Below are 262539 nucleotides of genomic sequence, written 5' to 3' on the forward strand. Positions count from 1 at the left end.
TAATTTAACAGTGCCAAGAAGCAGGCTAGACAAATTCTGAGGAGCTCCTGATGACAAACTAGAAGATATTTTAAGGTTGCAATAAACACTGAAAGAAAGTGATGTTTCAGTGTTGCAATATTGATCAAATACAAGTTGAAATCAAGACATATTGTGATGAGTTGCAGAACTAAGAGACTCCGTTTTCGAGTCTCCAGAACACATATAATCAGTGTATGAAGGCCCAAAATAAACCTCGGGGAAATATAATGACCAATATGCATGTAATAATGGCCTGTTAGACAGCATTATGACACTGAAACAGCACATTGTGGAATTAAAACAACAAAATAAACTAATTCTCAAAGAAGATGAGTGCTAAACTGAATTTGATTAAATTAATCAACATTTTAATGTCATAAAAAACAGAGATATTAACTGCGCAAAAACGTGGTGCTCTAATCCATGACAAAGAGCTACTGATTCAAAAAGTAAATCGGGCACATGCAAATGAGGGGTTGCGCCTCGTCTCTTCCCAAGAGCCAGCCAAAGTAAAAGATGAAAATATGTGCCCACAGTTGGAGGAACACATGATCTCCTCTTTTGGAATAAGGAATGATGTCAATAACATGCAGTATGCAAAAAGGAGCTTCTCTCCTGAGTTTTCCAGCTTCTTTGCTCAGCTGGAGGACCAAAACCCCCATAAATAGTCTCCTTATAAGGTGACCATTTTAAAACATTTTTCTACATACAGAGACCCCTAAGAGGCCCGTAAAGCTGCATACTAATATGGTGTGTGGCGAGGAACAATCTCTAATATACTTTGCCCAAGAGTTGAAGCATGCATTCACATAGACTTCTTGCTGGGTAAACACCAACAGCAGGGAGTTCAATACATTTGCGGTTGCGTTGGGCTCCCTCACCGTTGGAATCCACCTTGAAAATATTGGATCTGCCTCTGGATTCGTATCAGGTGTGCATCACAAGCCACATCCCCCTATACTCAGAACCAGTATTCTAACAGCGGGCGCGTGAATCTGCGTACGCGCTTCAAGTGAGTGCTCAATCAAGAGCTTTTCCCTGTTTCGTTGGGCTCCCTCACCATTGGATTCCGTTTTGGAACTATTAGATCCGCCTCTGGATTCGTATTAGGGTATGCAGTCAATGGACTCTTTACAATATAAACATTCTTTTTATAGACTGTGCGAACTTGTTGGAAAGATTGGAAAGTCTATATAGGTGTCAAGTGTTGTTTCTTCTTGCTATTCTAGTGTGCATCACAAGGCACGCCCCTGTAGATCCTGAAACAGTATTTTAACAGCGGGCACACACATCTGTGAGCGCGCATAAAGTGAGTGATCAACCGAATGCTGTTAACTCTTTCGTTGGGCTCCCTCACCATTGGATTCCACATTAAGAATGTTGGATTTGCCTCTGGATTCGTATCAGGGTATGCAGCCAATGGACTCTTTATAATATGGACATTGTTTTTATAGACTGCGAATTTGTAGGAAAGACTGCAAAGCCTGTATGGGTAACACGTGTTGTTTCTTCCTGCCATTCTAGTGTCCATCACAAGCCACGCCCCCGTAAACCCAGAAAAAGGGTTCAGTAACTAAGACACAATAAGTTGCTTAGGCTTATATAAGCGGGCATACTTCTTACGTTTCATTAACGCTGCGTGATACGGCAGCAAGCAGTACATGTAAGTGAATGTTAGTATTTGAATTTGTAAGTGTTTGCTAATTTAAGATAGTAATCAATACTTGGAGTCTTGGCCACTTGTAAATCATAACAGAGATGTGTGAATTATAATCGGGTGACACTTATTCATATTCATTTTCTTGATTTTCTACCCTGGGAGAACAGTCCTGCATTTTCAAGCAGTAAATATGTCGATAGTATGCTTGGAGAAAAGTGTAGATGTGGAAATCAGAAAAAACACTGTAAAGGGTACAACTGTGGCAGAAAGTTCAGACGAGCGGCCCGTGCGGGTGACAGTGAATGTGTCTTCAGTGGTTATTTCTCCTTCCTCTGAACGGCCCACTGCCCCCACTCTTGCCCTTGTGCCCCCTAAACAGCCCTTGGACTGTAGCCCCTTGCTGCGGCATTGTAGAACATGGGTTCCTAAGATTATTGTGAAACCTGATGATGCCTGTAAAACCAAAAAGCTGATGACATACTTCTCTAAGTGAAGTGAAGTGGGTGAAGTGGGTGGAACCGGTGAAGTGGGTGGAACCGGTGAAGTGGGTGGAACGGAAGAAGTGTGTAGATGAAACGGGTAAAGAGGGTGGAACGGATTAAGTAAATGGGTGAACGGATGACGTATGTAGATGAACGGATGACGAATGAATGGGCGAAACTGGGTATATGAAACGGGTCAGGGAGGTGGATGGAGGATGCATAGAGAACAGATAACGTGGAAATGAGCAGACCGGATGATGAAGCGATAACATGTATAGATCGGACGAAGTGCATTGATTAGAAGGAATACATAGAACTGATCGAACTGATTGCTTAGAACTGAGCGAGTACATACAACATAGAATGGTTGGAGTGCATAAAATGGTAGGAATGCATAAAATGGTTGGAGTGCATAGAATGGTTGGAGTGCATAGAATGGATGGAGTCCATAGAATGGTTGGAGTGCATAGAATGATTGCAGTGCATAGAATGGTGGGAGTGCATAGAATGGTGGGAGTGCATAGAATGGTTGGAGTGCATGGAACGGTTTGGAGTGCATGGAACGGCCTGGAGTGCTTGAAACGGCTGAAATGCATGGAAATACTGGAGTGTGCTCGGTCTCAAGATATAAACCACTTTATCACATCTCCACGCTTAATCTCTCCTTTACACCACCACTCAACTAGAACACAGAGATACTATGACACCATTCGGTATAGTTGTTCTCATACCATCACCTGCCTCATACACCCCATCATCCTATCTAAAACACAGCTGGTTACACACCCTCCAGCCTAGGCATTCTCCTAAGGCCTAACGCAGCCAGAATCGGTCTGGATAACAACCTGCCAGAACAAACACATACTCTTGATCTCCCAACCACCACACATACTGCTAAGAAGCAGCTATCACAGGAATGCAACACCGCTGCACAAATATCCGGTGCTCACACGCACCTTATGACTCTGTCTCTCTCTCTCTACTGACTTGAACTTCGGTTCCCGAGGGCGTTCAACCTACCAGCGTCTTGAGATCATACCAATGGTACATAGGGCACAATATAAATGCAAAATAACATAACATAAAGGTGCTGTTCTCAGCACAATTGATGAAGAAGTGGCACCCCAATAGATTGCATCTGATTTGAACCTATCTCTTTGTTGTGTAGGCTCCAAACTATTAGCGCAAGTAATCAGGCCACCTATTAGTTCTAAAGTAGATGCCCAAATTGTGTCTGATTCAACCTGTTTAATGGAACAGCAAGTCCATCATACATGAAAAGAAGCATTACCAAGCATGAACACTATCATAGTTCCTATGTCCTCTAATGAGACAATAGTATCTATAGAAAGTGATATGTATAATGTTGAGAATCAACCTAGTGAGTTAGCAGGGCTTGCAAACTAGCCTGATGACGCCACTACTGCATTGTGTGATATAGTGGCTGATAACTCTGTATGCATAAAAGAGAACAATGGGAACAATACGAATAATGAGGTTTTTACTGCTGATCTGTGTATTGATCAGAGGGATCTGACACCTAATCCCACATTTACAATGTTGCACTGTGCCGATGGGAATAGCTCGGCTTCACAGGCTATGTTTGCTTTTGAGTTGTGCGAGTTGTCTTCTCATGCACGTCGGAGGATTGTATCTACACAAGCTGCAACACAACTAACAGGTAAATGTGTGATGTCTACTGAAACTGGGAAATTTCACAAAAATCCCAACAATATAGATTTTTCTAATGCAAGCGATGTTAGTAATATAAGTATAGCTTTAACAGCTATGTGCAGGGTTTTTGAAAGTCTATTGTCTACCCTGGTTGATAAATGTGAGAGACTGGAAAATAAACTCGATAGTCAGTCTATACTTTTACAAAAAAGCATACATCGAGGTAGAAAAACCCGAAGAGAGCAAGGAACCAATACCACTATGGAGTGCAACTATGCACAAACAGCTGACAATATAGGTGGTGCCCTGAAAACACACAAACGTAATGACAATATTGCTAGTACTGTGGTGCCTTGTAGAGGCATAAAAACTAGAAAAAGGATGGTCGCATCGCAGGCATTCATGTATGGTAAAATATCTAGACCGAGTAAAAATGCATGTGTTGTCGGTGAGGACATTGCGGATATGATACACTTGAGTGATGCTTTGGTTCTCCCAATTAGCCAGGCTACATGTCCCCCCAAGCACGATCAGGAAAGGAGGGACTGGTACATGCAACAAATAGTAAGCCCCCATCACCTGCACCTAGTGCATGTAACCATACCCAAGCACATGATATAAGAAGTTAACTAGTTGAAGCTGAAACAGCGGAAAGTGGTGAATGTACCGCTGAGAGGCATGAAATGCAGCCCCAAACTAATAAGAAGCGTAAACATAAAAAAGGTCCTGGTCGAAAATGGTGACAGTGCATTGGAAGACATTGAATGCCTCTTTGTAGCTGAAAGCTTTTAGCTTACCATTCCAACTATCAATACCACAAGAAATGTGGCCGGTGTCGCTAAAAACGTGAGCACCGCTCCCAAACTGAGTTGTATAGACAGGCTCCGCAATGTCAAGATAAGATTGTAACCATCAATGAAACGGTAACACCTCATAATATGAATATAGATCATAATACAGCAATGAATGCCCTAAAATACGTCCGATTCCATCATCTGACTATGAGCGGCCATTGAATCGCACCAATAGCCCTTAGGGTTGGTAGCAAACATGATATTAAAATTGTCGACCAATTAGAAGACACAGTTTCCCCTGTATCTAACATTTGGTTTTCCTCAGAAGCAATTCTTGAATACAACATGAAGTATGAACATGAGCTCTACAGATTTGAATATATCTGTAGTATTGTAAAAATGCTCCCATACAAAGAAAGGGTCTCTAGAACGACCACAAAAGCATCCAGTGAGATGCTCCATGCTAATGAATGTGTAGAAAAGACACAACAACAAAATGTAGTAGCTGAAGGGCTCAACCGTCCCAGAAGACATAGTGAAAAGGGTGTTACAAATACCAATGGATAGGAAAACGGAAGTGGAGACTGTTAATGGCAATGGCTGCCTAAGGTCTTTAAGGCCCATTTCTCTACCATATCTCGATGACCATAATATGTTGTGCTCTTGGAAGACTAGGGGATTTGTACACTTGTCTGCTGAAGATGGCCTTCTAAATTACATGCACTTATTTAGTCTTATTGCTCTACACGAACATGAATGATTGAGTCTTGTGAATTTGACGGACGTGGCACCATGCAGATACCAGCCACTAAGGGCCCCATTGGCCGTCCGAAAGGTGGTCTTTTAGTTACTGTTCGACACCCATGGTGTTTAAGCTCTATTAATGGCTCGGCCACAATGGTATTGGTGGTGAAAGTTAGCTATATGCTGCGTAACATGATCCTGATTTTAATGTGAAGATAGGTGAGGGCAATGAGGATCTGTCTGAGTTGAGGGTCTCTGGTCCTATTAATTCATCCGTGTTAAATCGCCAAGGTAATGCATGGGCTACTCTGTTATATTTGTATCCATTTACCAGGTTGAATGGCTTGTGTTCCGGGGATGCACATAAAGCTTTCATGCGTGTGAGTGGTAAAAGTGCCTCCACCATTGAATATGTGTTTGCCAATCTGGCAGCACTGGCCATGGTGGAGGACATGGCGGTCCTCACACGCAAGGAGAGCGATCATATGCCACAACGTGTTAAACTGAAACTTGAAACAAGTTGTAGGCGAACTGAAACATATGATCTTAATGGTGATATTTCTGTTAACAACTGTCAGAATCGCCAACAATGGAATGCAGTGAGTTTAGATAAAGCTAGGCGAGTTGTGGACACAATGTTGCCTGCATTTGTTGTGAAATATATAAATGGCGGTGGTAGTAGGGCTAATGACATCAAAGTTGTTTTATTGCTGTTAACTACGAATATTAAAGAGGCCACATCACAAAATAGAAAGTATAAAAATGTGCATGAGCGCTGGATTCGGCCATATAAAAAGGGCCAGCGATATGATAGTAAGATTAATGCTGCTAAAAACTACTGTGGTCTGACATAATGGAGATTTTACAGTCCACTATCTCAGAAAGTGAAATCGTGGGCACATTAAAAAAGCAAAAGGCCTATATCGTAGATGGTTAAGAGAGCACCGATCCAGTTGTGAGATTGAAGTTTGGTGACAGCTTGACAACCATGCGTCTACTGGCAATGCTATTGGTATATGGACTGTGATAAGAGGGGCTGCTAAAAGATCACTGTCCATTAATAGTGTATCTGAGCATGCATGGTCTGCCCACATTGCAACTACACTTAACTCTCAGATACCAGTAGACACAGAAGTCTCTATCTCATGTGAAGTCTGGACATGTAAAGCATCAGTAGCTGACATAGCCGGCATAATAGAGAAGCTGCACACTTCCCGAGCTGCCGGGCCTGGTGGTACATGTAATGGCTTCATGAAACTGTCTTCCAAGCTATGGGTCCAGGCTCTACACATCCTATTCATTCACATTGGTGAGTGTGGCATACTCGCCACATCTTGGTGGGAGAGTCACATATTACCGGTGTATAAAAAAGGATGTTGGACAAACCAGCAAATTACAGGATGCTTGCCATGCTAGACATACCTGCAAAGATCTTTGCAAAAGTTCTACTGTTAGAATTGAATCAATTGGTTAATGATAATGATATATTGCCTCCGAAATCAGATTGGATTCAGGCTTAATTCTAGCACAACACATAATCTATTGATTTTCTTGTCAGTGGTCGAATATGCATGGACGAGATGATCAACTCCCATCTATGGGGCACATACTACAATTAGTCGGGCACCTACTATAATTAGTCTGTCACTTCCGTTCGGACACTTCTTGAAACTGTAGTTACTTAATTAATTAGTATTCCAGTCCTCCGATTCCTCTCGTTCCTGTAGGTCGGATCCCATGTCTCAAAGCGATATTTGAAACCAAACGTAGCAGAGACACGGGATCCGACCTACAGGAACGAGAGGGGTCGGAAGACTTCAATACTAATTAATAAAGTAACTACAGTTTCAAGAATTGTTAGAATGGAAGTGACAGACTAATTATAGTTTTCACTCCGAACTCCACTATTAGAACACAGACATCTACTGATTAACAAGAAAAGACGTTTACCTAGGAACAGTTAATAAACGCAAATAGAGAGAATACATTTCCTGCAAGTCTGTGTGACTAAACTATACTGCTACCTAAAACAAACAATTTAAGAAAGACACAAAAACCAGGAGACAACACTATAACCCTTAATGGTTAAAGGTCTCTCCAATTTCGGAAGACCCTTGTGTAAGGACAGAATCCACAGGTTGAAGCAGTTATCCCTAATAATAAAGGATAAATACATCAACAGTGAAGATTCAGTGCCACATATTAGACCTGGAACTCAAGTGACACCTCGTGACGAATGTCCCACATGAAAAGAGAGGACAGAAACATGTCGAGTCTTTTTGTCTAGTAATATAATAGCTAGACATATAGATCTTAAATCTTTGTAAGCTCTGCCCACCTTAATAGTTTAATAGAAACGTAGAAGTGGACACAAAACAAACTGAGCCATTGTTTGCACCCAGAAACCGTCTGATAAGGCAATACATTGATGTCACATAGACTATTGTTTTTTATATAATAGTTTTTAATATTGTATGCACTGCCTTGTTTATATCATATGTTTCACAAATTGTTTATTTTTCTAATACTTTTTGATTGTGTACTGTTTATATGAATGTTATCATATTGAGAATAACATTATAAATTCTTTTAATAGCACAATAGCTATCCTGGCATAACTGTTGACAATTGTTTCACTACCTTCCGCTTATTTGAATATTGACCCCCCCAGATAAAGGTATAGTAGTCACCTAATCGTGAAAACCTGCGATTCCCTTTATATCATGTCTTTCTAAGAGGTGACAACACCATACAGAGTAGTATTCCACCAGACATCTGGCATGCACACTTCAAAGGCTTATATGGGGGACCCACACCTATTTGCCAGAATGTAGATAATCCCCAACTATGGCAATCTCTGAAATACCTAGTGGAGTGCGGTCGGTACTCATCTCTCGGGTGCCCGCGTATTCGGCAACCGTTTCGAGACGCATTGTGCAAGATCGCTACATGAGTGAACGCACGCGTCTATCTGGGAAGAGCCTTATTTTCTTTTTCTCCACCTCCGATGTGTAGACAGTGCCGTGTCCTGCAGGGTAAACAGACAGGGAGAGGTCGAGTGTGGAGAAAGGACCACACAACTGAAACCAATTTCCTCCGACCCTAACAGGGAACGGGCTAGTTGGAAGACAAATTTGCGGAATGAAGATTATTTCTCTTTAAGAGATCTAGTATTATAGACACACACCAAAGGCTACTGGAATACAAGCCATTAGGCAAACCAAATTGGGTTTGCAGAATTTTGTTAATGTTCATCCAATCCTGATGAAGACACACATAATTTGTCAATTCGAAACTATTTACCAACTGGGAAGCCCTTTTCGTAAAGAAGATCGATACTTATGGGCACCAATAGTCGATATTTTGCCTGGAATGAACTGTCATCAACAATGATATGTTGTTTGGAACCATTAATATTATATTGGAAATGAATTGTAATTCTCTTAATATCCTAGAATATCTTTTTTAGAGATTCAATTAGTGAGTGAATGTATGAATGCATGATTAGTAGAATGTTTTTTAAGAATTGATTAAAAGGTTCAATGTTTTTTCCACAAATCTAAATAAAATGAAAATAATGATTTGAGCTTTATATCCTTCTGCCTGCCTTCTTCAGTTGCTCTTGCACTCCTGGTACCACTTTTGTTGTATTATATGTCTCTACCTCAAGGTGCCAGTGATTTTTGAGGTTCCCACCTTGGGTTTTGTTTGCCACGTAGGTTTACCATGCAAGTTTTGAGCTCGCTATAAGATTTTAAAAAACAGGCAAGGCCCTTGACATTTAAAAGAACAACCTGCAAATGCAGTGCTTGTAATGAAATATTTCCTCCATTGTTTTTTGAAGATGACCCCGTTTAGCTGGATAATTCCCTATGGGCCTAAGGAGAACTGTTGACAGCTTCATCTGCAAATACAACCAACTAGAGTTCCAGGTCAACACGGTAAAACAAAGCCAATTTTTATTAGCCCACAACACTCCAAGCACTGCACTTTGAATATAACAATGAATGGTTGCAGGTTAGACCAGGTCTCATTTTATGACCACTTGGTCATTAGATTTGCCGACAATGGAACATGGTCAGCACAATTAGAGAGGGCCTGTTTGACCCAGAAAAGAACAATGGAGCAGTAGGGACATTTTTCCACATACACAGTGGAGGGGCAGTTAGTTCAGCTCTCAAGTTGTACCAACTACAGGCAAAGGCTTCGGCCTCATTTGGAGCCAACACTTGGGGACATGCAAATGCAAATACCCTTGCAATTGTAGAAAATACATTTCTAAAAAAGCTTTTATTGTTTCCCATTAGTACACCAAATTCCCAAATCCACATGTAGTGTAACCTCAACCGATTGCGAGTGAACTGGGCTTGAGGCTCTTGTTGTATTGGAGAAGAGTGCGGGGAACCCCGGGATTAATCAAATGTAGGCTATGGAGCACATTCTAGCACTCAACGGAGGAAAATCTCTGACCCGGTTTGTCTCCCTCGAGAGATGGCTGACATCCCTGGAATTGGCGGTCCTATGGGAGAACCCGTCATCTATGGACAGGGAGTGCAAAAACAGAGCAAAATCAATAGCTTTCTTACTATCCAGGAGCTGGAGACAACATGCCGAAGTACGACCTTAGACCCTTATATTTAATGAGTAAATTGGAATTCAATTTTGATGAATACTTAGATGTCATACAACCACAGTTTGCTCGCACTTTGTATATAGAATTAAGGATGACCACCTTAAAAGTGGCTGAGTTTACTTGTACTTGGACTCATTCTGCTTCTTACATCTGCCCGGTTTGTGGGGTAGGGGTAGAAACCCAGACCCATGTCATGCTGTTGTGATGGTTTTAAATTTCTCAGAGCAAAATATCTGAAGCCCCTCTTTTTGAGGGCACACACACACATTTAGATATTGTAATGATCCTTTGTAAATCTACCTTTGAATTGGATTTGAATAGAATTGAATTGATCTTTTATTTATATAGCGCCTATACACAATGTGTTTCAAAGCGCTTAAAGGCAGGGAGGGAACAAGGGAGAATACAGCGACATTCTTAAAAGTCCTTGAAACATTCAGAATGTGAAAATAACGATTGTAATCAGCCTAGTGACATTTCAGATGATGCATGAGCTATAGAAAGAGATACAAGTAGGGGAGGGGGGTGTGAAGGAGAATGAGACAGACAAGCGGCTACATTACTATACCTGACGACAATTGGTAGAGGTAGTGCCAGAAATTTAACAAGAGGTGGGAGGGGTGGGGGTTGGAGGCTGGTTTGGGTACAGGGAGAAGAAGAACAAAACAACTGTCTATTGTACTAGGCCTGACGACATTTCAGATAGTGCTGGAGGGGGAGAGGGAGGAGAAGAACAATTGAGGGGGTGGGTGGGTGAGACAAACAAACTGTTATCAAAAAGGTCAGGCTACATTTCAGATAGAAGTAAGAGCTATTAAACAGTGATAGGGAGGGGAGAGGGGAAGAAGAATGAGACAGACAAGTAGCTACATTACTAAGCCTGACGGCAATTAGGTAGTGCCATAATTTAACATGAGGTGGGGTGGGGGTTTGGGTACAGGGTGAAGGAGAAGAACAAAACAAGCGACTATTATACTAGGACTGATGACATTTCAGATAGTTGTGGAGGGGGAGCGGGAGGAGAAAAACAAATGAGGGGAGAGACAAACAAGCTTCTAGCAAAAAGGTCAGGTGACATTTCAGATAGAGTAAGTGCTATGGTTGCAGTGAAGAGAGAGGTTAGAGGAGGGGACAGAAAAGAAGTGGGATTCAGGTAGGTAGACACCTCGAGCAAACACGGGGGGTGACATACAACAGGCAGACAAACAGGCAACCAAATGGGGGGCTTAGAGAACAGATAGAGAGAGGGGTAAGGAAAGGCAGTGATTGCTCTAAACTCAATGCATGGAAACACAGCTAAATTCAGGTGGCACAATGCATGGAAGCACATCTAAATTCAAGTGGCACAGTGCATAGAAACACAGCTAGATTCATGTGACACAATGCATGGAAACACAGCTAGATTCAAGTGGCACAATGCATGGAAACACAGCTAGATTCAAGTGACACAATTCATGGAAACACAGCCAAGTTAGAAAATGACCAGATAGAGAATTTAGGGGTTGGTGTGAACACATGGTGAGACAAATGCAAACAGGGGGATAGGCAGAGGGAGGTTGAGGCATAAGAGGGTAGAGGCATATCAAGAATAAGGAGTACAACCAAAGTTATGGAGGAGTGTTGTGGACATCATTATTTCCAGGTAGAGTGATGTCACATTAACTGGAGTATCAAGTCAAGGGGTTGCAGGAAGATACTTCTCTGTAGCGATATGTTAGCAGAGCGAACAGGGAGCAGACAGCGGCCTTTGTTGTGGGCCTTAGTTGGTAAGCCGGCTCCCGCCTCCCGGTTGTGCTGATTGGCCTATCAAGACCCTGCCAGCCAATGAGGGGAGCGAGTGTAGGCCAGGAAGGAGCCTTTTGAAATCAAGAACAAATACGGCCATCTTGGAAGGGCCAAATACAGTGAGACAGGTATGAACGCAGAGGCTCAAAATGCGAAAAGCCACTGTTTGGCAGTAAAAGTTAAAATAGAATGCTTCTCAAGCTATCGGCAGCCCACCATTGGTGGAAATAGATTTTAAAAGCACAGATGTTGAAAACACGACATCCGCTCTTGCACACAGCATGCTCACTCCGGTGAAGATGTAGGCAGTAGGAAGGGCTGCCAAAGCCCAGGCAGCAGGATCCCAGCAAGGGAGACAAAAGAGAATGAAAGAGAAGGGGTCATAAATAATGGACAAAAGGGTATCTGATTCTTATGTTGAAATTAGTTTGATTTGCAGAACACTATGTACTAGCTCTTCGGTCCCCCATGGTAGCTCCTGGTCACTGGTTAATCCTGGATACCCAAGAAGCGCGTGTAGCTCCTGCTTTCCAATCTTAATTTGAGCCCTGAGGCTAAGTGCCTCAGGATGGTACGAAGGTCCCCAGATTTATGGCTAGTCTTTTGTTGGCAGAGCCAGAGTTCCAGCAGCTTCTCGGTGCCCTCAAAGAAGTGTGCGCCGTTCTCCTCCATCCTCCTGCCCATGCTGCAGACACCCACCGACAACAGCAGAATCAACGAAAATAACCCCAAAGAATTTGTGCGGCTGGAGCCCACCGACCATCCCCTTGGTTTCTTGTGATGTTAATACGCTGAGCGTGTTTCTTGTGCCACCACTGATGGTGGTGGTATCGGGCTGCTGCTGGGTCCGGTTTTTTGTTGCATGCTCTCCTCCCGGTACAGAGAAGGACGTGGAGTGAGCGCTAGCTAATATCACCGGCCATACTGTGTAGAGCGGATGTGGTTTATTGGGTGGCCAAATATATTTACCTAGCTTGGACTAGGAGGGGTTGTGCGCTGACTCATGTTAGTTGAGATGTACAGTGTTCTTCTAGCTCCTCATTTGATTCACTTTGGCTAAGCTGAGTTTTTTTGTATGTACTAAATGAAATAGTTTTGAAACCTTTTACGACGTATTTGATGTTGCCTTATAGGCTTTATGATCATTGTACAACTATTGCATAATTGATGTACCTGCAAAATGCCCTACGAATGCAATTTTATCTTGCTTTTGTACCTAAAGATCATGATGTGCAAATAAAGATTTTATGATGATGAAAACAAAAATCATAGAATGTTCGTAAATGTGAAATAATAGCGATTCTTGGAGGTATGTTAACACACATTGTTAATCCAAAATGTTGCTACTTATCGACGTAAAGATCCATTCTGGATAATACAGTAGTGTACATCCTATTATCTAATTAGATTCCTTCCCCGGTTCTATTTATGAAATAATCTTGTTTTTTTTAATATGGAATCCTATGGATGAATACAGGGGCCATTTTGAAATGGTGTCAATTCCTAAATATTTTGGGAAAAGAAATGAAGAGTCAATAGGAAATGTGAACAAACATTGAACTTCTAATGTAAAACCCGTTCAGATTAATACAGTAGTTTATTCCCTCAGGACAACTTCCTCCTTTTCGATAGATGCTTCCCACACCTTATCAACTTCCTTTCCTCTCCTGCTGTCCCTTCCCTTCCCTCTCTGGCTCCTCTGCCACCTCTACGGCTATCTCTGCTGCCTCTCCGGCCACCCTGTTGCCTCTATCCTCTGCCACCCCTCTTGCACCCACCTCCTCTTAATTGGCTATCTTGCCCTCTCCTCCTTCCTACTCTGCCCACCCTCTGGCGCCTACAATACTTCTGCAGGGTGTACCTCTGACCTGTACCCCTCCACAGAAGTCTTTCAAAGGGGTCAACTTGCTCCACATTGCTATTCTCAACTCTAGCTCAGGGGTCAAACACTCCTCTGACATCTGCCATCTCCTTGAAGAACTCGTTTTAGATGTACACGGTCTGACCGAGAGTTGGTTCATGGCCAGCTCTGTCACCCGCTTTGACACTCTCCTTCCTGATAGCTAAAAGATCCTCTCCTCGCCCAGAACTGACTGTCCTGGTGGTAGTGGTGTAGCCTTGATCTTCCCGGAGTGGATCCCTGCTTCTATCATTCCTATGTAGAACTGCTCCTCTTTTGAATGCCTGGTCTGCAGGCTCTCTATCTCTCCTAGCCTTTCTCTCACTGTGGCCAGTATATACCGGCTGCCCAGCCAGGTAGCCTCCTTCCTCTCTGAGTGGGCGGACCTCTCCTCCTCCCTCCTCGCCTCTACCTCACAACTTCTTCTTAACATCCACGTGGACGCTTCATGTCCTTCTTCAGGACTCTTTTGCAACCTCTGTGACTCTCTCTCTCTCTCTCTCTCTATTCTTCCCTCTGGCCTGACTCACTCTGCAGGGTACACCCTGGTTGTTCTGATCTCCTCAGACCTCCCCTCTCTAACCCTCTCAATACTCCTCTCTCCTGGTGTGATTACTTTTTCCTTTCCTCCCATCTCTCTCTCTCTACCCCTCAGGCCAAGCCGGCTCTAGCACTGCCACCTACCTTCTTGGTCATCCGACCCATGAAGCGTGTCTCAGTTGAGGCTTTCGCTGCTACTTTCTCTCCTCCTTCTGCACCTTTGGCTGACTCACATCCCGACACAACCCTTTCTAACCATCATCTTTCTATCTCTGACACTCTTGATGTACTTGCCCCTGTCATGAGGATCCGCTTGAAGCCCAGATCCAAGTGAGACTCTTGATACGACTCCGACCTCGTCACCGTCAAACGCAAGTGCAGGGTGGCTGAGAGGAAGTGGAGGAATGCAGGTTCACCCTCTGACAAACTGGCATGCTGCCTGCTCCAAAGGCAGTACAGACTTTCTGTCCTCACCAAGAAGAGAGCACATATCCAATCCCATGTCTCTGCAGCATCTAACAACTCGGCCAAAGTCTTCAAAATCTGCAAGGAGCTGGCCAACCCTGCTGCAGTCTCTACCTCTCCTGTTCCCTCCCAACCCCTCTGTATGGCCTTGCCTTCTCATTTCATCACTAAAGCTCAGGACATCCTGTCCACCCTCTCTTCCTCTTCCTCCTCCTCCTCCATTCCCGGCCTGCCTGTGGCCTCCTCTCCCCAACCTTCTCTTCCTTTCCCTTGTTCACCCCGACAACGTTTCTAGACAAGTCCATTCTATGAAAGTCTCGTCAATACAGATTTTTCCGTGTTCTTCCAGAACCATCAAGGACCACATCAACACCCTTACACCAGGCTTGGCCGATTTCTGCAATCACTCTTTTGCCACTGGAACCATCCCCTCCCCCTTAAGCACTCCCCTTTGCAACCCCTCCTTAAGAAGACCTCTACTGACACTTCCTCTCTGCCTAACTATCGCCCGATCTCCATCACCCCTTTACTGGGCATACTCTTGGAAAAGCTGGCCATCTCCCAGCTTACTCTTGACACTAAATCTGTTGGTTGTATCCATGACCACCAGTCTGGCTTCAAGGCAACCAGAATCACAGAAACTGCTCTCCTGAACATCCATGAAGACCTGCTCTCCAAACTTGATGCTAACCTTCCTTCTGTCCTCATTCTCCTCGATCTTTCTTCTGCTTTCGATATGGTCAACCATGTCATCCTGCTCAATCGGCTGAGTGATAACCTGGGTATCACTGATCAGGCACTGGCCTGGCTTTGCTCCTTTCTCACTGACCAACCCCCCAAGTCCCCAGGTCCAACTGGGGTCCTTCCTCTCTTCTATGTCTCTCTTTACCTGTGGTGTACCCCAAGGGTCTAACCTTTCTTCGTGGTTGTTCAACCAATGACTGGCACCTCTTGCCCACCGCATTGCTGCTCTCTGCTCCAACTTTCAGTGTTATGCGGATAACACCCAGCTCTCATTCAGGCTCCCCTCGGCTGCCTCTATGCCTTCTCTCATTCCAGACTGTCCGCAATCTGGGATTGGTGTGCCGCCAATGATCTCTGCCTTAATGCCAGTAAGACTGAGATCCTCCTTATCGGAACACCAGCTCCCTCCTTTCCTCTCTATATCTCTGGCCGCCCACTCTGGGCCCTCTCCCTACTCCTACCTATGAGGCTAAGAACCTTAGGGTCATCTTCGACTCCACCCTGTCCTTCTCTCCTCACACGTCTGACGTCTCTAAAAAGTCAAACTATTAGCTGCACCTCCTCAGAGGTATTCTTCCTTTCCTCACTTTCCCCCAGAAGCTCACTGTCCAGTGCTCTGGTCCTCGCTAGGCTGGACTACTGCAACAGTCTCTTTCTAAATCTTCCTGCATCTACTCTTCGTCCTCTACAACTTATCCAGAATAGGACTGCAAAACATGTCTTTGGCTTCAAGCACAGGGATTGCATCTCTCCAGCACTGAGATCTCTTCACTGGCTCCCAGTGGCGGCAAGGATCAAGTTCAAGACCCTCTACATTGTTCAGAAGGCTCTCTGGGGCCTGGGACCACACTACCTACAACGCTCTCTTCCTAAACATCTCCCTTCTCAAGCTCTCCGCTCATCCACCTCCAACTCTCTGAGTGTCAGTCGCTTTTCCAAGCAGAGAGTTGGGGGCGGATCTCTTTCTTTGGCTGGGGCCTCCATCTGGAACAGTTTTGCTGCCTCTCTCAAACTTAAGCAGAACCACATCCGGTCTGGAAACAACTCAAGACCTTCCTCTTCACTTCTGCTTTCTCTCTTCCTCTCCCACTCTGATGACCTATCCCGTCCATGCACTGGTCACCTGGCCACCCTCTGAACTTGGGCCCAGGTCCCTACATGTCCAGTTACACCTCACACTGCCTCTTGGCTCCCCCAGCACTTGTGGTCTGTATCTGTAACCCTACAGTCCACTCTCTCTGCGCTTAATAGCCACCCGTTGGCTGCACTTTCCTTTACCTGCACTTAGCCACTAGCTGGCTGCGCTTTGATTACCTGCACTTCTCCACCCCCCCCTTTGGCACATTTCACCATCCATTTCCCCACACTTGCATGATCTGAATGACATAAGGCCTAGTAAGTTGTTTTCTGCTCCCTCTGTCCCCCCTTGTCTTGTCGTGCCTAGAAACACTTGTGTAGAGGCGTGTTATAAATGCCATATCATATCATATCATATTGAAACATAGGGCCCACTCAAGGTAACATGTCTGTCAAGAATCGGGGTCCGCATAGACTTTGTATACCTCTGTCCCCAAGCACCAGTCAGGGAGATAAGAAATAACTTGCTGGCCGATTATTGGGGCCACACGTGGCTGGAACAAGAGCACCAGGATCCCCAGGTAGCTGCAATGAAAACAGGCAGTTAGGTGTTAGCTATCGCAGGTGCAACACAAACAGATCTTACTAGATGTGTACAGGAAACAGGGCACCTACCAGTGAGCTGCTGGGAAGATGTGTAAGTGGAGAGGCAGGCAGGCGTGTCCTCCCCAAGTCGGTGCAAGGCTTGTCCCCCAAGATGGTGTAGTGCAATTAACAAGGAAGGACCGGCTTGCATTGGGTCCTAAGAGGCACTTGATGGGTTTGCCACTTTAGTCCCCAGTTCAAGGAGGGTGGCCCCCGAGGGTGGTGAAGAGGGGCCGACGTAGTACAAGAAGAATGGGTCCAAACGAGATCAGGATACAAAGGCGGGGATCAAGGAAGTCCAGGATACCATTATACGTCATAGCAAACAAACGTCAATACAGAGTTAGTCCGTGAGGCCGTGCAGAAAAATACAGCAGTTTGAGTAATCCAACAGTAGAAAGCGCCGTAGACAGGGGTTTTTGCACAAGGTATTCTGAAAAAGAAACAAGGTTGAGGTCCAAAAAGCCAGATTCGAGAAACGCCACTTCACCGGGAGTAAACACAGCTGAGAAGCGCTGTGTAGAACTATTGGCGTTCATTTATACCGTTGCTATGGAAGCGCAGTTACATGAGTGTTCTGCGTCAGAGCTGAGCAATCACGTAAGCGGGACCCCGCCGCGTGAGTTTGCCGCCGTGCAAGACGTATGTTGTTCCATCTCCATGACAACTGGCAACGCGGCCAGAGCTGCCACGGAATCTGCCTCTGAGTTAACGGAGCATCCTGGATCGATGAGGAACCATGACAATGTGCCATCGAACTCCATACTACAGCTAGGTAGGGTGCGCCTGAACCCTATGGAAGGGATTGTGTACTATGTGCCTGTCAAAGGTGCCCTGATTAGCTGAGTGGTTTGCTGAGTGCGTGACAGAATCTCCCCCCAAAGGCCCACAACCCTCTGGGCAAGAAGGGTTGTTCCGGTGGAAACGGGACATCAAGAGCGGGGCGTGGATGTTAGAAGCGGGCTCCCAGGACCACTCCTCAGGGCCAAAGCCAACCCAATCCACCAGGTAATACAGATGCCCCCTAGTGACACGAGTACCAAGGATATCATTGACCTCATACTCGTCCGGGGAACCCCGCAGGACGGTGTAGGGGGTAAAATAGCTCGAGTGGTAGGGGGACAGGGTTTCAAAAAGGGAGGTATGAAAAACAGGGTGAATGCACCACACAGCAGGCAAGGACAAGCGATAGGCGATGGGATTGATGACCCTGGTGACCCTGTAGGGGCCAACGAAATGAGGAAGCAGCTTCCGGCAGCCCGGAATGTGAAGGTGTCTGGTGGACAACCAGTCTTTGTCACCGACAGCATAGGTAAGGGCTGGAGCGCGTTTCTTGTTCACTGCGTGGCGCATTACAGCCTGTGCTTCCCGGAGATGGGTGATGGTCTGGCCCTGGATGGCGATCAGATCCCTAAGACATGCGTCTGCTGCAGGTGTTTGTGAAGCAGGGAGGTCTGGGAAGGACAAGATCCCAGGATGCTGGCCCTATAGTATGTAGATTGGAGAAAAACCTGTAGATGTGTGTGGGGCGTTATTGTAAGCAAATTCAGCAATGTGCAACATCTGATACCATGACTGTTGGTATTGAAGGATCAGGCAGCATAGGTATTGCTTGAGCGTCTGGTTGACGTGTTCTGTCTGGCCATCGGTCTCAGGGTGGTATGAAGAGGAGAACCTTGCATCAATGCCTAAAAGCTTTGTGAGGGCCCGCCAGAACTTAGAGGTGAAATGTGAGCCCCAGTCCATGATTAGAATGGTAGGAAGGCCAAAGAGGCGGACAATTGAACGAAAAAACAGACCGGCCCATGTAGGGGCCAAGGGTATACCAGTGCAAAGGATGAAGTGTACCATCTAAGTGAATGTGTCCACAACCACCCATATAGTGTCATAGCCCTGTACCTTTGGCATAGCCGTGACAAAGTCCATGGTGACCATGTGCCATGGTCTAAGCGGAAAGGGCAGTGGCTGGAGTAGGCATACGGTGCGCCCCCTGCGATGTTTGCATTCAGCGCAAATTGAGCATGTACTGACGTATACACACACATTCGTACGCATGATGAGCCACCAACACCAACGCTGGAGTAAGGCTAGCGTGTGTTTCTGACCTGGATGTCCATTAATAGGGGCGTCATGAGACCATTCTAGGGCACGTATGCGGATGTTTTGGGTAGGAAGGTACAGCATGTTCTGCACGAACAGCAACCCTTCAAGAAACACTGGATCCCACTCATGTGCTTGCTCGGGATGAAGGGAAACCCATTGTCGGATGGCAGTCAGCATACATGCAGGTGGAGTGCATGGTCAAATGACATGTTTTTTGTCTAGTATTGTCTGAGGGAAGACTGGAAGAGAATCCCCGTCTGGCAGGTGCGACAGGACGTCTGCTTTACCATGTCTGACACCAAGGTGGTGGTGAATGACAAAATCATAGAATGAAAAGAATAGGTGCCATCGGACCAGTCGACTGTTAACACATTTCAGAGCTGCGAGGTCCTGCAAGTTACGATGGTCTGAATAAACCCTAATCTGGTGCTTGGACCCCAGCAAATGGTGTCTCCAGATCTGCAATGCGTCTTTCACAGCCAAGAATTTCTTCTCTCTGATGGTATAATGGGCTTCTGTATGGGTGAATTTACGGGAGTGATAGGCTACGGGGTGCAGGAGGCCGGTGGCTGGACATGTCTGAGACAAAGCTGCGTTTAATCCGTAGGAAGAAGCATCTGCTTCAACAACAAACAGCAGTTCTTCGTTTGGGTGCTGGAGTATGGGTGCGGTAGTAAAGGCGGACTTCAAAGCTACAAAAGACTCTTGCTGTGTTGGGGTCCAGATGAACAGGATTTAGGGGCTGGTCAAGGGGGCGGCAATGGCAGAGAAGCCAGAAATAAACCGCCTGTAAAAGTTTGCAAACCCAAGGAATGACTGTAAGGATTTAACGGTTGTGGGGACAGGCCAGTCGAGGACTGTGCAGACTTTAGCAGTGTTCATGGAAAGCATAGCAGAGGTGATATGGGACCCCAGAAACTCTACTTCAGTGGTGTGAAAAAGGCATTTTTCAGGTTTAGCGTAGTGGGCCTTGACCTTGAGCCGGGTGAGAACCTCCCAGACATGTGTCATATGAGCCTACAAGGATGGGGAGTATATCAGAATATCATTGAGGTAGATGACCACATAAACATCGATGATGTCATGAAACAGGTTGTTCATGAACCTCTGCAAGGTTGCTGGGGCATTGCATAGGCCGAAGGGCATAACCGTAATTTTATATAGACCGTGCCGAGTGCAGAAAGCGGTCTTCCATTCATCGCCCCTTCTGATATGAACCAGGTTTTAGGCTCCCTGAAGGTCGAGTTTGGTGAAAACCATGGCATGGCTCAGTCGATCGAGTAAGTGGTTGATGAGTGGTATGAGGTACCTGTTTTTAACTGTTACTCGGTTAAGCCACCTGAAGTCTACACAAGGACGGAGGACGCCCACCCACTTTGGCACAAAAAAGATGGGACTGGCCGCCGGGATTGTGAGGGTCGGATGTGCCCCAATCGGAGGGAAGTTTGTAGGTATTCTTTCAGAGCTAGGTCTTCTGTAGGGGACAACGGATAAATACGGCCACATGGCACGACTGTCCCAGGGACCAAGTCAATGGGGCAGTCATAGGGCCGATGAGGTGGAAGGTGCTCCGCAGACCCCTTGTCAAATACCTCGATAAAATCTTGGTATTCCACAGGGATGCGGCAAGCGACTGCTCCCACGACATGGCCTAAAGAATCGAGGTGTTACCTAAGTCAGGTAAATTCCCAAGCTTTTTTTCTCGGGGATCAGGACTCAAAGGGAATTTACTCAAAGTGAAAAAGTGAAAAATAGAAGGTGAGTCTGATTACCCCTCTTTCCGTTGCCCTGATGTGTCGGCGTGACGCTCTATTACAAACTACACAAGTTCATACTGGCTACTCAGGGACATCATAAACCCAATACGAGCACAAACTTAGAAAAAATAAGGAATCGTGTCCTGAAGATGGAGATTTAGGACACTAGAGATAGTGTCCGAAATAAAATAATGGCCGAAACATGTTGACATCTATCTGAAATACCCTAATGATTTAACTGTGGGATTTATATACAAACCAATCATTCTGTGTTGTTTGTACCCCCCTTGCTCCATGAGTGCATTTGTACTCTGGTTGTTATATGAAAATAAGGTTTTTAACAAATTTTGTATTGTGTAAATGTGTAATGTTATATGTAGGGCATTTGTCGCTCTTGTTTTCATCCACAATATTAAAAAGTGAATTTATTTCTTCTAAGTTTGTGCTCGTATTGGGTTTATGATGTCCCTGAGTAGCCAGAATGAACCTGTCTAGTTTGTAATTGAGCGTCACACTGACACATCAGGGCAACGGAAAGAGGGATATTCAGACTCACCTTCTATTTTTCGCTAAAGAATTGAGGTCCATGGCCTGAGGATCGTCCAACGTTAGCTGGGCAAGGGCGCCTAATTCTTGGGATGGTGAGGCCACACCTTCATTAGAGGCGAGGCAATGTACCTGACAGTGGGGTGACTCAAAGAAGACATGACCCCGAGCCCAGTCAATGACAGAGTTGTGAATCCGTAGCCAAGGTGTGCCAAGAATGAGACCAAACTGAGGCCTGGTGATCAGATCAAATGACACCTCCTCTCTGTGGGTATCATGAATGACTAGAGTCAAAGGGCCTGCCTGCTGTTTGATCAGCCCTGAAGCCAGCGACAAACTCCACTGCTTGCACATGCTCAGGATGTTTCTTATTCTGCAAGGGCAGGTTGAGGGAAGCCGCTAAGGAGATGGTCACATAATTGCCTGTGGCACCTAAGTCTATCACTAGCTGAACGTAGTGCTTGGTGCCGTCTGAGGAGTGTAGAGGGGCTTGGATTATCATGGGTCTTGTGAGACTGAGAGGAGACACTGAGGGGGTCAAATGCAGGCCTGTCCGTGCCCCCAGGTCTAGGGACAAGCCTTCTGAAAACCCAGTGGTTTAGGTTTGGGGCGTCTTGGACACTCTTTGACAAAATGACCGTTCAGGCTGAAATAGAAGCAGGCATTGCAAGTCCTACGTCGTTCGCTTTCTGTGGCAGTGATTGAACTACGTATCCCCCCTATCTGCATAGGCTCTCCAGAAGCATCATTAGGTGGGGGGCCGGAAGAGATGGATAAATAAGGAATTCTTCCAGATTCCAGCTTACGTTCGGCCCTCCGGGCATCCACCTGGAGAGCCAGGTCTACTAGTTCTGGGTATTGGGCAGGTAAGGACGGCACCACAGCGAGTGCGTCCTTCATGGCGTCGCTTAAACCCCTGTAAAAGCTTACAGCCTTTTTGTTCTCAGGCCAGGCCGTTTCCACTGCCAGTTGATTAAACCCGGTGATGTAGTCAACCAGTGAGGTCTTCCCCTGAGTCAGGTCTAGGAGTTCCGAATCCTGGGTTTGGGCCTTATGACGAGTGTTGAAGACTCTAGTCATCTCTGCCACCAGGAGGTAAAAAACATACAACACTGGGCTGTTGTGTTCTAGTAACGGGTTGGCCCAGGCAACTGCTATGACACTCAGGCGGGAGAGGGTGAAGGCTGCCTTAGTGGTGGAATCAGGGAAAGCCTGGGGATGACACAGGCAATGGAGTTTGCATTGATTCAGAAATGTGCGGAACCTCCGTGGGTCATCCTGAAAATTCTCGGGGGCTGCCAAAGGGAAAGGTGTGGGTACATAAATGGGAGCCTGTGGACAGATGTTACCAGAGGAACCGGGCAGGGGTGGGGGTGTCCCCGAATTCGGGATCTGCGGGTAAGGCATGACGCTCACTTTGGATGGTGTCTAACCACTGATGTATGGCGGCTGTAGCGGCCATCATATCAGCCCGTAGAACCGTGATAGCCTGGACCAGGGCAGTCACTGGGTCCCCGGTGGCGTTATCATAGTTTGAGCGGAGTGGCTTCTCAGTCTGTCAAGAATCAGGGTCCGCGTAGACTATGTATACTTCCGTCCCCAAGCACCAGTCAGGGAGATAAGAAATAACTTGCTGACCAATTATTGGGACCACAGGTGTCTGGAACAAGAGCACCGGGTCCCCAGATAGCAGGTGCAACACAAACAGATCTTACTAGATGTGTACAGGAAACATGGCACCTACGAGTGAGCTGCTGGGAAGATGTGTAAGTGGATTGGCAGGCAGACGTGTCCTCCCCAAGTCGGTGCAAGGCTTGTCCCCCAAGATGGTATAGTGCAATTAAAAAGGAAGGACCGGCTGGCATTGGGTCCCAAGAGGCACTTGATGGGTTTGCCACCTTAGTCCACAGTTCAAGTTCAAGGAGAGTGGCAAAGGGGGGCCGATGTTGTACAAGGAGAACGGGTCCAAACAAGATCAGGATACAAAGGCGGGGATCAAGGAAGTCCAGGATACCAATATACGTCATAGCAAACAAATATCAATACAGAGGCAGTCCGTGAGGCCATGCAGAAAAATAGAGCAGTTTGAGTAATGCAACAGTAGAAAGCGCGTAGCCAGGGGTTGAGCACAAGGTATTCCGAAAATGAAACAAGGTCGAGGTCCAAAAAGCAAGATTTCGAGAGACGCCACTTAGGCGGGAGTAAACACATTTGAGAAGTGCTGTGTAGAACTACTGGTGTTCATTTATATTGTTGGTATGGAAGCGTGAGTGGGTCCGCGTCAGAGCTGAGCAATCACATGAGCGGGATCGCGTCACATGAGTTTTCCGCCGCGCAAGACGTATGTTGGTCCATCTCCATGACAACTGGCAATGCGGCCAGAGCCACCATGGAATCTGCTTCCGAGTTAATGGAGCATCCTGTATTGATGAGGAACCGTGATGACATGCCAATCGAACACCATGCCACTGCTGGGTAGGGCTTGACTGAACCCTATTGAAGGGATTGTGCCTGTAAGAGGTGCCCTGATCAGCTGAGTGATTTGCTGAGTGCGTGACAATGTTGTACTATGGAATGGACAGAGAATAACTTCTCAAACTATGCCAAAAGACCGACTCAAGAAGTTGGCAAATAACTCTGTTTTATTAACAATTATCTAAAACAGGGAGTACAACGGACATCAACAGAGGTCGCAAAGCATAATCTCAATGATTCTTGATTCACACCTCTATAGCAAAAACTCATCATTCGCAACATCATACTATGTGGCAAATTAAGAAAACCTACGTGGGATCATGGTGGCTCAAGGGGAACATCTAGGTATATTTCAGTAAGGGATGGGATTGTTACTGGGTCCCTATAGTCAGGTGGGCTACTATCATCACAAATGTAGCTCCCAGATAATCACCATCCATTGTGGAACCCGTGGGAAGATAGATGCAAACCAGCTGTCATCTGCAATATATTCTGTCTCATCATCCATCTTGTGATGTAACTTCGGCAGCAACGTTATGGCCTCCATCAAGGTCCCCTTCTCAGCATAATGAGAAGGTATGAACGTGCAACATGATGGCACGATTTTGGTGCAAACACCTCCATCCATTGCTGTGACATATCTGCTCTGGAGAGTCATCAGCCTTATGGCTCTCAATTCCTCCTTGATCTTCTATCAATTTTGCTTAAACGTAATTCTCTCTCTTTGTTCGGTTGAGGAACTCGAGTGATCTCCTTCTCCTCAAATGGGCATCTGCCTTTGGAAATTCACCAATATTCAGGTCACTTTTTGGCATCACCCATGCTGAAACATGTATGAGTTCCATGGAGCACGTCCCTCCCCAATCCTTGGGCAGCTTCATGTAAGCTTTGGATCCACAAGCCCAAAATTAGTCCATCAGGACAGTTGTTCCTGCTCCCATTCTTATGACTTTGATTATAGTCTTACAGCCTTTATTTCTTCCCACATAATTCTTCCCCTTTCTTTGGAAGCACAATGTTGCATTTATCAATGGAACCACTGTCATCGGGCCTGATTCCTCTTCTACCCATGTCAACAGTCTGGCGTGATTGACCCAGGACTTTAAACAAGCATCATTCAGTCTCTGTACTTCTGGCAAATATTCTGACTTCAATAGATGAGCTGTGCAGGACATTAAGCATCCTTCCCATCCTTTTGTAGATTTCACTTTTCCATAAACTAAAACGTGTGTTTGTCCCCAACATCCAGGCCATCCTGCTACTTCTGCTTTATAAGGGCAGTTTAGTCTCTTCATCTCCGCAACTACCACCTCTTCATGTTTCTTCTCAGGATATGTAAGCATCTTGCTTTTCCATGCAGGCTCATTTTCCATCTGTGTAGTCTTGATATAATCATTCTGAAATGGAAATACCATTTCGACCTCCATCGCAATGTGGCCTAGCTTCCTTGAAATGGAGCTCTTGTCATGCATGCTGCAAGATGAACGAGACATCTGGCATCATATTCCGGAATGTCCTTAGAAATAAAAGTTTGTGTTGCATCTATGGCATAGGGTATGAGTGAGCAGACATAGCAACTCTCCTTAGAGGTTTTCTCACCCATCTTTTTCATGTATTGATAGCACATGGAGTTACCCAAATGTGCTGTGCTGTCTAAATATGTGTTGATCTCATCTTCCTCTGCATTTCTCTTACTTCTCACTATTGTCAATTCAGTGCTTCAATTATAGTCATGAAGTATACCATATATATATGAAAACAGCAAGTAAGATACTATGGGCATTGAAATTTGTCAGAACCATGGACTCAACCAAACAATTGCATTGTACGAAAATATTCAGCGTACTGGTCGTGCTTCCAGTTTCTTATTAGGTGCTGTCGCCCAATCATATCCACAATATGTCAACAACTTTCTAAAGTTCATTTTTCAAATGAACACTGTGGCTCAAGAAATAGATTTGCACGCCTGCTAATATATCTATAAGGAGTGCTCAGGGGAGCTGCAGTCCAAGTGCACATTTGCACTGTTCAGTCAATCCGTTGGTTTATCTTCCTTCGCCCTTCTCATCGATTGGGTCTGCACCTGCTGAAATTCTTCTTCTTGTCTTGCTTTGGATCGATTGTTGGGGGTGCGTCGGCATCTCCGCTGTAAATTTTAAAATCATTGAGATAAATCCAGGCTCTGCTGCCTTGAACCTTTACTGCAGAAGGAGTTACGTTTTCCACAATGAATGGGCCAACGGACCTAGGTTTGTGCCACTTCCAAATCAGCACAATGTCACCAATAAACATCTTTGGTGCTGGTAGTAGTTCATAAATTCCAGCTGCTAAATTGCCTTCATCTGTGTTCTCAGACCGACCCCCCTTGTGCTTGAGTTGATCTGAAATTACAGAGATACTAGCGGTCATACATGTCAAATATTCATTTAATTAATTTCCTCACAGTTTTGCAGAGCTCTGGGCCTCACTTTTGCTCATCGATGGAGGAGTCAAAGGCATTCTCATTTGTCTCCCTGTCACTAGTTAGTGGGGTGTGAGGTGATGGTCCGAACCAGGCTGATTCCTTAGGGCATATAAAGATAAAGGTAGGCAATATAGCCATCCTTTCTTCAGTGTCAGTTTAAGTTAAGTGACTCGCTCCATTAGAAGGCCATTGAGTCTCTCACATGTCCTGTTTGCTTGCGGGTGAAAAGCAGAAGAAAACTTGTGTTTAATATTCAATAGCAATCCTATTTGTTCAAATACTTCATTAACAAAATGTGGCCCATTATCGGATCTCAGCACTTCACACACTCCCCAACTTGGAAAGACTTCACATATTAAAAACGTCACTGCGCAAGTGGCAACAGGGTGTGTACAAGGACCTGCTTCGATCCACCTGGAGAAGGGACACACCACCACTATCATATACCTATATCCACTACATACTTGCAGCATGTCAACATAATCAATAAGTAAATGCTGAAACTGACCATTTGGTCAAGGAATCACTCCTCTGATTGTTCCTAGTGTATGCCCAGCATTAAAGGCTTGACAAACGAGGCAATTTATTAAATAAAATGCGACATGCTCTTCTGCAATAGCTAAAGGGAGACTCTCCCTAGTTACATGCGCTGGATAGTGCAGCTGTTCAAGTACTACCTTTAATAATGCTACTGGCATCACCGGCTTTCCGGTACTGTCCTGCCGCCATAATGCTTGTGTGTGGGATAAAAAACACCACCTTCGCTTTCACAATTTTTGCTCTTCCTGTGGTGCACTGCCTTAAATGTCCATTAACTGAGCTCTTGATAAATGGTTAAACTCTTTGTTTACCACCATAATTTTAACCACCTTTTCTTTAACATTTGGAGCATAAAAACCTGAAATATCTGGTGCGTACACAACTCTTTTCACTTCTGTGTCTGCGGCTTCGTCTCTGCAAGAAAAAAAGTCAGTTTGCTTAGTGTGCACTGCGCATTTAACGACCGCTATGGCTACTGGGAGTTGTAGTGCCTTAATAACCCTTTCCAATAAGGATGCGTGTTGCACTGGAGTGCCGTCTGCTCGGATGTAGCCCCTCCTTTTCCAACACGCTAGCCCTGCGTGCACAGTCGACATCACATAGGCGGAGTCACTGTATATCGTCACTTCCTGTACTTCATGTTTTTCAAGCGCTGCAATAAGCGCTAACAATTCTGTCGCTTGTGCTGAAAAGTGAGTCAGTAGTCTTGCAATTGCTACAATCTCAAATTCACTGTTTGTTCTATGCCTCACTACAGCTGCGCCGGAATGCCTTTCTCCACTTGTCTGATCAATTTTTGAATAACCATCAATAAAGAGAACCTCCCCTCCTGGCAGCACATTTTCTTTAACGTGTGGTACGCCATAATAGAATTTCTCATAGTTCGCGCAATCATGCACATGCTCACCCTCTGCAACTGGTTTAACTGATTACCTGATACCTATTACTTGATTTGACCTATGTATCCAATGTAGTTCCCTATAAGAGGTAAATGTCCCATTGTTGTACATACCTATTACCTGATTTGACATAAGTATCCAGTGTAGTTCCCTATACGAGGCAAATGTCCCATTGTTGCATATACCTATTACCTGATTTGACCTATGTATCCAATGTAGTTGCCTATAAGAGGCGAATGTCCCATTGTTGCATATACCTATTACCTGATTTGACCTATGTATCCAATGTAGTTCCCTATAATATGCAAATGTCCCATTGTTGCATATAGCTATTACCTGATTTGACCTATGTATCCTAGGTAGTTCCCATAAGAGGCAAATGTCCCATTGTTGCATATACCCTTTATTGATTTTGTATGTAGCCCTCTCAGAGTCTTATCCCTTACCCTTCCCTCTTGTATGCCTCCTCTGTAATCACCCTTGCAGTTGTTGAAACCTGTCCTAAGTTAAGCGCCGAGATGCCTAATGGCTTTGCGCGCTATACAAGAAATAATCTAAACTAAACTAAATGTGGCAGGGTTCACCACTTAACATCTGACCATTTTAATTGCTGGATTAGATATAATAACTTCGTACATAGAAGCCCTCTGAGATGTCAATGTACCCTTAGGTTTCACCAAAATGGCAAACAAAGCATGCTCTTCAAAAAGTGTCATAGGACAACCCATTACAATACTTGCAGACTTCTCAATTGTGAACGTTGCTGCTGCCAATGACTGTTTACATGTAAAATGCCCCTTCATAAATGGGTCTAGAATCCCACTGGAATATGCCAAAGGTTTGTACCCTAACGTAGTTCTCTGTGTTAGCACTACTGTCATAAATGTCCCATCAGTGTGTGAAAATAAAAATAATTCCTCATCATAGTTGGGAATTCCTAAAACAGGAGCCGTACAAATTGCTTTTTTTGACTGTTCAAATCATTCCTCTCCTTTCTCAGTTATTCTATTTTCTCCTTATTCACCTGTGCTTTCTTCAAAGCCTACAAAAGGGGTTTTGTGTATGAGGTGTAGTTGAATATCCACGCTCCTATATAATTGCACAATCTCAAGAATCGTCGTATATGCTTTATCGTTTGCAGTTTAACAGTTTTCATAATTGCTTCAGCCCTTTCAGGTGTCTCCTTTTTTTCCCTCATGTGAGATCAACTGACCTATATACAACACTTATCTTGACAATACAGCAACTTTTCCTAGTTAAAATAGTCATTAATTGAATTGAGTCTTGGAAAGAACAAATTGGTAGAAAAGTCACGATCCACAGTGCTTGTAAGTATAAATTAGACAAAGAGGGTCAAGGCTGCAGATATCTGGGTAGTGTGGATATACTGCCAGTATAATTCCACTGAGGTAAGTACAATTGCAACACAAACAAGTCCCAGTTTCACTGCGCCAAGTATAGCAAAATAAAAATCGGGAGTCCAAGTGATTTGTATGAAAGAACAGCCTTTAAAGTCCAAGGTTTAGTACAAGCAACAGCCTAACACGTGTTTCGAGCCGTCCACGGCTCTTCATCTGAGGCTTAATAAGGATAGAGCCTGAAATTTAAGCTGTAGGGACAATGCCCAAAAAGTACTCTGAAGACTTCACAATTGCAGTTAAAGCTGGTCGGCTGTTTAGACAGACTGAAGAAATCAGCGCATTGGACTCCTGATTTTTATTTTGCTATACTTGGCGCAGTGAAACTGGGACTTGTTTGTGTTGCAATTGAATTGAGTCTTGTCTACACTCGTCTTCTGTCATGCTACAAATCAGAATCTCATCCACGTACTGTATCACAGTGCTTTTCAAATCAATATTGCCAAGGTCCACTTGCAGGACTCTGTTAAAGATCGACGGGGACTCAAAGAACCCTTGAGGCAAACAAGTATGGTTCAGTCAAGTTTGGTGAAACGTAAAGGAAGTAAAGTCTTACAAGTCTCTGTGTAACGGAATTGAGAAAAACAAATTTTTTAAATCAATCACCATTGTTATGCTCAACTGGTCTCTGAGGAGGTGTTGGGGCACGGTTGCAGCTCTCCCTGAACTTGAATCACTCCCTTCAGGCCTCTCCCTCAGTAGAAAAGCTGTGAGCAGTGGTACGTGGTGAGACTGCTCCTGCGTGGAGATAAGAGTGTGTGAATGCGCCAATCTGTGATTGTTGTACCTCTCGAAACCTTCACCCCAAAGTACGGTTTCTGTGAGCATACGCCGGCCAAGCTCACCTGTGAATTATGGAAGATAAGCTCTCCGTCCTGCCACTTCAGGCAGGGGTGTGTCGAATAGGATCTAGTGCCTTCACTGATACCTGATAAGGATTAGTCCAGTCCAGCTGCGACTATGCTTCTCCTTATGACTGGTAAATCTTTCTTGAGCTCTTGTGATGCTGTTTGTTCTGTTTAATGTCTTTATATGTTGCTCCTATTTATGCATGCAATAATGTCTCTCTTCTGTTTTCTTCCCGTAGATGGAAATGCGGCCTCAATGCAGCTGTGAGACACAAGATGCGGCCGGATGGAAGATGGATGCTACCGCAATGTTCGACAGCAGGTAAGTGATGGTTTAAGGAAAAGCGCGAAGTATGGCAAAGCGCAACCTTAAACGGACTGTTTTTTCGATGTCTAACCTTGTCTTCTATTTTTCCTTGCAGGCGCTGCTGTCGACAATGGCGCGTGTCGTGCTGCAGTGCCAAGATGAAGATTGTAGCGTTCCGGAAAGTGTAAAGATGAATACTTGGTTCACCAAAGAGATGTACAGGTAAGAACAGCTTCCCCCAGTTGGTAAGTAGGCTGGCAGGAAGCAGGATGTCCAGGCAGCAGGATCTTCAAAGGTAAGTATGACCTCAGGTGACGGTGAGCGTTACGGTGCTTGGAAGTGCAGAATAATGCGAAGTGTCTGTCTTGAGGATCAGGACAGTTTATATAACTGTGATCGTGGGCACGCTCATTAGGGCCGGCTTACCAGCCACACCCTGCCACTCCTAGAGAGTGAGCATGTGCAAAGGCAATCCATTAGCAGCCACACCCAAGAATGCACTTGGGGCTGCTTAATGGATGGAATGTTCAAGGTTAATGCATCCTGCTTAATGGATACAATGTTCAAGGTTAATGCATCTGAAGTGCTATGTCCATTATAAAAGCTTTTTGGTGTTAAATGGATGTTCTTGTTTACATTTGTTCATGAGCCTAGCGCCAAAGGTGCCATGTTAGTTTCCACCCAGGTCTCCTGTGCATGCGACCCCTGCATTCCTGTGCCCCTGACTTCATGACCATGACACCATAAAATACTGTGCTTCCACTGGGATACTACATAGTATCGTCGCCGGGTTTGGAACTAAAGGAAACTCTGCCTCTACAATCTGGTTAATCGGTCTGATGTCTTGTATGAATCTCCATGACCTTCCCTTTAATTTCTTCAGAGGGTACACCGCAGTATTACACAATGACTCTGATGGTTCCAAAATACCTTGCTTCATCATTGCTGAGATAGTCTAAAAAATGCCCTCATCTGCCTCTCGAGACATTGGGTATTTCCTCACTCGAGGTAACATTGCTGCTGGTTTCAGCTTTATTTTGACCTCTCCTACTCCTTTTAACAGGCCTACTTCATAGGGGCCTGTAGTACATAAAACACTTGGCACTTTCTCGAAGTCTTCATCAAAAAATGCTGGATGCTTCTGCATTATTGCCATGCACTGTGGAATCTCCCTTTTCTCTATTCTGATCCAATACATAATGCTCATGAAGAACACTACTTCATCGTCTGATGGATCATCTCTAAACATGGCATCACTAGTGACGTCAGTCAATCTGCACCCTTCCCCAATGGCAATTACTGTTCTCCATGGCCTCCCCTCGTCATCTTTGCCTTCAAGCATTGCCATTTCCCCTCATACTATGGCTGCATCTAATTCTAAGGGGATTGCCTGTCCCTCCTCTTTGTCCATACTTACCTGTGGTCTGAACAAAAATTCATTAGGTATCCTCATAGTTCTTCCCACTAAACCAGCGAGCCACGTTATCAGAATGCTCACCCCATAAAGGAAAACCTCCAGTTCTATTGGCACACATCACAGAGCTATTTGCCCTGTAAATGCCCATATAAATTCACCCACATTCATATAGTGTATCTCAGGAGTAGAGCACACTATACCTTTATCAGTAAAAAAAATCGTCATATTAAGTCTTGTCATTAAGTCTCTTCCCAGAATATTAACAGGTGCCTGCTTTGAATACAATAATGGAACAGACATAGCACATTCTCCTATGGAGACTGGTAATTCGTCAGTTAAAGGACTCAGCTTGAAGCTCAAGAGAATCCCTTAGCATTTATGGCATTTCCCAACATTGGGTATTTTCCCTCTTGTATACACGAACCAGTAGCCCCAGGGTCAACTAAGAATGGAAAGGATGTGCCTCCTATCATCACATCAACCCTTGGTTCCTCTTGAGGTTCTGGTGTCACAGATAGTTCTGAACACATCGAGTCGCAATGTGAGCTGTCCTCTTGTGGATACATATATACCCCTGAACCTGTGAAAGGATTCCCTCCCACTACGGTGTCACCCCCTATTCTAGGTGTCAATGCCTGTCCTGTATTTGTAGTCAGCTGCTTTTGCATAGGGGAGTGCTGCGACGGCCCTTGTAGTAAACTCAATGGTGCCTGCTGTGATTGCTGTGGCTGCTGTATCTGTTGTACTTGTGGCGCTTGTGCCTGATACACTGTCTGATCTTGGGCAAATCCATCCCTAGCCTGTTAGCTATATGCTGGAGGATAAGCTGCCCCTCCTCTTGAGTGCTGACCATTTCGTATATACCCTTGGCTCCCACATGTGTGCGCAATGTGCCCTGTCATGCCACACGTCCCACATACAGGAGGGTTTTGTCTAACTAGTCCTTCCTGATTAAATCCTCCTTGCATATTCTGATTCTCATTCTACCCATTTTGAAACCCACCCTGAGTATTTTGAAATCCACCCCTTCCTCTGTAACCCATACCTCTACGTGCGGTATAAACCCACTTCCTCCTTGATTCATTGGGTGCTGGTTATTCGCCTGCACCGTACTCACTGCTTGCTGTACTTCTAGCCCTTCTCCCCTTGTCAATACCGCTCCTCCTATTGCTTAATTTGAAAAAATGTTCTGGACTAACTTGGCTTCCTCAATCTTTCTAGCATCATCCTTCTTTTTATTCTTCTCTTGTAACAGTGGACAGTGATGCACTGGAGTCAACTGTATCCAAGGCCATTGTTTTGGCTTCCATTCCCACTAATTTCTTGAGCTGCCTTTGTACTGGCTCAGGCAGTCCGTGGCACAAAATGTGGTACAATACTGCCACTGTTTTACTCTACAGCTCATGAATTGATAAGACCAGCGCTCTTGAATGTCCTGAATGTAAGCAAGCAGATTTTCATCTTCTTTCATCTTTTGTGTCATACTTGCACCCATATCTGACACGTCAGGATATTGTACTCTAAGGACTCTCCAAACATCTGCCCTACAGTTATTAAATGGCGCTCCATCATGCACCGTGTTTTGTGCCATAACACTCAAATAACCTGCTCTTTTCCAAATTTCATCTGCTCGTTCCCCAAGAATAGCTGCTAAAAGACCCTCAATATCCCCTATTGCTAAGGTGTTTCCTCTGGTAATTTTCTCCAGCTCATAAATCCATTTGCCCGCACCCGCCATGAAACTGGGAAGTTTACACCTTAAATGATCCTTGTCCATCTGCGGCCATGGAATATACTGTGGTCTCGCCCCTTCTTTCTCTAACAGGGGGAATTGCGTAAATCCTATTGCGCAATCTGCTCCCATTGACTGTCTATCCATGGAAGGAACAATAGTTCCTGATCACCTTCTTCCTGGCAGAGACCTTAACCGTTTTACATAAGGTGGTGATTCTCCCCTTTCGCTATACCAATCTCCTGTAGGGTGCTCTGGGCATGCTATAGGATCTGGTGTCCTATCCTTAGGTTGTTCCAGATCAGACCATCTTACTTCCGTGTGTGCCTCTAAGCTTCCTTCAGGGGCACACATACTCCTTTCCTCCCCACTGAAGGATTCCTTCTCTTCGTCTGACATATCTAGTCCCCAACTAGTATAAGTTTCTTCTCTTTCTGTTAGGAAAACCCCTAGAAGTCTTTGGAAACACTGGAAGATTCACCATCCTCGGCGCACCCAGTGGAATTCAAGATGGCGCCTGTTGGATCACATTTCCACTTCCTAACATTGTAGGTCTAGCTCTCGCACTCAGATATCAGCGTGATCACTCCTACTTATACTCTGAATCACTAACACACTCTGCGTTGCTACTCGTTTCCCGTGTATGCATTGCTCCCTGAACCTTGGTTCTGTGCTCTCCTGCAGTCCTTACACTCGAAATTTCCTTTTCCTTCATTCAGCTCGGCTTCTGCCGCCTCTGGCCTCGCGGCTCTTTTCCCCGCTCGGCTTTTGCCGTGCTAGCGACTCGCGGCACCTTTCCTCCACTCGGCGTCTGCCAACTCTTGCCGTTAGCGGCATCTTTTTCCACACGGCTTGCCGTGCTAGCTGCTCCTAGTCTTTTTTCTGCTCGGCGCCTGCCACCCCTAGCCCCTCTCGGCATCTTTTACTCCGCTCCAGCTTCTGCCACTTCTGTGCTCGCTGCTTCTGTTTACATCCCTCTCTCTGCTCCTTTCCTCCTTCCGCCGTCGGCCTCACTTACTCACAGCTCCTCTCCTTCTGCTGTGACTTTGTATCTTTCTCCTCTTCTACCTCCGGAGTCTCATCTCTCGAGTGTCAGTTCACTTGTCCTGGCATTGTTGAGTTCCTCCTCAGCAACTAACCTTGGATTATTCGTATTCTGCATCCAGTTTTCTACTGAACGGCAAGCTTACTACTCTACTTCTTCATTGTTCCTGTGGACTACCATTCTATACAATCGGAACCTGTCCGATTCTGGGTTTTCTTCCCCACGAGGGTTTCCCAGGGGGTGGCCCCCTGGGTGCACAGAGTACTACTCACGGTCTCTGGACTCCCGGGGGGATGCCTCTCTCCTCTACAGACCTTCCGATAAAACCCAAAGATTCGTGAGTACCATTCCTGGCATAAGAAAAGGTGTGGTGTTGAAAGAGAATGTAAGGCTTTCACCCTTGTGCGAAGTTAGCTCGCTTTAAAACAGGGCTCTATGCTTGAAAGTGAGTGAGCTTCACTGTTCACCTCGTGATTGGGAGATTATAGATCGATCTCCCTTATCTTAGCTTCCCAATTCGCCTCTTTCTCCTCAATCCTGATAGGCTTTATCGATCCTATCGCCAATGCTCCTTATATCGAAATCCTCATCTAATTTAACTTTAGATGGTCCTGACGTTGCTCCCTGTAATGGGAGGAACTCTTTCTATATTGCTCCATTGTATCACTGGTCTTGACTCCATTAATTCATTCTGAATGCGGTTAATCTCGCATTCTCACTGTTTCTTTTTTTGTTCTAATTCTTCGTCTTCCTCTCTCTGCTTCCTTGCTTCCCATCTAACTCTTTCTTCTATCTTTGTCATTTCTTCTCTCCTTTCCTCCGCTCTTCTCTCTTCCTCTTCTTTTCATCTCTGTATACTTTTATTGCTCAATTTCTGTGCTTCCTCTTCGTCCTTCTTTCTATCCTGTCTATCCCGTTCTTCTGTTGCCCTCTGTCTGTTATCATAGTTCCTTTGTTCTTCTGCCCTTTCTTCTTTCCTCTGATGCTCTTCCTTATACAGCTGTTCTTGCCGCTGTCGGCTTTTCCTTTTTGCTCATCTTCTTATAATCTCTTTTCTCGCTCCTTGTCTTTCCTATCTTGCTCATCTTGATCTTCTCTTTGCCTAACTTCCTAGATGCTTTTCCCATCTTGTTTAAGCAATATCTGCCCTCCCATCCATTCTTTCTGTAAGAGCATTACCTCGTCAGCTTTATCCTTTTCTCCCTTCCATCTCTTAATTTCTCGTTCTATCTCTGTTGATATATTCGATCGCTCACTTTTCTCTTCCCTGTTTTGTAAAACCTTAAAGGTCTCTTCTTGTCTCCTAGTCTCCTCTGGACTATCGTCACTGTTATAAGCAGGCTGTTCATATATCGGATTACTATACCCTGTCACCGCTTTCAATTCTTTTAATGGATACAATCCTTCACTTTTTGTACTGACGCCTTTTATCTCAGGCGAAACAACTTCATCCTTACAATGGTTAAGCATCCAATCCTCAGGTGGTGGATCCTCTCTCTCTTCCTGGTACATTTTCCAAAGCTCTAAAATAGCTAAACTGTTTTCTAATTTCTTTCCTGTGTACGCAGTGTGCAAGTATGTGGCCATCTGTTGCAATACCGTTTTTGTCAAAGACCCCCCTTGTGGCCACGGCATGAACCTCTTATCTGCTGTACCTTTCACCCATTCTAAACTATACTGTTTGGGCATGGAAAAACAACAAATATGAGCGCGCTCCAACAATTCGCCGCTCAAAACCTTTAAGTTCTCGTTATCCTCAGCCTAGCTATAAGTCACTACCAACATTTCTCTAGATAGAAATCTCCTTGAATTTTTGCAACTCTTTTTTACATAAACGTCTCCTTCAACACCTCAAAACAGACATATAGACAAACAGACAGACTAGTTGACTCGTCACATTAATTCTCAGTGCTCTATTCCTAACTTTGCCCCTAAGTATACCCGATAGGGGTTTAAGTCATTATCTTACAGGGATCTATCCTCTGCATCGCCTAGTTTACTTCGACTGAAGTGTATAACAATGTCTTCTGTAATTCTCTTGAACAAGAACTCTTGGGCTTATCTTTTATCTATATACACAAAAAATACCACTCATCACTGTTTCTTCACTATTTTCTAAGTCCCCCCATTACTTTTAAAACATTACCACAATCCCATTCCCTGAATTTGCCATCCCCCTTAGTCTACTCACCATTCACTTTTTCAGCTCAAGGTCTTCGGTATCGACTCCCCTCTCTAATCGACTACTTTCGCCTTCCATCCACAAAGCGCCTGTGAAAACAAGGAGGGATTTTGTGAAAAAGGGGCTCGTCCCACCTGTATCGATTTTCTTGCAAGAATTTCTATATCGGCCACTCTCCAGAGGAAACCTTGCAATCTTCCGGCTAGATGGCGAAGGGCACTCGATCACCCAAAGCACTGGAGTTTACTATGTCGATGGCTCTTTGGAACCATCCTCTACTACCATGTGAACCCTAAGGCCATTTTACTCAAGGTAATATGTCATACTATGGATGGGACAGAGAATAAGTTCTCAAACTATGCAAAAAGACAGACTCAGGAAGTTGGCAAATAACACTGTATTATTAACAATGATCTAAAACAGGGAGTACAACGGACATCAACGGACGTCGAAAAGCATAATCTCAATGATTCTTACAAATATGCACACCTTTATAGCAAAAACACGTCATTTGTGATGTCATACTACGTGGCAAATTAAGAAAATCTATGTGGGATCGTTTTTGGCTCAAGGGGAACATCTAAGTAAATGAAATGAAATTATATTTTATTTATATTGTGCTCGTACAGAAGTGTCTCTTAGAGGTATACTTCTATAACGACTGGGATTGTGATTTTGTCTCTATAGTCAGGTGGGCCACTCATGCCCTCCCTTCGTGCAAGTAATGTTCAACAATAATTAGAAACACAACGCCTCATTGGCTCTTAACTATAAAGCTCCTCGTTATATGGCCCTCTACATTTGGTTGGCACGCAGGTACCCTTCTGGAACAGTCAATGCTCTAGCAGCACGTAAACTGGTACCCCAGGTGCTGGTGGGTGGACTCGACCTTATCTTCCCACCCAATTAGCCTGCCATCTCTCATCACTCATGCCATCTGACATTCACATTGTCTTTGACCTTGGCCTTGCAGTAGCTTCCCGTCTCTGGAAATATATGGGAGTGTGAGCACTTGCTATCTTCAGTCCGGCACACCATCCTCTTCATCTATTTTCATCCTCAGCTCACGTGATCAGAGACCGTGAATTTGCTAATGTTATTGTGATGCTGGAAATGCATCAGAGCGACAGGGCCTCTGAATCCTTGTCCTTTACTGCTTTTTATCGTGTGTTCTGTCGTGTTTTCTGCCCAGGAGTCCATGTGGGACTCCTGGCAGTGCAGCTCTCTCTTTTGGTTTGGTGAACAGACCCATGGGATACCCTTATGGCACCCATGGGTAGGGGTACAACCCTGTGCCCCTAGTGTATGTTTTTGGGCACCTGTGGGTGGCCCACAGAGCAGGGTATGGGCTGGTGGCAGCTCCATGCTGAATTTGACAGGTGCTCTGGGTGTCCTCCATTTTGGGATACCCAGGCCCTGCTATTGGGATCAGTTGATTCCTGATAGGAAACAAGATGGCCCCTGTGGCCTCTTGCTTTCTATTGCCTGTTACCTTGTTTTCCCAAAGTCCTGGGAAGCCCTGACTCTGTCCTTTCCCCCTGATTGGCTGTTGGGTGGAAGTTCCATATATGGTGTTGTTGTGAAGGCCCAGCTAGACTGACTGGAGCCTTCCCAGTGACTGTATGTTGTGGGTACCTCCTGTGGGTGGGACCTGGGTGAATGGAGTGTGTGACCAATATACACTCCTTGTTGTGGTTGTCTGGTTTCTGGCATGAGAGACAAAGACTGAGACAGCCCTGCCCGAAACTGGCCTGAATGCAGTGTGTAGTGTTGAATGGCTGGGTACTTGTCCCAATCCACATTCCTTGTTGTGAGTGTCTGAAAGGGAGGAGTGTGGCCTGAATGCACTGTGTGCCTGATTGGCTGACTGACTGCATGAATGCCCTTCTGTATGATTGGCTGCTGAGTGTGTGCCAGCAGTATGGATGAGAGACAGAATAGTATATCTGGGGACCTCTCACCACTGGTAATTGTTCAGAAGCGTTCAGAAGCTGAGTCTCCACTCTAAGAGTAACTGGAACTGCTGATCCTCGACGTCCAGCTGGAAGAAGAAGACTTGCTGTTGCACTTGCTTCGACCGATTTGAAAGCTGCCGAATTCGTCGAGGACTGACCCGAGAGAGGACCTGGTAAGGCGCGCTCTTCCCGTGCTCCGAGGGATCATCGAGCACCGCTACATCTTTGCCGAAGCCCCCTGGAAGTCAGACCCTTGAAAGGCTGCCGACCCGAGACGGGACCGCCGAGGAGATCGAAGTGAATCACCCGGACATCACCGCCGTCGAAGTCCATTGCCGTCGACCAGGGTTCGCAGGTCTGTGTAACCGCTGGAGGCCCGTCGAAGTTGTGTTGCCCAGCCGTGGGAACCACTTGACGCCGTGCTGCCGACGACCGGAGCCGTCCGCTCCTTGCCTAGGAACATTTGAATCGAAGGACTCCCTCGTCCGCACCGTCGACCGCTTTATCCTGCCGGAGAAAGTCGAGGACGACCAACGCGCCGAGGAGAAACCTACCGGTGGGTTTCCCGCCACCCGAAGACCACAAAGACTCGAACGACTCGACGCCCTTGCTGGGCCCCCGTCTCCACAATCTTTGCGGTCCAGAACAATTGTCATCGAGGTGCCCCGCACGCCTCTGCCTTGCAGGACGCCGACGCTCCGTCGTCGACGAGCACCGCTTGTATCGAAGCTGCCACCTCATCGACGCCGTTCTACCCTGTTTGTTGTCGGACGTTCGACGCCCCGTGTCTCCCGCTTGAAAGGGAAGGCATTCAAGAAGGGCCGTCGATTCCCCGACGCCGAACGCCAAGTTCCTCGACGGACGTTCGATGCCCCGTGTCTCCCGCTTGAAAGGGAAGGCATTCAAGAAGGGCCGTCGATTCCCCGCCGCCGAACGCCGAGTTCCTGGATGCTTCTTGACGCCTCTCGACGATCCGTGACTCCCGCTTGAAAGGGGGTCGCTCAAGAAGGATCTGTCGACGCCTCTTCGAAGAACTCGACTCCACCAGGTACATTGGGGGGGTAAAAACATTATAGGAGGGAATAAGACTTGCAGAACAATATATGGACTGGGCTTGTGCTATATCTTTATTTTACAGGTTGCCCAGGTGGGGGGATCTCCACACAGAACTGTGTCTAGTGGTAGGGGCCAGTATTCTGCCTATTGCCCAACCATCTTATTTTCTCTCCTCTCTCTATTGCTGGTTTCACTCTATTGATCTGTGTGACATTGTTACGGTATTGTTGGTGCGCTTTAATGAGATCTAATACAAAGGGTGGTACCACTTTAGAATTGTATATATTTGCCATTGTTGATTTTCCTAAGTACAAAGTGAGTTATTATGATAAGTGTACATAACCTTGAATATTGATTATATAAAGACTGTGTTCTAACCAATACAGTGTGTGGACATTCCTTTGTGGGGGCTTGGGGACTACACTGTACTTAAGAACCAGCCTGCATCACCTCCTGAGAAGCTAGGCCTTGATTGCTCGACCATAGCTACCGAATAGAGAATCTAGGCTGGGGTCCTCTGTGCCTCCCCTCTACCATATAGAGAGCAGAAGTACAGACCACCCCCTACCAGTCTTTACACTGGTGGCAGCGGTGGGATGCTTATGTTTTTAAGAATCAGTGTATAACCGTGCCACTTACAAAATATCTGCACTTTATTAAATTAAGGTTTAGTTGTGTACAAGATAACTGCATTACAAACAATGGAGTCTATTGCAAATGGCAAATTGACTTGGATGAGCTTGGAGGCTCTCCAGAGTGCTTGTGAAGCCAGGGAGTTAGACTTTGTGGATAAGTCTAGGGCTGCGCTGATAGCTGCTCTGGTGGACTATCAGACTGATGGTGAAACTCTTGATGAGGGGGGGAATGCAACCAATGAGGACTCTGCCCCTGGGGTTTCTGCTGAATCTGTTTCTGGGAATGCCGCCATTCCTGCTGCCTCTGTTCCAAACCCCAGCAATTCCTTGGAGCTTGAGTTATTAAGGATGAAATTGGCCTTTGAATACCGCAAGTTGGAAATAGATGCTGAACTTAAGAAAGAGGAGTTGGCTCAACAAGTGGAGCTCAAGAATAGGGATCTTGAACTCAGAAATAAGGACACTGAAAGTCAGAGAATCCAGCTAGAGAAAGCTAGAGTGGCGACTTCAGCTAAAACCAGTGAGAGTGTCAGGTCCCCAGCCACCAAGTTTATGAAAGATTTGGTTGGTGTATTTGTGGAGGGTTCAGATATCCTCCAATGGATTGAAGCGTTTGAAATGGCTTGTGCGATTCATGATGTTGATAAAAGAGATTGGGCTAAGTGTTTGTTAAGCAGAGTGCCTCAAACTGGATATGACTGTATTCTGAAGCTGAGTGTGGAAGAAAGGGGTCAGTATGAGTGTATGAAGTCTGCTTTGATTGCCAAGTTTGGCAAGACACCTACCCAATACCTTAAAAGGTTAAGGGATTTTAAGAAAAGAGAGAATGTGTCTTGGGTTGACTGGGTGAGTGCTGCGCACATGAACATGATGGGGTGGATTGATGGATACAAGGTTAAGACTTTTGTTGAATTGTCCCACCTCTTGTTTTTTGAGCATTTTTCTAAAGCCTGTTCACCAGAGCTGCGTCAGTATGTGGCTGACCAGAACATTTTGGACCCCTTTAAGCTGGCTAGGTTGGCTGACAAGTGGGTCTCCCACCGGGTGTCCCCTAAGGACTCCAGTGGGAAGGACAAGGACAAAGAAAAGGGGGCCTCTCAGAAAGCTGAGGAGTCCCACAAGCAGTCACAGTCGGGTAAACCTAAACCTTCCTCTCCCAAGACCCAAAAACCTAGTGGGGATAAGTCATCTGTGGGTGGGAATAAGAGTAGTGGTCCACCTGCTGCAAAGCAGGCTCCCAGTGGTTCCAGTACCGTACCCCGCACTCCTGGCACTTGTTGGGACTGTGGGGCTCTGTATCACAGAAGGGGTGACTCCAAGTGTAAAGGTAAGGCACTTGGAGTACAGGCTGTCAGCCTGACCTACCCTTACCCCGTGTCTGAGGTGGAGGCCACTGTCCTCCCCTCCTCTACCGGGATCACATTTGGTGCTCCGGTAGAGATTTCCTTAGTTTCCCTTGGGGCCTGGGACCAGTATGCAGAAGTACTGGCGACTATCCCTCAGAACACCCGTAGGTTTTTGAGAAGTGTCCTCTTGAATGGCCAGCCTTCTACTGGTTTGAGAGACACTGTGGCAAGCATGACAGTGGTGGACAGGACCCTGCTCAAGCCAGAGGACTATGTAGGTGCTCCTCTGAGAACCACCAGGTTAGCTGGTGGGCCTCCCAAATTATCGCCTGTAGCCTTAGTCACACTCATGATTGGAGACAAGACAGCAAAGCTTCCTGTCCTGGTTCAGGACAATGTCCCTGCTAACATTCTGTTAGGAAATTATCTAGTAGAGTTGGGGTTGATGTCGGATGGTCTTCCCATGACTGCTGCTGCAGTCACTAGGTCACAGGTGACACCAGGTCTGGCTGTGAGTCAGGTACCCGAGCCAAAGGCGAGGCCTAAGGCAAGAAGAAGGAAGACCAAGAAGGCCACCTCTGTGGAGGGAACACCTTCTGTTCCTGCTGTTCCGACAGCACCCATTGGGATCCATGCTCCGGACGGGCTGGGTCCAGTGGAAAACCCAAACTCAACTCCTGTGGGAGAAGAGACAGAAGACTCTCCTGTGGGAGAGGTTCTCAACCCGGAGCATCATCCCGACCTTCAATGCTTGTTAGCTGAAGGGGGACCCTCCCGGGCAGACGTCTGTAAGGGACAGAGAGAGTGCCACTCTCTCGAGGGACTGAGGAAACAGGCCCTGTCCCAGGCACAAGGAGAAGTGCCTAGGACAATCCGGATTTATTGGGAGGGTGAACTCCTTCTTAGTGAGCCCACTAAGCCTGAACCTGGTGCCCTCAAGAGGTTGGTGGTACCCCAGGTTTACAGGCCCTTCCTACTGCAGTTGGCGCATGAGGTGCCCTTGGCTGGTCATCTTGGGACCAAGAAGACTAAGCAGAGGCTCTCTGCCCATTTCTACTGGCCACGGATGGGAGTAGAGGTGGAGTCCCACTGCAGGACCTGCCCAACTTGTCAGTTGTCTGGCAAGACTGGAGGCAGTGTCATTGCCCCACTGCAGCCATTGCCAGTGGTTGGCACACCATTTGAGAGGGTGGGCATCAACATCGTCGGTCCCCTTGACCCTCCCACTTCAGGTGGACATCGGTTCATCCTGGTCTTGGTAGATCATGCCACCAGGTACCCTGAGGCAATACCCCTTCGGACTGTTACTGCCAAGGTGGTTGCCAGGGCTCTCCTGGGCATTTTCACCCGTGTTGGATTCCCCAAGGAGGTTGTCTCTGACAGAGGATCCAACTTCATGTCTAGTTACATGAAAACCATGTGGAAAGAGTGCGGGGTAACCTACAAGTTCTCCACCTCTTACCACCCCCAGACCAATGGTCTGGTTGAGAGAGTTAATAAAACTCTCAAGGGCATGCTAGGGGCTTTGGAAGAATCCCTAAGGAGGAAATGGGATCTCCTCCTGCCATGCCTGCTGTTTTCTTACAGAGAGGTACCTCAAGAGGGTGTTGGTTTCAGCCCCTTTGAGTTACTCTTTGGACATCCCGTGAGGGGGCCCCTCGCCTTGATCAGAGAAGGCTTGGAAGCCACCCCTCCAGGTCCCGCCAAGCAAGTGGGGGACTATGTGTTAGGCCTCAGACGGAGGATGACACAGATGATGGGTCAGGCAACAGCAAATCTCAAGGCCAGCCAGGAATTGAATAAGTACTGGCATGACCTTAAAGCCTCGCAAGTGGATTGGACTCCGGGACAGGAAATCCTTGTGATGGAGCCTACCAAGCCTAGAGCTTTGGCAGACAAGTGGACTGGACCCTTCAGGAGCATCTCCAAGATGGGCGAAGTCAATTATCTGGTTGACATGGGAGCTTCTGGGGTAGCCCCCCAGGTATTCCATGTCAACAGGCTCAAGCCTTTCCACCGGCGAGCAGAAGTCTCATGTCTCTTGCTAGCTTCAGGGCAAGAAGAGGATGAGAGTGAGCCCCTTCCTGATTTGCTGCAGAGCAACCCTCAGAGGCTCTCTGCCCATTTCTACTGGCCACGGATGGGAGTAGAGGTGGAATCCCACTGCAGGACCTGCCCAACTTGTCAGTTGTCTGGCAAGACTGGAGGCAGTGTCATTGCCCCACTGCAGCCATTGCCAGTGGTTGGCACACCATTTGAGAGGGTGGGCATCAACATCGTCGGTCCCCTTGACCCTCCCACTTCAGGTGGACATCGGTTCATCCTGGTCTTGGTAGATCATGCCACCAGGTACCCTGAGGCAATACCCCTTCGGACTGTTACTGCCAAGGTGGTTGCCAGGGCTCTCCTGGGCATTTTCACCCGTGTTGGATTCCCCAAGGAGGTTGTCTCTGACAGAGGATCCAACTTCATGTCTAGTTACATGAAAACCATGTGGAAAGAGTGCGGGGTAACCTACAAGTTCTCCACCTCTTACCACCCCCAGACCAATGGTCTGGTTGAGAGATTTAATAAAACTCTCAAGGGCATGCTAGGGGCTTTGGAAGAATCCCTAAGGAGGAAATGGGATCTCCTCCTGCCATGCCTGCTGTTTTCTTACAGAGAGGTACCTCAAGAGGGTGTTGGTTTCAGCCCCTTTGAGTTACTCTTTGGACATCCCGTGAGGGGGCCCCTCGCCTTGATCAGAGAAGGCTTGGAAGCCACCCCTCCAGGTCCCGCCAAGCAAGTGGGGGACTATGTGTTAGGCCTCAGACGGAGGATGACACAGATGATGGGTCAGGCAACAGCAAATCTCAAGGCCAGCCAGGAATTGAATAAGTACTGGCATGACCTTAAAGCCTCGCAAGTGGATTGGACTCCGGGACAGGAAATCCTTGTGATGGAGCCTACCAAGCCTAGAGCTTTGGCAGACAAGTGGACTGGACCCTTCAGGAGCATCTCCAAGATGGGCGAAGTCAATTATCTGGTTGACATGGGAGCTTCTGGGGTAGCCCCTCAGGTATTCCATGTCAACAGGCTCAAGCCTTTCCACCGGTGAGCAGAAGTCTCATGTCTCTTGCTAGCTTCAGGGCAAGAAGAGGATGAGAGTGAGCCCCTTCCTGATTTGCTGCAGAGCAACCCTCAGGATGGCTCAGTGGAGGGAGTACATCTCTCTCCGGATTTGACAACAGAGCAACAGAGGGCCTGCAGGGCTTTGCTCCAACAGTATGCCTCTCTGTTTTCACTGACGCCAGGCCTTACACCATGGTGTAGGCATGAAATTGACACTGGTGACAGTGTGCCTGTCAAAAGCAGGTGCTACCGTATGTCAGATACCGTCAAGAACCACATCCAGGCTGAGGTCGCCAAGATTTTGGATCTGGGTGTTATTGAACCCTCAACCAGTCCCTGGTCCAGTCCAGTGGTCCTTGTCCCCAAGGCAAGTTCCCAGGTGGGTACCAAGGATTGGAGGTTCTGTGTGGACTACCGAGGAGTCAATGTCGTCACCAAAACTGACGCGCACCCATTGCCCAGGGCTGATGAGCTCGTGGACACCATAGGTGCTGCCAAATTTGTGAGCACCTTTGACCTTACCTCAGGCTATTGGCAAATAGCTCTGACGGACCATGCCAAGGAAAAGACGGCCTTCTCAACACCTGAGGGACTCTACCAGTTTAGGGTCATGCCTTTTGGGTTGAAGAATGCCCCTGCCACCTTCCAGAGATTGGTCAACCATGCGCTCAGTGGGCTGGAAGCCTTTTGTGTGGCTTACTTAGACGACATTGCCGTCTACAGTTCCACCTGGGAAGAGCATTTGCCACATCTGGATAAGGTGTTGCAGGCCTTGAAAAGGGCTAACCTCACTATCAAGGCCACCAAGTGCTAGATAGCTCAAGGGAAAGTTACCTATCTTGGTCATGAGGTAGGAGGGGGTCAAATCCAACCTCTCTCCAGTAAAGTACAGGATGTACAGAACTGGGAGACTCCCACTACTCAAACCCAGATGAGAGCCTTTTTGGGCCTCACTGGGTACTATCGCAATTTCATGGCAGACTATGGAACCATAGCTGCACCCCTGACAGCTCTAACTTCACCCAAACAGCCTAGGAAGGTTAATTGGACCGAAGACTGTCAGAGGGCCTTTGATGGCTTGAAAGAAAGTCTGTGTAGGGCACCTGTGTTGTGTGCGCCTGACTACAGCCGACCCTTTATCGTCCAGATGGATGCCTGCGACACCGGAATTGGAGCTGTCTTGTCCCAGTTAGATGACAAAGGGAGAGAACATCCTATCATATTCATCAGTAGACAACTCAAGGGTAGAGAACTTAGGTGGGCTACTGTTGAAAAGGAGTGTTTTAGCATAGTTTGGAGCCTTAGGCATTTTAGGCCCTACCTTACGGGGTCTACCTTCAAGGTCCAAACAGATCATAAGCCCCTGAAGTGGCTTATGCAGATGAAGGGTGAGAATCCGAAATTGCTCAGGTGGTCCATTAGCCTGCAAGGGCTAGACTTCACCATAGAGCACAGACCAGGGAAGAGTCACGATAATGCAGATGGCCTTTCCAGAAGGTATGTTGACCGTCTGGATGAGGGTGTCTATCCCGTGGGAGATTAGACACCCTCCACCTCAGTCTGGGGGGGGCGACTGTGATGCTGGAAATGCATCAGAGGGACAGGGCCTCTGAATCCTTGTCCTTTACTGCTTTTTATCGTGTGTTCTGTCGTGTTTTCTGCCCAGGAGTCCATGTGGGACTCCTGGCAGTGCAGCTCTCTCTTTTGGTTTGGTGAACAGACCCATGGGATACCCTTATGGCACCCATGGGTAGGGGTACAACCCTGTGCCCCTAGTGTATGTTTTTGGGCACCTGTGGGTGGCCCACAGAGCAGGGTTTGGGCTGGTGGCAGCTCCATGCTGAATGTGACGGGTGCTCTGGGTGTCCTCCATTTTGGGATACCCAGGCCCTGCCATTGGGATCAGTTGATTCCTGATAGGAAACAAGATGGCCCCTGTGGCCTCTTGCTTTCTATTGCCTGTTACCTTGTTTTCCCAAAGTCCTGGGAAGCCCTGACTCTGTCCTTTCCCCCTGACTGGCTGTTGGGTGGAAGTTCCATATATGGTGTTGTTGTGAAGGCCCAGCTAGACTGACTGGAGCCTTCCCAGTGACTGTATGTTGTGGGTACCTCCTGTGGGTGGGACCTGGGTGAATGGAGTGTGTGACCAATATACACTCCTTGTTGTGGTTGTCTGGTTTCTGGCATGAGAGACAAAGACTGAGACAGCCCTGCCCAAAACTGGCCTGGATGCAGTGTGTAGTGTTGAATGGCTGGGTACTTGTCCCAATCCACATTCCTTGTTGTGAGTGTCTGGAGGAGTGTGGCCTGAATGCACTGTGTGCCTGATTGGCTGACTGACTGCATGAATGCCCTTCTGTATGATTGGCTGCTGAGTGTGTGCCAGCAGTATGGATGAGAGACAGAATAGTATATCTGGGGACCTCTCACCACTGGTAATTGTTCAGAAGCGTTCAGAAGCTGAGTCTCCACTCTAAGAGTAACTGGAACTGCTGATCCTCGACGTCCAGCTGGAAGAAGAAGACTTGCTGTTGCACTTGCTTGGACCGATCTGAAAGCTGCCGAATTCGTCGAGGACTGACCCGAGAGAGGACCTGGTAAGGCGCCCTCTTCCCGTGCTCCGAGGGATCATCGAGCACCGCTACATCTTCGCCGAAGCCCCCTGGAAGTCAGACCCTCGAAAGGCTGCCGACCCGAGACGGGACCACCGAGGAGATCGAAGTGAAGCACCCGGACATCGCCGCCGTCGAAGTATATTGCTGTTGACCAGGGTTCGCAGGTCTGTGTAACCGCTGGAGGCCCATCGAAGTTGTGTTGCCCAGCCGTGGGAACCACTTGACGCCGTGCCGCCGACGACCGGAGCCGTCCGCTCCTTGCCTAAGAACATTTGAATGGAAGGACTCCCTCGTCCGCACCGTCGACCGCTTTATCCTGCCGGAGAAAGTCGAGGACGACCAACGCGCCGAGGAGAAACCTACTGGTGGGTTTCCCGCCACCCGAAGACCACAAAGACTCGAACGACTCGACGCCCTTGCTGGGCCCCCGTCTCCACAATCTTTGTGGTCCAGAACAATTGTCATCGAGGTGCCCCGCACGCCTCTGCCTTGCAGGACGCTGAAGCTCCGTCGTCGACGAGCACCGCTTGGATCGAAGCTGCCGCCTCATCGACGCCGTTCTACCCTGTTTGTTGTCGGACGTTCGACGCCCCGTGTCTCCCGCTTGAAAGGGAAGGCATTCAAAAAGGGCCGTCGATTCCCCGACGCCGATCGCCGAGTTCCTCGACGGACGTTCAATGCCCCGTGTCTCCCGCTTGAAAGGGAAGGCATTCAAGAAGGGCCGTCGATTCCCCGCCGCCGAACGCCGAGTTCCTCGACGCTTCTTGACGCCTCTCGACGATCCGTGACTCCCGCTTGAAAGGGGGTCGCTCAAGAAGGATCTGTCGACGCCTCTTCGAAGAACTCGACTCCACCAGGAACATTGGGGGGGTAAAAACCTTATAGGAGGGAATAAGACTTGCAGAACAGTATATGGACTGGGCTTGTGCTATATCTTTATTTTACTGGTTGCCCAGGTGGGGGGATCTCCACACAGAACTGTGTCTAGTGGTTAGGGGCCAGTATTCTGCCTATTGCTCAACCATCTTATTTTCGCTCCTCTCTCTATTGCTGGTTTCACTCTATTGATCTGTGTGACATTGTTACAGTATTGTTGATGCACTTTAATGAGATCTACTACAAAGGGTGGTACCACTTTAGAATTGTATATATTTGCCATTGTTGATTTTCCTAAGTACAAAGTGAGTTATTATGATAAGTGTACATAACCTTGAATATTGATTATATAAAGACTGTGTTCTAACCAATACAGTGTGTGGACATTCCTTTGTGGGGCTTGGAGACTACACTGTACTTAAGAACCCGCCTGCATCACCTCCTGAGAAGCTAGGCCTTGATTGCTCGACCATAGCTACCGAATAGAGAATCTAGCCTGGGGTCCTCTGTGCCTCCCCTCTACCATATAGAGAGCAGAAGTACAGACCACCCCCTACCAGTCTTTACACTTATAGCATTTATTTGTCTTTAATGAAGAAACTTGGCAACCATGATGTTCCTTCTTTGCAATTTTAACAAGGGATGCCTCTGCTTCTCATATGTACTGTTCTTTGCACCCTGATAACCAGTTCTTGGCTGCTTCCAGTCTTTGACATCAAGCCACACAGCCTCTCTGATCTTGCTTCGTTGTTTTCGAATTCAAACCTATTCTTTGCTGCAAAACACACAGCTTTCAACCCGTCTTTCTTCATGGTAACTTGCTTACTAAAATATATCATCGAATGTCCAGTACTCAATATACATATATGTTGGCGGCACCGCCTGCAGTCTATATACTACATATAGCCAACCTTATGAATACTTAGTCTACTTGCGTCACAGCGTTTGTACAGTTATTGAACGGCTTGCATTTCCTTCAGTGTTTTTCACACTCGTGCAATCTTTGTTCCGCACATGAAAGTCTTCTCAATTCTTTACTTCACCATCAGATTCTATATCACCTATGCATTCTCCTTTCTGTTCATCCTTCACAGTGCGTCATTCTCATTCTCCATGACGCCACCAGATTCTCCTTTCATATCTTCACACTTCTTCAGGCACTTCTCTCAGGAGATTATCAACCTTTCAAGGATTCTTCAAATAGGGCTTTCTTAATGGATACTTTATCTCAAATGCTCTTCGTGGTATACGTTTCCATTACTGGCGTTGCACATGTTGCAATTACTGGTTTCCAACATATAGGCAGAATAGGGGCAGGACTTCTTGTAGAGGCATTCGGCTGCTCGTCTACATATCATATCGTATCATATTATCCGATTAAATTCCTTCCCCAGTTCTATTCATGAAATAATCTTGTTTTTTATGGAAGCCTATAGACAATTACAGGGCCAATTTGGAATATTGTCTATTGCTATACAATGTATACATTTAGCATTGATTCTTCATTGCTTTTCCTACAAATGTTCAACTTATGATGAGTTTTAAAAAAAACATGCTAAATCCCAATTTCGGTTCAAGCCTGTTGGTGCCATTGTGACCAATTTCTTTATCCCAAAAAGTTCTCTCTGTAACAACCTTTGATTGATATTAGCTCCGCGTTTTAGAACACACACAAGTTCCAATTTAACAAAATGCAATTGAGTGACTTTTCCCCAAGAAATGTGCTGCAATTGGGGATGTGCAATTCTTAGTTCGTATGTTGGATTTATGCTCACACCACCTGATATTTACTTTTCTTGAAGTCATCCCTGCATAAAGAAATCCACATGGACATTTAATAACATTCTTAGTTTCACAGGTCCAGGGATGATTCCGTACAATTTTTACCAGTAAGGGGATGTTGAATCACATTCCTTGTTATCAAGTTATTGTATATAACTTTCTTTTTTTGCTTCCAATATATGTGTCACATTTACCAAAGTGTCTTTTAACAAATTGCTCTTCTTAAATGCAAAAAGTGGTAATTCCTTGACACATTTTTAAATTCCAGATCAACTTGTACAATTTTCCACTTCTGCGTGATAGAATCTTTTATTTGTTTACTCTCTTTGGAGAAAGCAACAACATATACCAAATTGCAAGAGTACTTCTGCAGCTTCTGATCCAATAACTCTTGCCTAGTCACATTTTCCAACTCAGTGACAGCTCTAGTTACAATGTGGTCATCATAGTTTAGTCATTTGAAATTCTTTTGTAACTCCTGTTTTTTGGAATCAAATTTCCTTTCTTCTGAAATGATCCTCTTATATCTTGTAAACTGACTGTAGGGAATACCATTAATTAAACCTCCGGGGTGAAAACTAACCCCTCTCAGTATATTATTCTTATCAGTCGGTTTAGTATAGATTGTGGTCTGTAACTTTCCATTCTTAACATACAACCGTACATCTAAGTAATGTATGTCCGATTTACTCATCTCCTAAGTAAATTTGATACGAGGACGAATGTGGTTCACATGTTCAAAGAAACTTATAAGATCTTGCTTATCACCTTTCCATACACCAAATATGTCATTGATAAACCTTTTATAAAATGTTAAATTATCTTGAAAGAGTCCATTTGTTACAATATATGTGTCTATCAAGTAATAAATAAAGGTATTAGCGTGTTTGGGGGGCATTCTTGCCCCCATAGAAGTTCCAGATATTTGTAAGAAGAACTTATCTTTAAATTGAAATCAGTTGCACCAACATTAATACAAAAACCATATTGGCCTTAATGTCTTCCGATCTAAGTAAAAGTCATTTAATGGCCTCAATCCCATCACTATGTGGGATTGCGGTATGGAGGCTCAACACATCCATAGTAAATACTATGTATTCATTATCCCAGGGTTCCAGTTGTTTTAGAAATCTTTCAAAATTACCTCTATCTTGAAGGTATGTTGAACTTTGTTGAATTCACAGTTATACTGTACAGTCAATATATTTAGAGAATCGTTGCATTAAGCTTTTAGTAGCTGTAATGATTCGTCGTCCCAGAGGATTGTGAAAGCTTTTATGGATTTTAGGCAGAATATAAAATACTGGGATTAATGGGTAGTCCTTAGTCAAAAAGTGTTTTGTTTTTTCAGTGATCCATTCATTGGTCTCTGTCTCATCCAATGTCTCTTTTATAAACCTTTGTACTTGTACAGTAGAATCATGATCAATCTCTAAGTATGTGTTAGTATCACTCAACTGTCTCAAAATGTCTCTCTCATGATCCTGTTAAATAATAATTACTAGTGCTCCGCCCTTATCGGCCAATTTGATTATGATGTCTTGATTTTGCTTTAAACAATGCAGTTCTTTACTCTAATTAGACAAATTGGCCCTACATCTAGTGTTGAAGTTCATTTCCTAAATGTTGTTTTATACAAACAAACTAATTTAGTATTATGCATCTCTGGGCTAAAGAGGCATTTTGGAGTGAAGTCTTCATATTCTAGCACTTCTTGTCATTCCTCAGTGTTATTCTCTATTCTTGAAAAGCCGACCTTTAGCTTCATTTTCTGAATTAGATCATGAAGGTCAATTTCCTCTTGAAGCAATATGCTATTATATTTAGGGATAAAAGATAAGCATTTTTAAATAGTTTTTGTTGTGTCTTAGTTAGAGGGTGATTAGAAAGATTATTAACACATTTATTTTTCTTCGGTCTGATAGGGTACAATTCTTTTTACATCTCCTCATATCTTTTTTTTTCTAAAAAAACAAACCTGTCCTACTATTCTACTTCTCAAGGGTTGGTCTTCTTCTGTTTTACCATTTTCTGTTGGAACTTCTTCTGTTCCTGTAACCTCTTTCTCTAGTTATGATATGATATGTCATTTATGACCCTACTATACACAAGTGTTTCAAGGCGAGGCAAGACAAGGTAGGGAAGACAGAGGGAGGACAAGACAAATGATCTCTAGGCCTTGTGTCATTCAGATTGCACAAGTGCAACAGCACAAAATGCAGGGGGGAGAAAGGGAAGTGCCAGGGAGAGGGAGGTAGGAAGTGCAATCAGGATAGCAATTGCTCTGAGTAAGTGCAGCCGGGACAGTGCGGCCCTGGGTAAGTGCAAGGAGGCAGGGGACTTTAGATGTTACAGTTAAAGCCCCTAGGTGCACAGTAGGCCTGGAGGCAGTGTGGTGCAGACTGATCATAGAGGAGCCTGGTATCCAGTGAACCTTTGAGCATATCCAGGCAACCAGTCAGTGCATCAGACAGGTAGGTCAGTAGGGGAGTGAGAGAGAAAGAAGAGGAGAAAAGGAAGGTCTTGACCTCTTTCCGGAACTTCAGGTGGTCTGGCACAAATTTCAGAGGGGCAGGGAGACCATTCCAAAGGGAGGGAAACTGAAGAAGAGAGAGATCTCCCCCCCACTCTCTGCCTGGAGAGGTGTCTGACCCTTAGAGAGTTGGAGGTAGCTGAGCGAAGGACTTAGGAAGGAAGGTATTTTGGAAGAGACAGTTGGATGTAATGTGGCCCCTGGCCCCAGAAAGCCTAATGGACGATGCAGAGGGTCTTGAACTTGATCTTTGCAGCCACCGGGAGCCAGTGTAGGAATTTCAGGGCTGTAGAGATACGGTCCCTGGGCTTCAGGCCAATGATAAGTCTTGCAGTCCTGTTCTGGATTAGTTGAAGAGGGCGGAGAGTAGAGGAAGGCAGTTTGAGAAAGAGGCTGTTACAGTAGTCCAGCATAGAGAGAGCCAGGGCTCTGGAGACAGTAAGCTTCTTGGGAAAAGTGAGAAAAGGAAGAATACCTCTGAGGAGGTGCAGCTGGTAGTGGGCCTTCTTGGCAAGGACTGTGATGTGAGGAGAGAAGGAAATAGTGGAGTCAAAGATGACACCAAGGTTTTTTGCCTTAAAGGAAAGCAAAGGAAGAGGGCCCAAGGAGGGCGGCCAATATGAGAAAGGGAAAGTGAGAGCAGGGATATCAACGAGAAGGATCTCAGTTTTATTGTCATTAAGGCAGAGATCGTTGGAGGTGCACCAATCCTGAATTGAGAATAGACAGTCAGGAATGAGCGAGAAAGCAGAGTAGGCTGAGAGGAGCCTGAAAGAGAGCCTGTTATCCACATAACACTGAATGTTAGAGGAGAAGGTAGAGATCAGGTGGGCCAAGGGATAAGTAGACATTGAAGAGGCAGGGTGAGAGGGTAGAGTCCTGGGGAACACCAAATGTGGGGAGCAAGGTGGTAGGGAGAAAGGATAATTGCAAATTCTCATCTAGTTCAACACTCGATGTTTTAGAGAATGTACTTTCTGATTCCTTAGAAGTAGGAGCATTCCTTTTAAATGTTTTTCTATGTTCTTTTTGGCTATCGTAATGCTCTTGCCAAGTGTAGACAATGTCAAGTTTGTAGTTCATCTTTTCTCTCTGATATTTTATTATCTTTTTCGTTTCTAAGGGAAAGCTTGTGCAGTACGATTCCATTTTATTGCGTGAATTTGCCCATTGTGCTCAGATTCTGCTTCTTACCGATTATCCAGAAGCACTGGTAACAATGTTTAGTGAGTGCTCTCATCCAAATTACACCCTACCTGCAGAGCAGAGCAAGTCTCTAGCTTTACCCTTATTCTGACGCCCCATATGCACCAATGCAGGACTCATTATTCTGACACTCTGTCAACACTTTTAAATAGTTGTGAGTTCCTCTGTGGACGTGCCACCAGTGGGTTTTCTCCTTGTCTGATCTCCCGGCAGGAGTGGCAACATGCATACATGACGGCAAGGCTACAGGCTGGTGACAGGATTACTGTGCCGACAACATAGCTGGAAATATCATGTAGACCCTCCAGTGTCCAAAAGTCACCCTATAATGCGGATTTCTGTATACTCCCCCCAATTCTTTCAGGAAAATAAGCGTCAGTCACCCATTCTCCCACCAGCCCTATAGATTTCACCTCTAGGAGAGATGAAATTAGCAAAATGGCAATGTGAGTGTTGCCTGCTAGCAAGGAAACCGTTTCACTAATATACAGATTGCAGAGATAAGGAAAAATTGCGCATTTTCAATTTTATTTTCTAATTTAGCCAATATTTTCCTGTGATCTCACGAAAACCTCTGAGATGTATCTTTTCTGTCCATTGCAACCAATTTATGTCTATACGTGTATGCAAAGAATACTGCCATATCTTAATATTGAAAGCCATGTGGATGTCCATGAGCCCATAGGAACTGTACAGATATAATTATTCATGTTGCTTCAAACTAAGTGTCATTTTGGAGCCAGTCTCTCCCTATGTACGCGGACATGTTTACGTTTTAGGGTCAATAGGGCACCCACTAGGACTCTGTGAGTAGCTTAGAAATAAAAGCATTATTGTAGGACTTATTGTAGCCCTGACCTGGCACATGGCCTGGCATATTAATGCATGTAAAGCACATGTATCAGTTGACACAAGCAGAGAATCGTTTTTGAGCTATAATGGCAGTCCACAAATCACCTCAGGTTGTAATCGTGGAGGAGCATAGGCGTCAAAAGAAAGAACCCATGAGCCACGTGGGTTCATTTGGTCTTTCTATTGTTCGCCCACTCCTTACACATTCCTGAATGTTGGTAATGAACAAACAGTAGACACATTGGGGGGATACTTCGTAGCATGGGATCCAGCCACGCGACAGACATCAGAACTGGTGCAGGAGGTTAAGCATTGAGCGTGCATGGGAGGCAACATCACTGCTGGAGAAAGCCAAAGGATGATTGGTTGGGACCAGTGCAGGGACATGGACGCTGCCCAGAGTAGGAACATGAAGATGACCCAGAGCAGTGCCAGAGTTGAAAGTTTATTGAAACTAGCCCGGCCCATGCAGTTTTATCTGGCGCCTGGACCCTGAATGTAAGGCATACAGTCTTCGAGCTGTGTTACTAGGTCATCTGAGTCTGGGTTTTTCCTATGTGGTAGCAATTGGACATGGGGCTGTGGGTTATATATGCTGAGACACCATTCATATGCAGCACTAACTGGCATTTGTGGGGCAATTGAGGCTGTGCTTGGCATATGATGGCAGCAACTGGACATGTTAAGCTGCACATTACAGTGAATCATTACATGGTATTGGAGGACATTGCTCTGACATGTCAGATTCCATTTGGGATATATCAGCGGGGTTTGCGAGGCCTCAGCTTCCATGTGGTGGCTCTACCATGCATACGAGGCATTATCTGCAGGTGAACAGCTCTTCTGGTTTTTCTGACACTAGTCTTGGAATTGAATGTCAACAACTGGACATGTAAGGCTGTACAGTATATATTATGACTAGACCTGACTTGTGAGGTTACAGCAGGCATAGGATAGTGGCATCTGTGTATCGCAGTCTACATTTGGTATACTATAGCAGCATTGTGGAATGTGGGGTTGTATTTATATAGTGATTGCTACCTGGTACTTGAGGTTATAATTGCCATTATATTGTGGCCTGACACATGTTGGTTTGGAAGTATAAGCTTCTGGTATATCATGTCCCAACCAATAATGGACGCTGCACATGAGTGCAACACCCACGTTAAATTATGGTTGGTAACTAAACCAATCGAAAATGTATTAAAATAACTATTTGTTATTTTATAAATCATGAGTTTAGATCGGTTCTTTTGTTGGTATATCTAAAGTGCTTTAAGTGGGCCGGGGCCTGCCGGGCCGGGCCCCGGCAGTCTCCAAAAGTGGGGCTGAGCCAGGGCCCTGCCGGGGCCCCCAGTCCCACCGCACACAACATTGGCGGGAAACATTATCCCGTCGCGGCCGCAGCCGGGACGGGATATGCGCCTGCCATGAAGTCAGGCTAGCTGACAGAAGTGGCAGCCAACCACAGCGATGCTTTGCCTGGCTGCCACTTCTGTCAGTCATAGTAACTGCCTCTGGTGACCCCTCGCGCGAGGGGTCATCAGAGGCAGTTACTGTTCCTTTGTTTCCCCAGGTCGCCGAGGCGTCTTTAACCCTCGGCGAACCTGGGGATTCCTCGACATATTTCGAGGTTTATAAAAGATGGCTTTGAAAGTACACATTTCAAGCCATCTTTTATAAAGCTTTGCGGACGGACAATTTTGTCCGTAGTCAAAGCTTTATAAAAGATGGCTTGAATTGTGTACTTTCAAAGCCATCTTTTATAAACCCGAAAACATGACCTGAAAACTAGGCAAACCGTAAGGTACGCACACAAATATATATACATGTTATATATCTGTGTGCGTACCTTACTATGGTTTGTGTACTTTGCAGGCCATCTTTTCTAAACATAGAAATATGTAACATATGTAACATATTTCTATGTTTAGAAAAGATGGCCTGCAAAGTACACAAACCATAGTAAGGTACGCACACAGATATATAACATGTATATTTGTGTGCAGACCTTACGATTTGCGTGCTTTTTAGGCCACGCCCCTCCCAGACGCCACGCCCCCAAATGAGGGCCCCCTCCCGATTTCTTACCCCACTTAAAGCCCTGTATATCTGTGATATCATCAAGGACAAAGATCACATCACAGTGTCACTTTCTTGATGTCATCGGGTCGAAGGTCATTCAACATCACTTCCTGTTATTTACATTACAATGTGCCCCTTTAGGGTATATTACGTAGGACACTGCAGTAGACCAGTGAACAATGTTGGAATTAAAACAGATCTAAAATCTGCAGGAAGAATGTTAACTCAGCAGTGGCACAGCACTTCCATGAACAACATCAGATTGCCCAAATCCGGTTCCAAGTTGTGGGAGTAATATCGACCCAACCGCATGACAACTTGCACAACGTCTTGGATTGCAGAGAGAATTTCTGGATTGATAAATTGGACTCATTGATCGCAGGGGGGATGAATGAAGACTGTAATTTAGCATGTTACCTTTAGCTTTATTTGAGTTTTTCCTGTTTTATTCAAATTATCTGATTTCATCCTGTTTCTTTTTGCTTTTAACCTCTTTACCTTTGCCAACCTACTTATTTTTTTATTTTTTTATTTATGAGTTTTTAATCACCGAAGTGATTTTTACAAGATAGACTTAAAATCAAATAAAAAACGAGTGAAGAAATCAAAATTTAGAGCAGAGGAGAAGTAAAAGGCAAGAGAAAAGAAGAGAAGAATTCAGTAGGTTTCAACGTAATGAATCAGAAATTAAAAAGAACGACAGCAACCTTCAAAAGGTTTCTGAGGACTCTAAAATTTCTGCCATGGGCGCTGTTACTTTGTCTTTAAAGATTAGATTCAAAATTCTGGTAGCTGCTATCGTCCATGAAGGTCTGAAGCCCCCTATTAATCGTTCCCACCAGAGAGCTTCGTCTGTTAAGTAGGCTTTCTCTAAATGGTGGAGCAAGTAGGGGTTCTGTATGGAGATGTGCCCGGACATGATAGAAGAAGGTGCCGGAGTGGTTCAATGGTTTGCTTAGAGTTACAGAAGCAGCAGCTGTTAGTCGCGGAGAGGCGTCTTATGTGCAGGATCTCATTTGTTGGCAATAAGTTCAGCCTGGCACGGAGAAGTGTTGATCGTGTTTTTCTGTTTGGGTGCTTTATAAGAAATGGTTGGACTTCAGTCAGTTTTCTGGCCATTGAGGGAAGGTGCTGGGTCAATTTATAAGCAGCTGCCTTCTCTAACGTATTTATCCAGTCCATTTCGTCTAAGCGTTTTTTAGCTTTTGTTGGATTACACACCAGTTCTTCAGTAGAGCTGCCACTGATTTCTAGATGTGATTTACATTTAGTCTCCCAGTTGGTCAGCAATTTACATTTGCCTGTGTTCATCTCCTCTTGTACCATGGAAAAAATCATAGGGGAGGATGGGTCCTTAATCTTCCGGTATAGCATGATAGAAGTTCTAAGTACTATTGACGCCAAGGACGAGAGTGAAAGTTCCCATCTAATCAGTGCTAAAGGTATAGAAGTCGGAAGCTTCAGGACTGAATGCCAACAAAGGCTCTCCAATTTGGGCCATAAGGTGTCATGGCAGAGAAGGCATGGCGTCTGTACCGTAGGTGATTGTAGGGATTACTTCCCCCCGGTAGAATTTTAGAGAAACTGCCATATTTCCTGTCTAGGACTTTGGCCTCTGAAATAAGGTTTCTCATTTTAGCTTGTAGGTGTAGTTGCACTGCTAAATCTTTGCTTGTAGAGCCAATCAATACCCCAAGATATTTAAATTCTGAAACCGGTTCGACTTTTTCTCCTGCCAAGAACCATGAGGGTTTTTCCTCTTGTTCTGATCCTTTTTTCAAAGACCATGATCTTTGTTTTTTGTTTGTTAACTTCTAGATCGTTGTCCTCAGTGTATTTGGTTAAGGAGGCCAGCTGGGTTTGTAAGCCAATTGGAGTCTGGTCAAGTTGTATGAGGTCGTCAGCATAAAGGAGTCTCAGAACTTTCATGCTGCCCATACTGGTAGAAAAGATCTTGATTTGGCATTTATTTCTTTATAGTCCCTAAAGCTAACCTACTTATAATGGTTGTTGATTTTACTTATATGAGATCTTCGGACAGCCACAGATGTAAACATTTAACCTTTTGATTAGCAATTTTTTTTATTTTGGGCTATAAAGCTGTTGGTTTATGTGTTTGCTGATTTATCCATTCTCTGCATGGTCATGTTACATGGTTTGGTTCATGGGACCTTTGGGTATCTACAGATGTATATTCATGCAATCCTTTCTTTTTATTTCGATTCATCGTGCTATTGGTTTATGCTTTTGCTTATCCAGTTATTTTCTGCCATTTCACGTTCTATAGTTGTGGCTTTTTCTTGCCTCTATCCTTGATGAGTCGTATTTTCTTATTTTATTTGTATTTGTATTCTATTTTTGATTTTTACTTTTGTAATTTTATTTTTCGCTTTCACAAGTATTTTTGCATCTACATTTTCGTTTTTGCTTTATCTTCATTTTTTGTTCATATCTATTTTCAGCATGGCTTTGGGTCACACCTCACAGTTATTTTTGCTTCATCAAACCATTTAGTGTGTTTAGATTGTTTTGATGCTGCGGAATGCCCTCGGACGGCCCAATCACGCGTTTGCACGCAATTCTTCAGTGTAAATAGGAAAGGACTTCTCCCATGTCTGCCTTTTCCTTCGTGCAGATGCTTCCTGGACTCACACAGGTATCTACTCAACTCATGGAGTTCCTCCATCTTACCTTTACCGCCAACATTTTTTAAATGTTTTCCCGTTTTTTTTCTATTTAAATTGTTTCAGACAAACTGACAGTGTAGATACTTCTACTGCTAGTTTTGTATTCGGGACCCGTATTTATTTCTTTTTTGTGCACCTGTAAGGTATACAGCAAGGACATTGTGTTTCAAAGCACACACAGGGGAACATGGGAATAAAAAAACAGCTATAACAATGAAAGATAGAGGCAGACCTACTAGGCCTTGTGAGCATTCAGAACGTGCAAGTGCAGAGAGGGAGAGAGAAGGGATGAGGGGTTGGGGGATAAGTGAAAGGTCTACCAGTAGGGAAGTGCTAGGCAGTGAGCAGTTATAAGTGCTTAGGTGAGTGGTCAGATGCCTATAATATGACATATTAAACTGTTTCAATGTATTTTTTTCCACATTTTCTTCATTTTTATACAATTGGTGATTTTTGAATTTTGTGAATTTAAACAGTAACCTTTCTTTACATACATGATACTTGTCCTGGCACTTTGATTGGGATGGTTCAATTATTGCTCTTAGTGAGAGTTGATATAGGTACGCTTCATATGAGCAGGTTTAGTAGATACAATGCCAATATATAAGCCGAGCATATTGTATGTTTTGCTTGATGGAGGTTTGAGTTCTGGCTGTCCACATTTATTTTTGTTACACATGTTTAGCTCTAATGATGGACGAAGTCCGAAATGCATTGACTTCATGAAAAATCTGTTCTCCTCGCTTGTTATTTTCATCTCTGTACATTAAAGTATTTTGAATCAGTCATATTTCTATATATGTATTGTACTTCTGTTATATTTATGAAAGTACTCATATGTGTATTTCATAAAGTCGTTTGACCTATTGAGCATGTAGCACCTTGGGGGGTTCCGCTGGGTGATTTACAGGTGTTGTTTAAATGTCCTTGGAGCAGGGACCTTTTCCCTGTAGTGCTCCATACCCTTTCTACATTCGTTATTCTATTAAACTTTAGTTCAATAATAGTGGTGCCCACCCTCTCACCCATGTCATCACTTCCTGTAAACTGATCAGGTGTGTGATGTCACTTCCGCTACCACGTGCATTCTGGTGAATCAACGACACTGGTTTTGGACAGCGTGACAAGAAAAAAAGGAAAAAAAAATAACACATCATGCCAAGGAGCAGCATTTCCAAAGAGTGGACAGTTTCACTTCACTCGGACTTTGTGGCTGTGTCGTTTTAAAATGTCACCAAGAATACCACCGTGAGTGATGTGGTGAACATTACAGAAATTCAGACACATTCGTGTTAAATACTTTTTTCTATGAATACAGGAGATATGAAGCAAGTAGAATTAAAAGCCACACCATTAAGTCGTATTATAATGCGTTCTGTGTAGTGTTCTAACTTGACCACCAGAGGGCAATATTTCCACACGCATTGCATTTGTGAAGTGACCATAGCAACTTCAAACATTGATACATTTGTTTCTGCGTTTACTTTTAGTTGTAAGGCTTAGGAGCGGATTTCCCCACCAAGCTTCATAACGGTGCAGAACTCTTTCTTTACTGATAACAAAAGTGGCCCAAACATGTTTTTTTCAAACGTGACCAAACAAAACGTGACCAAACAATGAAAAAACAGAATGCAGAATGTAGAACCGCCCCTCTGTAGCCAATCACAATTGAGACCAATCGCGATGCCGTTCCACTCGTCTTTCTCCAAAGCCTACATTCTGTTTTTTCTTCACTATACTGCACACTGTAAATAGTTTAACTGTGAACATCTATGTTATTTCTCACTTCCTAACGTTATATTTGTAATGCTTTAAAAAAAAACGGTTTTTGTTGAATGCTTTGCAATCATCATTTTTAATTTATTTTATTTCGGCTAAGTTTTACATTGCTACACTAGTGCACGTTTAGTTTATATTTTCGAGCCGAGGTCACCTGATGTGGATGGTTGTGGCAACCAACACTTCGAGTCTCTGGTTGCTACCTCACAGGACAACATCCGGAAGCCACAGGCACCGTGCAATGTGCCACTCTCACGGATTGGGCTCGAAGCCTGTCATCTATTAGAATAATACTTTGGAAAACGATAAGGAGATCTACCGCCAAAATGCCGGTGGTTCTGCCACACATAGCCGAGGCTATCTTCCCTACCTTTGATCCCAGCTACATCCCGGGGTAAGTACTTAGCACTGGGATATCCCAGACGAACACTTCTTTCATTACACATCATGCTGTAGTCGAAATGGTTGGAGGCGTTTCCCCGAAATTATCTGAATACGTTCTTCTGTGTTAAAGTAACAGGAATAGAGTGAGAAGGCCATGTGCATTGATTATTTCAGAGTTTGAGAAGGCGTATGCAGAGGTTTAAGTTTTTAGTATGATTAGTTATTTGTTATACCTTTCCTACCCCCAAAATGATGACAAAATGTGACCTGTCGTTCATCCTAGTGCACAGCAATTAACACCACCCCAAGTTCCTCCAGGAGAGATTTGTTCACTGCGGTCAATCTGTGAGCTGCGCAGTGCCTGCCCCCAAACGCTTTCCACACCCTGGTGATCTGATTAATTGTGACACATCTCCCTCCCTTGTTTCCACCTTTTGGCGCTCTATCTGGCTGAAATATACTTTTGATCTACAAACACCCTTTTAAGCAAGACGCCTCTCTTCTCCCCTCCACTCCGGCGCGGCACACTCCCCACTCGTATTCATATATTGTTTTTTTTAACAATTCCTGCTTCCATCAGTCTATTAGGTATGATGTATTCTCATCTAGATTCATCCTTCTCAGTTAGCTCAGCATGATGTAGAGGTTACGTGGTGTGTGTTTGGGAGCAGCTAGGGGCATAAGGCTTAGCTATGCTATTAGACTGAAAGCTGAGGTACATGCTAAGTGCCATAGTGGCTGATTTACATAAATATTGTGTATGTTGGACGAGGAAGGTCTATGTGGGTATGTTGAATGCCGATAGGAGTATGTTATCAGGATATTCAAATATGGGGTTTTCTGGGGAAGTTATGTAAGTATGGGTAATTTAAGCAGAGGGTAACCATAAAAATATATTAGGGGTTCTCTAAAGGCATGTAATCAATGAGTTACCAGTAGTAGTCCAAGAAGGAGCATACAGCAGGCAAGAATTAACACTGTTTATTACAGCTGGGCAAGCACAAATCAAACAGCACAGTGGAACAGAACTGGTTGAGGAGAGCTGACAAACTGGCTCTCAGTGAACAATACTTTTATACTACCAATACAATGTGTATACAGTTAGAAACAGTTGCATTTCAAACTTCATGTCTTTGCCATTCTCACAAAGCTGACTGGTTAGAATATGTCATGCCACTATAGCTAAACATATGTTAGTTGGACATGATTGGAGCAAAACAGACCTGCCCTCTGCCAGTTTGTTCCTCCCCCACGTGGCTCCACATTTTGCCTCCCACTCCACCCCGCAAAATATTTACAATTAGTATTAACATGAGTGTGCTGACTTCCAGATCTTTATTCGTCTGCAATTGGTCAGTGCCAAAAAAGGCAGGAACAAGAGACACTCTAATCTATTTGGAATGGAGACATTCACATGACACCTGCTCAATGAGAAACCTTGCAAACAGTGTTGCGGACATACTGTGTACTCAGGGACACCAAAGCTTACCATTTGATTGGCTCTTCTCAGAGCACCCCTTCACTCCACATCCTTGTACCCATATCCACTGGCCAGTGGGGGGGGGTGGATTTGAAACCGCCTTTATTGTTAAACGAATGCATCCCTGGATAAGGTTGATTACCCCAGCTGCCACGAGTAACTATGGAACTTGCTTGCTGACCTTGATTGCATCGACCAACGGCAACTGCTAGAGACAAGCTGCCAGAGTTCATCTTCCCCCACCCCTCAGCTCCGACGTGTTGGTTGTGTGTTCAAACTGGCCTGCTCTGAAAGACCCATCTACAGCATCCACATGGGGTGCATTTACTGTGTTTTTGCCTTCCTGGCACTTACGCCACAGGGTCCATTGCGTCTATATTGTTATGTATACAGAGTGTCCCCACCTTTCCGCCTCCATGCTTGGTCCCTTGGGGCTGTGTACAGCCTGCAATGATTCCTTGTCCCTCCATTGGGGGTGTCCCCACCCATCCTCATTATTCCTGCAGTTGGTAGGTGCGCCCCTTCGCATGGCGCTGAACCAGCACCTTCATTGCATTCCCCCTTTTATCGATCTTTCTATAAACACCCTTTTCCCTATCATTTCTTTATTCTTGCTCTTGGGTATTCATAGCCGTGTTACCCTGCCCATGTCACTTATCTTGCCCTCGTAACCATCTAATGTGGCCCAAAGTATTAGGCAATCATGTCCATCTAAAGAGCATGCTACCCAAAAAGCATCACAGTCCTCTGCATTTGGTGGTGCACTGCCAAGACCACATGCTCTCCATCCGCACCCTCATTCACCCTGGGAGGCTGCATCTCAAATCTGCTACCCTCATCACCAAATAAATGAGCAGTCATTATATACCGTACTTTCCCCTTGCCTCAATTACAGTTCTTGATGATCAACTGTCTGACACCGAAGGCAATGAGCACGGGGACAGTTATTTTGAACATAGCCACTAGCCACTCAGAAACCCAGACACATAATGACTCCAGTCAGCTGTATGAGGCGGTTCATGCATTTCTTTTACCATCTTTTCATGTGGTGTACGTATCTCTTCAACAGCTTCTTTGAGTGTCCCATTTAAGCAGCATTGCTGTCTGGTGTCGCCGTGCAGCAGCTGCTCACAATTTTATGACAGACCCTGCCCTCCATTGCACTAATTAGATCAAGAATGAAGCTATTCTGGCGTGCCACAAGGCATGGAGCTCCTCTTGCACTGCATTTAGTGCTTTTTCGCGTGCAATCGCCAACTATAGCACCTCGTAGCGGGTATTCTGCTGCAATTTGGCATTTGCGGCTGGGAAGCATTAAAGATGTAAAATAGACTAATGCTTTTTTGAAAAGTCTTAAGTGCTGTGGGATTGTATCCAAACTTTGTGATGATTCTGCTGAGATGTAATTACTACTCCCTTTCCTTCTTACCATTTGCCTTTGTTCGCCTTTCACCTCTTTCCACTCTCTTTCCCTTTTCTTTTCCCACAGTATTGGGTGATCGTTGAAAGGTAGTAAGTCTGCCTGGGGTACGACCAATGCAGGGCTGTGGAGGGTCATAAGCATGCACACCCCTCCCAAATTTGGAGGCAGCTGGGTATAGGCTCTTGATCCACAGACCCACCAATAATTCATCACCGCCGCCGTTCCTTTCTGCAATGCTGAGATGCTCACCTTCTTCCCGCAGCCAGTGTTCATCCCGATTGTGATCATCCCTGTTGCTCTGAAACATAAGGAAAGCTGTGTAAGTAGCTTTATTTACACTGGTTGATGTCTCTTGTCTATCCATGTCAAGGCATGTACAATAGCATTCTATATGGTCCTGCAGTTGTTACATACCTTTTTCAGCACCCTTGTTCATATCCCACTAGCCCTTCTGCATGACACTGCACCATCCCCATTCCCATTTCCCATCATGAAATACTGAATCCGCAACCCACAACAGGGGTCTGGTGTGGCACCACAGAATATCATGTCCTGTTGAGTTTCTGCATTATATCCTCCTGTGGGCACTGGCCACCTGTTCCCCCTTTCGTGCCCCTTCTGTACTATATTCTAATATGACATGCTTGTCAATTCTTCCCATATCATGCTTTCAAGCTGTATATAATTGTCAGTATATACCTACTGCCCTTCGTTTATCCATTGTACTTCTACTGCATGACCTTGAAACAAGCCCAAGTCCTACATATCGACAGATGCATTAGACATCCCCCCGTTTCTGCTGTTACCTCTTGTGGCAAGAATTGTTTTGCTGTCCCTGTAACGCGTGGGTTTAGCGAACACACATAGCAACTGCCATTAGTCCTCTCCTTCCCCCAGAAGCTCACTGTCTCCCAAGCTCTGGTTCTCTCTAGGTTGGACTACTGTAACAGCCTCTTTCTAAATCTACCTGCCTCTACTCTCCACCCTTTACAACTAATCCAGAACAGCACTGCAAGACTTGTCCTTGGCCTCAGGCCCTGGGATCTTAACTCTCCAGCTCTGAAATCCCCCCATTGGCTCCCAATGGATGCAAGGATTAAATTCAAAACCCTCTGCATTGTCCACAAGGCTTTCTGAGACCGGGGTCCAAAATACCTTCAACTATCCCTCCGTAAATATCTCCCCACTCGAGCTCTTCGCTCCTCTACCTCTAACTCCCTCAGGGTCAGTCGTTTTTCAAAGAAACGAGCTGGGGGTAGATCTCCACTTCAGCTGGGGCCTCCCTTTGGGACAGCCTCGCTACCTCTCTGAAACTTGAGGAGAACCATCTCCGGTTATGGAAGCACCTCAAGACCTTCCTGTTTGCTTCTGTCTTTGCCCCCCTTCTACCCTGCTGATCTGTTTCTCTCTCGGCACTGTGCACCTAGCCACCTTCTGTCCTCCAGGCCCAGGTACCTGCTCAGCCTGCCACCCTCCTGCACTGCCTCTGGGCCACCCCTTGCACTCGGGTCTATATCTGTACCCATACAGGCCCCCCCTTTCCTTTCTTTCTGCACTTATCAGACATACCCTGTCTGCTAAACCTAGCACTTGCCACTTGCCATTTGCTGGCTGCATTACCACCGTTAATTGTTTTTATTAGTTATTTATTTCATTTATTTATTATTTATCTGTTTCTCCTGTGCGCCACACTTTCCACTACTCCCCCCTTTTCATGCACTTTTCCCCTCTTCCTTTTCCCATGCACTTCAATGTCACTGGGCCTAGTAAGATAGTTGTTTTGTTCTCCCCTGTCCCCCTCCCTTGCCTCATCACGCTCTGAAACACTTGTGTATGAGCGCGATATAAATAAAATATCAATTCAATTCAACTCTCACCCCACCCGCTTCATCTTATCATACCAGACATTTCCAGATACCATTTCTCCCCCTCCCCAATAGAGTCATAGAGCCTCTCAGCACTAAATATACTCCTTTTAGTATGTGTCTCTTTCCCATTGTTGGTAGACACCCCCACTTTCTTTATGCAATAAAAACCAGAGAAGACAAGAAAACAAGAAACGAAACACTCCTATCCCTATCACCTTTGTATCATGTTTATATTTCCTCCCATTTCCCCCACTTCTTGCATGCCCTCCTTCTTCTTTACTTGTGGATTTTCTGTAAAGTCTTACAGCTGAAGAAAATGTCAATGACAGTTGGGTAATACTTCCCATTAAGTTGGGTCCCTCTCTTCTCTGTTCGAGGGGTGCTGCTGTTGTCTTTGTGGACGTCGGAAACGTGAATCCATGCTCTTATTTCCTTTATCTTTACTGCTGTGGGTGTCACACACACTTCTTCATAAGGGCCAGTGAATTTCGGCTCTGCCACTTCCGGACAAAATTACGTACGAGTACTTTGTCACCCAGATAGAGGAGCTACGCTTGTGGGAATTCTCCTTTGCTGTGTGCACTTGTCTGTTCTTCGGCTTTGGTCGGTCCACTTGTTGAACATTGATCCTGGCGGGAGACGCATTTGATGGCATTTGTCATTCCAGTTAGATACCTTTGCATTTCTTCTCCCAAAGCCTGTGTCGTAGTGTTAGCGTCTCAAATTGAACGTGCAGGAGGAACAGGTGCATGCATCCTCCTGCCAGTTACAATTTTGTTTAGAGTCAAATGATGATCCACAACGGGAGAGTTTTGAAGAGCAAAAAGCACTAATGGGAGGCAATACCGCCAGTTTTTGCACAATGCAGTGGTTAGCTTTGCGTTCTTTAAGCAAGCCATTTCATCTTTCAACTGTAATAAAAATGCAAGTTCAGCGTGGTATGAAGGAATGCACTTATCAGCTGTGAGAGTAGCACCATAAAAGGGGAGGGGTCTCTTCTGTTATCTGTGAAATTAAAAGCTTAATAAGACTAATCCATGAATCCTGGGCCACAGGTTAGTCTAATCAAATTTAGCTGTAGAATGAAGCACTGTAAATAGGCCCCAAAAGCTTGCTTCTGCTTTAAATGTTTGCAAGCATTTTGTTTGGGGCAAAGGCCGCTGCAGCCGATTCATTAGCACAGAGCATGTGTCCCAGGACAGCCTTAAGCGAAGCAGACATAGGTTGTTATTTTTTTAGGTCAGCTGATTAGAACTTACAGGGTTTGCCAGTGAAAAAGGAATATATGACCATTTTATAATTTAAAATTGGTTATGAAATGTTATTTTCTAGTGAAGCCGGCAAGAACCACAGCAATTTCAAATCGCCCGCCGACCATTTTCCCTGAGAAGAGTATTAGAGTGTTCCCAATATGCAACAATTATGCAGCAGTATGTCTGTGGTTCAAGGCTCTGATGGTGTGATGGTGGGTAGCTGTTCCAATGAGAGTCAGGAAGAGGCGACTGGGGCAGAATAATAAAGTTCAGCTGGTCGTCTGAAATGTTTCAGTCACATAATTTTGTGTTGTGGGAATTGGGGGTGGATTGTGACATCACAACTCTAATTGAGGGCGGTGTGGGAAGGTTTGTGGACTCAATGATCAATTGCAATGTAAGTCTCCTGTATGGGTCAAAATGCGAGGTCCAATCATTTTTGAGTGGGGAGATTTTTTCTATGTCGCACAATCGTAAATGCTAATTATTTTACTCTGTATAAAAGTTTTCATTTTAAGGGTGGTTCTTTGACAGTGCCTTTTCATGCAGTTCCTTTCTGCGATCTGTTTGAATTTGCTGTTCCAGCTTCATCTGGAGCCCTGAATAAAACTGCATTACTAATTGCACCGGCGTATACTCCTTGTGTAATTATTTTGGTGATTTCTATGAGGCGGCCCCAATACACTTGTGGAGGTCCCAGTGAGATACCTTTGTCATTCGACCGAGGAGCGAGAATTCCAGCTGTGCTCCCAGAGTAGTGCAGGACAGCTTCCGTTGGCCAGTACAATAAGCTCAAGCTTAGAGGTCTGTGGACGCCATTTCCCAAAGGTCTGCCTGTTCCGGCGCTGCCTTTCTTCCGACCAAATGTGCAGGCCTTTAAAGGGAGACTCTGAGGTCAAAAGAAGTGGAGAATCTCCTAAAAGGATACATGAGTGTACTTGTGAATGAAAGTGCCAGTGGTGGTAGGGAATCTTTTATGGTGTATAGAACGCACCCTTGTAAGTGGTGAAGAGGGCTATTGGCTATGCTAGTATTAGATATATTGGGCCTCATTACGAGCATGGCGGTAGCCGTGCCTGTATGGCAGGCATGGCTACCGCCATGCTCGCTACCGGCCTGCCACCCGCGATTGGGCAATAACCGGACCATTACGAGATGAATGGGCCGGTAATTGCCCATTCGCGGGTGGCGGCATTGCTGGGCTCCCGAACCCCATTCTGCCCCATATGGCAGAATGGGGGTGGGCAGCATGGTTGCACTGGTACCGTTGATAGCGGTGCCGGTGCAATCCCGAGTTCTGCTCATGGGTGGAGCACAGCCCCCCAGGTAAGACCTGGCGGGCTGTCAGGAACCCGCGAGCAGAACTCGTAATGCGGTGGGACAGTATGAACGTGCCGGTGCCTTACCGGCACCGTTCATACAATTCTTGCCACTATTATAATGAGGCCCGTTGTCTCTGGAGGATAGCTCGGGGGAAACGTACTCACCTTGAAAGCAAGACGACATGGAGCAACACAGGTTCGATCCCCGGGTCTGTGCTTAGAAATCTCTGGGTATTAAGCGCGTTATAAATAACCTATCATATCATATCATATTAGGTCTGCCACACCAATAGGGAGCAGGTAGACGGTGGCACATCTGTGCTAGCAGAGGGTTGCGTAGTGAGGGGTGGACCTTGTTAGACAAGAGTTGCACATAGTGCAGGCAACTGGTATAGTTTTGTCATTTTCCTTGGGGAAGAGTTTATTCAGGTATATGCACGCACATATTTGTCAGAAGTAGCAGTTTGTTTTTCAGTGTTGCGAAAAGTGATCGTAGTGTTTGTTTTATGTGGCTGTGGAAGGGACGGAAGAGCCAGACCAAAATTAACGTGTAAAAAGTGCAAAAAAGTCTCATACCGCGAGTTATTGGTATAGTTGATCAATCCACGGGGCAAAGGCACTCAGGATGCACACTGGTGAGGTATGGACGAGAAATACAAAAAAGGGAGGAGCTGATAGTGTACTCACAGACACAACTACCAAACCATTACTCTGCAGAAGCAGCAGAGCTACTAGCAATGATTGAAGCACTAAACATGTCGGAAGGCCAAGCAGTGAACATCTTCTCTGATTCAGTCTGTGTTACATCTACAGTGCACTTAGGACTAGCAAGGTGGGAAAGGAGAGGGTTCAAAAGAAGTGATGGTACTCCTTTCCAGCATGTTGCATTACTGAGTGAACTATTAGAAAAGTTACCACTCCCATCCTGGTGGAGGTAAGGCTGCTACTTTCTCGTGCTCCCCGGCATTTGTTTGTTGCATTTGTGTGTATTTTCTTTTTTTTACTTTGTTGGGCAATGCGCTTTTGGGCGCTCTCTCTCCGTTCCCATCCCCTCTCTACTTCCTTTTCCCCGCTCCCTCCTCCCTCCATACCGCCCACCTCCCATTGATTGGGCACTCCCCCCTCTTAGATCCACCTCCCAGGACAGCCCTCTGCCCGGCAGCCCCTGCGGCTAAGGCCCCCAAGGCAAAGGGTGGCTCCCACTGAGGCAGCTCTCTATCATGTCTGCAGGTGTCAGCAGGGGAAGCCAGTTGCCAGCCATCAAGGTAGGAGTGGCCCGGGTCAGGCATAGAGCCTTCACTCTACCCTGTAAACGCGGCCACATAGCAGCTTCTCAGACGTAGGTGTGTTTTTCCTGTTCCCTACAGTGTTTAAATTGCATTGTGAAACCGAGGCCCTTTCCCCACTATACAGGACTCTCAGATTTAGGTGTGTTCTCTCCAGTATTTAATTGCATTGTGAAAGTATTTAAAATTGCATTGTGAAACCAAGGCCTTTTTCCCACTATACAGTACTCTCAGACTTAGGTGTGTTGTCTCCGGTATTTAATTGCATTGTGAAAAGTATTTAAAATTGCATTGTGAAAGCTAGGCCTTTTCCCCACTAGACAGGACTCTTAGACTTAGGTGTGTTTTCTCTGGTATTTAAATTGCATTGTGAAAGTCGTGCCATTCTGCGGTTTTTGCCTTTTAGCAAAGCATTAATCTAGCAAACTTTACCACCATTATCTGAACTCCTGTCATCTTGTCCAATTTTCTACTATTGTCTCATCTCTCTCTGTCTCGTCTGCTTGCAACCCAGTGTGTCCTTCCCTAGTGTTCTCCCCGCCCCTCCCCCTTCCTCTTCTCTCCTCACCCTACCTACTCTATGGTGCTCTCTGTTTCTCCTATCTTTTCTAACTGCTTCTCTATCGACTATCCTGCTCTCCTCACTAAATCTGGTAGGAAGAAGTTTAAAAAGGACATCCTGGACTCCAACCCAGGCCTCCCTATCACTGACACCCATATGAGCGCCTCCTCCAGGCAAACCCTCACAGACATCCTTTTTGTCGTCCCCTCGCCAGACCTACAGACTCTTCATATGGACTCTGTGCTTTTGCCTTTCTCTTCTTCTCCCATTAATGGTGGCACCCAGTGGGAGGCCCTCCTGGCCCCCTTCCACTCCTCTAAGGTCATCATTAATGTTTATCTGAATGGTACCATCTTGGGCCAAGGCCCTCAGGCCAACCTTCTCTTCTTTGATAGATGCTTCCTGTGCCTCATCAATTTCCTTTCCTCTCCTGCTGTCCCCTCTGTTCCCCCCACAGCTTCCTTGCCCTCCCCTACTGTCTCCTCCTTGGCTACCTTGCCCTCTCCTCCTGCTTCTTCTACACCTCTGCAGGCCATACCTCAGATTTGTACCCCTCCCAGAAGTCTTTCAAGGATGGCAACCTTCTCCATAATGCCACTCACAACTCTCGCTCTGCTGTCAAACACTCGTTTGACATCTGCCGTCTCCTGGAATAACTTGACCTTGAAGTGCTTAGTCTCACCGAGACATGGTTCATGGCCAGCTTGGTCACAAGCTTTGACACTCTCCTCCCGGATGGCTACAAGATCCTCTCCGCGCCCAGATCCAACTGTTCTGGAGGGGGTGTAGCCCTGATCTTTCCTGAGTGGATCCCTGCATCTGTCATTCCTACGCAGGCCTACTCCTCTTTCAAATGCCTTGTCTGCAGGCTCACTCTCTCTTCTGGCCATTCCCTTACCGTGGCTACCATCTATCGGACACCTGGCCAGATCTCCTCCTTCCTCTCTGAGTGGGCAGACCTCTCCTCCTCCCTCCTGGTCTCGACCACTCAACTCCTCCTTCTTGGAGACTTTAACATCCACCTGGATGCTTCCTGTCCTTCCTCTGGGCTCTTTCGTGACCTCTGCGGCTCTCTCTCTTTCTCTATTCTCCCCTCTGGCCCAACTGACTCTACAGGGCACACTCTGGAGGTGCTGATCTCTTCAGATCTTCCCCCTTCTATCGGTCTCACCACTCGTCTCTCCCGGAGTGATCACTTTCTCCTTTCCTCCCAGCTCACCCTCTCTACCCCTCAGGCCAAACCACCTCCAACACTGCCACCCACCTTCTTGGTTATCTGACCCATGAAGCGTGTGTCAGTTGAGGTTTTCGCCACCACTTTCTCAACCCCCCTATCCCTTTGGCTGACTCACACCCTGACACAGCCCTTTCCATGCTCCACTCTGCTATATCCGATACTCTTGATGTTCTTGCCCCTGTCATGAGGAACCGCTTGAAGCCCAAAGATAAGTGCAACTCCTGGTACGACTCAGCCCTTGTCACCTTCAAGCGCAAGTGCAGGGTGGCTGAGAGGAAATGCTGTGCTTCCGGTACATCCTCTGACAAACTGGCCTGCCGCCTGCTCCAAAGGCAGTACCGACTCTCTGTTAGTACCAAGAAGAGAGCTCACATCTGTTATGAAAGATTCCCATTTTATGTGAAGATGTCCCTCCAGTTGTGTACCTTCCAACTTTTTGCTGCTGTTTAACACCATAGTCGGACTTTGCCAGAGGAGCACAGCCTTCAGCTGCACTCCCCTGGGCTTTTTGCTCACTTTGTTATGGGGAAACTGACATGCCCTTAAAGACAGTCAGTACTGGGGGACTTTGTTTCCCTTAGTCCTTGTCAATGTTGCAACTTTTCTGCAACATGTTACAAGTGCACAATGTACCTTACAGTATAGTGAACTTGGGTTTTACTGTAATTTCTAAAGGCCCTAGATACTGTAGAAGGATTTTTTAGGAGAAGTGCAGATGTGCCTTGGACATGGCTGGTGGCAGCTTATCTTTTCTCATATTTTTAACCTTTTCCTGCCAGGTAAACCGCGTTTACCATGTTTGGCACAAATAGGTGGCCTGGCTCCAAAATGGCATTGCCACGAGGTTCTTTGTCCTGTTATTTGGCCATCTTGCCCCTTCACCTTCCCCAGGTCGAGCCAACCTGGTTCTGTCCTTATTTGGGCATGCAATCTCCCGCAAAATGCCAAGCTTTCACTGGCTTCTGCATGCCTTCTGTGTGTGCTTCCAGGATGTCGGTTGGACTGTCTGGTTCCAATACACATCCTGGGTGCCAGAGAGTCTGGCGTGCTGGGAATGCCTGGGACCACCGTGGTCCATGATTGGTCCATGTATGATGTGCCTGTATGTGAGCAGATCTCCCATTGGTTCCTCTTCGTTTTGGCGCAAAGGAGATTCTGGATAAAAGAAGGCTCCAAACACCCATACCATGTCGATCTCTGGAGTTCTCACTGAACGAAGGATAGGATCCAAGTATCCTGAAACTAAGAAGCCGAGTTGAGGAACTGCTGGTGACCCGCTGGAAGGTTTGGCACCCTGAGTCCGCTGTCGTCCCTCTGGACCCCTCTGAATCTGATCGAACTAGAAGGTCTGCAAAGATTCTTCGACTCATTTGAATAGTGGGACCAACTATTCTCGGCACCTTCTTCAAACCCTGGAAGTGAGCCTTCTCAGAAGTGTCCCTGGGCCAACCACTGGGCTGACCAGCTTGCGCAGGACCTTTCCTCTGATACCACTGCCATTTCGAGGAGGCCCTTGAAACTTGGTACATCGCAAGCTCTGTGTTCACGGCACTCTCACATCGAATTTTGTACAACTGGCGTTCCCAGGTCTGGAGTAAAGAGAGAGCACCCAAACCAGAGTACATGCGGATACTTTGTCACCCAGCCGTGGTGACGAACTTTGCAGGCCACTGCAGCTGTGCCCTGAAGCCTGCGACAGTGAAACTGGCCTGATCCATCCACCAAGAGCGAATAAATCGCCACTGTCCCGTTTGGGAATCAACTCTGTAACTTCATCGCTGAAAGCCACAGGGCCGCAGAATTACTGAATATGAACATGCAACCGAATTGAACTCCACTGCCGAAGTTTGTTCTGGAGTGCACCAGGGGTCGGTGAGTACTTGCAACCCTTACCGGTGGCCCCTAGCGCATCCATCCATATTTACGCATGAGTGGCCCCCGAGGGCCCATCTCCTTTTCCGCAGGTAGCCTGAGCTATTGAATTATTCCCAACTCCTGGAACCTGTTCTGCCCTCTTGGGGAGACCACACAGAGTGGGAACTTATTCTGCATCACCTCACCCCAATTCCTGAGCTGCTACAGACCCTACAAGAGACCCTGTTTTCGCCCATCTGCACTACCGTGTGTGCCAGCATTGCAAGTACATTTGAGCAATAGGCTCCCCTCTTCTTAGGGACTGGACTGTCTTTCAGTTATGATTGTGATTATTGCAGAACTGCCTAAAGACTCTTTGCACTACCTGCTACCTTCCCTTTTCTAGGTTGTGGAACCATTTCATGCATTAACCCTTTAGGACACTTGGTCTTGTATATATGTATTTTAGAAGGAGTGTGTTGGTTTTAAAGTGTTTACTGTTAATAACTATTGTGTTGAAACTCAAAGGCCTTGAATGCATGTATTTGTAGTTTTAATATATATACACCTGACTGGGAGTGATTTGTAGTGTACTTTACTCTGTGTGCTCATTAAGGTCTTTCATTCACACTCACCCCTCCTGAGACCTAGTATTGACCGCTGCCAATGCTACCTTGATTGGAATGGCTTGTCTAGAAGGTTACCCTGTTCCAAGAAACTAGGCTGGCCTTCTGAACCTCTACCCACTAGGTCAGAGTTCAGAAATCCATCTTAACAACATCCAAGGCCGCGTTTCTAACAATTTGGCCGAACTCTTTAAAATCTTCAAGGAACTGGCCAATCCTGCTACCTCCCCTGTCCCCTCCCATGCCCTCTGCACGGCCCTGGCTTCTCATTTAATCTCTAAAACTCAGGACATCCTGTCCTCTCTCTCTTCCTCTCCCCCTCCCCCCTCTACTCCCTGCTCTTCCTCTGGCCCTTCTTTCGGCCACCTCTCCTCCCTCCTTCTCTGCCTTTCCCCTGTTCTCCCCAGACGAGGTTTCTAGACAAGTCCAATCTATGAAAGTCTTGTCAAAACAGATTCACCCCTGTTCCCGCAAAACCATCAAGGACTAGCCGACTTCTACAACCACTCCTTCGCCACTGGAGTCTTCCCTTCCCCCCTGAAGCACTCCTTGTGCACCTTCTTCTTAAGAAACCCTCTGCCGACCCATCCTGCCCCTGGCTAACTATCACCCAATCTCCATCACTCCTTTCCTGTGCAAACTTCTGGAAAAGCTTGCCATCTCCCAGCTTAATCTTCACACTGAATCTGTTGGTTGTCTCCATGACCATCAGTCTGGCTTCAGAGCTGCCAGAAGCACGGAAACTGCTCTCCTGAACGTCTGTGAAGACTTGCTCTCCAACCTTGATTCCAACACCCCCTGTGTCCTCATCTTACTTGATCTGATTTCTGCCTTTGACACGGTCAACCATGCCATCCTGCTCAACCATCTCAGTGATAACCTGGGTATCACCGATCAGGCCCTGGCTTGGCTGACTTCTTTCCTCTCAGATTGACACTCCCAGGACCAACTTGGGTCCTTCCTCTCCTCTATCTTTATCTCTACCTGTGGTGTTCCCCGGGAGTCAAACCTCTCTCTCTGGCTGGTCAACCAATCCCTGGCACTTCTTACCCACCGCATTGCCCCTCTCTGCCCCAACTTTCAGTGCTATGCGGATGACAAGTATTGCCAGGTATTGGTTGACCAGCCAGGGAGAGAGGTTAGACTCCTGGGGAACACCACAGTTGCTCATTTTCAGGCTCCATTCAGCCACCTCTTCTCCTTCTCTCATCTCAGACTGTCTGCCATCCAGGAGTGGTGTGCCGCCAATGATCTCTGCCTTGATGCCAGTAAGACTGAGATTCTCCTCATCGGCACACTCGCTCCCTCCTTTCCTGTCACTCTCTGGCCAGCCTCTCTTGGCCCTCTTCCACCTCCCACCTGTGAGGCTAAAAATCTCGGGGTCATCTTCGAATCCACACTCTCCTTCTCTCCTCACATCTCTTATGTCTCTAAGAAGTCACACTACCAGCTGCACTTCCTCAGAGGTATTCCACCTTTCCTCTCCTTTCCCCAGAAGCTCACTGTCTCCAGAGCTCTGGTTCTCTCAAGCTGGACTTCTGCAACAGCCTGTTTCTAAATTTGCCTGCCTCTACTCTCTGCCCTCTGCAAATCATCCAGAACAGAACTGTGAGACTTGTCCTTGGCCTCAGCCCAGGGATCATATCTCTCCAGCCCTGAAATCTCTGAATTGGCTCCCAGTGGCTGCGAGGATTAAGTTCAAAACCCTCTGCATTGTCCACAAGGCCTTCTGGGGCCTGGGTCCTCAATACCTTCAACTCTTTCTTCCTAAATATCTTCCTTCTCGAGCTCTTCGCTCATCTGCCTCCAACTCCTTCAGGGTCAGTCGCTTCTCCAAGCAAGGAGTGGCGGTAGATTGCTTTCTTGGGCTCGGGCCTCCCTCTGGAACAGCCTTAAGGAGAACCATCTCTGGTTCCGGAAACACCTCGAGACCTTCCTCTTTGCTTCTGCTTTCTCTCCTCCTCTCCATTGCTCAACTCCTGGCTGAAACTGAAACGGCATTGGTCACCTGGCTACCCTCTATTCTCAAGCCCAGGTCCCCTACTCACCAGTTGAACATCTGCACTGCCCCCTGGCAACCCATGCACTCTGGGGCTGTTTCTGTATCCCTACAGCCCCTTACCAGCACTTGATACCTGATGTCTGCATTTACCCTTGCAACTGCCACCAGCTGGCCGCATTTCTTATTTATTGTTCTTATTTATTGCTTTATTTATTATACTGTTTATCCTATATACTGCACTTCCCCTCTCCCTTCCCCCTCACACTTTTCCCCTTCCCCCTCCCCTGCACTTGCGCAATCTGAATTTCACCTGGCCTAGTAAGATTGTTGTCTCTGTCTTCCCTATGTTCCCCTCCCTTGCCTCGTCGCGCCTTGAAACACTTGTGTATAGGCGCGTTATAAATGCCATATCATATCATATCATATCATATCATAACTGGCACCGATAATGTGCAAAGCCCACACAGGAGGGCAAGATTTTATCTTACTAGGAAACAAAAGGGCAGACAGAGCAGTGAAAGTAGCAGCATATATGCCAGAGGGATCACATCTGCTGTGCCCTGGCGAGGAAGAATAAATACCTTTAGTAGCAGTTGTAAGGAAGGTATAAACAGTAAAACAGACACAAGTGACCACAGTACAAGGGTATGATAAACGCCTATCTAAACCTAAATCTACAGATGGGAGCAAACTATGAGCATCCAATAATAATAACATAGTCCTAGTGGTGTCTTGTCAAAATAAAAGGGCCTATACTAAAACCTATTGCCAATCCTTACCTCTAAATACAAACTGTGTGGGGAATAATGTTACAAAAAGAAAGAAGTGTTCAAAATGATATGTCAGAATGTTCAGGCCATTGGCCTCCCTTCCACATGTTTTTAGCACTGTACAAGGCAGTTCACTCAAGCGTAGCAGAGTCTCTGGGCCTCATTATGAGGTTGGAGGTAGCCATGGTGCTAATAGCACCATGGCTACCCCCTTACTGCATACCGGGTCCGGGTTCTTGGGTACTTACCGGGACATTCCAACCTTGGAGGACCCGGTAAGTCCCCATTCTGAAAACCATTCCCCATTCCCATTCGAGCCCCCGTAGGGCTCAATCGGAATGGGGAAGGAGCTAATAACGGGCCCGCAAATAGCGGGCCCGTTATTAGCTCCCTGGTCCCTTAGTGGCTCCCGCTAAGGACGGCTGGTAAAACCAGCCGGCCTTAGTGGGACCCGCTAAGGGACCTCGGAATGCAGAGGTAAGGGGTTAACGGCACCAGCATCCTTACCGGTGCCGTTAACCCCTTACTGCCGTACTCGTAATGAGGCCCTCTGGCTTCTTTAGCAAGAGGATATAGTTCAATCATAACATTGGGACCTTCTGTATGCAAGTCTCTTTACTCTTCAAAGTATCTCCATTCAGAGGGCCTGATGCAACCAAAGAAAAATAATAAGTTATTTAACTCTTTGGATTTCTACAAGTATTCACTTTAGGTGTTTCACTATTCAACAAGATCCCCCTCAGTCGGGCTCATGTCTCTTTAGTACAATATTCGTTCCCTTTTGATCCCCCTCAGTCGGGCTCAGATCTCTTTAGTACATGGGTTGCAGGATATTCTTTCGAGTGACTCATGGGTCACCCCAGACCCCCTCAGCTGGGCTCAGATACCTTTTTAAACAGAATGAATCTCCCTCAGCTGGGCTCGGACCAATTTCAATCAAGTATCGAAGATTTGGAATGTGCACAGGGTTTAGCTTGACCTGTTGCAGGACAACTTCGATTTTACAATTCCTTCTCTTCACATTTGTCTCCTTTGGGTTTGGATACCTAATAGAGACTTTCGAATGAGCCTGCACGTGGTGCCGGACCACTCTGCTCATGGTATCTATCTTTGCTTCAAAGATCAGTTACTCATTTAGTGCATTAATTATGTACGCATCACTTGCCACATACGCTTCATGCACTGTCCTCTTCAAATTCCTTCAAACAATGTTGCTGCTTGCAACCTTGGGTTCAAGACAGCCCAGGTTGGTCTCGATCTCCCCAACTCACCGGCTGTGCTGCCTTCACTGGCTTTTCCTTGTTGTAGGAGCCAAGGACCGTACCACGGCGGCAACCACTTCTCCCCGCCTGGACTATCGATGCAGGAGAGCCCCGGGTAAATCCGACACACAATACAAGAGTCTTCAGCTTTGATTTCACGTCTTACGCTTTCTATTCTCGAAGGCTCATAAAAGTTTTAGCATTCCGGTGAAAAGGTCAGGTATTCCTTTTCGGTCTCCCTGTCTTTCGTCTTGTATTAAACTGCCATCTTGGAACTGCTGCTTCCTCATGTTCTCTGCCTCGCTAGTAGTGTGCTCTTGTGCTTCACCTTTTATCCATGTGGCGGAAGTGTGATGGAAGTCAAGTGTGTGTAATGATCAGTAATTGCATGACCCTGCCTGACCATCATGTTGGGACATGTCATGTCTACAGCTCGGGTGTTAGTCTGTTTTCCCTCAAAGTGTGTTATCCGTGAGGAAGTGTTCATGTCAGAAAAGGGAGTGGGTTGTTGAATACTTAAGTATCCTACCAGGCAGGATGGGGTAAAGGTGTTATAGGGAAGGGGATACGTCTCACTGTCCGTTGTCCAACTTAAACTCCCCAAAGACCCCCCTTCCAGGTAATCCTCCCACACTGGTCTACCCCCAGGAACTGGATCCATAAGCGATGGCCGTGTCCTGGCCACCTGGATGGCAGATCCCCAGGGTCTACCGAGTGAGACACCTTCAGGATTCTCACAAAGTGAGCAAACAGAAAGAGGCATTGCCAGAAAGTTTCAATGCAATCCCAATATTGCAGATAATTGAATTGCAGGGAGAAGCATCAGATGCTGAAAAAGAGAGGATGCTCTCTGTCCCCAACTGATTTGGTTTGGCGACATGATAACACCACACCAAGGGCCATGTATGGCACTAAACCTGTCACAATATCATTGGGGAACTGAGTCCCATCCAGCATAGATTGTAATGGAGTAAACTAATTAAACTAGCTACTGGTGTTGCTTTGGATCTACCGTACTTCTGGCAATGATGTTCCAAAATGCTTCTTTTGTCTCTTTTCACAGCTGCCTTACGGAAGGAACCTTGTAACCTTTGATGATAATTCCTTTGTTCCTTACTAAAATGTCTTTATAGAATTGACTTGCTTTCCTATCTTGGGACGTGTCCTCACACCAGGTTTTAGTTGTTTTATAAAGCCTCTTTTGCTAACCTGCACTCTGTTTCAAACCAACCCTATGCCTTCCCTTTTGTTTAATAATAGAGCTAAAAAGCTCCCTTGAACACACATCCCCTGCTGTCTTAACCAATGTCTCATACACTAGTGAACTCTCCCGGGAATGTGTGCCCTCATTCAAATGAAGTGTAAAATCAATGTAATTGCCCCTGAAGTTCTATACCCTTCACTCCATTTGAGATGTTTTATATTTCCACTCACACAATTATGGGGGATTGGGATCAATGTTTATTAAAATGTACGTCTGTGAACCTTTCTATATCTAGGTTTCAAAAGTCCAGAAAGGTTACATAAGGTTTGTGGTAATGTTGTACCCTACCGGTGATCAGAAATGTTACATAAGGTTTGTGGTAAGGTTTTACCCTACTGGTGATCAGAACATTGATGGCCCTACTTGATGATTCAAAGTTGATCAGAACATTGATGGCCCTACTTGATGATTCAAAGTTCACAGTAGTGTATTAAATTAACAAGGCTGTTAAAGGTGGAACAAAACTGTCGACTGCAGGCTTATAAATAGAAGGCTTGCCATTTACTGTATGCAATTTAATTGTGACTATATCTCCAAATGATACAGATCAGCTTTGTTTTTGGTCACCAGTTGTGAATGTATACTTGTTAGACTCCAGCCTTCCTTTTCTAAGATATATTCCTTCATTTCCTTAGGAGGGCTGTCACCTTTGCATTAAAATCCCCTAAAACATAACATCTCTGTCACCCTATTTGAGACCCTTCCCAATGGAGGCTCACTTTGGTCAAAAATCCTGGATCTTTAAATGTCCCTGGGACCCACCCACTCAGAAAGAGGTACCAATGTGCCACATTACAGCAGTTCTAGAGGAGCATTACAAGCATTTCCTTGTTTTCATCTAATATCATGATAAGTGTTCTTTCCCTTTAAGAGACACACCTCAGGGATTTAGAAATGTGAGACTAATGCCGATAAACCTACAACGATTTCCCCAGACTTAAACCACAGCCCCTCATTCTTTTCAAAATCGCAGTAATTATTCTAACCTGTGGGCTTCTACACCTCCTGGCCGCTTGCACCACGTGATGCAGCTGCATTTTCCAAGCAGTGAGGGCCTTTCATCATAGCAATCCGCACGGCATCTAAATCAGCTGTTTCCTTGCGTTGGTGACGAGGCCTGCCTGATTGGCTGGCCCGTGGACTTCCTCCAGGCAGCCGCCGGAGCCGGCAGGTAAATGCCAGCCCCCTCAAGGGCTGCTGTTAAAAGGGTGCAGACACCCTTTCAGAGGCCTTTATCATTTTCCTAACCTCCGGGCTTCTATACCTCCTGCCCGCCTGCACCATGCAGTGCAGCTGCATTTTCCAGGCTGGCGAGGGCCTTTCATCATGGCTGCCCCTGCTGCATCTAAACCAGTTGTTTCATTGTGTTGGCGACGAGGCCCGCCTAATTGACTGGGCCGTGGACTTCCTTCAGGCAGCGCCTGGAGCCAGCTGGCGACAGCCGGCCCCCTCATGTGCCACTGTTAAAAGGGTATGGACACCTGTTTGGAGTTCTTTTTCATTCCCCTAACCTGCGGGCTTCTACACCTCCTGCTCACCTGCACCACGCGGTGCAGCTGCATTTTTCTGGCCGTAAGGGCCTTTCATCATGGCCAACCACAGCATCTAAACAAACTGTTTCCTTGTATTGGTGATGAGGCCCGCCTGATTGGCTGTGCCGTGGACTTCCTTGTGGCAGGTGAATGCCAGCCCCCTCAAGGACAACTCTTAAAAGGGTGCAGACACCCGTTCTGAGGCATTTTTCATTCACCTAACCTGTAGGCTTCTACACCTCTTGCCCGCATACACCACCTGGTGCAGCTGCATTTTCCAGGCCGGCGAGGGTCCTTAATCATGGCCACCCATGCTGCATCTAATCAGCTGTTTCCTTGTGTTGGTGAGGAGGCCTGCTTGATTGACAGGGCTGTGGACTTACTCCAGGCAGCCCCCGATCCGGGTAGCGACAGCCAGCCTTCCATTCCCCTACCCCTGCGGCTTCTACACCTCCTGCCAGCCCGCATCACGCGGTACAGCTTCATTTTCCAGGCTGGCAAGGGCCTTTCATCGTGGCCACTCTCGCTGCATCTAAACCAGCTTTTTCCTTGTGTTGGTGATGAGGCCCGACTGATTGGCTAGGCTGTGGACTTCCTCCAGGCGGCCCCTGTAGCTGACAGTTGAACATTGGCACCCTCAAGGACCGCCGTTAAAGGGTGTGGACACCCATTGTGAGGCCTTTTTCATTCTCCTAAACTGTGGGCTTCTACACCGCCTGCCCGCCTCCACAACGCGGTGCAGCTGCATTTTCCAGGCCGGCAAGGGCCTTTCATCATGACCACCGCTCACAGCATCTAAAGCAGCTGTTTCTTTGTGTTGGTGACAAGGCCCGCCTGATTGGCTGGGCAGTGGACTTCCTCGTGGTGGCCCCAGGAGCCGGCAGGCGAAACCGCGGGTCCCCTCAAGGACCGCTGTTAAAAGGGTGCAGACACCCGTTCTGAGGCCTTTTTCATTCACCTAACCTGTAGGCTTCTACACCTCCTGCCCATCTGAACCACGCGGTGCAGCTGTATTTTCCAGACAGGTGAGGGCCTTTCATCATGGCTGCCCCGCGCTGCATCTAAACCAGCTGTTTTCTTGTGTTGGTGACGAGGCCCGCCTGATTGGCAGTCCCTGGAGCCAGCTGGCGACAGCCAGCCCCCTCAAAAGACCGTTGTTAACAGGGTGCAGACACCCATTCCCAGGCCTTTTTCTTTCTCCTAACCTGTGGGCTTCTACACCGCCTGCCCACCTGCACCATGCAGTGCAGCTGCATTTTCCAGCAAGACCTGAGCCTTTCATCATGGCCACCCTACGTGGCATCTAAACCCGCTGTTTCGTTGTGTTGGTGATGAGGCCCGTCTGACTGGCTGTGCCATGGACATCCTCCAGGCACCCCCCAGAGCCGGCAGGTGAACGCCAGCCCCCTCAAGGGCCACCGTTAAAAGGGTGTGAGCACCCGTTCGGAGGCCTTTTTCATTCTCCTAACCTGTGGGCTTCGTCACCGCCTGCCTGCCTGCACCATGCGGTGCAGCTGCATTTTCCAGGCTGGCGAGGGCCTTTCATCATGGCCGCCTCACGCAGCATCTAAACCAGCTGTTTCCTTGTGTTGGTGATGAGGCCCGACTGATTGGCTAGGCTGTGGACTTCCTCCAGGCGGCCCCTGTAGCTGCCAGTTGAACATTGGCCTACTCAAGGGCCCCCTCTAAAAGTGAGCGGCCTTTTTCCTTCTCCTAACCAGCAGGCTTCTACACCTCCTGCCCGCCTGCATCACATGGGACAGCTGTATTTTCCAGGCCCGTGAGGGCCTTTCATCAAAGCCACCCATGCTGCATCGAAACCAGCTGTTTCCTTGTGTTGGTAACAAGGCCTGCCTGATTGGCTGTGCCGTGGACTTCTTCCAGGCAGCCGGCAGGCCAATGCCACCCCCACTCAAGGAGCCACCTAAAAGGGTCTTTCCCATCCCTGTCTGGCCCTGTGTGGGCAGGCTGAGAGGGCCCCCCTTTCACATGCCAGGCGCTAGACGAAACAGACATTGACAGTGACTTTGCAACACCGGGTAAGCACCCATCTCTCACTGTTTTGATGCTACAGCACTCATTGCCCGCTATCCCCCTTCAGATCCACAGCTTCACTGGTGCCCGTTTGCTTTCACCGTGATCACTCCTGTGAAAACCCAGAGGGTGTCTCACCCACTAGTCCCTAGCGATCTCTCTCTCTCAGGTGGCCAGGGCACGGCCATCACCTTTGGATCACCTTTGGATCCAGACCCTGGGAGTGGACCAGTGCAGGAGGATCACCTGGGTGAGGAATCTTCAAAGAGTGGGGGTGAGGCAGCCGATGGTGTGACACAGTATTCCCCACTTTTTTGTACATGCAACCCCTCCTATTTTGTAGGATCTGATGTCCCAACTGCCCCCCCCCCCTTGCTGCACAAACACTAGGCTGAGGAAAAGGGTGACTGAGAGTAACAGGAATAACTCTTATACATCGTACTGGACATGTCCCGCTAATCGGGTCAGGCAAAGTCAGGCACTTGACTTCAAGTGCATACACCTGATTCCAATTAGCTCTCCTGACATGGATAAAAGGTGGAACCTACAGACACACTCTGAGCAGAGTGGAACATGAGTATGAGCAGAACTTCCAGGGCAAAGGTGAACCTACTGAAGAGAGCGACAGACCGAGGGACAAGAGCAGTGGGCCGAAAACCCCAAGAGTTCCTTAACAGAGATTGTTGCCTCCACAAGGCTCAAGGCTGCACAGGATATGCGTAGAAAGCCAGGGGGCCCCGTTGGTCCCCCCCTGGACTTGCTGCAGGATTGGCAATGTACAGAGAGCATTGCAACTTGAAACTAAAAACAACACAGTGAACAGCCCCTGCAGCGATTTGTTCAACCCTTACTGAGGCTGGGTGGAAATGTTCCCACTAATTCTGGCAAACACCAGTGACTAACCACCTAGAACTGTGGAGCCTAGGTCTCCCGCCTTTCACTTCGCACTCCTGACGTCTGCCGGCGCTGGTCTGGCACTGGGTCGGGGTGCCCAAAGACATCATCAAGGAGCCCATGGAAGACTATGTGGAGCGCATGCTCCTAACACTTCTAGTGTCGCTGAAGCTCTCCCCCCCAGTTTGCGTTGGAAAGAGCCCATCGGTCCCTGTCCGCAAAGCCCAGACCTGGCGCGCCTCCACGCCCCATCATAGCCAGAATCTTAAATTTTCAGTGCCAACCACACACACACATTGCTTGCCTGGGGACCCTGCCGTTGGAGGTTGTGCTGTCGTGGTGCTCCACCTCGGTGGTCCCCCGCCATAACTGCCACGGGTGTGGATTGACAGAACTTGTAAATCCGGCAACCGGAGTGAACCCGCCAACAGGCAAGGCAAAGACCCAACCTCTGCTGAGACACACTCATCAATCTCGAATAGCAACTCGAATAGCACCGGGTCCATAACTCTCCTGGTAGTATCCTGTACAGTGCTGTAGGAGACCTGAGCAGCTTATTCCTGGGCACCCTGCTGTGCATTGCCTTACAACAGAACTTCGGCACCCCTTGTCACCAACGCTTACCCTTTTTTTCAGAACACTCATCCGCTGGCATCATGACCAAAGGAGCGGGGGCGGGGAAAAACAGAGCTCTCTGACTATGTTTGCGAAAACCCCATCTAGACCAACTGCGTGCCATGACGACTCTGCTGACCTCTGGTGAGTCACAGAAGATGTTAGAGCATATCTGTGAAGGGTTCACCACCCTACACACCAAACTTGATAACATGAACGGCACCATGTCATCCATAAAAGCACACATTGAGAGGACTGATGGCCGGGTGACCGAGATTGAAACTAGGGTGGGCGCCGCTGAGGACGATCTCGGCTCCCTGCGGGCTACGGTCTCCTCGCTATCCAGTTGGGTGCTTGCAGTGGAAAGGAAGAATGATGATCTCGAATCTCGGTCAAGGCGCAATAACCTACGCATAGTCGGGGTGCCCAAAGACATCATCAAGGAGCCCATGGAAGACTATGTGGAGCGCATGCTCCTAACACTTCTGGTGTCGCCTGAAACTCTCCCCCCAGTTTGCGGTAGAAAGAGCCCATCGGTCTCTGTTCGCGAAGCCCAGACCTGGCGCGCCTCCACGCCCCATCATAGCCAGAATCTTACATTTTCGGGATCGTGATGCCCTCTTGAGGGCAGCCAGAGTCAAGGGGGAGCTGCTTCTAAGAGCAGCAAGAATCCATCTGTACCCGGATTTCTCTGTGGAGGTGCAACAGGAACGCAAATCCTTTTTATCAGTCAAAAAGAGACTCCGAGACCTGGGAGTTAAATACTCCATGCTGTTACCAGCTAAACTAAGAATCGAACACTCCAATCAGACATTCTTCTTTACGATTCCCGAAGAGGCCTCAAAATTCATCGATGAACACTTCTCTGGCTGACTCGTCCCCCCTTCCTTAGCATTGCTTATTGCTCTGTTACGCTAACTCGGCTCTCATCCTGTAGTGGGCCCTGTGGGGCCGTCTACATAAGTTACTCTTGCGTTTCACAGGAATATGATTGTAGTTGAATTTGTTTTCTTCAATTGGTCTATTGATCCTCAACCCACATGTTCCTTACCAGTGATACTGATTAAACTTGGTTTAGAACTGCAAGCATCCGTATACACCCCCAAGTTCCGGGGCATTACTGCCAGGCCAGCTGCCAGGCCCCCAGGCATTGATGCTGTTGATCTGGTCGTTGTTATGGTTGTGCTGGGTTGTCATTCCTCTGTTTGGGGAAGGCATGTGGGTGGGGGGAGGGGGCGAGTTATGTTAAAAAAGTCTTGATGACCGCAAGAGATGTTACGCATATTGAAATGTCTGACCATAGGCCTACTGGTGCAGTAAGGTATCCGCAGCTGTGGAGTCGGTATTGGCCACCACTCCACCGTGCAACAGAGTTCATTGAACATCTCCACACAAATGGCGGATAATGACTTAACGTTCATGAGCTGGAACGTACAGGGTTTGGGCATTCATAAAAAGATGCGGCAGATACAACTTCATGCCGAACAGCACAATGTTAAAATCTTATGTTTACAAGAGACCCATGCCCATTCTGATCAGTGTGAGAAGTTTGCTAAACGGTGGGGTCCCCAGAGGTACTACACCAACTATTCCACCTAAAGCCGAGGTGTGCTGATCCTAATACACAGAAGCCTTAAATTCACGTGCAGTAATTCACAGGTAGATCCACAAGGGAGATATGTATTGATCCTGGGCATTCTGCAAAATAAAGAGGTAGCCATACTAAACATCTATGCCTCGAATGTTGATGATCCTGACTTTTACCTGCACTTGGCCTCTGTGTTGGAGAGTTTCCCCCTGGTCCGGATCCTATGGGGGGGGATTTCAATACTATACTAGATATCAACCTAAATAGATCAGGCTCCAGACCCCACCAGCTCTCCAAAGCGGCCCATTCTATCCTGACAATACTCCCTCGCTTATCGATTGTGGATGCGTGGCGTCTCATGTACCCTGACTCGTAACCGTACTCCTTCTACTCCTCAGTGCACGATTCGCATTCCAGGATTGACAGGTGGCCCATGTCGGACATATTGATTAGGAACCTATCCCATCTGTCGATTCTTCCTAGAACTCTTTCTGACCACTCTCCAGTAGTCATCTCCCTAAATTGGGGTCAGGACCACAACAGCCCTAAACTGTGGAAATTGAAGCCTCACTTCCTGCTGGATCCGGTCTTTAGCACTGAGCTTGAATCCTCCATCGAGGAATTCTTTGAGTTCAATGCTAACTCTGCTTCATCACAGTCTGTCCTCTGGGAATCCTTTAAAGCATTCATCAGGGGTATTACCATCTCCAAGAGAAGCAGTATCCTGAAGGGGATCCGCTCAGATATCACGAGAAGCGAGACAACCCTGGCTACCCTGGAGGCCCAATAAGCCGCGGTTCGCTCTCCTGAGACCCTGCCAATGTTGGGGTCAGAGCTCGACACATTTCGTGAACTTGCCAAACGGGAGGCTAAGTTCTTGGGCGGTCCCCATCTGGTCAGGAAATATGGTGAAGGAGAACGACCAGGCCGAATGTTAGCTAGGCTACTACGCCATGAATTCGGCACCCCAACATACCTGCAATAGAGAGACCCAATGGAACACTGGCTACAACACCACAAGACATTAATTCGGAGTTTCTAGCATTCTATAGTTCCCTATACTCAAAAGCTGATACCATCAAGGTATCAGAAATTGACACCTATCTGGAGAGCCTCCCTCTCTCTGTCCTTTCTACTGACACCAGCATCTCCCTTGAGAAGCCGTTCACACCCGAAAAACTTTCAGAGGCCATTGATTCACTAGCATCAGGCAAGGCCCCTGGGCCGGATGGCCTTCCCATTGAATTTTATAAAAAATGTAAATCCCTGCTGACCCCACATCTAATGGCTCTATGGGAGAAGGCATGCGAAAGGGGTGTACTCCCTCCCACACTCCGGGAGGCAATGATAACGGTCCTACTTAAAACTGGGAAACTCTCCACCCAATGCGGCTCGTACCGACCCCTTTCACTGATCAAAAGTGATGTTAAAATCTATGCCAAATTACTAGCCATGCGACTATCCTCATTAATGCCCCACATTATTCATCCGGATCAAGCGGGATTCGTCCGAGGCCGATCTACCTCCCTGAACCTGAGAAGCTTATTCAATGTGATCAGCAGGATTGACTCGAAAGTGCAAGCAGTGGCCGCCACTTTAGATACTCAGAAAGCATTTGACTTAGTATCCTGGCAGTACCTGTGGCATATCCTTAAGAAATTTAAATTCTGTCCTAACTTCAGATCCTGGGTCAAGCTGCTCTACACTAGTCCATCGGCTAGAGTGTGCACGGAAGACAGATGCTCCCCCCCCTTCCAGAGGAACGCGACAGGGCTGTTCCTTCTCCCCACTCATATTCGCCATAGCTATGGAACCCTTTGCTGACATGATACATCAATCACATGCTCATAGAGGCCTGCGAACTACAGGCCAGTCCGACATTGTCTCCCTATATGCCGACAATGCCCTGCTTTATATCCGCTCCCCAGATACTAATCCTGCCCCAATTCTGCAGGATGTGATCCGGTTTGGACACATATCCGGACTGAAGGTGAACTGCTCTAAATTGGTGCTGTTCCCGCTCACCGACTGTACGCTCCCCCTCCCGACTTGATGGGGTTCACATGGTCCCAGTCCAGGTTCACTTACCTTGGGGTGGTGGTTTCCCGTAACTCTGAAACGCTTCGTGACGACAACTACCTGAACTACCTCACAAACCTGGCCATTAAAACCGCAAGCTGGGATAGACTCCCGATCTTCTTAGCAGGTTGTATAGGGATACTTAAAAGCGTGGTGTTACCCCAACTCCTCTATCGATTCACTAATCTCCCCCTGTGGCCAGGTGATGACTTCTTCCAATCGTTACTCCGCATAACCAACACCTTCTTGTGGTACTCCGGTGCAGTCCGCCTTAAACTGATAACATTGACTGCCCCCATGGAATACAGTGGATTCGGGGCCCCGGACATCCTCAGGTACTGGCTGGTAGCACAATCCCAATTTGTGTCCCACTGGTTCAACACCACTGACCCCCCCCCTCACGTTAGGCTGGAGAAACTGACAGTCAGCGATCATAATATTTGCTCCCTCATACTCAAACCCGCTCTGACGGACCCCGGTTCGGCAGATCCGGTTACTATCACATCCCTGGCCCTGTCTAAAATCTGGAAACTAGTAGACACACCCCATCCCTTCCATGGGGACCTTCCACTATGGAATTTCCTCCCAGAGTTCCCACACGTCCCACAATACTTTGTTTGTGGGACAGACCAATGCAGGCTTCTTAGCGCTCCGAGATGTCTATGTACAGGGTAACTTCCTTGAATGGTCAGACCTCCCATTTGCCCTTAGGAGGAGACCATCAGCGTGGCTACAGTACTCCTCTCTCCGGAAGTGTCTCAAGAATAAATATCCTGACTTCCCTACACTACCACCTGATGAACCCTTAATTGCTGAACTGTGCACCTTTGACTCCTTGAAGGGGAACGTGTCCAGACTTTACACTATGCTACAGGCCAGAGCGGCACCCCCCTTTACCGCACTGAGACACAAGTGGGAGGAAGACCTTGAGGTGGAAATGCCTGATGAGCGCTGGTCCCATATGTGTGCACACACCCACAAAGTAGCCTTCAATTCTCGATTTCAATTAATACAATTCAAGGTGCTACACAGATATCATCACACCCCGAGCAGGCTTCATCATGTGTTCAACGAGCTCTCCCCCGGCTGCCCTAGATGTGGCTCTGATCAGGCTTCATATATTCATATGATTTGGTCCTGCCCACGATTGACACAGTTCTGGTCAGAAATATGTTCCACATTGTCTACTATACTGGATCACACTATAGTCCCTTCCCCAGCACGCTGCCTGTTTCACGACTTTCCTCAAATAGGGCGTGACTCCCGGAGGTTGGCTGGCCTTTGCATGCTGTTAGCAGTACGCTGCATTTTGACGAACTGGCTGCGGCCTAGAGCACCCTCGTACACACAGTGGCTCAGAGCTGCCACCTGGGCGTCAGATACAAAAGAGGCATGGGGCACGCTACAACATCCCCACTCGAGACCAAGTGACATTTGGCAGAAGTTTCGCACTTATATGTCCACCATGAACTCGGACTCAGACGCTGTGTCCTTCGTCCCTACACCTTCCTCTCCGGCCGCCACCCCGTGAACAGAGACTGCTTGTTCCCCCTATTTCTTTTACTGCCTGGACCCTAACCCAAGTCCGTCTATGAACTATTCGCTAAATGCTTGTATTGTCGCTCATGGTATGTGATTGTATCTTGTTAATATGCTGTGTACCTCCCTGTTACTTGTGTGTTGTCAAGTCAAATAAATAAAGGTTTTTTTTTTAAAAAAAGGGGTGCTGCAGTGATCTAAAAAGTAAGTACTTCACATTCGAAAGTCTTCGACATCCGAAAAGTGGTCTGAGCCCGACTGAGGGAGACCAGAAGTGTAAAATGCTTGGGGAAGGGAGCCCCAGCAAGTGTTGTTGAACTGTGAAAGGTCTAAACCCAGCAGAGGGGGACACTCCTTGAACTGTGCAAGGTCTGAGTCCGGCAGAGGGTGACCAACATTGAACTGTGCAAGGTCGGAGCCCGGCAGAGGGGGACTGGTGTGAACATTTGGTTTTGTTATTTGGAAAAGACTGAAACCAGAGCCTTTAATGTGGCAGGCCAGACAGGCCTCAATTCATGTTCCGAACTGTTTCAGTGTGAACCCCTTAACTGCCATGGTATTATGCAAGTCTGTGCAAAAAGGACGAGCATAGGCGTCCTTGAAACTTTCCAGAGTGTGTCATCCTGCCTATAGAGACTGCCTTATTCTGTGCTGTCTAACCATGGGGAAGAGAGCTGATTCAGCCACATTTATTCTTTATTGAACACTGATTTTCCTTTTATATATATATATACCTCCTTTACACATTATTTTGTACAAGAGATAGGGCAGGCATTAGGCCTTGTTAGCATAGGCCATTTTGATTTGACAGACATGACTAAGACTGTTTTCTTTATTATTTGATGGTCGAGACCACTCCCATCCTAGTTATAGGACAATATAGCAGTTTTTTCCAAATCCCACGAAGTTAAAAATAAAGGTTTTACAAATTGTATCTTTTGTGTCTCTGTCATACTTGTGATACAATGCCTGCCCTGCACTCCCCACTACACGCTGTGCCCAGCTTCACATGTGTGTCTTTCTTTGTGGCTCTACTACACTTGGCAGCCCCGAGGTCTGTTGACACCCGTTCACACTCTGCCTGACACTGAGCTCCTGCAACTATCTGCTAATCCTCTGCCACACATTCACATGGTTACTATCTGCCTTTCAAGCTGCACTGCACCTATCTAACTCCTCTTCCGTACTAAATTGCTTCCACCCATCTACCTTAGTGCCTTTGCAGTTGCTTTTCCTACTGCAAACTGTCTGGCTAAACTGGCTGTCTCATTCTCAGGATAGCAAAGCTGCACTCCTTCACTGCAGCTTGTGTAACGAGTACCTTCTGTTTTAATTGCTCACTTTTTTGCTGCACTTTAGTGCTTTCGTGGAAATTCGAATTTAGACGTTCCATTATACCTGTGCATGAATTGATATGATATGATATTTTATTTGTATCTCGCCCATACACAAGTGTTTCAGAGTGCGACGAGGCAAGGGAGGACAAAACAACGATCCTACTAGGCCCAGTGACACTGAGAACATGCAAGTGCAGGGGAGAGGGAAGGGGGAAAGTGTGAGGGGAAGGGGGGAGTAGAAAGTGCTGAACAAGTGATAGAACAACAAAAGGTAGTGTGGCCAGCAGGTGGTAAGTGCGGGAATAAGTTGTAGACAGCGGGTGCTAAGTGCTGGAAGGGGACTGTAGGGTTGAAGATACAGACCCAAGTGCAGGGGTTGCAGGAGGCAGTGCAGGTGTGTGGCTGGGAGGGCAGGGATCTGGGCCCGAAATCAGAGGGTAACCAGGTGCCCGGTGCCAGAGCACAACAGATTAGCAGGGGAGAGGAAGAGCGAAGGCAGAAGTAAAGAGGAAGGTCTTGAGGTGCTTTCGGAACCGGAGATGGTTCTCAAGTTTCAGAGAGGCAGGGAGGCTTTTCCAGATGGAGGTCCCAGCTGAGGAAAGGGATCTACCACCAACCTGTTGCTTGGAGAAGCGACTGACCCTGGGGGAGTTGGAGGTGAAGAAGCTAAGAGCTCGAGTAGGAATGTATCTACAGAGGGAGAGTTGAAGGTATTGCGGACCAAGGCCACAGAAAGCCTTGTGGACAATGCAGAGGGTATTGAATTTAATCCTTGCAGCCACTGGGAGCCAATGAAGAGATTTCAGGGCTGGAGAGATATGATCCCTGGGCTTAAGGCCAAGGACAAGTCTCCCAGTCCTGTTCTGGATGACCCTGAGGTTCTTAGCCTCACAAGTGGGGGCAGGGAGCGGGCTAAGGGAGGCCAGCCAGAGAGTGACAGAAAAAAAGGAAGGTGCAGGTGTGCCGATGAGGAGGATCTCTGTCTTACTGGCATTAAAACAGAGGTCGTTGGCGGTGAACCACTCCTGGATTGCAGACAAACAGTTGGAGATGAGAGAGGGAGAGGAGGTGGCAGAGGGGACCCTGAAAACAAGTTGGGTGTCATCCGCATATCATTGAAAGTTTGAGCAGAGAGCAGCAATGCAGCGGGCGAGCGGTGCCAGGTATTGGTTGAAGAGCCAGGGAGAGAGGTTAGACCCCTGGGGACACCACAGGTAGAAAGTGAGATAGAGGAAAGGAAGGACCCAAGTTGGACCTGGGATGGTCCATTGGACAGGAAGTAGGTCAGCCAGGCCAGGCCTGATCAGAGATACCAAGGTTATCGCGGAGGCGGTTGAGCAGGATGACATGGTTGACCATGTCAAAGGCAGAAGAAAGATCAAGTAGGGTAAGGAAAGAAGGGATATTAGAGTCAAGGTTAGAGAGCATGTCTTGTTCCTGCTGCATTTTGGTGCTCTGGTGGAAAGTCGAATTTAGATGTGATTTTATACCTGTGCATGAATTGTTTCCCTGCTGCATTCTGGTGCTCTGGTGGAAAGTAGAATTTAGATGTGCCTTTATACCTGTGCATGAATTGTTTCCTGCTGTATTTTGGTGCTCTGGTGGAAAGTCGAATTTAGATATGTCTTTATACCTGTGTACAAATTGTTTCCTGCTGTATTTTGGTGCTCTGGTGGAAAGTCGAAATTAGATGTGGCTTTATACCTGTGCATTAATTGTTTCCTGCAGTATTTTGGTGCTCTGGTGGAAAATCGAATTTAGACATGCAATTTAGACATGCCTTTAAACCTGTGCGTGAATTGTTTCTGCTGCATTCTAGCACCCCACTCACTATACTTCATGGTATAGTGAGCAGGGGTTGCAGGGCACACCCCTGCAGCCTTCCATCACAAAAAAAAAAGAAAAGAAAAAGACCCTGCAGCGCCAGTTCCCTATCACGAAAGTGAAAGGGAACTGGCGCTGCAGTAACCCAGCGTGAAGATGAAGGTAAGTGGGGTTTGTTTATGTTGGGGGTGTGGCGGGGGGTGTGCTGAGGGTGTGGGTGGGAGAGGGTGTTATGGGTGTGTTGTGTGTGTGGGTGTGAGAATGTATGTGTGTTTGCATGAGAAAGGTGCAAACTTTTGGTAGTACGCACCTTTCTCATGCAAACGTTCTGCCCGTGGTACTTTCAACCGCGGGCAAATAACTCGGATTCGGGTGCTAGGCCACCTGTTGTTATTAATGTACTGTGCAGCCTACCTGTCTATATCTCTCCCTCCCCCCACCATTCACATGGTGCTCTCTATCTCCCCTATCTATTCTAACTGCTACTCTATCACCTATCCTACCTCTCTCATTAAGGCTGGAAGAGAAAAGCTTAAAAAAAGCTCTCCTGGTCTCTAATCCAGGACTACCTATTGCTGACACCTATGGCAATACTACTTCCAGGCAAACTATCACCAACATCCTCTTTTCTGCTTCCTGCCCGGACCTTTGGACCCCCCATCTGGTCTCTACTATCTGCCCTTTCTCCTCTTCACCCATTCATTAATGGAGGCACTAGATAGGAAGTACTCTTGGCATACCTTTCTTCCTCTCACGGCATTATTAATGTCTATCACAATGGCACTTTCATGGCCCAATTGCCTTGACCTACTCAAGGAGGAGTCCTTCTCAATTGACACTGCCCTCTCTCATTAACTTCCTCCCTTCTCCTGCAACCTTTCCTTCCTCCTCTCCTCTAACCTCTCTACCACCACCGACGGGAGTACCCCACCCTTGTTACCCCCCTGAAAACATTCAAAGGTGGTAATCAGCATCACATAGCTAATCTCAATGCTCGTTCTGTTGCCAAACACTCTTCTGACATCTGTCTCCTTTTTGAAGAAATTGACCTTGACATCCTCGCCCTTAACGAGACGTGGTTCAATGCCGGCTCTGTCACTGCTCTTGACACTCTCCTTCCTGAGGGCTACAAATTCCTCTCCAAATCCAGGCCCAACCAGCCCAGAGGTGCAGTGGCCCTGATTTTCCTTGAGTGGGTTCCTGACTATATCATATCTACTCAATCCTACTCCTCAATCAAATGCTTCGTCTGTAGGCTTGGGGTCTCTCCTACCCTCTCACTCCCCCTTACTACCATCTGCAGGCCCAGCGGTCCTATCTCTCCCTTCCTCTCTGAATTGGCCGACCTCACCTCCTCCGTCTTGACTTCCACTTCCAAACTCCTCATCCTAGGTGACGTCAATATTCATCTTGACTCTCCTGAAACAGCCACCTTACTGTTCTTTGACCTCTGTGACTCCTTCTCTCTTACTATTCTTGCTTCCGGTCCAACCCACTCAGCCGGACAAACTCTGGATGCCCTCACTTCTGGCGACATCCCTATCTCTAACCCTGTCACTCTCCCCCCTTTCCTGGTCTGACCACTCTCTCCTCTTCTCCCACTTGGGACCCCTCAGTCCGAGCCACCTCCCGCACTGCAAGCCTCCTTCACTGTCATTCGACTGATTAAGCGAGTGTCAGTCGCTGCTTTTGCCTCCACCTTCATCCACCCTCTCACCCATGCTTCTGACTCCCCCTCTGACTGTCCTCGCTAACCTTCACCTCTCCATCTGTAACACCTCGACATCCTTGCCCCTGTCATGAGGATTCGCATGAAGCCTGCCTCGAAGTGTAACAGATGGTTTGACTCCCACCTAGCCTCTCTGAAACGTAAGTGCAGAGTTGCTGAACGGAAGTGGCAGACTTCTGGCTCATCCTCTGACAAACTGGCCTATCGCCTGCTCCAAAGGCAATATTGTTTCTCTCTCTGCTTCAAGAAGAGGGCCTATAGCCAAGCCTGCATCTCCGGAGCCACTAACAACACAGCTTAAAGGAATGGTTGGCCCAAAAAATTTTATTTCAAAAATAGATAGGCAATATTAAAAAAAAAACATTGGCATTTTTTTTTCGAAGTCCCTATGTAAAATTTTGAGCAATTCAAGCTCAAAAATGTGCAAAAGCAAGCACATGGGCGCATCCATTTTGTGAAATGGATGCCCGCATGTTCTGGCGTTTGCTTTTGCGGCACTAATGAAGGAAAAACCAGCCAGCTGTAGTAAACAAAAGCTACCACTGGGTGGCTTTTCCTTCATTGGTGCCGGGACTCGGAGAACGCGGATCGGAGACTATAGGCAGAAAAGCTGCAGCTGCATCTCGGTATTTTTTTAAAAAAATAAGCACTAGCTGGGGTTTTTTTTCTAAGTTTTCCGGGCTGGAGGAGCCCGGAAAACTAGGAAATAAAACTGCAGATTTAAAAACGTTGTATTTATGTTTGCGGTCGCTTTTGAAGCGACCGCAAACATAAATACAACGTTATTGTGTTTGAAAACGCTGCGGTTTTTCTTTCTAAGTTTCTCAGGCTTCTCCGAGCCTGAGAAACTTAGAAAGAACAACCACAGCTTTTTCAAACACAACCGCGTTGTGTTTCTGCCTAAATCTGCTTTCCCATTTGGGGCTCTAGGGCTCCCCACGGGGAGCCCTAGAGCCCCAAATGGGAAAGCAGATTTAGGCAGAAACACTACAGCATTTAGCATTTCCCATTTGGGGCTCACGGCCCCCCGTGGGGAGCCCGAGAGCCCCAAATGGGAAATCAGCTGTAGGCAGAAACACCGTGGCATGTAAACACAACCGTGTTGTGTTCTGCCTGCCGTGGCTATCACTTTGGGTCTCCGGTGCATAGCATAGCACCGGAGACCCAAAGTGATAGCCACGGCAGGCAGAAACACAACACGGTTGTGTTTCAAAATGCTGCGGTTTTTCTTTCTGAGTTTCTCAGGCTCCAAAACCGCAGCGTTTTCAAACACAATAACGTTGTATTTATGTTTGCGGTCGCTTCAAAAGCTACCGCAAACATAAATACAACGTTTTTAAAGCTGCAGTTTTATTTCTAAGTTTTCTGGGCTCCTCCAGCCCGGAAAACTTAGAAAAAAACCGCAACTAGTGTTTATTTTTATTAAAAAAATAGCACTTACTGAGATGCAGCTGCAGCTTTTCTGTCTGTAGTCTCCGGTCCCCGTCCTCCACGTACAGCACCAATGAAGGAAAAGCCACCCAGTGGTAGCTTTTGTTTACTACAGCTGGCTGGCTTTTCCTTCATTAGTGCCGCAAAAGCAAAAGCGAGCACAGCGGCAGGCATCCATCTTGAATTGCTCAAAATTTTACATAGGGACATCGAAAAAAAAAAAAGCCAATCGTTTTTTTTTTATATTGCCTATCTATTTTTGAAATAAACATTTTTGGGCGAACCATTCCTTTAACTTTTTTAAAATCTGCACGGAACTCGCCAATCCAACTGCAGTCTCCACCTCTCGCCTTCCTTCCCAGGCTCTCTGCACCCCATAAGTCTCCCATTTCACATAAAAAACCCAGGACATCCTATCCACACTTTCCTCCTCCCCATCTCCTCCTCCGCTCCTGCTCCCCTTCCTCCCTTGGCTTCCCTCCCTCCACCCCCTGCACTCTCTCTCATCTACCCATAGCACCTGATGAGGGATCTAAAGTTGACCGCTCTATGAAGGTCTCATCCAAACAGGTGCTCCCCTGCTCTTCTAGAACCATTAAGGACAGCACCTCCTCTCTCTCCCCAGCTCTTGCCGACTTCTGTAACCACTCCTTTGTGACAGGCTCTTTTCCAATAACCCTTCATGCACTTCGTAGTGCACCCTCTCCTAAAAAGCCATCTGCTGAACACCCTGCTTGGCTAACTATAGCCTATGTCCACCACCCCTTCCTGGGTAAACTCTTAGAGAAGTTGGTCCTCCCCCAATTGACCCTTCATACCGTACTTGTTGAATCTGGATTCCGGGCATCCAGAGGCATGGAAACTGCTCTCCTGAACACCCATGAAGGACGCCTGCAACCCTCCTGGGTGAACAGCAGAGTTAGGGAGGCGAGGCCAAGCCTGTGGTATTTATTTACCTTTACTCGTAAATTGGAAATCACAAAACAAGAAGCGCACACAGCGAGTGAGTTGGCAAGCAACCTGAGAGACCGGTGTGGGTTAAAGCGAATTAAGTAGCAACATTATATCACAAGTGAAGGCTGCAAGCATGTGGTTGAGACGCGAAGAAAGGCAAACCTGTGAATGATCTTCAAAGTAAAATGCAGCTGTAAAATCAGCGATACTAAGTAATGGAGTGGTCCAGTGAAAGGAAGTAGCCCATTCGAAAGTCTCAGTGAAAGGTACATTGTTTGACGCTAAAGGCAAACAAACAGCAAAAGTGAAGAACCCATGCTGGTAATTGTTATCCCACCAGAAGGAGAGAATAGGATTATTGAAGTCCTTGGTTCTGATTGAATATCCACCATTAAGGAGATCTTATTCTCCCAACTTCAAATCACAGTTAACCAACAGGATTTGTTTTTCAAAACCCAGGTACTATTAGACACCCTTCCAATATCCCATGATCAAATACAATAGTGGGACCGAATAGTCTTAAAAATAAGACCCTCCCAAATATTTATTAGATCTAGCACCTTAAACCCACTTTTTCCCGAACCTTTTGTTTTTGGTGTCAAACTGCCTTCATCAAGGTCAAGTTCGGAAGGGTCAGACGACTTCAAAACCTTCTCTGAAGAGGTTGAGACCCTTTCCTTCTCTGAGTCTGAAAGCATGGCAGAGGGAACACTTACCCCTTTCTGAAAATATGACCGATATTGAAGCAGGTGTAGCTCAACTGGCTGCCCATCAAATTTAGGCCAAGGCTCACCTTCAAGAAAATTTGAAGAGATTAGTCGAATTACAAGCAAGACCCCTATTACCTCAAGTGATATTCCAACCCTACCTGGAAGGAGAAGACTTAGGGAAGACTTAGGGAATTTCCTTTTGAATTTCGAACGATTGGCTGAACAACTGAGATCGGGAGAAAACGTATAAAAATGCTACTTGGGGCCCCTGCTAAAAGGCAAGTTACAAAATGCCTATCAGTTGCTTAGTCTAACCCTGGGAGCTACCTTCATATCCATCAAGGAAGGGCTCCTTAAAAGAGTAGGTCAGACCTGTAATTCCTATCGACAAAAACTAAGGTGTGTCAGATTAAACCCTGGTGAGACCTCTCTGGAAGTAGGAGAATGAATTAAAAACCCTGTTGCCCTATTGACCTGCAATAAAACACTGGAAGAGTTAGTAGAAATTATCATCTTGGAACAGTTTATCAACTCATTACCTCCTTTCCTACAGAAAGCTGTATTACAATTAAATCAACCCACTCTTAACCTTGCTATTGAAACTTCACTAAACCATTCAGATGCAGTAAAACATTTCTATTCCTTCCATAAAAATGAAGATTGAAAAGACCAAAAACCACCCTACCGCTCTCAAAACCTGAGGTTAGAACAAGGAAGACTCTTTAAAACGCGACAGTGGACCCCGAGAGAAAAGATAGAAATAAAAAATCTGACACTAGGAGTAAAGAAGAATTAAGGAAAGAGGAACCCAGAGGGATTAAGCCAACACCACCGATCTGTTTCTCATGTAGAGAAACAGGTCATTTAGCTAGGAATTGTCCCAAAAATGAAAAGGGGGAGCCTTTGGAAATAGGGTGCTTAAGAGGAGAGGAATGGGCAGAACAAGTGGAGGGTCTAGAAACCAATAACATATGTTTATGCAATCCTCAGTGGATTTTATGTATGTTAATGTTAATGTTAAAGGACATTTGTACCGCGCACTATCACCACCAAAGTGGTCCCCTGGCGCTCTGGCGGCTCTGAAAAAGGGGAGGAGATGGGGTGGGTTAGTAGGAGTAAGCTGGAAAAGTGCAAGAGAGCAATGATGTGCTGTTAGCAGCCTCAGCCCGGTGCCTCCGTTGGCTGGGCTTGGGGTGTTTTCCGGTCCGTAGTCGTCGTGTGCTGTTGTGCAAGTCTATGTGTGGTTTGTTTTGTTGTTGCATTGTTGTGAAGTTTGTGCGGATTGCTGCGTTTTAGGCTTGTGGTTGTGTTTGGTTAGAGTTTGAGAGGTGTATGCAGAGGGATGGAATTGTTAGTTGGTTGGTTAGTTGGCATTGCTGTCCTTGCAATTATGGGATTCCATCTAGGTGCGGTACATGCTGATATTCACATTTCTATCTAGATGCGATACAGGCTAAAGTTAAGAATTCCATACGGGTGTGTCACGACTCGCTGCCTTCGCTCCCGTTCCCGCCACTTGGGGGCATGTTTTGGGGCTTATTCCTTGCTGGACACTTCCTCCGAACCTAATGCCACAGTGCTGTAATGAATTGGGAGCGCTAAATCCCTATTTTCCAAACTACTTCCCTTCCGGATCCATTCCAGGTTTTTGGCAGCCAGCATGCTTCTTTAACCAAATGACTGTGCTTCCCAGAATGCCTGGCCCACTGCTCCACCTCCACCCTTGCAGGACAAGGTTGGGTGGAGGATAGGCAACACCTGTGGCTGCAGGTGCAGCAGTCAGCACACCAGAGGCGTGTGCTCGTTTAACAGCTTTAAAAGCCTCAGTCTCACTTCAGTCCAGCGCTGGTCATCGATTGCAGTGTTCCTGTTTTTGACTAGTCCCTGGTTCCTGGTTCCTTGCCTTTGTACCTACTTCCTTGTTCCTGTTTTCTTGTCTTCCTCCGCCCTGAATTTCGGATTCATGCACTAATTGATTTCTGCTCCCTTTATTTCCCTTTTTGGCTTCCTCTGTTTGCAGGCAGCAATACTCAGTGCTTTCCCTTTTAGCTGCAGCCCAGTTTGTCTGTGTTCTATATTTCTTTGACTCTGTCCTTTGCTGCTGTTACCCATTTGCCTTAGCCTTCCTCTTAGTTTAGTTTCCTGTCTTTTCCTTGGAGGGGTAGGGATAAGTTTTTTCCCTGCTCCTGATCCTTACTTTCTAGAGGATCCATTCCATGTTTTCCATTGCACTTCTGCATCCATTTCCCATTTGATCATTAGGTGTGGTGTGTGGTGGTAGCTAGCTCCTGTGTGAATGCTTATGTTTTCCCCACTAAGTTGTAATCCCTATTCCAACTTAGGTATTTAGTTTTCTGCAGCGGATCACGCTCCGCTGCCTTCCAGTCTCCGCCCTTACCCAGCGGGCTCTCCACATTGTAGCGGATCTCACTCTGCTGCCTTCCAGCCTCCGCCCTTGCCCTGCGGGCTCTCCACTTAGCAGCGGATCACGCTCTGCTGCCTTCCAGTCTACGCCCTTGTCCTGCCCGGCAGCCTGCCTCACTCCGGCTGCCTTCAGCCCTTGTCCTCTGGACCTCCCTACTTCTCCCATTGCTGTTATAGCCTTTCTGGGTCCCGGATTCACCAACAGGATTCGTGGGCTAGCTGACATTCAAGAGGTGTATCTCGTCCTCGTGAGTACAGTTCTTAAGTTCCCTTATGTAATACCATCAAGAGTGTTAGTACACAGATCCTGTCATTGCTTGCCCTCCACGTGGGTTTAGCGCTGTCAGTACCTGTAACAGCAATTGGGGGTAAGGCGCTTGCCGACTTTCCTCGCGGTCAGGTGCTTACCCCACATCCCTTTTCATATATTGATTTGATGTCACACTCTATTTGCACTCCTGGGTTCTAGCATACCTGAGTCGAGGTTCCTGGGTGCACATTTCCCTTGCCATATTCGCTGCCTTTGTACTAGCCTGACTAATCCTGACAGAATGACCAGCCCAAAATTCCCATTGAATATGGCAAGTTTAAGAAAGAAAGGCAGCAAGGCCTCTAACAAGTTTGTACAGAAGGCCTCCCCTACATTTACCTGTGACAATCAAATCACTAGGCCTGACTCCAATGAACTCCTTGTCACGAATGGGCATTTACGTGCAAAGTATTTTTCCCATAGGATGGCACACCCTACATGGCCTGATCCTAGTTCTATCTTTGGTTTTGATCCCGATTCTATGTCAGCACAAGCCTTAGCCGCAGAAAACAACACACTGTTAGACTTATTATACGAGAGTACCTCGGTTGTTGAACCCCATGATTCCAGTTGTGCTTCACCTCAGATGGAACAGTTTCATGATACCAACATAAAGAATAGAGGGGTTTCCTGCATAACTTCTGTTTTCTACCCTCAGTCTAACGCATACTCCGTTGCACAGGTACATACTGTAGTCCCTAATGCCAAGAGGTCTAATGTCAATAGTTTGTTTAAGGGAAACACAGACCAAGTTGGTAAGAGGAACTATAAATCACAGAACCTGCAAGCAGTAGAGGACAATGTACAATCGATGCACATCCAGATTGCTAGTGCAGGATCCAGCCCTGATGCCACTATGCTTCCCCCTGTGCCTACTGATAGTGATGTACAGTTAATGCAGGGCATGCTAAGAGCTAAACTTGAGGAGTTAAGACAAAAACTCATTTCTGCACAAGAGGAAAATAAAACCTTACACTCTTTACTGAATACACCTCAGACTTTATCTGTTGATGTGGAGGAAGTGAACACTGTTCAGCCCCTGAGGGTAGAGACTTTGGTAAACCATGATATTTGTCGATATGTTAGATCTATTGGGAGTGAAGGTCTTTCGTCTAGCACAGCGCTCAATCCGGGCACAGTTTCTAACAATTGTTCTGCTGATTGTCAGGGATTGCAGTTAGCTGAAGATTTACAAGCCACTCCTTTACCTAATGTTTCCTGTGTAGCAGTCTGTCATAATTCTGAGCTAGCACACATACAAGCTTCTGATCTCCAAACACAATACACAAAGGTGGCATACACAGATTCAGTCACTACAGTAGGCTTAGGTCCTGCTCTTGATACAGCTGCTGAGACTGAAGTAGATGTTAAAGCTGATGTGGAAGACGATCTTACCTCTGGGTTCACTCTTCCTTCTGCCAATTCTGATCAATACGAACAGTCAGAGACAGTACAGATTTCATGTTCTGATGAACTCATTCCACAGTATACAGAACCAAAAGACCAGCAGGCGATTCCTGAACTGTTGATTGTTAATCTGCCTCTTTCAGAAGCTAAGACAGAGGAATGGACAATTGACGAAATCCTGATTAACAGAGACTTTACTATGGTGATTCCACTGGTTGATTTTGACTTCCACAAAGAAAGAGACTCTGTGTCACCCACTAAAGAAAAGGACTGCAAGGGTACAGTTCAGTCCTTGGTTACTGGAGCCAAGGAGTCTAATGCCCTAAAGGTGCCCTCCATTCCTGAGCCACTAATGTGTCTATCAACTTCTGAGACTTCTGTGTGTCCTCCTACAACCATTGACTCTTCTATGATCCAATCCACAGCCCTGCAGTCATCTTTGGTACACGTGTCTTCAATCAATGAACCGCTGCCATGTCTGCCATTTAATCAAGAGCCTCCACCATGTACGGGGTTAGTCCCAAAGACCCTGACATGTTTGGATTCAGCTACCGAGATGACTCCAACTCGCATGCCTTCAGCTTCAAAGTTTCCTCTGGCCTGCCTGTCTTCAGCTACAGTGACTCATCCAGAAGATCATCCTTCAGCCAGAGAGCCTCCGGTAGTCCATCATATGTGCATGTCTTCAGTTCCAGAGTTTATTGCTTGTTTGCCTTCAGTTCATGATACACCGGTATCCTGCTTAGCTTCGCTTCCAACATCAGAGGTATACCTGTCTACACCATCAGATCCTGCTATATTGTCTACTGCTCCAGACAGTCCTCCTGAATCCCAAACATTTACTGTCGATGAACGTTTAGATTGCCTTTCTTTTGCTTCAGGAGGAGCATCAGAATGCCTGCCTTTTCCACAAGACGATTCTCCCAACTGCTTCACTTTAGCATCAGAGCCTCCTAAAAATGCAGCATCTGAGTTTGAGACTTTTGCCAGCTCCCGCTTCAGAGTCATCAAGCTGGACCAAGTGGTGAGTCAGAACCACTCACCTGGGTGTGCACAAGGGGTGGTGCAGACCGGCGTATTACCTACAGAACTTGTGCAACAGAATTCCGCCAAGAAGCACCAGTTGGGTGCTAGTAGCCAAAGGAAGGGAATGACTGCTGCAGTTCAAGATGTGTCTGTTATTGCTCCTTCTGCGAGTGTGCCTGAAATACCAAGTACGGTGTCTATCACTCCTATCAGTATGCCAAACGTCCCTGCTGTTGTATCCAACGTGCAACAAAGTGGCTACACGACTGTCACCAGGAGTACCAGCCTCGTACAACCCATGGGACTTCCAGGCATCCAAGGCGTAGAATATGTGCAGTCAAACCTTAATCATTTTCAACCACAAGCCTTTTCCCAGATGGATGACAGAAAAAGATCTGAAACTCTACCTCAGCCGCCACCTTCTCTAATGGCTGAACATGAACATTTCCTGAAGCCAGCAACTTCCTCACCTCCCACATGTCCGCTCTCGGCAGAAAGGCTAACAGAACTTCTACCATCGTCTAAAGCAAGTTGCACCAGCCTGCCTCCCTCCTCAAAGACTTACAAGGGTCCACTCCCAGTGACTGAGCTTCCTGGACCTTCCAACTCTGCTCCAGGTCCTGCAAGTTCTTCATGCCTTTCTTCGAACCATGAGTCTCTTCCTCACCAGAAGTCACCGTTTCCATCAGTATCACCTCCAAAGACAACACACTCCTATCATGGAAGCCCATCTGCCTTTGCCCACAAGCCACCATTTCCATCAGTGCCACCTCCAAAGAAAAAGCACTCCCATCATGGAAAGAAGAAGTCTCGTACGGGTGGCGGGTACCCGAAGAGGGCCGTAGGAGGGGGTATACTGTCACGACTCGCTGCCTTCGCTCCCGTTCCCGCCACTTGGGGGCATGTTTTGGGGCTTATTCCTTGCTGGACACTTCCTCCGAACCTAATGCCACAGTGCTGTAATGAATTGGGAGCGCTAAATCCCTATTTTCCAAACTACTTCCCTTCCGGATCCATTCCAGGTTTTTGGCAGCCAGCATGCTTCTTTAACCAAATGACTGTGCTTCCCAGAATGCCTGGCCCACTGCTCCACCTCCACCCTTGCAGGACAAGGTTGGGTGGAGGATAGGCAACACCTGTGGCTGCAGGTGCAGCAGTCAGCACACCAGAGGCGTGTGCTCGTTTAACAGCTTTAAAAGCCTCAGTCTCACTTCAGTCCAGCGCTGGTCATCGATTGCAGTGTTCCTGTTTTTGACTAGTCCCTGGTTCCTGGTTCCTTGCCTTTGTACCTACTTCCTTGTTCCTGTTTTCTTGTCTTCCTCCGCCCTGAATTTCGGATTCATGCACTAATTGATTTCTGCTCCCTTTATTTCCCTTTTTGGCTTCCTCTGTTTGCAGGCAGCAATACTCAGTGCTTTCCCTTTTAGCTGCAGCCCAGTTTGTCTGTGTTCTATATTTCTTTGACTCTGTCCTTTGCTGCTGTTACCCATTTGCCTTAGCCTTCCTCTTAGTTTAGTTTCCTGTCTTTTCCTTGGAGGGGTAGGGATAAGTTTTTTCCCTGCTCCTGATCCTTACTTTCTAGAGGATCCATTCCATGTTTTCCATTGCACTTCTGCATCCATTTCCCATTTGATCATTAGGTGTGGTGTGTGGTGGTAGCTAGCTCCTGTGTGAATGCTTATGTTTTCCCCACTAAGTTGTAATCCCTATTCCAACTTAGGTATTTAGTTTTCTGCAGCGGATCACGCTCCGCTGCCTTCCAGTCTCCGCCCTTACCCAGCGGGCTCTCCACATTGTAGCGGATCTCACTCTGCTGCCTTCCAGCCTCCGCCCTTGCCCTGCGGGCTCTCCACTTAGCAGCGGATCACGCTCTGCTGCCTTCCAGTCTACGCCCTTGTCCTGCCCGGCAGCCTGCCTCACTCCGGCTGCCTTCAGCCCTTGTCCTCTGGACCTCCCTACTTCTCCCATTGCTGTTATAGCCTTTCTGGGTCCCGGATTCACCAACAGGATTCGTGGGCTAGCTGACATTCAAGAGGTGTATCTCGTCCTCGTGAGTACAGTTCTTAAGTTCCCTTATGTAATACCATCAAGAGTGTTAGTACACAGATCCTGTCATTGCTTGCCCTCCACGTGGGTTTAGCGCTGTCAGTACCTGTAACAGCAATTGGGGGTAAGGCGCTTGCCGACTTTCCTCGCGGTCAGGTGCTTACCCCACATCCCTTTTCATATATTGATTTGATGTCACACTCTATTTGCACTCCTGGGTTCTAGCATACCTGAGTCGAGGTTCCTGGGTGCACATTTCCCTTGCCATATTCGCTGCCTTTGTACTAGCCTGACTAATCCTGACAGGGTGTGGCACATTCTAACCATTATATTTCTATCTAGATGCGATGCAAGCTCTGGTGAATGGGAGGATAGTAAAAGCATTAGTTGATTCTGGGAGTAACCAAACAACCATAAGAGCCAATTTGGTCCCTCAAGCAGATCTAGAACATGCAACCATGGTTAGAGTCACCTCTGTACATGGAAATAACAAGATCTATCCCTGAGTACCAGTGTACATTAATATCAGAGGGGAGTCCCTGCTATATCATTAGCCATTATCCCTGGACTTCTGGTAAAGATTATTATAGAAAGAGATTTACCAGAGTTTTCCACCATTCTTCAAGAGCCTCCTTCCTCGCCCAGAGAATTTACACCACAAGATCAATGGCAGTCTGATTTCTATTTCCAGACCTCCCTGGTATGTGAATGGACGGAAGCAGAGTCTCATAGAAACATTGGTCATGTCAAATCTCCTCAATCCCAGTTCACTGGCTACTCACAGGGAACATCCAGACCATACCAGCACAACCAAAAATAAATTATGTGGATATTCAAGAGTCCTGGATAAAGTTTTCAATTGTCCTCTCCAGAGTCCTCAGACTAGAGAACTTTGGAGAAGAACGCACCTATCCACCTCGCATAGTGGAAGGGTATGTGAGAAACCAAAGGGTGTCTCACCCGCTAGTCTTCGGGGACTTGCCATCCAGGTGGCCAGGACATGGCCATCTCTTTTGGATCTATTTCCTGGGGGTGGACCAGTGCAGGAGGATCACCTGGGTGAGGGGTCTTCGTGGAGTGGGTGTAAGGCAGCTGATGGTGAGATGTAGTATTACCCCTTTTTTGTTCATCTACCCCATCCTATTTGTTAGGATACACCCCTTCTTACATGAACACTGGGCAGAGGAAGAGGGTGACTGAGAGTAACCAGCCTAACTCTCTTACATCGTACTGTTCATGTCCCGTTAATTGGGTCAGGCACTTTACACTAAGTGCATACACCTGATACCAGTTAGCTCTCCTAACACAAATAAAAGGCAACACCTAAAGACACACTCTGAGCGAGGTGGAACACAAGTATGAGCAGAACTTCCAGGATGAAGGAACACCTACTGGAGCAGAGCAACGGACCGAGGGACGAGAGCAGCGGGCTGAAAACCCCAGGGCTTCCCTACTGGAGGTTGTTGCCTCCGACAGACTGTGCAAGGCATGCGGAGAAGGTCAGATCCCACAAGGGAAGATTGCATTGTGATTCAGAGATGCCAGCGACCCTCCCGGGTGAATGGCAGAGTTAGGGTGGCAAGGCCAAGCCTGTGGTACTAACCTTGAATCGTAAATTGGAAATCGCAAAACAAGAAAGAAGCACACAGCAACTTGAGAGACTGGTGTGTGTTAAAGCAAATGAAGTAGCAACATTATATCACAAGTGAAGGATGCATGCGTGTGGTTGAGACACAAAGAAAGGCAGACCTGTGAATGAACTCTAAAGTAAAATGCAGCTGTGAGATCAACGATACTAAGTAACGCAGTGATGTGCTGAAAGGAAGTAGCTCATTCGAAAGTCTCTGTGAAAGGTACATTGTTTGAAGCTAAAGGCGAACAAACAGCAAAAATAAAGAGCGTCAGTGAGATTGGAATTGGGGGATCTAAGCAAGCCAATACCAGTTGAGGAGGGCGTAAGGCAGGGTTGTGTGTTGGCCCCCTTGCTTTTCAGCATGTACATTATTGAGATTACAAGGGAACCCTTGAACCATTTCCTTGATTCTCCTAGGTTTGGTGATGACAGGCTACCAGCGCTGTTCTTTGCGGATGATGCGGTTATCCTGTCAACCTCACCTAAGGGCCTTAAGTATCATTTCGACATATTCACCAAGAAATATAAAAGCCTAAAACTGGTAATTAATGCCAAAAAAACCAAGACAATGGTGTTGAGGCAAAAGACTGCAAGGAGGACCACCCTGAGAAATGAAAGTGAGGGCCAGATTTTGGAACAAGTTGCCATGTACGATTATTTAGGTGTTCGGTTTTCCGAAACATACTCTGGACAAGTCACCAACACAAGGCAACAGCCACAATTGAATAATATTGTGGGGGAATACAGAGGTTTTTTAATACTCACAGCAGGAGAGCAGTGTCTTCCGCATTGGAACTCTACAGATCTCAGGCCCTGCCCGTGGCCACATATGGAGCTGAGCTCTGGGGCCATCAAAAGGTCCCCTCCCTCAGTGTTGCAGAGAATGACTACCTATGGGTGCTATTGATGCAGCCAAAGGGAGCCCCAATTGCAAGTATTCAATGTGAGTGCTACTGCTCTGTTTACGAGGCCCCTACTCTATTGGGTCAGGATGTGGTCCAACAAGCATTTAACACCATGTCGCTTGGCGATAACCAACTTCCTGACCTTAAATGGGGCCCACTCACTTCCATAGTTTAGGTTTGTACGCACAGATTTCACTAGACTTGGTTTGCCTTTACTCTGGGAGAGTCCACACAGTATAACCCTGAGTTCGAAGCTGAGTGTCAAGATAGCTTCCAGTGAGGCATTAATCGATCAAATGAAGTGTGATTGCGTGGCATGAAGCACTGAACGCCTCTACATGACCTATACCTTATTGCATGGATTTGAGGAATACCTTGACAATGTAAGGCCTGGGTATGCACGGTCATTATATGTGCAACTGCGCACAAACACGTTGAAAGTAGCATTTTACACTGCAAAATGGAAGTCCACCAAAAGCCCTGTATGTGTAGTTTATGGTGCCACTGATGAATCGGCTAGGCATCTCTTGCTTTTTGTGTTAGATATAAGATACCTCAGATTACGATACTTGCTATCACTATTTAAACTAAGGAACATGAGGTCAGTGCAAACTGCCCTTGAGCTCAGCACAAATGCCAAGGATTCAGCTGCTGTATTTTCTGTTTCAAAATGTTTGCACCGGGCTTGTCTAAGAAGATCCAATAATTAGAAAATCTTTATACCCCCCTTGTTGGCGCTGTCCAACTATCACTGTTTAGTTCTTTTAAATCTGCTGAAATTGTATGTTGTTGCGACCCGTCATTTTTTATAATTTGTTCTTAAAAAGCAGTTTATGTATTTTTTAAGGAAGTAATTATCATTTTTGATGTGGTGTTATACAAAGTATTTTTTAGAGGTGGTATTGTGTTTTAAATGTGAAATGTCTCTTTTGTATTTTTGATGCTTTTATGGCTCTAACTGCTGAATAAAGTTGTATTTTATCAAAAGTAAAGCTAAGAAGGTTAATTGAAACAGTGAACGCTGAGTCGAAGTTGTCCTGCAGTGGTCTGTAAATAAAGCCTTGCATATTCGAAAGACTTCGACATCTGAAAGTGGTCTGAGCACCGACTGAGGGAGACCAGAAGTATAATAAGCTTGGGGAAAGGAGCCCTCTTGCAACTTTCTGTTGAACCTTATTGTGAGAGGTCTGAGCCCGATAGAGGAGGACCTACGAGAACTGTGTGGTGAAAGGTCTGAGCTCGGCAGAGGGGGATCTTTGTAAACGTTGTGTTTGAAACATTATTTTTGAACTCAGAGGAAGAGACTTTAATGTGGAAGGCTAGGCGGTCCTCGATCCACGGTTTTGAACTGTGTATTGTGTTGTAAACCGAGCCAGAGTGTGTCATCCTGCTTACAAGGATCGCCTTACTCTGTGAGGCCTAACTTTGGGAGGAGAGCTGGTTCAGCCACATTTTTTTAACACTGATTTTTCCTTTTGCATACATTTCTCCTTTTTTACACTTTTTGTGCAAGAGATTGGGCAGACATTCGGTTTTGATAGCATAGTGCCACTGAATTGCAAATGTTTTAGGGGTCTACAGAAAAGCTTCTCAATTCTGCTATAATTCCAGAAGCACTGAAATATTTACTTATTTTCCAGGATGGACAGTCAGTTAACATACCCCCGTCCCTCTGTATTTACAAACGAAAGGGACCACAATTTTACCTATTCCACTTTTAGAGTATCACTCCCCTCAGGATTATTTTGCCTTTATATTATACTTACATCTGAATTTGTTTTGGCTGTCTTATAGACAGGTGGGCACAATCTTAAGGAGTGGTTCGAATCTCCCCCTCTAGCAACTGGTGGGCAGCAGTCAGCAAGATGGGCTCAGCTTCTCTCCACAGCCTGTCTGCTGTCTGTGCCACTGAAGAAGGCTAGGGACTTTAACTTCTGGTAGGCCTCATTTACAGTGTTTTGCTGATAATCCATCAATGGGTTGAAAAGGAAAGCAAACTATTCCATCTCCTTCTTTATCTCCTTCTTCCTCTCCATCAGTCACTGAGTGAGTGTGTCCCCAGAATATATTGGTTTGAACTGAAACCTCTCCCTTATGAGATGTGTATAGTTTCTCTAATCCAATTGGTCAATGAATGTGATTAGACAGTGTTCCAAAAATGACATCACATTAAGCCTGCCCTTCCGTATTCACTGGCATATTAATGAAGGGGTCAGTTTGATGGGAGTAACTTCTAAACCAAGTTTCCCTCCCATATGATGTGATGTCATCTTGGAGCTTTCTGGATTAAACAATAGGAACGTTCTGAAACAGCATATTGCATACATGTAATCATGTTATCAATAGATTTACCAAATTGCTTTCACCGGCACAAATTAAATTACTCTCCCTCCTCTCTTCCAATTGGGACCCCTTGGCCCCCTCAACAAGCCTCCCCCAGCACTGCAAGCCTCCTTCGTGGTCATCCGTCTGATGAAATTAGTGTCAGTTGCTGCGTTTGCCTCCACCTTTATCCCCTCTGCTCCCCCACTGACTCTCCCCTCGACAATCTTCCTCTCACTATCACTTACACTTTTGACATTCTTGCCCCTGTCATGAGGATTTACCTGAAACCTGTCACCAAGCATAACAGTTGATATGACTCTGATATAGCCACTCTGAAATGCAGTGCAGAGCTGCAGAACAGAAGTGGCAGACCCCAAACTCTTCCTCTGACAAACTGTCCTGTTGCCTACTCCAAAGGCATTACCGTCTCCCTATCCACTCCATGGAGAGGGTATACATCCAGGCACGCATATCTGGGTCTACAAACAATATGGCTGAACTCTTTAAAATCTGTAAGGAACTAGCCAATCCTTCTGCAGTCTCTACCTCACCTCGTCCTTCTCGGGCCCTTTGTACTGCACTTGCCACCCACTTCACTTCTAAAACTCAGGACATCCTGACTTCTCTCTCTCGTCTTCCCCCTCCCCCACTCGTTTACCTATCCCCTAGCCTCACTTGGCCTCTTCCCTACCCGCTCTCTCCTCCTTCTCTCCTATCACATGGGAGGAGGCCACTCAGGTGGTCCGCTCTTCCAAGGTCTCTTCCAAACCGGTCTCTCACTGTTCTTCCAGAACTATCAAGGACCGTATCTGCTACCTCACACTAGCTCTCACTGCTTTCTGCAACTACTCTCTTGCCTCTGGCTCTTTCCATTCCTCTCTGAAGCACTCCCTTATGCACCCCCTTCTAAAAAAGCCCTCCACCGACCCCTCGTGTCTGGCCAACTACCGTCCTATCTCTACCACTCCCTTCCTTGGGAAACTCCTGGAGAAGTTGGTCATCCCCCAACTGACCCAACATACTGAGCCTGTTGGTTGCTGGCATGACCATAAATCTGGATTTCGAGCATCCAGAGGCTCAGAAACTGCTCTCTGAACACCTGTGAAGAATTGCTTGCAAATCTTGACTCTAACTCCCCTGCTGTCCTCATTCTCCTTGAGCTCTCTACCAACTTCAACAAGGTCAATCACTCTGTCCTCATAAAACGGCTCATGATACTCTTTGTGTCTCAGACCGGGCCCTGAATTGCTTGACCTCCTTCCTCACTAACCACCCCCTCCAAGGCGATTCTGGGCTTGTCCTCCTCCTTCACCGATCTCTCCACCTGTGGTGTTCCCCATGGCTCTATCCTCTTGCCTTGGCTCTTCAACATCTATCTGAAGCTAGAAAGCCTGGGGTCATCTTCGACTCCTCTCTCTCTTTCAGTCCTCACATCTTTCAGCCTGCCAAGAAGGCCCACTTTAAACTTCACCTCCTTAGAGCAATTCTTCCTTTCCCCGACTTCCCCCAGAAGCTCAATGTCTCTAAAGCTCTGGTCCTCTCTAGGCTGGACTACTGCAACAGCCTCTTCCATAACCTGCCTTCATTTTCCCTCCGCCCTCTCCAACTAATCCAGAATAGGACTGCAAGACTTATTTGTGGACTCAAGCCCACGAACTGCATCTCTCCGGCCCTAAAATCTCTTTATTGGCTCCAGGTTGCTGCAAGGATCAAATTTAAAACCCTTTGCATCATCCATAAGACGGTCTGGAACCTGATACTATGCTATCTGCAACTCTCTCTCACTAAATACTCTCCTTCTAGATCCCTCCAATCCTTCTGCTCCAACTCTCTGCTGGTCAAACGTTTCTCCAAGCAGAGAGCTGGTGGCAGATCTCTCTCTTCGGCTGGCTTCCTCCTCTGGAACATTCTCACTCACTCTCTCCATCTTGAACCAGATCTCCTTAATTTCTGCAAGCACCTCAAGACCTTCCTCTTCTCTTCCTTCTCCGCTCTCTCCCACCCGTGCTAACTATCCTCCACAGTCGCTGATTTTGGTAGGCAAGTCACTCAAAAAGCACACATTGGGTCCTGGCCATCTGCTCAGTCACCACCGGCATCCTCCCCCCTCACCTGCCTGTTGGGTGTTGTCTCAGACAAGCACTTATCTTTTGGGATTGGTTGACCTCACCAGGGATGTCACCGCCTTCGCACTTACCCCTGGGGGGCCCTCCAGCACTTACCCCTGCCCCCACCCCTTCTCTTTCTTTACACTTGCACATTCCAAATGTAACAAGGCCTAGTAGGACCGTTGTTGTTTTATGTTTTATTCCTTCATTGTCATTTGATTATCTATCCCCTTGCTCCCTTCAACATTTGCCTTGTGGCACTTTGAAACACTGTTCTAGCTGTACAAGCACCTTAAAAATGCCCTATAAATATATAAATAAATAAATAATGCAATTATCATCTCCTTAGGACATATGGGGAACAAGTCGCACCTTTTGGATTTTAACTCACTTATACTTTTATGCACAAATTATTTTCCCATCCCAAATTGATGGGATCACCAGCACGGCCGCAAGGATATATTAAATTCCTGTGTGACGAAATACACATTTGCCTAGTTTTCATAATAAAGACAACATCTCAAAATGTTCGTTTTGGGTCCATCTACTAGGGGATTTCAAACAGAACATTTTTAAAAAGTTATACAAATATGAATCCAATGTCATTTAAATGATGCTTTTTTTAATCTCTTACACTTTACACAAAATTCATGGCATTCTTTAGTTTTTCAGCCCAGCAACCAAAACATCTGGTGTCCATGCTGTTAGTTCAAAGCTGCAGTATTGATGAACCAGAGGTCTGTCTCCATGGTAAAGCCCTTTGTACTTTAAGCTGCTGGGGCCAACTATGATTTCAGTCCTGCCACTAAGAGTGGTGCCACGGCCTGGATGGCCTTAGATGAGCCATTTAGTCTTGAAAAGTGTTAAATTCCTACATTCAGGAAAGTCCTGGGTGATTGAAATATCAGATTAGATGAGAGGGGACCACTGGCCAAGCTGATTGCCAAGCTGAATTTAGTATTTTAATTTTAAGGTTTAAAGTTCAAGAGCATAGACAGATGCATGTCATAATGAGACACTTGGACTTTATTGCCAGATCTGGCTCCCTGACATTTTTTATTGCTCAGTTTCAAAAATAGTTCAATTTCCTTGAGCAAGAAAGGCATCTGAATTTCCATCTTGCTGCTCATGCAAGGAAGAATACCATGTTGCAGTTCAAACTTCTACCTTTTTCTTGAATCAGAAATGTAGCATTTAACAGCCTTTTTGTTCTCCATGTGGCAATAGACTCTCATAAACATGTGAGGAGCCAGGAATGAGATGTGGACACAGAGGATTCTTGGTAATTGCTTATAAACATTTATTGAAACAAATGACGGTTGGAAAATGCCTCACGATCCCTATTCTGGGAGGTATTTCCCTACTTCAACGAAAACAAATTGGTATGTCCTTTGTCAAGATGCCCATAGCAATATATGTCCTGTGTCTGTAATCCTATTCTGTCTCTCACACTCTAAAAGCTAACTCTAAGGTGTAAAGGGTATTGCCTCTGATTTGCAGACGTGCACAAGTGTTCCATTTCAACACAAAAGTACAGATCCAATGGAAAGGTTTCAAATAGACAATGTTCATAGTTCTCCCTTCCCCAGATTCCTTGTACTATTAGGTAAAGTTCATAATAAAGAAAATAGTTAAGTTCCTCAGCACACAAGAGGATCGCTCCCTCCTCTTTGTGTGTTCATAGTGATCAGGGAAATAGTTCCCTTACCCTAAGGTTTCTATTCTGGTCCGATAGCACAGCGAGTAGAGCGCTCGCTTTGACATCTGTGAAGAGCCTGCTGACGCAGGTTCGAATCCCGGCAGGGCCAAACTCAGCCTTTCATCCTTCCGAGGTCGATAAATGAGCACCACACACCGTGGGTAATAATAAGCAGCGCTCAGATACCTGAGGGTTCGTAGCACTATATAAATGCTACATTATTATTATTTTATTATTATTCACCTTCAATGTGATTCAAATGCTAAGGGCATGCAGCTTCCTTTCCTACGGATTCTACCTTTGACTTTAACACAATTTAAATGCGGGTCCCAGACCCGCAGATGGCCAGGTATCTTCCCTTGTCACGCTATTCTTGCAATTTTACATCAGTTCCCAATCTCAAGGGCATGGGTCTAATTTGAGATTATCTTTTCCAGATTAACAACAGTTCACACACTTCAACTTCACCTTGTGTACTCTCCTGACATGACTTTATTTTACAAACATTCAAATTCACCTGGTTCACTCTCCTGCTTTATGGTATGACTTTTCCATTTTAACCATGAAATTACATTTTGCCTGATAACAGATCATTCTCCTCTAGTTTGAATTAGTCAAAGGAAGAAGTCAAATCCTTGCCTAATGCAGTGGTTTTTGGACTTTAAACCATATTGATTCACTGTGGAACACCGGAAAAGGCTGAGAGCAAGGTAACATGGATTTCCTCTCCTAGTTTCCCTGTGAAGCATCTCGGTCCAACCCGCATTGGGGAAGGATATGTGAGAAACCTGAGGGTATTCTCACTCCTCAACCCCTTGGATGCTCTACAGAGGTGGCCAGGAAAAGGCCATTGCTATTGGATCCTGACCCTGGGGGCAGAGAAGCAAGGGAGTATCAAGTGGGTGGAGGGTCCTTAAGGACTGAGAGTGGGGCACCCTTGGTCGAGACATGGTTTCCCCTTTTCCCTATTGACAACCAACCCAACCCTTACACAACCTTTATGGACTATAATAAGTCAGCTCCCCTCATTTCTCCACCATTGCCACTTGACAGTACTGGGACGAAGAGGAGGCAACTAAGAGCAATGAAGACTATGCTCTATTACCACTCTAGTACTGGGATGAGGAAGATGCCTTCTAAGAGTAGTGAAAGTCAGGTATGTCCTTTTAATTGTGGTCAGGTAAGGCTGAATAATCAACCACACCTGCAGACTGCAGGTGTATAAATGGAGCCCAACCTAGTGGGGAGGGGAACTACAGGAGAAGGACCAAGAGGCCAGTACAGGAAGCAGAGGACTCTCCAACGTGGCTTGGGAGTGGGGACTCCCTGGAGCAGACTGGGAAAGGTAAAGGAAGCCATGCTGGAAGGCTGCCCCTTTCCTTCCTATTCAATGTGCTTGTTCCCCTGTGGTAGAGGACCACATGAGGAGCGCCTGAGGGGCAGGAACTGGAGACCCGACACTGAAGGAAGAAGGCTTTGTGATCCGCACTGCAGCACCAACTTTTAAAGCGACCAGTGAGTTTTTGGTAATTGAGAAACTCAGTGCGCGTGTGTGAATTTAAGCATTTCCTGAAATTCTTTGTATCGCAGTGGTCGCGTGTGGTGAGATACACACTTTCGAAAAGTCTCAGAACATTGAATTGCTCAATTAAAGTGAAACCAACAACTATACTTCTCCATTATCTTACAGAGGGAAATACTTTGTATAAGAGTGGTCACATGTGGCAAGGAACACATTTTCGAATGTCTCCGAACGCTGAATAAAGCAATGAAAGTGAAACAATTATTGAACCATAAGACGATGGGAAAATGAACCCTAAGCTAAAGATTTAATTATTGAATACCGAATGTAATTAATACTTTGTTCCTAACCAGATGAAAACCAAAACAAGGAGAGGAAACCTAAATCCATGCAAACCATCATACATTGAAGTGCTAAATTAATACAATTCTAAACCAACCACAGTATGATGAAATATAATATGATATGATTAAAAAAGGAACAGGCAACCAAAGGATACTGAAGCCTAATTTACAGTAACAATTTCAACATGTGTGAAGGATATACAATTATCCAAACTGTGCATTTGACAACAACCTCTAACTAAACTGTGGAAGACAAAGACATTTGGTGTTTCCTTTTGAAGTGTGGCATTTCGAGCTTGCGCAAGGGAACCGTGAGTTCTGACAAGGAACAATTCACTTCAAAGCTGATTGAATTGTGTGACTTGGAACTTGGGGAAGGGGACCCTGAGTCATAATTTGGGGATTCAGACGCAGAGACCTGAAAAAGACTATTGCATTTTAACTCTAAGAAAGGGAATTTTGAGACTTTACTTTGTTGAACTGTTGTTACTTGGGGAAGGGAGCTGAAAGAAAGCTGCGAGCTGGATGAAGCGCAGGACTTTATGTTAAACACTGTTTGTTTTGGTTGCTGTCATCCCTACACATTGTATGGTTATAGTTGTGAGGGCAAACATAGGTTTTAGATATAGACAAATTCTAAGTTGAACTCTTTTACTCAGACTTTCTTTAGTTTGATTTAAGTACGGAAATCCTACCTTCGCATAGGGACCGTTAGGCCTTTCTCCATCCTGACATTTAAATTAATAAAATTGATTATTTTGAATCTGTAATCTGTTGTCTGTGTCCTTCTTCATAATGTTCTAACATTTTGGGGGTGGAAGAGTCACTTTCAGGCTGAGAGGTTTTTAGGGTTTCTGTTTGGGTGAGAAAGGAAACTTCTTCTAGGAATTGGCATCTCCCCTCTACCCAGAACCCCTCCTCATGAACCTGTGTTTTTTTTCAGACGTTTCCTCCGGTCATCCACCCCCCCACCCAGGGCATCAGCTCTGGATCTTGGGGAATTTTGGGAAGCAGGGTTAGGTTGAGAGTTGGACTGAGCCCTCAGCATGTTCCCCAGGTCGTTGGTCAGTTGCTGGACCTATCACTCCAGCTGCAAGTCCTTTTCTAGGTTGCCGGGAGGTCTCGAGTCATGCCTCTGCTGCTCCCGAAAAGGGTAACTGTCCGTCTCCCGATGTAGCTTGTGTATTGGAAATTCCCCCCATAATTTTCCATCCTGAATCTCCCTTCTCCTGGGTTCAGGGGTCTATTGTCCTGGAATCAGGGAGAGAGAGGAGGATTATTTTGGAAGTTCTGGCTTGGGGGATATCTGGGGAAAAATTTCAGGTTGGGGGTGGAGTGATACTTCTCTCCTGAGGGAAGTTTGGAGGGAAGTCCTGGGGAAGTACATGCCTGATTCATCCCACCCCTTGGACTGGGGTGTGTGTACACACCCCAGGATTGGTTTGGTAGCCTTGTACCATGGGCTTAAATAGGTGGCAGGATCAGAGGGATCAGTGTTCTAGGCCCTTGCCTGACTACTATTCGATTGGGCTGGGGCAGGGGTCCCTTCTGCTTTCCATTGTTCTTGTTGGCAGGAGGTTACTTTTAGGCCCCCCTCCTCCAGGTCCAAGGTAGGGGTAGTTCTCACCTCTGCCACCTTCGCAGCAGCAGGTAGATTAGATGGCTTAGGGGTTTTGGGGTTGTTTTTACTCTGAGTGGAGTTCTGGACCTCATAGATCCTGGTGGCCTGTTCAATTACCCAATCCAGGGTCCTGTGCTTGTGCAAATCACACACCAACTGAGTCATTATGTATTTGGGCAGCACATGGAAATATGTAGTTATGAACTCCCTATTATTTGTGTTCACCCGCTGCGAAGTCTGAGCAAATGCCCGCTTTAACTATTGCACAAACTCCCTAGGTGCCTGATCCTCCCCACATTGCAAATTATATGCAGCCTTACGTGCCTCTTGTGGGTTCCTATGTGTGGGAAAATGTTACAAAATGGCGGCCTTATAGATGGACCATTTGTAATGATTCTGGTCCTCCAGTCCCGAAAAGAAGCTGAGTACACAGAAGAGAATCTCCATTTCACAAACTCCATACAATTTATATAATTTTTAATTCCAAATGAGGATATCATGTGTTCATACACCTCTAGATGTTCCCACACCGAATACATAGCACCTTGATCTGTCTAATTGGGACTTTACAAAACCCTGTCTTTGTTTCCCTGTCTTCCTTTTTCCCAGCACCTGAGTCCAGTCACATTTTGACTCAGAGCTGCTATCGGCACTCCATTCCCTGTCTTCTATGCACTCCTTATCTCTATGAGACTGGGAATACCTCCCAGAGCCACAGGGTCTGGACTCCTCTAGCCTGTGCTGCCATGAATTCTCAGGGTCATTTCCCCTGTAGTCACCTTTTGGCACAGGATAATACTCAGTCTCTTCCTCAGGCTGACTCAACTGTGTAGTCATCCCCTTCCAGATAGTCTGGAAAATTCACCCCTTCCCCTGAATGTAAGGAGGCTTTTAATATGCCCCTCCTAGTTGGAAGCTTTGAATGTTCTTCTCTGGCAAAGCTAGCTAGGTGGTCTCTCTGCAAGCTCATGTTTCTTTAAGTCCAACTTCCTTATTGTCTCATCAAGGGAGTTTTCATGGTCGGAAGTACTCACAGGATTATTCTTGACTTTCCAGGACACACTGGTCCAGCCACCTTCCCTTCTGTGTGATAGAGGTGAGTACTCATCCATCTCAGATAAGAACGGGCCTCCTCGAGGAGTTTGGATAGGCCTGGGTAAGTCCAGGTGCCTCACATTTCCTTGTAATTGGTAGGTAGAAGGCATGAGGTCAGTCACAGTTGGCCCATAGAATGTTGTGGTTAACTGGCATGAGGTTCTTGTTGGACAGGCCATCACCCCTGGATCAGAGGGCCCTTTCCCATACCTTGATTGGTCAGGGTGCCTCAATGCCTGCTTGTATTTTTCAATTTCATTTGTCAAACTCTCACACCTGCTTCTCTCTGTCCTTATTTCCTGATGGTATTGAGAGAGCAGTTTGTTTTTTTAAACTTTATTTTTGGGTTTTCAGATAAATACAAAATAAAAAAAGCACCAATGGGGTGCAACAACAACAAATGCACCGCTCTGCTCACCACCCAATACTTCCCCCCACCCGTATCATTGTCCAAAGTAAACTATACTGTTGTTACGCCTTCCTCTCGCAGTTCATTTTTGGCTACGCTTCGAGTTAGTTCATGTCCACTTTGAGTATTTAAGGGGTTTGCATTTGTGAATCGGTATCTTCTGATGTTGAGAGTACATATGTTACGTAAGGGCCCCATATGTCAGGAGGACGTGCGTGTAAGGGTAGCATTCTTACAAATTCTGTTTCCACATCTTGACAGTACAGTATGTCCTTTTTCCAGGCTGCTAGAGTGGGGACTGGTCCACGACCCCAGGCAATGACGATTCTTCTACGTGCCAGTACAAGGAGGAGAGCTGCAAGTTTCCACGTTGAGGAAGGTAGGTATTTAGTTAAACTAAGGAGGGCCAATGTGGGGAGTGGTGATAGTGCCTCTCCTATTATATTATTGCAGCTGTTGTGTGTAGGACTTGGGTCCAGAATTGGGACACCTCAGGGCAATCCCAGGCGAAATGGAAAAAGTCAGCGGCTGCGGTGCCACACCATTCGCAACTTGCTTCTGATTCTGGATGTTGTCTGTGTTTTTTGGCTGCGGTAAAGTATGTTTGATGCACAAAGTTGAAGTGGATTTGTTTGAAGGTTTGTTTATCGCCACTTTTTGGGTTTGACTGAGGATATAGGCCCAGTCTTCTTCAGATATTGTGGCTTGGATAGCTGTTTCCCACTGTGTTTTTGTTCGAGTTTCGATGATGGTTACTGAATCTGTTAGTAGGGATTTGTATATCAGTGAGACCAGCCTTCCCTCTCCCTTCGCCTGGATTGTATTATGTAGAAGATCCCATGTGGTTGGTTGCAGGCAGAGGGAATGACAGGAACAATGACTGTAGGGTGTAGCATAGTCTGAAGTAAATGAATGTGTCGGGTGATGAATGACTTCCTTTGTCTCTGGCCTGCTGGGGTGTAATGAATAGGCCTTCAGGGAACAGGTCACTGAGGGTTTGAATGTCGACCTTATTTAGCCATTGATGGAAAACCTTCTCAGCTCTTAGGGGGACACCTTGCACTAAATTTGATTGGCAGCAGGGGAGAGAATCTGATTTGTATATTGTATTTCTGTGCCATTTATTTCCAAATTGCGTAGGTGGACAAGACAGTGTTCATCGTGTTGTGTGGTACCGGGATGTGACCAATAATGACGGCTCTCAGTAGGTAAGGGGATGCGAGGGCCCGTTCTATCTGGACGTGTGGTCGAATAAAGTGTGTTGTGTACCAGTGACTTAGGAACTGTGCTTGGGCTGCCCAGAAGTATCTCTCTATATCATGGAGTGCGAGGCCACCGCGTGACGTTGGTATTACTAGTGTTGTTTATGCTACTCTTGCTGGTTTTCCCGCCCAGAGTAGATCCAGAATTAGGCTTTTGACTTTTTGTAAAAAAGGACCGTGGTAGGAATAGTGGTATGTTCGTGAATAGGTAGAGGAGTTTGGGGAGAATCACCATTTTGATCAATGAGGCTCTGCCCCACAGTGTTAGCGGGAGTGTTCGCCATCTGTGTATGCGCTCTTGGAGCAATCCTAGTGTTGTCTCGTCGTTGTCCTTATATATATCGTTGTGGTTGAGGGACATAAAGATACCTAGGTAGCGAACCCGAGAGCTTTCCCACCTAAACCCGTGATCATCTAAGAATTCAGTGGTGTTCTGGGTCAGGGCGAATATCATTGACTTGGAGTGATTTGTCTTTAGACCAGTGACATTGCTAAATGTAATCACTTCACGCATTATAGGATTCAGGTTAGTTTGGGGTTCATGAACAAACAGGATCACATTGTCGGCATAGAGGGAGACCACTAGTCTATGGGGCTCTAAAGTGAGGCCTCTATGGAGTTGCTGGGAACACAGCTGCGAAGCTAGGGGTTCTATTATCAAGGCGAAAATTAGGGCCGATAGGGGGCAGCCTTGTCTGGTTCCTCGTTCGAGGGTTATGCTGGTAGATTTTGCGTTACCTAAGATGATGGAGGATCAAGGGTTATTGTAAAGTAGTGAGATCATTTTAATGAAGAAGTTCCCTATCCCCATTTGTTTGAGTACCGCAAAGAGGTAGGGCCATTCGACCCAGTCAAAGGCCTTCTCGGCGTCGAGTAGGATGGCTATTGCTTGGTGCGAGGGGTCAAGTGCTTCTATAACGCTGAATAGCCGTCTGATGCCGTATGTTGTGCTACGCCCGGGGATGAATCCTGCCTGGTCACCCAACACTAATGCGTGCATAAGGGGGAGTAGTCCTGCTGTTAGGATTTTGGTGAGTATTTTGTTGTCCAGGTTGATCAGAGAAATTGGCCTATAGCAAGTGCAGTCTTCAGGGGGTTTGCCTGTCTTGTGTAAAAGAATAACTTTGGCTTCTCGCAGTGTTGGTGGAAGAATTCCTTGATCTAAGGCTTCTTCGTAGACTTGGAGTAGTAACAGGGCGATAGTGGCACAGAAGGCCTTATAGAATTCACCCGTGAGGCCATCAGGGCCTGGGGCCTTAGTATTGGGTAGGCTTTTGATGGCCAATAGAATCTCTTCTGTTGAGATGGGTGCGTTTAGGGGTTTGCGAAGCTCGTTATCTACCCAGTAAAGTTCAGTGTCGTTTAAGAAGTTTTGCAATTTCTCAGGGTGTGTGCTGTGTTTAGAGCTACATAAATCTTGATAGAAGGCTGAAATGTGGCTACAATTTATACCTCTGTGTACACTAGTGTTCCTTGTGCGTTGCGGATTCGTTCTACGCAGATGGGTTTCCTATTGGTAGCTATTAAGCGGGCTAATAAGGCACCTGGCTTCTGGCCTTCGCTGTATTCCTGAACCTGGTGTTTACATCCCAGGAACTTTAGCTCTCAGTCAGCTGTTTCTCTGAATCTTAGCAGCTCTTCTTTTAGTTTGGCTTGGTACTGCAGTACGATATAGGTGGTGCATTCGAGTTCGAGTTTTTTAGACAGAGCTCACTGTTTGCCAGTTCACGTTTTATCAGTTTCAAGATTCCATTCTCTTTTGATATGCACACTCCTCGTATATAACATTTTAGCGTTTCCCACAAAGTGCCTGCAGAGCTGACTGATTCTTGGTTTACCTCTAGAAAGGAAGTGATTTCTTGCTGTAATTCAGATGCGAACAGTTGGCCTGTCAGTGATCCGGGCTTGAATCTCCAGTTGAGCGTTGTCGGTTTAGTGTTGGGTAGGATGTATTTAAGTGTCACCATGGAGTGATCGTAGAAGGATCTGGGGAGAATTTGACAGGTCCTCCATTGGAACGGGCTACGAGCTGACACCATAAGGTAGTCTATACGTGAACTGGTGTTGTGGACAGCTGAGTGCAAAGTATATTCTCTCGAGTCCCAATTAAAGTGTCTCCATGCGTCGACCAGGTCGAATGCTTGCCAGATTTCTTTGACCTGGAGACTAGCTTTGGATGCCCAGCCAAGTGCGTTGTGCGATTTGTCTTTTTGCGGGTCCATTGGTGTGTTAAAATCTGTTCCCCAGATGATTGTAGCTGAGCTGGATCTTCCCAGGTGTGTCATGACCCAGTTGAAATTATTCGGGCCATCCGTATTGGGGGCGTATGAGTTCACTAGGACTAATTCTTTCCCCGCAAGGATTCCCCTCACCAGTAATGTTCTTCCCTCAGTGTCTTTCTTGGACTCCACCAGGCTGAAGTTAGCTTTTTTGTCAATTAAAATGGCTACCCCTCTTGCATATGATGAGTATGATGCGAAGTACCTATGACATCCCCATGTCTTGGCCCAATGATGTTCGGATTGCGGAAGGAGGTGGGTCTCTTGTAGCATGGCCATGTCAATTTTATGTCTCCTCAGATATTGGAGGATTCACAGAGTTTTCTCTGGCTGATTGCTCCCTCTAATATTCCAAGTAGCTACCTTGAATTGACCAGGTGGATATTATTGGAGCGTTCATCTGTGGTCAAGTGATGAGTGGCGAATCTCGGTGGTGCCACAGTGATGCGTGAGAAGCCGTTCATTTTCATGATGGGTGTGGTGAAAGCATGAGGCTTATCCGGGGTGGGGAATAGGTGAGTTGTCGAGGGCGTCTTCTCGTAACTGGCATCCCTCACTTGCGCAGGCAACTCCCAACTGGCCCACGTTAATACTCCCCTTATAAACAAAAAAGTTAACAGTGGCGTGCTCGAGGGGGGTTATTAACCTTCAAAGGAGGAAGGGATCTCTTGAATTATAGGATTATTGTTCTGTGGTAGTGGTTACAGCCTGGGGCGGCCTTCTTTGTGCGGTTGAGTGTTGGTTTAAGGTGGTTCTCTCCTCAACCGGTCTCTGCATGGCAGGCGCGGGTTGTTAGAAGCAGGTCTGCAGCCGAATCTATCCAGGTAGCTGCTAGCTTCCTCGGTTGAGTTGAAAAATTGAACTTTCCCATCATGTTGGATGTGTAGTTTTGCAGGAAAAAGCATCAAGTACAGTATTTGGTTGTGTTGCAGTCGACGTTTGACAGCTGCATATGATCTTCTTTGTGCTTGGACGACCGGGGAGAAATCTGGGTAGAACTGAATGTTGTCACCCTCATACTGGAGGTCTCCCTTTTCCCTGGCTAATTTGAGTATTTTATCACGGTCTTTGTAATTTAGGAGTTTCGCTATGATTGGGCGTGGGTTTGCTCCTGGGATTGGTTTAGTGTTGGGAACCCTGTGTGCTCTTTCAACAACAAACAGTTGGCAGAGGGCCTCAGCTCCAAAAAGGACAATGCACATTTTTTCAACATGGTCTTCCATTTTGTTTCTTAACTGTTGCTCTCTGACTCCAACTATTCTGACGTTATTTCTGCGAGAGCGCCCCTCCAAGTCCTTGTTCTTTGCGCTCAAAGCATTCATTTGATTTTCAAGCAATGAGACCCTAGAGGTCATAGATGTCGCGCCATCATCCAGGTCCGAGACGCGTTGTTCAACTGCATCTAGTCTGTCTGCGTGCTTGTCCAGGCGATGCTGTAATTGGTCGACTTTTGAGGACAGTGTGTCGAGTTTGCAGTATAGGCTGCCTATTCCAGGCTTCAGGTCTAATACGATTTCTCTTATATCGGAGTTCTGGGACTGTTCTTTATCTTGAACCGTGTCCTGTACAGGCGACTCCGGCCTGTTGTTGGGTTTGTTTGATTTGGTGGAGGAGCCGGGTTCGAAATTCAATTTCCGCTGAGACTTGTCGGTTTTTCCCATGGTAAACTGGGAGGAGGTGACTGCTGTGTTGTGGTGACTGCCTGATTACTTGGATAATGGAGGTATGAACCTGATGAAGTTGGTGATATTGGGCAGGTCACTCTTGTGTGATGAACGGCTTGGGAGGCGCAAATGAGGAATGCTGGGTGCCTTTGGCGGGTTTGTGCTAGGAGGGTCCACAGCACTCGGGGGGGATCTATTACTGCGAGTCAACACTGATGTTCCCCGAGGTGGTCTCTTCTGAAGGTTTCACTTCTGTTTGGTAGACTGCTGGGGGTGCTATGGGGGCTGTAACCTTGTTGGTTGCTGCTGTCTGTTAGCTTTGCCTCCGTGGGGTTCACAGTGATGTGGTTGTGGTGGAGATGTTTTGCCAGAGTTGGGGGGGGCACCACAAGGTCCGTGGGTGCCTTTTTCAGCCGTGAATAGGGCTCTTAGCTGTGTTTTACCGCTGATTTGTCTTTCGGGAGCATGGTTAAGCGGTTTGTTATGAGTCTAGGTCTGTACATTTGGCGCTGTATCTTGGTCTTGGAGCATCACTGGTAGTGGCATTGGGAACAGTGGTTGCGCCTTGGTGTGGTGCGGTGGTGTACCTCAGCCTCTCTCTCTCCACCTGAGTCTGGGGGGGCTGTGGCCTGTCACACACCTTATCTTTCTTAGCTGTTTAGGAGCAGTGGGAGAATGGGGGAAATAGTGCTCCACCTCTTGGTTAGTGGCTCATTGCCTCTTGTTTCCGGGATTCTCTTTGCTCCGGCACATAGGCTTGATGCATAGCGGGTCCCACCTGGGGGGGGTGGCGTATGAGGAAGCGTGGCGTGGATCTCCGCTCGCGAGCTGCAGTGTGTGTCACACGGACGAGCCGGGGCGCTCGTGATATCAGCCCATGCTGGTTGGGCATAGGTTGGGAGGACAGGTGCGCTGTGGCTGCCGCGCTCACCCCGGGACCCCCATACCGTCTCGCCCTGCATGGACCACTCGCAGGCGGCAGCACCCTTCTCTTCCATCCTGCTGCGCTGGTGGTTGAGGATCACAGTTTGAGCTGGATGCGTCCGCGTCCCTTTGGACGTTCATGTTGGTTTCGACTGCAGATGTCACAGGCTCAGTCAGAGCTGCTGGACAGGCCTCTCTCAATGGCCGCTGGTGTCCCCCCGGCCAATCGGCGATTCCTCGTCTCGGTGGCTGCGCGGTCCCCCGCTGGCTCCTTTTCCACTGGTTGCTTGCGGCGCTGCTGTTGTGACCGCTGCAGCTGGGGCCTTCAGGCTGCGCAATCTGGGCCTGGGCAGCAGTTCGCTGATGTGGGTATCTCGGTGGGAGGGGCCCTGACAGTGACGATATTAGGTTCAAAATGGATGGCAGTGAACACTGCAGATTTCTGTCGGCATATTAGTTGTGGTAGCTACCACAGAAGCACAGATTATTCAGGATTCATCTGGAGCTACGTGGAGCTCTTTAGGGAGCCGCCATCTTGGTTGGCTCTCTAGCGCCCTCTGTGAGAGAGCGTTTTTTTTTTTTAACTCTGACAGCAGGGCTTGATTGGCCTTCAGCACCTACTCTGGGCCATTAATCGATCTTTAAATTCCCTGATTCAATTCCAACTTGACTAATTTTCATTTTGTGCGGCTGCATTGTGCGCGCATATTCAAAGTGGTTTGTTCCTACTTAATTTCCACTCACAATACCAAATAAATAATCAATTCTTATGCAATTAGAATTTTTCCTCTCTGGAACTCATGAGTCCTCACTGCACTTTAACAAAGCAAAGATGGCTTTCCCTCCATCTTAATGCAATTACATCAAAATGAATAGTCTGTCACAATGCACTTGTCATGATTCAAAAATAGCCATCCGAATCCTGTCCGAGCTTTATTGATGGGGTGTTCTTTCCCTCCCCTATCAAGATGTCACACAACAAACTGTTTAATGTCAATTTTTTGTTCGCCCCTATTTCCAATTAATCACATGCCCCTTGGATCCCCCCACTGTGCCAACAATTAGCCAAAAACCAGAACAGTGTACAGGAAATATATTTGTATTTATTTGGATTATAGCTAATCAAGATCGCACTAAACTACACACGCCCCCTTTGTGCGGCTCGCAATTAAACTTCTTAATAAATCACACAAGTTGGTTGAAAAAAACACAAATCACAATACTTTACTTTATCCCAATTTCAATTCAAGAAATAATCAACACTGGTCAATGAACAAAATCAATTTACATATGTAGTGCTGGGCACATTTTGATTTTCCTGCATGCTTAAAAGGCTAGCAGTTTAGTTTATAGATGTACACAAAAGCATATGGCAATTATTTTTTCACCTACACTTTTGCTATAGTCCCTTAAGTGCCAGGCTGTTATGTAAGTCTACGCAAAAAGGACAAGCATACTCGTCCTTGGCACTTAAGGGGCTAAAATAAGCACAGTTTGTTTTTCAGACCTCCCACTTTGGTCTGTGTTGGGGAAGTCGGACAGACACATTGTAATCGTTTAGGAATTTTGGATTTTAGACCACCGCCCTCCATTTAAAGGTCTGTGCTGGGGAAGCAGGACAGAAAAATTGTGATGATTTGGGAATTTTGGATTTCAGACCCCCCTCCACTTAAAGGGCTGTGTTGGGGGAAGCTGGACAGAAAAATTGGGACGATTTAGGAATTTTCGATATCAGACCACCCTCCACTTGAAGGCCTGTGTTAGGGAAGCTGGACAGAAACATTGGATTTAAGTTTAGGGACCAGGACACCGCTCAACCTTAAAGAGGCCATCATTACAGGACAAATAGGATTACCCAATTAAATTACAGGCTGTTGTTTTCAGCGTACACTGGCATTGAGCTTTGTTAATTTTGAATGTTAACAAACATCACTGCAGGGTGTTTTGCTAAAGTGGAATTACATTGAAAACCTCTGTTTAAAGTTCAGTAAAGCCAGATGCATTTCAGGGCCCTCTTTGAGGACATGGCAGGGGTCTGGTCACACAACTCTCAATGATGATCCCCAGCTCTTCACCATGGGGCCCAATCAGCTTTTAGGCCTTCCCAGCAATAGACAGCTCCACCCAGATGCAATTTTAGCAAATCTCCTTTGGTGTTTCTGTGTGGCCATCAGTTGGTAATTTTTAGCAACTGTCCCCTTCTCTCATAGTACATCCACTTTATATACTAGTGATGACACCATCAAGATTTCAATATTGGGCAGTGTCCTGCAAGAATTCTCACAACCAGGATTGAACAGTTAACCTTCTCTCTGCTCCACGAGTCCAGCCTCTCTCTAAGGATTGGTTTAGGCATCTAGAACAGAAATATGGCAACTCCCATTTGAAATCCCCTTTTTTTCATGTCAACTTTTTTGGGAAAATGTAGTTATGTGCAAAACCTCCTAATTCACTAGTAACTGCCATAATATATATATATATATATATAACCTCCTAATTCACTAGTGACTGCCATTATTTATATATATATATATATATATATATATATATATATATATATATATATATATATATATATTCTGCATCAGCTAATCATGGGAAATTCAATAAACGAGAGCCGGGGCTGCACCATGTTGCACAGGCATGTGGCATTTGTATGCCATTTGTACAAATAGAATAATAGTTATGAACATGCAATTTATTTTCCATAATCCGTAATTTTGCCCTCCACCAAATTCGTGACATGTTCAGAGAAGCCAGGAACACATTTTTGCTTGGCATTACAATTCCCTGAGTCGCAGGTGGATGAATTTTATTTCAACAAAATCGCCTGGAATTTATCTTAAAAAGGACAAATAAATGAATGCAGTATGACTTGTGTTTGCTGAGAAGAATGCATACGTTATGATAGTCCTTTTAAACTAATGGAAAATGTTCATGTTATGCAAATCTTCTCTCCTTTCTTCCGGCCATTTGCCCTTCTGTTGTTTGAAGTTAGTAGGCTGCTGGTAGTAAATACTTGGGAGGCATCAGCTATAAAGAGATCTCCCACTGCAGTTAATGAGCTAGGCCAGCCCTGTAATGTCCCGAGAGCCTGCTGACATCTGACATGCTGTCCTGTTATCTGAAGTTGACCACCATTTCGATGTGAAACCCTCCTATTTTCTTGTATTTTCAGTTTTACTTAATTGCAGCTCCTCCCACATTCCAGTCACACACTGGCTTGGCTATTTGCCATGCACAGAACTGAGCCTTCAGAGACAACAGGTCTGGGGAAAGTTTGTTTTCAACACCCTTAGCTGGCCACACTTTATTGCAGTTGTACATAGATAGGATGCAAGAGCCAGGCTTGCAGTGTGGGAGTCCTTTGTGAAGTCTGCCCAACAACAAGCAAAAGGGTCTGCCTCGGTCCTAAATGAAATTTACATGTAACCCATGGAAACAGAGTTGCCTTTTCTTTTCAATTGTTGCCAGTATTTTGCATGTGAAGCATAATATACATTACATCTTGTCAACACACACTGAGGCCCTGATTCATAAAGAGTTTTCTAATGGGGTTTTGCCATTATAAAACGCTTCTGTGAATTAGGCCCTAAGTCTTTACCCTGACATATTTATTTTAGCAGGAGAACATTATTCTCATGTCTTGCTTTGAAACTGCAATCACACATGCAAAGCCATTTTAGTGTCAGCATTTGAAAATTCTGATTTTCATGTGAAAGGGGCCTTTGAATTTCTTCTGTCACTGTGAATTAAAAGGCTGCTTTTCCTTTTGCAATGACAGATAGGCATTTTTCACATAGCACTTCCTTGTGTTACTTGCAGAAACTCACACAGTCTGGCTTAATAAGCCCATTTCCAGCGTGAAGGTTTTTTATGAAGGGTGGCTGGTCATTTTTCCAGTGGGAACCTTCAGTTCAGTTTGTTGGGGCCTTTGATTTAAACCCACACAGAACACTTTCTGGTGCTTGAAATATTCATCTCCGACCTTGTCAATTATATCTTTATTTAGAGGGGCTACAAACATCACCCATTTTTTCTTGCTGGTGTGTTTTTCAGATACTGTGCGCATGTCGCCGTTCACATAATTGCTTTTAAATGGTGCTTTTCTGCATCTTTTTCTTCGGGATACATTTCCCTACAAGGCCCATGACCTCTTCACCTCTACCTTTCAGCTGGCCAGACTCAAAGGGTCCCCATATACTTGTCCTTAAGTTGTACATTTTGGGTGACCTATTCAATAGCCAGCACTTTCACTTGGCGTAAATGCAGTTCATATATTGTATTTTACTATCTTCATCTTCTGAAAGGGACCCTCCCCTTCTCCTTCTACCCTACAGTGTTGCACTGATCCTCACACTTCTTACAATTTCTGGTAGAATTACCTCCAGTGGGATTCCTGGCATCCCCAATGGAGCCCTATATGACTCTGTAATGTGGAATAGCAGTGACTTGGAGTGTGAAGATTTGACTCCATTTCCAACAAGTAAATGATAATCAAGTTTGGCAAAATTAGTACAGCCAATGCCTCAAGACTCATAATAAGGCCCGAAATCTTTATTTCTACTTTGAATTCACTATCCTTTCAGAAGTGACTGTTCCTTGATTTAGAATGTAGATGACACACATTCATCTGTTCAGAATTAGATCATTTCTAATTAAGTATGAGTAAAACTACAGAAATACTATATTTTCTCTTTCAGATACACCGGTTATGTTCCAAAACTACGAAGCGAGCTTGGCGATACATACGGCCTTGCCACACACAGATTGCTCACCAATGAACCAGGACAGCAAAAGCCTTTTCCTTTAACGTTATCTGTTAGTGGAGAGGAATGTGCTCTCCCTGGCCCCAAACATGTCACTAACAAGACTTATGGACACCCGGAAATAAACACCCATGCACGGCAAGTGGCAGATCGGAATATAACAGAGGGTACAGTATCCCCTTCATTTTGAAGTTGATTTCCATTTTGTTTGTTGGTATTTAATACTATCATCAGTGTATGAGTGATAGTTGTAGTAGAGTTATTCTGATCTTCAGAAGTGGTTGAAAAAGTTATTAAGGAACAATTGTGACGGAGTGATCTTTGGGGCACGCAACTGAGAGATGACTGGATTTGGAAAAGGAGCGCACATGCTTAGTTGATGAAATCAGTCAGCGAACATGGATGCAAAGTAGAACAGGGTTTAGTCAGCGATTACTGCCATGACAAAGAGGTGACCATGTACAAACCTTTGTTCAATGTTTTGGGGGCCATTCTGCGTTAATGAACGTCTAGAGACATGTGTGTTTTCAATGTATGCAGCTTTGAGGGCATCATCGCTGATCCTGAGTTGGCTGTTTCACTGGGCATGCTCTGGCCAAAACTGAACTGGAATCATATGGGTAAAGAGGGCACTGATGGTGGATTTGAGTCTGGGTTGGGGAATCAGTTTTCTAAAGGATCTCGGATGGGGCAGTGATGCTAAATGTAGTTATTGGGCCTGAATGGGTTCAGAATGACTGTACTGACCAGTGTGAGAAGATGGCGGATAAGCATGGAGCAATAATTTGCCTCTGTTCATCTTCAGGATTATGGTACAGATCAATGCGACAAAGAAAGAAGAAATCAGCTGGTGGTGTTGTGTTACTTTTAGAGCTTTGGGTGATTTACCTAAGCCCCAAGGACTACCATACTGCAAAGGCAAATTTAAAAAAAAAACTTTTTTATTTTACTCTGCATATTCATTGTGTGAACTTACCTTCAGGAAGCAACAGAGCACTGTACATCAGTAGGAGTTATAGGCAATTTTATTTTTAGATGGTTATGGTTGAACAATTCTCCCCATAATACATATATTAGTAGCATCCCATTTAGGGTAGCAGTTCATATTTATAGTTTGTATGGAACATGTGATGAAAGCGAAGGTTGGGGGTAGTGGGTTTCTGAGGGGTGTACCTTTCAGAATGCGTAATAGTGGAGGCTTTTTACTTTTTCTGAATTGCCGGCGGGTGGGGGCAAGTCTGATTTGGCTAGGTATGTGCCTGGGGGCATGGATCAAGAATGATTGTTTCATGATTCTTTCATTTTGTGCATTTCTGTTGCTCTAGTCTGGCTAGGTCCTGACTTCTGGTGATGCGCTGACCCTAAATGATGAGGACTTTGACAGGTAGGAAAGAGTGTGCATGCTGACAGTATTGTAAGTATGTACATGGTTTTGGAAGGGTTGCATGCTTGTAGAGGTAGCAAGTAATGTTTGAGGACTGTGGACATTTTGTGGTTATATTTATGGAGAGCTTTGATGAGGAAGGAAGCAGCATTAAGGGTTCCCCATACAACTAGGGTGGCTCTGGGTAGGCCGTTGCGTGACCTGTATTATCCATCCAGGTGAGCTAGGAGCAGATCCGGTACGGTGGAACTTAAGCCGGTGTCTGGTTGATTTATTTTCCACAGGAGGCATAGTTGGTACACTGTTGTGTGGGGTTTCTTCCATATGATATACTTTGTCTTTTCCTGATGTGACAGCGGAAGAAACAGTGTCCCTGTGTTCAGCCCCAATAGACCTCAAAGGTACCAAGTCATGAAGCAGCTCATCTCACAATTGTCTGATCCTTTTTTTAGGCTTGCTTCTTACCAATGTTTGCAAGATTTAAAAAGGCAATGCTGAGATGATTTTGCCTATAGCTGATATGTAAAATGATGGCATTTTATTGAGGACAACTATCTAAAAAATGTGTATTTGACTTTTGATTTCATGTGTTTGTATTTGTTCATTTATTAATGTAAAATGCACTCAAAAGTCATATACTAAAAAAAACTTTGGTAAGGGGACGTTATGGTTAAGTTGCCCTACCAAAAACCTGTGCACTTCACTAAAAAACCTATTCAAACGTGCCATTATGGTTCAAAGTAAAATGGAAAAACCCCTGAAATTTGCCAGTTATGGTAGGCTAAGCAACCATAACTGCACGCACCATTGTGCACTGCTACCACTAACACCCAGGACATCAAAGATGACATCACTAATGTCATCACATGTATATTTAATTTTCAGACAAGGGGTTGTGAATGTCATGTTTAGGCATACAGCTGTAAACCTTGGACAAAAATGTCTCCAAGGACCAAAACTCTGACCCTCTGCGCCTCTGCCATCTTCAGTATACGCACCGTTATTTCGCCACAAAGGAACAATGTAAACATCTGATTGGCTGATGCCCACAGTCCCCTTTCCATGCTCGATTTGCTGTAGATACCCGTATGTGACACGCCCTACCCACGGACAAGCGGTGCCTACGTGCGGCATGTAACTCTTAGCCAGACCTTCTACCCTTTCCACATCACTCGCAATTCCATTTCCTCATTGGACACAGCTAAGAAGTCACACAACCATCCACCAATCACATTAACCATCTCTACATCTAATTCGGTCACCAAATTTCGCACTTCAAATGTTCTATTGATCACTGTGAATGCACGTCGCATATCATTCCAAAGCACCTACTTCAAAAACTACTGTGCAAGTGTCGCAGATTTCTACGTACAGCTCCTTCCATGCGCATATGCATGCGTATAAACTACAGGTATGAATATTTTACTCAGAGAACATGTGCAGCCCTCATGATTTCATTTAAAGAAATTATTACCACTAAATCTGCATAGGCAATACATACCAACGGTCGTCCTTTAATTACAAGATGTCCGATTTTTAAATGACAAACCGCACTACTTCTTACTGTCTCCCGCATAACTTATACATACGTTAGAATCCTCCCTTTTTAGTGGGAAACTGCATTTTCCATTAGAAAATGGCACAATCTTTTACTGTGTACCGTCTACATAAATGCTACTTCCAATGCGATCTTATGAGAAAAAGTAAACGCACCTGATTGCTGTGGTGACATCTCCCTTCGAGGGTCTCACGATTTTTTTCAAAATCGTACTTATAATGTGAAAGTACAGATTTTTTCCCCATTTACTATACTGACCTATCGCTTGCAAACCTCTCTGCCATAGATAACACAGCTTAAAAGAAACAAGACATTTTCGTAACCTTAAAAGTGTATGCATTTCTGAAGCACGTGCAACTGACGTACTGCAAGTAACATAGAAAGGCAGCACATAGTGCAGTGAAAAGCACACATGCACTGTGTTCAAATGGCAAAGAAGAATACTGCGACGAAAAATACAACATTAACGTGTACTGTAACATCTGTAGGGGAGGACTGGTCCAAGAAGACCCCCCTCGCCTACGCTTTCTCCCCAGGTGAGGACTATGGGTCCTTTGGGCGTCCCCTCATGCCACCCGGGCCCAGGTGGTGGAGGGTTCACCCACTGGAGACATTGCCCGCACGTATTAATTGCCCACACGTATTAAAATTTAGCTAGGCCTAGAAACCATTTTGTCTGGTAAAGATGGTGTGAGCTCAGCGCACTGTAGCGCGGCCCCCACCCTTGGAGGGTTTCAGTCCTCCTTGTTGCCGCAGCACCCTGGTAGATCCGCTGCGAGCACGTTCCCACGAACAAGACGGACATGAGCTAGTGTAATACACTAACATTGTAACAGTTCACCTCCCGCAGTGTATCATCGCTCCCAGCATGACCCGGCCAGCAGGCCTAGGCAAATGAAAAGAACAGTAAACTGGTCGTTATATGACAGACAATCTTTGTATATTAATGTTGAGACTACTTGCAAAGGATGTTTTTCTTCCATAAAATCCCTTATATTACAAAGCCTGTAAGATGTATAATTACAAAAGATCATGCTCCCATGATATAAGCGATGGTGAGCATATACCATTGCAGTTGGGTACTAATAATAACGGAACGCACCAGGAATCTGTTTGTTACATGTATGACTGGAAAACTTACACCCCATGGGCTCGCGCCATAACTGAACTAATGCTGCTAAGAGGACACAAGAAAACGAATGTAACCATACAAAGGGCCCATGTGAAGAACGCACGAGAAGGCACATGTCATGTGTGCATGTCTAGGCCCCACATGCGCCACCACCGTCACGGACAAGTGGCGGGTTACTTTCTATGTTCTCCACCAATCCTAACTCTACCTCACTTACTGCAAATATATATGCATATAACTAAATACTGTACTTGTTAAAACATAATGTATGAATAAGGTACTCAGACTGGGTATAATCAAAACACATCCAGCAAAGTTTAAATGCATGTTTTGTAATGTTTTGAATAAGTATTATAGAGTGGTCAACTGTTTGTGATGTCTTTACCTAAATCGGCAACACACGAGGGAGATACCTTTGTGAAATATGTGCAAGGCCATTCCCCCTCCCACCCTACGAAGGCTGCCAAGGCATGAGAGCAGAGACCGCGCCGCGCTGCGTTACCTCCCCCAACCAGACTGGAGTCGCTTCAAAGATTTGTAACCCCCTCTGTAGCACCCAAGGCCACCACCTGCCACATGCATTATTTACAGCACAGCAGTAAACCTCTGCCTGAACACACGCGCCCCCTCGTAAACCTCACAACCCACCGGACCATCTCAGACTTATGGCCCCGTGCAATCAAGACACCCAACACTTTGACAACACACAGCGGAACATCCATAACAACTTCTAACAAGGCAGAAAGACATGCACCACCCGTCCCAGGACCTGAAGCTTAGCCCCTCGACCTATGGCCCCGGTCAACAGGACACTGGTAACCATGCCCTGACGTATTACCTCCAGTCCCCTCACAAGGTGCATTCCTCCTGTGTTGCATTAACCTGTTGTATAACCTATCGAAAGATTTACTAAAGAAGATAATACCAGAATGTTTGAATGACTGCGGTGTGCACGGCTTAGGGCTAACAAGTCAAGAAAAGACATTCATCTCTGCCACTGGCCGCGATGGCCCCACAACACCGCCTGGATGAACTCTGCCACCCTGCCAGGCCCAGCCCAACCCACGAGGCTGCCCAGTGACGTCTTCCAGCCAAAGCCAACCACATCACAGCAGCACCTATAGTTAGTCATCACCACCCAATCCCCATGAACTTGTGCCCCCTATAGTGTGTAGGTTCTTATGACGTTTTTTGTAAATATATACGCCTGTCTTTGCTATTGTCAGACAGAGCGCTCTCGGAGTTTGCAGAGTTCTTTGCATGCCCTATTCTGATTGATAAACTCCCATTTACGCTCACCCGCACTCTGTCTTGGCCTTATTCCCATCTTGGGAGAGTCCTTCATTGTCTCTCATTGCGGGGAGGATCGTGCTGTGTGGGGACGCTTGCCTTCACATCACAGCTTTAAACACACACAGTTACTAACTTTTTTTTTTACAATCGTAGTGAAGACTACTCTCCAGAAAATTAACAGCATCTACACTGCAAACGACATATCTGAAGAAACCTGGTCATTCTGCAAAAAAAGTAAGTACAGTATGACCTTTATATTCTTACTATTCCTCAAACAGACTGTGTGGGGTGTGTATTATTTGTGCACCAAAGCAAACAGTGATTTCTGAACCATTCTACCCACAAATCGCCATTTACTGAACAAAGAATAACAGGCAGAATGACTCAAAAATCCCTGTATGTTTGGAACTCAAATAACATACAAATCCCTTAGAATGTTACTACTAGAAAAGAAATAGCTGTTTCAATTTGATGCCAGAACGTTCACTATTAATGCTTGTCCTCACCACTAGCCCACTTTCTACTCTCATCTGAAGCACATTGTAGTAGTATGCAAACAGAAAAGTAGACTTCCCAAATCATTGTAAGAGGCCAATGCACATTCACACACCACCACAAAGTGCTTTCCCATCAAACTTATGCACGCAAGCACACAGCACACATACATTGTACAACAGACTAAACCATGCCTTTTTTTCAACAGACCCCAAAAAATGCCTACCAAAAAGCAAGTTCGTAGAAAGGAACGCAGAAGTAGATCAAATACAAATAAAAGTTTCCAACCTAAGCATCCATCTGTACCAGAGTTTGTTGAGAACGTTGGAACAAAACAGCTAATACATTTGTTTACCAAAACAAAGCAAGCCTCAACTACCGAAACTTTACCCTCTCCAACAAAATGTGGCACGAAGCACAAAACTCTTCATAAAAAATCGGCTACCAGTAACACTAACAATGCTCCTATTAATCCTGATAAAGTAACAAGAACCTATAGTAAAAAAATATTTTTGCAAAAATGTTTCACCACAGAGTCCTTCAGAATCTAATAAGAAGAGGACCGAAATCATCCTCACCCCTTAAAACCTACCATAGAAAAATAATCCTACAAGCTCTCGTGAACAGTGCAATCATTCTCAAAAGGAAGTTGTTTATATTGGTGTTAATAGAATGAAACCACTAAAAAATCTAAGTACCAAACTGCAAAAGAAACTTATCAATAAACGGAATGTGAACAAAAATAACTTCTTACATATTTGTGGAGGTGAATGGAGTCACACTACAACCACAGAAACATATTTTAATGAAGAAGCATACACAATCAAACAAACACAATTGCCATCCATAGCAGTAGAAGAGGATATGAAAACATCAATAATACCATCATGGAACTAGAAACACTGCTTAGAAAAGTATCCCCTGAAAACTCAGAATTTCCTCTCGATTCAACTGAATCAGACCGTCCAGTATACAAATGGCCGTGCACGTCAATGTGTGCCATTCCTAATAAATCTTTCAAATCTTTACGTCAGTTCCTCAATTAGTATGTGAAAGGTAAAGACAAAAATAAAATGAAAGTGCTGCAAAATATGGATACCTTTACAGTGCGCAAATACACAGGACTGCAAGGACATTCACTAGCCTGCATTTCTGGACCTATTTGCAAAAGCACCTTCCATGATATCAAAAGGATATCAATACATCATTCAAATGTAAGAAATCTAGTGTATACAATATACTCTGCTAACAGTCCAGCTTCAGAATTAGCCAATATAAATAACACTCTTCTGCATGGTACACCCAAGTATGTACAAGATCCAGAGAAAATATTTTGGAAGTGAAAGTCACTTACAAAATGCAATACTTTTAGAACAGAATACCAACATTTCTGCAGTTAGCAACCTTCTATTACACACATAGAAAAAGGAAATACTAAAATGTAAAAGTGCATCGGCTGAAATACCAAACCATGTGTGTGTGTGTGTGTGTGTGTGTGTGTTGCCGCAGAACATTCTACAAAAGGAACACAAAAAATGTAGACATAGCATACAAAATAGAAGACAATGAAGAGTCCAAGTGGTTTGAATTAGCTCTGTACCCTTTAGCCGAAAACAAATATGAAATAAGTGAACCCCTAATATGTTGTAATTACTGCACTACAAAACTAGACAACAACCAAAGTCCTTCACGTGCTATCACAAATAATTTGGAATTGTTCCCACTACCAAAAACCTTGCAACAACTCAATTTGTACGAGGGCATCATAATTCAAACAATTCACCCATTTCAAGCAATTATACGCCTTCACCCAAAACCAGCAAAATTACCTCCTTCTGAATTGGTGAAAGGCATTCATGGCAAAGTAGTTTATTTGCCATTAGATCTTACAGAAAATGTACACACTCTAGGAGTGCAACGTTCAATAGAGCATTCTTTAATTGTGTTGGTAAATGGTACACCAACCAAAGACTAAAGAATTTGGCAACAACTGGTGGACTTACATAAAGTTAGACAAGCCTTGCAATATCTAAAAGACAATAACGAATACTACAAGGAGATAAATATTGAAGAAAGCTGAAGGGAAACAACTGAAATAATTGAACAGTCACCAGAAACTGGACAATTTGAACTTCTGGATCCTGCTGCTGTATCCACTCTTTTGGACCAGTACACAATCCATCCATTGCATTCCAATGAAAGCATAGATGATGCACTAGAAACTTACCAAATGAGACAAACCAAAGGTTCACCAATGAGCATATAGGAAATAAGTATAGAAGCAAGTGCTTTTCCACTGCTATTTCCTACTGGCAAAGGTGGAAAGTACGATGATAGACCCACTCAAATGACGGCATCAGAATACCGCTCATTACGAATGTATTCGTAAGATCCCAGGTTTAGACAAAATGTGGAATACATATTCCACCTACTCTTTTAAAGTGAATTAGCAACCCTACGTTATGGAGTTGCACACATTTTGAAATCTGGAACACACTTTCAAAATATGTCAGCTACACAATTAATACAAAAAGTACAAGAAAAAGATGAAGGTTTACAGTCAAGTATAACAAATGTGTTTGCAAACATGCGTGGTACAAAAGAATACTGGTTCCGACGGCACAGAGACGTACGTTGTATGATCAGAAACCTTGGACCACCGACTTGGTTTGTTACACTAAGTTGTGCAGAATATGCATGGGAAGATTTACATGAGTTCCTACGCATAGCAAACAACAACAAAACCAACATACATTTATTAACACCTGGAGAACTTTGCTCTCTAGATCCAGTTAATGTGTCAAGATATTTCCATCATCGTTTCATTGCTATGCTACACTTTATTTGCAATAAAACTGTTCCTCCCCTCGTAGAAGTGCAGCACTTTTTTTGGAGAAAAGAATACCAACCTACAGGAGCACCACATATTCACATGCTTTTATGGATCAAAGGTGCACCTAAATTTGGTCAGGACACTGATGCCACTGTTTTTGCAGTTCATCCAAAAATATGTCACTTGTGAAATCCCTTCACAACGACTGGGCCGTTCAAATTTTCAAATGTAAGTGGTGTTAGCTGCTATGCAAATGTAGCAATGAATATTCTATTTCAATTGCCACCAATGGTTAACAATATTTACTTACACAGTACAAACCAATTGTGTTTGCAAATGTTAGTCCTTCATAGAAACGCAACAAACAATCCTGACAACATGTACAGTGTTTACGGAATAAGACAAGAATTGGACTACTGTGCTGGAATGGTGAGATTCACTATAAACACACAGAAAGATCCACAAGAATTTCTAATACTTACTACAAATACTGGAAAACAAAAGCATACCTATAAATGAAATCTTCCAGATTTCATACATGTGGAAACATACATGCACTCTCTGTAGCAATGTTATACAGGAACAAATCCCAAATGAGCGATTTGTGTATGTATCCATACCTAATTGTGAATCCGTTTCCATTTCAGCAACTGGTACAGAATGCAAACCATGCCAGATTATGTACTATGTGCAATTCAGACAATCGCTCCACCTTACAGATACAAACTCATAGTAAGTACATAATACTTATGCTGCTATGTTATAATGCAGATGGAACAAAAAACAACTGCAAGCTGACTGGATTCACACACGGTCAAGTGTCACTGGAAAAGAAAACCTTTACAACAGTAGGTATAATCTACCATGCAGGAGCTACAACCAATGCAGGTAACTACACTGCATACATTAAAAAGAAATGTGGATGGGTGGAATGTAATGATAGCACCATTACTCTGAAGCAGAGATTGCCAGCTAATCTTACAAATGCCTATTTAATCTTCTTAAAGCCAAAATGTAACAACTAATGTGTACTTCAACATTAACATGAAGAGAAAGCCTACATACAGTTAGAATACGCCAACAGGTATCTAGCTTCCCAAGAGTGTATAACAACACAGAAAAATGAATACCACAGAAGCATAACAACAAATGTACAGTTAGAATACACCAACAGGTATCTAACTGCTGTTAAAAATAGTAAGAAGGCTTCAAGCATAGCATAAATCAGAAAGAACATGGAAACTCTCAAAGAAAGCAAAGAAATAGTTTGTAGCATAGCAAATGAAGTTTTTTTTTAATCCAACAAGGATTTTTTTCTCCCAGACCCAAGGATTTCAAAAACAAAGACAGAAACTGAGCACAATGCACAGTACACTGATTTGTAAACTAAGTATGAGGGTAAACAAAAAGCTAAACTGTCTATTATACAATGTTAGAAGTCTTCATAAAATGCAAACACTAACATGTTTTTTTCTTTTATCACAGAAATTAAAAAAGGCTAGGTGCGCCAAGTACTCCAATCATGTAAAACTTATGTGGATTCTGCACAAATTAAACAGTAAGTATAATTACAGTAATTTCATACATATGCGAATCAACACAGCTAATCTATAGCAGTAATATGGTACAGTGACTGTAGGCTGGACCTAGCATCTTTGATATATAACCCACCACCTACGCCCCACGGGCAAGCAACCCACACTATAGGTCCTACCCACAAACATTGCTACATATCAAAACCATGGTGCTTCTAATTTCACTACTTTTAAGGTTAGTTTTGCGTGCGTGGTCTGCAGCCATGTAACCAAGACACTCGAACATGCAGACAAACAGAGCACCACACCATGCCCATGTTCACTTATAACCTCACTCCTTATCACTTCAGTCTTGGGTGCATGGCCTTTTCAAGACTCTGGGTACTGGCCACAACCACTGCAGCACGTCACACCCATAGCGGCGTACTAATCAATACCACACCCATAGGAAAAAATAATGTAAGTAGGACATGTACTCAGTTTCAATGTTTGCTAACACCACACATGTCCTTAGAACAGTTTCAAGGTGCCTGTGCACAGCATGGACAGAAATAGTACCCCTATTAAAACCCTCATTTTCTGTGAGTGATGTGCAATGCTATAGGCGTATCTGTAGCTGTGATATGCAGCAATGGTTGTGGCTAGGGCCTAAAGTCGTAGATGAATGTTCAGACATATTGCAATGTATGTGTGAGAAGTGGCTTTTAGCTCCAGTGCGTATAACTTTGTTCTTGGGTGCATGGCCTTTGGCCATGCAGCCAAGTCTCTACACGCTCTCCACAACCATTTAACCCATAATCAAAACTATAGTTCTACCAATGTCTGTACTATGCTGCGGTGGTTGTGGCCAGGGCCTAGAGTCTTGGAAGTATGGCCTACGGCCATGCTCCCAAGACTCTAGGCCCTGGCCACAACCACTGCAGCATATTACACCCATGGTCACTCATAAATGAGTGACACATGCATGCAATGAAAGATTATAACCATATCATGCACTCATTTTGCACCCAGGACTCTAGGTCCTGGCCGAACTTACCAGATGCATAAAGAAATATGTGGGTGTGATGTATGAATGAGATATCCTACACTGCTTGTCAGAAGGGTCAGCACTCTTCCATGTATGGCTCATCCTGCAGCCATGCACCCAAAACTGTACGTCCTGGCCACAACTACCGCACTATGTAAAATCCATATTGGCTGGAAACTTTAGCGTTGACAAATGTGTTCTCAGGTGCATGGCTCTAGGCCATGCACTAAAGACTGCAGATCCTCCCCACAACCACCTGAGTGATGTGTGGTAGTAGGGGTGCAGCGATAGTTGTGATATGCTTCAGTGGTTTTGGCCAGAGGCTAGAGTCCTACCTGTATGCCCATAGATATTACAGTATATGGGTGGGCAGTGGCTTATACCTCCAGTGCTTATAATTTTGTTCTTAGGTGCATGGCCTACGGCCATGCGCCCAAGACTTTACATACTCCCCACAACCATCTAATCGATAATCAATACTACAGGTGTATCCATGGGTGTGACATGCAGCGGTGGTTGTGGCCAGGGCCTACAGTCTTGGAAGTATGACCTTCGGCCTACGGCCTACGGCCATTCATCCAAGACTCTAGGCCCTGGCCACAACCACTGCTGCATGTCACACCCATGGCGGCGTACTTATCAATAGCGCACCCGTTGTAAAAAATAATGTAATAATGACATGTACTCAATTTGAATATTCGCTAACACCACGGTGTCCTTAGAACAGTTTCAAGGTACCTGTGCGCACCACGGACTGAAATATTACCTCCATTAAAACCCTCATTTACTGTACGCAGTAACATTCCGAACAAGTGAATACAATATTAACACCTACCGCCTGAACAAATACATTTTTTCCACCCATCTCGTACTGTGTGAACCACCCCAAGCACTATGACACAGCAAAATAGGTTTCGAAATAGCATGTTGCCACTGGTCGCCGCTGCGCTGTCGGCGGATCCAAGATGTTGGGCGCATCCAAACAATCTGCCGCACAACACGTCTCACTGCAGCCAATCGACAGAGACGTCACTTGTCTGCGGTCCTGACAGCAGCCCCTTAGCCAATCGGTATCTTGTCCTCCAAGCGAACAGGGAAGTGTGACCGCGGAGCGGACATAGATATCACTAATTTTTTTAGACCTACTTTTTGGTCGTTTTAAAGAAAAGTAGTGGACGCATTGGCACCAAATTTGCAAAAGCATGCTTTCTGGACCAAGCCCCTGCCGCAAATTTTGCGAAAATGCGTCCAGCGGTTTGGCCTGTAGCCGTGCGCAAATTTTTTCCCCCATTCAGTCTATGGGAAAAAAAGACATTTTGGGACCCCCCCCTATAACATTTCTCCCCCTGGACCAAACATCACCAAACTTTGCAAAAGTGTGGCCCATATACTTTTTTTCCAAAGTTTGGTGAGGATTCGTCCAGGGTCCTGCTTTAGCACTAGCCAATTTAAATAACATTCTTCTACATGGGACAACAAAAGACCTACTTGAAGAAATCGACTATATCCAGAAGAAATATTTTGGAAGTGAAAGCCACTTACAGAATGAAATAGCTTTAAAGCAAATTAGCAACAATTCTATGCATGGCAACCTTCTACTACACACATACAAAAAAGAAATACTGAAATTTAAAAGTACACCTGCTGAAGTACCAAACCATGTGTGTGTATGTTGCCGCAGAACTTTTTATAAAAGTAACACAAAAACTGTAGACCTAACATACAAAATAGAAGACAATGAAGATTCTAAATGGTTTTAATTACCTCTCTACCTTATAGTAGAAAACAAATACAAAATAACTGACCTCTTAATACTTTGCAGTTACTGCACTACAAAACTTGACAACAACCAAACTCCTTCACATGCTATCACAAATAATTTTGAATTATTTCCACTACCAAAACCCCTACAACAACTCAATTTATATGAGAGCATCATAATTCAAACAGTGCACCCCTTTCAAGCAATAATACGCCTTCAACCAAAGACAGCAAAATTACCTCCCTCTGAATTAATGAAAGGTATTTGTGGAAAATAGAGTATTTACCATTAGATCTAAAACATAATGTGCACAGTCTAGGAGTGCAATATTCAATGAGCAATCTTTAATTATCTTAGTAAATGGTGTACCTACAAAAGACAAACAAATTTGGCAACAACTGGTAGATTTACATAAAGTTAGACAAGCCTTGCAATATCTAAAAGACAATAATGAATCCTACAAAGAAATTAATATTGAAGAAAACTTGAAGGATACCACTGAAATAATTCAAGAGTCACAAGAAGATGGTCAATTTGAGCTCCTAGATCCTGCTACAGTATCCAATACTTTAGACCATTATACAATTCATCCATTGCACTCTAATGACACCGTAGAAGATGCACTAGAAACGTACCAAATGCGACAAACAAAAGGATCACCAATCAGCATATGGGAAAAAAGTATAGAAGCACATTCTTTTCCTCTACTCTTTCCTACTGACAAAGGAGGAAGGTACGATGATAGACCTGTTCAAATAACAACAGCATCAGAATACCGCTCGTTAAGGATGTATTCTGAAGATCCCAGATTTAGACAAAATGTGGAATACATATTCCACCTACTCTTTGAAAGTGAACTAGAAACTTTATGTTACAGAGTTGCACACACATTAAAATCAGGACCCAACTTTCAAAATATGTCAGCTACACAATTATTACAAAAAGATGAGGTTTTACAATCAAATATTACAAATCTATTAGCAAACATGCATGGTACTAAAGAGTACTGGTTTTGATGTCATGGAGATGTACGTTGTATGATAAGAAACCTTGGCCCACCCCACTTGGTTTGTTACATTAAGTTGTGTAGAATATGCATGGGAAGATTTACATGATTTCCTACTCAGATCAAACAAAAACAAAACAACCATAGATATACTAACACCTGGAGAACTTTGTTCTCTAGATCCAGTTAATGTTTCAAAATATTTTCACCAGTGCTTCATTGCTATGATACACTTTATTTGTAATAAAACTGTTCCTCCCCTCAGAGAAGTGCAACACTTCTTTTGGAGAAAAGAATACCAAGCCAGAGGAGCACCACATATCCACATGCTTTTATGGATTAAAGATGCTCCTAAATTTGGTCAAGACAATGATGCCACTGTGTTACAGTTTATTGAAAAATATGTCACTTGTGAAATTCCATCAGAAGCACCAAATAGTGATCTTCATGCACAAATTTTACAATTTCAAAGACACAAATGTGGCAAATATTGTCATTGCAAATACAAAAACAAAGGGAAATACTACACCAAATGCCACTTTGGTTTTCCTAGACCAGTTACAAAAACGGGTCAAGTGACAACTTCATGTCTTCAGTTAGACATAGTGTTAAAGGTAAATCACCTAAAAATACATATTACATAAAAAGAACAGAAGAAGAAAAATATATCAATGATTACAATGCAATCATTGCCCACTTATGGAATGCAAACATAGATGTGCAGTACATTGCAGACAATTCCACTGCAGTTGCACAATATGTTACAGCATACTTAATCAAAGCAGAAAAAACAGAGCTCCAAGACCTCTGGAATGACCTGTCATCAGACAAAACACTGTCTCAGAAATTATACAGCTTGGGCATAAAAATGCTCTCCCATAGAGAATGTGGCTCCTATGAAGCAGCAGATCGTCATTTAACTGGTGCTGCTTTGTATGGAACATCTGAAAAAATAGTATGGCTAAGTCTTGGTCCTGCTAAATCTAGAAAAAGAGTTCTAAAACCATACGAAAATAAAGAAACAATAGCCAAACTTGATCCCAACAGCCAAGACATTTTAAAAACAATTTACTGGACACATACTACCCAAACAGAAGTACCACTTTGGAAACCATGTGTCTATACCACATAGCCCAAAACTTCACATACAAAAATAATATAAAACCCGATGAAAAAAAAGGTAAATACAGAGTGTCAAATTGTGAAGGCAGCTTAGTAAAACTCACCAAACCAAATTTAATTAATCATATCAAATTGTCATTAAAGACTCCTCAACATAAAGAACTATATTACATGTCCTTGCTACAACTCTTTAAACCATGGAGAAAAGAAGAAGAAATACTAGATAACTATGACTCCTATGAAAATGCTTTCAAAGCAAATGAAAGCACTATAACCGATGTCAACTTTACACAGTACAATACAATGTTGCACAATGAACAGCAACACGAAGAAGAACTCCAGGCCCAACTAGATAAGGACACTCCTGACAGTAGTCAACCTTCTGTTACAGGAAGCCAAGAACCACTGGGAGAGCCACTAATAACAAATGAGGCAGAATTAGCTATGACGGAAGTAGAAAACACCATGTGTCAGTATGAATATAAAGAAGACTTAACTATACTACATTCAAAACTAAACAATGAGCAACGTAGCATTTTTGAAGAAGTAACAAAAGAAATTGCACATGGTGTACAACATGAAAACAAAGAATGCACCAGCCAAAATTACAAACCTATACTACTGTACGTCAGTGGTGAAGCTGGTTCTGGCAAAACATTCTTCATCAAAATCATCAGTAAATTCCTTCAAAAATTGACAAACAACAAACTGTCAGCTGTTGTCACTGCCCCCACAGGTTTAGCTGCCTACAACATAGGCGGTGTCACTTTACACCGATTACTACTCCTGCCAATAGAACACCAAAACAAATTAGACTATTACAAACTTTCTACAGAAGCTGCAATGGAATTACGCAGAGTATTAAAACAAATGAAAATGCTACTAATAGATGAAGTGAGCATGGTCTCCAACCAAATGTTGGCTTTGATTCACCTCAGATTACAAGAAGTACTCAAAATAAACTATGAAGAGCTCTTTGGAGGAAAACACATTATTGTTTTCGGAGACCTTCTTCAATTGACACCAGTGAAAGGTGAGCCTATTTTTAAAACCTTAGGACACAAACTCTGCAGTAAAACTGTTGGCAGCATTGGAAATATCAACCTTTGGCAACATTTCCAATACAGTGAATTAACAGAAAACATGCAGCAATCTGCAGATCTCACTTATGCCAACATATTAAAAAGTATTAGAGTTGGTATATTATCTCAAGAAGCACAAGCAATATTGAAAACCCGGTACATTTATGCACTTTATGGTGATAATGCATGTGCTACGGATGTTATGGAACAATTAGCCCACAAAAATGTCAATTGTATGGCCTTAATGCCAACTCTTGCAAGCTGTTTCAAATTCAATGAAACGATGTTCAAAAAGAAATGCAACCAATAATTGAAGTTAGCGCCACAGACAAACTAGACATACATGGTATGACACTACCCATATGTGAACAAGCCACAACGAGACTAAATAGTTTAGAAAATGCAATCTCCAACACAGCTGGATTGGAAAAAATATTAAAATTATCCTTAAATTGCAGAGTAATGCTTAAACGTAACCTTGACGTGGATCAAGGACTAGTTAATGGAGCACTGGGTACAGTTGTTGGCTTTCAAACATACCCACATGACAACAACATTCAGTTTGTCAATATTCTCTTTGACAAACTTTCAGAAGTGAAAAGGATAGGACGTTCAACAGCTCGATTCCTTCTCTTCAAAGACATGTATGTACGCAGAGAACAATTTTCTCTAACTCTTGCATACGCAGTCACCATTCATAAATCACAAGGTCTTACCCTAGACAAAGGATTGATAGACATTGGTAACACAGTCTTTAAAGAAGGCATGAGCTACGTAGTACTATCACGCTTACGTACACTTGACGGTCTATTTCTAATCAACTTTGATGCAAGTAAAGTAAATGCTGATATTCCTTGCATTTTAGAATACAATGGACTTCGTTCACTATACACCCCCCATTTAAACACATATCCTGTTCCACAAAAAGTAAAATGTTCAAAAAGAAAACTAAATCAAACAGAAATGCAACAGGATGTCACTGCAAATCCTCCAAAGAGATTAAAAGAAGCTAATACTTCATCAAGTACCACAATCAAAAAAGAACCTATTAGGGAAAGTAAACCAGGTACTTCTTCAAAGAAGGAAGACAAACTCCAAAAAATGCACTCAGATACAGAACTACCTGGTCCATTTAAACTTTCAAATGTAATTGGTGTAAGTTGCTACCCAAATGTAGCAATGAATATTCTATTTCAATTACCACCAATTGTTGACAACATTTACTTACACAGTACAGACCAATTGTGTTTGCAAATGTTACTACTTCATAGAAATGCAACAAATAATCCTGACAACACGTACAGTGTTTATGGAATAAGACAACAATTGGACTACTGTGCTGGAATGGTGAAATTCACAATAAACTCACAGGAAGATCCACAAGAATTTCTAATGTACTTACTACAAGTACTGTAAAACAAAAACATACCTATAAATGAAATCGTCCAGATTTCATACACGTGGAAACATACATGCACTCTCTGCAACAATGTGACACAAGAACAAATCCCCAATGAACGCTTTGTGTATGTATCAATACCTAATTGTGAATCCGTTCCATTTCAGCAACTTGTACAAAATGCAAACCATGGTAGATTATGAACTACCTGCAATTCGGATAATCGCTCCACCTTACTAATACAAACACATAGTAAATACGTAATACTAATGCTTCTACGTTACAATGCAGACGGTACCAAAAACAACTGCAAGCTGACTGGATTCACACATGGTCAAATATCACATGGTAAGAAAACCTTCACAACAATAGGTATAATCTACCACGCAGGAGCCACAACCAATGCAGGTCACTATACTGCATATATAAAAAAAAATGTGGATGGTTCGAATGTAATGATAGTATCATTACTCTAAAGCAGAGATTACCTGCAAATCTTACAAACGCTTATTTAATGTTCTTAAAACCAAAATTTATTAACTAAACTGTACTTAAACTATAAACTGTTACAATATGCCAACAGCTATATAATTGCCCCAAGATTCTACAACTAAACAGATAAATGAATACTACTAAATTATATCTAAAAATAGATAGTTAGAATACGCCAACTGGTATCTAACTGCCCTAAGATTTTACAATATCCAAACAGATAAATCAATACCACTTCATTATAACAAAAAATAGACTGTTAGAATATGCCAACAGGTATCTAACTACCCCAAGATTTTCAATAACCAAACAGATAAATCAATACCACTACATTATATAAAAAAATAGACACTTAGAATACGCCAACTGGTATCTAACTGCCCCAAACTTTTACAATATCCAAACAGATAAATCAATACCACTTCATTATAACAAATAATATACTGTTAGAATATGTCAACGGGTATCTAACTGCTCCAAAAATCTGCAACAAGCCAATATATAGAGCATTAGCCAGAAACAACAAGTGAACACTGAAAACAAACAAATAGACTGTAGCATAACAAAAAAAGTATTTTTTTTAATCCAACATGGATTTTTTTTTCTCCCATAGACCCAATGATTTTAGCAACAAACACAGAAACTGAGCAAATTGCACAGTACACTGGTTTGTAATCTACTAAATATGAGGGTAAAAAAAAAAATGTTGATTATTCAATGTTATAAGTCGTTACAAAATACCAATACTAACATGATCTTTTCTTTTATCACAGAAATGAACAAGAAATACATGTACTCCAGTTACTAAACTACACAGTAAGTATATTATAATAAGTACAACCACCACAGCATATCACACCCATAGTGGCTTATAACTTCGTTGCTTATAAATTTGTTCTTGGATCCCAAAGTTATAAGCCACTATGGGTGTGACATGCTGCGGTGGTTGTGGCCAGGGCATAGAGTCTTGGGAGCATGGCCATATGGTCATGCTCCCAAGACTCTATGCCCTGGCCACAACCACCGCACCATATCACACCCACAGAGTCAAACATTTTAACTATGCCATATGGGCACTTTTAATGTCTGCGGACATGATGAGTGTTCTTAGAACAGTTTCAACTTGCCTACGAACAGTACAGACAGGCATAGCGTCCTCAGGACACCCACCTTTTGTTTATTTACGAACATCCCAGGACACATGATGTGTTCTTAAAACACTTTCATCTTGCCAGCGAACAATATGGACAGCATCCTCAGGACACCCCCATTTCGTCCATTTACGAACATTTCAGGACACTGCAAGTGTTCTTAGAACAATTTCAGCTTGCTTGCGGACAATACGTACAGGCGTAGTGTCCTCAGAACACCCCCATTTCATTTATTTACAAACATCCCAGGACACTTCATGTGTTCTTAGAACAATTTGAACTTGCTTGCGAACAGTACAGACAGGCATACCGTCCTCAGGACACCCCCATTTTGTTTATTGATGAACATCCACCATCCTCAGGACACCACCATTTTGTTTATTGACGAACATCCCAGGACACATGATGTTTTCTTAGAACAGATTCAACTTGCCTGCGAACAAAACGGACAGGCTTACCGTCCTCAGGACACACCTATTTTGTTTATTTTCGAATATTTCAGGAAACCGCGTGTGTTCTTAGGACACAGTACGGACAGGTATAGCGTACTCACGACACCCCCATTTTGTTTATTTACGAACATCGCAGGACACATGATGTGTTATTAGAAGAATTTCAACTTGCCAGCGAACAATACGGACAGCGTCCTCAGGACACACCCATTTCATTTATTTTCGAATATTTCAGGACACTGCAAGTGTTCTTAGAACAATTTCAGCTTGCTTGCGGACAATACGTACAGGCGTAGTGTCCTCAGAACACCCCCATTTCATTTATTTACAAACATCCCAGGACACTTCATGTGTTCTTAGAACAATTTGAACTTGCTTGCGAACAGTACAGACAGGCATACCGTCCTCAGGACACCCCCATTTTGTTTATTGATGAACATCCACCATCCTCAGGACACCACCATTTTGTTTATTGACGAACATCCCAGGACACATGATGTTTTCTTAGAACAGATTCAACTTGCCTGCAAACAAAACGGACAGGCTTACCGTCCTCAGGACACACTATTTTGTTTATTTTCGAACATTTCAGGACACCGCATGTGTTCTTAGAACAGTTTCAACTTGCCTACGAATCATACGTACAGGCGTAGTGTCCTCAGAACACCCCCATTTTGTTTATTTAGAACATTTCAGGACATCCGCGTTGTTCGCGGACAAAGCGAACACAACAGGGGGGACTACCACCTAAATAAATACAACATTTAACCCATCTCTTACTCCCCCACCCTCCCCAAACAGTTTTAAACACCAACACACTCTACTAAATAGTATTTTTCCACCAAGTTTCACAGCGCTGTCCGCTGACGTCCATGAATCCAAGATGGCGGGCGTTCCCGAAAATCTGACGCGCTTCTCGCTCTTCACCGTCCAATCAGCGAATACATTGCATGTCCGCGGAAAAGACGCAAGCCGGTTGGCCAATCAGGACACTGTCCGCGGAGTGAACAGGGAAGTGTGTCCACGGACCGAACATAGATATCACTAATTTTTTGTGACCTACTTTTTGGTCATTTAAAAAGAAAACTACTGGATGGATTTTCACCAAATTTGCAAAAGCACGCTTTCTGGACCAATCCGCTGCTCCTTGTCTAAATTTGGTGAAAATCCATCCAGCGGTTTGGGCTGTAGGCGTGAGCAAAGTTTTTTCCCCATTCAGTGTATGGGAAAAAAAGACGTTTTGGGACCCCCCGTATAACTTTGCCCCCCCTGTACCAAACCTCACCAACAAAACCATAACTACATGTTAAAGGGACGTTATGGTTAAGTTGCGCTATTAAAAACCTATCACCTTTACTGAAAACACTATGCTAAAGCAACGTTCTGGTTACAGTGCCCTAATAAAAACCTATCAAATGCAGTGAAACAACTTTGGTAAACGGACGTTATGCTTCAGTTACCCTAAGAACAACCTACCAAATTCAGTTCTTGGTGCAGTGGACTGAACATATGTTGAACTGGTGCCCTCCTATGCCACAGCGGAGGTGTACAGGAACTGGAGGCAGTAGCATTGCCTCAATGTACAGATGACCTGTGACGCCAGCCTCACCATCACGCACTGCTGCGCCCGGTTCCCAGGGTAAACCCACGACTCCATGGTTCTGCGGAACAGCACCCTGCCAGCATATATGGTGCGGCATAGTGGACAAAGGACCTGGATGTTGGGTGAGTACATGGACAAGTACACACACATTGGTGCTTGGGGCACAGGCCAAAGCAGGTGGGCATGACACAAATGCATGTCCCACAACCACCATGCATCAGCGGGAACAACCAGCGCATGCCCAATAGTCAGTCCACAAAACACTGGTGTATCACCAGACTGTTGTCATGCCAGTCAGTGGCTATTACATACATGAAACTTGAGGATGATGAAAAAAGGCAGCACACTACAGGCAACAGAATGCAACATTGCCACTCCACCAAATAAAGTCCTACAGCGCACTGCCCCACCCAAGTCAATGAGGACATGTTCTTGTGAGATGCATGCATCTATGCATGCACTGAGTGTGTAGAAGCCTCAGTCACAGGCAACACCACTGCCGTGCACCACCTGCAACGCATATACACAGTCAAAGCAAACATCAAAGTGCCCCATGCAGTGCACCATTGCCACTTGTGTGAATTCATTGTGACTGCTATCTGGCAAGCATAGAGGTGTAAGTCAGTGGGATAGAGTGGTAGGTGGGCGACATGTCCAAGGAGTGCAGTTGCCAGCTACTGTGATGGCAAACATGTCATGCGTATTCCAGGCCTACTGTGCATGTAAGCCCTCCTGCTGCGTTGATGCATGTCAGTTTATGGCCAGACCTCAGTGCGGGCGTCATGTAGTGTGTGCAGACACTGTTGGGGCGATGGCATGGCGATTACCATACTACACCATGGGGATATGCATACAGGGCCTGTTGGTGGCTAGTGTAGTCCCACCCCCAGGGAGTCCAACAAAGCATGATGAGGATGACACACATTGGCCATCACAGGGTGAAGCACAGTGCATGACGCACATACTTACCATGGTCCGAGATGCATGATGTATCAAGGAAAACAATAACATGCTATGAGAATGTCTGTCCTGCCATGGCTTACCTTGTGTTCCCCTCCTTGTAGGTGATTCCGAATATTGACTACTGCTCTGGATAATGACCCCGCTGAGGGATCCACACGTGCAAACCAGGGCAACATAGAGCAGACGTTTGGACCGTTGAAGGCACATTTCAAATGCCTACACCGGTCAGGGGGTGCATTTATGTACAGGCAAGAGAAGGTGGGGCATATAGTCCTGGCCTGTGCAATGTTGCATAATATCTCCATCAGACGAAACATACCTCTGCCCGAGACCTAGACATGCCACCACCAGAGGGCGGAGATGATGATGGGGAGGCAGCACCAGCCATGCACAGGCACGTGCACATGGACACCAGGGATGGGCATATTGTCCGCCAAGAACTCAGACAACTTCTTCTGAGGCCCCCACACTGTGCACTACCCATGCTACATTATTGTATTCCATATGCTCACTCAATAATAATCATACACATGAATAAGGACTGTCCACTCATTGTTGCAAGGGACAAAATAAATGTATTGAAATTAACTACAGTCTACAGATACCCACCACTCACTTTCCACATACTGCAACAACAAACTGTCTCATGTGAAAGTCCACAGTCTCACTCCCTGTGTCTTTTCATGGCACAACCCTTGCCATGCGTGGGTGTGCCCATTAGCCATTGTGAGCGGCGCCTAGGGCTGCTCTTCACCAAGCTCACAGGGGTGTTGGTACTGGAGGGGGGTCTGATCCGTGAGCCCCCATGCGCTCTTGGTTAGCCTGCAGGGAGAGTGCCAAAGACTCAGCAAGAGCAGACGCCCCTTAATTATCCTCACAGACCATCTGTGCCAGGAGAATGAGGGCTGATGTAGTGCGGACCAGGGCACGGGCACAGTGCTGGCCAGTTTCCTGTATACACTCCTGTATCAGCTGGGATTTGGTCAGCTGCTGGCATTATATTACCACCATTTCATTGTGACGGGCCTCCATCAAACATATGTGTTTGTCCATCTCACAGACGGTGGGCATTGGTTTGTCGAGGAGGGCTGTGGAGGGTTGAGGGACTGAAGATGGGGAGGGATAGGTGAAGCGCTCTGGTGAGGCATTGGTGTCTTGTCCTCCATCTGCTGTCTCGGCCTCATTGGAGGTGGTGCTGTGGTAGGCGGGGGGGCTGATGAATGATGGGCACTTTATAGGTGCACCTACGGTGTGCTACTGCCTTGGCCTGTGGTGTCGGCGGTTGGGCCTGGTCTGCTGCCTGGGCATCTTGTGTCTGCTGTAGGGCCTGGTCTGATGCCTGGGCCTGTGGCATCTGCTGTTGGGCCTAGTCTTCTGCCTGGCCCTGTGGTGTCTGCTGTTCAGCCTGGCCTGCTGCCTGGGTCAGTGGAGCAGGCATTGTCACGGATGTGGTGGGGGTGGGCCATTGTGCAGCCCAACCAGATCTCGCACGGCCTGAAGATGGTCCAGCGCTGTTGCTGTCAGTGGATATACCTGTTAGGGTGAGATGAGGAAGTGATCAGATGCCTGTGTGTGACATCGATGCACTTGCATTACACAAAATCAACATTGCATGTTCCCTGGCCTGGACAAGATGTCTGGGGTGAATTGTACACTGATGCATACATGCATACGTGTGTGGTGTGAGTCCATTATGGTTGAACTCATGGCACAGTGGCTTGTTGTGTGTGCATTGGGGATGTACTAATTGTCAAGTCATGCCATGCCATTGTGCACATGGCGAGTGCTCATGTGCATGGATGTTTTTTGTGTACTATGCTATTGCATGGCTTACATTGACCCCAACCCCTGTCATCTATATGTGCACAGTGATTTGAGATGTTTACATCACACTCGGTACCCCTTTCCTTGGACACATTTCCCTGATCTGTTGTGTGTGCACAATTTGTGTGATGCTGGGCATTCAGGTGTGGCTTGTTGTACTCACCGCCATCCCCTTCGGTCCCTGCTCCGGCCTCTGCACCTCCAATGCCCTCGATCCTCTCAAGATGCATTATCGAGCTGCATCAGTCTTCCCAAGGTATCAGCTTTTTGGAGAGACTGTCCCACCTCCTGTGGCCATAGACTAAACACGGTAGGCTGCCAGTAGGTTACACACCCGCATCCGCAGGTTGTCCCACCTCTTGCAGTAGTCTTTCAGGATTCAGGGGACAGGCCCCAGCACATTTACTTTTCTGGCCACCACCTCCCATATGACCAACTTGCGGCATTGGTTTGTGCAGAGGTTGTCCCTGCCAAACAGTTTTTCTACATTCGCCACTATGTGGTCTGTGAGTGCAGTCGGTTCTGCCTGAGAGAAGCGAGGCTTGCAAAGCTGGAGTTCAGGCAGCCTAGTTTTGGATACTCCGGACATCTTGGCAGTGGTACCGTAGATGGATGGCACCAGGAAATGTCCGATGGATTGAGTTTTCCAAAATGGTCAACGGCCAACTTCCAGTTCCTGCGATGACGCTGTTTCCGGTGCCGGTGTTTCTGGCAATCGGTGGCAATGCTGCCGGTTGTTCTGTCACATTGGGTACAGAACCGCTGTTACCAGCATGTTTTCTAATGGTTGCACTGGTATTTCTCGCTTTTGCGAGTGTTATTGTCGGTGTCCAGACAAGTGGTCGACTGTAAATTGGTCGAAAGACAAATGGTCGACGTAATTTGGTCGAAAACCAAATGGTCGAATTTTTATTTTTATTTATATATGTATTTTTTTGGTTTTCGTTTAGGGAAATAAAGGGTTTTTTAGAAAAAAAAGGGGGCTCGAGGGGACCCCCCCCCCCAAAAAAAAAAAAGGGGGTGAAAATAAAAAATAAAAAAATTCGACCATTTGGTTTTCGACCAAATTGGTTCGACCATTTGTCCAGTCGACCAATTTTTTTCGACCAAATGTCTGGTAACCGTTACTGTCATGCCGGTACCAGCATTTCCAGAATTGCAGAGAGCTTGTCCCCGTGGAGTCGAAATATGCCAGTGATCTCCGTCACTCTGGTAACGGTACTACCAGATTGACGGTCACTGGCATCATTCAAGGAAACTTGTAATCAGGGCCATTTATGTACCTATAATGTAGATTCTATTGCACACACTTTTTGTAGCATAATGTAATAGATACCAGATGATTGAAAGGCAAATTACTTATGTCGTTATTTGTCCCAAACGTTACAACGTTATTAACATGTAGAATATACGCATTTGGCAAAAATGTAACCCATGGCTAACACTGCTTCTCGCTTTCAGATATGAGGAAAGGTCAGTGTATTTGCCTGAATAATTACAAAGTTCTGACATGTTCTGTTTGCTTTTAGGATATTTCTACCCACCAAATGGCAAGTATCAAAATACAATGAGATATTATATCTGCGATGGTGACCCTCGAACGACAGCCGCCACCCAAACAGTGGAAGCCATCAAAGAGGACCTAAGAAAGCCGGCTACAAGGGAAGCCCCACAGTTTGATAGAAACGCAATACTGAGGAGCAACCTGTGGTGTATGCCCCAAAAATCGGGACAATCAAGGGGACCAAAAGGATTCCTGAAGGTATTGATAGTTACACACAATATGTAGTTATGTAGATAGGGATAGTGCAGACATGTAGATAGTCAATCACAATATGATTAATATAGGAAAGTGAGCTACAATCATTTGTGTACTTTGCTATGGGTATATAACATGCACATGAATTCAATCTCTTCCTGGGTTATGCCACTTGAACACATTGCACTCATAACCGATTGCTCTGCAGGCGTAACAGAAAGTGCCCGTGCTTTAACTATTGACCTATCTGAAACACCAGTCTGATAGCACAGCGATTAGAGGCTCGCTTTGACATCTGTGCAGTGCTTGCTGACGCAGGTTCGAATCCCAGCAGGGCCAAACCCATCCTTTCGAGGTTGAGAAATGAGCACCACACACCATGGGTAATAATAAGCAGCGCTCAGATACCCAAGATTTCGTAGCGCTATATAAATGCTAAATTATTATTATTATTATTTCTCTACCATCGGACTGAATCCGTCCATACTGCGCAAAGTTAAGTACCAGTCACACGTGGTGACTGAATCCGTCCATACTGCGCAAAGTTAAGTACCAGTCACACGTGGTTTCTAACATGAAGAAATGGTAGGACTCCTCCCAAGCGGAGGTAGTAATCTCTGCTGCCCTCGCCTACGCGGAGGTAGTAATCTCTGCTGCCCTCGCCTACCCTGGGCAAAATTGGATGACGGTGGAAGGGGGCCGTGGAGCACTGAACTTTGGGTGGACGTGCGGAGGTCACTTAGTAACCTCTAAATTTGAAAATTGGTGGAAAACGTAGATGAAACAATTGCCACAGGAGGTATGACACACTATTGACATCTATGCTACCCGTGCATCTCATCAGGAGGCATGTCAACTTCATCTATTGCGTTAAGAGGCAATGGGGCGCTGAGGTGTGGGCGTCCAGGAGCAACTCGGCTAAACCAGATGAGCTGCCTCGAGGTAAGGAGGAAGTCTCAGCACACTGTTGCCTGTTCCTCTTACTGCCTTAGACCCTGTGCAAAGGGGAGAGGCCCTGACAAGAAAGTGGGCATCACAGGAAAAAAAGAAAGAGCAAACAGATTGAAAGAAAACATGGGATGAAAAATGAAAGGAGGCGGAAGAGTTACTGGCTGAAAGAAAAAGAGAAGACACAGATGATCAGAGGGAAAAGAAAGAATGGCAGACGGATGGAAAAAGATGTGCAGCTAGGTTTGAAAACGAAAAATGCACTACGCCAATGGAACGGTCTGCACGATGAAATATCCAGGGGGAATGTCTGCTGATTGCTCAGTCTCTTTACACTTGTTAAAATAAAATAGACACAGATGTCCTCAGAGATGGGACTAATGGTTCCTCAGAAAAGAATGGCAAGAGTGTTAATCGAAGTGAAGGAGGAAAGGAACTCAGCAGTGGCCCCATGGAAGAGGAAGGAGGTGAAATAGAAGATGGTTAAATGGAAAAGGAGGAAATAGCAGGCGAGGAGAGAGAAAGAGAGATGGGGGAATACAAATAAAGACTTGAGTGGTGGCAAAGTGATAGAGAACGGAGGCAAGACTGGAGAGCTGAAGATCACGCTTTGCTATATTGTCTGTCAGTGTGGTGAGGCTGCTGAGAGGTACAGATGGATTGCAGGGAGCCAAGTGGGATACTGGGAGGTACAGTCAATCAGTGGGGGGCTGCAGTGCGATGTAGTGGTTGCAGTTGCAGTGATCAAAGAAAAGAATTAGGCTACGGATGATGAGAGGCAGAAGGATAAATGAGGTTTCCTAAAGATAGAGCGACGGGTAAGATGTGATCACCACGCAGAGCACTGTGTATAAGGAAAGTACAATGAAGAGCAAAGGAAGGAGCACAGGGAATGGATAAGGGCATGGGCACAGAAATACCAATCAAAGTTTACACCATGCTAAAGTTTACTCACTTGCCTCTTCCAATCTGTGAACTTCAAGACCCTTTCCCTCCAATCGTGTTGCTGGTCTGGTAAATGCAAGGTTTTCCACTACGAGTTTGTCCAAGCATATATGTTGGTATCGAGCACCTACCATGCATGTCTATGGACACATGTGACAATGCAGTGTAGTGCGCTGTTCTTGGCACTCTCGTTTGTTTTCCTTCCTGACAGTGATTGATTATCTCTAGCCTTTGTACTGTGTGCATGTAATTGAGCTGCCTCACATGTTTGTGCTGTATGTCTACCAACAACAGGGCTCCATCAATGTAGGATTTGCCCTGTGTTTGAGTTGCCTCTAATTATTTTTGCTACATGTCTGTTGCTATTTGCATGTTCGCCTATTTTTGCCCTGATGACAAGCAGCTGCCTTGGTGCTTAGACTGCGGTTTGTCCATTCATTCAATATATGTCTAAGATATAAAATTCTCTTGTATGGGCATTTTTATCCCACATTTTAACTTTCTGGTTAAGAGCTATCTGCACTTTAAAACAAATTTAGTCATCAGTTTTTGAAAACCTTGAATACATAATTAAATAACATCCATTATCTTTAAAACAATTATTACATTTATAAAAAATACTTAGAATACATAGAACATATATCAACAAAAATAGATGTAAGATCTTTACATCTATAATTTTAAATCAATCAATAATGTATGGAGCCTATGCACCAGCTCAAGACTATCCATCTCCTAAAATATCTTTAACTTTTTAGATTATTATAAGCTGCCACACCTTCTACACGTAAACCCTATGACTCTTCTTCTGATAACTTATCTTCAACATGATTTTTTTAATTTGAATACTTACCTCATCAAATTACATAATATTAAAATAACATTATTTTCGTATAATTCTTGAAAAATAGTCTTCTCCATTTTGTTGAAGCATCACATGCGGTGATCAAATGTCACAACCATTCAATAGGGTCAATTTTCAGACAGTGGCAATTTGTATAAAAGATCCTTTCCCATGCACAGTTAACTTCTCTGTTTTCAATTGATTGAATCTAAACTTTAAATATATATATATCTTGCATTAGGCAAAGATATGGATTTTAAATATGATTGGTGATGCTACTCTTTGACAGTAATAGTTAAGCAGTATAACTGGTATGAGCGGATATTACCGTTCACCTAAGGGCTTGAACGTTAACTTGGGATCCGGCCATTGCCTGACAGGTAATGCCTGCCCAAGAAGGGGGTTTATTGCAATTAGCATCCCTGCATGCTTTCCAGAGTTCTAATAGTTTTTTTCTTTAGGTAGAGAACAGCATTGTTGCAGTTTCTCAACTTACAAAAACCCAACAAACCAAAATGGACACCATGAACATCAGAAGAATTGAACTACATGTAGTCTCTTCTTGCTTTCCATAGTGGGCATTACTGCAGAGGAGAAATAGTGGGATAACAAGTGTTTATGCAGCCGAAGAGGAACGAGGCAGCCGCATTTCAGTGGGGTTGGCGTAAGGGTGATGGGGGAACGGGTTAGGGGGTGGGGATGAGGGTGTGGGTGAGAAAAGGCTTATGCCCCAGGAGAGAAGAACAAGGTTTCTGCTTCTCAGGAGGCTCAGAATGAGCCCACCATCCAAGCTTCCTGATCGGCTCGAGGCCCCATGACACCCCCTACCAGTTGCTAATTGTGTATACTCTTTAAATAATCTTTTCCCATGTAATGTAGCATATTCTGTTGAACAGTCCTGATTATAATTGGAAACAAAACTAAACTAAGCAACCTCCCACAAGAGTACAAATCATTCAACAATGACGGCAATACCATTATGGTCACCAATGAACTAAAACCCTTGGGGTCTACATCGACTCCTCTCTCACGTTGAAGAGACAGGTTAACACCGTAGCATCCTCGGATGCCTATACATCCAAATTGATAAGAGCCAGCAGACCTTTCCTCTGACCAAACAATTCCATCACCCTGGCCAGAGCATTGATACTCTCCAGGATTGATTATCGTAACTCGCTATTCAGTGGAACTAGTACTAGAAATATCAAAACATTACAAATTATACAAAACAACGCCATCAGAGCAGCTCTAAATATCCCTGTAAACGAACATATTTCCTCCCACAGGAGAAATATCCACTGGATCTCTATCCATGATAGGATCACATTTAAAATCCTCACACTCACCCATAAATGTATCTCGAACAAGGCACCTGCCTACCTTTGCAACCTGATTAAAACTCAATCTACCAGACCCACCCGCTCTTTCTATTCTAACCTGCTCTTCACCCCGAGATACAGTAGGGAGAAAGCGGGAGGTACAAGCTTTCCAGTGATTGCACTGAGACTGTGGAACGTTCTTCCCATTCAACTTAGAAATGACACTTCCCTCTGGTGATTGAGGAAAAACCTAAAAACCCTACTATTTAAATCTGACCTCTCACTACAGAAACCCTGCCTCCCAGCCTCCAGCCCCTGTGTTGATGACCGTACTGACACCAGGACAAACACCAAGGTTACTGAGACTTTGTAACTCTAGCTGCCCATTGCCTGTGTTCCTTGAATGTGCAGCGGATAAGTATTCTTACTGTGTAAATGTATTGCAACTGTATCTTTATGAAAAAAAACTGTAACCATCTTCTTAAATTTTAGCGCCTAGTTGCCTGTGGGCTTTGTGGGCTCTACAAATGTACAAAAAAATAAAAATAAAATAAATAAGTCCTAGGAAATCATCAAGATTTTCAATTCCATTTTAAAAACCTTACATCTTCCAATGCATACATTTTAATTTGTAATATATCCAATAATTTTTTGTCCTCTTCAACCTACCAAATATCTACTCTTATAGAATCTTAGAATGCTACCTCTATTAATAAACAAAGGTTTGCCCAGCTACAGTAACTTCCTAGTATACGCCAATTTTGACAGAGATGGCAATCCAAGTTCTAATCTAAAAATGTCAACCAGGGTAATTTTACAGGTTTTTATACCTTTCCTTCACATTATTCCTTGTACTTTTACTAGTCTCAATTGATCATGTGTTGCCCAAACATCTATTCCAAACAGAGAACTCGGTTCGATATTACCCTTACAGGCTTTAATAAAAGGCAGCAATGCATGTCCACCGTATTACTATTAATTCTCATCAAAGCCACCATCAGCAGACCCCTTTTACTTCTTATGTTTTCTTTCAATTGTTTCCATTACAATGTATTGTCATGTTATCTTAAATATTCAAACTCTTCCACAATCTCTAGCCTTTTCCCCAAAATAAATCAACTTGCTTAGTATCTTTCAACTTTCCACAATACCTAATCTTAGATTACTCGTGATCCAGAATAAGATAATTAATCTTACAGTATTCCTCCATCATCTCCAACCCCTTTAAAATGCAGGGCAACCCAACCCTACTACAGTCCAATAGGATATTATTGTCTGCATATCCTAACATTTCTATATGTTTAAACCTAGTTTTGGATGGAAGGATTGAGGTTTAGATAGAATCTAAGGTAGATCTGCAAATATAGATTAAGAAACATGGGGGGATAGAATCATGCTTTACTGTGTGACCAACAATAATTCCATTGAATAATGCCCCACTTTGTGATACCCTAACTAGCCATTGTGTTACTTGATTAAAATATATATTTTTTAGTAGACCAGAATCAATACCCTATTAGGTTAACTTCTTCCACAAGCTCGCACCTTTATATGTCTGTGCAACACCAAATGTTGCACAGACATATAAAGGTGATGATTATAGCTGTCTTTGGTTCAGAATGTGTGTATCCTTGGCTAAAAACAAGGGAGCTAGGCTATTGGCAATAGATAATACTCCAGTTTGAAAAACTATTTGTGTCTGCAGCATGATTACATTTTTTTACACTGACATTCTTAGTTCAGGCAATAATGTGTGTGCCAATCCCTTCCCACGGATATCTAATAATAATAATAATCTCTCTTCTTTTTTAAACAGTGATGTAAAATAACTTTTCGGGCATGAACTAGGAATTACCCCCATTATAAAAGTGCTATAATTAGGGAATAAATTACATGTACAAGGTTTAGGAGTCTGTTTCAAAGTATAATACAAAATCCACCAGGGCCAATCACTCTAGAAGGTTTTAGTTTGGCTGTTAAATTTTCTATTTCATCTTTTGTTGTCTGACCATTCCATATATATTTATTCTTCACCTCATAGTCATAACTACTCTTGGACTCAAATTTATTTTCAAAATAATTCTTACACACTGGTTTAGAAATATGCTCATGTTTTTTCCATTCCCTTTGTTAAATAATCAATAAAAAATAGTATCTTTCCTTTCCGTAATGATTAAAGTTATTTCACTCTATCATTCCGTTCATTTCTTACAATATACATAGACATTTTGCTTTGTACCCCTTTGCTTATCTGTAATATTTACTCCAAAGGAATAGAATGCAAATCCAGACTCTTCTGTAATTGCTTCTGTGTTCACCTTTTCCGAGACTTTATATCTTGAACAACTAGATGTCCATGTTCTTTCTCATATGATCATTATTATTAGGTTCCACCTGGTAACAAAATGGTTTTGTAAACTTGTAATCAACATTTCACATGTATCCAAGCATAGCTAGCTGCCTTCTAACGAAACATCTTCCCTTTTGATTTCCTCCCTTGAGCTCAAAGAGGATTCATCAATTTTATTAGCAAATCTTTCCAAACCTTTACCACTTCAGGTTCACATTCAATCTTTCCAAACCATTACCATTTCAGGATCACATTCAGTATGGTTTCTAATTATTTTTGGCGAACGATTACTAAGCAGAGTCTCATATTTCATCACCATATGATCAATGTCCCATCCATTGCAAGGGGTTAGTGCTCACTTTCCTTTAGTTCTCAGACATATTATTGTATTAACATATTGGCTGGCCACAAACATACAATCAATCATGGATGAAAGTATCTATAAGACTTATATAGCTGGATGGTGTATCCCCTCATAATATACCATTCACCATGTATACATTGCATAACTCCAACGATTTAGTCCAAACGTTCCTCTCAGCATTGAAATTAATGCATTTAATTTGGTGATGTTTAATTCTATATTTATTACTTCTGCATTATCTTCACATCATTGGGATTGAACCAAACCAATTTTCCATCAAATCCCATCAGATTAACAAATTAGCAATTGCTTCAAAGTTATTGGAACAGGTAATTCTGTAAACCAATCCTACACGTGCCACAGGTGTTCCTGGAATGGAGAGTTATTAATGACTCTCCTTTCTTCTGTATCTGGCATTTTAACACTCGCTAATATTGGACTACATTCCCTTAACACAAGTTTAAGATTCAGGCAATATCAAATGTTGAAGGCTAAATTCAAATGCAAGCCTACTTATAATGAAGACACAATAGCTGGGAGGAAAGCTCAGGGGCAGCTTGTCTGTCTTGGAAGCAAGACAACGCATAGCAACACAGGTTTCAATCCCGGTCTTGCGCGCAGAATCTGGTCTCTGTTTTTAAGCACCTTATAAAATAACAATTATAATGGAACCTTAGAGCCAAAGGTGTGACGCCTGCACTGCCTCCCTTCACACAGAAAAATCACACTTGACAACGTGATTTTTTATCAGTGTAGTTCCCCTAGTTACAGCCAAGCCTTCATAAGATTTCAGTATTTTCTTAATGGAAGCTTTCTGTTGAGGGGGTTAGAATAATTTCCTATCATAATAAAACATCTACTGTACAGTGACGTTTCTCATGGATCACAATATTTGCTTTTAATTGTGGATGCAGAATGGGTTGTTGTCTGGTAACACTAAAATAAAACTTTAGACAGGGCATGGTAATCAGCTGAAAATATGATATATATGATTTTAAGCACTTGATAATACTTCATGGCTGCTGTATGTGCACAATGTATATAGCAGTAGCTCTGCTCATATAAAAAAAATAACCATTGACAAAACCAACAGCTTTTACTTTAATAAAGGGAACTGCTTCGGTCGCGGAGGAATTGTCCCAGGTTCCAGGGAGAGAGATCGGGGAGGCGACTTTCATGTTCAGGGTGAGCAATGGTTAATCTGTGATTGGCGATGGTTGAGTATAGTTTGCGATTGTCGAGAATGTTGGTGATGGTCAGCCATAAATAAAAACTACTAAGGCCATGCATGCTTCCTGCGTGGTCCCAGACAGAGACTACGAATGTGGGCAAAAGGATGAAGTCCACTGTGGTTGGAGATGTTTACCATGGTTGGACATTATTGGTGATGGTAAGCCATGGCCAGCCGTGGTTTAAGATGGTTGTGCATTATTGACAATGGTTGACCATAGTTGGCCATTTTCATCTCCGACTCACCATGGACACCCATGGACAGTGATGATTGACCATGCTGTTATATTGGCTGTTTTTTAATTTTGGTAATTTTGTTTAAATGAATATTATGTATACAGTTCATACGAACTTTCACATATTACCTATATATAATAAATACAATATAAAATGAATCATCAGCACATTAGAACGCAACACATAACATACATAAATTAGTACACTTATAGCAAAAGGAAGAACACAATTCGTCCAATGTCACAGTGCCATATACTTAAGCCTTACTTTGCTGTGTTACAAGTTTCCCTGTGGCTAATACGGCAGGCCATACATTATATAGTGCTATATGTAGGGATGTATTGTCTGTGTTTAGACAATAACGCAAAAAAGCGTCACCTTTGATATTATCGAGATCCATTACAAAAGGGCCTACAATGTCATATAGAGAGAACCATGCACAATGCATTCCGAAAGTATGTGGCGGGTGGTTTCCATCGTTCCAGCAATACCACAAAGGCGACAGGTCCTATCTTCCCTAGCAATGCCTAACTCTAATTCAATGCATGGCAATTTGTTTATACGAAGCAAAAGGAGGAATTCACGCATGGTTGGAGATGGACATATTTTAAAGTAACTCTGTGAGATTTTAAAGCCGTGGGACAATGGGCCTCATTATGACTGTGCCGGTCCGGTAACAACGGTGTCGGTAAGCCTGCTGGCACAGATGTTACCGGACTGGCACAGTACGACTCTGCGGGCGGGTGCCGTCCCGCCAGCCTGGGTCAGACCTGGCGGGCAGAACGGCACCTGCCCGTAAAGTTTAATAGAAGCACCGGCACCATTATTAACGGTGCCGGTGCTTCCGTGGTCCCCATTCCCATTGAGTCCTATGGGACTCGAATGGGGATTTACAATTTACCAGCACATGACTTTCCGGACGCTGGGGTTGTAATCCCCTGGTGTTACCGGCAAGCCAGGCGCAGGTAAGTCCAGCGGCAACCCACCGGTATCACCAGCAGGGTTAATGCCAGACTTGTAATGAGGCCCAATGTCTCTAAAATTGTGTTAAAGCTTTTCAGACTCGCCAAATGGTTATAGTTTGATGACCAGTCCCTTCTTTCCAATTTTGCAATAAACGTCCTCCTTAGGACATGAGGTTCTTCTTCCCAGTTCGGTTCCCATTCAATTTTGGCAAAGGTCTTATTAGATTAGCCAAAGTGGTATACTTACTGTGGGCATGGACACTTATTTATTTCCCCAACAAATGAAGTAAAGGGTAAGGCGGGGAAAACCTGGATTTTATATGCAAAAGGCATCGCCTTTTCAATACCAAGACGACCAATGAGATAAGGCCCATTTCCAGCCTGATCATTGCTATAGGTACATTTGGGCTTAGTTCGACAATTCTTCTCCAGAATTTACCCTCGATAATCTTTAACCAGGACAAATCCTCCATACACAGTGCCTCCAGCTCATATAAGATAGACGCACAGGAGCTCTGTTTATAGAGCATTATCATGCCTAGTAAACTATATCCTGATGTCTCTTTTATACATCTAGCAAACATGTCTATTAAGGCTAAAACCTTATGCTTTTTCGTCACAATAATTGCTGAATAACCACGGATGGTTGTGAATTGCAAGGCCAAATATTTAAAACATGTAACATGCTCAATATGGTTGCCGGCAACCACCATCCTAGGTATAAATGTCTTTCTGTGGGCGAAGTGCATTAGCTTGGTTTTCCCATAATTTATTATTACATTTATTTTTAAGCCATGCGAATCTGCATAGTTTTGCAGGTTAGTTAAAGATGTTTTGAGTCTCAAAAAGGTATAATCACACAACACCAGATCATTGGCATAAGACAGACATGGCACTTTCTCCCTGGCAAAGTTCGGTGGGCAAATGTCTGCACGTTTCAAATTGTCAACTAAATCAGCCAGATAAATGTTAAAGAGCATTGATGCAAGGACGCAGCCTCTCTGGGTTACTATGGACTGCGTCACCCCCCACACTCCCTGCTGTCAAGCCTGACCTGGACAGAGGTTTTCTCGTGAAGTCCACACACAGCAGACAAATCTTTCGGGCACCTCTGCGTTTCCAACCTTTGCCACAGTTCCTCCCTATCTACTGTGTCAAAACTCGAACGAAAGTTAATCATCGCTACGTGCAAGCCAGGATTTCCTTTGGTACAAGCATCCCTGACAAGTGTGTACAGCAGCCAATGGCAATGGGAGGTTCCCGAACCCGCTCTAAAACCCATTTGGAATTTTCCCAACAAAATTACAGAATATACCCACCTCTTCAGTTTGTCTAGGACCAAGGATTCAAAGATTTTTCTGGAAACATCAAGCATTGCCAAAAGCCTGAAATTCTCGGGCAGCGATCTCAAACCTTTTTTGTAGATGGGGACTAGTATGGATCTTTTCTACTCCATGACAATGTTTTTTTTTCCCTCTTCGCAGACCTTCGTATACAAAATATACAATAATTTTGCCCAGTTTTCAGAACCGAATTTGAAAGACCATTAAGTCCTGGGGCTACTATATCCTCCTGGTCAAAGACCAGGTCAAAGACATGCTGAATCTTTCCTTAATACAAGTGGCTTCTGACGTTAGTGAATCAGTATTATTAAATATCTCTCCCACATGGCTTACCCATTCTAACACCCCCAATACCAGATGTAACCTGTTTCGCTTTAGGAGAGTTGAACTTTCCTAATAATTTCCACATCTTTCTTGCATCCCTGGTTCCAGCAGCCCTGAGAAGATACTGACACTGCAAATTTCTATAAGACAATTCCCACCCCTTGACTCAATTCCTATATCTGTTTCTCACATGTTGGGTTGCTTTAAACACTGCTTGTAGTACGACAACCGTTCTCTTAATACGTCGTAACTCACCTCTCATGGCCTTTTTGCATCTCCGATTGTTTTATCAAAGAAGAGTCTCCCATTATGATTAGTCAGGTAAGAGTAGTAATCTTTTTGCGCTGTCAACTTAGTAAGAGTTTCTTTTATCCACAGCTCTATGTTATCCGCCGTCATGCATATAAATTGCTCAATTAATGTGATCGAGTTAGAGTTAAGAAATCTCTTGGCATTTTCCAGTTCTTTTTCTGTCCAATTGATTCTGTTAACCCCTGCATTAACCTCAAGATCACCAAATGTGATTTTGTAAATTGCAATGAATAAAGTCATTCATTGTATGAGTGAGAATCGCATGGTCGCTAAATTCATTGACTAACACTGCGAATTTCCTGACAAGAGGGATTGCTGATTCATTGCAAAAGAAATAATCCAAAGTGGATACCTTTCCCCCGCTCTCCGATGTATGTTTGCCCAGGCGATTACTACACTCGTCCATTGAGAATATAGCATTCCCATTCAAACAGAGTTTCAAGCCAAGCCTTACCTTTCGGTGTCTCAATGTGAGATTCCATATCAGATGTACAGTTCACATAGACTGTCTCAGTAGTTTCTTGCTTGCAAATACACCTGGTATTAAAATCACCCCAATAATGATTAATTCCTCATCAATAGGAGCCTTTATACAAGAGATAGCTTCCACCACCGATTCTATGGTATGGCCCATGCCTCGGGAACTTGGAGGATCATAAACATTCACTATTAGAACATACATATTGTTATGAGGTAATTGTACTCGAACAGCCAGCATGGATGGATCTTTTCCACTAGTTTTATTCTAATGGCTTTTATACCGTTTTTTACTCCAATTACAGGAACGCCATACGGGCGCCCCTTAGGTCATTTTATGGCCAGAGCTTGAAATATTTGATATCCATCCATGCAGAGCTCTGTAAGCAGCCAGCATTCCTACAAAAGAAACCAAAAAAGTGATGGGTGGAAGGTTTTTAATTAATCTGAACCACCGGCTTTTCTCTGGGCAACCTTCCACACCACAGTTTTTTAGCCCGTCTGCGCCATTGCAAAATTGGTCCAGCCATATGCAAATCAGTCAGGTACTGCCGCTAATGGGAGCAGCCCTGCCCGGACTGGTACGCCAGGTCCCCTCTGCACGGAAAGACAAGCAACCCCAGACATGTTTCGGCCTTGTTGGGCCTCCTCAGTGAGGTGCAGCTTGGTTCCCTATGGCGCAGCGAGCAAGGGACCCACATCTGGGCATACCCTCTCTCACATAGGGAGACTAACTGAAACCAAAAAAGTGAAGGGTCAAAGGTTTTGAATTCATCTGAACCACTGGCACTGCTCTGGGCAACCTTCCACACTACCGTTTTTTTAGCCTCAATTTTAGTTCAATTTTTTGATTTAGCACTGGGATCATTATTTAGAACCAGTCAATTAAGGATTCCCATTATGTTCTCTTGCAAAGAGTTAAGGCTGTTAGTTCTCCCTCCAATATGACCAAAAAGCCTTCAAAGCCTCCCATGGGTTCCCCATAGCCTGTAGTAGGCTTGCTGTAATTGGAGTGAGTTCTTCCACTGTGTCCAGCTCTAGAAACCTATTCTTATAAGACTGCACTAAATTGGCGGTCTCTACCATAGAGCAGTGGACTCTGCTGAATTGATGCTTGGAGGACTTTATCGGTTCGAAATAGTCAAAGTCTTGTGTGTCCCGGATCTTTAAAGGCATGATCTTGCGAATTAGATTTAAAAAGTCTGTTCTATTAATGTGAAACTTGTGTTTCGCAGCGCACTGCCAAGACCGCTTGATAGTAAACACAGAAGAGTTGCTAGTTAACACCTCCTCAGTGCTGTCACCATTAGCTTTCCTTGCAGGAGTGAGTGGATAATTTAACTGCAACACGTCTGATTTGATTGCAGGGGGATCCTCCCTAGGTAGTTCCAGCACTATATTAGACTTGTGCACGGGGGCAGGTTGTTCATCAATAACCGCTGGCACTCTCTCTTTGGTCTCAATTTGGCTTCTGTCATTTAGCACCGAGCTTGCTAAAACACTATTAGACCTGGCACTCTTTTTCTTCTTTCTATTTACCTTGGTTTTGGTCTTTTTAATTGTAGCTATCTCTGGTGTGTTAGCTATTTCCAGAATAGGTACAGGTTCTTGACGCCGTGTACCTTCTCGCATCTGATGATTGAGACAATTTGTTCGTCTTCGTTGTTTCCTTGTTAGGTAAATACAAGATGTGTCACTTGTGGCGTCATCATGCACACTGCAAGTGAAGCCAACTATCTCAGTTCTAGAAGCCTGACCTGTCAGACACACAGATGGTTGTTCTTGAACATGGGCTTGCATTTCAGCAGCCACAATGAGATCATCCTGCTCTTTGTCTCTGTCTGCCGAGTTTGGGTTTAGCCTTTTGCTAGGTGCACTCAATATCACATCTAATATTTTCCCGCTTTCATTGCAAACTGAATGACTGATAGCTGAGCTTGCACCTCATTATAGGATGCCGAGTTGTCCTTTACATCATTTATTGAGCAAGGTTCCTCGCTTGAGGGACACAGATTAAGAGTAGGAGCATTTCCTTGAGTACTCCTGTCTCTCATAACCAAATTAGGAGAGAACAAGAGTCTTTGGGTTCTACTAATGGTCGAGACAGGGTCAGTAGCAGTAACTTTGTTAGCTATCAGGGTGTTTAGGCTAATTCTAGCTTCCTCAGTTGTCCCTTCAGAGTCCCCTCATGTAGATGGCCCCCATAGTGTAATTTTGTATTCTCATTGTTAATCGCTGCTCGGATGTCATGGGTTGAGCAATAAGACTGACTCTGAGTTAAGATGGTCCTCACTTCTTATACCTCCCGAATTTACTAGGTTTTGTTTTGACAAATGGGATCATCTTAACAATTTCTTAACTAAAGTTTTGTTCACTGAATTTCAAGGGTTTTGTTATGCTCTACTGGGCTCACTCAACATGGTATTTGGCCCTGGCCAGTGATCACGTCTGGTGCATGTCACTAATTATTAAAAGAGACCACGCACATATCCCCCTGCTTAGCAACTAACCAGATCCCTACGACCATGTTGCACCAATTGAACTGAAAGACCATGGCCATTGCCAGTGGGCTGGTACAACAGCAGAGGGCCATAGTCACCTCACTTTTAACAGATCCCGCTGGCACTGAGCAGCAACCCTGTCGCAACAACACTGCTAAACTAACTCCAGGTTTCCCTCTCCTTTCATGTAAGTCGTAGCTCCCCCGAAAAATTCTTGTGTTAACATACCACAGAGTCCTGGATGCTTGCTTGTATTTCCAAGGTAATTATTCTCGGTAAACATTCCCACACTAATGCATTGTTTGCTGATTACCTCAATAATGGGGAACAAGTTTGTCAATTTAAATGTCTTCCCCATCGCCACTCTTCATGTGCACCGTTCCTACTTTCTACATTCCCCCAATTTGCTCCACACTGATTAAATCCTCTCGGACCCGCTCCATTTATCCACTTGCACGCTGTTCTTGTGATGCAACCTTTGTGAATCCTGTGGGATTCTCGCGGTAAAAAGAAAGTGTTAAGCCACAAAAGGAGCTGTTCAGCCCAATCCCAAACTCTCTGAACTCTACATGGGGTCCTCATCTCCCTTTCCACCTCTATCCTTATGTGAGACCACCCTATTCTCCCTTACGTTTAGGGCACTTTACTTTTTTGGCTTCCTGCAGGATTCCCCACAGTAAAAACTAGCATTGAGCCCAAAAAAAGGTGGCTTTGCGTTTTGTAAAAGTCTCACTGCTACAATGCTCACTGGGAGATATAGAAAATGTTTTTAGACCCGGGGCACCCCATTTTCTGTTGATTTAAAAAAAAAAAATACTCGACAGATTTACACCAAACCAAAAAAAGGAATTTCTGCACCTTTTTGTGCCCAACTTATTTCTTAATTGGAGCAAATCCATCCAACATTTATTGCACTATGGGTGTTTAATGAAACACCTTTTTATCGATGGAATAATACATGGATGTAGGCAGAAAAATATTTCTTTATTGTTTTCTTAATGACATTTTAACCATCTAACACATTTTCCTGAAAATGACAAGTTTGGGGAGCCAATGCAAGACAATTGATTTGGCAAATTTCATCCAAATCTGCCCAGTGAGTCAAAAGTTATAAAGACTAGAATTTTGGGAAATGTCAATTCCAATAGGTTTTATTTTGCAACACTCACTCCATGCCAGTACACATCCAACTAGAACACTCACATCATCTACGGTATTGATGCAATCAGCCTAATACTTGAAGGCGTGTTCAGGTTGGATTTGTAGTGGTATGGAATCAGTATTTATACTTTGTGTTTCATGCTTGACTTTGTATTGGTGTGCAGTGCGTGTTTGCACCTTAACTTTGTTATTCCTACACTTTGTAGAATTAACTTTTTGTAACTCTTTATTTAAGAAGGTTTATTCAAATTCATTTCAGTCTTTTTTGTGGGGTGTATAGTATACAGTGTACAAGTGTTGTAAGGGATCAAGAGTAAAACTCGGACACAGTGGCCTTTTCTGGTGTTTATCAAAGACTTTTATTATCAAAAGAAAAATAGGGGTTGAGGAAATCCTATCTATCCCTGACTCTAAGAGGGGTTTCCCTGTCTCAACAAAACTAAGGAATGTCTGTGTCAGGATGTCTAAAACAACAAGTTCTCTGCCCTATGTCCAAAATCCTACGCAACTCAATATAACATGAAATAGGGAATGTCTCTTGGCTGAACTCCTGCAGCTTCCTTTCAGAGTTCCAAATATAAAGTCTCTAAGGTGCAGAAAAGAAAAATGAATAAAGTTTCACTAGAGAAGGGCCTACTCTTCCCCTATAGTCTTTCTGGCTATTCAAAGTGTCACTTCTCATATGAGTTTTCTCTGACAGTTCTTTCTCTGGGCCCTGATGCCTTTTTCAGTAAGGGGTATGGTTCTTCACTTTTGGTCCACAATTCAAAAAGGGGTGTTTATTCTCCAGTTTTTTCAGTACTTCCTGGGGGTCTCTGCCCCGTTTCTCCAATCCCTGGTTTACTCTGGTGCTTATTTCACTACTTGGGTGCAGGTCCCAGACTCGTTGAACGCCTGGTTTACTCTCCTGCAAGGGCTTTTTGTCTTTTTACTTTCGTACGAGTTCTCAAAATTGCTAAGTATCTGGCTTACTCCTCTGCCATGGCTTTTTGAGTCTTCTCAATATTCAAGTGCAAATCCCTGGTTCACACTCAGTAGCATTGACTTGTTTCTGTATGCAGGTATTTATGTTTTTCATATGTCAGACCACCAACCCTTCTCCAATTGTGTTAAATGTTCCAGCTCCCTTTTGTGGGTATTTGCTCTTTACTTATTGCACGTGGTATCCGCCCTGAAGCACCCTGGTATCCCAATCTCCTTCTCTGGTTTTAGAGGTCTTCTCCGGCAGCTTCAAGGTCCCTCACGTCTCACTGTTTCCTCCGCTGTCCGTCTGTTACCTGGAAGCACGTCTCGTTGGCTTCTCGGGTCCTGCCTTGTCGTCTTCTTTGCTCGGCAGCTCCTGCTGCTCAGGATGGCAGCACAGCAAACACTCTTCTTCCTGACTTCCTTGGCATCGTCCTCACCAGCTTTCTTCACTCCATTATGCAGCTCGCTTTCCTTCCGTGTCGCAACCAGTGCCAGGAGTGCTGACTCTTTTGTCTTGCTCAGGTGTTTCATACTTGAATGTCACAGAACCTGTTAAGATCTTCCAATGACTAGAACACGGAGTTGGCTTGCCACTCCTATTGATCTTCATCACTCCATCCCTCTTCTTTGTCTCAGGGCATGATTCTGAGCCTGTGATAAAAAGTGTGTGGAAATACTCCCCTCCCAGTTTCCAGAGGTGGGTCGAAATATTGGAGGGGAGATATAGTGTTTTCCAGCAGCAAAATCTGCTAAAATCACACGTTGTGGGGGAAGCATGTGCTACAGTGGCATTGCGAGCATTTCTTTAAAGACGGACACTTTTCTGATTTAAGAACGTTTTCTAAAACTTTCATTAAACTAGAAAAATGATGCTGCAGTCTAAGAAATGTTATGTTTATAAAGGGGAAAAGTGTGCAGTGGAGTTTAACGGTACCTCGGAGGTATCGTATTTTAACACCTCTTATTGACGTGCTAAACCGGTGCTGCTGGGAGGATAATCCCCTCCATGTGGCTGCCCTGCATTCCTCATGGTTGCTAGGGCTGTTGTCAAGCCATAAATCAGGCTCATGCAGAAGTTGAGGCTTTCATGTCCCTGCACCCCATTTTTCCCTGTCAGAATATGGTGCTTTTAAGAAATGTGTTGTTCCGGCTTGGAACAACACATTTCTATTTTTACACCACCTCTAAATCAGGCCCTCGGTGTTATAAAAAGGGGGGGGGGTGTACATAAATCCCAGTACTTGTTGTTTCAGTGTTATTAAAGGGGAAGGGATCTACATAAGGTCGATGTTCAGTAAACAGTGGAGATTCTTTATCCACACCGTAATATACCATATAAGAATGGGGGAAATGTAAATGGGTGTTACCAAGGAGTGCAGATAAAGGCTTGTTCTGAATCAGCAGGCTCATTTCACCTCCCCGAGGGTTATCCTCCCCTGTGTAGTTCTCCCTCAGATAGCCTCTCTCAGAGTCAGGATCAGATAGCTTCTATTTTTCCCTTGCCACATTAGGAGATACTTTTAGCTGGGGAAGGAGTGATGACATTGCAACATTCATCACAGTGTATGTAGTATGAGTTTATGCCATATACGTGTATCTTCGTATGAGTGTATGGAACGTGAACTATATGGTTTACATTTCATATATGTACACAATTTACATCTTGTGTATGTCTTATATACATATAGAAATGGACATCAAAGTCAGTCCTGATTATTTTTGAGAATTTTACATGTATATAATATAATTTCATATGCAAACATGTCACATTTACGTAGAAGATGTCCATTCATTTAGTGCATGTCTTCCAGCTTGCCAATATGTAGGCAACTGTTTGGCAGGAGTGTGTGGCATATGTGTGTTTAGTGTGTAAGTGTTTAGCATCTTCATATGGTGTACAAGTAGTGTATAGTGTTTGATTTGAAGTCACATGAAATGCACATGCTTCATACACTACGATTATATATGAAAGCTCACATTAAAGTGACGTTTGACTTTGATGTGAGTTTGTGTATCGTTTAGGGGGCATATGAAGGTTTTACAGTGCATAAAGGTATACAATTTACATATCCCTTACATTTTACATATTAGAAATGACTTCAAGTCAATCCTGATGTGAGTTTTCATATGCATATTAGTGTACATGTACGAAATGTACATCTCCTTCCTACATGTACGGGTACAATTTATATAGAAGATGTACATTGATTCTGAGCATGTGTGGTAATAGTGTTTGCCACTGTATGAAAGTGTGTTGTAGGAGCATGTGCCTTAAGTGTTTGTGGCGTAAAAGCACATGGCATAAGGATTTGTGCCATGTGAGTTACTGCCGTAAGAACGTGTGTCATAAAAGTGTGTATCTTAAGAGTGTGTTGCAAGTGTGTGTCATACGTGTGATGAAATGTCTATTGCCCCACAGGACTCCAACAATGAGTATTGGCTAAGTCACCTTCTTAGCCCTCCTCACTTCTGCAAAACAACAGGAATTCCAATCATAAAGATTAAACGGGCACAGTTAAGAGATAGATCTCTTTTGCCCTTTTGGGGAAACATGGCCCAAGGGCCGATTATACTCTCAAGAGGGGTGTGAATATGAGATAGTGGCAAACCAAACAGCAATAGTGCAACAGTCCAAAATAAAAGAATGTCCAATCAAGGTTCTATAAAAATATATACAAAACAAACCTCAAACTGTACTAGAAAACACTAAAAAAAAACAACCCTTTAAAGGAAGACAGATAAATGCAGAATGATGCAAGCACTGGATAGTTATCAGGGAGAAAAAGGCAATAATTAACCAACGATGTTCAAAAAGTATACTTTTTGAAGAAATAGGTGCAAAATGGAGGTAACTAGTCTCTAGCGTCCCAACAAATAAACCAAGGGGTCAGGGTGTACCTGATTCAAATGCATAGGTGGCTCTTCTGAGTCGAAGTGGGCTTCAAGCTATGCTGCTTGTGAGTCAAACCTAATTTGGAGGCATCTAGCCATGTTGCTCTCAGTGGTGAGTCTGCATAAAGCCAGGCTGCAGTGGTGCTGCATACGGTTTGAAAGCAGCATAGGATGATGTGGTTTGATAGATCACAAGGAGCATTTCGACAACCTGTGATTTGAAAAGATGAATACCGCTGGTTCAGGCCGAGCTCTGAAAAACACAATCCTGCTGGTTCGATGCTCGTTCATTGACACATGAATCAAAGCCATCTGCCTGGGGCACTGGTGTACGAGTTGTACAGGTGATGGATTCTGCTGAGGAAATCCTGCATCAAACTGGTTCAAAGGTGCAAGCAGCTGCACAAAAGTGAGTGCCTATCTGGGATTTCAAGGCAGAAACATGCCCACAAAGGTAAGGGGAGAAATGTGTGCAAGAGACAGCAGTCCTGTACGCAGGAAAGGATAGGCAATAACAACAGAAAGGCAACAAAGGTAGTGAACAGAAAGGGGCATGTAGTACAAGTAAGACAAACACGTTAGGATCCCACTTGAGGTGTACGCAGAATGAGAGGAGTGAATCCCACAAGTAAAGGGGACACGCTAGTCTTCTGAGCTGGTTACTATTACAGGTCCCACTATGAATCGCCATGTAAAGGAGCAGCAGGAGTTGGTGTCTGTGTCTGGAGCCTAGGGCACGAACAAAGAAGCAATACTCAATAGAATGACACCTGAATAGGTCCAGCAGGAACTGAACAGTGACTGCCTCCTGAAAAAGGAACCAGCACACTGTTAACAAAATGTCACAAGGTACAATATTGAATTGTGATAAAGGAAAGGGGCACAGATTGCCTGCTGGGAATCCCAGCAGCCAAATGATGTACAAAGGAATTACACAAGCACATGTGAGGATAATAACTGTAACAGAAATATCCAAGGAAAGAACAGGAAGTCAAAGTGAGCAAGGTTCAGTACAGAGAGTGGAAGGAAAGAGGGTAAGCAAGAAGACAAAACTCTAAGCAAATGGGTACAGAAGACTGGAACTGCAGACTGGAAACTAAGGACTGGCATCAAGGAACAGCGGGCTGAACTGTAGACCAGGAACAAGAAAACTCAGGACCAAAACTCTGGTCTACTATAACAAGGACTGGACTTCAGAATGATTACAAGGGACTGTAACTCTGGACTGAAATAACAAGGAAACTCAGGACTGGAATCTAGGAAGCTAATGACAGGAAACAGGGACTATGGGCACAGAGCAAGGAACTGTAGCAGGTAACAAGGGAATTGGTGGTAGGGAGCAGTGGGCTGCAGACAGGGAACAGAGCACTGCAATCAGGGGAGCAAGGCTGCTGGGCAGGAAGCAAAGGGGCGTCGGGCCGAAGGCAGGGAAATTCAAGTAGAGCAGCAGGGCTGCAGGGCAGGGAGTGCAGAGCCCTGGAACAGGAGTAGATTATGGAAGCAGCAGCAACAGGACACAGCAAAAATCCAAGGATCAAAGCACGAGGGGCTGACAGCAAACTCAATGCAAGAGCCCTATGCTTCTGCAGGTACCTGCTTAAATACTGACTTGCCCTGTGCTGAAGCAGGCTCATTGGCAGCACCTAGAGTACCATACCTGATGGTAATCTGTCTCTGTAAAGACTGCAGGGGGGTTATCTGTACTCCTGTCCTCTGTATGGCAAAGGAGAAGCACAGAGCACCCCAGCCAAGGTTCTCTATGTGGTAGCCATGGACGAGCAACCAAGGCTTAAGCTCTCAGAAGGTGATTCAGGATGGTTCTTAAGTACAGTGTAGTCCCCAAGCCCCCACAAAGGAATGTCCACACACTATGTTCTGTGATAACACAATTCTTTATATAAATAAGGTTCAATATATATACACAATCAATAACACACTTTGTGCTTTGGCACATCTGATATGGTAAATATGTACAACATCTATGTGGTACCACAGTTAACTCTTGACTCCTTTAAAATGCACCAACTGCTGACAGTTCCAATGGCATACAAGTCAAAACACAATGTGAATCAACATCCGACATAGGAAGGAAGACAAGTTAGGTTAAACAATGGCAGAATACTTTGTCCCTACCCAAGACACAGTTCTGTGTGAGGATCCCCCCACCTGGGCAACCTGTAAATAAAGTTTATCAACAAGCTCAGTCCATATATGTTTAAAATAGTCTTATTTCCTGCTAAAATGTTCTACTACCCCAATGTACCTGGGTTTACCGAGTTTCTTCGACGGTTCGTCCGACGAAGCCCTTGAGGGTGAACTCTCTTTAATGCAGGAGCCACAGAGATTGAGATTCCTCGAAGAAAATGGGAACACTATCATCGGGACAGCAGCTTCCGCCTTGGCGGTGCTCGTTGACGATCTATCGTGGATGTCCTGCGAGGACGAGGCGTGTGGTGCACCTCGATGGCAAGAGATTGCTGCCGCAAAGATGACTTTGGTGAAGAACGTAGGCCCGGCCTGGGGCGTCGGGTTTCGGTGTTGGCGTTGACGATCAGGACTCGACCATGGCTGGCTTTCAGATCTTCCACAGCGTTTTTATGGACTTCGGGTGTCAGGAAACCCACCGGCGGATTATCATCGGCTCGAGAATTACCTCAACTTTCGGCGGCAGGACAAAGCGGTCGACGGTGATGGCAAGGGAGTCTTTGGTTTCAAATGTCTTAGGCAATGGTGGAGTGCTGCAGCTCCGTTCATCGAGCAGCACAGCATCAAGCTGTTCCCGCTTCTGGGCAATACGACTTGACGGGCTTCCAGTGGTCCCGGAGGTCCTCCAGACCATGGTCGACGATGATGGACGTCGATGTCCGGGTGCTTCATTTCAGGATTTTTCGGCAGACCCAGTCTCCGGTCGGCAGCCTTTCGGGACTGACTTCCAGGGTGCCGTGGTGAAAATTAGCTTGTGCACGATGTTCCCTCATAGCTCGGGAAGAGGTCTCCGAGCCAGGTCCTCTCTTGGATCAGTCCTTGACAGGCACGACAGCTTTCGGATTTCGAAGACAGCAAGAGCAGCAGCAGCAAAACCTTCTTCTTCCAGCTGGGCTTCAAGGTTAAGCATCAAGTTTCGCTTCTGAACAATTCTGGTAAGTGAGAGGTCCCCAGATATATTCTGACTCTCATTCACACTGCTGAGCCAAGCTCAGGCAGCCAATCATTCAGAAGGTTATTAATGCAGCAGGCAGCCAATCAGGGTCACAGTGCATTCAGGCCATTCTCTTCCATCCAGGCACCCATAACAAGGAATGTGAATTGGGGCAGGCACCTAGCCTTTCAGCATAACACACTGCATTCATTTTAGTTTCGGGCAGGTCTGTCTCACTCTTTGAATTGAATTGATATTTTATTTCTATTGCGCTCATACACAAGTGTTTAAGAGCGTGACAAGGCAAGGGAGGAGAACAGGGGAGAACAAAACAAACATATGACTAGGGTCAGTGACATTGAGAAAGCGCAAGTGCATGGGAGACAGAGAGGGGAAAAGTGCGTGATGGGCGAGAAGTGGAAAGTGCGGATCAAAGAAACAGATAAATAATAATAAATAAATAAATAATAAAGGCAACAAACCATGGTAGTGAAGCCAGCAAGTGGCAAGTGCTGGGTTTAAGCAGATAGGGTAGGTCTGATAAGTGCAGAAAGAAAAAAAGGGGGGACTGTATGGGTACAGATATAGACCCCAGTGCAAGGGGTGGCATGGAGGCAGTGCGGGAGGGTGGCAGGGTGAGCAGGTACCTGGGCCCAGAGGACAGAGGGTGGCCAGGTGCATGGTGCCAAAAGAGAACAGATCAGCAGGGGAGAGGGCGTAGAGAAGGCAGAAGCAAAGAGGAAGGTATTGAGGTGCTTCCAGAACCGGAGATGGTTCTCCTCAAGTTTTAGAGTGGCAGGGAGGCTGTTCCAGAGGGAGGACCCAGCCAAAGACAGAGATCTATCCGCAGAACGTTTGTTTGAAAACAACTGCCCGTGAGGGAGTTAGAGGTAGAGGAGCGAAGAGCTCGAGAGTGGAGGTATTTACGGAGGGATAGCTGAAGGTATTTTGGACCCAGACCCCAGAAAGCCTTGTGGACAATGCAGAGGGTTTTGAATGTAATCCTTGCATCCACTGGGAGCCAATGGAGAGATTTCAGAGCTGGAGACATATGTTCCCAGGGCTTGAGGCCAAGGACAAGTCTTGCAGTCCTGTTCTGGATTAGTTGCAGAAGCGGAGAGTAGAGGCAGGTAGATTTAGAAAAAGGCTGTTACAATAGCTACATGCACAGGACAGAATGTCACACACACAGATACCAGACACCTATATATAACATGAAGTGCATATTGGTCACACAATCCATTCACCCAGGTCCCACCCAAAGAGTATAATGTACTATAATGTATAGTGCTTTGAAGTATAGCGCCTCACTGAATGTGATAGCATTCTATTCACAGCAATAATGTGGCATACACATATAGCCAGTCCTATGTTGCTAGCATAACGTATGAGTATGCTGATGGAGACAGACTGCAGGTTTAAAAGTGCACAAGAATTTTGAGGAGACAATCTTTTCAGGCAATCTGTCCCCATCAGAAATGGAATTTCACAAATAGATGTGATCAATGCCTCCTGTTTTCCTATCTTTATGTCAACCTCGGTAACACCTATAATAGGCACCTCCTCCCCATTAAAATTATGCACAGGACCTTCATTTTGCCTCACTGTGATCTGATTCTGCGGAGATCTCCCCTCATTAATACTTTTTACCAATTCCTTGGACATAATTGTGGCCTGTGCAACAGTGTCAATCATTGCAAATGTATTGCATTTCCCTTCCACAGTGATGGGAGCATAATACCTGTCTTCAACCTCCTCTAATACACATTAGAAGTGCGAATTCTTACTCATTTCAGGACTCACCTTTCTCAGGCCTTTTTCACTTTTGGCTAAGCACATTGGTAAATGGAAAGACATTTTTCCCTCCTTTCTGTCCATTTCTGTGTGAGAGACTTTATTCATTTCCCCATGTTCAGAGGTTTTTTGGAGTGTGGCCACTGTTCGCCTATCCATCCAGGTATCATCAGAGGTCACATTACAATCCTCCACCTGAACATGTGTAACAACCTCACTTGGCAATTTGTCATTGTCTAACTCTGTGCATTTGTAGTTACTTAGTATGGTATTAGTCCTTTTAACTTCTTCAAAAATATGTGGCTGAAAGAATTCTTCGGGTGATTGAACTGTACCCTCCTTTTGAGTATTTATTTTTTCTGCCCATGTTTGGTTATTGTTCTGATTGCCCAGGGAAGGAGTTATAGCATCCCCACTTACTCCCTGTTCACTGGTATTCCCCATGCAGGAGTCATTTTTCTAAAATCTGTCTCTTTGTTCTTTTGGAATTTCAGGTTTTGTCAAGGAGTTTCCCCCTTCTCACCTGAGTTCGATCTTTGCTGGATTTCTTGGTCAATGCCTTCTTGCGAACTGATCGAGTCTTGAATAAAGCTGCACGAGTCTCTTCCGACTCCAGCGTGCGTTCAAGGTCCCGGGAAGCAGGGATCCAGGAGTCCGGGAAAGTAACAGGGTGCGCAACAAGCACCCGAGTCCAGGAACCAAGAAAGGAAGGAAAGGAACTAGGAGAGGGTAAGCTGGTAGAAGTAAAGGAAACAATACCGCGAGCTACGGAGCACACATCTGGTCGCTACTTTGCAATAGCATTGAGATGGTCGGGGCCACGGGGGCATGGAACATTTATGGGACGTGCGAGGCGTGTCATGTGGTACAGCCATGTTGGAAGAAACAATGAATACATGCCCCGTCGCGATAAGGACCAGGAAGTCCAGAAGGGGTGCGTCCTGTGGGTCATGACAGTATGCCTCCTCCGAAAACCTGTTCCACCAGGTTTGCCCGGGTGTATAAGGTGAAATCTTCTGAGTAGTTGAGGGGCCTTGAGATTAGAAAGTGGCTCCCAGGTTCTTTCACTAGGAGGATATCCTTTTCATTCAACCAGGTATTGAAGCTGACCCTGTTTATACCTGGAATCACATATTCGGGATACTTCATACTCCAATTGGTTGTCGACCAGTAGAGGAGGAGGTTGGCAGGATTTCCGGGAGGATTGGTTGTAGGGTTTTAATAAGGATGTGTGGAATACTGGGTGAATTCTCTTCCAAGAGTCTGGTAGTCTAATCCAGCATGAAACTGGATTGATAATTTCCTTGATGGGAAATGAACCATAGTACCGAGGGGCCAACTTGTTTGGCCGTAGATGCCGGGGTAGTAATTTCGAAGACAATCAGACTTGATCACCGAGCATAAGAAGGACCTGGTCTCCTTTTTAAATCCGCATACCTCTTAGTCTGTGTTCTGGCCTTGTCTAAGTTTTCTTTGGCCTCCTGGTGAACGTTGATGAGGGTTTCTATCCAGGAGTCGACAGTAGGTACTGGTGTAGGATGGGGGAGAACAGAGGGTAGAACCGATGGATGGAAACCTTGGCTACAAAAAAAGGACTGGTCATAAGTGCTGAATGGTCAGAATTGCTGTAGGCGAATTCAGCCACGGGCTATCAGGAGCAACCAGTCATCTTGAACTTGGTGGCGAAACATCGAAGATACTGTTCCAGAGTCTGATTAGCACGTTCTGTGGCCCCATTGATTTGGGGATGATAACCAGACGAAAAGGGCGCGTTGGATTCCCAAAATGTGACAGAGATGTTTCCAGAATTGAGAGACGTATTGAGGTCCTGGATCAGATATGATCTTGGAAGGAAGTCCATGTAAACGAAATATGTGTTCCAGGAAGATTCCAGCAAGCTCGGACGAGGATGGCAGCTTACACAGGGGTGTAAAATGAGCCATATGAATGAACAAATCTATAGTTACCATGATGGTCATGTATCCTCAGGAAGGTGGTAATTCCACAATGAAGTCTGTAGCAATGAATTCTCATGGTCTTGTTGGCAGCGATGGTTGCAGTAGAAGACCCGCCGGTCTCTTGTTATTATGTTTGTTTTGACTGCAGACAGCACAAGCTTTGATGTACTGTTGTACTTCGGTCTTCATTCCAGGCCACCAAAACTGTCTTTGTATAAAACGGAGGGTGTTAGTTATGCCACGATGTCCGGAGTGAAGGGTATCATGGCAGAGGTTTATCATTCTTTGTTGTAATTTCTGCCCAGTAGGTGCTCTATGACCACTTTCCCGGCCAAAGCACCATATATGTAGGATATTTTGTATAGATTTGGGGTCTGGCGGTATTTTCTTACTGCCAAAAGAAAAGTGGTAATTTGGTAATAACTTGTCCTTGCATCTAGATTGGGTTTGGCCTTACCTCCTTCCAGTGACCATGTTTTGTTACATTATATTGGATAATCTAGTAATATACACTATTGGTGGTAATTTCTGGTGGTAAATTACTTAGTGGTGAGCATAACTTTCCTGTTTTATTTATGGCCGCATCATACACAAAACCTTCCTTATTCTTAGAATATTCTTGTGATCTATAGAGAGCCTTGGACCTACATTCAGAGACACCACGATTTCACATAGAGCGTCACCAATAACGCGGGGTGTTATCACTGATTTATCTACATCAGTGAACTATGCTTCCATAGGCCTCATTACTGATTCATTACTGGTTCATGGACTCCCAGTAATCTATATATTATATTATAGTCCCCCAGACACCATGCACTGGGGAACACACGCATACATCTATTTATCACTGCTAATTCTATCTATTATTCCATCTGCATGAACAAATGGGTGACTATATTACCAAAGAACATGAATCTTCCCCACATCCGCTTAGGCAAACCCAAAACAATTAAAACTCAGAGGCATTACATGGCCACGCTAGTGGCCATGTAGTTATGGTTAAGTTGCTGTTTCCATGGCCAGAGCACTTTTTGGGCGGCTTATAACTTCGCACCCCCTGGACGAATCCTCACCAAACTTTTCAAAAAAAGTATATGGCCCACTCTAAATATTTTAGCAAAGTTTGGTGAGGATTCGTCCGGGGGGGGGGGGGGCAAAGTTATAGGGGGGATTCCAAAACTTTTTTTTTTCCCCATAGACTGAATGGGAAAAATGTTTTGCTCGCGCCTACAGCCCAAACCGCTGGACGGATTTTCAACAAATTTGGACCAGGAGCAGCGGCTTGGTCCTGAAAGCATTCTTTTGCAAATTTGGGGAAAATCCGTCCAGTAGTTTTTTTTTAAAATGACCAAAAAGTAGGTAAAAAAAATTAGTGATATCTGTGTTCGGTCCGTGGACACACTTCCCTGTTCGCTCCGCGGACAGTGTCCTGATTGGCCAATCGGCATGCGTGATGTCCGCAGACATACGACATGTTCACTGATTGGACAGTGTTAAGCATGAAGCGCGTCAGATTTTCGGTAGCGCCCGCCATCTTGGATTTGCGGACGTCCGCAGACAGCACGGTGAAAGTTTGTTCAAAATGTGTATTTAGTAGAGTGTGTCGGAGTGTTTGGGGAGGATGGAAGGGTATGAGATAGGTTAAATGTTGTGCTTTTTAATGTGGTAGACGTTATTTTTGTGTCCGATTTGTCTGCGGACATCACAGGTGTTCTGAAACGTTCTAAATAGACTGAATGGGGGGTGTTCTGAGGACTCAATATGTGCCCGTTTTGTTCGCAAGCAAGCTGAAACTGTTCTAAGAACACTCGCGGTGCCCTGAAATGTTTGCAAATAAACAAAATGGGGGTGTTCTGATAACGCTGTCCGTATTGTTCGTTGTCAAGTTCAAAGTGTTCTAAGAATTCTCGCGTTGTCCTGAAATGTTCGTAGGGGGTGTCCTGAAGATGCTGTCGTATTGTTCAATGGCAGGTTGAAAGTGTTCTAAGAACTGTCTCGGTGTCCTGAAATGTTCGCAGGGGGTGTCCTGAAGAAGCTGTCCGTATTGTTTGATGGCAAGTTGAAAGTGTTCTAAGAACACTCGGGGTGTCCTGAAATGTTCGCAAATAAACAAAATGGGGGAATTCTGAGGACGCTGTCCGTATTGTTCATTGTTAAGTTGAAAGTGTTCTAGGATCTCTTGCGTTGTCCTGAAATGTTCGTACATAAACAAAATGGGGGTATGTTCTAAGAACACACGAGTTGTCCTGAAGTGTTCTAAGAACTCTTGTGGTGTCCTGAAATGTTCGTAGGGGGTGACCTGAAGACGCTCTAAGAACACTCGCGGTGTCCTGAAATGTTCGCACATAAACAAAATGGGGGTGTGTTCTAAGAACACACGAGTTGTCCTGAAGTGTTCTAAGAACTCTTGCGGTGTCCTGAAATGTTCGTAGGGGGTATCCTGAAGACGCTCTAAGAACACTCGCGGTGTCCTGAAATGTTCGCAAATAAACAAAATGGGGGTGTTCTGAGGACGCTGTCCGTATTGTTCGTTGTCAAGTTAAAAGTGTTCTAAGAACTCTCGCGTTGTCCTGAAATGTTTGCACATAAACAAAATGGGGGTGTGTTCTAAGAACACACGTGTTGACTTGAAGTGTTCTAAGAACTCTTGCAATGTCCTGAAATGTTCGTAGGGGGTGTCCTGAAGACGCTGTCCGTATTGTTCAATGGCAAGTTGAAAGTGTTCTAAGAACTGTCTCGGTGTCCTGAAATGTTCGTAAATAAACAAAATGGGGGTGTGTTCTAAGAACTCACGCGTTGTCCTGAAATGTTCGTAGGGGTTGTCTTGAAGACGCTGTCCGTATTGTTCATTGTCGAGTTGAAAGTGTTCTAAGAACTCTCGTGGTGTCCTGTAATGTTCGCAGGGGGTGTCCTGAAGACTCTGTCCGTATTGTTCGTTGTCAAGTTGAAAGTGTTCTAAGAACTCTCGCGTTGTCCTGAAATGTTTGCACATAAACAAAATGGGGGTGTGTTCTAAGGACACACGCGTTGTCCTGAAATGTTTGTAGGGGGTGTCCTGAGGACGCTGTCCGTATTGTTTGTTGTCGAGTTGAACGTGTTCTAAGAACTCTCGCGGTGTCCTGAAATGTTCGTAGGGGGTGTCCTGAAGACGCTGTCTGTATTGTTCGATGGCAAGTTGAAAGTGTTCTAAGAACTTTCGTGTTGTCCTGAAATGTTCATAGGGGGTGTCCTGAGGACGCTGTCCGTATTGTTCGTTGTCGAGTTGAAAGTGTTCTAAGAACTCTCGCGGTGTCCTGAAATGTTCGTAGGGGGTGTCCTGAAGACGATGTCTGTATTGTTCGATGGCAAGTTGAAAGTGTTACAAGAACTTTCGTGTTGTCCTGAAATGTTCGTAGGGGGTGTTCTGAAGACGCTGTCCGTATTGTTTGCTGGCAAATTGAAAGTGTTCTAAGAACACTGGTAATGTCTGCGGACATTAAAAGTTTCCATAGGCCATAGTTGAAATGTTTTACTCTATGGGTGTGATATGCTGCGGTAGTTGTGGCCAGGGCATAGAGTGTTGGGTGCATGGCCATTTAGCCATGCACCCAACACTCTATGCCCTGGCCACAACCATCGCAGCATATCACATTTATAGTTGCTTATAACTTTGGGTCAAAAACAAATTTATAAGGAACAAAGTTATAAGATACTATGGGTGTGATATGCTGTGATGGTTGTGGCCAGGGCATAGAGTGTATAATATACTTACTGTTTGGTTTAGTAACTGGAGTACATGTATTTCTTGTTAATTTCTGTGATAAAAGAAAATAGCATGTTAGTATTAGTATTTTGTAAAGAATTTTTACATTGTATAATCACCATTTATTTTTTTTGGACCCTCATATTTAGTAGATTACAAACCAAAGTACTGTGCAATTTGCTCAGTTTCTGTGTTCGTTGCTAAAATCATTGGGTCTGTGGGAGAAAAAAAAATCCATGTTGGAATAAAAAAAAAATCTTTTTCTGTTATGCTACAGTTTATTTGTTTGTTTGTTTTCAGTGTTCATTTGCTGTTTCTGGCTAATGCTTTATACATTGGGTTGTTGCACTTTTTTTGGAGCAGTAACATATTATTTATTTGTTTGGATATTATGAAATTTTGGAGCAGTTAGATACCAGTAGGTGTATTCTAACAGTCTGTTGTTTTTATATATTTTAGTGGTTATGATTTTTCTGTTTGGATATTGTTAAATTTTGGGACAGTTAGATACCAATTTGCATATTCTAACTGTCTATTTTTTTATATATTTTATTGGTATTGATTTATCTGTTTGGATATTGTTAAATTTTGGGACAGTTAGATATCAATTGGCGTATTCTAATTGTCTATTTTTTGCTCTAATTTAGTGGTATTCATTTATGTGATTAATTGTTGTAGAATCTTTGGGCAGTTAGATAGCTTTTGGAATATTCTAACAGTTTATATTTTTTACTACAAGTTTACTTGAGGTTTAAGTACAGTTTAGTTATCAAATTGTGGTGTTTGTAAGATTTGCTGGTAATCTCTGCTTTAGAGTAATGGTACTATCATTACATTGAAACATCCACATTTCTTTTTTATATATGCAGTGTAGTGCCCTGAATTAGTTGTGGCTCCTGCGTGGTAGATTATACCTATTGTTATGAAGGTTTTCTTACCAAGTGATATTTGACCATGTCTGAATTCCATCAGCTTGCAGTTGTTTTTGGTACCATCTGCATTGTTACGTAGAAGCATTAGTATTACGTATTTACTATGTGTTTGTATTACTAACGTGGAGCGACTATCTGAATTGCAGGTAGAACATAATGCATAAACCATGGTTTGCATTTTGTACAAGTTGCTGAAATGGAATGGATTCACAATTAGGTATTGATATAAATACGAAGCGTTCATTGGGGACATTGTTGCAGAGAGTGCATGTATGTTTCCACATGTATGAAATCTTGAAGATTTCATTTATAGGTATGTTTTTGTTTTCCAGTACTTGTAGTAAGTACATTAGACATTCTTGTGGATCTTCCTGTGAGTTTATAGTGAATTTCACCATTCCAGGACATGTAGTCCAATTGTTGTCTTATTCCATAAACACTATACGTGTTGTCAGGATTGTTTGCTGCATTTCTGTGAAGTACTAACATTTGCAAACACAATGGGTCTGTAATGTGTAAGTAAATGTTCTCAACAATTGGTGGTAATTGAAATAGAATATTCATTGCTACATTTGCATAGCAACTTACACCAACTATATTTGAGAGTTTAAATGGACCAGGTAGTTCTGTATCTGACTGCTTTTTTTGGAGTTTGTCTTGATTCTTTGAAGAAGTACCTGGTTTACTTTCCCTAATTGATATTTTTTTGCTTGTGGTACTTGATGAAGTATTACTTTCTTTTACTCTCTTTGGAGGATTTGCAGTGACATCCTGTTGCTTTTCTGTTTGATTTATTTTTCTTTTATAATGTTTTACTTTTTGTGGAACAGAATATGTGTTTAGATGGGGAGTGTATAGTGAGCGAAGTCTATTGTATTCTAAAATGCAAGGAATATCAGTGTTTATTTTACTTGCATCAAAGTTGATTAGAAATAGACTGTCAAGTGTACATAAGCGTGATAGTGCTACGCAGCTCATGCCTTCTTTAAAGACTGTGTCACCAATATCTATCATTGCTTTGTCTAGGCTAAGACCTTGTGATTTATGAGTCGTGACTGCGTATGCAAGAGTTAGAGAAAATTGTTCTCTGCGTACATACATGTCTTTGAAGAGAAGGAATCGAGCTGTTGAGCGTCCTATCCTTTTAACTTCTGAAAGCTTGTCAAAGAGTATATTGACAAACTGAACTTTGTTGTCATGTGGGTATGTTTGAAAGCCAACAACTGTACCCAGTGCTCCATTAACTAGTCCTTGGTCCACGTCAAGGTTACGTTTAAGCATTACTCTGCAATTTAAGGATAATTCTAATATATTTTCTAAGCCTGCTGTGTTTGAGATAGATTTTTCTAAACTATTTAGTCTTGTTGTGGCTTGGTCACACATAGGTAGTGTCATACCATTGTATGGGAGTGAGGGGTCCTCAGGCCCCCTCACGTCGTTCGCTCCTCAGTACAAGGCTTGGACCGCGTGCCTCCGGTAGTGGTAATGCCCCTTGCCCTTATGTAAATTTAACCACGGTTGACTGCTGCATAGATGGGACTACTGAGCAGGACACGGGGCATCCATCTTTTGTACCCCTTTCGACTCCATCTTGGGTAAACAGGCCTCACTGCGATAGTACAGCAATGCTTGGCTCCCCTTTCCACTGCAGCAGCCAAGGACAGAGACACACACACACACACACAAGGCGCGCAGGCAGCTGGCTGGCCCCCACCCTTGCACTCCCCCTGCGAAGGAAAGCTCTCCACTTCCATTCTCACACTGAGGCTGGAGAAAGTTGCAACAATCAATATGCTACAGTTTTCTTCCTCTGAGATCACTGTTTGCCTGAAAACCGGCATGTGAATCAAGATGAGCTAAGCACTTCATTCTCGATTCGTTCTCATAAACGTGCAAGCCACCCACCGCCATTAAAACAATGTATTGCCATCCTGACCCTGCACCCCCTGTAAGGTATTTCTTTCAAGTGCCAGACCCTCGCCTGTGCTGCGAAACCCACCCAACACCCCCACTACTAACCTTAAGCATTTTTATTATTATATATGCTTTTACTTGCACTAATGAGTTTGAAACTTAGAAAGAGAGGCGAAACATAGCCTGATTCTTTAACATGCACAATAAAGGTCACAGCCTTCAATTAAAGCCACGAATGACCCAATTGTACTGACAATGATCATTGTGTGTAACGTATGTAGAAATGTGACAAGTAGCATAAAATGTTTTAAATAATTTGTCATTTAGTATGCAACAATAATAGCTTAGGTAGTGACCACAGTGACCGGACCCTGACCTGCATGGAGCACAAGATGTTTGACGTCCGTCAGCTACTCAGCCAACCAGGAGGAAGAGATGCTACCCACACCTACAGCACCACACCGTCTGGCCAATCGGGTCCATTTAGCATTTTTTGTTAGAGTTACTTTAACTAATATAAATGTTGACACTGATGTAATGAGTTAGAGTTTTTTGGGGTATTTCCTAGCTGGAGAAATAAACCATCCTTTGAACTCTTGCAGCCGGGTCTCAGTGCCTCTTTCCCTGACAAGGGGTTTTGCCTGTTATTTTATTTCTTTTTCTCTCACACGTACTAAGACGGGGAAAGGCACCTACACCATGTACATCTAGTTTGTCTGTGGCGCTAATTTCCATTATTGGTTGCATTCCTTTACTTAACATTATTTCATTGAATTTGAAACAGCTTGCAAGAGTTGGCATTAAGGCCATACAATTGCCATTTTTGTGGGCTAATTGTTCCATAACATCTGTAGCACATGCACTATCGCCATAAAGTGCATTAATTTGCCGGGTTTTCAATATTGTTTCTGCTTCTTTAGAGAGTATACCAACTCTGATACTTTTTAAGATGTTGGCATAAGTGAGATCTGCAGATTGCCGCATGTTTTCTGTTAATTCTCTGCATTGGAAATGTTGCCAAAGGTTGACATTTCCAATGCTGCCAACAGTTTTATGGCAGAGTTTGTGTCCTAATGTTTTAAAAATAGGCTCACCTTTTACTGGTGTCAATTGAAGACGATCTCCGAAAACAATAATGTGTTTTCCTGCAAAGAGCTCTTCATAGTTTGTTTTCAGTACTTCTTGTAATCGGAGGTGAATCAAAGCCAACATTAGGTTGGAGACGGTGCTAACTTCATCTATTAGTAGCATTTTCATTTGTTTCAATACTCTGCATAGTTCCATTGCAGCTTCTGCAGAAAGTTTATAATAGTCTAATTTGTTCTGGTGTTCTACTGGCAATAGTAGTAATCGGTGTAAAGTGACACCACCTATGTTGTAGGCAGCTTAACCTGTGGGGGCAGTTACAACAGCTGACAATTTTTTGTTTGTCAATTGTTGAAGGAATTTACTGATGATTTTGATTAGGAATGTTTTGCCAGAACCAGCTTCACCACTGACGTACAGTAGTATAGGTTTATAATTATGGCAGGAACATTCTTTATTTTCATGTTGTACACCATGTGCAATTTGTTTTGTTACTTCTTCAAAAATGCTACGTTGTTCGTTGTTTAGTTTTGATTGTAGTATAGTTAAGTCTTCTTTATCTTCATACTGACACATGGTGTTTTCTACTTCTATCATAGCTAATTCTGCTTCATTTACTATTAGTTGTTCTCCCAGTGGTTCTTGGCTTCCTGTTACAGAAGGTTGACTACTGTCAGGAGTGTCTTTATCTAGTTGGGCCTGAAGTTCTTCTTCGTGTTGTTGTTCATTGTGCAACATTGTTTTGTATTGTGTAAAGTTTACATCAGTTATAGTGCTTTCATTTGCTTTGAAAGCATCTTCATATGAGTCATAGTTCTCTAGTATTTCTTCTTCTTTTCTCCATGGTTTAAAGAGTTGTAGCAGGGACATATAATATATTGCTTTATGTTGAGGAGTCTTCAATGACAATTTGATATGATTAATTAAATTTGGTTTAGTGAGTTTAACTAAGCTGCCTTCACAGTTTGTCACTCTGTATTTACCTTTTTTTCATTAGGTTTTATATTATTTTTGTATGTGTAGTTTTGGGCTAGGTGGTATAGACACATGGTTTCCAAAGTATTACCTCTGTTTGGGTAGTATGTGTCCAATAAATTGTTTTTTAAAATGTCTTGGCTGTTGGGATCATGTTTGGTTATTGTTTCTATATCTTCGTATGTTTTTAGATCTCTTTTTCTAGATTTAGCTGGACCAAGACTTAGCCATACTATATTTTCAGATTTACCATACAATGCAGTACCAGTTAAACGATCAGCTGCTTCATATGATCCACATTCTCTATGGGAGAGCATTTTTATGCCCAAGCTGTATAATTTCTGAGACACTGTTTTATCTGATGACAGGTCATTCCAGAGGTCTTGGAGCTCTGTCTTTTCTGCTTTGGTTAAGTATGCTGTGACATATCGTGCAACTGCAGTAGAATTGTCTGCAATGTACTGCACATCTATGTTTGCATTCCATAAGTGGGCAATGATTGCATTATAATCATTAATATATTTTTCTTCTTCTTTTCTTTTTATGTAATATGTATTTGTAGGTGACTTACCTTTAACACTGTCTAACTGAAGACATGAGGTTGTTCACTTGACCTGTATTTGTAACTGGTCTAGGGAAACCAAATCGGCATTTGGTGTAGTATTTCCCTTCGTTTTTGTATTTGCGACAACAATATTTGCCACATTTATGTCTTTGAAATTGTAAAATTTGTTCATGAAGATCACTATTTGTGGATTCTGATGGAATTTCACAAGTGACATATTTTTCAATAAACTGTAAAACAGTGGCATCACTGTCTTGACCAAATTTAGGAGCATCTTTAATCCATAAAAGCATGTGGATATGTGGTGCTCCTCTGGCTTCATATTCTTTTCTCTAAAAGAAGTTTTGCACTTCTCCAAGGGGAGGAATAGTTTTATTACAAATAAAATGTAGCATAGCAATGAAGCGATGGTGAAAATATCTTGAAACATTAACAGGATCCAAAGAACAAAGTTCTCCGGGTGTTAGTATATCTATGTTTGTTTTGTTTTTATTTGATATGTGTAGGAAATCATGTAAATCTTCCCATGCATATTCTGCACAACTTAATGTAACAAACCAAGTGGGTGGGCCAAGGTTTCTGATCATACAACGTACATCTCCATGACGTCAAAAACAGTACTCTTTAGTACCACGCATATTTGCTAATAGATTTGTAATATTTGATTGTAAAACCTCATTCTTTTGCTGCACTTTTTGTAATAATTGTGTAGCTGTCATATTTTGAAAGTGGGATCCTGATTTTAATATGTGTGCAACTCCGTAACATAAAGTTGCTAGTTCACTTTCAAAGAGTAGGTGGAATATGTATTCCACATTTTGTCTAAATCTGGGAACTTCAGAATACATCCGTAATGAGCAGTATTCTGAAGCTGATATTTGAATGGGTCTATCATCATACCTTCCTCCTTTGCCAGTAGGAAACAGTAGAGGAAAAGCACGTGCTTCTATACTTTTTTCCCATATGCTGATTGGTGATCCTTTTGTTTGACACATTTGGTATGTTTCCAGTGCATCTTCTATGGTGTCATTAGAGTGCAAAGGATGAATTGTATAATGGTCTAAAGTATTGGATATTGTAGCAGGATCTAGTAGCTCAAATTGACCAGCTTCTTGTGTTTCTTGAATTATTTCAGTTGTATCTTTCAAGTTTTCTTCAATATTAATTTCTTTGTAGTATTCATTATTCTCTTTAAGATATTGTAAGGCTTGTCTAACATTTTGTAAATCTACCAGCTGTTGCCATATTTTTTTGTCTTTTGTAGGTACTCCATTTACTAAGATAATTAAAGATTGCTGCATTGGACGTTGCACTCCTAGAGTATGCACATTTTCTTTTAGATCTAATGGTAAATAAACTACTTTTCCACTAATGCCTTTTACCAATTCAGAGGGAGGTAATTTTACTGTTTTTGGTTGAAGGCGTATTTTTGCTTGAAATGGGTGTACTGTTTGAATTATGATGCTCTCATATAAATTAAGTTGTTGTAGGGGTTTTGGTAGGGGGTATAATTCCAAATTATTTGTGATAGCACGTGAAGGAGTTTAGGAAATTGGAAAAAAGACAGTAGATTCATTTTACAGATTACACAAGCTAAAAGTCAGTTTGAAAATGTGTTCATGTACTGTACAGAAAATATGCATACCTGTAGTTTGTGTTCATGCATATGGATATGCATGGAGCAGCAAGTAGAAATCTTGGAGACTTGTACAGTATTTCTTGTTGATGGTGCTTGATATGACACTTGTACTCTGAGAGATTCACAGTACATTTGCAGTGCTGATCTATGATGATGCAGTTAGATGTAGAGGTCTTGAAGTGATTGGTGCATGGTCATGTGATTTCTTAGCTACATCCAATGAGGGAATGGCAGAGAGAGTGAAGTGGAAATGGTAGAAGGGCTGTTCATGTTACGATATGTCAGCAGACATGGCGGTAGTTCGCGGACATCGGGAGTTACATCCGGGGATTTTTGGGTTCTGAAGTCATGCAAATGAGAATGAGCAGTGAAAGGGATTGGTCAGGAAATTTTAGTGGGTGTGTTGTGCCAGGAGAGAGTTTCTCAGATACTCTTTTTGCTGAGAGAACAACAGATAGCTATGGCTGTGTGTTTCAGAAAACAGATTGTTTGGATTGTGGGAGATTCGTGGATACATTGGTTGAAGGTGCATGCAGAAAGCTGTGGAGTAGCTGTAGATCTTGGATTTCCACATGTGGAAGTACACTGGCATGAAGTGGTTGGACTTGCTACCTCTCTTTGCTACCTTGGAAACAAAGCAACATCCAGACATAATTGTAATTCATTATGGAGGGAACAGTTTAGGACATGTGTCTGGAATTTCTTTGCAATTTGCTATGAAAGAAGGACTTGGGAAAGTCATGAACAGGTTTCCTAATTCTCAAGTAATATTTTCACGGATTGCGCAGAGACAAATGTGGCTTAATTCTTCTTCATTTGGTCCACAAATGGAAAAAGCAAGGCAAGATGTTAAGAAGGCTGTTTGTGCATTTCTAAGAGATTTTGGCATGTCCTCTTTTCACAATGAAAATATTATGTTTCGTAGTACATAAATTTTTCGCAGAGATGGAGTCCATCTTACTTATGCTGGCAATCAGATTTTTCTGAGAAATGTACAAAATGCATTGCGACCTTTTTTAGAAATACAGCATCCATTTTAAAGTAGGTGTTAAGTATTTATAATTTTTGACATACAAACTCCTCCAAAAGGGTCTTTTCAGAGCCGCCACTTCCTCCCAGAGAAAAATGCAATGGTTACAATAGGGTAACACTCCCATTTTTTTAATGTTCAAGAACTGTCCGCGGACTTTTAAGAAATACAAAGGGCCCTGCTTTATTTATCTTCACTTCTATTTTTTAACTGTGAAAGGCGGCTCTGAAAAGAGCCTTATTTTTTTTTATTTTTGAAATTTTGTATTTTTTTTTGGTTTTTTAGACACGACACACTAGGAGAGGAGGGGAAAGGAGGGAAAAGGGGGGGACACCAACCACAGGGATAAGAAAGGGCGAGCTGAGAGAGGAAGATGTAGAGTGGGTTTTATTTGGGTAGTGAGCAGGTCTTCTCGTGCTCTGAGACGATAGTCTCAAAAGCACTCCGAAGTCGCTCCCCCCTGCAGATTACTGTGTCACAGTACATACCTACAACTGTGACCCTCGAAAGGTAAGGGTCATCAGAATTCTGTATGGCCTGTGAGGCAGCTTGAGGAAGACGCTGTCCCACACAGGTGGTCCTTGTGGTGACAGGATCAGAAACGGAGGATGAAGTAGAGGAAATCAACCTACTATGTTCTTCGCAAGGTACAACCTTGCGAATAGCCCCAGAGTGAAATGACCTCAGGTGTCACTTCATGGTTATGGTCCCAAAGCTGTACGAACCGTGCTTCCCGCGACTGAGTATCATTTTGCACTCATTGCACATAACATGGTTCGCACAAGCCTTAGGACCATTCCCATAAATGGAAAATAACTGCCACACCCAAGACTCACGTCTAGTGCGGGTAGTAGGGATTTCCTCTACCTCATTCTCATCATCCTCTTCTTCCTCCTCTGCATCCTCACTTCTGTTCCCCTCTTCATGCCCTTGGGGAGGTGGTGGTGTTGGTGGAGGGGCTGGGGGTGGTGCTGAAGCAGGTGCAGCACCAGGTGGCAGTTCTGCAGCCAGTGATGCCATCTCGATGGTGTAATCAGCAAGTTGCTGGAGAAATAGCTGTGCTCTGAAGAATAGCCAGAAACACAATGAGAATAAGCTCTAGGGCGTGGTCTTTTATAGGGGTGCTTGTACGCGGTTCGCGGACATGCGCGCTGTCCGCGGACAGATCGAACACAAAAAAGGGTTCAAAAAGTTTCAAAAGATATGTAGAAACTGAGGATTACTATGTGGGACTTGTGCCATGATGAGTTTTTATGGAAAAATATTGTGGATTACTCGAAAATGTACTTTTAAATTGTTCGGGGACACGAACAGTGTCCGCATTCAGAACACGCGATCAGCATGGGTGCGGTCACATGATCCCTTAGCGAACAGGTCCGCGAAGGAAGCTCCTGTCTGCAGGACACCAAATGCACGGACATTGGTTTGCGCATGCGCGTCGATGTTCTACGGACAGCGTTCGGGTCCTGAATTAATTAAAAGTGCGTCACACATCAAACAAACATTTCTGGACATCGCGTATGTTCTAGAACAGTTTAAACATGCTAGCGAACACTACGGACAGATATAGTGTTCTTTAGGACACTTCCATTTTCGTTTGATTACGAACTTTTCAGAACATCAATTGTGTTCTTAGAACAGTTTAACTTGCTAGCGAACATTACGGACAGGTATAGTGTTCTTTAGGACACCTCCATTTTCGTTTAATTACGAACATTTCAGGATACCAATTGGGTTCTTAGAACAGTTTGAACTTGCTAGCGAACAGTACAGACATGTATAGTGTTCTTTAGGACACCTCCATTTTCGTTTAATTACGAACATTTCAGGACACTGCTTGTGTTCTTAGAACAGTGTCAACTTGCTAGCGAACAGTACAGACAGGTATAGTGTTCTTTAGGACACCTCCATTTTCGTTTAATTTCGAACATTTCAGGACTCCGCTTGTGTTCTTAGAACAGTTTCAACTTGCTAGCGAACAGTACGGACAGGTATAGTGTTCTTTAGGACACCTCCATTTTCGTTTAATTACGAACATTTCAGGACACCGCTTGTGTTCTTAGAACAGTTTCAACTTGGTAGCGAACAGTACGGACAGGTATAGTGTTCTTTATTAGGACACCTCCATTTTTGTTTAATTACGAACATTTCAGGACACCAATTGGGTTCTTAGAACAGTTTTAACTTTCTAGCGAACAATACGGGCAGGTATAGTGTTCTTCAGGACACCTCCATTTTCATTTATTTACGAACATTTCAGAACACCCGCGCTGTCTGCGGACATCTACATTGTTTTAAAAAAAATAAGAAATGGGAAGTAATTACAACACAATATAAAAATGTTACTTTATTTCACATATATTAATAATTTATGACAGAGAAGGTGAGGCAGAAACAGAAACAAAAACATGAGAATTGGGGGTTTCAACATGATTGGTATCAGGTGAAGAAGGGATGGAGTCTCATCAAAACGTTTTTGATTATGGAGAGGGTTTGGGGATAATTGACTGGGATATGGTGAGGGGGGACAAGTACATATGGGACAATGGTATGAGGTTTTTGTTTTAAAATGATCCTCAACAAAAGTTTTAAAATTATTAAAATTGGTCAACAATAAATCAATTTTTTCTTTTAAGCTGTCAAGTGTGTTTTCCATAACAGTTTCTTCAGAGATATTTTCTTTTTTGGTATGCTCTGTACAAAAAGAAATATATATGTTACATATATATAAAATAATAACAATTAAATGGTTTATATTGTAAAGTGTGTACCATTAGCTTCACTATTTTCTGCCATTTCGTCATGTGGGAAGTGCTCCTCTAGCCATTCCAGAGTACTAGACATTTCTGTGAGAAAAAAAAATATATATAATTTTTTTTTAATCTAATACAGAAAGTTTATAAAGATATGAGTAAAATGATGTACACTTACTATTTCAGGTAAGCTATGTTCTGAGTACTCTGTAGGTCTGGTCTTGGTCTTAGTTGTGTCTGTGAGGTAATTATGTTGGAAGCCTATTTATCTTCTCTTGGTATATTCCATTTTAGAATATATTGTATTTAAATGAACGGTTAGTGCGGTACATATATGGGTTACATTTCTTATGTATTACTACATATAATATGTATGTGTACTACTTTGTGAATTTTTTAAATGGTATCATGTTGTAATATAACAATTAAACATACCCCCCCCCCCCAGACTTTTTAGGTAGTGGTACTGTTGTCCGAATATGTCCGCGGACATCAAAAATGTTCGCGGACATTACATTTAGTAGAAGTGGTTCAGTATGTTCCATATTACATGTAGATAAAGTCAAAGTTACTATTGCTAAGCTTTGCTACTAAAAACCTATGAAATTCAGTTAAAAAACTTGTTAAAGGGACGTTATGGTTAAGTTGTGCTACTAAAAACCTATGAAATTCAGTGAAAAAAACTTTGTTAAAGGGACGTTATGGTTCCAAGTAAAACCGAAAAACCCTTGAAATTCGCAAGTTATGGTAAGCTAAGCAACCATAACTCGTGCCACCACCGTGCACTGCTAAGACTAACACCCAGGACATCAAAGATGACATCACAAATGTCATTCATGACATCACTGATGACATCACATGTGCATTTATCTTTCATGAAAAGTCTGTACAAGGGTTTCTTATTGAAATTTTAATAAAAAAAGTGTCAAGGATTATTGGAATAGATATCAAGTGCTGATTCGTCCATCCAGTATACTAAGGTGCTCATGTCGAAACATAGGCATTGTGTGCAGCATACATGATGGAGGTGCAATATTCATAAACTTGCCATGTTGAATAGTGAAATGATAACTGTTTTCTTATTAGACTTTTGCATACTGTGAAACATGTGATAAGTAGATAATAAAACCCACTTCCTACATAATTGCATTATTATAGACAAAACACAAAGAGACAACACCACATACAAATATGAGTATATACAAGGAAATTGAAGTAAGAAAAAAAACAGCAGTAGTAGCAAAAAGTGTTCATAACCAAACAGATTACCTTTATGCAGAGAAATGATTGCTCTGTTTCAAATGTGCTACTTACCCTATGCATATATATATATATATCACATGACGTGCCTGGACTCTAAGGAAAGTAGTGTGAATACAAGATATAAAAATAGGAACATATACAGGGAAAGTACAGTAATAAAAAACAACAGAACTATCAGAAAGTGCTGACAACTCTACTGATTATTTTAATGCACAGAAAGGATTGCTGTCTTTCAAGCTTGTGTCTTCCCCTATGTATATGTTTCATATGATATGACTGGACCCTAAGGGAATTATTGTAAGAACATACTTGAAGGATAAGTCTACAAATATACTACCTTTTCCAATTTTAATTCCTGACGGTTACTGAAGAAAACCATGTGGCCTAGATATGTCAGTAAAGGAAAAAAGGGGGAGCCAGACATGTGATGTCATCAGTGATGTTATCAATGACATTTGTGATGTCATCTTTGATGTCCTGGGTGTTAATCTTAGCAGTGTCCGTGGTGGTGCGAGTTATGGTTGCTTAGCTTACCATAACTGGCGAATTTCAAGGGTTTTTCGGTTTTACTTGGAACCACAACGTCCCTTTAACAAAGTTTTTTCACTGAATATATAAATATATATCTTATATTGCAAACAATTACAAGGTCATGATACAATTCTTACCATTTGCATTTCATCTCTACCTGTAACAAAATGAGAAGAGAAAAACAAAACCACATATACAATGCAAACAAATCTTTTTTTTTTTTAAACTAAAATTCAACACATGACAAAGAAAAATGAAAGGGATTTTCTTTTGCTTTGCTATCCTAACTGACTAGTATTTTTAGAACACATTCACCAAACAATCGCATAAAAATTACCTCACTTCGAACTTGACCAAAAGATCTGTGGTTTCCTCCCCCACGCGACCTCCTTTAGAAGAGCGGCCCAGTCGACATGGGTTGCCTTCGTAATCTCAGTGTATGAAGTGTGTGTGGCGAAAACATAGGGTTCTCAAGCCAGTGCTAAGACACCAAGATCATCCGTCTCTCGGGCTCAGCAAAAATTAATTGCCACTCCCTCTGTCATTCTTTTCCCAGGAAACCTCAGCACCTTCCCCTTTTCATACTTGGGGCCACTGCAGATACTTTGCACCAATCAAATTAAAAAGGCTGCACCACCCTTCCTTCCACACAATAGCCCATTTTTTACAGTAAGAAACTGTAACTAAAATCATTTCCTGGCATGCAGATTCTGCTTGCTGCAAACACAGTGAACAGAAAGAAGAAAAAAATATCCTAGTGCACGTTTGAAAACGAATTTCAGAACATGTACTTCCGCCTCATTTTTCTCATAGAGATTACATTATAATGTTAATGAGTTAGCACTAGTGATTAGTACTTGTTAATTAAGTCAATTAGTTAGATAAATAATGTAGTCTCCTCTGTATGAGGCATTTCAAGGAAGAGAAAAGAAAGAAAAAAGTCTGGTGCACTTTTAAACCTGCAGCCTGTCTCCATCTGCATACTCACACGTTATGCTAGCAACATAGGACTGGCTATATGTGTATGCCACATTATTGCTGTCAATAGAATGGTATCACATTCAGTGAGGTGCTATACTTCAAAGCACTATAAATTATACTACAGTACCCTCAACATACAGTCACTGGGAAGGCTCTAGCCCGTGTGAACTGGACTTCCCCCACAATACCATATATGGTTCTTCCACCCAACAGCCAGTCAGGGGAAGGGGCAGAGTCAGGGCTTCCCAGGACTTTGGGAAAACAAGGTAACAGGTTAGAAAAACCAAGAGGCCACAGAGACCGTCTTGTCTCCTATCAGGAATCCACTGATTCCTATGGCAGGACCTGAGTATCCCAAAATGGAGGATACTCGGAGCACCTGTCAAATTCAGCATGGAGCTACCACCAGCCCATAGCCTGCTGTGTGGGCCACACACTGGTGCCCAAAAACATACACTTTGAGAACTTGGTGTACAGGTTGGTACCCCCACCCATGGGTGCCATAAGGGTATCCCAGTGGTCTCTGTTCACCACAACCAAAAAGAGGAAGAGCTGCACTGCCAGAAGTCCCACATGGACACCTGTGCAGAGAACACAGAACACACATGATAAGGGACTACCGGACAAGGACATGGAGGCGCTGTCCCTCCAATGCATTTCCAGCATCACAGTCTCCTCCCTCTCTGGGTCCTGGGAAAGTGAAGCAGCACTGATCTCTGAGGCTTCTGGGGATTATAGTCCTAAAACTGCTATATGGGATTTACCAGTTAATGAGAACTTCAACAAGGTGTATTATGCGATATGTAGTTCGTGAAATTAAACTAAGGAAGTACCAAAGTCTTGCAAACGGAAATTAAAGACAAACATATGAATAGGTATTGTCCAGCAAGGATTATGGTTATGGTAATGAATGAGTCCCAAATAGCCCACAATGGGTGCCAATTGGTGTCCAAATGGCACCGTTGTGACAGTGCTAATGGCAACACCATGGGTCCTGCTGGTTTGAATGCCATGTACATGGTTCAAATGTGGTTCGATCAGTTTGAGGTGATGAAAAACAGATGTCCTGCTTGCTTAGGAACTCTGAATGCTGTGACTCCCGGTCCTGGGGCTTAGGAACAAGATTAGTACTGTTCTTGATCTCACAACCTAGGGGAGGCTGGCTAGCACCTGCAGGGCTCCTTGTCCTCCATTGAGTTCATGGGATATGTCCAAATTAATTCTTCAAGGTCCAAAATAAATCAAAGAAAGAGAGGGATCGTTCTTGCATAGACAACAAGCCACAGGGGATTGGTTAAAAGCAAGCCTTCTTTAATCTTGATCAGGTAAAAAGTAGCTTTTTGCATCATACCGAAAGTGCACTGCTGTGCAGGAAGTGTAGGAGACAGGAAGATGGTGGGATCCTTCATCCCTTTGATACTGCTCTGCATTCCTTTCTAAACCTTACCCTTTCTCCTGGCCTGCACTTCTAAGGCCCTTTGGTGTGCAACCCCCTATTAGAACGCAGCCCTTTGATATGGATTGCCTGGATCCATGGATATCCTGGCTCGCCTTCCAGGAGATCTGCTATTATGAGCTGCAGGCATGCAGAGTTTACCCAACCTACCAGGATGTCAACTGAGGCAGGGATCCTGCCTGTTGACGCATTCACTGGAATGGTACTCAGAATCCACATAGCCTCTGATAGCTGGTCTGAGCTAACTGGGTTGACACTGGTATGCTACAAATCAGATGTGATAACCTAGGTATGGCTTATATTTCCAGAATGTATCATAATTATCATGTGTTTGGAACAGGGGTGCAGATATAAATGCACCTTTGGCACTGCAGTGACTTTGATATCACAACAGCTGTCAAACAGGGCATCTGTGACCTCTGAACATGTTCTGTTCCACTGGAGAGCAGGAGCTAATTCAGGAGACTAATGCAGCAGGGCATAGGTGTACACTATGCTTATGGCAGTTGCTGAAAGGGGGGTTGGCTTAGCAGAGGGCTTCCATACCCATGCCAGGTGTAAATCCTTCACAGTTAGAGCATATGATGTTAGAGAGTGTGTTATAAGTGTGCATGTCGTAAGAAGAGATGTCGCTGTAAAAAGGTGTGCCGTAACATCACATGCCATAAGAGTGTGTGATGTACAATTGTGTGGTCATAAGAGTGTGTGTCATAAAAGCATAGACTTATTTAAAACAAGGCCGACTAGGCCCAGGCCTTGGACATCAGCTTAGCGTCTTTTTATTGCAGTTTATTTTTAATGTACTGGTGGTCATTTTTTAAATCTAACACCAATTGTATTTCTCCGAGTCTGACTGATCTAAAATGTTGCAATTCATTTTGATCTTTTAGCAGTCATTCCACTCTGACAGCTAAAGTCTTTGATCGCGAAACTTGTACATATGCTTAATATTTGCAAAAGCTTTATTGTTAGGGTGACCTTTGTTTATACATTTTGTTTAAAAAAAAAAAGGAACCGTGTACCAAAACCTGCGTGCTTTAGATATTTAGTGATTCAGTCATACAACTCTCACAGACATAGATGACAGATATAAAGCTGTTTGGTCATTCTTATCTTCCCAAAAGGCTCTTTAATATGAAAAACAGCCCAAAATCTCATTGGTTTTATTGGTGCCACTTAACATTATCTTTGGAGTTCTTTCTAATAAATACACACATAACACTGTGTTAAGCAATCACTTTTCTTTTCAAATACACGACATGCATTTTTTAAGCCGCTGCAAAAATGAGGGTTTTCCCTTCAGAAAAGTAAAGGTTAAAAATGATGCATCATTTTACAATATTAAATGCATGCCTACGCTTAAGTCAAGCACATAGTTCCCACAGGTGGCACTAAAATGATGTTCAGAAGCAAGCTCTAATTTCCCTCTCCGGCCCCATATTTCAGAGGTCTGTGGACACCCAAAAGGTGCAATCATGAAATAGATCATAAAGTTATTTATTATGTGCCGTAGCCCGCATGCATCAGGTCGCACAACAACACTAAAGATGTATCATAACGAGGCAAGAGCAGAAAGGGACCTTTAAAATGGCGAGAGTAAATCTGAATGTGCAAGTGCATCAAGAAACCTGTGAAAAGCTACCCAAAGCCATAGAAGGTTGAGAACAAAAACTGTGTTCCAAAGGTACACACTGTTTTACAGCTGGAAAGGTGTCCCATAAAGATATCCATTCAGCCATCTTTACAGAAGCTGTTCAGTGCTAAGCAGGCAAATGGCATCCTGCTGGCTTTATCATGTGTCTTTGATGGCATTCTGCTGCACGCTCAGTACTACCAGAAGAACCAACTGCAAAGTATGTCACACAATGCATAACTGTGATGCTGATACACAATCTTGACATTAATTATATCTTAAATACAAGGTAGGACTTTTATTTTGAAACAGTACTTCAAACAACAGCAGGATATCTGGATCTATACCCACACATCTCAAAATGCTCCTTTGTATTGTACAATCCAACCAACTCTACGGAGCTAACAAGAATTTTAAATGACCTTAAACACAAGCTGGCAAGGCCCATGGCCTAAGCCACACCCACAAAGGTAATATTGCTAAATATTAATCTTGGAGGGTTGGTATTTTGAACAATTGCACTAACAGCAATGATGTAAACAGTATGCACCATTTCATTGTTATAAAAGTTGCCTGCATTGTGCAGCTACAAGGAATGCTGTTGCTTCCCACACATGAATATTCAGGGTCACCCTTATCCATTACTCCATCGTGAGAATGCACAGCCAAAGATTTCAAGAACCTTCTCCAACTGTCTTTACTGAGGTGTTTATGCCCAGGCAGAGTTTACAAATTTCACTTGTGATTTTACCATATTTTAATGGCGTTCCACCCGAAGGGACTGTAGGCACATCGGCTGCAGTAGGTAACTTGCCTTATTTCCAAGTTGCCCCCGCTAACACCAGAGCTGTAGCCATGAGAAAGGGGTTCAGTTTTTTTTAATTCAACAGTTTTATAAGATGTGCCTGTGCCACTTGCATATATTTCATATGTAAATATTAGCATTTGACAAGACCGGATGTTGAACTTTAGTTGCAGTAATATTACCGACCACTCTTGGTTCTTCTCAGAGTGACAGCAGGCAATTTGTGAGAGAAACCAGATATTAGCATTGAAACCAACATTCCTCATCCTAGCCTTCTCTCACTTGTGTGCAGTTGGCAAATGTCTTGCATTAAGTCAAGCAATTCACGTGTCCTGTAAACCTCCTATGTGTATGAAAACTCACAATAAATAGAGGTTTGTCTTTAATGTAAATTTATATACACAAAGGAGGTGTGTAATAGTTGTAAGAATCATACATGTGCACAATTTACATCTCCTATGATTCTCATATACATGTGAAAAGTGACATCAATGTCAGTCCTGACTGATGTATTTTCATATGTTTACATGTACAGCTCCTACATGTACATGTACAGTTTGTATAGAAGATGAATATTCATTTTTGACATATACATATGAAAGCTCATCTCGAAGCGAGTTAAAACTTTGCTCTGAGTTTTCAATACCTATATAAGAAGTGTTTTTACATGACATACATGCACAGTTTATATCTTCTGTATGCCTCATATTCATCAAAGTCAGACCAGAACATTCTGTGAGTTAACATATGTATAGTAGCATACATGTTCATCTTTTAAACATATGAGTACAGCCTGCATAACAAATGCATATGTATTCTGCTTATGTGTCATATATTGATAGATCTTAAAACTTGAATTTTAATTGGTAAGTGATAAACTCGATTCTCCAAACCTTTTTATTCAGTGCCTCAATTCCAGATAAAAGCTTGACAAAAATCTTAATAAGCAACCTGCCAATTTTCAGACATTTTGGCCAAAAGAATGTGTTTCCCTACAAGAAAACCCCATGTTAAAAGCTGTTCAGAATGCGAACAAACAAAATGTTGTTTTAAAAATGAAGCCGTCTGTGTATTATCAACATTTTTTATGAAACGGTTCAAAGGTTATTATGTAATGTTTATGAAACTCCATAGACAAATCGCACTTAACCATAACTACTGCATGTGCTTGTGCAATTATATAATCAGGCCTGACATAACCACGCATGTGGCCCTTCTCCAAATAATAAGCAGGGAACCTATAAATGACTAAGGGCCTCATTACGGGTGTGGCGGTAAGCCTGCCGGTGATACTGGCAGTGATACGGACTTCAAAAAAATTACCCGCATTTGACTTCCCGTAACAGTGGGGCATTCTGACCCCGGCGGCCGGTAAGTCAGGCGCTGGTAATTCTGTAAGTCTTCATTCCAATGGAGTCCTACAGGATTCCATGGGAATGGGGACCACGGAAGCACCGGCACCGTTAGTAACGGTGCCGGTGCTTCCGTGAAACTCTGCGGGTCGGGTGCCGTCCCGCTGCCAGGTCTGACCCTGTAGTGTGCATGTCCAGAAACAATGGCACCATTGTTTCCGGACCAGCACGCTCATAATGATGCCCTATGTATTGGCCATTCAGTCGATACATTGCTATTCCTCTGGGATCAGAAAGTGCAGGAATCCACAGTACTTCTGACCTTCCCACAATATGCATGCCCCTGCTGTAAATATGCGACTAGCCCCGTTTGAGAACACATTGATGGGAGTGCTCATTTAGATGGCCTACTTGCCAATTATAGTTAAAACTGTGCAGCTTATTATACACCCTTCTGCATTCCGCATAGTTTTTCCATATTTAAAAACCAGGTGGAATTCAATGCACATTCAAGCATCTCTGGTTGGATGAAAATTTGATGAGGGAAGAGATTCATGTGCATTGGCTAAGAGAGGTGGTATCAGACATACGCTTGCAACCACTGCTCTTTCCAGCAAATGCACAAAAATCCTACGGTTCATAATTTAATGGCTGTGTCTATGGGGCTGATTTAAAAAGAGATTGCGCCATCGTGAAACACTTTTATAAATCAGGCCCTTACTCTACAAATTAAGAAATGCACAGAACTCAGCTGTTATGAAGATGCACCCCGTTGCACGCATTTCAAAGGATACCATTTCCTTACCGTAAATTGTATTGGGATTATCACTGTACCTTTTGGACGGTCAGGCCGGCACCTAATTTTGTGTCCTAGGGAAGAGATACTGCTCATTAAAATAAACCTTGATCTGGAACTCACCATGTTAATTAAGGTGGAACTTCCGGGTTGAAGTGATACTTTTGTCTGCATTGGTATTACCAGAGGTTCCACCTTTTTAATCAAAAGATAGACCCCGGGGAATCGAGCAGTAAAAGGCACCTCAGTTATAAAGTAGGGGTGGGGTTTTCAACTGTTATCTGCATGGTGAAATCTTGCGGGGTCAACATCTTTTCCTCTGATTAACTATTCGCTTTTTTTATCTATTTGTTTTCTGTCAGTGTCCCAGTTCTTTGCCCCCTCAAACCCAAACTATTCCTCGGTCCTCTACGTGTCCAACGACTCCCCTGAAGGTCACACTTCAATATGGGAAAACAGAGCCGACATCAACACAGGAGAAAAAAGAAAGCCTGCGCAAGTCGAGACAAGGCAAAATTATTTATTGGACAAATTGCGGACTTCTGCCAAATTATGCAGGTTACACCCCAGGTATGCCTCTATTTCTTTATTTAGTGTAATTTCTTTATCGGCACATGTTGGTTTCAGTAGGTTAAAATGATTTTTAAAGTCATTCAGGGGAAAGTAGAAATATTGTTGAAGTCACTTTGCGGTGCTTCCCAAGCTAGGTTTGTGCTTGTTGTATTTCTGTTGCTGTGCGGAAATAACATGTTCCCACATGCTGTCTGAGCTGTTGAGTTTACGAGTTACATATATATACTTGCAACCACTCATTTATGATGATTCATGCTTCAATTCTAATCTTTATCAGGTTTATTCCTTGACCACCTTTCAGATGTAAGTTTTTATGTATAACTAATTTGCCATTATTCCTTTTATGTATAGTAAAGTGACAGAAGTTCATAAGTGTCGGAACAACTGTCTATTAGGTTTTAGTGCCTCAGGTGATTTGTCACCAGGAGGAGTGCACATATAATAATAAGATTACATAGGGATTTCCTCATAGGGATGAGGATTTATGATTTCCTCCCCGTTATTTTGGTCTGCATATGTTGATATTGCATCTAGCCCTTCTTATTACTGCTACTTTCTCATTACTCTTTGTTGTCTCCTGCATTTAGGTTCAATTTCTCCTACTTATCTTGTTTCCCCTCATCGCCATCATCTAGTTCTGTGTTCGTCATAAGGCTCTCATTACCACATTCTCCATTTGGCGAGTCTGCTGTTTATATGCAGGAGACCCATTGAATTTGACCCTCTGATTATTTTGTTTCTGAACACACCACAGTTCCCTCATACCCATTCGCCAGTGGCGTGCACCAGGCATCTGCTTTTGGTGATGAGAGAACGAAGAGTTAATAAATTGTGGTCAAATTTAAATATACATAGCAGAGCTCAATAAATGGAGGCATGGGGCTGTATCAAGTGACACCGTAATGTAACTGTTAAAACAATGAAGAAGCACTCACCAGCATTGAAATAAGCCCCTCAAGTCCAGCATGCACAAGGTACAACACGAATGAAATGAAAATGTGGATTAAATGATACCCGTGATATTGTGTGCACAGCATCCCACTCAGAAGCAGAGCGGTTAGTTGTTGAGGGTGCATTAGAACACATATGATGACAGGTGTGGTGATGATCGCTTGACCGTTTCGTTAAGTCAGGGTTGCTCTGCATGCTTCTTGTCACTTCCCTATCGCGTAATGCTTTCTCACGTCATCACGTTATGTTCAGCATCAATAGGTCCTTTCCTCAAACATGCTTTCCAAAGCCGCATCTTACTCGTGCGTTATGTTTTAAACGTACACAAACCTTAAACAGTTTCAACGACATCACGGTCTGATATATTTATATTATAACAATCCCAACAAACGAGGGGCAACAAAATAAAGTAATAAAGTAAAATAATAAATGAAGTAATGCAACTCATTAACTGCAAAGTAATTAATATTTTCTTCTTTCCTGTTATTCTACTTCTCTGCACAATTGATTCCTCCATAGGTTCAAGATCAAGGTCAGAAAGAACTGCTTCTGCATTACGATGGTCTGTAAAAGAGTGAACCTGGCCATTCAATACCACTCTTAAGATAGCAGGGTACACCATGTCTACACCATGTAATACTTCAAATGTTTGTTTCTTGCTTTCTCCTTTGCGGTATTGAAGGTTTTTCTCTTCTCCAAAATATCTCTTCTCAGATCCCCACAAATCATAATTTTGTGGCCTCCAGAGGCCAGATCGCCCAGTTCACAGCCTCTTTTTAATATCAGTTCTCTCACAAGAAATCTTAAAATGGTTATAATGAAATGCCTTGGTCGCTGTGCAAGAGTTGGTTTTGGTCCCAGAGGTCTGTGTGCCCTCTCTATCTCCAGAGGACATTTTGGGTCCAGGTTAAGCATTTTTGTTAAAGCTTTTTCCAAAAAGTCCACGGGGCAGACTTGTTCAATGTTTTCTGGAAATCCTGCTATGCGAACATTGTTCCTTCTTGAAGAGTTAATTTCTCTGCGTGGATCTCTTATTTGCTCAGCCATCCTTCTTGACTCCTCATCCATTGTGTTTAAATGGCTCTCCACCGAGGTAATCTTGACAGATAGCTCACCATAGTTTTCCTCTGAGGCAAACAGTTTAGTTTTGATTTCTGCAATATCAGCAGTCCCTTTGGTTAAGAGTTCCAATAGTCTTTCCTCTCTCCTTTCACTATCTGTTGTTTCTCCTTCTCCTTTCTGTCTCTTTGATGTCTGGGATGTCTCAGAACGTTTATCAGCCATTGTAGATATAGTAGAGAGATAGGTGCAGGGCACAGGAGCTCATCCTTCAAACTTCCATCCCTGGAGCTGTAGGTTCTAGAATCTCCTTTAACAGTTTTCATTGCGTTCATAACGGCACATCACTCGCTTTCCACTCGTGCTATCATTTCACATAATTTCCATATCTACTCTTTAGTTCGGTATTCAATAAATGTTGCATTTCACAAAATACTTTCCAGTTTGTTCGTTATTCAATATTCTTCTGTTTGGTCCCCAAACCCCTTTCTTAGAGGTTTCCGTTTAATCGATAATCGCAAATGTCCAATTCCCTTCCCTGGAGCACCCTGGTTCAAGTGTTCCTTTTCTCACACTCAGTGGTGCTTGGGTGCTCCTCCGGGCATCCTTCTTCTGTTCTCCGGCTCCCACTTGCTTCCCGGGTACACGTCAGGAGCTCCAGTGAGCAGTGCTCACTACATGTGAACCTTGCTGCAGCGGCCCATGGCAATTCAGTTCCCTAGCTCCAGCTGGGAGCATGCAACAGAGGGGACTGCCGGGGATCCAACCTTCTCATGCCATTTTTGGGTCTCAGTGCCTCTCTCACCCCTCTGCAATACATGGCGTGCTCTCCACTATCCCCTCTCCAGCCTGCTCCTTGCCTTGCAGCTGCATCCTTCACCCCAAGCAGGTTCTCCATTTCTCTCTGCCAGGCTCTCATTTTATGCACCTGTGGCCAATCAATTGGTTGCAGGTGCAAGTCCTTTGCCTGACCCTCTCAATGGTTTTCTTCCATAGTCCTCTTCCTCGTCTCAGTGTCAAAGTAGTGAAGTTGACTAGAAGTCTGCATTACTCCTAGCTGCCTCTTCCTCATCCCAGTCTTCAAGGCACATGATTGTGGCTCAGTTGGTGTGTATGGAATGGATAAAAACTGACAATACCCTATGAAGGCAGGGGGAGGGTAGGAATCATTCTCATAAGGGAAAGGGGATACCATGCCTCACCTGAAGACATCCTCTTCTCACTCCCCAAGGTCCCTCCATCCAGTAGATCCTCCGGTGTCCAGACATTTGGTCGACCTAAAACTGGTCGAATGACATTTGGTCGACGCAAATTTGGTCAAAAACCAAATGGTCGAATTTTTTTTTTTTAATTATATATTTATTTTTCGGGTTTTCGTTTTTTACAAAAATGGGTTTTTAGAAAAAATAAGGGGGTTGGGGGGGGACCCCCCCCCCCAAAAAAAAGGGGTGAAAATAAAAAAATAAAAAATTCGACCATTTGGTTTTCGACCAAATTGGTTCGACCATTTGTCTGGTCGACCAATTTTTTTCGACCAAATGTCTGGTAACCAGATCCTCCCTTGCATATCCACTCCCTGGGTCGGGATCCAAGAGTGATGGTCTTTCCCACGCCACCTGAGAGGAAGTTCCAAGGGGAGTAGATCTGAGGATGTCCTCAGGTTCCTCACATACTCTTTGTAAAGAAGACCGGTGGGGGGGTCTGTACTTCTGCTCTCTATATGGTAGAGGGGAGGCACAGAGGACCCCAGCCAAGATTCTCTAATACGGTAGCGATGGACGAGCAATCAAGGCCTAGCTTCTCAGGAGGTGATGCAGGCTGGTTCTTAAGTACAGTGTATCCCCAAGCCCCCACAAAGGAATGTCCACACACTGTATTACTGAAAACACAGTCTTTATATAATTAATATTCAAGGGTTATGTACACTTATCACAATAACGCACTTTGTGCTCAGGAAAATCAGCAATGGTAAATATCTACAATTCTAAAGTGGTACCACTAATATTAGACCTCATTAAAGTGCATTCACAATACTGTAGAAATGGCACACAGATCAATAAGAAGGAAACCAGCAATAGAGAGAGGAGAGATAACAGAGGGTTGAAACAATAGGCAGAATACTGGCCCTTGCTACTGGACACAGTTCTGTGTGGAGATCCCCCCACCTGGGCAACCTGCAAAATAAAGAGATATAACCCCAGCCCAGTCCAGATATTGTTCAATAGTCTATTTTTCTCCTATAATGTTTTTACCCCCCCAATGTACCTGGTGGAGTCGAGTTCCTCGAAAAGGCGTCGACAAGCGTCGAGGGACTCGCTGTTCGGCGACGGGGAATCGACGGCCCTTCTTGAATGCCTTCCTTTTCAGGCGGGAGGCACGGGGCGTCGAACGTCCGTCGACGAACGAGGCCGAACGTTGTCGAAGAGGCGGCAGCTCCGTCCGAGCGGTGCTCGTCGGCGTCGGGGCGTCGGCGTCCTGCAAGGCGGAGGTGTGCGGGGCACCTCGATGACAATAGTTCTGGACCGCAAAGATTGTAGAGACGGGAGCCCAGCAAGGGCGTCGAGTCGTCCGAGTCTTTGGGGTCGTCGGGTGGCGGGAAACCCACCGGCAGGTTTCTCCTCGGCGCGTTGGTCGTCCTCGACTTTCTCCGGCAGGATAAGCGGTCGACGATGCGGTCGAGAGAGTCCTTCGATTGAATGTTCTTAGGCAATGGAGCGGACGGCTCCGATCGTCGGCGGCACGGCGTCAAGTGGTTCCCACGGCTGGGCAACACAACTTCGACGGGCCTCCAGCGGTTACACAGACCTGCGAACCCTGGTCGACGGCAATGGACTTCGACAGCGTCGATGTCCGGGTGCTTCACTTCGATCTCCTCGGCGGTCCCGTCTCGGGTCGGCAGCCTTTCGAGGGTCTGACTTCCAGGGCGCTTCGGCGAAGATTCAGCGGTGCTCGATGGTCCCTCGGAGCACGGGAAGAGGGCGCCTTACCAGGTCCTCTCTCGGGTCAGTCCTCGACGATTTCGACAACCTTCAGTTCCGTCGAAGCAAATGCCACAGCAAGTCTTCTTCTTCCAGCTGGACGTCGAGGATCAGCAAATCCAGTTACTCTTGAGTGGAGACTCAGCTTCTGAATGCTTCTGAACAATTTCCAGTGGTGAGAGGTCCCCAGATATACTATTCTGTCTCTCATCCACACTGCTGGCACACACACAGCAGCCAATCACACAGAAGGGCATTCATGCAGTCAGTCAGCCAATCAGGCACACAGTGCATTCAGGCCACACTCCTCCCTTTCAGACACTCACAACAAGGAATGTGGATTGGGACAAGTACCCAGCCATTCAACACTACACACTGCATTCAGGCCAGTTTCGGGCAGGGCTGTCTCAGTCTTTGTCTCTCATGCCAGAAACCAGACAACCACAACAAGGAGTGTATATTGGTCACACACTCCATTCACCCAGGTCCCACCCACAGGAGGTACCCACAACATACAGTCACTGGGAAGGCTCCAGTCAGTCTAGCTGGGCCTTCACAACAACACCATATATGGAACTTCCACCCAACAGCCAGTCAGGGGGAAGGGACAGAGTCAGGGCATCCCAGGACTTTGGGAAAACAAGACAACAGGCAATAGAAAGCAAGAGGCCACAGGGGCCATCTTGTTTCTATCAGGAATCAACTGATCCCAATGGCAGGGCCTGGGTATCCCAAAATGGAGGACACCCAGAGCACCTGTCCAATTCAGCATGGAGCTGCCACCAGCCCATACCCTGCTCTGTGGGCCACCCACAGGTGCCCAAAAACATACACTAGGGGCACAGGGTTGTACCCCCCCACCCATGGGTGCCATAAGGGTATCCCAGGGGTCTGTTCACCAAACCAAAAGAGAGAGCTGCACTGCCAGGAGTCCCAAATGGATTCCTGGGCAGAAAACATAACCGAACACACGATAAAAGGCAGAAGAGGACAAGGATTCAGAGGCCCTGTCCCTCTGATACATTTCCAGCATCACAGTCGCCCCCCCCAGACTGAGGTGGAGGGTGCCTAATCTCCCACGGGATAGACACCCTCATCCAGACGGTCAACATACCTTCTGGAAAGGCCATCTGCATTATCGTGACTCTTCCCTGGTCTGTGCTCTATGGTGAAGTCTAGCCCTTGTAGGCTAATCGACCACCTGAGCAATTTCGGATTCTCACCCTTCATCTGCATAAGCCACTTTAGGGGCTTATGATCTGTTTGGACCTTGAAGGTGGACCCCGTAAGGTAGGGCCTAAAACGCCTAAGGCTCCAAACTATACTAAAACATTCCTTTTCAACAGTAGCCCACCTAAGTTCTCTACCCTTGAGTTGTCTACTGATGAATATGATAGGATGTTCTCTCCCTTTGTCATCTAACTGGGACAAGACAGCTCCAATTCCGGTGTCGCAGGCATCCGTCTGGACGATAAAGGGTCGGCTGTAGTCAGGCGCACTCAACACAGGTGCCCTACACAGACTTTCTTTCAAGCCATCAAAGGCCCTCTGACAGTCTTTAGTCCAATTAACCTTCCTAGGCTGTTTGGGTGAAGTTAGAGCTGTCAGGGGTGCAGCTATGGTTCCATAGTCTGCCATGAAATTGCGATAGTACCCAGTGAGGCCCAAAAAGGCTCTCACCTGGGTTTGAGTAGTGGGAGTCTCCCAGTTCTGTACGTCCTGTACTTTACTGGAGAGAGGTTGGATTTGACCCCCTCCTACCTCATGACCAAGATAGGTAACTTTCCCCTGAGCTATCTGGCACTTGGTGGCCTTGATAGTGAGGTTAGCCCTTTTCAAGGCCTGCAACACCTTATCCAGATGTGTCAAATGCTCTTCCCAGGTGGAACTGTAGACGGCAATGTCGTCTAAGTAAGCCACACAAAAGGCTTCCAGCCCACTGAGCGCATGGTTGACCAATCTCTGGAAGGTGGCAGGGGCATTCTTCAACCCAAAGGGCATGACCCTAAACTGGTAGAGTCCCTCAGGTGTGGAGAATGCCGTCTTTTCCTTGGCATGGTCCGTCAGAGCTATTTGCCAATAGCCTGAGGTAAGGTCAAAGGTGCTCACAAATTTGGCAGCACCTATAGTGTCCACGAGCTCATCAGCCCTGGGCAATGGGTGCGCGTCAGTTTTGGTGACGGCATTGACTCCTCGGTAGTCCACACAGAACCTCCAATCCTTGGTACCCGCCGGGGAACTTGCCTTGGGGACAAGGACCACTGGACTGGACCAGGGACTGGTGGAGGGTTCAATAACACCCAGATCCAACATCTTGGCGACCTCAGCCTGGATGTGGTTTTTGACGGTATCTGACATACGATAGCTCCTGCTTTTGACAGGCACACTGTCACCAGTGTCAATTTCGTGCTTACACCACGGTGTAAGGCCCGGTGTCAGTGAAAACAGAGGGGCATACTGCTGGAGCAAAGCCCGGCAGGCCCTCTGCTGCTCTGTTGTCAAATCGGGAGAGAGTTGTACTCCCTCCACTGAGCCATCCTGAGGGTTGCTATGCAGCAAATCAGGAAGGGGCTCACTCTCATCCTCTTCTTGCCCTGAAGCTAGCAAGAGACATGAGACTTCTGCTCGCCTGTGGAAAGGCTTGAGCCTGTTGACATGGAATACCTGGGGGGCTACCCCAGAGGCTCCCATGTCCACCAGATAATTGACTTCGCCCATCTTGGAGATGATCCTGAAGGGTCCAGTCCACTTGTCTGCCAAAGCTCTAGGCTTGGTAGGCTCCATCACAAGGATTTCCTGTCCCGGAGTCCAATCCACTTGCGAAGCTTTCAGGTCATGCCAGTACTTATTCAATTCCTGGCTGGCCTTGAGATTTGCTGTTGCCTGACCCATCATTTGTGTCATCCTCCGCCTGAGGCCTAACACATAGTCCCCCACTTGCTTGGCGGGACCTGGAGGGGTGGCTTCCAAGCCTTCTCGGATCAAGGCGAGGGGCCCCCTCACGGGATGTCCAAAGAGTAACTCAAAGGGGCTGAAACCAACACCCTCTTGAGGTACCTCTCTGTAAGCAAACAGCAGGCATGGCAGGAGGAGATCCCATTTCCTCCTTAGGGGCTCTTCCAAAGCACCTAGCATGCCCTTGAGAGTTTTGTTAAATCTCTCAACCAGACCATTGGTCTGGGGGTGGTAAGAGGTGGAGAACTTGTAGGTTACCCCGCACTCTTTCCACATGGTTTTCATGTAACTAGACATGAAGTTGGATCCTCGGTCAGAGACAACCTCCTTGGGGAATCCAACACGGGTGAAAATGCCCAGGAGAGCCCTGGCAACCACCTTGGCAGTAACAGTCCGAAGGGGTATTGCCTCAGGGTACCTGGTGGCATGATCTACCAAGACCAGGATGAACCGATGTCCACCTGAAGTGGGAGGGTCAAGGGGACCGACGATGTCGATGCCCACCCTCTCAAATGGGGTGCCAACCACTGGTAATGGCTGCAGTGGGGCAATGACCCTGCCTCCAGTCTTGCCAGACAACTGACAAGTTGGGCAGGTCCTGCAGTGGGACTCCACCTCTACTCCCATCCGTGGCCAGTAGAAATGGGCAGAGAGCCTCTGCTTAGTCTTCTTGGTCCCAAGATGACCAGCCAAGGGCACCTCATGCGCCAACTGCAGTAGGAAGGGCCTGTAAACCTGGGGTACCACCAACCTCTTGCGGGCACCAGGTTCGGGCTTAGTGGGCTCACTAACAAGGAGCTCACCCTCCCAATAAATCTTGAATGTCCTAGGCACTTCACCTTGTGCCTGGGACAGGGCCTGTTTCCTCAGGCCCTCGAGAGAGTGGCACTCTCTCTGTCCCTTACAGAAGTCTGCCCGGGAGGGTCCCCCTTCAGCTAACAAGCATTGAAGGTCGGGATGATCCTCCGGGTTGAGAACCTCTCCCACAGGAGAGTCTTCTGTCTCTTCTCCCACAGGAGTTGAGTTTGGGTTTTCCGCTGGACCCAGCCCGTCCGGAGCATGGATCCCATTGGGTGCTGTCGGAACAGCAGGAAGAGAAGGTGTTCCCTCCACAGAGGTGGCCTTCTTGGTCTTCCTTCTTCTTGCCTTAGGCCTCGCCTTTGGCTCGGATACCTGACTCACAGCCAGACCCGGTGTCACCTGTGACCTAGTGACTGCAGCAGCAGTCATGGGAAGACCATCCGAGATCAACCCCAACTCTACTAGATCGTTTCCTAACAGAATGTTAGCAGGGACATTGTCCTGAACCAGGACAGGAAGCTTTGCTGTCTTGTCTCCAATCATGAGTGTGACTAGGGTTACAGGCGATAATTTGGGAGGCCCACCAGCTAACCTGGTGGTTCTCAGAGGAGCACCTACATAGTCCTCTGGCTTGAGCAGGGTCCTGTCCACCACTGTCATGCTTGCCCCAGTGTCTCTCAAACCAGTAGAAGGCTGGCCATTCAAGAGGACACTTCTCAAAAACCTACGGGTGTTCTGCGGGATAGTCGCCAGTACTTCTGCGTACTGGTCCCAGGCCCCAAGGGACACTAAGGAAATCTCTACTGGAGCACCAAATGTGATTCCTGTAGAGGAGGGGAGGACAGTGGCCTCCACCTCAGACACGGGGTAAGGGTAGGTCAGGCTGACAGCCTGTACTCCAAGTGCCTTACCTTTACACTTGGGGTCACCCCTTTTGTGATCCAGAGCCCCACAATCCCAACAAGTGCCAGGAGTGCGGGGTACGGTACTGGAACCACTGGGAGCCTGCTTTGCAGCAGGTGGACCACTACTCTTATTCCCACCCACAGAGGACTTATCCCCACTAGATTTTTGGGTCTTAGGAGAGGAAGGTTTTGGTTTACCCGACTGTGACTGCTTTTGGGACTCCTCAGCTTTCTGAGAGGCCCCCTTTTCTTTGTCCTTGTCCTTCCCACTGGAGTCCTTAGGGGACACCCGGTGGGAGACCCACTTGTCAGCCAACCTAGCCAGCTTAAAGGGGTCCAAAATGTTCTGGTCAGCCACATACTGACGCAGCTCTGGTGAACAGGCTTCAGAAAAATGCTCAAAAAACAAGAGGTGGGACAACTCAACAAAAGTTTTCACCTTGTATCCATCAATCCACCCCATCATGTTCATGTGCGCAGTACTCACCCAGTCAACCCAAGACACATTCTCTCTTTTCTTAAATTCCCTGAACCTTTTAAGGTATTGGGCAGGTGTCTTGCCAAACTTGGCAATCAAAGCAGACTTCATACACTCATACTGACCCCTTTCTTCCACACTCAGCTTCAGAATACAGTCATATCCAGTTTGAGGCACTCTGCTTAACAAACACTTAGCCCAATCTCTTTTATCTACATCATGAATTGCACAAGCCATTTCAAACGCTTCAATCCATTGGAGGATATCTGAACCCTCCACAAACACACCAACCAAATCTTTCATAAACTTGGTGGCTGGGGACCTGACACTCTCACTGGATCTAGCTGAAGTCTCCACTCTGGCTTTCTCTAGCTGGATTCTCTGACATTCAGTGTCCTGGCTTTTGAGTTCAAGGTCCTTATTTCTGAGTTCAAGATCCCTATTCTTGAGTTCCACTTGCTGTGCCAGCTCCTCTTTCTTAAGCTCAGCTTCTATTTCCAACTTGCGATATTCAAAGGCTAACTTCATCCTCAATAACTCAAGTTCCATGGAATTGCTGGGGTTTGGAACAGAGGCAGCAGGAATGGTGGCATTCCCAGAAACAGATTCAGCGACAACCCCAGGGGCAGAGTCCTCACTGGTTGCATCCCCCCCTTCCTCAAGAGTTTCACCATCAGTCTGGTAATCCACCAGGGCAGCTATCAGCTCAGCCCTAGACTTATCCACAAAGTCTAACTCCCTGGCTTCACAAGCACTCTGGAGAGCCTCTAAGCTCATCCGAGTCAATTTACCATTTGCAATGGCCTCCATTGCTTGTAATGCAGTTATTTGGTACACACCCAAACCTTAATCTAATAAAAGTGCGGATATTTTGTAAGTGGCACGGTTATACACTGAGTCTTAAAACCATAAGCATCCCACCGCTGCCACCAGCTTTGTAAAGAAGACCGGTGGGGGGGTCTGTACTTCTGCTCTCTATATGGTAGAGGGGAGGCACAGAGGACCCCAGCCAAGATTCTCTAATACGGTAGCGATGGACGAGCAATCAAGGCCTAGCTTCTCAGGAGGTGATGCAGGCTGGTTCTTAAGTACAGTGTATCCCCAAGCCCCCACAAAGGAATGTCCACACACTGTATTACTGAAAACACAGTCTTTATATAATTAATATTCAAGGGTTATGTACACTTATCACAATAACGCACTTTGTGCTCAGGAAAATCAGCAATGGTAAATATCTACAATTCTAAAGTGGTACCACTAATATTAGACCTCATTAAAGTGCATTCACAATACTGTAGAAATGGCACACAGATCAATAAGAAGGAAACCAGCAATAGAGAGAGGAGAGATAACAGAGGGTTGAAACAATAGGCAGAATACTGGCCCTTGCTACTGGACACAGTTCTGTGTGGAGATCCCCCCACCTGGGCAACCTGCAAAATAAAGAGATATAACCCCAGCCCAGTCCAGATATTGTTCAATAGTCTATTTTTCTCCTATAATGTTTTTACCCCCCCAATGTACCTGGTGGAGTCGAGTTCCTCGAAAAGGCGTCGACAAGCGTCGAGGGACTCGCTGTTCGGCGACGGGGAATCGACGGCCCTTCTTGAATGCCTTCCTTTTCAGGCGGGAGGCACGGGGCGTCGAACGTCCGTCGACGAACGAGGCCGAACGTTGTCGAAGAGGCGGCAGCTCCGTCCGAGCGGTGCTCGTCGGCGTCGGGGCGTCGGCGTCCTGCAAGGCGGAGGTGTGCGGGGCACCTCGATGACAATAGTTCTGGACCGCAAAGATTGTAGAGACGGGAGCCCAGCAAGGGCGTCGAGTCGTCCGAGTCTTTGGGGTCGTCGGGTGGCGGGAAACCCACCGGCAGGTTTCTCCTCGGCGCGTTGGTCGTCCTCGACTTTCTCCGGCAGGATAAGCGGTCGACGATGCGGTCGAGAGAGTCCTTCGATTGAATGTTCTTAGGCAATGGAGCGGACGGCTCCGATCGTCGGCGGCACGGCGTCAAGTGGTTCCCACGGCTGGGCAACACAACTTCGACGGGCCTCCAGCGGTTACACAGACCTGCGAACCCTGGTCGACGGCAATGGACTTCGACAGCGTCGATGTCCGGGTGCTTCACTTCGATCTCCTCGGCGGTCCCGTCTCGGGTCGGCAGCCTTTCGAGGGTCTGACTTCCAGGGCGCTTCGGCGAAGATTCAGCGGTGCTCGATGGTCCCTCGGAGCACGGGAAGAGGGCGCCTTACCAGGTCCTCTCTCGGGTCAGTCCTCGACGATTTCGACAACCTTCAGTTCCGTCGAAGCAAATGCCACAGCAAGTCTTCTTCTTCCAGCTGGACGTCGAGGATCAGCAAATCCAGTTACTCTTGAGTGGAGACTCAGCTTCTGAATGCTTCTGAACAATTTCCAGTGGTGAGAGGTCCCCAGATATACTATTCTGTCTCTCATCCACACTGCTGGCACACACACAGCAGCCAATCACACAGAAGGGCATTCATGCAGTCAGTCAGCCAATCAGGCACACAGTGCATTCAGGCCACACTCCTCCCTTTCAGACACTCACAACAAGGAATGTGGATTGGGACAAGTACCCAGCCATTCAACACTACACACTGCATTCAGGCCAGTTTCGGGCAGGGCTGTCTCAGTCTTTGTCTCTCATGCCAGAAACCAGACAACCACAACAAGGAGTGTATATTGGTCACACACTCCATTCACCCAGGTCCCACCCACAGGAGGTACCCACAACATACAGTCACTGGGAAGGCTCCAGTCAGTCTAGCTGGGCCTTCACAACAACACCATATATGGAACTTCCACCCAACAGCCAGTCAGGGGGAAGGGACAGAGTCAGGGCATCCCAGGACTTTGGGAAAACAAGACAACAGGCAATAGAAAGCAAGAGGCCACAGGGGCCATCTTGTTTCTATCAGGAATCAACTGATCCCAATGGCAGGGCCTGGGTATCCCAAAATGGAGGACACCCAGAGCACCTGTCCAATTCAGCATGGAGCTGCCACCAGCCCATACCCTGCTCTGTGGGCCACCCACAGGTGCCCAAAAACATACACTAGGGGCACAGGGTTGTACCCCCCCACCCATGGGTGCCATAAGGGTATCCCAGGGGTCTGTTCACCAAACCAAAAGAGAGAGCTGCACTGCCAGGAGTCCCAAATGGATTCCTGGGCAGAAAACATAACCGAACACACGATAAAAGGCAGAAGAGGACAAGGATTCAGAGGCCCTGTCCCTCTGATACATTTCCAGCATCACACTCTTCCCTTATGCGGGCCGGACCTGGGTGTTGCACATGGAAACTGGGAGAGGAAGTCGACATTGACCTGATCTCTACCCTTTCTGTGTTTTACTTTGAAACAATAAGGCTGAAGGTCCATGTGCCAGCGCATAACTTTTGGATTGGACTCCTTCCTTTGACTAATACACACTAAAGGGGAGTGGTCCATGATCAATCTAAACTTCTGACCTAGCAAATAGTATTTAAAATGGAGTACAGCCCATTTGATAGCCAGTGCCTCAAGCTCGATGACAGAGTAATTATCTTCCTAGAAAATAGCTTCCTGCTGATATATATAACATGGGTGTTCTAGACCATCATGGTTTTGAGAAAGGTCTGCCTCTAGACCCATTAAGGCAGTGTCAGTTTGTAAAATAAATTCTTTGGAAAAGTCTGCTACTTTCAAAATGTGGTTCTGACATAGGGTCTGGTTTAGAGTGTTGTAACAGATCTCATCTTAATCCCACCCGATCTATTGGGGCTCTGCATTTTTCAGTTTGTCAGTGAGTCGTGAGGCCTTGCTATAACATTTTTGGATAAACCGGTGGTAGTGGCCAATCAACCCCAAAAAGGCTCTCAGATCATTCTTTGTTTTTGGTGTGGGGGTATCCAAGATAGCTGTGACCTTGTCATGCTGGGGTTGAACAGTACCATTATCTACAAAGAACCCTATGTATTTGACTGTAGATTGAGCCAGTTTGCATTTTCTGGGGTTTGCGGTTAGGCCTGCTTTTCTAAGTACCCGCATGACAGTGTAAACGTAGTACAAATGATCTTTCCAAGTTTTACTCTGCATCACAATATCGTCTATATAGGCTCTGCAAAAGTTTGAATAGGGTTGTAAAATGTGGTCCATTAATCTTTGAAATGGTGCAGGAGCCCCATGTAAACCAAATGGTAATACTTTAAATTGGAACAGACCTATAGGACTAGCAATGGCGGTTTTCTCTTTGTAGGGTCCATGTAATTGAATCTTCAAATAGCAGGTTGTAATGTCTATAGTGGAAGGATAGTCAGCATTACCCAGCCGGTCGATAAGTTTGTCGATAGTTGGCATTGGGTAAGCATTAAAGGCAGAAATGACATTACCTTTCTAAAGTCGATGCAAAACCTCCAATTCCCATCAGGCGTTTGCCACCAACATGATAGGGGAGGACCAGGAGCTAGAAGAGGGTTCGATAAAATTGGCCTCCAGTATCTGCTTTACTTCATGAATAATGGTTTCTTTTTGGGACTCAGGGAGTCTGTAGGGTTTTAAATGTACCACTTTGCCTTCTAGAGTGCGGATATGATGATAAATATCCTTCACCCTTCCTGGCTCTTCTCTAAATATGTCAGTAAATTGCCTTATGAGATCATATAGGTCTTGCTTTTGGTTGTTACTGAGTTTGGGTGGAATTGGGGAAGTGTTATCCGAATCCTCTGGTAACAAACAGGACACAATGGTGGCATTAGACATGGAGGGATTTTCATTCCACTCCTTTACAAGATTTATGTGGTAGACTTGTGTTTTTAGGCAGCGATCAGGTTGGGATGTCTTTTCCCAACCTGATCTAGTCCCATTTGCTCTAGTAACTCGTATGGTTAATGCCACATAGATATCCTCTGAAGTGGGTAATAAAACTAATACCTTTTGGCCTATGGAAAACGATCTCAAAGAAACCGGTTTATCATAGGAGGCTTTCTGTTGTTCTTGTGCCTTGGCCATATGGATCTGTACCAAAGATCTAACTGGCGTCATGTGTTCCTTAACTCTAGTGGCAGTTTGGGAGAGTGGTATTGGGGCCTCTTCTCTTTCCTCCCAGGTTTTCCTTAGCATATGTAGGACGTCCCGGGTTTCTCGTTCATAAAGTAATCTAAAAGGGGAGAATCCTGTTGAGGCCTGAAGTGTCTTCCTAACTGCAAACAAAGCCCATGGAATCATCTGATCCCAATTTCGGACATCTTCTTCCACTAACTTCCATAGGATGGTTTTTAAAGTCTTCCTAAATCTTTTTACAAGGCCATTTGTCTGTGGGTAGGATACTGAGGTCCTCAAGATGGTAATATGCAACAACTGGGCGTTATTACAAGTCTAGCAGTCTGGAAATAAGGGTGGCGGTACAACGTAGCAGCACCGTTTCCAGATCAGCAGATTACAACTGTGCCTGCCCGCTCTGTTACGTGCTGCAGGTCTGCCCCAGTAGGCACAGTTGCCATGGAAGCACCATCACCATTACTAACGGTGCTGGTGCTTCTGAGACTTGATGGGAATGGAGACTAACATATTCCACCACCTTATATCCTGGGCCGCCAGGACTTGGAATGTCCCGGTGGCACAGGGATCTCAGGCGGCAGAAACGGTGTTAGAGTCCGGCGGCAACCCAGACTCATAATGAGGCCCTCTGTTTCACTTCCCCCATGAGTTTGCTTATAAATGTAGAGCTCTGTTCTGTCCCTTTTTCCTTTTGAAACCCTACTCGATAGAAGAAAGGAAGGTAGTAGGTGTTTCAAAATGTGCTGGTTGGTATTTTCTCTCAGGGGAAAGGCCTCTGGGTATCGGGTTGCATGATCCACAATTACTAAGATGTACTTGTTCCCCAATTTCAATGTTTCTAAGGGCCCCACAATGTCCACACCAATTCTTGAGAATGGAATTTCAATGACTGGCAACAGATTTAAGGGAACGGGTGATGGCATATGAGTACTAGCCTTCTGGCAAATCTCACAAGTCTGAACAAAAGTTTTAATGTCAGCATGAATGGCCTCCTGTCAGATGTGAGTGAGCTATTTCCAGAAGCACTTGCTTATGACTCTTAGGGACAACAATTGGGTTCTTAATACACCTTCTGACGTGGTGTCTCTCCAATACATAAGTACACGCCTTAAAAAGAAAAAAGACACTCCTTTCTCACGGCCCTCTTGACTTGCCCCGTTTGAGAAAACATTGATCTGCACTGGTCTGCACTGGGAGTGCTCATTTAGATGACCTACTTAGCAATTATAGTTAAAACTGTGCAGCTTATTATACACCCTTCTGCATTCCGCATAGTTTTTGCATATTTAAAAACCAGGTGGAATTCAATGCACATTCAAGCATCTCTGGTTGGATGAAAATTTGATGAGGGAAGAGATTCATGTGCATTGGCTAAGAGAGGTGGTATCAGACGTACGCTTGCAACCACTGCTCTTTCCAGCAAATGCACAAAAATCCTACGGTTCATAATTTACTGGCTGTGTCTATGGGGCTGATTTAAAAAGAGATTGCGCCATCGTGAAACACTTTTATAAATCAGGCCCTTAGTCTATTAATGTAACCTGTAAAAAGGCTTTGGCCAACAATGGTTCGTTCCTTTGGCCAAAGGATAGGTCGGGAAGTGTTTCACTTTCTTCCTCTCTGACCTTTCTAGGCTCAGGTTCTGGAGGGGTGTCAGGTGCCTCTATCGAGACTTTCCTTCCTGACTTCCTCCTTGATCCTAGCGAACATTGCCCCCTTAAGCACTCCTTGAACAACTTATCCCCTTTATGGATGTGGAAGGGATCTTTTCTGTGATTCTTTAAAAAACGTTAACATCCCCTCTAAAGGCTGTGTCTATAACCCCAGCTAGCGCAACAATTCCAGACCAGTCTAATATAGGTTTCAGCGGGTGGAATTAGAATCAAATCAGTGGGTATCAGTCTTCTTTCATCCGGGGGAATAATCTTGCGCCTACTGCTACAAACATCAAACACCATAGTGCCCTTTGTAGCCACTGAGGGGTCTGATGCTCTGGTACTTAACCTTTCAAATCTCAGGGTTCCCCAACTTGTATCAGTTGAGCCGTATCCTGCTGTTGACACAATTTGTGAAAGTCTCTTGACTTTCAATGATATTTCATGTTTAACTTTGTAATCCTTTAGACTCTTTAACAGTTCAAACAGATGATTTGCTTCACTTCAGCACTTGTCATACCACACAGCTAAGTCTTTTCGCTTTCCTTGATTCTTTCCGAAGTAGGGGTTACTCGGTCTAGGCGGAGTTGTCAGACCAGACGGTCCACCCATTACAGGTCATGCAACCGATAACCCTTGGCACTTTGTGAAGCTCTTGGTTTCCCTTGGCTAACACAGGTTTTCTCCATGTACCTTTATCAGTAATCAACATTTGCTGTAGTTAGCTCCTTGACAGGCTTTTGGCTTTGCCACAACTTGTATTCAATTCATTTTGTGATGTTCATCCTCTTCCATCACCTTGCTTTCACAGTGTCCATTAAAGTTCATCAACTTGCCTTTCACACTTGCTTTTCACTTAATTCATAAATACTCATTACGGGCTTTAGTTTTGCTTATAAATACTCTTTTACAGTTTTCACTGTGTTCATAACGGCACATCATTCACTTTCCACTATTGCTGTAAGTTCAAATAATTTCCATATCTTCTCTTTAGTTCGGCATTCAATAAATGTTAGTTGCATTTTACAAAATACTTGGCAGTGTGTTATTCAATATTCTTCGTTCAGCCTCCAAACCCATTCTTAGAACTTTCAGTTCGAGCCGTAATAGCAAATGTCCAGTTTCTGCCCATGGATTGCCCGGTTTGGGTGTTCCCTTTCTCACACTCACCGGCGCTCAGCTGCTCCTCCGGGAGCTATCCTTCTGTTCTCCGGCTTTCTCTTGCTTCCTGGGTACGCGTCGCTAGCTCCAGTGAGCAGCGCTCGCCACCTTTGAACTTCGCTGCAGCGACCCATGGCTATTCGGAGTCTTCTGTGTTCCCCAGATCCAGCAAAGAACACGCGGCAGAGGGGACTGCAGAGGCTCTGACCTTCTCCCGGCCGTTCTGGTCACAGTGCCAATCCCACCCCTCTGCAATACACAGCATCCTCTCCACCAGCCCCTCTCCAGCCTGCTCCTTGCCTTGCAGCTGTCTTTTTCACCAAGCAGGTTCTCTTTTTCCCTCTGACGATCTCTCATTTTATGCACCTGTGGCCACTCAATTGGTTGCAGGTGCAAGTCGTTTGCCTGACCCTCGCAATGGTTTTGCTCCATAGTCCCCTTCCTTGCCCCAGTATCAAAGTGGTGAAATTGACTAGAAGTGTGCATTGCGCCTAGTTGCCTCTTCCTTGTCCCAGCCTTAAAGACATATTAAGACGTGTACAGTTGGTGCGCATTGAAGGGATAAGGACTGACAATACCCTTCGAAAGCAGGGAGAGGGTATGGCTCACAGTTGAAGACATCCTTATCGCACTCCCCAAGGTCTCCCCACAAAGGTGATCCTCCCTCGCATATCCAACCCCAGGGTTAGGATCCAAGAGAGATGGCCTTTCCCTGGCCACCTAAGAAGAAGATCCAAGGGGAGTAGATGGGAGGATTCCCTCAGGTTCCTCACAGAACACAACTATTGCCCAGGGTCAATCATTTGTCAATATATACAAATTCTGCATTTTTGATCACTTTGACAACCCAGCGCCATTGTGAACAAGGCTCTACCCCAAATTCTACTGTTTCAGTAGATCTTTCCCTGGTTACTATAGGCATTAGATGCAACCCCTTCCCCCTCTACACTCTCTTCACACAGAAAAACCGTACTTGTTTGAAACACACCTGTGTTGCATCACATATGTCTTTGCTCAATCTTTCTACACAGGGCTTGGAGTGAAAACACGTGACAGTGGGAAAAGAGTGAAGAAGGTACTGATTGGTATATTTGGAAAGGAAAACACAACACATTGGGCCTCATTACGACCCTGGCGCTCCCGTAATGAAGGGGGCCGGTACAGGACTGGCTCCCTTCATGACGGGAGCGCCTATTACGAGTTTCCCTTTGCAGGACCCGGATCAGACATCTGGTAAAACCAGACGTCTTTTCCGGGTCCTGCGAGGGGAAGTGGGAGGTAACAACGGGACACTTGTAATGTGCCCGTTGTTACCTCCCTCCCCATTCCAATTGAGCCCTATGGGGGCTCAAATGGGAATGGGGAATGGTTCCTGGAAGGAGCAATTACCGATTCCTCCTATGTCGGAATGACCCGGTAAGTCCCCATTGCAGGAACCCGGTAATGGAGCCCGGTTTGGAGGCAGCCATGGTGCTACTAGCACCATGGCTGCCTCCAAACTCGTAATGAGGCCCATAATGACTATGCTGCGGGTGCACATCACATGCATGCTCACACGGTCTACAGAACAAATCCTCTGGTGTTTTAAATGGAAGCACCTGGGGAAGTAGCAAGAGCAAATAGGTACAGGGTAGCCTGAATGTCTACTTGGATGGTGTGCACAATTCCTTATTACATGAACTCAAACAGTAAAGGTTGAGGGATCTTAACATGTTAGATGATATCCTTTGCCATTAAGCAGGAAATGCAGTCACTTCCATATGACCAAAAGTGATTTATAGATAGGAAATTCACTGCACACTGATTTTCATTGACCAGGGTAAAAAAGTCAAGGGTCATGATCTTAATCCACAAATATGTTCGATGTTAATGAGGAAATGCATCCCATTAGTTATTAATGACTGTGACAAAGTCATTTTGGTGGGTCTGAGAGATGAGGATAAGTACTCTATGTTATGGGGACCACTGCCCACTCCATAATGCTTGGCCTGGAAGCGATACACCTAGTGTCGTAAAGGGTCTCCATCACATCCCTAGCAATGTGGTTTCTGAGCCTCAGGGGTTCTCTGAGTCAGTGTCAACCCCTGCAGTTAGCAGTTGCCAATGGCAGGATTGTGTACAAGTCGAGGTTGTGACGTACGCAGTGAGTCACTCCTGCTTAAGAGCTCGGGAGCTCACAGTCAGTCCACGAATCCCCCAGTTAGAGAGACTCAGCAACATCACTGGGCAGCACTATCCTGGAGTTCTGAGACCAAGGAGGAAGTGTTGCCTAACTCCAAGATAGCTTCTGTGTTCATATCTCCTTGGTATGTAAAGCCCTAGCAGGTTCCGCAACCCTTCCAAACACAAATGCAGAAACTGTAGTTAGTCCGCCAGTTAGAGATCCTGCTCCTAACTGTTTCCCATATGCAGCAAGACTCCTGCTCACAAGCTAAATTACACTTCCACTGTGGTATTAAAGCAAGTCCAAACGCGAAGGGAGTGTGAGGTTTAGGAGATGGTTTGTTGATACAGAGAAAAGCAAGTGGAGAATGAGGTGAAATCTCGAGAGAGAGAGAGGGAGAGAGCGAGAGAGAGAGAGAGAGAGAGAGAGAGAGAGCGAGAGAGAGAGACAATGATGAGGTGAAGTAACATATGAAGAAAGAGGAGGAAAAGGATGGAAGGCTGAAGAGAGAGGATGAGAAGGGGGAGGAGAAGGAACATTGAGAGAGAGAGATGAAGAGCACAGAGTGGTGTGAGGAAGAGAGGGAAAATAGGAGGAGAAGGAACACAAAGATAGAGGAAGAAGAGCAGAGGAGGAACAACAAAAAGGGGTGGTGGGAGGAGAGGACAAGGACATTGCTGAGTGAAGGGGAGTCAGAGAGAAAGTGCCAGAAAGACAACCAAATTAATAGGGGAGTGAGTACTGAAAGGAAGGAGAGTGAAGAGGCATAGCACAGCTGTATGCTTATAAGCTTTTGGAGAAGGGTCAGAGAACAGACCAATGATATAGTAGAGGCATAAGACTAGGAGAGGTGCTATCCCTAACTTAAAAGGGTGCATTTATGAAATTCAGCCAGAGGGGAGGCATTAAAGTACTCTTAATTACACTGCTAGTGCAGTGCTTGTCGTCTGATCTCTGTCAGATGACTTAAAGGTACAGGGGTGGGGATACCTGGTAGGAGAGTACAAGAGGACCAACAATGAGGACCTCTTGCACCCACCAAGGAATATATGCTCTGAAACCTTTAGCATCATGGAGACGATGATTGACTGTTTCATCTGTGCATGGAGGCAGATCTATGCTAAGGAAGTTAAGGAAGGGCTAAGGATACAATCCTAAACGAAGTACAACATCTGATAAGAGACCAACCTTTGGGTATAGATTCTAGATCAGACATTGTTTGCTCATTAGAAACCAAAACCTAGTTGGTATCCAGAATACAATGCTTAGACAATCTCACATTTGTTTCTTTTGTTCTGTTGACCCCTTGCCAGTTACAAGAAATAATAAAAGGGAAGGAGGATGGATATCTGCTTCTGAACAATACGATAAGACAGTGAACACTTTTGAAGTAATCAATGTGTGAAATGTTTGGACAGGATACATGTATGATAGCTCTGCTTCTAATGACACTCAGTGGTACAAAGGAGAACCTGTTGCTTGGAGTTTAACTCAATCTGGGACCCAGCCCTAGACAAGTCTGAATTTAACATTGCCCCTTATACAGTGGTATAAGCTCATCTGCGTATGGATTTAGAAGAAGCATGGCTCCTTGATGCATGGAGCGAACTATATCTAACCATGCCGGATTACAACATGTTCTCCCATTCACATAAATCATAAGCTAAGATTAATTATTTTTGTAATCACCACTGTGCTCAAAGGTAAAGGAGATGAGGTAAAAATAGGCTACATCACTTTATACAATCATAGATGATATTCCTAATGGTCAGTCTTAAAAATAAAAGCTCTGGGGCAAAGGCATTGGAGAAGGTTGAAGTCCCGGCTAAGAGAAGGGGTTTGGAGAGAAGCGATCTATAAACAGATCAGGTACTTCCTAGCTAACAAGAAGCTGAAATCATTGGAGGGAGCAGGGTGAGATTCCTTCAAGGCGATAATCAGAGCAAGATGGCAGAATCGGGAAGACTGCTATGGATACAAATTATAGAAACTGAAACATTAGAGAAAGCACTACTACCAGGTTGGTTATGGGCCAGGTGTACACATTAGAGAATAGCAGAAGCAGAGGAGCACTTCTCCACCTGAAAAGAAGATCACTTGAGGAGTACAATACATTGTATTATATTTTAGGTTACGCTCTCAAAGTCAAGACTTACATTAGAGGTCTAAGAGACAAAGGGCCTCATTACGAGGCTAGTGGTAAGGGGTTAACAGCGCCGGTAAGGATCCCGGTGCCTTTAACCCCTTAGTTACGCATTACGAGGTCCCTTAGCAAGTCCCGCTAAGGCTGGCTGGTAAAACCAGCCGTCCTTAGCGGGAGTCGCTAAGGGACCAGGGAGCTAATAACAGGCCCTTTATTAACAGGCACATTATTAGCTCCCTCCCCATTCCCATTGAGCCCTATGGGGGCTCAAATGGGAACAGGGATGGGTATTTTGAATGGGGACTTACCAGGTCCTCCAAGGTTGGAATGACCCAGTAAGTCCCCATTCAAGGAACCCGGACCCAGACACGTCTTTGGAGGCAGCCGTACGGTAATAGCACCATGGCTACCTCCAAACTCGTATTGACCCCCAAAGACATTACAAACCACTATAAGTACAATATTAAGCTTGAGAAATGTAGGGAATGCCATACAGCCTTATAGTCTAAAAATAACGTATATCCTCATAACAAGAGAAGATATTTAAACATCGTCCTCCAGTCAACAGATGGATGACTTGTAACTATCAATGTCTGAGGAGGAAATGCTTTTAACGATAAAAGGGTTGACATTAAATAAGTATCTTGGGCCCAATGCATTTACAGTAGTATTGTTTCCCATTGGACTAGACCTGTTAAGCATATTTTTCGACTCCTTCTTGAGGATGGAAATACCTTTTGATGTACGAGAGAAGTGAATATCTATGTTTTACCCAAACTGGTAATCGACCTAGAAGAATGTAAATCTTGTAGACTGATACCCATCCTCAATATAGACCCCAAGATATTTTGTCCTTGGCAAAATCTTTAAAAATCTGCTACCTATCCTGAATCACCTGATCAATCTGCCTACACTGCAGGCAGACATACATTTCATAATTCGAGGGCAATTATTTACCACATAGATAAAGCAGTGAGATGTTATCATCCTCATCAAAATACCTTGATTTGACATGAAAGTCATTAGATATACATTCACAGTTCATCAATATACAAAACATTCATACTGTTTACAATAAATAATCAATAAGAAAAAATCTAAAGTTCTCAAAAATCATGATCGAATACAATACACAATAATAAAAATCTTATTGGGAAATATACACTTAGCATCAGACCCAGTGTGCTTCACCCACTAGAACAACTATTACATTAGATATCATGGAAGCATAATAACAAACCAAAGGCCAGAATCTCAACTGCATTAAAGCCTATAAAGGTGTGTGTGTTAAAATACAGGTTCTAATGTCCAAGAAATGCTTCCTACGTAGCCAAGCTCTCTGTATGTACTTAGCCACAGCTTATACCAGTGCTTTCCTATCTGTCACTCTAGATAGGTTCAACGCAAACTTAGTGCATTGTATATCATGTTCAATAGCATAGGCTTCAAATAACTAAGAGAGCGGATAGATAAATAACGAATTGAATTCTATTTCTCTGTTATTTCCTGCCAGCAGTAATTCTGTCTATTTGGCCGTTTTTTGGCAGTGAGGCAGAGGAATTACCTTCAACATTCTGCTGGAGGTTATCCTCTGACTTACCTCCAAACTTGTAGTTCGGCAGTGCTGTAATTGTGATGTGACTGTTCATAAGCTTGTGTTACCAGGTCAAAATAGAATTCATATTTAAATTCAAACTTGGTTTCCCAATACAGTGCACGTCTAGTATAATTTGCCATTTCACCAATGTGTGATTTAAAAAGTACCCTAATATTTTGTTGTCCTTCTATGCTGACAAGACGTTTACCGGAGTACACAGGGTATTTCTGGCTAGGACCTTGGAGAACATGGTATGTGCTAAGATATTTCAAATTGAGTCTTTTCTAATGATCAGAAACCATCCATGAAGGGGATCCAGTGATATGGTTGCCAAAAAATTGCTGATTATATTAAAAAATGCGGCAAAAGGGACGTGTTGTGACCCAGTAAAAGTGCTTCAATTATACCATACAAGGAGAAGAGGGATTGCAGGGGTGTCTCCCACGCCCCTTGTGTGGTAAAATGGATCTGAGGGTTGCAGGGGTGTCTCCCACTCCCCTTGCGTGGTAAAATGGATCTGAGGGTTGCAGGGGTGTCTCCCACGCCCCTTGTGTGGTAAAATGGATCTGAGGGTTGCAGGGGTGTCTCCCACGCCCCTTGTGTGGTAAAATGGATCTGAGGGTTGCAGGGGTGTCTCCCACTCCCCTTGCGTGGTAAAATGGATCTGAGGGTTGCAGGGGTGTATCCCGAATCCATTACATGGATTGCGGCGGCCACAACACATCCTTTTGCCGAGATTCTTTTTAAAACAGCCATTTTCGTTGCGACTTTATTACATGGAACCCTATGAAGACTGCCATGAATGGGTCATCTTTCTGAGCCCTTTAAACTAATACATGTAGTTGTATGAGCAGTCTTCGTTTAAAATGTCTTCATGTTTACTGTTTACATTACTTTCTCTGTTAAAGGAGTCATTTTTACTTCTTCATGTTCACGCATATCACACACTGGATGTTATTAAATCACATCCTGGTCTAATAAGGTATACATCGCGTTGTCAACCACTAGATGTAAAACGCATTCTTTGCCATTTGGATAACCTACTGGTATACTTTTCACCCCCACAGGTCAGAGGTTTGTTTACGGAAAGACTTGGGGCTCGAGCACTATCAATATTGGGCCGGATGAGCAGAGGAAGAAGCCCTTCCAATTCACATCACTCTTCTGAGGGTTTATGGTGCACAGCTGTCCGAATAAGTCCATTTATTTGGTTGGCGATGGATTCAATTTGTGCAAATTCTGTGTCTCCGAATGTGTCAATAAAACCAGAAGTGTTCCACATCATTAACTGAAGTACCATTACAATCAAGCTCCTCAAACAACCATATATGTTGTGTTCCTCATCAAGGACTGGATACATTTGCTTATGAGTTAACTCAATAGTTTATGAGTCATGACAATATTAATCTTATATTGTGGGTGTGCTATTTAATCAAACAAAGATATCTGACACCACAGAAAATGTCTGGTACAAAGTATATCTGAACAATATCAATTTCTGAGGGTTCAAATGAATGCTACCACAATATTTCTTCACCAGCCTTCAGCATCCACAGAAGGCACAAAAGACAAAAGCAACCTGTAATTGCAAAAGGGCTACTCAAATTCAAAAACGAAGTACAAAAGTAATAAATGTCATTTATTTAATTACATTCCAAAAACAATGAATTGCATGTGTTAAATTACATTTCTGTAGGATAGAAATGCTCATCATATCAATTCATCTTAGTGTAGATAATTAAAAGCCCCAAGAAATACAAGAATACCTAGAAAATAAGTCAATATGTATAATTCACGCTGAAAGTTGTCAACTGTGAATTGTATAACCAAATCCACATAAGTGGTCGTTCCACACTATGATTCAATAGCACACTCCCCATTAACATCACTACAGTGAAATAGCCATGCACTTTAACTCAGAGGGTTGTACAAATCAATAATCCATTAGGCCATCCGATATCATGATCATTTAGTGAAGAGTAAAGTTTTCAGGAATCTCTTAAAAAATAAATGGCCATCCAGTGTCTGGTTTTGGCACATTTTGGTAGCGCTTGCACCACCATAATGCCGACACCATTGCCACAGAAAAGAGGAAAAGAGAAAGGTCGGTGGAAAACAAAATATCTGGTTGCCATTGTAACTAGTAACACATGAAGCATGCCAAGGAAAAAGCACAACTTGTTATTTTAAATGTCCTTCCACCACTTAAACCAATGTGTTTTTTATTAGATTACTTTTACTAATCAGGAATTTCGCTTCAAATCACATAGTTTAATTCCAGGTATTGCAAAGTGATCCTTGCTTTGCAGGTGGTCAGCTCTGCCCGTGTGTGCCCTCAGCTGCTCCTAACACAGCATAGCCCTGCTGTCATAACGTGCAAGGCAGAGTAGCGGCACAATATGGAGAGTTGTCCTTTAGAAGTTGGTAATTCCCCTCCCACATCTCGCCCCTGAAAGCTCATGCTGCCAAAACATAATTATGCCCATTTTTGTTTAAGCAATCCCACCCATACTTCTTCCCAAACATGTCACATGGGTCATTCTAGCCCCACTCCTCAGTGCCACCAATAAGGTGTCAAAAGTAAGAGGGGGGAACAATGTTAAAAGAAGAAATGGTTGCAAGAGTAACATTCCATCTTCCACCTCATGCAATCACCCAATGTAGGAGACAAGTACTGTGCGCAATGCATATCACCTCCTTTCCTTCATGCAACGCATTGCTTCTGTAGCGGTTTATGGTCGTAAGGAAATGTGCCTATCCCTTCCCACCGCAGGGCAGCAGCATATTGTGTACATATAAGTACAAGTGATGCCTGATTAGAAAGAGAAAGGGTTCATAAATCTGCATGTCATGTGAAAGAAAGCTGGGGCTGTGATCATTTCAGTTGCACTGTGTTTCTTAAGATTTATTTTGGTTAGCATTACTTTGCATGCTAATTGTAGGCTTTCAATCAGAATGGGCAAATAAAGCTACAGCTGCAATCTTTTTTTGCTCAGTGTGTGCGTTTCTAGAAAAAAACTATCTCTGAGTCCCGCTTCCAAGAAAAAAGGTACATCTAGCGGTACATGTTGCAGTTTGTGGTAAAACTGAATTATGTTTGTTATTTGAAGATACAGAGTTCTCTGTTTTAAGGCAGTAGTATCCCACATGTATTAAAGGTTAACGTAGAAGTAGCCATGATAAGGAGGCTCCCACCTCTATGACTTTCCCAATACATTGAAGTAAATGTGGAAGACTCCTGCCAGCACTGCATTCTGGTACTTGTGTCCACTTACATTTATAAACTAAAGAGGAATGTAAAATTACATGTGCTAGCAATGCAAGGACATGCACCTTAATTGACAAACTAAAACCCACAAATCTTAATTATGACCAACTTCCCGACCTTTCTTGCCAAACAGCATGCCAGCTCCATGTGTGAATTGATTATTGAATTTGTTAATGTTTCGCTGGACCAAGGCATTGTGCCAACATAGCTTAAAAGGTTGTTTCTTACTCCTCTGCTCAAAAAGCTTTCATTGGACCACAAACTGTTGTCCATTTATCGCCCCATTGTAGGCTTGGTGTGGCCGTCTAAGATTCTTGAGAAAGTTGTTATATTACAACTTCAAAACATTGTCAATGACCATGGGATACTTGATAATTTTCAGTCAGGGTTCCGACCCAATTACGGCACCGAACCTGCGCTCATGGCCTTTTGGGATGATATTTTCAGGGCTGCCGATGAAGGTGACCTCAGCATGCTGGTCATGCTCGACTTATCAGCAGCCTTCGATACAGTTTTGACATCCTCATCTCTCGGCAGGCCAATGTTGCATGGGTCTCTGGAGAATCATTAAGGTGGTTCTCTCTGTTTCTTTCCAACCAAACCAAGATGTGATAATGAGAGGTTATTGCTCTAAATCTCTGCCTGTTCATTTCGAAGTACCGCAGGCTCCACTCTTTCGCTGCTTTTACTTAATATCTATATTAGTCCTTTATTGAACACTTTCTCCCAATTCAAACTTGGCTACCACTCTTCCACTCTTATATGGACGACACCCACATTTATGTTAGACTTAAATCTTACGGAAGCAATCCAATGAATAGTGCAAAAAGTTGGATGCTGGAGACAGGTGTTTCTCCATACTTTGTCCTCGAGCTTGGAATTTGCTCTCTCCGGAACTGGAAAATGATCTCATTGCAGGAAGAGGCTTAAGACATATCTTTTCCATTAATTTTGTATTGGCTTTTGTTCACTAGACTGACATCTGTACCTAGATGAAGTTTCTACCTTGCTCCCCAGAGGATATGCTCAATACAAATAACACAATACAATGATTAGTGAGCTCTGTTTCAGCCTATGTTTTATGAAGCAAGATTATGAATTAAGTAATTAGGTGTTAGAAATAAAAAAGTGCATTTGAGAGGCATTTTGCAATAATACACACATTATGAAAATAGTTTCCCATAGGAAGCTGTCTGTGATCCTAAAAAGATGGTAGGCTAAACGCTGCAATACAAATGCTGGTACAGAGGCATCCTTTAAAGTTGCTAATTGTTGTATGAAAAACAAATGTACTTTTATAGATGCTGCAATTGTGAGGGGTGCTGTGGTTGCGTCTGTTGCAAGAGATTTTTAAAACAGTCCTGAATGTATGTCTGCCATGTCAGGTGTGTAGTTCGGTGCAAACACTATGGCAAGGAAGGTATTTGCACTATCATCCAATGTGATTGCCTATCCCAGTGACTGCCTTTTTCACACATGAAGTTCCTGAAATCAAGACGTTGATCCCAACTGACAGCATCTGAGTGATGTTGCAATCTACACACCAGATTACTGAGCACCGGTGGAAAGCCAGCAGCTCCAGCCTTCACTTTCAATGTCTCGATTGGTTTCTTAATTCCGGTATGCTTAACAATTTTCAGGAGACAGCTACTAACATAAAATAATTAAATAAAAATGTTTTTGAAGTTATTAATATCATGGTAAATGCAAATGCTATTCCTTTTGTATATAAAAAGCAAATAAACTGCCCAAACAAATCTTGGAACAAATGTTCATACCCATGGACATCACCATCCGATGGACATCGCCACCCCAGTAGCCCTTGCCTATTGGCCATCAACTACACGCAAATCTTGCTAACATGCAGGTTGGAGATCCCTGGTCTAGGATGACATGCTTGAGAACGCGTGTATGAATAATGCTGGCATGGAGTATTAACGAAAAGAACTGATACGGCTTCCAGAAAATGTTACAAATGCGCCTCGCAAGACATGTATAGGCGCATTATAAATATCCAATAAATTAGACATTGCTTCTGCATCCCAGATCCGAGTGCAGATAACAGGGAAAGGTTGGAATGCAACTAGGGCCGCCACATGCCTTCGTTTTAAAGACTAGCATGTGGCATACCATGACACTATACGTAATGAGCATGGTTGGTATGAGAATGATGGCCTGCACAGTATGCCTATAATCACTGTCAAGCTGCAATGTGTTAGCTCAGCTGGTTTTTAACTGGTTGCATATAGGAGTCCTGAGCAGCCCACGCTATGTGTGAGGAGCTCGAAAATGCAATCCACATATATTTTCCATTTTTGTGTGCACAAGAGCAAGTGAAATCTCCTCATACAGTCATGGTTTTCTCCTTGCATTCTAGGTAGGGGTCTATCTATGGCATAGTGTGCAATATGTCAATTGCGCAGAACAAGAGGTGATGGCTGGAAGGTTTGGAATTAATGCTAACTTCTGGTATTGCTCTGAGCAACCCTGCAGACCATTGTTCTTCAGCCTGCCCAGCGATACAGAAGGGGAAAGACCATTTGCAAATCAGGCCCAGCCCCACCCCAAAAGGGGCAGTCCAGCCCGAACTGCTAGATTGCATCCCTTCTTCACAAGACCACAATCATCCCCAGACATGTTTGTCCTCATTGGTTGTCATCCTGGAGGAGTAGCTTGTACCTCTAGGCCCAGCACGTTCAGGACAGACGCCTGGGCATAATTGTCCCACTTGGGGTGACTTATGCAAAACTAAAGAGGTGATGGCTGGACCTCTGGGTAACCCTCCAAACCATTGTTCGTTGCTTGCCAAGTAATTACAGAAAGGGAAAAGACCCAATGCGAATCAGGCTTGGTCCCACCCCAAAAGGGGCAGCCCAATCAATTGTGAACACCTGGCGGCACTGCACCACTTTTAATGTATCATATTTAATTTTATATAGTGGTTTTATCCAAAGTGCTTTACATATAACATTTTTGTATCCTATTATTGTTACCCGATCAAAACTACCACTTATTTTATTTACCTCGGAATGATGAAAGGCTAAGTCGACCTTGCAGGGATTCGACCCTGCTGCTTGCAGATCACACACAGATCACAGCAGCGAGCACTCTACCCACTGGATTATTTTACGGGCTCCAGCACGCCCTGCACCCGTTTGGATATATGCAGCGCAGTCTGAGCCGCTCTGCATGAGTGTATGCACTCCATCTGCACCTATATCTGTTTCTCCCCAAAACCCTTTTCTTTGTATGTCCTGTCTGTCCAACACATGGGACTCTGCCTGGTCAGTCTGTACACATGTTATTTCTTTGAGTGCCTACTTGTGGTGCGAAACAAATGCTACCTGGAAGGAGAGCAGAAGCAAATCCGTGTCAGAGAAGAATATGCCTGCCCACCCGCACCCAGCTAACCCTTGCCCACACCCACCTGCACATGACAGCAAGGTAGTGTGTGCAGGCACGTAACATAAGAAAAACACTTCTGTATGACAGGCTAATTGCATCCGTCTGCAAACACTAACACTATATACCCATACTCGGCAACATGTCCCATTCCAATATGTGAATGCTCACACAGTCCTGTTTTTTTCTTTGCCTTCTCGGACTTGTCCGAGTTTTATAGTGGGAAAAGTGGAACTACAGGTCCCAGAATGCAAAGAAAAAACAAGGACTAGATAAGCACCTACCGATTGGAATGGGTCATGTTGGCAAGTATGCATACCTAGAAATTACAACATGCCTCTGAATGCAAAACGAAATAAACTGCAAACGCCAAAATGATTGGCTTTTACCAATGGTTGCTTTTTATTTCCAGCTGTAGCATCTCCCCCAGTTTCGTGACCTGGCTACTAAAACTCCCAAAGCATCACTGAATGTTATAAAATGTTCGATGCTGAAGCAGGAAACAGTGCAAATATGGAGGACGTTAGTAACATAAATCACACGCTGGCAAACTGAACGCCACCTGTTGTCAGCCATCTCAAAAACAAAGGCTACTTACAAATATTAGCTGAGGTTCCCAGGCTCAGCGTTGCCTCCGCGGCCCACGTGTGCACGGACAAGATTGGAACAATGCGTGTTTAAATAATCCCCAAGATGTCAAACACACAGACATTACGTCATACGCGTCAATGTATAAACAATCCCTTACGTCCAAGAACGCCGCTCGAGAACATTGGAACAGAAGGATAATAGATGTTCTTTCACATGGTGGGTGCAAGCGTTATATTCCAAACGCTAACGAGACAAATAATATACAAAGAAAAGTATAGCGCTTCCTCGTGTAAATGGAACTATGACGGATATTGTTATAGTTTGAAAGGGTGCCCATGAGCTCGATCTTGAATTGATCTCTCATGTGCATGCGTGCAATAGAGTAAAAACTGCATTAGACCTCCTTTTCAATAATCTGGGAACAGCCAGGTGCCTGCGTGCTGCAATCCATAGAGGATTTATTAGAAAGTAGAAACAAGATGTAGTAATGACAGCGCTACTCGGACATCAACTGCACGTGCTGTACAACTGCACGTGCTGTATGGGCACTCAGTTTCTTGGGCATAGTCTTGAATATACATAAACACCTCACAATAATGAGTGCTGGACAATTGCAACATCTAAATAGGATCCCAAGTCAAAAAGAAAGATGTTCCTGGAATCATTCTGGAGTAACCCACAGCCAGTTCGGGGGTTTATTTTGATTTCATTTGAGATGATTCTAGAGTAATCCCAATAACTACTCCAGGATGAGTTACTGATGACTTGTTTAGAAACTGATGATCTTGTATTACTCCAGGATGACTCCATGAAAAAATTAGGATGGGTGTGGATTACGAAAGAATTACTCCATCACAACTTTACAATGGGTTGCAATCGCTCCAGGATGTTTCTCTGGTAGCTTATGAATTGGGTTAATGAAAAATACCCCCCTTAATGTACTCTGCGGCACACTGTAATAATAGACGCACGAAATGTAGAATTGGTTTAAAAGTTTTATTTTATACATAGTAAATGAGTGCATCTTTTAAATATTTATTAATTTCACAAATAAGAGCATATTGTGTGACCCCCCCAACCCTCTTCTACACCCACCCCCTACCTGTAGAGCCGGGAAGATAGCTCAGGGGCAACGCGTTTGTTTTGAAAGCGAGACAACTCATAGCAACATATGTTCGAATCCCAGGCTCAGGTTTAGAAACGGGTCCACGGTATTAGGCTTGTTATAAAAGAACAATTATAATTACCTTTCTCCTTCAACCTCCTAACCAGTGTTCTTCCTCCAACTAAGTACCCCCATATTCAACCAAAGACCAGCACTCTAAGCCAAAAAAGGCCCAGAGCCGGACAAGATCCATCGACAGGTCTTAGGCAAATCCCTCCCTTGACACACTCAGGAAAGGACTCCCTCAACAAACAGCCTCAACACCCCAGATGATGACTACTCTTTCAGCACCAAGATCAGCTGAACACACACAGCACCCTGCCCCCCCCAAAAAAAACACCCAGCCTCAGCACACAAGGTCCCCCAGATCCCCACACACACGGAGCATCCACCCCCACAGGCACTCAGGACCCCCCTTATACTTGTCCCGCTCACACACACACAGCCCCCCTCACACATATACACACTCACGGCCACCCCACACACAGCCTACACACACTCATGCGGGTACCCTCCTCTCACACACACACAGCACAAAAGCATCCCCACCACACACATCACACCCCAGAGCTTCCTCACACACACGCAGAACACAGTAGCCTCTACACATGCACACACCTAAGCCCCTCACACATTGACACACCCATACACACTCCACTCAGCCCCCACCCTATTCTCCCCCTAATCAACAACTGCCCACCGCACTTCTCCCCAACTGCCCACCCCACTTCTCCACTGACTTCTCCCCCAACTACACCCCACACCTGCCCCATCTTCCCCAACCTCCCACACCCAGCTGCCCCCCCTCCACCAACTACCCCCATTGCCCGAACTGCCCACTCTCCTCCAACTTCCCCTCCCCACTTCTGCCCTAACAGCTTCCACCCCACTTCTCCCTCAACTGCGCCTTCTCCCTGAACGGCCCACCCATTCGCCTCACACTGTGCCCCTTCTCCCCCCTCTGTGCCCTTTCTCCCTGCAACTGCCCCATACCCTTCTCTAATTGCCCCATCTCTTGCCCAACCATCAGCCCTTACCTTGCTGCACTCTTCTCCAACTCCCGCCTTCTCCGCCAACTGCCTCCCCTTCCATCTGTCCCCACCCAGCTGCCCTCTTTTCTCCCAACTACCCTCCACACTACTTCCCCCACCTGCCCACACTTTATGCCCAACTACCTCCCACACAACTGCCCCCTCTTTCTCCAATTCTTTGAGGGAGACAGCTGGGGACCCAGGCCCAGCCCAGAGAGCAAGGGAGTCAGGTGGGGAACCAGCCTCTGCTTTTCAACCCTCTCCCCCCTCCTTCCCTCCCTGCCCATCTCTACTTCCCTCCTATCTCCCGTTCCCTCTTCTCCTGAACCTCTCTGCTCTCCTCTCTACCCTCCCCCACTACTCACCCCTCTGGTGTGGAACATAGACAACCAAAGGTTGTGTACAAATAAACAAGTCTGGTGCTTTCTTCTGCATTCAGTAGTTCCCGATTTTGTTTTGGACCTCTTTTCTGTACTCGGTTGCAGAGAGTTCTGGAAAGCCCATTTGCTTTAACATGGATACATTCTGAAATGGAAAAAAGGAAGAATTTGGGAAATATTATGAAAAGAGAAAGCAAAATACATCTAAACAACGAGCAGATGTCAGGAGGTGTTCGCAGGCTACTGTAAGGAACCGTTTTCTTGGCTGCACAAATGCCTCCACTCATGGTCCACCTTAAGAGCCATCACAGTGACTTTGCCGTAACTCCAATAAAACATGCAATGCCATAGTAAGAAAACGTACTTGCTGACTGCACAAGTGCTTGCACCCTCCTAATGTAACAACGCACATATTGGCCTAGCCCTAAAAAGCATTGCTACAGAAAGCAAGTGTCCACTCTGCCTGGCCCATTGGGCTATATCCCCCCAAGCCCCTACATAATAACATTCACCCAGTTGGCTTTGCCCAAAAATACCATTAAAACAAACATTCATGCTCCAATGCCCCTGGCCTGGGTCTCAGCCTAATTGGAGGAGTTTAAACGTTTCCCAGAAATAAGCCTGAGGGAATGAACGTACCAGAGACCCCAAACCAACCAAAGGGGGGTGAACTTTTTATTTAGGTTTAAAACGATGCATTCATTATACAGTACACTTTCTGTAAACTATTGGGTAAAAGCTAGACAGTTTGTAATCGGTTTGTAGGGTAGCTCCAATACAATAGATGCAATTCACCAACAGTGTGCATGAGCATTTCCATGATGCCCTTGTGCACAATATATGCCAGTGCAAAAACAGCGTAGCCACGTAATAACACAAACAGTCTGAGAGTAGGGGCCCAGACCGGGGTGCGTTCCTGAGCAGTGCAGCGTAAAGTCACCAGGGCAAAGAGAGCGAGCTCTGTCTGTGCTGTGGAGGAGTGAGGATATGCTGTGCCACTGTGAGAGGGGGTCCACTGTACCCAGTCTGGAGAACCAACTTCCGTTCCACCCCCCATCCTATCTTTATGGTATTTAATGTACTGATTGCAAAGATTAAAGGCTGAGTCTGCCGGCTGGAGTTCGACACTGGAACCTCCAGATTGTGCATAGTTATAAAGCGCTTGTTCACTCTGGGGCATCTTGGCGCTGGAGACACCTGTCACAGCTAGTCCAGATTCAGGTTAATAGCGTAATGTCTTCAGAAGACGTCTAAATTCCAGATGATTGGACGCGCCTCTGAGGTCGAGGTGAAGCGCCGCCTCAGAAAATGCCTGGCCTCCCACTCTGGACAGACAGAACCTAGTGACCAGGACTAAGCACCTACTAGCAGAGCTGGACCTGGGAGATAGGGGGAACTTATCACGAAGATAGTGCGCCTACTGAAGATAGTAGGCCCGATGGACTAAACAAAGAGCCTTAAATTCCACACCTCTGGCCACTGGAAGCCAGTGGAGAGGGATCAGAACAGGTGTAATATGGGCTTCAAAGGGTGCATTAGTAGCCACTCGAGCTGCCAAATTCTGCAACACCTGCAACCAATGGATGAACCCCACTGGTTGAGACAGAAACTGGGCATTACACTAGTCTGTTTGGCTCAAAACCAGTGAGGCCTCTAACAGTGGTTTCAGGTGACAAGGTAAGAATGGAAGAAGCTTGCACAAGATCCAGAGGTGGAAGTGGGAGTGTCTGGCCTTAAAAACTGCACCAACCTTGGGGGCCATAGAAAGTGTCGAAGATAGTCACCCCAAGATTCTTGACAACATATTACAAGTAGTGGAATCTAGGCTCTGTCCTCGTTTGAACATTAGCCACATTACTCAAGTATAGAGACAAAGACAATTCTGTGCCAAGCTGTTATTCCAACACCCACTACTCCTAGGTGTATTGGCAAAGAGGAAGTGATTGTTTGGTCTGTCCAGGTGCCATGTGTATGCGTGACATCAAGTGCAGTCCAAGGCCTGATTTACCAAAAATATTTCAATGGACTATCCCGTGTTACATTTTTTGTACATCAGGCCCCAAGTGTCTCCATACAGAGGCATCCTCTACACACACCATTGGCAATGGCGGCTGGTGAACATTTTAGTAATGAGTATGAGTGACTGATTGTAGGTAGGAGCCCATACAAATGGATGGAGGTTAGGGGTGTTCTACCAATGAGAATTGTTTTTAAAAAATTGGTTAAAACTGTGCATTTTACAGCTCTGTTTTGTTAAAATGTGTGTAAAAGCTCTACAGTTTACGACAGGTTCTAAACAAGTACAACAGATGACAAGTCACCAACTTTACACTGGAGTTATTTTCAAAACCATTTTCATGATGCATGTGTCCACATTATAATCCCGCATGTCCACTCTAAGCCCATGTCCTGAGGCCTGTGTCGACAATATATGTCAGCATGCATTGCTACTGCAAAACACATGTATCAGGCATGTGTTCACATTATGTTGCAGTGCTTCCAAACTCATATTCATGATTCCTGTGCTCACAATAAATGCCAGTATTGCAACTGTAAGAAAATACCCATATCGACTGACCCCATAATGCCAGGATTGACAATTTTATAAGACATTGTCATGTTCATTTTGACCATATATGCCAGCACCGGCTGTTATAATACACTCATGTTGGGTATTCTCAGTAATGCCAATATTACTACTATAAAAAGTTGCATACATGGTGGCTGTGCTAATATGTGGCAGTATGTCCACAGTAATAAACGCTCATCCTGACTGTGACTAATTATGAACATGTTGCCACTCTAAGAGAATGTTTTCATGCGGTTTGTACCAATATATACCAGTGTTGCTAGTGTAAGAACATACACATTCTGACTATAAATAACGATTACAATATTTACACTTTAAAAAGATGTGTCCACGCTGGGCTTCTTAACATATGGCAATATTGCCACTGCAAAACACACTCAAGTTGGCTGTGCATAATAGTGCTAGTACTGCCATTCTAAGAAGATGTTTTCATGCTGGCTGTGCCAATATATGGCAGCATTGACACTGTAAAACACGCTCATGTTGGTTATGTCAAATAATTCCAATATTCAAACTACAAGAAGTGGTTTCCGGGCTTTGCCAATTCATGCCAGTTTTGCCACTACAAGAACACACTGATGTTGTTGTGTTCAATTCTGGCATATTGCTACTGCAAGACCACACACATGTAACTGTGCCCAAAAATATGTCATTACCATTTTAAGAAGACATTTTCATGCTGGATGTGTGTAAATATAAACATGCAAGTATTGCCCTATATCACATTGTCCTTCATCCACTACCCAAAATATGTTTGGACTGCCAACATACATTGCCAGCACCTACTACACTGGACCCACCCACCCTTCTGGCATTGATCTCCACCTTACCTACCCTTCACTTCCTGCACACACATACACATAAATATTGCATCAACACATGCACATACACTCCAATCCATATATAGGCACAAAAACATACACACTCACAAAGTTATGCACATTAACACAGCCACTAATTCACAGAGTTATTTATAACACTTACTTTTCTTTGCCACCTATTCTCTCATCGCTCTGCCTGGAACACTTTAATTTGAATCCCCACACTTGTAATTCCCATGTAGGAACAGGAGTAAGTGAGGGAAGTTGATTGACACTTCCCTCTCTGAATCACCCATCTAGCATGGCTCATAGGCAGACATGAGCAGGGGGGTCCAAATAGAAACTGTGATAGCATTCAAGGGGCTGTACCCCCTTGCTCCCTCTAGTGGTGCATGGACAGATTTCTTGCAGGCGTTCACTTGGAACAGCGAGCCCTACTTAGGGTCTGCAGGAAGTCTGTCCCCGCAGCCAATAGGCAAACATTCTGCCATGAACAGTGTTCCTGAAAGAGAGCACTGTGAATAACAGAATAGTGCAAGCCTGTGCATAAAGGTTAAGGCTAGGCCCAGTAATTAAGAGTGCCCACAGATGCACGCAAGAAAAGGGTATCTATCACTAGTCTATTTTCTTACCTAGCCACCTGCTTTGAACCGAAAAATCAAGAATGGCTACCTGCATGCATCCTTCAGGCAAACGACAAACCTAACATACCCACTCTCTCTGTGGTATGGTGGATCTTGAAAGCTGCAGACAGATCTTGAATTTATTTTGGGGAATTAGTGACCTCTATCTTGCAGTGACAGCTGGGGAACCTTAAAATGGGTATGATGTAAACCCCCACCCTAAATTGCACTGCACAAGTGAACAAAGCAAACAAACCTAAAACCTTTAAAGAGGCTTTGGAGGGATTCTCACCCAAACAAATGTAAACAAATATGAGAGTAGGGCCTAATAGCATATTTCTCTGTTTAATTTCCCCATAACACAAGATCAAATTGAATGGGGTAATTTTCTAAACCCCTAGATAATAAAAGTAAGCCTGTGGTTGGCTGGTTTCTGAGCCAGGCTTTTCTCTTGCATGTGAGGTGACTCTGAATCCTGACACCGCTCATCCCCTGCTCATCTTGTTGGCTGTCCTGACCCACGTTTGGAATATTATGCTGCAACATTTGGTGCTGTGGGCTTAGGAAATCCAAGATGGCGGAAAAGCCCACATTTGCACGAGTATCCAGGAAAACCGCGCAGTTTTTGCGCACACCAAAATGGTCACCTGATCTAACACCCACCAGTGCGAGCGTGATGGGCCAGGAGTGCCATGAGTGGAATGTGTGCCAAAGGAAAAACAGCAGTGCCTGTTAGATCAAAAAGCGCTTTGAAATCACCTTTGTTTCTCTGAAATGCAAGCTAAAAATGCCTATTTCAAACATTGCAAGATATTCAAAAATCTCACTGAACACCAGCAGTCATTTGGCAGAAGGTAGACTTGTGTGCATACAAAATCTGGAAAGAGAAAGAGCCTAAAATAATGTTCATAATGAAACTGGCTGAGCTATGGATGTCAGCAGCCTAAGTTAAATTGGACTGAAAGACACTAAAATCTAAATGTTTAAAATAAATGAGTGACCTACTGTTGAGTGTCACATAGTTTGCAACTGTTAAATGTCATAGTTTTGAACTTAGAATCAGCGTTCTAGCTGCATGTTTAAAAATTGTAAGTTTGATTTGGACGAAGAAAAACTGGGAACAAAAGTGACATTTGGCTGAAGCCTGGCTTGAAGAGAGTGAATTCTGCCCGGCAACTACCCCTGACAGGAGTTGAAACTTGCTCAGCCACTCTTCCCAGGCCTGGCTGCATTTTGCTGCCCCCACCAAAAGGAGATAACACCTCCCTGATTGAATCAGGGGAGGAGCACCTAGGACTGGAGGTAAACAGAACAATGAGCCTTCCTTGGCTCAGGCAAATGTTAAATTAGGGGGGTCATAAATTGCTTCCTCTTGAGAGAAACGGGGAGGGGCAGTGCCTCTGTGAGCAACTTGAGTTGGAGGAAGTGGACAAACCAGAAATTCCACCATGTGCTTTGGGAAACCACACCCCTCTGGGCCAGAGCATAATTTTAAAAAGATGGATAATTCATATACGGACTTGTCAACATTATATAATTAATATCATTATTCTTGTGATTTTTCTGTGCACATTTTAAGAGGTGTTAGGACTCTGTACCATGTTCTGAGGCAAAACCCCATGAATTATGGAGATTGCAGACACAGGGTTCATGCTAGAAAAATGAAAATTTACTGGAATATGTGTAGAAAGGCTGTGTACATCTGTGTAATTTTTGGTAAAAATCCAATATTGGTAAACCAACTAAAAACGAAAATAAGTTGCCATTTTTTAACCCTGGCTCTTAGAAACATCAGAGTTGGAATAGAGACCTACCCGAAGTAATATATGATATGTACATGTAATGTGAACCACTTGTCTATTTGGGAAATATGTTAGTTATGAAAATGATTTTCTAAGGTAAAAGCAAAGGGGGGTGTTTTTTCTTTGGAGCCATAAACATGACACCTGATAACATAGGATGACTCACTGCTCCCTTCTCAAATCAGGTCAAAGAGAAATCCTTGACCTATCAAATCATGAGTGGGTTGGGCATAGAAAGTTAGCATCCACACCCATTTCCAAAAGACATAAAAAGAGCCACTGGAAGCCGGACAGGGACATTCATTTTCCAACCTGCGCAGCACGCTGACGGAGAACTCCAGAATCCAGAACTCCAGAGATCCAGACTAACTCCAGAACAAAAACTCCAAAGAGCTGAACTCTTCAGCAGGCCTCAAAATCTTTTGCAAACTATTCAACCGCCGGGCTGTGCTGTTTGCTGCTTGCTAAGAATCCTGTGTATCCAGAACAGAACCAGAGACCCAGACCAGACCGCTGTGAATAGAACCGGTGCCTGATTGACCCACCGAGCAGAGAGAACTGCAGCTAAACTTGTTGACTAGATCCGTGACAAGGCCATTCCTTTCAAATTTATAGTGTGAGTACCCAGCTAGAACTGTGCAGAACCCATCTCTTAGCTTAAAATAATCTGATTCAAAACATTTGAACCTGTTTAGAACTGCATCATAAGAAATCGTTTGTTCCTCCTGTTGATTCAAACCTTTCAAAGCGCATCTGTCATTCCGAAACTGTAATTTCATTTCTGAAAAACTACCTTCACAAAATCGTCTGTATCTTTGGAACCGTGCATCCTAGGAACAAACGTTTATTGTAAAGCTAAGATTCCCTTTCCAACAAGCTCTAAACTGACCTGCTACTCCTTATAGCGCCTCCGTAATTGCGCTCGACGCACTCAAAAAAAGTGCAGCGATTTGACATTTTGCTTCATTTCAACCACGTGTAGAAAGATCTGTCCTTTGCTTCCATTACTGAAATCCGTTTTCAACCTGATAATCCCTCATTAGTCATTGTTAGTGTGGACCTGAACTGATTTAAAGTATCTCTCACTCACCCTGAACCTCTAGAGGGAATTAAAATCAATTTTAGCATATTTCACTCCCTTGCAAATCACCTGAAAGTCTTTCGCCTGTGTTTCAAAATCATCCCTGGTGCTATAAGCTTGCTAGGGGGGAACTGATTTCGTATTGTACTGTGATTGTATTCCTGAAGACTGTGTGTGTTACTTCCATCTCCTTACATTGCATAGGGGCGGAGTGAATAGTCAGAGAAAAATAGATCATATTATCTTTTGTTGAAATCATATCAAGTTTATTTCTGTACTGCCTTTTATTCATCTTTGCATCTCCTTGAAACCATAAAGCATTCTCAGCTACCTTATCCTCCATACTACTCCTAAGTAATTAAACCATTGTGCTAGTATAACATCATCCATTGTTGATCACTGTCATATGTCTAAGTGTGATATTAAATATTAATTATAAAAGTGTGATATATATCTATTGTTTAATTTTTCAAATAAACCTTTTTAATTTGCAAAACAAACATACTTCTTGGCTCAGTGGGGTCAGGGGGATTCTAAGAGAGGGGTGTTATACAAGGGTTCATCATCCAGATTATAACTTGTCATAATAATATATAAATAAGGGCCTCCCTTGAGCAATCCCAGACAAGGCACTGACTTAGTGGGAATGCTTGATTGGAGTCATTAACAATTGTGTCCACAGACGGGAGAAGCGTGAGATGCGGATGCCGAGCCCAGGATCTGCCTGACACCCACCAGAGATTCACTTAACACAGCATTGTCATGGGGATGGAGGGGCTGAGCTTCAGGGAGGCATTACTGGGAGGTGGAGGTGGGGGGCAGCACCTGCTGGGAGCTGTGGGTGTGTGATGAGTCTGTGCCCAGTAGGGGGAGATCACAGAATCACCTGCATGAGGATTCTGGACAGTGGAGCTCTGGGATGGTGAAAACAAGGCACTCACCTCCCCTCCCACTGATTGATCCCCCGTGGTCCCGCTAGTGCCCTGGGCTTCTTCCTGGACTATGGGGCGGGGAGGATCTTGGTCTACGATGCACAGGACCGGGGACTGCTTTTCACCTTCCCCAGTGCTTCCTTCCCCCGCACCTTGAACATGGAGCACTGAGGGGGGGCTGCCGATCCTCCCGCAGGCAGGAGGGGGCTGAGAGCCGCAGAGTCTGACAGCAGCATAGAACAACAAGGCCTCCATGATGAGAAAACTTGGTATCCATGGTGACAGAGGTTGGTGTCCCATCCCGGGAGAACATGCTTTACCATTCTGCGAGAGGAGGTTCTCCATCAAAGAGAAAACATGGCGTCTTGATCAAATCAATTTTCCAAAACATTTACTTCACGTGTTCCCTCTTCAGGAAGACCAGATTTTCCATTTCATAGAGAATTATTTGGGGGAAATGAATAAAAGATAACAATAATTGAGAGCGAGAGAGCAGTATGAAAGAAGCTGGACATGACCAATTCAACCTCTTCTAACTTTTATTCTATCCTGGAATATAAGATTATTAAAAATGATTAACATTGCCCTGCTTTCCTATGTTAGATGTTCAATGCCAATGAAATTCAAATATAGAGCCAATAAATAAAAATAATTAAAAAATAAATAAATACATAATAAAAGTAAAGTTTAAATCAAAGGTGTAAGATCTTCTTCTATTTAGACATGACAAATATGGTACTTTTTGTGACTGTTAATGAAAAATAGTGAATATTTCTGAGTATTTACATAGAAGAAAATACTGTTTTTTCATTTAGAAATCTCTCCTGAAGAACCATAGCCAAAGCTATGGGGAAACACGTGTTGGGATATTAGTACAAGTCTAAAGGATGCAGAATGTATGAAGAAATACACAGAATAAATTGATTTTTCATTTACACCGTTAACTACTGTTTTTTCTGGGGATAGCACCAGGAGTACCAACCTCCTTTCTTCACTTAACTAGTCTATATATTGTCTCAGCCACAATATAGGCACTCCAAGTGCAGACCCTAGAAACCAAAAAAGCACAAATAAGGCAAATAGGATTCGCTCTGGAGAGGTGTTAGAGCTGAAATTGGCTGAATATTGGGTTTTCAAAGTAAGATCTTTACACCTTGCCTTTACGCTCCTAGGGATTTTAGTGATATTTGGAGGTGTGGGGGAATACATTTCTGTTGTGCATTCCCTCCCCACCTTCAAATAGCACCATGGTTTTCTGCCAACATGAATTTTCATGCAAGCAGAAAACCCATGGAGCACAATCGAATCTGCATGAGTTTACCACCTCGTAAAAACAGGTGGATTCCACAGGAATGCATTGTACATGGTGCCTGCAAAGAGTTATTTGCATGAGGCATTTACACTTTTTCCAAAACAGATTGGAAAAATGTATAGTAAATGCAAGTTTACCTGTTTCTCATTCTTTGCATTTTCACTCCATGTTTGAAATTACCAAAATTGAAAACAGACACGGTCCCCAAGTATGCAATTTAAGAATTGTATAAAATGGCATGAAGGGGCAGACATGGGATAGTGACAACTTTATAGGTTGGCTCTTTTGCAGCACAGTAGTACACAGGGCAATTGCTCTGCACGAAAAAATCATATATTGGCTTATCAGAAAGATGTATGACCATTAGGAACCATGATTGAAAAATAGACAACGATGTCTACCACTTGACTGAAACCTCTGTGATTAACTGTGTCATGACCCTACTTAAAAATCAAAACAGAAATTGAGCACCAGTAGAAATGACACCAGTTTTAAAACCTATCTAGGGAAATACTGTGGAGCTCATTTTGGAAAAGAGTGTAAATTGCCGGCCACTTGAAATGCGTAAACTAAAGTGATAGCAGAAGCATCTTTATGCCTCTCTTTGCACTCCCCAGTGCAAAATGAGTAAACACTGCCTGCCATTTACGCAAGGCGGGCAATGTTTCCAATGATTTCCTATGGAATATGCTGGTGTAAAAAGCAGGCGGATTACATAGGAAATAATTGGTGTAAAACAAAAGTCATTTTTAAAGGCAAAGGGTGATAGGGAAGCAGCCACTTACCTCATGTTCCACCGTTGGCCTCCACTTTCAAAAATAGCAAAAATGCCCTGGAGCATTATAGCAGATGCTCAGACAGGCATAACACCTTGACACCTGTCATTTGCACCTTCATTCATGCTCTGAGGACTTAAAAAATGTGTTCCTCTATAATTAATCTGATTTGTAGTACTGTCCTAGAATATATGAAGCAAATCATTAATCATAGTAGATGCAGATTCACTTGACCGAGGTGGAACGGGTAGTCAGGACAAGGGCCACCAAGTACAATGTACCACTGCAGGATCTGTAGTAGAAAAAGCTATTTTACATGGATTCATTCAGGAATAATCACAAGAATAAACCAGGAACATCAGGAAAGCCGTCGGACCATCACTGGATCCGTTTATGGAGTACCCTGGTCATTAGAGGAAAAGCCTCTGCAGGTTATGTGAACATATCCTCTCGGAATATAGCAAATCTTAGTAGCCTAATCAAGGGGCAAGCAGAATGGTTCCAATCTAACATGAATTCACTGGAGAAACCTGCTGCTGCACATGTGGACACAGTCACTGTTCACCTCTGCTCTGGGATCCTCATGCACTGATTAGAACCAGCACAGAGTCAATCTGGCAGGGAGGTGAGGAAATGCCATCAAGAAGCCACAGCATGGAGCAGACAGACCCAAGCAGTGTTTCTGAGTCCCCAAGCAACGACATGTGTAAAGTATGGGCAGATGATAGTAATACTCGCGAGACTCGGTAACGCTGAGCTCTCGAGAGATTTGCAAGACGGGAAGCGCGGGGTTCATCAGAGCGACAGAGCTGGAGCTGGTGACCTGCCTTGCACCCAAAAACTGTCCTAAACCTCAGAGACATGATCAGCTGACACAGTGAAGTTAACTATCACTTGTAATTTACTGCATGATCTGCTGTTAGCACCATTAAAGCCAAAGTTATAACCAAGCACTAGGCCTGATTAATATACAATATAATTGCCGATGAGGATCAGCGGAAACCCTCCAACCCACATTGTTCGGTGCAACGACACCCCCGCCGTTTCTGAAAACTCCAGGTAGTCCCACAATTACATGGCCTCAATGGCAGACCCTGTTTATGACATATGTGGACATGCTATGAAGTGCGGACTTCACTGCTGCGAGGTACAGAGCAATGCTCCTAAATGCATTGGGAGTGGAGGTGTCAAACCGGATATTGAATTATGCCTCTTATTACAAACGATTTGTATGTATATTGGCCTACGCCAAGTTGCTTGAAAAATTGTACGTGAATAACTCTCTGCGGCAAGGTCTTGACCTTAGAAATGAATGAAAGCCACCATCTTGAATCAAGCCTCCATTTTAGGTTAGAAACCGCCATTTTGGGGTTTTGTACAAAGTCACCCTGTAATCTAAAATGGCCGTCTCGTGTGTCCTTGTTCTTGCCTTAACCTCTCCAACCTCTGTAGTGAAGTTAATGTCCAACCTGCCTTCAGGCTACATGTTAGGGTCATGTAGACCTTGTCCTTTGTTGACCTTGGAGCAGGGGATTACTTGAATTAGCAATGTTAAACTACAAGTATACAAGAACAGTAATGCTCTCCGAATATAATATGCGAAACATTGTTTGGTTTGTATTAAAGCAATATATAAAGAGTGTAAATGTTAAATTGAAGAATAATGGAGTGTGTTAGTAAATGTATTGAAAAGTAAACCGCATGCACGAGATATGTAAATTAGGAAAGTGAACCTGGCGCGACCCTAGCCCAGTGCATGATTAACCTGTAAGGGGGCTGGACATCAGTTTACAAATTGTATAAAAGCACCGATGTCCAGCTAGGAAATTCCCTCACTGCTCATATTGTACCCTGCTGGTGGTCTCTGTGATGTATTGACGGCCAAATAGCTATTTGTGTACTTTGTTGAATACTGTTCAGTTTTGTAATAAAGATTCTGGGAATCTTTATAAGCCTGTGTCGGTGTATTTTCCTTTGCTCGGTGTAACAGCCGTAATATTGTATTTTTTCTGATTCCACAGAGGGACAAAGAATGTTTGCCAGCCTTATGCCAGAAGTGGTTGTGGAGCAGGATGATGTGTACAAGGAAGCTGTCAGGAGCATTGTAAGAAGATTTTTCAGCAAGTATAACACTGTTCTGCATAGGATAAGGTTCTTCAGTCACAAACAAGAGCGTTCGGAACCCGTGGATGACTAAATCACACCGTTACATAATTTATTTGCCCTTTGCAACTTTGGGAATAATGCTGAAAATATGATTTGCAACATGCTTACAGTACGCATGAATAGCGGGGAGGTGCAGGACAAATTTACACTGGAGAAGGAACTTCAATTGGATAAAGAGCAGACGACGAGAGTGCGGGCAGAGGCAAAGAGCTTGCTGGAGGCTCAGTAACGGTGGAGGTCCATGCTGTTGCGTTTAGAGGGAGGAAGGAGAAGCAACGAGCTGAACCCAGAGAAGGAAGATGGGGGAGAAGTGAACCCCTCAAATGTCCTAAATGCGCCAGTACAAAGCATTTGGCCAATGATAGAGAATGTCCCAAAAGGGACAAAGGGTGCTCCATCTGCAAGAAGCTCAGGCATTTTGCAATCGCATGTAGGTGGCGTAACAAAAAAAGTGGTGACGGTGCAAGCGGAAGAAGCGGAGGAAAGAGACAGTTCGTCTGAAGAGGAAGGAAGACCCACCATAATAATGGTCAACAGCTTGAGAGCGAGGAGGGAAAAGCCTCATGGTGTTATCATGGTGGAGGGGATGGAAATAAGAGTGATGGCTGATTCAGGCTCTGATCTAACAATAACACTGATCCACACATATAAAGAGATGGTAGGCAGTGACAAAGTGGAAGTACACAGCACCAAACACAAGCCCACCATATTTGGAGGCACCTCAGTAAGTTTGTTGGGGTATATCAACAGGGTCATTGTGTTTAAAGGAGGAGAAACCAGGACCAGAGTTTACTTTGCCTAGGAAGGTCCAGTGGTCCTGGGGTGGGACGATCAAGCTAGACTGAAGATTAAGCTGGATCCCAGCATGGAGAATCAAGTATTAGTGGTCAAACCTGGAGGAGTGCCGGTGTCCAAAGAAGATTTCCCCATGTGGTTTTCCAAAGGGACGGGAAGGATCAAGAATTATGTGCACAAGATAATGGTCAAAACCAACACAGTCCCCGTAAAGCACAAGGTGCGTCCAGTGCTAGCGATGACTAGAAATATGCTGAAGTATAAACATGAAAACATTGTGAAAGAGTGCACCATCGAGGCAGTGGAAGCATCCAAGTGGTTAAGTCTGGTGGTGCTAATAGAAAATCTGAATTCTGAGGCCTTGAGGGTATGCACACATCTCTGTAGCCATAATTTGGAGGTTATTACAGACAGCTATCCCCTCCATAAAATAACTGATATAATGATGAAGGAAGGCAAAGTATTCGCCAAGCTGGTCATGAGGGATGCCTATTACCAAATACTCTTGCATAAAGAATCAAGGCCCCTAACCGCGTTCATCACACCGTTCGGCTCCTATCACTTCACAAGGATGCCATTCGGTCTATCAGCATCGACCTCTGAATTCCAGCGGATGATGGATTAATTGCTGGAGGCCATGGGAAACGTCTCTCATTTCCAGGATGATATCTTGGTATATGTTGAAGTTGAACATGCGCACAATACTGTGCCAAGAAAAGTCCTCACTAAGTTACAAGATGCCGGGGTGAAGCTGAGGTACGATAAATGCATGCTGAGGGCCAAGGAAGTGGAATTCCTGGGGTACAAGATAACCTCCTACAGACCATTGTAAAAGCCCCAAAAACTGCTAACAAAGACCAGTTAAGATCCTTTTTAGGGCTTGCTGAATATTACGCAAAGCTCCTTCCCAACTTCTCGGAGGGCACCACACTGTTGAGAGATCTGCTCAAGAAAGGACCTGAGTTTACATGGTCACAGGGGCAGAAGGAGGTATTTGAAGCCATAAATGGAAGGATTGTGAGAGCCCCGTGCTTACAACCATTCAGTCCCGCTTGGGAGACGATCATCACCACTGACGCCAGTGCTTATGGGTTGGGACCTCTGCTGGCTTAAAAGAGGGGAAGACATTGAACACATTGTGGCATTTGCATCCAAGGCTGAAAGAAAACACTCAACATTGGAAAAGGAGATGTTAGCCTGTGAATGGGCAGTGGAATACTTCAGAACATATATCTGGGGCACCAAATTCAAGTTAGTCACAGATCATAAACCATTGATCCACATGTTAAGCCCCCAGGCAAAGCTTCAAGAGGATTCTTATGAAATAGCACATATAGCAGGGTGGAAGAACACTCAAGCAGACTGCTTGTCCAGGTTACCAGTAAAGACAGAGAAGGCTACCACGCTCCTGGAGGATGAATGTATAGTAGCGTCAATTAAGGATCTGAAGAGTACTGAATGCATGGAAATGAGTGAGGGCCGTTGGAATGAGGAAGCCTGTAAAGATCCCACAATGGTGAGACTCACCAAATGGGTCAGGAGAGGTGGCCTTAGTAAAGGGCCATCCCTGAAGGCATGAGGCCATACTGGAAAGTGATGGAAGAAATATTTGAGGCAGAAGGACTGTTAATCAAGGGCTATCAAGTGATTCCGCCAGTGGGCATGGGGAAAGTCATCCTTTGTATGGCCCACTCAGGACATTTGGGGAATACCATGACGCAACGTTGCATGAAAGAGGCCTACTGGTGGCCAGCCATGGATCAGGACATTCGTACGATGATCGACAGGTGTCAAAAGTGTCTGATCAGTGATAAGAGGTTAAAGACAAGGCAGGTGCCACTCATGCTCACTGAACTTTTGGAAGGAGTGTGGAAAAAGTTAGGATTAGACTTTATTGGCCCCCTGGAAGCAATGTCTCCCGAACATCGATATGCAGTGGTCATGATCAGCTATTTATCAAAGTGGGTGGCAGCTGAATTTGTGCCAAATATCACCACTTTGACCGTTATTGAGGTACTGACATCCGTGTTTCAGAGGGAAGGGCTACCCAAGGACATTGTTATCGACAACGGAGTTCAATTAATCTCGTGAGAAATGGAGACATTAATGAAAAAAGACCACCATACGACAGATTACAGCAGTGCTGCTTCACCCCCAGGCCAATGGGTGGTGGAAAAAGCAAACTGGTTTATCAAAGGGGCAATACAGCTGGCCACAGCATCCGGAATGGATCCAGTTAAAACAGTCAAAGAAGCTGTAGCAGCTAACCGCTTGACCCACAATGGAGTCACCCAAGTGTCACTGTTCTGCATGCTGAGGGGGAGAATAACAGCGTCCACGCTGATACTACCTGGTTGGCTAGCATAAGGCAGGATAAAGAGGTGAATATGGAAGATGTAGTATGGCAGATAAAGAACAGCAAGGCACATATGAAGAAATGGAGCGATCAGAGAAGAGCAACCCAAAGTCGAGAAGTTAGAGAGGGGGATTGGATCAATATCAGGTTGCCACTCAAGGATCAAGTGACGGGATCCAAGTTCACCCATCCAATCAAAGTAGTACATAGAGGAACCAACCACGTCCACACCCAAGATGGGCGCACATGCAACATGGAATGAGGGGCAATATTTGAGAGGCATCAGCGAACAGAGAAAGCATGAGAGGAGACAAGCACTTGTGAAAACCATGACCATGAGCCAGCAGGGGAACCAGAGTCGGATGCACAGAGGGTACCCCCTAGAGAAAGTGAGACCCAGACCGAGCTGCCAGAGGTAACGTTCGAAGCAGCCCACATGCTGGATGGTGAGGGCAAGAAAGGGATTGGCAGAGGAGAGAGCAAAGAAGACCAGTGAAGTATAATGACTATATGATGAGATAAAACATTTGTTGTGGTTATCAAGGGGAGGTATGTAGAACTACTTGCGACCCTCGTTAATACTGAGCTCTCTCAAGACTTGCAGGAAGGAAAGTGCAGAAGCCACCAAAAGCTGGAGCCACGATCCGGGGTTGCATTAGAGCGACAGAGCAGAAGCATCGCCTAGCGTTTCTCCTGCAATTGGAGCTGGCAACCTCCCCAGCACCCAGAGACTGTCCACAACCTCAGAGACATGATCAGCTGAGACAGTGAAGTTAAATGTCACTTGTAATTTACGGAATGATCTTTTTTTATGTGTTAGCACCATTAAAGTCAAAGTTATAACCCAGCACATGGCCTGATTAATATAGAACAGCAGAGAAGGCGCTAAAAGCTGCAGGATCTGTGGTTTGCTACGAGGGGCCCAAGCAAGCAGAGCAATGCCCCAGCCGTAGTTGGGAGAAACAGCATGGACCAGAGAATACACCTTTGGGCATAGAAGCTACATTTGTGAAAGGGTGTGCCTTATAGAAGGGCAAAGTTGGTGGACCTCAGGCTAGATTAGTGTAGAGCTAGGCAAGACCGTAACAGCTGCAACTGTATACAAGAGAACTTCCAAAGTATATCTGAGTTTTGCTAAAATATTGCAGAACACTCAATAATATCACAGTGTTGCCTACATATTAGGTTATTGATAATAATCTGGAGCCCAGTGCCAGCACCATCGATGCTCGTAAATTAGACTACAAAGCCCTCAAATATGTATGCATGAAACTTTATTCGAATTGGAAGTCAACATTTCATCAAAGTGCATATATAAACAAAGGCATCCTACACAATTTAAAATAGCAAAAATCAAATATCACAATAACACAGTTCATCAAAAAAATGACAAAGCAATAAAAGATCATAAAATGCAATAGAATCTACCTTACACCATTGCACTCTACGTATGTAAAAGCCGTTGATCGCCATGTCAGGTCGCTGCTTACAGTAAGTTATATTAGTGGCAAAGTGCTTTTCTCAGATGATTATTTAGAAGATAAAATTACCCAGGGTTCATTACAAGAAGCCAAGTATACATAGGCAGAGAGACATTTACCAACGTTAATTTCAATATCACTACTAGGTATTACCCACCCAAATCTACATTTTATTGACAAAAAAAAATGTAAGCTCAACTCCTCAGTGATTGGGTAAAATGGACAATGGCAATGCGGTCGATCCTTATTCTTATTTCCAGCAGGTATGCCAGGAACTGAATGGCAAAAGATTAAAATGTAATCTGGTGACTGCCTTACGACCCTTCAGAAGTAAAGAAATACTAAGATAAGGTTGCATGCCCATGGCATTCCTTAGTTTTTCCCTTACTGCCTACCTTAAATGCGTAATGCTCGGTCTTATTTCAAGCTTAGACATAGTAAATCTAGTATTCCTCAGATTTGAAGCTTGCATGGTTGTTAAACAATTCATAACATGGTGGCACCGCAGAATCTTCTTCACCCTAGGATCGAGCATGAGCTGATCCAGGATAGTACAGTAAGCATTGTTTCACTATTAGATGATGTTGATGAACATATTCCAAAGCCCCAATATTTGGGGATACCTAACCCCAATACAGTTTGAAGGCAGGTGCGCATCGGGGTAACCCCAGCTATTTACAGAAAAAATATTTTCAGAGTCCTTTAATTAACAAGGATCTTCAAAGCTGCAGAGCTCTGCAAGGTATGATTATGTGGCCTTTACGCAAGCATTGTAAATATCCATTATAATAGTACCAGGCTGTCGTCTAAAGGTTAAGCCTCATTTATTAACAGCACTTGCACTTTGAGATAATTTTCTGGTTGCTGTATTCAAATGCTCAAAGCCCCAGAGATGTTTCAAGAAGGTCACCCCCCGGTAGGTGAAATCATCTCTCATGAGGATACTTCACCCAACCCACTTGTATAGCTAAAAACCTTTCTAGATTTATTTATGTAAGAAAACCAGATGGCCACTGATTTGACTGCATTGATATTGAAGTCAAGTGAAGTCATACACCTGCACTTATGGTTTTCTCCACCATTATGTGTTTTTTCAAATCCCCCTATGTTATCACCTACTCTTGCCCTGTCAGGTGCTCTCACTAATATGATATGATAGTTTATTTATATAGCGCCTATACACAATGTGTTTCAAAGTGCTTCAAGGCAAGGGAGGGAACAAGGGAAAATACAATGACATTCTTACAGGCCATGAACAGTAAGGATGTGAAATTAACTATCATACTCGACCTGATGACATTTCAGATAGTGCTGGAGGGGGAGTGGGGAGGAGGAAAACAGTTAGGGGAGGGGGGAGGAGACAGACAAGGTTGCTATCATACTAGGTCCAGAGAAAATTCTGATAGAGTAAGTGCATAGAAGAAAGTAAGGGGAGGAGATAGGAAAAGGGAGAAGGGAAAGGAGGAGAGAACAGAGAGTTACCGGTCAAAAGAGTGGAGAAGCAAGAGGGAAGAGTGAATACAATTGCAGAAGTCAGTAGTAAGACATACTGTTGCAGCCAGGATACAAGATGAAGATGGGAACAGCATGATTCAGGGCCACCATGAGTACAAGATGCAAAGGAAGTCCAGCATGAGAGTTGAAAAAGGGTGACGTACCGTGAATAAATGAAGTCCATACAAGTAAAATCCAGCATTGGCCACAAGACGGTGATGGTGAAACCAGAATTTATCAGGACAGACTCCTGCAGAAGTAGGCCTGAGGGAGGTGAGGGGGGAGCAAGGTAGAACAATCAAGCAAAACAGGCAACACCTGTGTGTGAGAATAGTGGGGGCTCAAGGGAACATCACGGGGGGACCAGAGGGGGTGGGGATGGCCTGTGGGGACAGAGGGAGTAACACATGTTGGTGCATGCTTACCTGCTGTCTGTGTCATGAACTACAGAACACGTCCCTTTTGGACTTCCTGGTCCTTGTCACAACGGGGCTTGCACCCCATAATACTCCAAACATGGTCGTCCAGCGTGAAACCCCTTTCTCGCTCCACGCGCTGGACGTAACGTATTCTATTAATAGACCACACCTTCCATGGCTCCGCGCGTCTCAATGCTATTGCAAAGTAGCGATCCGACATGTGTCCCGTAGCTCGCTGTATTGTTTTCTTGTACCTGTCTATCTACCTGTTCCTTGCCCCATCCTTTCCTCCTTTCTCCTGGATTCGTGTGCTAGTTGCACTCTTCCTAGTTTCCCAGATTCCTGGATCTGCGTCCCGGAAACTGAACGCACTCTGGAGTGGGAAGAGACTCGGGCAGCCTTGTTCAAAACCAGGTCCGTCCACAAGAAGGCAGCGACCAAGGACTCCAGCAAAGAACGGACCCAGGTGAGAAGGGGGGAACTCCTTGACAGTCTGAGCAGGAGGTTGGGCCCTGGGTCCTCCTGGTCCGAACAGGTCCAAACAGGAATTGCCCTTTTCTTCGCCTGCCCTTCGCTTAGGGCTCCTGGGCGAGAGACACCCTTGATCTAATAATTAGGAGCAGGAAGGAAGAGGCAGAGCTAAGAAGGTGGGTGTTGCTTAGGCCAGGTGAACTGGATCCACTTGCTCCCCATCTGCCTGATGATTTTAATAACGTTTCTACACAGACAATCAAAAAGACTCAAAAGAATATCATACCATAGAGTCTAATTTGGATATGGTGGAGTTAACACCAAGCAATATTCAAGTTGAATTTTCATCAGAAGAAGCAAGTTTGTATCTTCATGCTCTGAAACCTACCAAACATTTATTTGACATTAAACCTCTATGACTACATTTGTTCATCTATCTGTAGCTCAAGGGATGGTTCCAGCACCCTTGAAAAATGTGACGATCACGCCTCTGTTGAAAAAGGCCTCCCTTGACCCAGAATCTCTTCTCAATTATCCCCCAGTAGTTGGCCTTCACAGGCCTGCAAAAATATTGGAAAAGATGGTTTCCTCTCAAATGGTGTTGAAAAACACCATTTCCTAGACACTTTTCAATGATGTTTCCAACCTTTACACTGGACTCAAATAGCTTTAGTTTCAGTCTGGGACGATATTCTCAAAAATGCTGATGAGGGGGCTATGATGCCTCTGATTATGCTGGACCAATTGGCAGCCCTTGATATGGTTGACTCTGACACTCTGCTCACAAACTTTAAAAAGTGTCAGGAGATTCAAATCATGCTTTGGAGTGGTTTTGTTCTTTTTTTTAAATTAGATTGTTCTAAACGTCTTAGTGTTGGCAGCTACATTAATAATGCCACCCATATCAGTGTGGTGTGCCCCAGGGGTCTTCTTTGTCACCATTTCATTTTAATAAATATTTACAGCAACTCATGTCAATCTTTGCCAAATGTAATCTCCAATACCATTTGTACGTGGACGCCATGCAGATATAGATGCGTGTGACCCAGGCTACAGGGTCATACTAGAACATTGTCCAATGTACCTCTGATGTTAATCATTGGATGACAAGGAATACACTTCAGCTTAATCCAAATATAACTAAAATGATCCTGCTAGGACCAAAAAATACATTTAATTTGTGACCCAAATGGGGTTCCCTCTCCTCCCTGGCTATTTGATGTCCCTATGTCTTTTTCTCAAAAGGATACAAATTCGGGATGCTATTGGCAATAGGCAATGAGCAACAAATGGGGTACATTATAGAATCTGTTTTTTATACTTTACACCTCTTCCATCAAGACCTTCCTTTCATTTCCTCCTCTGATAATCTTAGCATGCAGGCCTTTAACACAACTTCAACGTTTACACTGCGCTCAAACATTGGATGAGAGGCTTATTTTCAGGCTACAGAAGCATGTCTCAATTTCTGAATCCTAAAGGTCTCTTCATTGGCTGCCTGTAAGACAGAGAATTGATTTTAACATTCTATGGCTTGTTTCCAAATGTAGCAATGGTCTTGCACCACCCTATACGGTAGAAATAAATCATTAGATACCAACCAATTGGTTCACTTTGATCGGCAGACATGTGTCTATTGATAGTTCCCTTCTCTCAATGTGTTTTTAGGGGAGACATGTCTTTCTGTTTTGGACCGCCCCTGTGGAAACCCCTACCATTTATTTATTTATTTATGTATTTATTTATTGTTTGCTTGTTAGGCACTTATACAATAAGAATGTACTATTTCAAAGCGCCCACAGGGCAGGGTGGGAAGTACAAATGCAACATTACAACACAATATTTAGGAGCAGAGGGGGGAGGAGAAAGGGAGGACAAACCTACCTTGCATTGTGAGAATTCAGAACGTGCAAGTGCAGAAAGGAAGAGGGAAGAGTGGGTAAGTGCTGGGAGTCCGAGCCCGTGGGTTTGCCATGGACGAAGTGCTAGAATGTTGAGTGCTACATAGCCTGGGCCGAGGGAGTTGTAAGTGCGTGTCTCCAGAGCGGAAAGTATGCAGATGAAAAGTGCTGTGGAAAGTCAGGAGCTGGGAAGAATTGGTGTGGGAGGTTAAGTCCCTGAAGATGCATAAGGGCCAAGGACACCAATTCAGCAACTGTTAGATTATCAGAGGAGAGAAGGGGGGGGGGGAGAGGAAAGTCTTAAGGAGCTTCCGGAATGGGTAAACCACTATCCATTAGAACAATGACATCTTTAATCACATTTAGGAAAGCTTTTAACACACATCTGTTTAACTGATCACAGACATTTCCATCCCTAACCTAAGCATTTACAGCTTTGTTGCCGTTCCACTCACTTTTAACAGCTGCACCTAGATCTAGTTTGTTCTGCCTAGAGCACTTTATAACGACCTCAAATGAAATAAAATACCTATCAATTAATGTTTTGAATGATCACGGCGTTCTTGTAATCAAAGCGACGTCGTCAGTATAAGCCAAAGCAGGTTTCTTTTTGGGAACAGAACTTGGAACATCCACCTGACCATGTACCAGGGCGTATTCAAGATTATTCATATATAATGAAAAAAGCAGGGGTCCAACACACACCCCTGCTGAATGCCCCTATTAATGCTGGACCAAGATATGCATCCCCCTTTTTACACATTCGAACCGAAGACCTATTAGCCATGTGTAACTCGATCAGTAGCCTGAAAAGTTGTTCTGATATTCCCTGCAAACGTAGTATCTGCCAAAACCTTGCTCTGTGTAGGCTAGAGTTACATTGAGTGTTCCACCCTGTCTTTCTTTCCACATTAGAATGCGAGTTTCCACATTGGAAAGGGCACTGCACATTATCCCAATTAGACACATATTATCATTTCCGACCCCAACCCATTTGCATCCAGAAAGTGACCACGCCAGTTCCACGCTGTCTCCAGAAAATTTTCAAGCCAGTTTCTTCAATGCCATGATAGTTTCAGGTTGTCGCAGTTAAGAATATTAACTCTCTAGTTCCTACACCGGCCCTTGAAAATGATCAGGGCAGTTTCCTATTTTTTCACCAGAGATTGTAATGCCAGTCAACTCACTATGTAAATTCTACATTTCGCCGTCAAAATGAGCATTCAATTGCCTCCAAAACATTGCTATGCCAGTATCAACACTACATGATGGGTTTACATTGCTCCAGTTAGGAGTTTCTCTTGGGACATGGCTATACATTGTACTCATAAGAATATCACATGAATTACACATTACTGCAAGCAAATTGACACATTCCAAGGTAATCCCACAAACCCATGGAATCGTTGCACACACAACACACATGCAACTCACCTAACAGGTAGAGGAGAGTGTGGTACTTGGCTTTCAGAACAATACCCCAACAACATGGATGACAAAAATACAGCTTTACATATAAGAAACAGGAATACAGCAGGCAACCCTGCTTTAGAGGAGCAGTGGCACTCCAAACAAACTCCTCCAGGCAATAAAGTGTTTCCCAATGACGCTTTAATGGTGAAAGGGCTGTCACCTACAACTAACAGGTTCCACCCAACATGGATTTCGGCAGAATTATAAATAAACATGCAAGTGGAGTACATATATAGTCTTTTTTCTCTTTCCATACAATCACATCTAGTGTAAAGGCAGTGTGAGAGGAGATGCC

General features: G+C 44.6%; 1 protein-coding gene across 2 annotated transcripts; it reads left to right on the plus strand.

Annotated features, from left to right (window-relative positions):
• Positions 1–61300: 61300 nt before the first annotated feature.
• LOC138510612 (ciliary microtubule inner protein 2B-like) lies at positions 61301–231198 on the plus strand. 2 transcript variants are annotated; one of them, XR_011280421.1, is made up of 6 exons: positions 61351–61809; positions 119431–119527; positions 129981–130213; positions 155689–155921; positions 205806–206013; positions 230982–231198. XR_011280421.1 is itself a non-coding variant. In XM_069626397.1 (5 exons), the coding sequence occupies exons 1-5, from the start codon at positions 61742–61744 to the stop codon at positions 231080–231082; spliced, it is 843 nt and encodes a 280-aa protein (XP_069482498.1). In that variant the 5' UTR covers positions 61301–61741; the 3' UTR covers positions 231083–231198. The 2 variants fall into 2 exon arrangements, 1 of the variants encoding a protein (XP_069482498.1); XM_069626397.1 differs by lacking the exon at positions 119431–119527 and having other exon boundaries at positions 61301–61809.
• The last annotated feature ends 31341 nt before the right edge of the window (positions 231199–262539 follow it).

The sequence above is a fragment of the Ambystoma mexicanum genome, chromosome 6p, assembly GCF_040938575.1.
Source record: "Ambystoma mexicanum isolate Mex_15411 chromosome 6p, UKY_AmexF1_1, whole genome shotgun sequence".
In the NCBI taxonomy this organism is placed as follows: domain Eukaryota; kingdom Metazoa; phylum Chordata; class Amphibia; order Caudata; family Ambystomatidae; genus Ambystoma; species Ambystoma mexicanum.

Bases quoted from the DNA above. Each gene is read 5' to 3' on its own strand.
- LOC138510612 (XM_069626397.1), top strand. From the start codon at position 61,742: ATGCCGGTGGTTCTGCCACACATAGCCGAGGCTATCTTCCCTACCTTT. The intron at 61,810-129,980 runs GTAAGTACTTAG...TTTCTCTTTCAG, and splicing joins GATCCCAGCTACATCCCGGG to ATACACCGGTTATGTTCCAA. The intron at 130,214-155,688 runs GTACAGTATCCC...GTTTGCTTTTAG, and splicing joins AGATCGGAATATAACAGAGG to GATATTTCTACCCACCAAAT.